This window comes from Dipodomys merriami, unplaced genomic scaffold (genome assembly GCF_024711535.1).
Source record: "Dipodomys merriami isolate MVZ:Mamm:240054 unplaced genomic scaffold, mDipMer1.0.p SCAF_92, whole genome shotgun sequence".
Lineage (NCBI taxonomy): Eukaryota > Metazoa > Chordata > Mammalia > Rodentia > Heteromyidae > Dipodomys > Dipodomys merriami.
The window spans coordinates 3,974,511-4,192,500 of NW_027206535.1; the positions used below are offsets into that span (position 1 = coordinate 3,974,511).

A 217,990-nucleotide genomic window follows, 5' to 3' on the forward strand; every position below is an offset into this window, starting at 1 on the left:
GATTTTTATCCAGTACCTGGAAGTATTGTTTGCCTAGGCATGTAGAGCTTGAATGCAAATTAGTGCAGGTTTATGGGCCCAGAATTGAAAAGAAAAGAGTGTAGGATGAAAAGGAATCCAGCTCTGAGTAAAGTGCCATCTTTATGAAAATTTGACCTCCTATTCCCCTTTCTTCCCTTCCCTTACAGACCCAGGATGAGCCATGCTGGACATTAGCAGCTTTCCTTTCTTGGTTCCTCTTCCCACGCTCAGATGCTCAACTCTAGCTGTCTTTTGAATCTCAGGTGCCAGCCAGACTCTTCTTCTGAATCTACAGGGTTTAAGGAGGCTGGCTTAGGGGTTTTCAAAAGCTTCTGAGGTGGGATGGAATCTTTACTTGATCATGGGTGTGGGTCTACCTTAGCACACATCAGTGTTGCTAGATATGGCGGACAGCCTTGTACCTTAGGGATAGGGCTCCCTCTTTCTAGGTCACTAAAACTGGGTTAGGGATGAAAACCTTTGAAGTTCGTAGGGCCACTCCCATATCTCAGCACTGCCATTAACACCAGGACAGGCCTGGCTTCTTTGTAAAAAAAAAAAAAAAAAAAAAGCAACCTTTCCCAGGAAGCTCTGTTTTGTTTTTTAATCTAAATTAAGATTTGTTCCCTAAAAACTAATCCTGTGTTCCATGAGACATATTATATGAGCTCAATGACCTAAGATGGACTGAGTGTAAAATTCTGGGATCTAGAAGGGCACATGCAACTGAGCTGCTTGTGGCTATAGGTGACTTGTTCTTTGCTTCCTATTTTCCTGTCATGCACATGTTAATTTAAAAAATATTTAAAAATCCTGAACAAAACTTAAAATTTCTGCTTTCAAGCTGAGAGTAGTCATGAACTCCATTATTCTAGCACTGTAGGAGGCTGAGTGTGGAGACTAATAAGTTTGAGGCCAGACTGGACAACATAGCAAAGTCCTGTTATTTTATTATAATACTAGGGCTTAAAGTCAGGGCCTGGACACTGACGTTAGCTTTCTCATACAAAGATGGCACTCTACCACATGACCAACACCTCTACAACTGGGTTTTTGGTAGTTAATTGGAGATAAAAGTCTCACAGACTTTCTTGCTTGGGATGGCTTCAAACTGAGAGTCTCAGATCTCACCCTCCCAGGTAGCTAGGATTACAGGTATAAGCCAATGACACCTGCTGAGATTCTCTGGAAAAATAAAAGCAATTTTTATATCTGAAGATGAAAGGAAGGTGAAGATAAGATGAAAGGAAATTGACTATGTGTGTTTCTGTGTTTTGGTATTATTATGCCCCTTTAGTTGTTATTCAATGCCATCATATCTAACAGCCTATGTCATACCAGGTGTAACTTCCAGGCAAGAGGAAATATGGGAGGACAGAGCGCATAGACTAAGCCACTTTGACATCATACTTGTGTCCTTTGTCCAGAGAGGGACATGTACTCAAATCCACACAGTCTACCAATAACGTCTATTGCCTTAGACTAGGACTGGTCACCATACACTCTGTGTCTTACCCATCCCATGGTGCCCTGCAGAGAATTAACTCAGGCTTAAAGTTTCCTTCTACTCCCACAATGTGCTAAAGTCATGCTTTCAACTTAACTCCTGACTTAGAGAAGTCTTTATTCCCACTGGAATAAAGAGAATCATTTCTATCACCCACATCACAGGGTGTCAACTCATTTATTGACTTTTGAGGTTGTTAGATGAGACCATATATTATATATATATATATATGGGGGAGTGTGCTGGGGCTTCAACTCAGGGCCTGAGCACTGTCCCTGAGCTTTTTTGGTCAAAGCTAGTACTCTAACACTTGAGTCACAGCTCTACTTCCAGCTTTTTGGGGAGGTAGTTAATTGGATATAAGAAACTCATGAGTTTTTCTGCCTGGGCTGGCTTCAAACTGTAATCCTCAGATCTCAGTTTTCGGTGTAGAGTATTACAGGCATGAGACACTGATGCATGGACAGATATACATTTTGAAAATATGTGTTCGGTTTACTAAGAAAAAAATCCAAACATTAGTTACTTTGTCTGAAAGCTCCTAAATATTATTATTATTATTATTATTACTTTATTTAAAACTCAGGAAAATTCATAGGGAGAAAAGTGAGGTTCATGGGTGTTGGCTTGGGAAACTTCATTTGTCATTTTCTAGCCACCAGTCTGTCCTAGTCATGCTTCTATAAATGTGCTGGCAGCCTGGAGCTAGCCGGAGACAGTTCCTTCTGGTCCCTACGTATTGCAGCATCTCTTCTGATGAATGTTGTACGTATATTTCTAGATGATCTCAGATAAAATTTTAAGATGCACTTGTCTTTAGCCTATGTTCATACAAGACCTTTACTCTGATTTGTCTCTGTCTGGAGTAGGGAGTCTTGACACAGGTGCAGGGAGCTAGACAGATTTAGTTGGATGGAAGAAGTACAAAATGCATCCTTGAGCTTGTGAGCAAAGCCACAGGAACCCTATGATGCCCCCTGGAGCTCTGGGTATCAGAGAGAAGTGGCCTGTTACCAGCTGTCACACTATTGAAAGAGGAGAGAGGCAGATTCCTACAAGTGAATGAATTATTATAGTAAGGCAGGCCCCACAGAGTTCTGGAGAGTTCCATGTAGTCTCTCTGCCAGCCTTCCACAATATAGGCTCCTCCCTACCAGTGTCCCTCCAGCCATGTTGGGAGATGATTGGAACTTCACCCTCTGCACTGTAGTCTGCCTCCTCTCAGTGAGCAGCTCAGTCTCAGATGCTTACAAAACCATGCCTAGGGCATGAACAACCCACCCTTCTGATGTTGAAGTGTGAAGACCAGCATTCAACTGAATAAACTTTTTACTGTGGCTTTATGGAGACCACAGAAATGGATTCTGATGAAAATGATAAAATCACTTTCCCCACTCTTATTTATGTACTTCCACCAAGGGAAAACAAACTCACTGAAACAGAAAAATAGTTCCCAAAGTAGGAAAAATAGCTTCTTCTTTAGGTCACCTGAGAAATTTGACCACAACTTCATTCAAAACCTTCAGGCACTTGACTTTTTTTTGTTGTTTTTTAATATCCTTTACCTTTTTAATAAAAAGTAAAAAACAAACAAAAATACATCAATGTCCTGAATAGAACCTTTCTATGTAAAGATCTCACTAAACAAACAAACATAGGACCAGACAAGAAATGGAGGTGTGAATAGCAATATGATATATTATGAAGCATTGATATATGTATATATTATATATGAATGTGCAGGTATACATGTGTGCACCTATGTATGTATAAATATGTAAATATTTGCCTACATACACATCACACACATACATACATATTTATACTGACCTCTTTAGGTTGAAGTCCAAGGCACTTTTTACAATGAACAGGTTAAAGCCATTAATTTAGAACATAACTGTTTCTGGGTACATATCAATTTATGGCGCCAATATCAGAATTCACATCTTTCCTTGTCCACCTGGGTTGGGGTGATGAATAAGATAATTGGTGGGCTGGGATGTAGCTCAGTGACAAAGTGCTGGCCTAGCAAGTGCAATGTCCTGGGTTCCATCCCCAGTACCAAAAAAGAAAAGGCAGAATAAAAGGAGAGAGATTGGCTTAAGAAGGGTTAGGAATGTTTCTGGATGATGGAACTGATTTCTCTTGCTAGTTTCCTCCAGGGGAGAAAAAGTTCTTACTAGAGGGACACTGAGCTATACCTGGAAGGAGCACAGGGACCAGGATTCGGCTATTTCTGTACTCTGCCGAGTAGAGACCCACGGAGCCTTCCATTCCAAGGGACCCTGAGGCTCCACTTCAAATTCGGATGGCCTTTCTACCATAGGCTAAAATTTAAAAAAAAAAAACAAGGAACTGAAAAAAAAGGCTTTGAGGTGGCTCAAGGCTATGAATTGAATGTTTTCTAAATTAGGGTAGAAGAATACTGCCTCTTATTTACTGTGTTTCATGGACACTAAGTTACAGGACCTCAAATGGAATTTTAAGAAGCATTCTTCTTTATCTTTATGATCACACGGGACCTTTGCATCATCACAGAATTTGATAAATGAGGATCAAGGAAGAAATGGTTTAATTCTTCAGTTACTAATGAGATTGCTTATCATCCATTGTGAGAAAAGGGAGGCCAGCACTTCTCAACTGGGGCTACTTGAGACTGCATTTCTTGTTTTCCTTCCTTCCTTCCTTCCTTCCTTCCTTCCTTCCTTCCTTCCTTCCTTCCTTCCTTCCTTCCCTCCTCTGTCTCTGTCTCTGTCTGTCTCTCTCTCTCTGTGTCTCCCTCTCTGTTACTCTCTCTCTCTTTCTTTCTTTTTCTTTTCTTATTGGGGATTGAACTAAGGGCCTGGATGCTGTCCCTTAGCTTGTTTGCTCAAGGTTGGCATTCTATCACTTGAACTACACTTCCACTTCTGGCTTTTTGGTGGTTAATAAGAGATAAGAATCTCCTGGACTTTTCGGTCTAGGCTGGATTTGAACCTCCATCCTCAATCTCAGCCTTCTGTGTAGGCAGATTTACAGGAGTAAGCCCCTGGTGCCTGGCTAGAAAGTCTGTATTTCAAGCAAATTTAGAAGTGTTGTTAATGCTGCCAGCCCACGGACCGCATTGGAGTAGTAAGGGTTAGCATGTAGCTACAGACTTGAATGACTGTCCAGTGGCTTGCTTTCTCCAATTCTGGAATGTGTACTGGATTCTCTGATTCTAGATGAATAATAACTTGGATGCAAACTTCTTGGTCAGTCTGAAAAGTGCTAGATGGAAAAGCCTAAACAGATAGTTCTATTTTTATAGCAGAAAAGTATTAAGAAACAAGTTAACTACTAGCAGTACACTTACCAGTCAATTATAAAAATGAGAATTAGCTAATTTCCATTACCCCATAAGGAACTTGCATACAATAGGTGCCCTGGAGTTGAGCTGGCTTTAATGAATCTTGGACTCACATAGAACTGAGGAGCAATGGAGATGCCAGCTGAGAGAATTTAGCTCATATACACAACTTGTGTATGAGTTAAGGCTCAGATACCCAAGCAGATTGGACATTTAGATAGTTCTCTTTCACCTGGGATGAATTAACAAATGTAATGATGGTCTAAGCCTTATCTATATTGAAGCTCTACTGTTTTGAAACTTGAGGGAGCCTAGCCTTTCCCTCATCTCCCCAGGGGTTGGGGAGAACCTTTTCTATTTTCTTTTCTTTTTTTTTTTAGGTCTGAGACTAGGACTCGAACTCTGTATCTGACACTTTCACTCACTGGCTAGTGCTCTACCAATTGAGCCACACTTCCAACCCCATGTTTTGCATTTCCTATGAATCTGTGTGAGTTTTCAGTTTTTGAAGGAAAGAGACACAGTATCTCAGTTAAATCTAGCCTGATGCTTCTTGGTTTGCACCTATATAGTATTATACCTAAGTGATAATAGCAAGGGATGGTCATTACTGGCAGAAGGCACCCTGATTCTAGGAAACCGTGGCTTTGTAACAGAACATAGCCATTTTCATGTAGAAATAGGACCTTTGTCATTCAGAGAGAACTGAAAAATAAAGTCATGTGACAGCAATTATAAAGGGACGTGAGGGGAATGGATTTCATGAGTTGCTTAAGTTTGTCCAAAAGGAAAACATCACAACTGAAACTATTTACTTCTAACTTGAGTGAACTAGGAGAAGAGGAAGCCTAGTTCTTTGCTTGATCTTGCTGTGTATGTCCTGCCTCTCTCTCCCCATCATCCACTTAGGACCTGGGCTCCATATCGGTGATGAACATGTACGACCTTGCTCCTTCCAGGGTACTGCCAACTCAGAAAGCACATCAGCACATCCGTCTCTCTGGACCCTGCCTAGATGGGAGTCTAATCTTGCTAGGGAAACTCATCATCTTAGAATGTTTAGTTTTTTTGAATCAGAGTGAGCAAGACTTATAGCCAATTCTGATATTGCCAAAGGAGAACTGGTTGACTGAGTTTGAGACATATAGTTACAGAATGGGGCTTTTGCATTTATATGAAAAAAAAAGAATCTGCATTTTTATTACACTGGCTATCAACAGCCACTAAAGGAGTGATGGCTTTTAAAATCTTTTCTGAAATGGCTTGATAGAATTTGGGGTAGAATTCTTCCTCTAAGCTTGTAATAGTACCTTTTGGTCTCTACTCAGGTTTTGCAGAATAAGAATATGGCAGTTCAGAATGTGGAGGCTAGGGCCCTTGGCCTGGGTGTCAGGCAATCTCTAACAGTGATGTGTACTCAGAAACAGTCATTTAGAGAGCAGGCTGACACTAGACCTGCCAAAAGACTAGTTTGATACAAAAAGAAAATGTTAATTGAAAGTTACAATATATTTTATAATATAGCAATATATTTCATATTTAAAATAAACTGTTATGCTTTCCTCCTATCATTAAAAAATAGCAAGCAGTACAGAGGCAAGATGCAAATTCATATTGAAGCTCATCTGATTTGGAATATAAACATTTCAGTTTCTGAGTTTGGCATGAAAATCTTTCCTCCATGAACATCCTGTTGTTCTCATTTGTTGTTTCTCTTGTGGCCCGTGCAGAATGGAGAGTCTGGGACCAAAATCGAATTGCTGCGCCATTACAACACATGTGCGATACAGGTGAATCAGCTCGGGTTGGGATTCAATAACTGACACAGCTAGAGAATGTTGTTTATCCCCTGTCTTTCTTCTGGGAAGCCGGATGTTGGATGTTGTAGTCACATTCACATTTGATTTGTCTCTGTTCTTCTTTTTCTTTCTTTCTTTTTTTTTTAAGCCAGAAACATCAGCATCTCTTTTGGGATCCTAACTATAAGTTGGTATGGAAATTTGTGCTTTTCTTCTGCTAGCTTGGTTGGTCCTGATATCTCTTGTTCATCCAGGCCCACAATCACAGCTTCCAGAACACAGGTATGTAAACAACTGTCGCAGGGCACTTGGCACCTAGGTTTGGAGGTCATATGTTGAAGATTTGACAATGATTTTGTTCAGAGGGAACTCCAGTTCATAGCTGGATCTTTCCAGTAATGGTAGAAGACAAAAAGATCACAGTTACATATATTTTTTCTCTATCTGTATAGTATCTATATACCACTACATGGAGTATTGTTGTTGGGTTTTGTTTTGTGTGTGTGTGTATGTGTTTTTTTTTTAGTAAGCTGTCATGGTCTATTTCAACAGAAATCTACTTATTACTTGCCTGATAGGAGTTTAATGTTAATATTCTAGTCATGCAGCCTGTCGTAAGCTTCTGACTACCACAAGCAGAGAGAGTTAATGTTATCTTCCATGTAATACTCCTTTCTTAATGGTATCAATAATCCCATTCCCCAAATGTTTACTTTGGCAGCAGTAGCGAAGGAAAGGACTGCCCAGGATGGCCTCTAGCCCACTGTCTGCAAGGGGGAAGGAAGGGGCTGTCCCATGCCTGCCAGGAGGCCACCAGATAGCTGTCTAAAGTACTGACATCAGACACTGCAGAGACAACAGAGACAGTAAAATGACCACTAACGGATCCTTAATCTGCTTCTAGCAACTTCCAGGGAAATAGGATAACTGAATAAAAACTAGACACAAGACTTAGAATTTACAAGCAATAACTTAAAACACAGTAATAACCTATTTACTGGTAGTGCAATGTCTTCACAGTGTCTCAGTTGGGGGTGGAGTAAGGGTAGCAATGCCATTTGTTCTGAGATGAAACACTGATTCTTAATTTGGGGTGCACTGCTGGTTAAGTTACACTCTCGAAGAGGAGGAAGGTTCTGTAACTATGCACTAATGCCATCATTCTCCCTGCTGATCTCACTACCTGTTTGATAAGTAATCACTGTTTTCGGTAACTATGCAACATCAAAGTGTGAATCAGCTATCTGCTATTAGCTAGGTTGCTATTGATGACAATAATGATTTCATTTCCCCCCTCTATTGAGTACTTTATACTTAATCATATTAATTTTTAGCTTTAAGTGCAGAGATACTGAGGTATAAGATGATTATATTAATTGGCCAAAGATATAGATCCAGTCTCAGATTTTTATTTATTCTGATTTTGTATCACTAGTTTTCTTCTGTTCCATGACTTATTCACAAGGAAGTTACTGAAAATTTAAGGGGGGGGGAATCCAAGTATATTAAAATAATTATTTCTTCAATGCTGTTCCTTTTTGATTGGTGATAATAATAACGATAACTTGCACTTGCTTGGCACTTGAGGATTGACTTTCACGTACACTTCGCACAGCTCCACATTTATAAGGTCATTACACCACTGATCCCTGCTAAGGTCAGTCAGTGGTGCTCTGTCCACACCCCTCTGGTTCTTTTTGGATCTAGTAGTTTGATATCATGACGTTATATAGTGTGAAGATGGCAAAAATGGTTCAGAAACACTCTTAAGACAACTTATTGAAGATGGTCACACATATATGTAGCCTTTGATCCAAAGGAGCAGATTTTTATTTGGACTTCAATCTAAGGAGGAATGAGCTTCTAGTCTGGTATTATTTACCAACTGATGCTATGTCCTGAAATTCCACTGAGATTAGTGGTCTTAAAGTATCACAGTACACCCCTGCACTTTACAGTACATGAAGCTAGAATATGGCTTAAGCGATGAGGGGGTGGCTCTGTAGTTCTAATTCAAGTGTCTAGATATTGGGGGGATATTATAGTGCTTTTCCTTGCCACTGTGCTATCTGAAAGGTTCTAGGAGCGGCTGTGCCAGTGGTCAGCCTTTCAAGACTGGGCAGAATTCCATCAGGTCAGTGTTGGAAGTTCAATGAACAGTTTTCATGTGTGGCCCATTCTTGAGTAAATAATTAAATCTGCTCCACTACCAAGCTTGGAAATAAGGTATAATACTACTACTAATAAGGTACAAGAAGCCATGGGTGAGAACCCAGAAGCCTCCTTTCCCCATTTGTCTATGATGCTAAGCACAGTGGAATCAACCAAAAGATGTAGGAAGAAACTCTGTGTGAGCTACACCCAGCATTCTCGAGGTCATTAAGGGTTCATTGTACTTTCTCCTGTAAAGCTGAAATACCAGTAGAGAGAAACAGGGTCCCATTTATCATTGTGGGATCAACATGCAGATTCCATCACTTATTTCTTTGACAAGTATTCTTTTGCCAAAGATTAAAAAAAATCATCTATAGCTATTGTACTACCAACAGGTCAAGCTTCACTACAAATGCCCTGTGTTTCTAAGATGCCAATGGCTATGCTCTTGGAATAACTGTAACCACTTCCACTGCTAGTGTTGTGAGCCTGGTCTTGGTCTTCAGGGTTTACCTACTGAGAGTGTCAGTAATGAGTTACTGAATATCCATAGACCATGATGCCAGCTGTCAGCCTGTGGGTAGGAAGAGTGGCAGTGGAATCTTGCATGTCATTTATGGGAAAGGAAGACTAAATCTCTACATGTGCATGAGCCTATGCCCACACTCACACACACACACACACAGTGTAGGGTCACAGTGGATGGAAGGGCTAACAGGAATCAACAGTTGAGGGCTATAGCTTACATGATCAGGATTGGCATGTCAATGGCCTTCCCTTTGTAAAAGAAAACTAAACGTCACAAAGAAACTGCATGGCTATTTCATCTGTTTACATATCCACTTATCTGTTTGGCCAAACTGTTACTGAACACAGAGTATTATTCTTGGGTCAAAAGAGAGGGAAGGATAAAGGGAGGAAGGGAGAAATCTTTTATGTAATTAATATCTAAAAAAAAACACCCAGGTTAAAAAAACTATAATTCAACAGTAGATGTGGCCTCTCTGGTATGCAAAACAGCTAACAGAAATGCTGAAAGGACTTAGCAAGATAAACGATTAGCAAGATAGACCATTAAAACAACAACAGTGGGCTGGAGTTTACCTTAGTGGTAGAGCACTTGCCTAGTCCTGGGCTTGATTCCCAGAACCACAAAACACTCAACCAACAAAGAAAAGCAAAACAAAACAAAGAGGCAGCAACAGCAAGAGACAAATAAGAGGGTTAGCAAGAAACAATCTCTTCCTGAAAGAGTGGAATACTTCTAGCATTACTATTTCAGAATTCTAGAAATAGTGTAATCCCATTCTAGAACTGTCTACCTTGTTTAATGATTCCCTCATTCTTAGAAGACGAGGCCTAGTGCCACACAAGAAAAATCTGCACAGAATGACAGCAATGTCTCATTACAAAGCCAAATCCAAGATGACAGCCATATGCAAATAACACACTTTTGTTTTACCCTAAACAGATGAAATATTCCACACAGTATCATTTAATTTCCCTCAGAAGTCAAAGACCTGGGAATGAGAAAAGTGATAAATGACACTTGTCACATTACAAATGTTACGGGTGGTCAGATTATGGAGCAATGAAAAAGTTGTTTGGTGCCTGTTGCTACACTCAATCTTGCTGTTTCTAGGCTCTCTTGGGTGTACTAGGATAGTTGGTTTTTTTTTTGAATCATAATTAACATGACCCAGTAAGAGCAAGCTTCTGATGAATCTATGTCCTCTTACCTTACCCACAGGTTCCTAAGGGCCCCACGTTCTTACAATGCTTCATTCTAAGGTGACTTCAGATCAGGCAGAAGGGACCTGGTAGGCCACTCCCCATCCTCTTCCTTCCAGCTAAGCTTTTTGTATCCCTATATCTGCAGCTGAGGTCTGTCACTGAGTGAGTCCTCAGCTCAATAAATCCCCAGATAATACTTCTACTCACTGTGTGGCATTGGGTGGCATTTGTTCTCCCCTTCTTGCCCCCTCCCCATGCATACACCCGGGCACGTGGTCCGTCAGAACCCAGTTTATATGGATGTAAGAAGAAAACTCAGCAAAAACTGTTATTTTCAGAAGCCCTCTTATCCCTCCAGAATGCCAACAATTTTGGCTTGGCATTCACGTCAACTCAGGCTCATTGTGTATTCAGGCAAAGCCACAGACATGGGTTGGAAGGGATCTGCACCTTCAAGGAAGCCTGAATGTGGCCAAGACCAGCTACCTACCTAAACCAACAGCACCTACATGCCCATTCAAACCAGTAGAGCGCCTCCTGTGTGCAGGCAGGAAAGATACCAGATCCCTTTTCATTTGGGGTAAGCTAAAATAAGAAAGGACCTGAACTAAATATGGTGTGTGTGTATTTGTGTGTGTGTGTGTGTGTGTGTGTGTGTGTGTGTGTGCGCGCGCATCATGTGTGTGTATACACACATGTGGCTTGCAACATACAGGTTTATATGGGTATTAATATTGGTTGGAAAAATCTGGCTTTTTATTGTCTGGTTTTTTTGTGGGTTTTTTTTTTTTTTGCCAGTCTAAATTGGGTATGTCTGTTTTGGCAAGTTGTAGGCATCTCTCTTTTGTATTTATCACCCAGACGCTTTCTCAGACAAAAGAAAAGGAGAGAGATGTGGGAAGTCCCCTAGGAGAGGAATCTGCTCCCCAAACCTGGCACCACCCCTCTCCCAGGGGGCCCTCTTCTGGGCTGGCTTTGCTCTTGGGCACTTCTGTGCCGCTGCCCCTCCCCACCCCTGTGAAGACCTGAGATTGAGCGTGGATTTCTGTTCTCCACCAACTGTGCAGCAAGGGCCCTGCCCGAGGCGTCGCTTCCTGTCATCTCCTCTTCCCGCTCCCAAGTAGAGGCACCTAAACAGAGATTAGATTTCTGGTTTCAAGGCATGTCGAACCAAGCACACTGAATGAACTTGAGTTAGCTAATTAGCTCTGTCTCTCTTCTTTCTGTTTCCTGGTTTGAAAGTTCCTTGATGACAAAGTGACCAGGAAAGAGTTGATTTGCATCTTAAGATCTATGGGTAACGCTTCTGGAGTGGGGAGTTTTATTTAGCAACTGCTTGAACTTGTGTATGGGGTCGGGAAGGAGGTGGAGCTGACCCCAATTGGGCTGTCGGAGAGTGGGGCGTGGGTGGTGCCCACGGCCACGCTGATGCCCCGGGCCTCCATCATGGCAGTCAGCAGCTGCTGCTGCTGCTGGCGCAGGGTGTCTGCGATGAGCAGGGGCAGGGAATTGAAGCTGGCCGTGAGGTGCTCCAGCTTAGACTCCAGGCTGCCAATCTGCTTCTCCAGGTCTTCACTCCGATCATTGAGTTCTGTGATTAAGTCATACATGACGTTCTGCATCTGTGTGAAGAAACACAGCCAGAGACAAGGAGAGGAAGGGTCATCACAGAGGAAGCCACTATGTGAAAATGAACCACCCTTCACACAGCAGAAATGCCCTTTACCCCAACTGTGTCTGATCTGGGCAAGGAAGGAAGTCTGGGATGTTTTCTAAGAGATAGAGAGGAAAGCTGAGGTGGGCATTTTATTCCTTTTTTTAAAAATTCTATTTTGGTCAGTATTGGGGTTTGAACTCAGGACCTGGGCACTGTCCCTGAGCAATTTTGCTCAAGGCTAGCACTCTACCACTTTGAGCCACAGCTCCACTTCTGGTTTTCTGGTGGTTAGTTGAAGACAAGAGTCTCACAGACTTTCCTGCCCAGGCTGGCTTTGAACCATGATCCTCAGATCTCAGTCTCCTGAGTAGGTAGGATTACAGGCGTTTGGACACCAACACTGGGCTGGCATTTTATTCCTTAGTGTAAAAGTAATAAAGTAGTGAGTAGAGATTTTACGTTTTTATTTTTATCTTGTGGCAGGGCCCTACTGTTTGCTAGGCAGCTGCGATACCCCTTGAGCCATACCTCCAACTTTTTTTGGCTCTGGCTATTTTTGAGATAGAGTCTCCCTTTTGTGCCTGGCTAGCCTGGACCTTGATTCTTCTACTTCTACTTCCCATGGTTGTTAGAGAAGCTGGGATGACAGGCTCATGCTACCGTGTCCAGCTTTTTCTGTTGAGATGGAGTCTCATTAACTTTTTGCTCAGGCTGGCCTCAAAGTGATCCTCCCAAACTCAGCCCCACTAGTAGGTAGCTTGAGAGATGTGAGCCTGTATACCTGGTTGAAATAACATCTTTTGTTGTTGTTTGTTTGTTTTCCTTAAGTGGAGTAAGTCTCTAAACAGTTCTCTAGTCTTATAGAGGCTGAGCGCTAAGCTTACCTGACTGCTGGTATCTAATGATTCAAGGGAAGACACTGAAGGAGAATGGCTAATACCACAGACTTAATTAGCAGGCCAGGGTTCAAGTGCAAGTCTACAGCTCACAAACAATGTGACCTCTGCCAAGCCACTTAATCTTTCCTAACCTTGGCTTCCTTATAAAATTGCAGTTAATAACTACACATAGTTCTAAGTTATTTCATTCCCACCCCTTGCTTTCAACATAGCAGCCAGAATATAAAATAATGAAAAACGTAATTAACTCTTCCATCTCAGTGCTCAACCAGAAGGAGCTACCTTGTGGATTCACATGGCTTCCTCTGCCTGGCCCAGGAGGGGGTACACAGGTGCTATACACATTGCATCCATTTGGATGTGTGTGTGTGTGTGTGTGTGTGTGTGTGTGTGTGTGTGTGTGTGTGTGTGTGTGTGTGTCTGTGTCTGTGTCTGTGTGTGTGCATGTGTGTGCATGCACACTGGTACTGAGGCTTGAACTTGGGACTTGGGTAGTATCTCTTAGTTTTTGTTTTGTTTTGTTTTTGCTCAGGACTGATGCACCAGCACTTGAGCCATAGCTCTACTTTGATTAATTGGGGATCAGAGTCTCTTGAACTTTTCTGCCCAGACTGGCTTCAAACCATGATCCTCTCAGTTTCTTGAGTAGCTAGGATTACAGATGTGAGCCACTGGTGCCTGGCCCAGTTTGGACAATCTTCAAGGACCATTCCACCTGACAGGACTTGGTTGACTACCTCAGTTTAAACTCCCCTCTGAGCACTGCTGCTTCCCACACTCCAGACAGGTGCTGTCTCCAGGATGCTCCTAATCACCTTCCAGCTCTCAACTGTCATGTGGCATTCTAGCCCCACTCCAGTATCACAGCTGCCCTTGTGTTAGTCTACATGGCAGCCATATTTCTCACAGCAGATTAACCAATGCCAGGATGCCAGCTGTGTACATCAGACCTGGGATCAAGATTCACAAGAGCCCCACACTCCCAGGCATTCAGGAGTGAGGTTTCAGTGGCAGCAGGTTGGGCCTCTAGGGATCTGCTGGTGACCATCCCCCACCCCCAGTCTGATTTCATCTAAAATGGCAAGCGACTCCAGGAGGTTGTGAAAAACATCAGTGCTCCCTGGGCCCCAAGGAGCAGGAAACAAGGCGAGAGAAAAACAGAAGGTAAAAGAAGGAGGCAAAATCAGACAAGAGAGGGAGGTGTGTGTGAACATGTAGTGAAATCTTGCCAGCTGGAATTCACCAGGCTGCACCAGGAGGAGCTGGCAGAGGTGGCATGAAGATAGCTTCTCTCTATCCGCTCTGCCACTGCCAGAGCAGAATGCTGTATGCTCAACACTCTCAAAGGAGAGTGACTTTCAAAGTGAAAGTCCTCCCCTCATTAATTAATATGCCCAGAGCCTCCTCAATGGTGCATTTTCTTCCCAGAATGTACAAACCTCAGATTCCTATAACTGGACCGCAGGGCACCCTCAAGAGCTCTGGACTCAACATCCTGGCTCCTGGATTTTGGGCCCAGTGCTGGGAATTGCCTGACCTTCAGATGATTGCTTTGTTCCTTTGGATCCTGGTTTCCTCATCTATATTCATTATCAGCTGTATCATTTGCAAAACCTTTACAATGGATGAAGCATTTTTACAGGTATTATCTGGTTGGATCACCTGAGCCTTTTTATATTTTGATTGAAGAAATGGAAACAGCTGGGCAAAGAGTCTAAGTCCTCCCAGCGCTGTCACCATGTAAGGTAGGTATTCAATATAGAAAGTACTATTTGGAGGCCATGTGCCACATTCTTAATCTAGTGAGATACCCCCAGGGTAGGGGTGAGAAGGTGGTTTAGGTGATTTAGGATGGAGAAGAAGAAGGAAAAGGGAAAACGCCTGGTGTTTATTGCCTCTCTGTATCCTCCTGCTTGATGACAGGACACCAGGGGGATGGAGACTAACACGAAATATGCTAAGCTGCTGTCAGGACCCTGGGCATGTCTCCTGTAAGGAAAAGACAAAGACTTGATGGATGTCAGAGTTCACTTCTTACTCAGGTCTCAAGCATGTCTGTACTGTCGTTCTGCAGAATCTTCCCTTAACCCTTTCCTATCCACTCTCTCTCTCCCCACCCTAGTAGTAACTTGCAGCCCATATTAGGTGTGTCTTAATTCAGCACAAAAGTCATAAAACCATCTCTCTAATTCTTGGACTATGGATGGCCCTGCAAAAAGGGAGGCTTGAAAGCTGAATTTATTTGATATTCCTAGGTTAACATCAGCTATGATGTGCCCTGCCAGATGAGAGGAAAGATGGGAGATTTAGTAACTCCTAGAAAGAAATGTTCTGTGGAATGTCACTAGGCCATTCTTGCAGCTCATTCCTGAGTGTACCTGACTCTCTTCATGGCCATAGATGATTGGCTCAAGGGTAGACACATGACACAAGTTGGCCAACCATCTTCTGAGAATTTGGAATTAAGATCAAAAAGGTCTTCACCTGAGGCTAAAATAGTAATGTGTATTGTCGGGAATAGGGGACTGCCAAGTCTGCCATGGAGACAGGAAATAGAAGGGGAGAAATGAGAGGAAGAACCAGGTACTGGTGGCTCACACCTATAACCCTAGCTACTCAGGAGGCTGAGCTCTGAGGATCGCAATTCAAAGCCAGCCCTGGAAGGAAAGTCTATCAGACTCTTGTCTTCAATTAACCACTAGAAAACCGGAAGTGGCTTTGTGGCTCAAAGTGGTAGAGCGCTAGTCTTGAGTGAAATTGCTCAGGGGTAGTGCTCAGGTCCTGAGTTCAAGCCCTAAGACTGCCAAAAAGAGAGTTGGCTGGTGGAGATATTGAAGTAGACACATGAACAGGAGGGACCTGAGGATGTCACCTGAGTCCTTCCAAGGTCCCCTTCTAGCCAGTTCTTTCTGAAGTCTGACTACACACTTGCTTTGAGGCTCTGCCTACAATGAGACTCTGACATCTCTAGGATAAATTTCTCCATTTTTCAACTTAGTTCTGGTAGCTTTCTGATTCTAGAACCTGAAAGTATTAACCAACATACCCAAGATCCCATAGGGTCCTCTCCTGCATACCAGAGTCATGCGCACACCCACCATTCAGGGCTCCACTTTAACCCCCTCCAAAGGCACACCAGCCTGTGGGCTTCTCCCCAGCTGTGCCAAGCCGTTTATTCCCTGATTGAATTCCTCACACGCTTAGGAGGTCCTTTCTTTGCCTTGATCCCACTATTGAATGAGGCGCCTATACAGGCCTAACAACCAGTAATTTCTGATTGCACCCTTTTTTTTTTCCCCCTAAGGGTGCTTAATTTGCCTGAGGGAGTTTCTCTTGCTTTCCCCAGAGAACAGAGTTCCATTATGATAATTGACATCTGCTGGAATGTTCTGCCAGCCAGGCCCTGGGTTATACATTAGCTGGGCACTTTCTATCAGAAGGCAGGGAGGAGGGGGTGTTGGAGGGGACTCCATCTGCAATGCTGTCTACGCCCAGCTCTGCCCATAGTGTGACCTTTACCTCCTTCATTTTGGAGATGTTTAAGAGGAGTGAATTTCTTTTTAGTGTTTATGGCAATTCAAAATGTCAATGTAATATTGGACCTTAGGCCTTTGGATGCTCACAGGAGGCCTCTCCCTCTCCCTTACCCTCCCTCCCTCTCCCCACTTTCCCTCCCCCTCCCCCATCTCTCTCTCCCTAGTCACTGCCAGATTTCTGCCTCATGGAAAAATTAAAAACACAGCCAGAAAAAGTAGGTTGTAATGATTGGAATATGCAGGAAAATAAACTTCCTATTATAATAACAAACCAGAAAATGTTCTTAAGTGTAATCCAGGCCATCAACATGGCCATTATCACTATTTTGTCCGGCTAAAGATGCTTCACTACTGTATAGTTCATGTTCATCCTTAGGGTCCCCTCAATATGCAGCTAATAAACAATATCACACTGAAAAATTTAGTTCCAAGTAAAAATAAACTTCATCTTGATCTATTTAACTTAAAAACAAATTGCAAATGGCAAAAAACTTGAACCTTGATTTTTGTTGTTGTTGTTGTTGTTGGTTATGGGGCTTGAACTCAGGCCCTGGTCACTGTCTCTGAGCTCTTCTGTTCAAGGCTAGTGTTCTGCCAATTTGAGCTTCAGCTCCACTTTGTGTTTTTTGAGTGGTTAATTGGAGATAAGAGTCTCACGGGGACTTTTCTGCCTGGGCTGGCTGTCAATTGTGATTCTTAGATCTCAGCCTCTTGAGTAGGATTACAGCCATGAAGTACCAGTACCCAGCTCTTGGTTTTCTTTCTTTTTTTTTTTTAAGTGAAAGATGAATTGTTCCTTGCACAGGTCGTTCCCTGAGCTGTACACTTTGGGTATAGTTAAAGATGCAACTGAAAAGTCTCAGTGCTAGCATCTTGGAACTTGAATATCGTTGGGTCCAGCCACTCACCTTGGAAAGGTCCACCAGGGTGTTAGCTTGGTCACTCAGCTTCCTCTGTTCCATCTTGACGCTCCTCAGTCTGTGGGGGAAGAATCGGAACAACCAAACCTTCCAAGTCCATGTTATGCTTCAGCCTCAGTGGCAGAGTCTACAGCCCTACCACACGAGGACTTTGAGCCAGGTAGCAGCTGAGAGAGCTAAAGACTTGCCAGGCCCCAAGAAAGCACACTGTTGTCTCTGTGCATGCTCAGTCACTTTGGTTTCCTGACTTTTCTCAAATCATTGCTTTTGCTCTGCATGTGACTTCTCCCTAGAAAGCCTATCTCTAATCTTTCAGGGGATACCCAGACTTCCAGATCAGACTGAATAGTTTCATCTCTTGCTTTTCTATAGTATTTGAAAAAAAATCTTGCCAGATACTGGTATGACTGTAATCCTACCTACTCAGGAGGCTGAGGTCTAAGGATTGTGGTTCAAAGCCAGCCCAAGTGGACAAATTTATGAGACTCTTATCTCCAATTAACCCCCCCAAAAGCCCAAAGCGAAGCTCTGGCTCAGATGGTAGAGACCCAGCCTTCAGTGAAAAAGCTAAGGAATGGAACTCCCGTATAGCACAAAAACAAAACAAAAAATAACCTTATTCCTTTATCAGAGAAAGTATCGGTAGGTTGCAATGCGAGGAGTGTGCATGTATGCGTGCAATTTTTATTCTCCATACCAGCCTTCTCACTGCCTGGGAGGTGCAGTACCTGAATGAACAGACTGGATCAGGCCTAGCTCCATCCTGATGCTTGTGGAGAGGAGCAGACTCCATTTCTTCTGTGCTTCTCAGGTATATTAGAAGAGGCTAACAGAGCTGCAGGGTTCCCCCTCCCCTACCACACTTCTGATTTGGCCACCATGGCTGAACTGCTGTGGTACTCACTGGTGGATGGCCTGGAGGAACTTCCTCTGGTGTTTTCTGACTTTGGCATGGTCAATCTTCTTTAGCAGCTTTGTGTGTTTATAGATTAGCCACGTTTCCCGGAGGACATTGGCTGCAGCATTCTTGATCTAAGGAAAAAGAAACAAAGCTGGCTGCTATCAAGGGAACTTTTCTTAGGTTCATGTTATGTTTTTCTTGGGTGTGTGCTATAGTCTACCTCTTAAAAAAATAACTCTGTAGTGATCTATTTTCTTAATCAAGAGCATGGAACTTTGAGAACAGATGATTAAAACCCGTCTCTTATTAATCCTGTACTAGATGCAGTAGACTGAAGCTTCGAGTTGAGAGGCGTTTCTTCTTTCCTTCTTAATTATTTCAACACTGCCTCTCTACTGCTGTTGCTGATGCTATATTTAGACAGGCTGCCTTGGCAAGACCTTGAAGACCGGGGTACCCTTTGAAAAGATAAATACGTGCCATTGCTGCCCTTGAATTCAGGACGCTGCACTTTACCTGAGATTTTCCTTTAGTGGACAAGTATAAGATGCTAGTTTTTTTTTTTTAATTTGGAGAGTGAACAGATTTCTTATGAGTTGGGGTCTATTTATTTTTGTTTTTTATTAATTTACTTTATTGTAATTATAGAGCTGGTGTACAGATTACAATTACATGAGTCAGGTAATGAGTACATTTCCAGCGTCTTATGTTCCCTCATTCTCTCCCAGTCCCTCCCTCCCCAACTGGAGAATTTAAAGGGCCTCTTTAAAGGAAATATTTTTCCTACTGATTGGAACTTCATGTATCAACAAGTCCATTGTTTCTTCTCCTAAATGGCCCAAACCCTTAACCCACCATAATTTTACATGTAAATGTAATTGACATAAAACTGAAATAATTTCAAAGTGATGTCTAGAAATCAGTTGCAGATATTTAGGTGTGAAAGCAGAGCTGCCTTTTTCCCAAGGCTGGCTCCTTCTCCGTTCACTGCAGTCACACGTTTCCACATATGACGCTGTCATCTGTTGACATGGAAACCATCGATATCATCCAGCTCACGACTGAGCCGAGACATATCAATGGCATCCAGATGGCAGGGGACAAAGTTTTAATCCAAACACAGACATCTTCAGCAATTAGAAACAAGAGCAAGAGAAAACATTCCTTATTAAGCACAAGTGAAACAGATTTTTGATGAACCATCTCCGTTTCTGTCAGCTATGCAAATTGGCACAGGTCCTTGGGCCCCAGGCCCGGAAGTAAGCAGACCCGACTAGAAGCAATCAGGTTACTAGCCAGAAAGAAGTTTAATAAAATTGGAGAGTACAGACCCACTTCTTCAGACTGACATCAACAGATGGGACGTTGTTAAAATACTGAGACGTGTGGGAAGGCCTAGGAAACATTGTTTTTTGCAGACTGATAACTTTTGTGTGTGTGTATGTTTCAAAAATTTATTACTCAGGCTGGATTATATTTTTTCATTGGCGCTGAAGTGATTTAAAAAAAAAAAGAACAGCTAAGTCTTCTCAGAGATGTCTAAGTGGCGTAAATATTGCTTCCCTTGTTCAGTAAAAAATCTACTGTGAAATAATTTTAGATGATTTCATTGCTCACCTCTGGTACTTTTCTGCCTAAAAGGGAGCAGGTGGTGGTGAGTGCAGGTTGGAGATGGTCTGTGTCTAGTGAGCGGGAATGGGGAAGGTAGGGAGAGGAAAATCTCTAGGGCGCTGCCTAGGCCATCATGAACAGTGGCATTCTAACCAAAAAATGGTGACGTTGTATGCAACTGCCTAAAGATAGTAACAACAACAAAAACTTTTAAGAAGGCATGGAAGGAGGTCTTTCTTTCAGGAGAGACTGTATTGTTACTGTTGTATTGTAGAGAAAGGGACAATTTGATATGTGATTTCCTCAGTTTCCCTGAGTGCTTACAGGACAGCCAGGTCTGCTCCATGCTTTACAGGGATTAGCAGGGCCCTAATTATTCACTGAAGTTTTAGGAATGAGGATAGATCCACAGAGTGTCAAAACTCACAGACCTTTGACAATTGTCTCAGTATCCCAAATGGAACAATCATTTAGAATGAGGAAGCCTGTAGGTTCTGCTAATCATTAAGCATTGAGGGGCAAATGCTTAATTATCCATAGGATAGGGAAAGACATTCTTCCTTTGAGAATGGCTAAGAAGCCAAATGAAGGTGCTAAGGGGCCTGAGGGCAACAACCAGATGCCAGGCAGAGGTCTGAGTATATCCTATGCATACACTCATTGGATCTTCACAACCACCCTGTCCAAGAAGGGCTTATCATTCCCATTTTACAGATGAAGAAACTGAGATGTAGTCCAGGACCTTAAAGTTATCAGTGGCCAATGGAGTCAATGAGGATTTGAGTGTTATATAAGCTATCAAGTGCCAGACAGATATGTTATTATCATAATTCCAACTCAAGGCCCTTACTCAAAATAAGAGGAAACCACTTCACACAAGTGGGATGTGAGGCCAAGTCTAACCAAGAGTCAGGCCCAAGAGATGCATAAAGGTTTGTATGGTGTCCAAAGGAAGGATGGGCTAGATTTCAGCTTTATGCAAAATTATTTTCTGTTTCCCAGGGATCAAGGAATTGGAAAGGACATTTGAGAGAGAGATAAATTTTTAAAATCATCATAGCCCTTGCTTAGCAGTAGGACAGAACACAGAGTCTAGGTCTTGCACTTAACTCCAGCCCAAATGTAAGATAATCAAGTCACCGCACTGTCAGGGCAGCTGGGGGACAGCTGCATCATCTTTATGGGTTGGATCGGGAGGCCCTGCACATTCAGGAAAGTGATGTTAAATGCAAGCCTTTGTGCTGGCTGAAATTAATTGCCAGCAAACAGCCTGGCACAAAGCTAAGTAGATCAATATCTACAAGAGGGAAAAAAAATAGGCTTTTAACTGTACTATGGTCTCCAAGGTGGACAGCAAATGCTTTTGTGACCAGGATATACTTCCAGTTCACCTGGCTGATTGCTCTGAACATTGCCAGTTGATGGTGTGAGTCCCTTCTGGGGTCTACTGAGCCCCTACAGGGCTCCATACACCTTTCTCTAAAGGGGCCTTAGGTACCTTCTGAGTTTTTCTGGTGCACTGGGGCACCAGACCCAAAAAATGTTCCCAGGATGTTGGAATAGGGAGACAGGGTTTGAGACTGAAGCAGCAAACTAATAATGATTGTTTGATATTGGCCAGGATCACAGTGGCTTAGATGGCTATGAGGATGGCTAGGTGAGGACCAGTTATGTGGAAGGAGAGATCTCTGGCTTTCAAAACCCACATGCACACATGAATGAATCACAAGCTTGAATCCACAAACTTTCTATCTCCTCAAGTTTATACTTTCACTCTAACTAGGGCCAGAGGATGTCTCTGTGGCCTATGTAGTTTAGGAAGAACTCTAAGATGTCTAGGCCCAAGTAAGAAAGTGATCCAACAAAGATCTCACAAATAAGAGTGACAGCTGACATTTATCAAGCACTTGCCATGTGCCAGGCTCTGTGCTAAACACAAATGTCTGCATTATTTTATTAACCTCCAGAAAAAACTGACAAGTAGATGTATTATTAGCTCCATTTTAGTTCTATTTCTGTTAAGATTCACTTCCCTTGCTTGTTCATTTGAAAAACATTTAATGAGCACCTATAATGGGGTCAGACATTTCCAGAGAGAATATGGAGACAAATAATCCAATGAACATTTGTTTTCGCATCATAATCATACTATTAATTGAGTATCTTCCTTCCTCAGTCTCCAGACTGCTGGGATTACAGGTGTGCAACACCATGCCCAGAAAACTAGTAATATTCTTACCTTCATGGAATTTATAATCTTGTGAAGGAGATAGGTGTGTACTTTATCATACAGTTTCAGATAATCAGTGCTTTATGGGAAAATAAAGCAGAGTATGAGCTAGTGTTATAAGTGCTATTGATCTGTGAAGCAGGCTTGTTGTATTGATTAAATGAGAATATGCTTACAACTTTCTAACACAATGTACCTCAATACATGGTGTTGTTAATATTATTCTCCCAATAAAGGTTCTTTCCCTCTCATCTTCCCAAATCCCAACAAAAGAACATGTGCAATGGAATAAACCTGTCAGTTTGCCCGGCTCCTGGACACAGCATTTCATGTCCATTTACTCTGGCCATCTTTCTGCCAAGGAAATCTGCCCCTTGGTATTACAGATGGGTTGAGAGTTAATAAGGGGTTGAGGGGGGTGAAAAGAGCCCCCATTTTGGGGCACTACATTGCTCCCAGATGCCATAGGGAACTCTAGGAGAGAAAATCCAGGAGCCCCTCTGGCAGAAGAAATTATTAGAAATTAGCCTAACCAATATGCTGCAGAAATCCTTCTCTGGGAACCGTGTTCTGCCTGGAGGTTGGAGAAGGGAAGGGAAGAAGCCAGACCAGCCTGCTATGTGTGACTTTAGTAACTTCAAGATGTCACGTCACTTGACTCAAGAAACCTATTCTACACAGGACTGGAGAAGGGAGTGGCTCCCCTTTTCCCATCTGCCTAACCCCCTCTTCCCTCATCATCACCCCCACAGACTTCCTGCTGACTTCCTGAGCCTGCCCTCTCTTCATCACCCTGCTCACACCTCCCCTCCTTCCTTCCCTCCTTCTATTCCACATTTCCTGCCTCACTCAGAGGGAGAAGGGTTCCACCCCCATGGCTGGCAGGAAATTGGGGTGGAGAGGGAGGCAGAGAGGAGATGTATTTCTGTGGCTCCAAGTTGGAGTTTGAAACTCTCCCCATAGCAACCTGGTAATGAACGCTAGGTAATTTCATAATACTGTTAATGTGATGCTTAGCTAGTTCAGTGTTAAACTGGCTCTTCTCTCCAGCATGCCTAGGACCCTAACCATCATGCCATGTTCCAAGTAACAGACAGCTCTGACAGACCTGCTGGGTTGTGGTTGAGAGCTGCCACTGGCTTGAGAAGGAACCAGGCCCTGGGCAGCCTCCAGCTCAGTACACATACTCTTGGCTGGGGCACATGTGCATGTGCCACCCATCCCTCTCAACCTGAGTGTTTTCATCCAGCGGAGACTTCCTCATCCCTGAGGAACCTTTTGGCTCCAACAGCATGCTTCCATTGCTATGGCTGGAGAAAAGCTATGTCCAGTCTCTCTGGGACAGAGTCTTTGTGGGGAATGTCGTTTATAATCTCAGGAGAATTTGAATTCCTGCTTAGTGGATCATCCAATGAACTTTTACAGGATAAAGACTTATTCTAGGGATTCACTCATGCACTCAAGCCACTTGGGTCAGCAGTCCTTTTTCCCGATTTCTGTATCTGATCAAAAATAAAAGATTAATATTATTTTTTTTCCTATAAAGGATCTCTACTAAGAGTAAATCTTTGAATTAGCCAGCTGAAAAATATTTTTCTGAAATAAAAGCATGTCAAATAAAACTTTGACATACTTATAAATTTTTCTTTAACACTATACAGTAGCTACTAGGGGCTACTGAGGTTTCTGAGTACGGCAGTCATATGTCTAGAGCAACATCAGAGGCTAAGGAGAAGGAAAAGTGCCACATGAGTAAGTAATGAGGCAGCAGAGAAGGTGGCAAGCTCTTGTCATGGAAAATGGCAGCTTTAGGTGTGGGTTGCAGGGACTGTGGAGAGGTCATTGTCTGCAAACAACAACAACAATAACAACAACAACAACAACACCGAAACAAGGTGGATCAGGCTTGAAAACAGATTCCCCACGGTGGGGTAAGAGCACAGAAGAGTCAGAGCTGGGGTGAAGTCTTTGGGCCTACACATTAGAGAAACAGTGATGTTGGCAGCAGACCAGAAAAGTCAGGAGAAGAAACTAGTTTAAGAAAGTTAGGGGTTTGAATTTTTGCTCATTGATTTCATGGGAAGTGAACATGAATAAGGTTTGGGGGTCATTAGACCCTTCAGCAAGGAGTCGGAGAGGTGATGGTGATCTAGTTGATTGAAAGGTCTGCCTGCTAGTTTGAATGGGGGAGTTAAGTGTGGTACACAAAACATCTGTCCATAGCACTCTGAAGCCAGTGTGGCCATGGCAGCTCACCCTGCCATGCTCTCTGAAGGTGGTTGGTGACCAAAGATTAGGTATGAGGGCAAGGTTTACTTCTTTTTTTTTTGTCGGTTGTGGGGCTTGAACTCTGGGCCTGGGCGCTGTCCCTCAGCTCTTCAGCTCAAGGCGAGCGCTCTACCACTTGAGCTACAGCGCCACTTCCCGTTTTCTGGTGGTTTATTGGAGATAGGAGTCTCACGGTCTTTCCTGCCCGGGCTGGCTTTGAACCGCGATCCTCAGATCTCAGCCTCCTGAGTAGCTAGGATTACAGGCGTGAGCCACCAGCGCCCGGCTCAAGGTTTACTTCTTACCCATCTTGGTGCCCCTAGAGACATCAAGAGACAACAACTAAGGAGCATTCTCTGTGCTAAGCATATTCATTACATAAAACAGAAAGATGACCACATAAAGATCTGGATGGGAGAACAGCTGGAGCTCTGGGACCATTCCTACAGTCTTTCTGTGTCACTTCTATATCATCTAGTAGCCCAGAGGTTAGCAATAAGTGATAATTATAGAATAACAATGGCAGTGACACTGCAAAGTCAGTGTGGGAAGATCTGATCCCATTAAATACAGAAATGACGTTGCCACCAGGGTTGACAAGTTATACAAGAAGACAAGGCATGGGATTCAGCAAAGCCAGAAGTGAGCTTTCTCTCTGTGCTTTCTCCAGATCATCTCCCCTTCCCACAATTAGCTAAATGAATATAGTGCTGGCTGTAGAGGTGGAGTTGGTCTGGAGCAAAGTAGTAGGATGAATGAACTAGAACAACAGAGTATTTTTATGATGCTGAATTCGTATTTTTCTCTTTTTCCCTTAGATGTTTGAAGAATTAAGATGGTACGTACTTGTAAGGGATTGCTTTTTTGCTGTTAAAGCTACTAACTGTCCACTCCTAGGAGATTTGCAACATGCAATCGCTCCAGAAGGAGCTTCCCCTACCCCCTCTCTCTGAGAAGCCATTGAAATCTCATGATTAGGCTAAGCTTAAGATCTCTTGACCCGTAAGCCATTCCAGATGGACACATGGGACATTTGGAGAGGATAGAGGATAGGCTAGAAGCCCTTGGAGAAGAAAGGTGGGCTTTCCTATGGACAGGTCAAAATGAGCTCAAACCAGACCAGACCCAGGGCCAAACCCAGCTTCATTTCTATCAAGGTTATGTGAAAGAACCTTTGGAAGTCCCCATCCTGCCAGCTTTGAAAATCTTCTCCATAAGAACCGCCAGTGTTTTGTTGTTTATTTCTCTGAGAAAAGATACTAGACATTAAAGGGACATTTCAACAGATTTAAGTGTTCTCGGAAAAGTGAGATGTGATTCGATTAAGAAGGTACCTTGCATTCATGGCTGAGCAATAAATATTTGTGTATTTCATTTTCAATTCTACTTTTCCTAAAGTAAGTGGCCTTGAAGAAGATTTTAGAGAATTATTTTTGAAAGATTGAAATTAGCATCCACAATCTCATCTCCTTCTACAATTATATTGCAGGAAAAAATTGTTTATTTTCCTGGCAAACGAGGGAGCTGGCTTTTCTTGGCTTTATTTCCCTCTAGTGTCTGATTTACTGGGTGAAAAATGGAGAGGACAAAGGAATAACATGAAATACAAAGTATATTCTTGGCTTTAAAAAGCAAACCAGAATAAATAGAGCCTGTTAATGTTTCTGTTCTTGGTAAACAACTTTTGGAGGCAAAAATCTCTTGCCCTTCGCTACTGCATGCAGTTTCAAACCAGCGAGACATCACTAAATTGTTTCAGGAAAATAACTGCAAGTGTGTCCCCAATAACTTTAGAAGTTCCTTTGGTGCCAAAGATGACTTTAGCAATGATATTGGGGCAGAAGGGATGTACAGGAGAAGGGTCTGGCTATAAGATGAGACCCAGTAGGGTGACCATGTCAAACACTGCCTGCCATCTTGATGCTTCAAATCATCAAACCATCTATAGCTAGTGGCTTAGGGCCATGGTGTACCTCATTCAACCATTTATATGTCAACAATTTAGGAATATTTCCTTGTACCTGGTCCTTTCTGTATCTGTGGCAACTCTTTAAAGAACTCACTAAATGTAATCAAAGACCAAACAATCAAACACCATAAATAATTCTGCTGAGAAATCAGAGAGGCCTTGGCAACTGCACATTCTCCCACTGCCTTCCCAGAGAGCTCACATACCACTTTGTCATTCTCTCTCTCCCTCTCTCTCTCTCTCTTTGTTCTCCCTTCCTGCCTTTGTCTCTATTTCTAACACATTTTTTTAAAAAAAAACTGCTTTGCAAAATTAATCACAGAATATTTTCTCCAGCTTTCAAAAACCCAATTGAAAATGTGGGCTGGCTTGTGGATCCCTTACTTTGCCTAAGTTCTAAATGAGAGAAAGGCCCAGACCTTCTACCTGAAGCTTTGGTTCTCTGTTGGGAAGAAGAAAGTCTTGGAGGAAACCAGATTCCTGACCTCCATCCAGGCTGCTGTTCTAGAGAATCTTCCACAAAAGCTGTCATTGAAGAAACAGCTCCTGCCTAGCTCATTCATCTGTTGTTATCCTTGGAAGGCTCATTCCTAGCTCTTTTAAATGAGCCTTTGCTTTTCTGACAATTCAGTGGGGTGTCTGATTTTTAGCAGCTACATGAGCTTCCCATTCCTTCATATTTTCAGTGTTTCATCCTCCTTAACCACTTTCATAAGTGTACAAGTGAGAAACATTATCCAAAAAACCCAAAAGGGGAAAATTGGATGATGACATTTTGATGAACAATAATATTTAGGAATGTGGGCTCGACTGGAACGATCCTTTTAAATGATATTTTTTCCAACAAAAAGGATTCGATGTAGATATTTTTCCAATGTAGTTTTAAGACTCTCTACTGCCCTTCCTGACAAGAATCATGAAAATATTTGAGCATAAACAAAATTGTTGCATCATGTTGTGTGATTTATTGAGCATCATTAGGCCCAGGGTTGGGTTATACCATTGTATGCCACTGGTTAATTACCAGGAAAATTATTTGGATGTCTGAACCATGCATTGTGATTTAATGGAAGACAGGAGCCCATTGTGGTAAGATGTTAATTATGTGGAGGTTATTTGCCTGAGCCCGAGGCTCCCTTAACACTCCATTTGAAGACACAGCCCTAATCCATGCTATGTAACTATTTTCTTCTGTCTTCTATTTTGGTTGTAAGTCCCCTGAGAAGACATGGATATGTGACATCTTACCCGTTTGGTGAGTTGAGTGTCCATCATGAAATTGTGGACATGCTTCTCTGCTTTGGTGAGTTCCAGCTTTCGGGCCACCACGGCTACCACAAGGGCAGTGCAACCCGCACCCTGTGGGAGGATATCAGGACATCAGTAAGAGGCAAGATGTAATATTCAAGGTGCCCCATGACCACTGTGGACATTTCCTGGGAATGGTATAAGGACTTGAGCTCTCTGGCTGGTCACTAAAAGCCATAAATCCTGTCAAAACCTGTTGGGGGGGGGGTTGGGATGTATTTAGTGGTAGAAGGCTTGCCTAGCATGCATAAGGTTTTTTATTTCATCTCTACACCTTGGGGGGGGGGAGAGAGAGAGAGAGAGAGAGGGAGAGAGAGAGAGAGAGAGAGAGAGAGAGAAGCCCTGTGTGGGGTCTTCATCCAAGAAGAGGCCTGCAATGCCTCTTAGCTTGGGCTCTGCAATAGATCTTTGAGAGACGGAGTCTTCATAGAGCTAGCCAGTCCTTAATGCTGCGTGGGCTGAGCCTCTGGGGAATTAAATCAAAGGAAAAATCACCAGGCCCTTGACAGGCTGTGCAGTGTGCTATGAGACAGAAGATTTGCATGTCCCAAACCCATGGCTGGCTCCAGCCCAGGGAGCCCAGGAGGAAAAAAAGACCAGGCACAGACCACAGTATGGACACAACACCTACTGACACTCAATTATTTTCGTGAATAACTAAAGAGGTTATGCATTCTCCCCCAAACTGCCTCAGAGAATGAACACTGGGGGCACCCCATGGAGGAGTTGCCCCACAGCTGGGTCTCTCCACCTGGAGGTCTGGGCTGTGACTCAGCACGAGAGATTGGCTCCTTCCTGCTTTCACAGGGAGCTGCCATCATGCAGAGATTTTTTTGTTTTTTAAAGATGACAATACTTATGCCTAAAAGCAGAATTTAAGTGATTCTATAAATGAATCTTGGGCTTTTCCGGAATAATGTTCCTAGGCTGCTCTGGTAGGGTAGATCCCTTACAAGAGATCACTGCAGAAAGTGTGCAAAGAGGCAGACTGGTACTGAGCCACAGAACAGCAGGGTACCTTCTCTCTGAATCCTTTAGATGCACACTTGACTTCTTGGAAATGAAGGAGGAAGGGAAAGTGTAGCATTCCAACCATCTCCAGGTGGGTTTATAACTCCCCCCTTCCCCAATGCTCAGTTAGTCTACAAGCACTGTGGGAAGAAAGATTCACTCTCCCTGGTTCTCCCGTGGGTGGTGGAAGCCTGACTATCCTTGGCAAGAGAGGACCCTCTCCCAAGACCCCTGCCTTCCCACTGCACCAGGACTTATGGAGAGAAATGGTGAATTTATCAAAGCCATCAGTATAGTCTGATCAGTGCCAAACAGTAGCCACAGTTTTAACTGTAAAATACAGAGCCTAGTACAGCAGTTTGCGGCCCCTGGATTGAAGAAGAAATCCATCAATTACAGTTATGGCTCATTGGGTTTACAAAACATGTGAGAAATGGGCAAGACTATTTCTTAAAGGGACTTCTAATTACAGCAGAGTTGGGAGGGATGCATGTGAGCAGATCAGTTCCCTGCTTTCTACATTCTCTCCTTTCCATGGCTGACAAAGGCTAATGTGTGTGTGTGAGGTTTGGCATAGCTGAAGTGGACAATACTGTCTTCTAGTCCCAGCAATACAATTGGTTGTTGCTTGGTACACTGGGGCCGCCGCCCATTCCAAACACAGCAAAGTGCAAAGCATTGAGTTCTCCTTTTCTGACCTCATTTTTCTCTTTTGTTTGGGGACGTCTGTGTTTTCTTGGCATCTGTGTCTTGCAGGAGCCTCTGTATCCAATTTTCAGAGGATATAGACAGTTGGACAGCCTGGTTTGTAGCTATAATCAATTTAGCAAGGCCTCCAAAAGCAAAAAATAGCTTAAAAGGAGCTGTCCTGGAGGGAGCATCCTGTCCCCCTACCAGACCCAGTAGCTTCCCTGTTTTTTTTTTTTTTTAATAATGGAGTACCAAAAGTATTTTGAGCAGAAAGTCCAAAAAGAGGGAAATATCAGAGTGTTAAAAATGGAACATCAGATGGAGAGGATTCTCCCCAGGCTCTGTTTTCCTCCTTTCCCCAGATCCAGATAAAACTCCACTTAAATCATCTCTGCAAGTTGTGGGGTTCAGCAGTTAAAGAAGGCACCTCCCTGTTTACCATGCCACCTGAGAACTTCATAAAATCAGTCACCTATGATCGTACATTTCTAGGGTCTAGATGCAATACCTATGGTTCTAGTCATGGTCCACAGCCCTATTGGCAGAATGCAGAAGACCCCTAGTTGAAAGTGAGAGTGTTCTAACTAAAGAATTGTCTTATATGAGGGAAAAAAACTCTCTGTCTTACATGAAGAAAATTCATTTTCACACAGAGGCAGGAAAGTAGACTAGATCCCATTGTCCAATTCCTCTTAAGTTAAAAATGTCAAGAGCTGGGCACCGGTGGCTCATGCCTATAATCCTAGCTACTCAGGAGGCTGAGATCTGAGGATCACGGTTCAAAGCCAGCCTGGGAAGGAAAGGCCATGAGACTCTTATCTCCAATAAACCACTAGAAAACCAGAAGTGGCTCTGTAGCTCTCACCTTGAGCTGAAGAGCTGAGGGACAGCGCCCAGGCCCAGAGTTCAAGCCCCATGACCGCAAAAAAAAAAAAAAAAAAAAAGTCGAGAGTTCGCTTGCAGATATTTCTCTGGAAGATTCTGCTTTCTTAACTCCCAATTAAAACTTGAATAGGGAGAAAAGTGGCTTCTCTCAAATTTTATTTTCTTCTTAGATAACTCATTATCTGGATATAATTAAGGAGGTCATTGACAATAATGCCTAACCTGGTTATTTCCTCTAAAAGATGACCTCCTCATGAAGACAAGGTCAAACTCAACTACCTTCAAAAGCAGTGGACACAGTGCTGAGACCAGCATGCATGAAGGGGGACAGTGTGGGGAGAGAAGGAAAGACAAAGAGATGAGAAGAGAGAAGGGGAAAGAAGGGAAGATGAAGAAGTAAGATGAAAAGCAAAGGGGAAGAAAAGGAAGAGAGGAGGGTGCAGGGATGGAGAATGAGGGTTGTGCTCCATCAGAGAAAAGATGTGGCTACAGAGAGAGAAAAAAAATTAAAAAGGATGAGTTGTTGAGTGTGAGGAAGGAAGGAGGGAAGGGAAGGGGAAAAAAGGAAAGGGAAGGAAAGGAAAGGGAGAAGGAAGGAAAGATGGAAAGAAGGAAGGAGGGAGGGAGGGAGACTAAGTAAGGAGCCCAAGATCTGAGTCCAAAGTGAATGGTCAATTTGAGCTCTTTAGAGAAAATACAGGAACTACCAGGTTCAGCCTTCAGTAGTGTTAGACTTATTCGTCATTTTTGTTCCCTTGGGATGGTGGGTCTGTCCACATTTCTTTGGTAAGCATGTCTGCCAGGACAGTATTGTTGCCTGAGAGAGCTCGTGTGATATGACCGTGATGAACTCTGGCTTTAGGAAACCAATTTCCAAGGTTCATTGCAGCCTGGGGTAGCTCATGCTATCCTAGTGTGGAATCTAGCCATGTCCAGAGATGGGGAGCGAGGATGGGGTGGGATAGGACAGGGCAGCAGCTGCTGGTGTGATGACTTCTATGGGGTCAGAATGAAGAGCAAATCCAAGACTCAGGCTTTTGCCTTTAGATGTACCAAGTTTTCAATCACAGGTGACAACCACTGGAATCCCAGGGTCTGCTCTGCCCATTGCCTGTTCCCTTGGGGGGTGGGGGCACAAAGTTTACCTCCAATGAGGTCCAACTTTCCAAGGTTCATGGGTGGGCAAGGGGGTACTGAAGAAGGAAAGACGGATATCTTAGTGGGTGAACATGCCTAAGTCATCAACTGACTTGGACCCGAATCTGGACCCTGACTCCTCCACACCAGGCCTCCCACTTCTTGTTTCCAAGAAACAGGTTCCAGCTGGAAACTCTTAGGAGCTGGAAAAACAAGAAGCCCAGGGGGAAAAGGATGAGGTGTTCTTAACTAAAGAAGCACAAAATGAAGTAAAACATAAATGAAAGTGACAAATGGAGGAGGGAAGCCTGGAGGGTTTACAGTTGGATTCTGTTGTTGCGACAGATTCCACGTAACCACTAAAATAACATCATCTGGTTTGAAACCAAGGTGTTTTCGGGAGAGGCACATCTAAAATTGACATTAAGCAGATGTCTTGCGGAGCCCTCTTGGTGCACCTCCTAAAATGACTCAATCTGGGCTACCTTTTACTTCAGTTTCCTGTTGCAGCTCTGAGAGGATCTCTCAGGAGACCATTAGGAAAAACAAAAAGCTCAGCATCCCAGCAGACCCCCCTGGGAGCTTTGCCCAGTTGTCCATGACTCATATAAGGGTCCTGGAGGGCATCCAGCTTTGAAAAGTGGTGACACCAAAACAAAGATACCACCAAACAGATTCACGACTCTAAGGGTGTTCTAGATGCCTACAGAGTTTCCAATCATTTCCAATTCTGGAACTGAAGACTGACAGCTAGCCCTTTCCTGCATGTAACTCATCCTGAATGGAAGGACACTGGACTTGGGTAAATCTGCATTAGTGAGTGAACTCTCTCAAACAATCCAGGTCTGTGCCAGCAGTGCCAAGTTGGCCAGGCAATTATATACCCTGCCTAATGGTTGATAATTACACCGTTACAGAGATTGCCAAGAGAAAACAATGATTAAGACCATTTACAGCGGGCACATGCAAATCCTCCCTTTCCCTTCTCCTGCAGGCCCTGCCTTGGCCTTCATGGTGTCCATGGTAACCACATAAGGAGCTCTACCTTGAGTCAAGGCACTTGCAATACTAATCTGGAGACATACATTGTGTTTTGGGGAACGGGGAGATCCTCAGCAACATGAACCCCTTGAAAGGAGTGACTCAGCTGCAAAGTCACGTTGGATAGAGAAAAAAAAAACACACCAGGGTTTCAGAGTGAGCGGGACTTTAGTTTGGGTAAACACACTGACAATGAATTAGAGGAAAACCCTCTCTATGCCTGTGTGCTCAAAGGTATGTATTCGTGCAACGGGAGCTTTGTACAAAAGGAACAGATGAAAGACCTGTGCTAGATTTTTAATGTGGGAGGTGGGTATCACTTCCCTCACCTGCTTGTTCTTTTCCCCTTTGATCCCATCTCAATCTACAAGGAGCAAACACTCTCTTCCAAAGAGCCCTGGGGATCTGGGCAGGGGCCGGGGGCGGGGGGGGGGGTTGGCAAACAGAGCCGCTTACTGATGCCCACTCCCCAGGGGATGCTGGGGGTTCCACTACACTTTGTCAGAGTAGAAGCCAGGAGATGCAGAGTCAGGAACCAGGAAAATGGTGGGCACGGGCAGCTTCTTGGATGGGGCACAGACGCCATGCTGAGAGGGAGAATGGCTGGTATTTAAAAATAACAGAGGCTCCCAGCAGGGCCCGTCCATCTATTGGCAGCCAGGCTCTAAGCAGCCCTGCCCAAGAGCTGGTTCTAAGGCACAAAGCCCACGCCCCAGGAGTAACTCAGAAGGAAAGCTTTGGCCTTCAGGTGGCATTTTATTCCTTTCTGGTAAGAAGATTCTTTCCTTGGTTTCCTGGTGACAGTTGGAGCTGTGCCAGACAGACTCCTACTAAACGATGGGAAGTGTTGGTTCCAAAGCCTTACACTTACCCATGATTTATCCCAGCTCCTGTGCTAAGCCTCTTGTCATTAATGGCTGTTTCAGGGCCACCTGCTAATGTGGGGACTGCCCTGGATTTGAGTCAGGAAAGAGGGAAGAGCAGTGTTCATATAGCCCACTGTCCCGAGGCCTTCTTTCCTGCCAGTGGTCCACGGCTGACTGCTCTGTCCACCAAGTCAACCTGAGAGGCAACCAAGGCTAAGTAGGACAGAGAGTTCTAGCCCAGGTTGGCATTTAACTGAGGTCCTCTTTTCTCCTGCAGACAGGAATCAAAGAAAAGAGGGTCTGTCATGGCTGACAGGAGGACCAAAGTGGGAGGGAGCTCTGAAGGAAGGACTTCATAGCCTCAAGATGGGGCACAGAGGGGGGCTGCCCTGGGGAGGGCTGTGGCGTTCACTCATGGAACCCTACACCCAGGTCCCCAAAATATCCTATCCATGCCACGCACTCACCCCTGCTGCCAGCCTCGTGTCTCCTTCTCCCTAGACTTAGATGTGTGGCTTCCTCTTCCAGCCTTTACTCCTCTTCCGAAAAGGGGGTCTCTGGGGCTCTGATGCTGTGACTCTGAGGAACAGTGTGGTCTCTAGCCCTCAAAATGCAGCAGAACCACTAGAGTCTTTCTAAGTCATAAGAGGAGCTGCTGAGGCTGGGGACCCCATGGGCATGGCCAACATTGGCCTCAGGTATGGACTCTCATTGCTTACCAAGCACTTTCACATTAGTCACTTCCTGTGGGCTAAACCACAAGCCAGCCAGGACAGTTCCACCATATACTGGAGGGGGCAAGGCTCCACAGGCAAGCACCTGGCTCAGGGGTCACAGTGAGGGACCTGAGTGGAAATTCAGGTGATGCTTTTGACACCCTGCCCCATACCCCTCCCATACCATACTTCAGTGGTTCTGTGATGGGCAGGAGTATGCACCTTCCAGAGCTGGTGCTGGGTCCTGGGGCGAGCTGAGCTATAGGCATTGGAAGGATGCAGCATCCCTATAGGGCACCTGGGGATGGAGTTGGTCTTATCAGGTTCCAGTGCTGCAAAGGACTTGGCACTCAGAGTTCAGGACCTCACTTACAGTGGTATGGAAGCCACAACCTGGGAAAGTCAAGAGCTGGCCAGAGCTGTGTAGCCAAACCAAGACACAAGCCAGTGGCCAATGTCTAGGACACTGGTCCCTTCAGGCTGGTTCATTGTTCTTTCTCTAGTCACTCTGTGAGTTTCAGATGACTTTGATCAGAAACAGTGTTAAAGTCTGCAGGACCCAGGGAACAGGAAGGAAACAAGTCGACCACAAGTCCTAATGCTCATGAGAGATGATTAGAGGGTCAGTCTTCCTGAGCTCATTTGTGAATGGACTCAAGTCGATCACAGGTGTTAACAACCAGGACCTTCTTCCTCCTTTAGCAAAGTAAGCTGCAAAATGAGAAACCACTGAACATTTTACATCTGCTTCTACGTGCAAGGGGGTGTGCATGCAGGCCTCTTAACTAGGGGCTGTAGCCCTGCAGCCCAGCTAGGAAGGCCTATTCTGTGTTCAGTAAAAGGCTCTGTTCTTTGGAAGAACTTGGGGGTAATAGGGTCACGTGCAGAGGCAAGTACTCACCATGATGCCAGTGAGAAGACAGACACCTTTCCCACAGTATGTGTGGGGCACCATATCCCCATAACCAATGGAAAGGAATGTGATGGAGATGAGCCACATGGCACCCAGAAAGTTACTAGTTACGTCCTGTTGGTCATGGTACCTGCCAAGGGGAAGACAGGAGTTAGTTGATTCAGCTGCCATGGCCGGGGGTATTGGCTGTGGACAAACCTGGATGGGGAGGGGAGAAGAAATGAGATATTTTACTGAAGAGAGGATAGACATCATGGTGGCACACACCGATCTTGTTAAAGATGCCACTGAAGATGCCATAGCCATGCCCACCCAGAGCTGCCTGCAGATTACCAGCCTCCAGGCCCCCACTATGAGCTGGGTCCCAGAGACAAAATGTTTTCTCATGATTCACATCACATTGTAGACATCCTTTATTGTTGCTAAGATAGCTTTGGATGAAATCATGCAGTAATAAAATTTAAATTTTTTTTCTTCCAAGCCGACAGTCTAAATGTATGTGGATATGATTAATCTAAAAACCACAAACTCTTGAACAGGGAAAATGTAAAAAAAAAAAAAATTTAGTCCCCAAACAGCTAGTGATTTCTAAGAACGTTGATGGATGCCAGGGCGGGTACCTCCCTCAGAGATACCCCTAGCGTTCCAGGGGTATCCACAGAAGCCTAGCACCCCTTCTGAAATGGACAGATGCTCTTCTCTGACCTGGGAGCATCATCCCTACTTTCTCTGCCTGGAGGCCCATTCTACTTCGTCTCCTAGCCTGGGGCTTTCAGTCCTGGAGGATGTTCCTTGGAAGAAGCAGACATGTTCTGAAAGCTAAGGAATTGGGTAGATGGGGCAACTTGGGGAAAGGAGAGGGTAATGACCTTGACCTAAATATACCAGGCTTAGTCAGCGTTAGCCTACTATGAGATCCTTTCCACAAACTCATGTGTTGCTCAGGTGATGGTGGAGAGAAGTGGTGCCTTTAAGGAGTAATGAAGCCATAGGGGCTCCTTCCTCAAGAATGAGATTCAGGCTTTTATTCAAAGCAGCCTGTTTTGCCTGCCCTTCTGCCTTCCACCATGTGAGAACACATACTCCTCTCCTCTAGAGGATGCCATCTCGGAAGCAGAGGACAGCCCTCACTAGACACCCATCCTGCTGGTACCTTGATCTTGGACTTCCATCCTCTTGAACCATGAGAAAGAAATTTCTTTCCTTTATACGCTACCAGACTGTTTTGTTCTGTGATGGCGGCACAAGCAGACTAAGACAGCTCCACAAAGGAGCCAGGCTTGATTCTCCCCACCCAGTTCCTGGAACTTGGTCCTTGCCCAGGGAAGGGGTGCTCAGCTGAGAGTGAGCTGAATCAAAGCCCAGATTTCAACATGAAGGGCAGCAGAACCATCTGACTGCAGGCTGGAGTGAGAGGGCTAGTGAAAGAGGGCCTGTTTCCAGAACATTCTCTGACTGTATGAACTTGAGCTGCACACACTAGACTGCATTCAATCCCATGGGCACACCACTCCTTGATAAAATTTCCCAGTCACTTGAAGGTCACTGGGTGGAGAAATTGAGCCAGCTCAAGAAGCACTGGCTAACACCAAAAGTGTTTGTTGTGCCCTTAATGTCTAGTGACCCGTGAGTCTACAGGAAATAGCCATGCAAACCAGGTCCATTTGAAGGTGGGTCTTGAGACATGTTTCTATTTAGACATGAGGGTCAAAGCAGGCCGGGAATGGTGGGTCATACCTGTAATTCCAGCTACTTGGGAGGTAGGACTGTGATTTGAGGTCAGCCTAGGCAAAAGGCTAGCAAGACCCTATCTCAAAGAACAATCAGTTCATGGTAACAATACTCCTAGTGTTAGCTATGTTGGAGGCTGCCCAAAGCATGACCCAGGCAAAAGCATGAGATACAATCTGAAAAAATAACTAGAGCAAAAAAGACTGGGGGGGTCAGGGGAGGGGGCGCTGGGAAGGTGGCTAGAGTGGTAGAGTGATAGAGTGGCAGAGTGCTTGCCTCACATGCATGAGGCCCTGGGTTCGATTCCTCAGCACCACATAAGCAGAAAAAGCCCGAAGTGGCACTGTGGTTCACCGTGGTAGAGCGCTAGCCTTGAGTTGAAGAGCTCAGGGACAGCACCCAGGCCCAGAATTCAAGCCCCATGACTGGAAAAAAAAAAAAAAAAGGACTAGGGACATGGCTCAAATGATTCAAATGGTAGAGTGCCTGCCTAGCAAGCAGAAGGCCCTAAGTCCAAATCCCAATACTGTCAAAAATAAAAATTAAATCAAATAAAAGGAGTAATAACAAGAACAAAAGGGGCATCTATATTATGGAGCACCATTTATGGTGGCTGGCACTTTGAACACACATTGTACAGGTAAGCGACTGCAAGCACAAAGAAATGGAGTGACTTTCTCTAGGACATACAGACTACGCTCCTTTTACTGCGCCATTCAGTGTGAGAGAGGCACAGTGACTAGCATGTTTCTAGGAGAATGACAAAGCCCCTTAGTACCATTAGCAGGGAGAACATGTTTGGATGCTGTAGAACCTGCAGTTCTAGGATCAGACATTTGTATTTGGTTTTGGAGAGCTTGAAAGTGGTTTTAGCTTCCTGGGCAGAGGGGGATGACATGACACAGCTTGCTGGGAAGAATGGTCTGTGCTGAGCAGATGGAACACAGAGGCAGTGAAAAGATGGAACACAGGTTGGGGAGGCAGGAGAGAAGCAGGTGGGCAAGGCTAAGGGGAAGGCAATGGTGGCCTATTACCACCTGAGCCCAACCCTGCATCATCGTTGGGCTGTCCAGCCTCAACTTGAGTCTTCAACAAGCAACGATGGGGCAGCATTGGTATTTCTATTATGGTCAGCACACAGGACTGCCTGGCTCTTTTGGGGGCAGCTGAAGAGCAACGTTCCTTCTCCAAAGTGCTACTGAGAAGATGGCATTTATTTCCCATCACTCCCTGCTTCACATGGGCCTTGGCCTTGCTCTGCTGCCACCTCAGGGCCCTGGCTGGCTTCTATTTTCCCTTCCCTATACACCTCATCTCCCCAGAGATGACCTGTGTCTGCTTTTCTGGCTATCCTTAAGAAGCAGAGGCCAGGACAACTCTACTTGGACCCCCCAGGATTGAGCCTGCTCCTGAATCAGTGTGCCAGCCCTATTCCAGGTCTGACATGACCTTGGACAGGCAGCTGCCCACTGTCCTGCCCTGCCAGGCCCTCGGACCCACATGCTGTAAGGAATGGTAGCAGGTCCTGGCTCTCCGGCTCTGTGCTGTGAAATCAGGCAAGACTCAGTGTTGAGGGTAGGAGGGGGACACACAGAAGGGAAAAGACTTAGAAGACAGCCCACACCACAAGCCAGCAGCATGTAAACAAATGTCACAGAGCCATAGCCAGGGTCAGCCAGCATTTGACGGAAAGAGCATTTCCTGGGAGAATGAGTGTGGGTCAGGTCTGAGGACACTGAGATTTATTAGTGAGGAGTGAGTCATTGAGACTGAGTGGCTTTGCTAGGTTCCAGTCCCAGTTCTACTGTAAGTAGTTCCATGGCTCTGGACAAGAGACTAACCTCCTCTATGACTCAGTTTCCCTGTCTGCTGATGGGATGATTAAGTAAAATAACCAATGTAAGGCCAATGTAAGAGCTTAGCCTGGGCCAAGTGCTCACTACAGGTCAGCAATGGCTGCTGGTGCTGGGAGGGGCAGGTGTTACCAGTCTAGGAAACAACAAAAACGGAAAAGGGCAGGGGTATAGACTCACAAGTATCATGGTAAGGGTGCCCATGGGAGGTGGCAAGGATTTCATGGGGCTGTCTTGAAGTTTAGGTGTGAGCACTATTGGACACAGGGGCAAAAGAAATCTATAGTAAAGTCACTAACAAAGAAGGGGCTGAAGACACTTGGTAACTGAGAATGATTCTTGTAGCAGCTACATGCAAGACTGATTAGAGAGGTCAGGGCCCAGACAGGACACCTGCTAGAAGGTTTGCAGGCACCCATCATGGAGCGGCCAAAGTAGGAGGCCAGGATTTAATATGTGGCCTATACACTAACAAGTCTGTCATTGGTTCATTGTGCTCATAGGTCTTTATTGCCTTTTCTTTGCAAATCCTGCAGCTTTGACTAACTAATAAATATCCCCTGGTGGCTGGGCTGCCGTGAGGACCATACGCATCCTGTTCATGTGCAAGAGGACTCCTAAAAGAGAGATTAGAGATCCAATTAAAAATTAAAAATGCAGCAACTGCTAGTTTGTGTCAATAATACGGCTTGGACTCAGGGCCTAGACACTGTCCCTTAGCTTTTCATTAAGGCTAGTCCTCTGGCATTTGAGTTACAGCTCCAGTTCTGCCTTTTTGCTGGTTCATTGCAGATAGGAGTCCCATGGACTTTCCTGACCAGGCTAGCTTTGAATCACATTCTCACATCTCAGCCTCCCGAGTAACTAGGAGTAGATGTAAGCCACTGGAGTTCAGCAATGTCTCCTTTTAAGGCTGATAATTTGCTTTACTGCTTTCTTTCTCTTCTTCTTGTTTTGGTAAGTTTCTTTTTATGCCCTTGTGGGTTTCATTATCTTAGGACCCATTGGTGTGTGTGCTGCGAATGTCATTGATCATTGATTTTCCAGCTTCAGTGACCTCTCCTCAGGTGGGAGCTACAACAGAGGCAGAGGTAAATTGGACATGCCTCCAGCTCTCTTGTGGCGTGGAGCATCGTCATGGAGATAAGACATGCATGCGACTCACCAAGCAGGAAGTGATGAGCGAGAAAGCCGCACTGGTGATTCAGGACTGTGGGAGTAGAGAGGAGGGAGAAAACGTTTCTAAACCTATTCACAATTTTAGAATGTCACAAATTCACGTACTAATCCCATGCTATTTTTTGCAATAGAGAATTGGGGGAAGGGGAGAACAGGTCCATGTTTTTCTTTAAGGGCTAAGAAAGGAAACGAAGTTTTTCTTTGAGTTTAGGAGCAAATGTTATAGTTATTATCTTCAGGGAGTGGACCATAGTTTTCATTTTTAATATAAAAAATAAATTGGAGATAAGAAAGAGTATATGACTTGGTAAAAATGGTGGATTAAATACTCATGATTACTTTGTGTGTGTGTGCAGTCCTGGGGCTTGAACTCAGAGAATGGGTGCTGTCAATGAGCTGTTTTGCTCAAGGTTGGTGCTCTACCACTTGAGCCACAGCTCTACTTCTGGCTTTTTGGTGCTCCATTGGAGATGAGACGCTTACAGATTTTCCTGCCCAGGCTGGTTTTGAAGTGTGATCCTCAGATCTCAGTCTTCCTGAGTAGCTAGGATTATAGGTATGAAACACTAGTACCTGGCTTCATCCTTACTTTGCTCCCTTAAAACTGCTACTTTTAAGCCAAGCACCAGTGGCTCATGCCTATAATCCTAGCAACTCAGGAGGCTGAGATCTGAGGATTGCAATTTGAAGCCAGCCCAGGAAGAAAAGTCCCTATAAGACTCTTATCTCCAATTAACCACTCAAAAACCAGGACTGAAACTATGGCTCAAAGAGGTAGAGTGCTAGCCTTGAGCAAAAGAGCTCAGGAAGAGCACCCAGGCCCTAAGTTTAAGCCCCACAACCAACAAAAACAAAAACAAACCCTCCTATAACCAAGCAGCCAGAAATCCCCAGATATCCAAGGAAAATATAATATTAGTGACACAGACCAAAATCAGACAATTAAACACCAACCGAAAAAGGAATAAGGATCATCTATAGACTATTCACTGGGAAGAATTTAGGGGAAAATCCTATAATTAATGTTGTAAGAAAAGAAAAATAAGATGTTGGAACCACGAAGCAAGAATGGAATTTTATACAAAGAAAAGTCTCCTTAGTGGGGCTAGAAGATAATTAAAAATTATTCCCCAAAAGGCAAAAAAGGAGAGAATAAAAATGAAAAGTACACTGGGAATGTGACTTAGTGGTAGAGTACTTACCTAGCATGCATGAAGCCCTGGGTTCCATTCCTTAGCACCACATAAACAGAAAAAGCAAGAAGTGACACTGCGGCTCAAGTGTTAGAGCACTAGCTTTGAGCAAAAGAGTTCAGGGACAGAGCCCAGGCCCTGAGTTCAATCCCCAGGACTGGCAAAAAAAAGAAAAGAAAAAAGAAAAAAAGAAAAATATGAGAAAATTAGTGGATAATCTACTGATTTGAATAACAGTATTTTTAGGAAGAAAAAAACTAGAAGCTGAGCACCAGTGGCTCTTTTTTTTTTTTTTTGCTTAGCTACTCAGGAAGTTGAGATCAAATTTTGAGGCCAGCCTAAGCAGCAAAGTCCATGAGACTAAATAGCCTTAAAAAAAATCTGGGCTGTCATGTGCTAGTAGCTTACACCTATAATCCTAGCTATTCAGGAGGCTGAGATCTGAGGATCATGGTTCCAAGCCAGCCCAGGCAGGAAAGTCTGTAAGACTCTTATCTCCAATTAACCATCAAAAAGTGGAAAGTAGCCAGGCAGCGGTGGCTCGCGCCTGTAATCCTAGCTACTCAGGAGGCTGAGATTTGAGGATCATGGTTCAAAGCCAGCCCATGCGAGAAAGTCGATGAGACTTTTATTTCCAATAAACCACCAGAAAACCAGAAGTGGTATTGTGGCTCCAGTGGTAGAGTGCTCACTTTTAGCTGAAGAGCTGAGGGACAGCCCCCAGGCCCAGAGTTCAAATCCCACAACTGACCCCCCAAAAAATGTGGAAAGTATATCTGTGGCTCAAGTGGTTGAATGCTAGCCTTGAGCAAAGAAACTCAGGGACAGCACCAAGGCCCTGAGTTCAAGCCCCCAAAATATAATGCAATAACTGGAGGGAAAGCAAAGAGGAGGAGGAAGAAGAGCAAAAGAAGAAAACAAACAATTCCCCAGAACATTAAAAGCTTGGGTTTCTAAAACAAATGCCCACAATCCACACAGCACAGTGGATGAATATAGAAGAAATTAAGATACATTATTGTGGAAATTCCCGACACCAGAGAGAAAGAAGAACCTTCAGGGCTTCCGGAGGGAGAGGGGGTAGGGAAAGGGAAAGGGGACAGAGGCAGGACAGGGAAGCAAGGTCAAATATAACAGTTAGAAATTAGAATGCCTGGGCTGGGAAGGTGTCTCAGTGGTAGAGCACTTGCCTTGTATGCCTGAGGCCCTGGGTTCAATTCCTCAGCACCACATAAGCAAAAAGAAAAAAGCCGGAAGTGGCGCTGTGACTCAAGTGGTAGAGCACTAGCCTTGAGCTGAATAGCTGAGGGACAGCGCCCAGGTCCAGAGTTCAGGCCCCACGACCGGACCCCCCCCCCCAAAAAAAAAGAAATTAGAATGACTTCAGACTTTTCCATTGCAACACTAGAAGCTAGAAAACTATGGAATGAAGCCTTCAAAATTCTAAGGAAAATCATTTCCAAATCAGAATGCCAACTGACAGAGATGAGAATCCAGAAGCAGCTTGATTAAGTCTGAGGGTGGAATGAAGACATTTTAGGGGACACAAGGCTCTTGAAGGTTTGTTTGCTTCTTGAGTAACCTCCCTCAAGAAGCCACCTCAGGGAGTGCTCACCAGGGCCAACAGGTAAACCAAGGCAGAGAAAGACAAGGGAAGGATAACATCCAGCAGGATAGAGAAGGCCAGGGTGCTGGTACAGGAAGTTCTTGGGGGACAGCTGTGATGCAGGCGTGGAGAACAGCCAGTCCAGACTGGAGCAGGTGGGAAGGCTCTGGGGGATAGACAAGCTGACGTACCTGAACTTTCTGAGAAGACATTTAGACAGCTGCCAGAATTTGGGATTGAATTAGTGATAAATACATAGAAAACTAAGCAAATGAACAAACATGTTAATTAACTCTTGAAAAAAAATGACAAGTTCTACAGGAAAAGTTATCATATTTTACTACAAGGCTCAACTATGAATAGAGTCAAATTAGTGTTGCCTCAGTAAAGTAAACACTGATTACTAATTTAACCACAATTAGGATGCAATTATAAAAGTATGGGGGACAGGAAGAGTTGAAAGGAAGGGAGGGAGCTAACGGCTCATATTCCACACGTGAAGTGAACAAACAACATTTAAAACATGTAACATTTAGTTAAGTTATGAGGCATGAAGAAAAAACAAGCATCCACAAGGGCTCCATCCAATGCCATACGTTACATCTGCCTGTGTGTTCTCACCATTCCTGTCCCCCACCTACCCCAGGTAAATGTTATCCTGAATTTCATGTTGATCATATCCTTTTCCCCACAAAGTTTCTGCACAAGTAGGTTTACCTAAACTGAGTCTCACATCTTGCCTGTTTCTTTGGTTTCATTGGGTTGAGACAGGGTCTCACACTATAGCCCAGAATTAGATTCTGCTGTCTCTGTCTCCTGAGTGCTGGATTTCAGGCATATGTCACCAGGTCAGGTTCCTTCTACTTGTTTTCTGAACCTTATAAAACAAAAGTGACACCAACTACCAGAATGTGGCAGGCAGCCACTAAAATGACCCCTAATATTTCCTTCCTCCTGAGGTATTCACAAATCGTTGCGATCCTTTCCTTTTGAGCTTGAGCTGGACTTAGTATATTTTCCTGATGAATCAAATGTGGCAGAAGCAATCGATTTGTACTTCAAAAGTTAGGTTAGATTGTGGCTTTGGCCTTGGGCTCTCTCTCCTTTGCTCTCTTTTGGATTGCTCTTCCTAAGAGAAGCTACTGCCATGTCTCAACGCAAGCAAGAGAAGAGGCCCACAGAGCAAGGGACCACAGCCTGCCAACAACCATCAGTGCATTTGGAAGCAGAAACTCTAAGCCAAGCAATGAGATCCAAGAGAGGAGAAAGCAAGCCCTGGCAAATAACCCCCATCATCTCATGAGAAACAGTGACCATTTAAATTGTCCTGGAATTCTTGACCCATAGCAACTGTGAGATACTAAATATCTATGGTGGTAAGCTGCTAAGTTTGGGGGAATTTGTTATGCAACAATGTATAACTAATATAGTGAGCTCTTTCAGAAAAGTCTCTGTAGGTATATAACTAAGAATGGATTTAATGCTTTGTAGGGTATGGGCCTATGTGACTCCATTAAAAAATGCCAGGCTGTCATCCAAGATGTCAGTAACAAGATTCTACCAGTGAGGATTAATGTCAACAAGAGTGTTGCTCCCAATTTTTCATCAATAATCCCTTTCATCTTAAATTCTTGCCAATCTAGTGGGTGAACTGGTCTCACCATGTTTGTCATCTGTGGAGTATCATTGACAACTTTTGTCCATTTTTCAATTGGTTTGTTTTTGTCTTTTTCTTATTGATTCCAGTTCTGGAATCAACATAATCTGGCCAATTGTACATTATCTTTTTATTATCTTTATAGTATTTCTGATAAATACAAGTTTTAAATTTCACTGGCGTTGTCATCTCTTTCATAATAATTAGTAACTTGAATGATCTTTAAAGAAATCCTTCCCTGTTTAACATTGTGAGACTTCCTTTAAAATGTTTTAAAGTGTTATCTTTTAGTGGGGCATGATAATGCATGCCTCTCATCCCAGTGCTTGGGAGGAGGCTAAGGCAAGAAGATCATGAGCTGGAGGCCAGTCTGTGCTATATAGTGAGACCCTGACTCTTGGGAACTATAACAAAAAATGTTCTTTTTTCACTTAAGTATGATATCATTTTTATGAAGCTGAAAAATCTTCATTTTGTGTATGGCATGAGATTGGGGTGTAGCTCCAGTTGTTCACATGGATAACCAATGGTCTCAGCTCCACTTAATGTTAGCCTTCTAACTTCCATCTACTCCCCTTCCCCACTGACTTTCAATTCTGCCTTACAGATATTCTATGTGGAATTCATATATTTCTCAGTTCCTCATTCTATTCAACTGGCCTACTAACCTGAAGTTATGTAACAGTCCTCTTTGCAATCTTTCTGGGTACCTTCTCAGGATTTAACATGTAATAAGTGCTCACTAAATGTCTGTGAAGTAAATGTGGCCTGCTGTTCTGTCCCCTTGTGGAAATGAAGCTTGTTTCAGTAACTCAGAGAAGCATGCTAAAATGACCTCCTCAGCAGATAAACTTTGGTCAAAGTGACTGCCAAATTCTTTGGGCTTGGAGCTGGTTCTCAGTTATTAATAAGAACTCAGCTTCTTGACACTAGCTGAAACCTGTTACAGGAATAGGGTGATAAAAACTAAAGAAGTGACTGCACTTCTGCCTTCCTTTCCAAAGGCATCTAATGGTGTTTTGCTTTGTGTTTTCCTTTAAAACTCTTCACACAAGAGATATGATGGTGGTTTGTTTGTTGAAACAGCAGGAATTAAGTAGGAGTGAGATCTTCTACAGAAACCCCTATGAATGATACTTGGTCCTCAGCGTGGGGCCGATCAGGCTATTTGGCCAGGCTCTAGGGCCAGACCAAATCGAGTTTTTCTCCTTGGTATCTATCTACATGACTTTATCTTTAGTTTCCCCATCTATAAAAGGGATGTGTCTTATGCCAACTCCCACAGAGTTCCTATGAGGGTTAAATGAGCCAATATTCGTAAGACAATTACAGCAACACCTGACCTGTAGTTGAAGAAATGTTAGCTTACTGCTATATGATGACCATCTTGCATGTAGATGGTGTCAGCTTCACTCAGCATAGTTGAAGGAACTTAGGACCTGGAGCCCAAAGACCATTCTCCACACTCTTAGCTTGTGACTTTGAGCAAATCCTGACCTTCAAGTTCAGGGAGGCAGGTGTGATCACGTCCACCCTGCCTATCTCACTGGCACAAATTCCAAGGATCTGTCAGCCGTCAGTGTGTGACACAGAAAGAGGCGTGTATCTGCCTCTCCAAGAGCCTCCTACTTGCGGCTCTGTCCTAGTGACAAGGGCAGCTGTTTAGGACATACAGAAGGGCAGGCAGCAGACACTGCTGTGCAGGAAAACCCAACTCCTCCCTGGTTCTCCCTTCCCTCTTCCTTGTCCCTCTGTCCTCTGGCTGGACCACAGCCCCTCTCCATTTCCATCGAATTCCATCAGCTCTACCTTCTAAAGATTTCCACAGTCTGGAAATGTCTGCGCCATCCTAATCTAGCCCCTGTCCTCTCATTTGGACCACTGAGCTGTTCTCTAACTGATCTCTCTGCTTTTGTCTGCTTCCTTCCCCAGTATATCAGCGCTGAGCAGCCAGAATGGGCCTTTCAAAGACTATGACAAGCATTTGCGCATCCCTCAGAATAAAATCCAAGGCACAAAAGGCAAAGTTCTTCCAGAACCAAAAGACATCACTTTAGACCTCCTGGGGCCTCTCTGAGCCCACCTCCCATGGGCTGCCTCTTCCCCCATCTAGATTCTATTCAGTTTTTCTACTTGGGACTCCTGTCTTCCCCCTGGAAGTCCCTCCCTTGGACCTGAGCAGGTTTTGGCTCAAATGCTAGCTTCTCAGTAAGGCTTCTGGCACACCCGAGGTGTGCCACCCATCATGCCCCAACTCTCTATCGGGGGCATTCTTTTCCTCAGCACATCTCTGCTCCCAATGTAATATAGATTTGGCTTGTGCTTATTAGCTATTAACCCCTGTTAGAATATCAGCTTCAGGAAACAAAGAACTTTTTTTTTCCTTCTGTACTTGAACAGAGGGCCTGGGCACTATCTGGGCCTGTGCTGCTTTTTTGAGCCACAACTCCAGCTTTTTGGTGGTCAATTGGAGATAACTCACAGACTTTCCTTCCAGGGCTGGCTTTGAACCATGATCCTCAGATCTCAGCATTCTGAGTAGCTAGGATTACAAGCATGAGCTCCTGGTGCCTGGCAACTTCTTTAATTTTTTTTTTCATTGCTGTATCTTTATTGCTTGATAGGTATCTGTCAATTGGTGAAAGAAAGAATCCAGGAAGGACCCCTCTGAGTCTGTAGCAAGCAGGAAAACATGGTCAGCAAGACAAGGGTTGTCACCTTGACTTCACAATGAAGAAATGAGAGGCTTAAGGCTAGACAAACTTCTCCAGGCAACTAGGTAGACAGTCTGGGACTGAAACCTGCAGTTATGTGGATCCCAGATACAGCAGTTACAGTGAGCAGGGCCTGAGGTGGAGCAGGGCAGCATCCTAGGCAGGAACTGCACTCCCCTGGCAGAGGCCTTACCTATAACATGATAGTACAAGCCATGTGTGCCTGGCTACTGCCAGCCTAGAGGAGGAGTCTGAGAAGCCAGTCCTGAAGGGGAGACATTTCATCAAGTCCCAGGCTTTATTCCCATCTCTGCCTTTGTCTATATCTCCAACATAACCAAAGACCTTTTATCAAGTTGTGCAAGGGCCTGTGATTCTAGCTTTGTGGAGAAAAGCACCATTCCCCTAGGCCTTCATGAGCCTTAGTTTAGAAGCACTGGAGAAACATCTGAGGTATGGGAAAGGGCATCACTGCAATTCAAAGACAGCTGAGGAAGCAATGGCTTAGGGTGACTTCCATTCCAACCACGGGTGAATTCACATCAAGGCCAAGAATTTGCTATTTTCTTAAACACAATCTCACTTCTAAACATCTTAAAAGATAAAATAAAAGGCTTTGGTGTTCTGGGGCTGGCCACAGTACTTGAGACCACGTGCCACAGTACATGCATCAACTGCTCCTTCTGTCCCTTCACGCTCCTAGACTGTCCTATTTTTCAAGAGTTGGCTCTGAATTTAGGAAAATAAGAATGTATCCTTTCTACCAGGTAATTCAAGGTAACAGCCTTGGATCTTTCCAAGGCAAATCTAAATCTAGTCCTTTATTTCCAGCTCCAAGAGCGAACAGCAAGAGTGCAAGGCCCCCGAGTATATCTGAAAAGCCAGAAAGCCAGCACTGTGACAACACAATTCTAACACAGCTGTGGCTTAAGGACAGACGGACACAGCTCATTCTCTCTGTAAACACGGGGCTTGGTTGGTGTGGTTTCCTATGGCAGAGGAGATGGCCCCTCTATTCCTTATCAAGGTTGTATGTGGAGATGTTAGATCAATGACGGAAAAGTCTGAACATCTGGGTGGTGTCACACCTCTGGAGGCCATGGTGATGACGTCTAGATGACAAGGCCGGCTGAGCTTTTCTGGGTTGTTTCTCTTGTCTAGGTCTCTTCACCTCTGTTCTGTTCTGTTCCCCCAACCCATCCCCCACACCTTGTCAGAGGAAGCCCCATTTGAGAGAAGCCAGCTGCCCCTCCCTCTCCAGTCCATTTTCGGAGGGGAGCGCTGTCGACCTCTCTGGATGGTTATTAAATTAAAAACCAGATGGCTCATCCGGCAAAGCCTTCCGAGTGAGTTTCTCAATTTGCAATGTTTTCTTTCTTCTTATTAAAAAATATTTCCATGTTTCCTGATTTGGAAATGTTTAATAAAATGCATGAGAATGGAGAAAAACAATATGTTTGGGAGAAGCCCTGTTCCCATGGGAAGCAGTTCTTCCGCTGGATTTGGGGGTGCTTTGGTGGAGACACATGAGCAGAGACCAGCAGATGGGGTTTCAATCCCAACACTGCCACCTGTTCACTGGGTGGCATGGTAAGGCATTCACCTCTGTAGGTCCCGGGCTTCCCTCCAATAAAACAAAAGCCTGTGGAAGCTCTCCTGGCATGGCGTGGGTGAGCACATGAGATACGAAACAAACTCTGCACAGCTCCTGGCATCCATTGGGACTTTAATAAACTAGTGTATTCAGTCAGCCAACAGGAGTGAGCCCCCAGCTATGTACCAGGTTTGGTGTCTGGTTCATGAAGCTTATGGTCCTGAGAAGATGGCTGATACAAAGCAACACCAAAGCAGAAACACAAAGCCACCTACAACTGGGACAAGGGCTGCTAAGATGTAGCAAAGGGCAGTGGGACTTCTCGGAAGATCTCACATTTGTTCAAAGCCACTTAGGAGGTACCAGACTGTGGTGGAAGGGGCCCAGGTGAAGGGATGAGCTCAAGGAAAGAATGAGGCAGGTTGGGCGAGCCACAGAGGGAAAGGCGGGGTAGGTGAAGAAATGCTCTCTCACCAGCACTGGACTTTAATAAGCAGAGACACAGTGAGTATGGTGGTGCCATCTGTATCCTAGCTACTTGGAAAATGGAGGTGGGAGAATCATAATCTAAGGCTGGCTTGGGCAGAAGCATGAGACCGTATTGGGGGGGAAAAAGAACTAAAAAGAAGCAAGAGGACTGGAGATGTGGTTCAAATGTGAGGCCCTGCATTCAATCTCCAGTACCAAAAGCAAAAACTAAATCAAAAAAGAAAACACATATGCACAAAATGCCTCACCAAGCCACATGAACACTTTGGCTCAGTCGGCCTGTGCCTGGGGTATCACCTAGAGCCCTTAATCCCTCATCTTCCGTCCTTTTTTTCTCCTTATCTCCTTCTGTCCTCGTCTTCTCTCTCCCCATCTTCCTCCTTTCTCTTTTTTCCCTTTGAAACATGGCTCCTACCTCGTCTCTCTCGTCTCCCCTTTAGTTCATTCAGTCTTTCCTGGTGAAGCCACAATGGGGTATCCATGTTCAGGGAAAGAGGGTTTCTGCTTCCAGTGAATGATTGTCCCCCAGGGGAAGCCAGCTTGCTGGCTTCAGGATGGCTTTGGTCATACCTGCTGGATTGTCAGACATAGGGAGCAGAAAATGGAACAAGACTGGGTCCCTGTTTTGGGGAGCCCTGTGGGAGGTCAACAGGGAAGGTGACAGCAGGAGTTGGTACCTAGGTCTGCCAACAGTGGGCATCTTTGGGGGCACAGCAGATGAATCAATTGATACCTAACCCTACTTGTTAATCTAACTCTGCCTGCTGTCCAGGTCCCCTCTAGACCCTCCTCTCCTTTTCCTCTTCCCCCTTCTACCTGCCACTCAGCTAGGATCTCAGCATTGTTCTGGAGCTTTCTCCAGCATCACTCCACATCCAACCAGTCCAACTCCTCCAGCTCTCTCAGGCTGCCTCTCATGCTGCCTCTCAGTACCACCACCCTGGTGGACACACACGTGTATTACTGCAGCATCACATTGCTGATGACACAGTGCTTCTCTTGCCTCTTGGTTGTCCTGTGCTCCCCTTGGGGTTCCTCTTCTCTGCAGCCAGGGAACTCTGTCCTAAACACAAGTTCCTCTCCTGTTCCAATCCCAACAGTGCCTTTCACTGGCCTCGAGGTGATGCTTGCAGCCTCTGTATGCAGGCCTGCCAAGATGTAGATTCTCTCCCCACTCCTCTCTCCCCTCTCCTTCTCTCTCTCTCTCTCTCTCTCTCTCTCTCTCTCTCTCTCTCTCTCTCTCTCTCTCTCTCTCTCTCTCTCCCCTCTCCTTCTCTCTCTCTCTCTCTCTCTCTCTCTCTCTCTCTCTCTCTCTCTCTCTCTCTCTCTCTCTCTCTCTCTCTCTCTCTCTCTCTCAGACTAACAGTGGTTGAAAAATCTACCTTTGGGAACAATTTCCTCTTTTGTGTCGTGGTGTCCAGGCTGGTCCTGTGAGGATCCCCCTCTTGCTGTCTGTGAACTATGATCTGAGCTGCTTTCTTCCAAGGAAAGGAAGGCTGAGACTCGAGCTGGACCTGATGGGAATGATTTATAATGTGGGGCACAAGACAGCAGAAGCTGGGGCTCTGAGTAGCATTTATCTTGCTTTGCCACAATAAAAGGAACAAATAAATAAGGCGGAGGAACTGCTGGCTTTGACAGAAGGGCCTCGGACTGGCGAGAAGACACCTGTCTGCCTCTCTAAGCCTTGAGGCTAGGGGAAGGCTCTTGCTTATACCTCTGCAAGAAGCTGCTGCTTCTCTATCTAAGTCTGTGCTGCTTCTGCCCCCGAGCTCAGCTCATGCTAGGCCCTCTGCTCAGAGTCTCCTCGGGCAGAGGAAACTGCCTCCTCTAGAAAGCCCTCCTGGATCAGTGCCCCTGTGAACCCCATAGCCCAGGCTCCTCTATGATCACGTTGCCCAAGGTATCAACCTGTGTGGTCTGGCTGGGTCCTGTTCTGTGTCACCCCACCAGGAAAATCTGCTGAGGGAAGTTATAAATGGACCAGGGCTCCTGGGAGGTGACATTTAAACCTGGTCTCATCACATGCACTCGCGTATACACACACACACACACACACACACACACACACACACACACACACACACACACACACACACACACACACACACACACACACAGCAGGCCTCTTCTTTCTGTTTAAAGTCATTCTGGGTCTCTGCTTTCTCTCACAGATGCTGGCTTTGGTTTTCATTCAGTTCCATCCACCCAAGGCGTCAGTCTGCCCCCTGTGAGGTTTATCCCTCCTGGTTGAGCCTTTCCTGACACCCGCCATCAGTCACAGAGCGTGACTCGGAAGCAAAGGCACTTGAGAGTGCTTACTTCTTATATACAGAGACAACCATACAAGTAGTTGGGATTCTTGAAAAATATTTCCTCCGAGATTCTAGAAATGATTTACTTCTCATCTCATTGATTCCTGGGCCTATCTCTGTGAAGTAGGCAGGGCCGGATATTAGCTTTATTATAAGAGATAACCACCATTATCATCATTTATCAATTGCCAACAGTGAGATGTGGGCCCAGACTTTTATGTGTGCTATCTCAATGAGTCCTCACAAAAACAAGATTCATAACGGCCATTTCTCATTTTCCTAAGAGAGAAATTTGGACCCAGCTCGATGAGAGAATTTGCATAAAATAATCTATGGAGTGGCAGGCCTGAAGTGTGTGCCTGGCTTTCCCCGAGTCCACACATTAGGCCTCTGAGAAAGCCAAGGCCCGGAGAGATGACTGGGGACTTCCCCTTCTCAGATCTCGGAGCCTGGATCTGTATTACAATAAGCCGTGTTTCACAGAGGGAGCCAGGCAGAGCCAGGGCAGCCCTGTTCAGCAGAGTGGGTTGTGCACCCTGCAGCTCCCCCAAGGCCATTCAGAGACTTCAATGGGAATGGCGCCCCCTGGAGGGAAGTGCTGCGGAGGCAGTGGTCCCAGCCAGAGCTCCATAGAAAAGAGGGGTGTTTCATACCCCTCGGTGGTGCTTTATAGATGGTGTTAAAAGCAGGCATCTCACCAGGTGAGCAAATAATATCACGGAGGATGCAAAAGAGCAGTGTCACCTGGGCAGCGTTAGTATGGGAAGGAGGTGGGGATCCCCTACCCTGTGGACAAGAACAAAGAGAAACAGAGGCTGGGAAAGGCCTGGGAAAGGAGCTGCCTTGTTTCTGTTTCCCAGAGCAGTGGAGCATCTGGGGTGGGCGTTGGGAGCTCTGGCTGGGCAGCTTCTCCTGCCACTGAGAAAAGTGGGTGCTAATGGGGGAACCCCCGAAGTCAGGGTGAATGGGAGAGATCCAGTTTGGCAGAGGTTGCCAAGGGCACCAGGGGAAGGTCTAGGCTGAGCCCTGGTGGCCTGGGAACACGAATAGCCTCTACTCTAATGTAGGAACATAGCTGCGGGGCTCTGTGGACTGCAGGAGGCTCCCCAATCATAGAGAAGGCAGAAGCCTGTTCCTCTAACCTCTTTGCACAAGCTGGCACACGTCCCATTGTCTGGAAGTGAGCTCTGGTTATGTGAAGGGTGATTGAGTCTGGTAGGGAGCATATTCTTGAGAGCTGATCCAAGCCTACCTGTCCCACTGCCAACTCACTCAGACCGTGGTTGATGGAATTAATGGGAAACTTCTTGAACACATCAGAAATAATAGGAATGCTGAAGCTCACTGCTCTATGGAGAAGAGAATGGAGACAGCCAGTCACATGCCCAACTTCCTCTCCCTCTTCTCCAAGAGGGCTTTCTTGCTGGAGGAACTTCTACATCCTGGGAACTGGCATGTCCAAGGCCTAGGCGAGCAGCTTTTGGAAAGGAAGACCCCAGGTTGAGACTCAGGCCAAGCAGCTCCAGCACCCCTCCCTGCTCCTCTCTGCACTCCTCCCTGCTCCTCCTTCCTCTTCCTGGAAGCAAGCGGAAGGATACAGCTGCAGACAGGCTGCCCTCAGCATCAGAATTCCATCTGGTTTTTGAATGGGGAGGGGAAAAAGACAAAGGAGCAAGAAAAGAGGAGATGCCCCATCTAGAGGCTGCATTCCGGCTGCAGGAGCTGGAGAAAAACTGGGAAACCTTGCTGTACATCACATAGTTCTCATCTGGGAAGGCAGAGGTAGAGTCCTGCATAAGGGTGGAGGGGTGAGGGATGCTGGGGGTTGAGGGGGGAGCAGGCAATCCAGCTCAAAGGTTTTCCCTAGACAGTAGGTGGGCATAGCACTGGAAAGGCTACAGTGGTCTCTGCCCACACAACGGGGGCATCACCCCAGAGGCTGGGGAGCCCTCCACTTCTAGTTTTTTTTTCCAGGAAAGTTCCAGAACAGCCATGTGCCTGTGGTCAAAGGCCTAGGTGGCAGGGGCTCTGCCTAGGGATAGGGATCAAGTTTGTGTCTCAGAATCTGAGTCTTGGGCTCCTTCTAATTCAAAAGACTTCATTCTGGTCAGATCAGGAGATGGAAGCTAGCAAGGGGACAACTGGGGTCAAGTTCAATGGCTTTCTCATCACTACGCTGCCTCTTCCCCCTCCAGGGACACCAGTCATGCGAGAAAGATCCTCTTCTGGGTAGAAGCTGTGTGACTTTAGACATTACTTTTCTTCTCTAGGCCTTGTTTTCCTCACCATAGAATGTGAGACTTTGGTTCTGGAGCCCCTTCCCAGCTCTAAGCAAAATATTTCTTGATGGAACACTATCTCTTTCCTCTCCTGTGGCTGGGGCAGCCAAGCACCTTTCCAGTCAGGCGGCCTACAGCATCTCTCGGAACAAGAGAAGGCCAGAGGTCAACTCAGGTGGAAATGAGCAAGCAGCTTTCACCTAGGGCTAGTTCTGCTTCAACTAGCCAGGGCAGGCAACTCCCAAGTCACACAGCCCCAAGCCACGGCTTCTCACCACTGACCACCATGCAGGATCCCTGCAAGAGGACACGGCAGGGGAGGTTGCTGCCATGGCCATCATGGAAGGACAGGGAAGGCTTCACTCAGTCACACCAAAGCCGAGGTGTCTACTGGTCCATCCTCTGTCCTTCCTCTTCCTCATGACCCCAGAGAGGCTCTGGACCCCTTGGTCCCAGTGTCTCTGCTCCCTAGCTGATTCAGAGGAAGCTGCCACATAGAAGGTGTGCACTGCATGTTGCCAGGCAACAAAACGCTGCTTGAAAACTACAGCCCATCTCTGACACTTCATAGGGCTGCAGGAGGAGCCGGCCAGGGAACAAAGGAGAAGAGAGACGCTGGTGCTGAGCAACTGCAGAAAGCAAATGAAAGCCTCAGTGGAGTGCAGGAGGGGAGGAGATGGCGGGGAGACAGACAGTGGGGAGCCACTTGGTGTGGGGGGGGAGCTCCCCCAAAGGCTTCCTCCATTCTGTGTTCTGTCAGATCTGATGTGACTGGAGATGAAGCTGGGATAAGGGAGATGAGAAGGGTGACAATGATGACAATGTCTTCCCTGAACACTTTCTCTGCTGTTGGTTTCCCCTTTTATCTGACAAGTGGTTTTTATTAACCTTCCCTTGATCAGTAGCACACTTCTCCTCCAACCTGCCAGGAAATAGGATTAGCCTTAAAACAGAGATCGCAGCTGGGTGCCGGTGGCTCACGCCTGTAATCCTAGCTACTCAGGAGGCCGAGATCTGAGGATTGAGGTTCAAAGCCAGCCCAAGCAGGAAAGTCTGTGAGACTCTTATCTCCAATAAACCACCAGAAAACCAGAAGTGGCGCTGTGGCTCAAGTGATAGAGTGCTCACCTTGAACTAAAGAGCTGAGGGACAGAGCCCAGGCCCAGAGTTCAAGCCCCACGACCAACAAAAAAAAAACAACAAAAAAACTCCCAAAAAACAGAAATAGCCACTGCCAACCTCATCTGCTTACCAAACAAAAGTTCTCTCCATTTGCTGGGTAGCTTAAGTAAGCACCTTGGGTTCTGAGAGGATCCAGAAGAGAAGGAGTCCTAGAAACTTCCACTTCCCAGTTCCTAAAAGTGTCTTCACAGACCCTGGGAAATGGCAGACACCGTACATGGAAAGACCATAAACTCTATGACAGCATCCCTTATTCATGCAAAAAACAAACCAAAACAACAACAAAAAACATTGCCAGTTTTCTGTGAGGCTGCCTCGCTAGTGGATCTTACAGTATGGATTTACCACCCACTGTGGGAAAGGCAATGACACAAACAACTTCATACCCTAGTATGGAGAGGGTCCTGTACTGCTCTTGTCCTATTTTCCAGTCAACGAAAGGAGATGATACCATAAAGGATGATTGTAAGCGTTAAGTAGGATGGCACATATCAAAAGTCAGCACTTAATAGGACTGGAAGCGGGCGGTGGCGTATGCTGGTAATCCCAGCTACTTGAGAGGCAAAAGTAAAAGGATCATTGGCTAAGGTTGGTCCCATGAAAAAGCATGAGACTCTACCAGAAAAATAAACTAAAACAAATAGCTGGTGAAGGTGAGGTGGTTTGAGTGATAGAGTGATTGTCTAGTAAGCACAAGGGCTCAAGTTCAGACTCTGGAGCTAAAAGAAAGAGAGAATGAGAGAAGAGAAGGAAAGGGAAGACAAGGGAAGAGAAGAGGAGAGGAGAAGAGAGGAGAGGGGAGGGGAGGTGAAGGGAGGGAAGGGAAGGGAAAGGAAGGGAAGGGGAGGGGAGGGGAGGGAAGGGAAGGGAAAAAGAAGGCAGCCAGCACTTAGCAAGTGATGACTCCTTCTCTCTAAGCTTGAGGTCAACCTTAGACTCACTGCCAATACCTTGGCTCAGCCTCACCCACCCTCCAGCTTGCTATAATTGTCTTCAGTGACAAGTGGCTAATCTCAGGAGACTAATTTCTGAACTAATGAAAAGCCTCAAGACATAACTTATCCCCTAAATAACATCCATAATTTAAATCATAAACAATAACAGAAAAGCAAATTAAGGCTGCTGGTAACTAAGTGGTGAGACGATTTTAATGTGTTAAATTTGACAAAATAATTATAAAGCTACTATCTGGCTTGCTAGAGTGACATGGACTGACCGGATAAGGTTCACTATGTAGGTGATGACTGCGTTAATTTGGGTTTATATTTTCTCAGAACAAGGTCTAGGCCGTCATCAAGCCCCACCCCTTCCACTGAACATTGCCTTGGTGGCATCCGGGGACAACAGTCTGTTTCTATCTGTACTCACTAATGAGAAGTGATACTCAGAAAAAAAATAAAATAAAATTACTATTTTTCTATTGCACCAATTTTTTTTTTCTGGAAACCAGACTGCATTCCCTCAAAAAGAAAAAAAAGAAAAAACCCAAACTGGTTAAATCACCACACAGCTCAAACTGAAATCAAAATACAATTCACTTTGCACATTGTGTTCCTTCTCCTTTTTTCCCCAACAGTCTGTCTCCCTAACACAACTCCTCAATTTCACAAGCACCCCGAGAGCCCCTTAGCAGGCAGGGAGGATCCACAGGTCCCAGGCCTCTGCCTACCATCAGGAGCCAGAACTTATCACTTAGCCTCACTGAGGGGCCCTGTCCTGACCCATGAAAGGGGAGTCCAGGCTCCCTGTTCTGCCTGCTCACTTCATGGGGCCATGGCGAGAAGCAAAGAAGCACGTATCTTTTTTTCCTGACTATCCAGCTTCTCATGGTTTCTCTTGTTTGAACGTCAGGATGTACTTAGGAAGCAAGTAGAGTGGGCTTATCTCTATCATGAAGTTCAGGAGCATTGGGTCCAACAAAGGAAACCACTCAGAGTTTGTCAAGAGCCAGAGACAATCACAGGCAATTATTTATTCCAAGGGAAAGTGGCTTGTCCAGATTCACACAGTAGGTCCATAGCTAAGCTAGGTTATGAACCCAGACTTGTGCTCCTCCCTCCTTCCCTCCCTCCCTTCTTCCTTCCTTCTTTTCCCTACTTCCTTTCCTTCCCTCCCTTCCTCCCTCTTTCCCTCCCTTCTTCCTTCCCTCCTTCTATTCCTTCCTTCCTTCTTTCCTTTCTTCCTTCTCTGACTCCTTTATCCCTCTCTCTGATGGTTTTATTTCTTTGAGACAGCGTCTCACTATGTGACCCAGGCTTCCTTCCACCTCTCCAGCTTCTGGGAGCACTGGGATATATGAGGTATACACTGGTGACTTGGACCTTGTATGTAGAAATGTAAAGTGTTATCATCATTGAAACTGAACTCAACTGTGGATTTATTATGGTGGATAATGGGTGTGGACAGTAAGGGCCACAGGCGCTACATTAAAGAGCATGGGCTGAATGTTGTAAATGATCAATGGCAGGGTTTTGAGGGGTAGCAAATGGAATGCTTCTCGTAATAGGGAAATTGAAAGTCAGACAAGCTCCCTGGATGGCCCAGGGTAAGATGGCAGGAGTTTGTGCCCAAGGGGCATCAGGGAGAGAGGAAGTGAACAGATATCACTGAAGAAGAACCATAGAGCTGGGTCCTGAAGCAAGGGTTGGGATGGGGGTAGACACAGGCACCTGGGTAGCTCATGATTCTGAGTGGCTCCATAGCTTTCACTTCTGATTAGTACATGAACCCAGGAAGGAGCAGGGCTCCCCAATAATCAAGATCACATTTTTCCATTCATGTAAATGACCCATGAATATTCCTTTTGGGTGACTTTGCCCACTAGTCCCTAACCTTGAAGCTCCCTGTCAGCCCCAAGACCATGGCAGAATAAACCTCATCCCTGCCCTACCCTGTCACCACAGTGTGGGAATCCCATGGGGACAGGTGGTGGGTAGCAAGAAAAGGAAGAGAATGTGTTCTTATCCCAGTTACCTCCCAGTTCAGCTTCCAGGGTCTGAGGCCAGGTCCCAGAGGATGGAAGAATCTGGATTAAATGAAGAAAGCAAGTCATGTGCTTTACAATTTCCCCTATCTTCACTCCTTCACAACCCACCATCTCTTCTTCTTTTATTTCTGATTTCATAATAATTCTCCTCTTCTCCCTACCCTTTTCCCCATTCTCCTTTAATTGTTCTCATCTGCAGTGTTTTTGTCCTCTGTCTGTCAGACCAGACACTCCTACAGCATCTCTGGCCTTCCTGATGCAGATGCTGAAGAGCCAATGAAGCCATCTCCTGGAGCACACCTCACCTGCAGCCATTCACATGCCTGGGGTACTGGTTCTAGGTACTCCCATAAATGTCCTGAGGCTACAAAGGGTCTGTACGGGAGCCCAGGCTCACATCGCCCTACTGCCTTTTCCACTAAAGCTGCTGGCTGCTAGAGGAGGCCTCGGGACTCTTCAGGGAAAATGACATGTAAAAACTCACTCATCAACTCCTCTCAAACCCTGAGTTCTTATAGAAGATGCAGAGGCTTTTTGAATAGTATAAAAACCAACATTACCCCTCTCCATTAAAACAAACAAATTTAGGTGTTTATACAAAGAAATACAATAAAGTATAATGAAAAGGAAAGCATGGAACATATTACAGATAAAACAATTTAATTTCCATGCGTTTCCCAGACATTTCTATGCATATTTTTCTATACCTATGTGTTTTAAGTGGGTGAGTTCCTATACTATTTTGTGCATTCTTTTCCAAACATTACACCATAACTATTTCCTCCACATTATTACAGTTTTCAAATGGTTAGGTTCTCTCTTTTTTTTTTTCCAGCACTAGGGTTTGAACTCAGGGATTCCCACTTTTCCAGCCTTTTTTGTTTGTTTTTTGGGTTTGTTTTTTTTTTTTTGCTCTCGTTATTTTTCTGATAGATCTCTTCCCCCTCCCCACCCAAGACAGGTTTGGACTGTCTACCATCCTCCTACTGTCACCTCCCAAATAAGTGGGATTACATGTGTGTTCTATCATATCCGGCCAAAAGGTTGATTTAAACTGTTGCCTAATAACCTATCATGCAATGAACTATAACTCACTTAACTGTTCAACTCCTAGACATTTACTTAGTGTCTAATTCTTTACTGTTATAAACAGTACCATGCTGAAGAATAGCAATGTAAATTGATTATTCCATTAAAGCAGCCTTGTAGAAGGCTGATTACTGGATTAAAGTAACACACTTGTACAGGCTTCTGTGACAAATGGCTGTTTTTCAGAAAGATGGTGTGAATTTCCTTCATTCTGCCAGTATGAGGGAAACAGCCCACCGGTGCCCCTCCTCCCCAGCAATAAGAATTTTCCTCAGCACTGAATTACACCTTTAATTTTTTTTTTCAGTTCCACAGAAGAGAAGGTAATTCTCCTTGCAGTTTTATTTTGTAGTTCTTTGGTTAGTGAAGCCGAATATATGTTGTGTTTCATTTTATCGGCATTCTGTATTTCTTCCTTTTTTTTATTTTTAAATGAGGAGGAGAGTTCTGCCTCGGATAATGGGGATATTTGGCTCTGATCACTTCTGCTGCAAATATTTTTCCTAGGTAACATTTGCTTTTAAAATAAGTTTATATTTTTTGAAGGACAGGAATCTAAATATATATATATGTATATATATGATATGATATGATCAAATACACTAGTTATTTTCCCCCTCATGTTTTTTTTCTCTTCTGATATTTCATGCTTAACAGTTCTTCCTTATCCCAGGATTGATTAAATATTCACTTTGATTTCTGGTTCCTGTTTGTGATCTGAGGGTTTTTTTTTTTTTTTAGCCTCCAACTCTTTAATCTACCTGGAATTTATTTTGGTAGCTGCTGAAAAGTGAGGCTCCAATTTGACTTTTCATCGAAACTTCCAGCTTCTCTATTAACATGTATTGAATAATCTATTGCTTCCAAATTAGGCTTCTTTTTCTTATTTGTGGGTTCCCATGTACTAGGATTTATTTCAGTTTCCATTTTGTTTCATCAATCTGTCATTACTGATTTTTCAGTAATTCCAAAGAGAGTTAATTATTTATAGTTTTATAATTTTTTTTTAACCAGTCCTGGAACTTGAACTCAGGGCCTGGGTACTGTCCCTGAGCTTTTGTGTTCAAGGCTAGTGCTCTAACTCTTTGAGCCACAGCTCTACTTTTGGCTTTTTGGGTTTGTTGTTGTTGTTAGTTAATTGGAGATAAGAGTCTCACAGGCTGCCCTGCCCAGTCTAGCTTCCAACTGTGATCCTCAAATCTCAGCCTCCTGAGTACCTAGGATAACAAGCATGAACCATCAGCACCCAACTATAATGCATTTTAATATCTGTAGGGAAAGCCCCTCAGTATACTTTTCTTTCAAAGAGTTCTGCTATTTTGATAGCAGAGTGAAAAAACAAGAGAGAACATGAGGCCCTGAGTTCAAGCCCCAGTACCAGCTTTATTTTGTTTTTGGTTTTTTTTTGTCAGTCATGGGGCTTGAACTCTGGGCCTGGGCGCTGTCCCTCAGCTCTTCAGCTCAAGGCAAGCACTCTACCACTTGAGCCACAGCTCCACTTCTGGTTCTCTGGTGGTTTATTGGAGATAAGAGTCTCACAGACTTTCCTGCCCGGGCTGGCTTTGAACCTCGATCCTCAGATCTCAGCCTCCTGAGTAGCTAGGATTACAGGTGTGAGCCACCACTGCCTGGCTAGTATTAGCTTCAATATATATATATATATATATTTCCGCTACTCTCACTTATTAGTCAGAGCATCCTCTATATTAGTAGTTACTGTCCCTTAAAATTTTGAATTTTGTATTTAACACAACAAAATTTAGTGAAGCTTATTAAAATTTGGTAACATGTGCTAGGCGATGGTGGCTCACGCCTGTAATCCTAGCTACTCAGGAGGCTGAGATCTGAGGATCACGGTTCAAAGCCAGCCCTGGCAGGAAAGTCTGTGAGACTCTTATCTCCAATAAACCACTAGAAAACCGGAAGTGGTGCTGTGGCTCACACAGTAGAGCGCTTGCCTTCAGCTGAAGAGCGCAGGGACAGCGCCCAAGCCCAGAATTCAAGCTCCACCACTGATTACAAAAAAAAAAAAAGGGATCATTTGCATTTTCAACATTGTTGTTGTAGTACCTCATTAATTTTGTGATAAATTTAGTCTGCTTTCCTAAGGTTTATTTTGTACTTCCAATGAATAGAGTTTATTTTCCTTCTTCAGTTTTTAATTATAAAAAATTTAAGGATTTTTTTTTTCCATCTGGGTAACAACTCGTCAGACCTCAGTAAAGTTGTTACTCTTGTGAGTTTTGAAATAACCAGTAATGTAGTTCAGACTCTTCTGTTGATGAAGTTGAAATAGATATTACTTAACAATCCTAGTTAACTTCTACCTACAAAGAACAGGACCTAAGCCATTTTTCTAATGTTTGAAAGATATGATCAAGCACAGATTGATTTTGTATATGTTCCAGGGATGCTTAAAAAGATTATTTGTTTATATGCTAAAATAATTGGATATTTCTCAATTAATGAAGATATTTGGAATTCAGGTTTCAATCTCATTTTTTTCTCCTTAAAAGTTCATAGTTTTACTGTGTCTAAATGGTTCCTTCGACCCATTTAATGCATTTAATCTCCCTCTGTCTCTGTCTGTCTGTATCTCTCAGCAGTACGAGGGCTTGAATTTAACTCCTCACATTTGCTAGACTCTTATCACTGAGCTTGCCTTCACTCTCCTTGGTGCTGGTTATTTGACATAGGGCCTCACTTCCTGCCTAAGTGTGCACCTGGACCGGGATCTGCTTTTTTTGGGGGGGGGGTGTCCGGTCGTGGTGCCTGAACTCTGGGCCTGGGCTCTGTCCCTCAGCTCTTCAGCTCAAGGCTAGCGCTCTACCACTTGAGCCACAGCGCCACTTCCGGCTTTTTTCTTTTTGCTTATGTGGTGCTGAGGAATCGAACCCAGGGCCTCATGCATGCAAGGCAAGTGCTCTACCACTGAGCCACCTTCCTAGCCCTGGATCTGCTTATTTTAGGCTTCCCTTCATATCTAGGATAACAAGCATAGCTTGAGAAATCTTCCAAATATTGCTGCCCAAGCTACCCTTGAACCAAAATTCTCCCAATATCAGCCTTCCAAGTAGCCAGGATTATAGTCAGAAACCACCGGCGCCAGACTTGAGTATTTCTTTTCTAAATAGCATGAAAATAAATCTCATTCTAAAATTCCATCTAAAAAAGAGACATTATCTTTTAATTGAGGAAGGGAATTCAATAACGTTGATCATTAAACATTTCAAATTTTGTTTCCTTTCATCTAGTTATGTCTTTTCTGTCTTTAAATTTGTCCTTTCTGCTTCCTTATTTTTTTCTGTATTAGCTGTGTAGGCTCTGATGTTGTTGGAAAAGTGCATTGTTTTCATGGGCTAGGGAAACTGTTAGGTTCTCAAGTTTGCTGCACCTTGTTTCTGTGACCTGCTGCACATTGTTTAGCCTTTCTGTGGGTCAAATTCCTCCTATAATGAAAGCAAATAGAGTTCTCATCCCTTATACTGCTGTGGCCCACATTAGGTGAAATAACTCAAGGAGTATACTATGGTTACACTATTGCTATCCTTTCAAAAGTCTACCTGTGGCCAGGTGCCCGTGGTTCACACCTGTTATCCTACTACTCAAAGCCAGTCTGGGCAGATAAATCCAAGAGATTCTTATCTCCAACTAACCAGCAAAAAGCCAGAAATAGAGCTGTAGCTCAAGTAATAGAGTACCAACCTTGAGGGAAAAAGTTATAGGACAGCCTTCAGGTACTGAGTTCAAGCCCTAGTACTAGGATGTGCATGTGTACATGCACACACACACTATAAAATAATGATTAAACAATTTTTCTCTAATAATTAAATTTGATAAAAATCTTTTTTTTTGGGGGGGGGGGTTGGTCATGAGGCTTGAACTCAGGGCCTGGGCACTGACTATGAGCTCTTTTGCTCAAAGCTAGCAGTCTACCACTTTGAGCCATAGCACCACTTCTGGTTTTCTGGTGGTTAACTGGAGACAAGAGTCTCATGGACTTTCCTGGCAGGGGCTGGCTTTGAATTTCGATCTTCAGATCTCAGCCTCCTGAGTAGCTAGGATTATAAGTGTGAGCCACTAGCACCTGCCTGGAATCTTTTAAAAAAAAAAAAAAAAAAAGCAAAAAGCAACAAACTCTCCTCTGCATAAGAAAACAAATGTAGCATCCTTTTAATAACTTCTTCTAGTCCTCTCATCGCAAATTATTTTACATGCTAATTACTAATGAATTATAATTTTATATGTCTTTTTTCTCTAGAATCTGGTAAAGGGGATTGACATTAGAATATGATTTTGTAACCATGTATAAATAATCTTGATTTTAAGTCTGTCATCTTTCAGTGCTATCTTCCTGTCTTACTTTCACATCATATATGTATATATATACATACACACACACATATCAAATCAATCCTAGGGTTTGACTCAGGGCCTAACACTTGCTAGGCAGGTGCTCTTCTACTTAAGCCATGGCCCCAGCCCATTATGATTATTGTCTTAGTTGTGAGTCATCCTTTGGTCAACTAGTATACAAGTTCCCCTCAAAAATGTAGGTTGTTTTTCTCTAAGTCCATAAGCTCCAAAGAATGACTTTTGGATAATTAACTGAAAATTCTGTGAAGGTGTGCTAATTTAGAGTCATGTGGGAATTTAGAGGTCATGAGGAAAACGACTTGTTATCTATATGTTAGTTGCTAGTCTTACAACTTAATACACTTTCCACAAAAAGAATTCTTTTTTTTGGGGGGGGGGTTCTGGTCATGGGGCCTGAACTCTGGGCCTGGGCGCTGTCCCTCAGCTCTTCAGCTCAAGGCTAGCGCTCTACCACTTGAGCCACACCGCCACTTCCGGCATTTTTTCTTTTTGCTTATGTGGTGCTGGGGAATCGAACCCAGGGCCTCATGCATGCAAGGCAAGCGCTCTACCACTGAGCCACCTTCCCAGCCCCACAAAAAGAATTCTAACCAGAAAGCAGGAAACCTTTTTGATCTGCCTGTGCTGATCTACCCCCCATAAACTCTACCTAGGCCAACTCCAGAAAGGTTTTCTTCACATGTATCTTTGAATATGTTATTACCCAAAGTATTCTGCTTCCTTGTTCTAAAATGACTCTAGTCACCGGATTTCCCCTGGCTTCTGTAGCTCCCACCTCTGCATTTATCCTTTCGTTCATCTCTTCTGCATTCTGAAAGGACATTGAAATTTGTCCCCTATAGCCCACATTTAAGCGGGGGAGGAAATCACAGCCAGGTGCTGGTTGCACATGTCTGTAATCCTAGCTACTCAGGAAGATCACAGTTGGAATTCACCCTGGGCAGGAAAGTCCATGAGACTCTTACCTCCAATAAATTACCAAAAGACCAGAACTGGAGCTCTGGCTTAAGTGGTAGAGAACTAAAAATAAAACAAACAAACAAAAGACCTCAGGGACAGTGCCCGGGCCATGAGTTCACGCATCAGGATTGCATTGAAAAAAAAAAAAGATGCTATCAATGTGGATTATCTTTGTACAAAAAAAAACCAGTTTTGGTTTTCAGAGGCTCTGTAGTTATATGAAGTAAGTAGATTATCATTTTATATCTGCTATTCTTCTCTATCATAGACATTCTATTTCCTTGTATCATTTGGAATGTCTAAGTATCTTCTGGTGTGGCTTTTGATTTCTCATCGGTAAATATTCTTCCACATCTCTAGGATAATTTCCCTTAACCCTAAAGCTGCAGAGGTCTTGTGAAGGATTCTCTCCTCTCCTCAATACTGATCTAATCAGACCTGGCCTGGCAGCAGGGCCGCCTGGGCGCTCTCCTCTATCTCAGGGTCCCCACTTCTTATTCCTCCAGCTTCATGGAGGTGTTTCTTGGTCTAACAGGTTCATCTAATGCAGTTTAATACTTTTTAATCCTCACTAACTACCCACCTGATACACTGAAACTGTGTTTTGCAAACTGAGAATCAGGACTCCTCTCAGTAAAAAAAAGTTTTGAGCCAGACGCTGATGGCTCACACTTGTAATCCTAGCTACTCAGGAGGCTGAGATCTGAGGCTCTCCATTCAAAGCCAGCCCAGACAGGAAAGTCCATGAGGCTCTTATCTCCAATTAATCACCAAAAAAAGCCAAAAGTGGAGCTGTGGCTCAAGTGGTAAAGTACTTGAACAGCACCCAGGCACTTGGTTCAAGTGCCTGAAATCCAAAAAGAAGGAGAAAAGGAGGAAGAGGACAAGGAGGAGGAGGAGGAAGAGGAGGAGGAAGGACAAAGAAAAAGTTTTGAACATGTACTACCCATGTTTTATAAATTATACACAGGTATTTTTCTCTATCTATTAAGTACTGAGCAAGCATATGCTGTTTTAAATAAAATAACTATAACTAGAAGTTCTGATCCCTGGATCCTTGGGAGCGCTTCACACGGGAGAGTGTGCCTCACCCAAGGACTCATCAGAGCCACAGTTCTCTGCCCCACTATCCCTAGCCCTGCCCAGCCAACAGCCTCAGCATGTAGACTCTGACTCTGGTCACCTCCATGCCACGAAAGTGGGTCACCACTGTATTCTTAGAGTCCAGTGCCTGCCAGGGGTGATAGGAGGGTGTAGGAGGGAGAGGAACAGGGGGAAGAACCCTGTATTTTTGCTTCCTGCTGTGGATTGGTGCAGAACTGCATGCCTGAGGCAGGTGCAAACAGAACTGGAGAAAGCCTCATTTACCTTCCTTATAGTGGGAATGTGAGCTAAAGAATGTTTGTCCTCCTCCTCCTCCTCCTCCTCATCCTCCTCCTCCTCCTCCTCCTCCTCCTCTTCCTCTTTCTCTGTGCTGGGGGTGAGCCTAGGGTAGGACCTCATGCCCAGTAGAAAAGCACATTATCTCCTAGCCACATCCCTAGCCCCCAAACAGACTGTTTAACCCCAGCTCTAGGGGCCAGGTCTCCAGAATCAATTTCTTTATCAAACTACCTACATGGAGAAAAAGATGCAAGTCCCACCATCACAGCTCAACCCCTGCCTGACACAAGACAGAGACCGACAGCCTCTGTGCAGGCCTTGGAGCCTAAGAATCCATTCAGAGGGATCCATCTGTCAAAAGGCAGGAAGGTCATTTACAAAGCAAGACTCTGCTGGTTTTCTCCATGTTGTGGAGGCCTGCTGCTCCTCACAAGGAGACAAATAAACAAATGTGAGCTGGCAGACCACTGTTTTGGGAGTGTAGGGAAAGCCGGCTTCCCCAGCCTGCTGCCTTGGGACTTGGGGCCTCCACTGGTCTTCCCCCCTCCCCCAGAAGGCAGCTTGGCATTTGACAGTGTTTAATGAGGAGGTTCCTCCAGCAGTCCTAGGAGGCCTGTGGGAGGCAGGCATGGAGCCAGGAGAATCCCAGAGAAAGCCGAATACTGCAACTGTCAGGCCTTGGAAGCGGTGATGTAATGGCCTCTCTGGGGTCCCAGCAAAACAAGCCCGGTGTTGTCACTGCCCTCCCGGCAACCAGGGCACTGCCCTCCCACGAGCATGGCTGTTCTGAACAATCACTAACTCCCTTCCCTCCTTGGCAGGAGGAGATGGGCAAAACCTTTATTGTCACATAAAAGCCAACCCAAGATATGAGAAGTGTCTTTTAAAATTCATCTTGCTGAACAGGGATTTCCATAGCAACTTCACAAGTGTATATATGCAACTAGAGATAGGGCCAGGCTGATGAAAGCCACCTGGAATGTGAACAAGCCCTGATCTGGGTATCAGCAGCCATGGCTTTTTCTAGAACTTGGCAGGTAGCTCTGTGACCTTGGGTAAGTTGTGTGCCCTCTCTGAAGTCAAAGGTGACAGATTCATCATCAGATCAGGCTGAGAGAGATCAAGTCAGCATGTCCATTGCACCCTGTCTGAAGCTTTTGTTCCCCATGCATCTCCTGCTCCCAGTTCCTGTGCTTTTTCTGGTTGAATAACTCCTGTCTTCGAGTCTCTGCCGATCTTACTTATTATTTGACATTGGGAAGGACAAGGACCATTTAAGCCTGATTCTAAAAGAAATTGGTTGATCTTTGTAAAGGAAATGCTTTGCCTGATTAGGAGAAAAAAAAATGTACATGTGCTTCACAGTTCTGTCAGTTAGATTTCCTGGGAATGATTCTGAGATGCTAAGATTTGGGGACAGAAATTTCATTGGGGCTGGCTCTGAATCAATACCCTTGGAGCTTGAGGAGGCAGGACTGGCTCAGTGAGGTCTTTGTGTGAAGCCAGTGGCAGAGACCTCAGGGGATTCCCCCGACTCCCACCCCAGAGATCTCAGAGCCCTGGTGCCCGCTGGCCCTGTAAACTTGTCCCCCTGCAAATGAAGGGGTTAACTCTTCGTAAATGCCACCAGACAGTCAGTGGGTTCTTACTCCCCTGGACAAAGGGCTTGACCTTGAGCCACAGGCAGCTCCCTTCTGCCAATTCATTCCTAGGAGAGGGACAGTCACAACCAATATAGCCTAGGTGAGGGAGTAGAGCCTGACTCATGGATTGGACATCATATGGGAAGCTGCAGCATCTGCCACACACACATGTGTTGGAAATGAACAGGAAGTCATCCCAGGAGCCAATATGGCCAAATGGTCCAGGGCACAAGCAGCAGAGACTGTCAAGACAGCAAAACAGGGATTTAAGTGTTAATCTCAGTGGCCTTAAGATTGGGAAAGGCTAGGCCACAGTTGCCCTGGGTTGGCTAGCCAAAGAGGTCAGAGACAGGCTCCTATTCTGATTCCACACTTATTAGCTCAGTGACCACCAGCCAGTTATTTCATGTCAGTAAACTCTAAAATGGAGACAGTCAAGGTACTTTGGCCATAGGTCTGTTGTAAGGCCAAAGTGGGATAGCATGAAGTGTATGACATGGAACTGGAAGGTGGGAGGGGAGGTGGGGAGTGGGGGGGAGTGCAGGGGCAGCCACTGGTAGGTCATGCCTGTAATCCTAGCTACTTGGGAGGCTGAGATCCGGGAAAGATCAAGGTTTGAAGCCAAGGAAGCAAATAAATAAATAAATAGAGGAACATGGTCCAGGCTAGCCCAGATAAGAGGCAAGACCCTATCTCAAAATCAACCAGCCCATAAAAGAGCTAGAGGCATGGTTCAGTGATGGAGCACTTACCTAGCAAGCACCAGTCTCTGAGTTCAAATTCTATTATCACATTATTATTATTATTATTAATGAGGACTGGCATAAAGGAAAATGCCAAGGCAATGACAGCATCTAGTATGCTCTGTACCACATACCTTATGTTCTATCCAATCAGAAGCCTGTAATCAAATGGCCTTCTCTCAAGAGAGGAACATTTTTAGAGAACTGCCTTGTCTTTGGTTCCTCCATGCCTTGCCTTGGCTTCAGGTAGAGTTTGTGAATCAGGTTTGCATAGAAAACCATCAAGTATCAGGGGCCAGGCTAACCCAGCCTGGACTTAGAACCTATGAAGAACCACTCAGTATCAAAGAAATGAAGCCAAGTATTTTGCTAACTAGACAAATTAACACTTGCTTGTTTTCCAGTAAAAAATGTCATCCAGCCAGGCGCTGGTAGCTCACACCTGTAATCCTAGCTACTCAGGAGGCTGAGATCTGAGGATCACGGTTCAAAGCCAGCCTGGGCAGGAAAGTCCGTGAGACTCTTATCTCCAATAAACCACTCAGAAAGCCGGAAGTGGCTCTGTGGCTCAAGTGGTAGAGTGCTAGCCCTGAGTTGAAGAGCTGAGGTACAGTGCCCAGGCCCAGAGTTCAAGCCCTATGACCACCACCACCAACAAAAAAAAGTCATCCATATTTGTGAGAGTCTCCTTAAACATTTCTGTTGCACACTCAGTCTATGCTTATCTGAAATACATTCCCAACAGGGTTGGAAGGTGGAAAGCTTCAAAGGCCTTAAAAGACTATGCAAATTTAATTACTATTGTTAGAAAGTTTCCATCAATTAGTCAAGAGAACAGGAAGAGTATTGCTGATATCTAGTAGGAGTCCTTTTGTTCTAATTATAAAATGGCAGCCACAAATTCCTACCTGTTGTCACAGGGATCATGATAATGATAATATCCTAGGTCTCTATATTTTACTACCATTGTATTGCAATGTACAGCTCACATACATTACCTCGTTTTACTCTGATAATAAATCCTGCAACATAAATGTTAGTATCTTCTGCTTACAGATGAGAAAATTGAAGTCCATACAGGTAAAGAGATTGGCATGATGTTTCTTCACTACAAGGGCCACAAAGAAGCCAGGCATAGTGGTACATACCTATAATCCCAGCACTTGGGAAGCTGAGGTTGGAAGATTGAGAGTTCAAGGCTAGGTTGGGTAGTCTAGCAAGACTTTGTCTCAAAAAGCTAAAATATAGGGCTAGGAATGTGGCTCAGTGGTAGAGTGCTTGCCTAGCATGCATGCTTGCCTAGCATACCTTGGGCTGGATTCCTCAGTACCACATAAACAGAAAAAGCTGGAAGTGGTGCTATGGCTCAAATGGTAGAGTGCTAACCTTGAGAAAAGAAGCTCAGGGACAGTGCCTAGGCCCTGAGTTCAAGCCCCAGGACTGGAAAAAAAGCCACAAAAATAGACAGAACGACAGAAAGAGAGAGAAAAAAAAAGACAGAGACAGACAGACAGGCAGACAGACAGAATTAGATTCTAAACACACACTTTCTCTAGTTAAGGAAACTATGTGCTTGCCAAAGAAGGTTCATAAAGCATTGGAACAGCCTCTGCAGTGTCAGCGACTGAGCAAGGGTCATATTCTAAGCAGTTGGGTAGTTGAGGTCCTGAGACCCAGACAAGAGTTTCCTAACATTGCCCTGGTTCTCAGGGACTGACCCTGACACCCTTAAAGGCCCTTGCATGGCCCTAGCAGAATGCCCTCTCAGTTTGACCATGTCTGCTGACCAGAAATCTGTAATGTCTCCAAACAGAGAATCTCAAAATAGGTGGGAAATATACTTCAAAGAATTTTTTTTTAATTTGTGCCAATACTAGGGCTTGAACTCTAGGCCTGGGGGCTATCTCTTAGCCTTTTCTCCTTAGGCTGGTACTCTACCACTTAAGCTACATCTCTACTTTTGGCTTTTTGCTGGTTAATTAATTGGAGATTAAAAAAATCTCACAGGCTTTCCTACCCAGGCCAGTTTCAAACCATAATCCGCAGGACTCAGCATCCTGAGTGGCTAGTATGAATGAGCCACTGGCACTTGGTACCTGGCTAGTTCGGAGATCTTTTAAGCTAACTGTACTCCAGACTTCCTTATCTTGATCATAGCTCTGCTAGGACTCTGGTGCACAGAAGTTTTGGCAATAGAATTGTTAAGTGCTAATGAATTAAGAATGACTACCAGGATCTGTGTAAACGACACAAGATGTTCTCCACGCCTTTCAACATGATAAAATTCGCTCTCTCCAGGAAATGTATCTTCATTCTACTTCAAATGATCCTTACTTTAAGATGAGGAAACAGAGCTCCAAACAGTCTCCTAGGTTGCACAGCTATGTAGGGGCAGAATCCATATTTCTAAACCTAGGTTTGGTTTGGACTCTGTATATGAAATCAGATTAAAATAAATATTCAAAGCTGGCCATGGTTGCCTATTATCCCAGGCTGATACAGGATGATCTCAAGTTCAAGGCCAACCTGAAACCTCAAGATAGACCTTGTCTCAAGAGACAACAAAAAAAGAAAAAGAAAAAAAAAAGAGAAAAGAGCATCGAATATCTGAGGCTAGTTTGAGAGGAAGAAGAGTCACAAAGAGCAGTTCTAGAAGACCTTGGCAGGAGGCAATTGCAAGCATTGACCCTGATGAAGACTGTTCTGAAGAGCAGTCATACTGTCCCAGAACCTTAGATCTCTGTTAGGTCTCATCTCTTCTCTCCCATCAGGGACTTCTCCAAGTCACTCTGCAGCCATCAGCCTCCTGAAACACTTCCCAAAGTCTATGCCATCAGCACAGTGTTTCTCAAAACTGTAAAGTGCACGTGGCTCATGGTGGAAGCTTGTTAACATGGAAGCCCCGACTGCGTAGCTCTAGGGGAAACCTGAGATTCGCTCTCCCAAGTCTCCAGTGATGTGGATGCTACTGATAGTGGACCAAGCCATGAGCAGAGAGAACTCAGTAGAATATAGTGAAAAAAGTGAGTGGATGAATCATTTTAAGAAAATGTGGACAACATAAACAAGTTTCATTACTGCAGGACTTCTCAGAGCCTTATAGCATTCACAAGCATAACTAATCTCTAAGAGGAGATGATACAAAAATTGTAATATATTATTTAGGAGTAAGGATTGGGGAATATCCCAAAATCTTTGATACATTGTTGTTTAAAGAGGAAACAGAAAAGTCAAGATATTATATGTGTGTTTTCCCCAGCTTACCTTGGCTCCACCCTCTTCGCTCCCATTTTCTCTCCTTCGAGGTGTTTAGCTACATGGTTGTCTCCTCCATCAGACCACATGCCTCTGTCATCCCCGCTCCTCCTCCCTTCCCTGTGCCAGCCTGGTCTCTGTGCTTAGGAAGGCATGGTTAAACAGATCACAGGGACCGAAGGGACCCACAGCCAATACCTTTCACAGACTCGAACCGTCCAGGCAGCGATGATCCACAGAGAGATGCTAAACACCAGCAGCACAGTACCAGGGCAGATGGTCATGAGGGTCTTCATGACGAAGCGGGTGTTGAAGTTAATCTTGTTGAGGGCCCCGATGCTACGGGATGAGGCATCGGTGAAGAGCTTGCTGTGTAACAACATCACCCTGGCGATCAGGTACAGGCGCAGAAACATGGGGATGGACAGGATAATGTCTACATCAGCCTCTGCCCGTGATGGGGTGTAGGAGAAGGCCAGGCGTGCTGTCCAGAAGAACTTGTACTCTCCAGGAATGGGGTGGATGGCACACACCAACATCTCCAGGCTGATGTACAGGATGCGCTCGTAGGTCATGGCTATTCGCCAGTCATCTGCACCATTGTCGATCACAAAGAGCTGGTGGGAACAGAGAGCCTGTTAGTGCAACCAGCACCACGGAAGGAGTGCATGAGGGGGGCGGGGGACACAGATCACTGGGTTTTGGTCACTCTGACCACCTGATAGTCCTTGTTAGGGGCCTCCCTACAGTGTGAGAGCCAAATGAGGAGTTCGGAGACCTGAATTCAGGTCCAGCTGGAGGTATTGGCTAAGGCACTCTATTCTGTGGGCCTCAAGTTACGCTGGAAATCATTTCTTGGGATATTGTGACTTTTAATAAGAAAGTAATATAGCTGATCTTCATCCTAGTTTAGGTACCAAAATCACGAAAACCCCAGAAACACGACTAAGGATGTAGCTTGGGGTACGGCACTTCCCAAGCATGTAGGTTTAATCTCTAGCACTTAAGGAACAAACAAAACCACAAGTCTCCAGAGTACTAAGATTCTTAAATGCCCCTCTGATGGCTGCTGGCTGGGGACTCCTACACAGCAGCCTCAGGATGGGCACTGGAGGCCAGGGGAAACAACTTTCAGCCTCGTCCTGCCTCCTCCTGGGCTGGAGGTTGAGTTGATTGCCAATGGCCAATGATCTAATCATTTGTGCCTACAGGAAGGTCAAGGGTTGAGCTTGCAGATTGCTGCCCAGAGAGAGGGCAAGGAAGCTCTTCACCCTTCCCACCTAGCTGCTCCTGTGAATCCTTTGTAAAATCCTTATAACAAACAAGTGAATACATTTCCCTGAGCTATGTAACCTGCTCCAGGAAATTAATCAAATCCAAGGGGGAGATTGTGGGGTAAGACTTCAATCTACACAAGGGAATCCAGGGTGAAAGTTCCTTTACTTTGTACCCCTTCCTCCTCCCCCCATGGCCTCCTTGAGTGTCTGGGATTCATTCTTTTGATTTTTTTTTTGTTTTGTTTGTTTTTGTTTTTGTGCTTAAACTCATGGCCTGGGCACTGTCCCTGAGCTTTTATTCAAGGCTAGTTCTCCACCACTTGAGCCACAGCACCACTTTTGGCTTTTTTGGAGGGGGAGGAGAGGTAGTTAATTGGTGATAAGGGTCTCATGGGTTTTCCTCTCCAGGCTGTCTTTGAACTGTAATCCTCAGATCCCAGCCTCTATGTGCCTGGCTCTAATTCTTCTGTTTTGAAGTGAGTCCCCCAGTACCCCCTCTTCTCCCCGTTCTTCCACTGCCTTCTCCCTGGGTCATTATTGTGGTACCTGAGGACCCAGGACACAGTCTGTGCTGCTGCCCATCTCTGAGAACAAAACAAGAGCCACTGAGGAATCTGTCATAACTAATACAAATTCATGGCAAAGCAGCTGAGTCACATGATGTGGACAGGGAGGGGTCTCTTGGCTTTTACAGTCTGCCTATGGTGTTTATTCTGTAATTTAACTTGCAAATACAAGTTCCAGGTAGTTCAGGCCACTGAGAGGCTGGTGGAAATGACTGAGGAGGCAGCACCATGGAGGTGGTATCCAACCTTGCTGGGCCTGCTTCCTCTTTTTCCTGCCCCATGACATACAGAGCCCTAATGGGTATAAAATGATGGAAGACCATAAACTATAAGAGATCATTAGTTTGTTTATTCATTCATTCACACATTCATTCATTAACACACATGTTAAAGGCTACTATCGGGGGTGCTGAGATTCAGGGCAGAGCAAAACAACTGTGAGGCTAGGCCCCAAAATAAAGATCATGAAGGGGAAATAGAGCCCACTGTGGGAGCAACTAGATGAAGGTCAACCTCACCAGAGCTCTAATTCAGAGGCATCTTCCCAGCCAGCCATCATGGATTACTTCTGTAATCCCAATTACTTAGGAGGTAGAGATTGGGAGAATCTCAGCTCAAGATCAGCTCAGGAAAAAGTAAGACTCCCATCTTAATAAACAAGGTAGAAGTGGTGGTCCCCACTTGTCATCCTAGGTACTCAGGAAACATAGGTAGGAGAAGAATGGTCTGGCACTAGCCCTAGGCAAAACTGAGAGACCTTATTCTAAATAAATAAATAAATAAAGCCAAAAAGGATTGAGGGTATGGCTCAAATGGTTAAGTCTCTGCCTTACAAGTGCAAGGACCTCAGTTCAAACCCAAATACTACCAAATGAGAGGCGGGAGGGGGGGTAAGGGTACAGTCTAGCTCCAGGGGAGATGCCCTCTTCCTTTCCCAGTAGCGTCCTGCTTTTCCCAGACACAGGTTCCCCCATCAATTAGGAAAAAAAAAACAACAACCCTTGCTCCTACCTGCCACCTGTCAGGCCAAACCATGGCAACCTGTCTGGCCAAACTCTTCAAATACAAAATTAAAACCATCTACCCTGTAATAAAGAATCACATCCAGTTACTATAGTAACTGGGTTCACTCTGGGCAGGAATTGAAGCAGCCAGTAACAGATTCCTTTGATTGCTTGACGGGGGATTGGGATTGTACACCATCCGAATTGAAGGGTGGAGGAACTCAGCATCTCTGCCCAGCTCAACAGACAGGATGCAGCTGGTCCCAGGGCAGTGTTCTTACCTGCCTCTCAGGTACCTTGCTTGTTTCCGTTTCTTGATACAGGGCTGGCCTCCAAATGCACACAAGGCTAGCAAGCTAGACAGAGCCTCTCAGAATCAGCTAGGTGATCTCCAGCCACTCATCTCACGAGACTTTTCTGAGTCCATTTCCCCATCTCTGTACCGGAAAGATTGACCTTGACCACACCTATCTATCTCATAGGATTAGAATTAGGATCTGTAATAAAGATAGTAAGTAGGTCTACTTACTAGTTATTACTAATGACTCTCTAAATGTGAAGGATTATGAAATTGACCAGTCTGGGGCTCATTTAGAAACATTTAGAAATCAGTCAGGACAACCGAGTAAGGAAAGAAAAGGACAGGGGGAGGAAGGAAAGGGAAGTGAACGTCCCAAAGGGCCATTCAATCTCAAATAGACTGTCCAGATGCTCTCCAAATGCTAGAAAATTCTAGAGTTAATTTGGAACCAGGATCTTGAGTAGCACTAGCCCAGAGGTATAAGGGGAACAGTATACGTGGCTCCAAAAGGGACCACTTTTCCCCCAGAGTTTGATCTTTATCACCCCATCAGCATTCTGGAATAGCCTCACTGTTTATTTCTGGCACATTTCTTTTTGGTTGGTCATGGGGCTTGAACTCTGGGCCTGGGTGCTGTCCCTCAGCTCTTCAGCTCAAGACTAGCACTACTATTTGAGCCACAGCACCACTTCCAACTTTTTCTGCTTATGTGGTGCTGAGGCATCGAACCCAGAGCCTCATGCATGCGAGGTAAGCACTGTACCACTGAGCCACCTTCCCAGCCTCCTCTGACAGATTTTTGAAAAGGACTTAGGTGATACGTACAGAAAACATGGCATGAAGTACAAAGCACCAAGGAACCCTCAAGGGAGAAATGTCAGAGGCCCAAGGGCCAAGGCTGATGAGTGAGTATTCTGACCTGGCCTGGGCTTTGACCTTTGCTCCCCAGCTTTCCTGAATGGGAACACCAAGGTGCTGTCTTGCTGTGTCCTCAGCCTGAATTGGTGATTTTACTCACATAAGGCAGGGCCAGCCGGAAGATATGATGCACCAGTACCAAGGTCTGTGGGCCCCTGAAAGTCCTGCTCTTTCCTCAGATAGTGCCCTGTACAGCAATGCCTGCAGACTGCATCCATTTGCTTCTTCACTCAGGATTCTGAGAGTCTTAGGATTTCAGCACAATAATATACTCCCAAGAGCTCTGGAAAGGAGCTTTTATACAACAGAGTGATCCCAAATTTGCCGTTAAGAGCTTGTAATTAGAAGAAAAAGAGAACCAACTTGGTTCAGCTCAGCTCAAGTAAATAAAATAATCAGTAAGGGTTAGGATATTGTGAGGACATAATTGTTCATTAAAACATGTCTCATGAATCAGCTTGCAAACTTCTTGGTCAAGACCGGGTTTTAGTAGCAGCACCCAGACAGGTATCATCACCCCTGGCATGTAACTCATAAACAAGGCCACCGATTCCTCCCTTCCTTCACTTGCTTCTGTATGTGCCACATTGCTTTCCCACACAGCAAGAGGCACAGTCTTGGCCTAAACGTGGCCATGTACTTTACTTTGGCCAATATTACATTAGAAAATTTAATACAGCAAAAGGCAGGAAAAATGTCAGCGTCCCGGGGCTGACTATAGAAATGGTCTTCCCATCTCTATTCCTCCAGTCCAGCCAACAGTGAACACTAGCTGCAAAGCATTTGAGTGAGGCCATGAATCTCCCCATGGGTGAGACCAACAGAACTCCCAGGCTGAACCCAGACTAGGTTGCCTACCTTCAAAACTGAGAGCTAAATGATGGTTGTTTTAAACCAAAAACATTTTAGGAGCTTCATTATGCAATGACACTGATATGTACCAATACTAATTCACATGCTTAGCATGTACATTAGAAGCATTGAGCAATTTGCCTACCATGCCCCACATATCCCTTTTATGTTTTCCTGCCACAGCCTCTAGAAGGAACTCTACTTATCTTCAACTTCCTATTACATACAAACATCAGACTGTCCAGTCTTTCTTAATTAACTGGGTGACAGGACAGGGAGAGGATTATGGTCAAGGGTCATTCACACGTCTCTTGCCCAATCCCCAGCCCATGGGTACATCATTTCAGATATCAAAAATTAACTCAAAGCAATAAAAATGTATTTGTCACTGGGAGCCGATGGTTCATGCCTATAATCCTAACTACTCAGGAGGCTGAGATCTGAAGGTCACACAGTTCAAAGCCAGCCCAGTCCATATGCTCTTCACTTCCAATTAACCACCCAAAAAGCCAGAAGTGGAGCTGTGGCTCAAGTGGTAGAACACTAATCTTGAGCTGATAACATTCAGAGACAGCAGCCAGATCCTGAGTTCAAGCCCTAGAACTGGTACCAAAAAAAAAAAAGTACTTTGCCAATGGTTTAGTTCTTTTGCACACCGTATTTTCCAGAAAAGAAGTTTTCTAGACTGTATCAGAGAACAAAAGAAAAATAGAATTTATGGGGAAGGGGGCAACATGGGAGTCCAAGAATAGAAAACTGTGCTGCAAACTTGGGGAGTAAATTGATTACCTGGAAGCTGGCAAAGGCATCGATGTGGACATTCCATCTCTGAATGGCCACTGAGGATACCAAAGAAAGTAATTTCAGTGATTTTGGGATTCTCTAGAAACTCTTGAGTTTGGGCTGTGGCACACAGAGTCATCACAAGCTCTGAGTTCAAGGCTGATCTGAATCCTTTCCTTCCATGGCTGCTCACTTCATCTGGAGAGCTTCTCCTGGGGCAGTGATGACATTGCCAGATCATGGAAGCAGCTCTGAGGAGCCATCTGGCCACCCCGGCACAGGCCATCTCAATTGGCATCTCTGGATCCCACCATGTGGTAGCTGCAGGGCCCTGTACAAGCTGTCCTGACTGTGGGAGAAGAGTCTGCCCCGAGGTCTCCAGTGTCCAGGACAGCCACACCCTAGTGGGAAGAGTGCTCAGGGAACCTTTTCTGCTGCTTGGGGTTTGGGTTTTATTTCCTTTTGTTTTGATTTTTCACAGTAAGATTGGAGTTGTTTCAATGGACTCACTAGATTCCCTCTATTCGATCTGGAAAGGCTTAAGGCCTTTCAGATTCTTTATTTTAGCAAAAATCTCTTAATAAAGTGTTCTCAGCCATCAGGGGAAATCCAGCTTAGACATTTTCCAACCACCCTGAAAAACTTTCATTCTTGTGCAACTATGAGTTTTTCTAAATTAAAGGAGGGAAAATGGGGGGGGGGGGGCTTTTGTGTTCTCTACTGTTCCCTCTCTGTGGATGAAAACCTTCAGGGAAATTTTCCATCATTTGAAAAAAAACAGGTGCAGAGGGAACAAAAACACAAAGCCAAAAAGATCTTCTAAAAATCTAGATTTCTCTTAAAATATGTTAATATATATGTTACATAGACAAATAAATTTAAACTCCCTGGAGCATATATTGTGCATGTACACCATTACTATGGATGTTACCATGGAAACAACATCAAAAGTTCTGTAATATCTAATTAGGTTTCCCTGAGGATAAGAGCTGATTGCCAATGATGAAATGAACTTTGAGTGTGTAGTGATAGTGAACGTAAATTTCCAGTAAGCAAAAGTGCTCTGTGGACTTAGATGAAGAAAGAGAGGAAGGGGGAAAAGGTGAGGGGGAAGCAAGGTAGGGAAATGTGGCTTTACGAAACCACTAAGTTAGTAAGGCTTGTCAGAAAAGTTCCTAAGATTCTATCACCAGCAAGACTCTTAGAGAGATGGGATCCATGCTTGCCTACTCTGTATCTTTCTAAAGAGAAATTTTTCCAGTCTGAAACGAATGAGGCAGGTAGCCATGTTTCATATCTCACAGTGGCTTTTTGGCCTGGCCAGGCCATGACAGAATTCACTGATGGTCTCTTGCCAGGCATATGACAACCGTTGAGGACTTTTATTTTTGCCCTCAGGGCCTGGGCACTGTCTCTGAACCTCTTTATGCTCAAGGCTAGTGTTCTACCACTTGAACCACAACACCACTTCGAGTTATTTCTGAGTAGTTTATTGGAAAATAAGAGTCTTGCCAACTTTTCTGCCCAGGCTGGCTTCAAAACATGATCTTCAGATCTCAGCCTCCTGAGTAGCTAATATTACAGATTTGAGCCACTGGTGCCTAGCTCCTTGGGAACTTTTAAGCCTAAAGTTTATTTAAGACCAACGAGAGCTGTGGTGACCATAAATCATTTCTCCTGTCCCCAGTTCTTAGAAAATAAAAGCCAAGCTACAGAATTGGAAGTATTTTTCACTCATATAGCAAAGCATTTCTCTCTCCCTAACCATGAAGAGAGAATATCCTGCCTATGACCTTCTCCTGTGACAAGTCTCTCTCCCTCTCTGGACCCAGATTCCTCATCTAGAAACAAAGAACTGGATCTGATATGTGGTTTTCCATTTCTCCTAGCTATGGAGCCATTTCTTCTGATGAGATATTACATATAATCCCAATATGAGAAACAGACAAACTCAGCTTTGAGGTGGTAAAGAGATTGGGTAGCATTCAATGCCAACTCACTCACCTCAAATAGGCTGGGATAGATCTTGGAAGCAAGGGGGTTGAGGTCTAGTTAAAAACTGCTCAATACTCAGGCTCAGAATTTACTCTAATGGATTTGTTCATTCATTCATTCAGTATGAGTCAGTTCCAAATTTATGACCATCCCATGCTAAACTCCAGGGACACAGTCATATAGATCAGAACATATAGATCAGGCCTTATCCCACAAAACATGAAGTCTAATGGAGGAAAACAGATAAGAAACACTTTGTAAATCATTTCATCTCAGTGCTGGGAAGAGTGTAAAATAAGGCAAAGAAAATGAGAGAAGTCTGGGTAGAGACAGCGTTCTCTTCCACCGGTGGCCAGGACAAGGCAGTCTAAGGAAAGGACCTTGGAGTGAGAGGTGAGTCATGCAAAGATGTACATTACAGGCAGAGTGGCCACATGTGAAAAAGGCCCATGGCAAGATGGAACTTGGAGAGTTTGAGAGAAGAAAGAAAGCAATGAGGGATGACACCAGATGAGAACAAGAAAGTAGCAAGACCCAGATCACTGATACCTCGGAGCCATGGAAGGAGCTGTACTGAAGGGCAAGGAGATCTGAGGCGCACCTGGCATGGCCATGTACCCTGTCTGAGGACAGACTGTCCACAGATTTAACACAGGCTTTATTAGTCTGTGAAGTCTTTTGTAACAGAATATCATTGACTAGGTAACTTACATAACAAATTAATTTTCTCACCATTCTGGAGGCTACCAGTCTGAGAGCAGAGTGTCAGTATGGTGGGGTTCTGGAGAAGGCTCTTTTCCTGATTTGTAGCTAGCTGCCTTCCTGCTATGTCCTCATATGGTGAACATATGCACGCACACACACACACACACACACACACACACACACACACACACACACACACACACACACACACACACACACACACACACACACACACACACACACACACAAGAGTTCCCTGGTCTTGTAAGGGTGGAGAACATAGAAGGCCTGTGAAACTATTTGGTACATGATGGTACAGATGGATATGCTTTTCATTGGCCTTCCCACAGTCATCTACTTATATTGATCATTTTGTGTGGCCTTCAAATGATGTTATAAATACCCAAATGGCCCATGGAAGTAGAAAAGGTTCCCCACTCCTGTAATAAGCCCACTGTCATGCCTTTATTTGAGCTTAACTCCCTCCTAAAGACCCTGTCTTCTGATGCAGTCACATCAACAGCGAAGGTCTCAAACTAGGAATTGGAAGGAACACAGTTTAGTCCATAGCTGTGCCATCATGTGTCCATAAGCCAGACTACATACCAGGCTAAGTGATTTTTGCCTGCATATTTCCATTGTCACCTCACAAACTTCTTCCAAGGAAATAATCTTATGCCCACTTTGCAGAGGAAAAACTAAAACCCAGAGAGGTACAGTCAGTAACACAGGGCCTGCTGCATTCCATGAAACCCAGGTTCCTTGTCACCTGAGAGTTTGCTTAGCAGGGTTCTCCATGTTGGGGACTAGGCAGTGTGAAATTTACTTTGTTCTATCCTAAAAACAAAACAAAACAAAAATACTTAAACACCACCCTTTGGGTGTTCACTTTCAGAAGACTCATCACTGACCACAGAATCAATATACAATTAAAATGGGCTGGGGTCTCATTCCTAGCATCTGTACTACTCTGGGAAACTCAGGCTGAAATTAGCAATCTGGATTGGTCTCTGAGGAACTAAGACAATTGCTTTCATTTCCACTTATCATCTTCCCTTTGTCTTCTCATCCCCCGCACCCCCAGCAAGTCGATCTCTATGGAGATCTGGTGGTGGTGGTGGTATCCTTATCAGCAGAGACCATCTCAATTTAGGAGCCCACCTACATACCAGGGCACCTACACACCTAGGCCTGATTGCTGATGAAGATTCGGGTTGAGCAAAGTTAGGTAGTATCAAAGGAGCCAAGACCAGGCTTAATTTATCAGCCTTAAGAAATGAACAGGAACATTGAAGAGGTTGGGAGCCATGGCTGTGGGATCAGAAGGGTGGTGGCTAAGAGGCACTTTGGGCCAGTCTTTTCATTTGTAGATGCTGACCACCCACATGAGACAAGAATGGTTGTGTGCAAAATTCAATGTTACCTTGTATATTGTGTGGCTATGACATCATGGCTCCTTCTTGCTCCAAATAGGCAGAAAAGCTGGCTAACCTAGAGCCCTTGGCTATGGGGGTCCTTTGGAAAGGGAAAGCAAGAGGAGGTGACCTGGTGTCTAAAAAGGACATTAAGTGCTCACTGGAGGTAAATTCACACCAAACAGGAGTTTGGTATCAGAGGAGAAGTTTCCAAAAATCCCCAGAGACCTCTGCAAAGACCCCACGGGTCCTTGTTGAGTAAGGATGGGAGTTTTGTCCCAATTCTATTTGAAGCAATAAGTCCAGTGACCCCAGCCAACCTTTGGGTTACAGTGGCCATATCTGATCTCATCATAAGCCCCACCCCATCAACTTCCAGCTGCCAAAATGACTACCCTAAAACACAAAGCAAACTATGTTGTTTTTTTCCTTCCCTAGAGCTTTTCAATGGTAACCCAGGGTGTTGTGGATCAAGTCTAACCTCTAGTGGCACCAGGCCAAAAGGGTCCTTCCCACCTGATCCCAGCAAGAACCACCATCCTCATCACCCACCCAGCATACCTGGTGTCTCATTCCAACTAAACCAAGTTTCCCATTGCTGCCCAGCTGCTGTCCCTTCTCTGCTTCCTCACCAGAGTGCTCCTTCCCTACCCAACAGGTCCACATGGAATGCGCTTCCCTTCCAGTCTTCACTGACCTCCTATTCCAGATAGGACTAAAGTACCTTCCTTGGAGACTCTCCATTCTCTGTGTCCCCTGCTGTCACAGAGCTGATTCTCAAATTGTAGCTAAGGAAGGATGGCCACAGGGTTTGGGAGCACTGGCCCTAATTACAGGTAGAGGAGTGACTGTCTCCATTGACAGTGACAATGGGCACCACATGTTACAATCTCACTGGGCACCAGGCCCTGTGTGCCACGTGCTTAACAGACATTGTCTCATTTAGTCCTGAATGGGGCTCTGGGATGGTGTTATTGTTCCCATGTGCAGAACAGAAGAGAGACTCAGAGAAATCAGGTAATTTACTAAAATATAGTTACTAAGGATAGACAGCACAAAAGCCTTTTCCTAAGTCCAGTCTATTGTAAGTCTACCTTCCTGACCATTGAGCCCAAGCCCCAGGCTGTGCTACATGGATTTGGTGCTCACCAGGTATTTCCTAATCTTATGCCAAATTAGCAGGTATCTCTGCTTCTCTGCCTTAGTGGTTCTAGTAATAGCTGGTATTTTGGGTTTTTTGTTTGTTTGTGGTTCTGGGGATTGAACCTAGGACTTCACATATGCTAGGCCAATTCTTCCACTGAGCTAAATCCCCAACCCCTGGCAATAGAAGGTTGTGAGCACATTCAATATCTGTGGTAAGAGGAATCATTTTCTCCACAGGAAGCATCTGAGGTTCCATTATGTTTTGGCATACAAAGGGATCCTTGTGAAGGTTGGGGATGGGAGGGGTGGGCAACCACGTGGTCACTAGGGCTGGGCTGCTGGGCTCTAGGGCCCCAGGTCAGTAATGTCTCCAACTTGTTTACTTCTTCAGGAAAGACTCTTCCACTTGGCTCAGAAATGTGTCCCAACAACTAAAAATAAAGAAGAGTTGTAGCCAGGGGAGCTGAAGAACTGAGGTCAGGACCAGAAGAGAGGGGTGGGTGATGATGAATGGAGAGTTAGATCCTCAGCCTCTACCCACACATTGACTAAAATGTTCTTCTACTCATTCTCAAGGACCCCTGAAATGTTACCAGGAGGGGGTGGGGAATGTCTTTTCATCGCCTCCCTTGTGGAGGGGGCATCCACTTGCTTCCAAGTATTCTAAGAGTTCTCCCTTGTTAATTTTTTTTCTTTTTAATTAGCATATAACAATTGAACATGTTTATGGAGTATAGTGTCATACTTTAATACCTATAATTTAATACATCTATATGTACTGGTCAAATCAGGGTTCTTGGCATTTTCATCTCCTTACCACTTTTGGGAAGGGGTCTGGTCGTGGGGCCTGAACTCTGGGCCTGGGCGCTGTCCCTCAGCTCTTCAGCTCAAGGCTAGCACTCTACCATTTGAGCCACAGCACCACTTAGGCTTTTTTCTTTTTGCTTATGTGGTGCTGAGGAATCGAACCCAGGGCCTCATTCATGCAAGGCAAGCACTCTGCCACTGGGCCACCTTCCCAGCCCCCACACTCCTACTTTCAGCCACAACTTCCCTCTGGTACTTCTATCTGAGCCACTGGCAATGGATTCATGTCACTCAAGGTGCCCTGCCACCTGCTTGTCAGCACCTCGCTGACACTGGACTCCCAGAGGACAGACTGTGTCCTCTGTCACAGTGCCAGGCATGGCGTTCAGGAAACACAGGATGCCCCAAAGGATACAGAAATAGTTCAAGGCTTCAAAACTATTTTGATGTGACGGCAAAGAAAAATATTTTAATGGTTCATCATTTCTCTATTCTTTTGCAATACATGCACAAGATAAAGAAATCAAAGGAAAATCTTTAGTGTTTAAAAAAAAATGCTGAAAGTTGGATGCCAGCACCTCACGCCTTAATACTAGTTACTCAGAAGGTTGAGATCTGAGGATCATGGTTCAAAGCCAGCAAGGGCAGACAAATCCATGAGACTGTTATTTCCAATTAACTAGCAGAGAGCTAGAAGTGACTCAAGTGTGGCTCAAGTGGTAAAACCCTAGCCTTGAGCAGAAAGCTAAGGGAGAGTGTGACACACTGAGTTCAAGCCCCAATACCAGCACAAAAATAAATAAAATAAATATAAAACCACCAGAAAAAAACCTGAATGTGCATCAATAGGGAAATGATTAAATTCTTGAACTCATACTGTGGAACATTATATAGCTAGTTTTAAAAATGAAGACAGATCTATATGTATTGATTTAGAAAATGGTTATGATATATTATTAAATAAAAAGAGAGAACAGCGAGTAACGGGTATAGTGTGTCTTCCTTTAAACAAAAGCAAACGCGAACACATAAAAACAAAACTTCCCAACATGTGTATAATGTTGGCATATTTTTGTGTAAACACACACACACACACACACACACACACACACACACACACACACACACACACACACATGCACAGGTGTGCTAATCACCACCGGCTAAACACCAAGTGGTTAATGAGTTCGTCTGGGCTGGTGGAGGCGGAAAGCAGGAGGAACTATTGATTTTTCCCCTTTAATAATTAGAGCACACCTCTGTGTTAAAACAAGCCAATATTGCTTTTGTAATTTTAAAACCCTAATAAAATATTTTTAAAAGAACTATCCTGGGAAAAGCCACTCGTTGAGCCAACTGGAGATGTGTTAAACATGGCCCATTCTTGGAGAGAAATGGATCTCCCAAGTCCTTTCTTACCCTGTAATTTTCTATATACAGCTTCCAAGCCCCTGGGAGTCCCCAAGATTTTGTGAATAAAGCCCCATTGGAAAGTCTAAGTCACTGGCTTCCCCGGGCAATCCCCCCTCCCCCACCCCTCCAAGGCCAGCTTCATTACCATGTCCTTAGTCCCTTCTGACTAAGCCACCCTGGGAAACATCATTTCTATGCACAGGAATTAAACAAAGCCACTTATTTCCAGACCCACCCCTAGTGCTCATTCCATTGTAGGCTCTAAAAGAAAGCCCCATTAGTCAGCTGTGAGCCGGGATTGCCCTGCACAGGCAGAGGCTGGCTCTGTATGAGAAGAGGTAAGCCTCCTCACAACTGTTCCCTCTCCTCTTTGGGGCTGGGGAGAGGATGGGGGTGGCTGGGACAGGCACAGTTACCAAGGTGATTTTTGCTAGTGAGGCTCACTCTGCACTTGGCCTCTCTGTGCCAGGAACAGTGCCAGACTCCATGGGGGGTACCATGGAGGTTAGGATACAAGTTAATAATAGTTGAGTGTCTCTCAGGGAGGCACAAAAGCAATTGAAGCAGAGGCTGTGGAGGTGGCCAGTTTGGAGCAGAGGACAAGAGAGCCCTATTGGCAGCCCAGGGTCCTGGCAGCTTCATTGTCACTGTCAGTGCCTGCTACCACCTTCTACCCAAATACCAGGGACCTTTGCTGTGCTCCCCACACTCAGGACTGTGCTCTATACCTCTTCAGCCACAACCCACCCAAGCAGCCAGAAGCCAAAGCCATCCCACCTTGTAAATTACCTTGGGGGTTTTCGGGATGCCACAATTTCCATTTCAAAAGGATCAAGCTGGCTCCCGTGGCCCACAACACCCCTCTCTTCTCAGTACTCTCCAGGGGAGACACCACCACTTATAGAGACAACCCTCATGTGAGGAAGGGAGAGACAGCTGGACAGAAGTTGGATGGAGCTTAGACTTGAAGGCTTAAAGCACCCCCAAGAGTCCTTGGGATACAGGTTGGCCAATGGAGGAAAGAAAAAGGCACATACTAAGTGCTGGGAGCTTAATTTCCTCCATTTGAGGCTGGCCTCAGGCCCAGAAGGTATCAGGCATGTATCTGTCCATGGTCGCTCTGACTATCTAAAGGAGCAGCAATGAAGTCACGTTTTCTAGACTAATCTGAGATCAGAAACACAGAGCAGTGACACTCCCGCTTAGCCTGTGCCCCCTTCATACACCTCCTGGGGCACCCCAAGCTTGCAGACTGGCTCAGAAGTGAGGAACCCACTTGCAGGACTCTGGCATTTAGGAAGCACCAGAAAACAGAAAAGAGAGGGAGGGAGAGGGAGAGATTGTCAGTGGCCAAATGTTTGGGAAAGCTTCTCTCAGATTTGGTAGGCTCATTATCGTATCAAAGGTTCTGAGTTTTCCTAATGAAAAGAAAAACTGGTCAGCCTTGAAATTCAGTTTCACAAAAGTGCTTGGCTATGACTCTTGCTCAAAAATAGCGGCTATTAGTGTTTCTAGGAGCACTGGCTCAGACAGGGCTTGAGGCACTCAGCATAACAGGGAATGGAGGGGTCACCCCTTCAAGCATCTATGCTTCCTTTTAACGAAGCTGCTGACAGGCTCCTGAAAGGCGTTACTTCCTCTCCTTCCATTTCCAACTGGCTGCTGACCAGACCAAGCCACCAACCAGTCAGCCGTTTGGCATCACCTGACAGCATCCTATTAGCCAGACACGGTACTGTGCTTTTTAGTTATTTATTTAACAAATGCAGGACTTGCTAGGTCCCAGGTACTGTTCAGTGACTTATATAAATATGAACTTCCTGTCTGGTTCTAGAGTATGTATGTATGTATGTATTAGCCTCCCATGACTGCTGTAACAAATTCCACATCAGTGACTTAACATGAATTTGTTATTACAGTTTGGGAGGCCAGATTTTGACTTAGCTTCATTGGATTACATCAAAGTTGTCAGCAGGGGTGGATCCTTCTGGAAGGTCTAGGTAGGGAATCAGTTTCATTGCCTTGTCCAGCTTCCTTCCAAATGCCTGCCTTTCTTGTCCCCCAGCCCTGTCTCCATCACCGCAAATTGAGTTCACTCATCACATCTCATCCTTCCTCTGATTCCCTTTTCATCCAGATACTTAGGATCACATCGAGAGCCCATCTGGATAATCCAGAACCATCTCCTCATCTCAAGAGCCTTAATTTAGCCATACATTATGTAGTCCCCTTATCCAGGAGGATACCTAGGATTAAAATTTGAATATGCTAGGGGCCATTTTCCTACTTTCCATATCAATTTTTTTTGTTATTGTTTTGGTGGTGTCGAGATTTGAACTCAGGGCCTCACGCTTGCCAGAGAGGTACTCTACCTCTTGAGCCACACCTCTGGCCCTGCATCTTGCTGGTTATTTGAAAATGGAGTCTATCAAACTTTTTGGAGTTAGTACAGGCTAACTTCAAATCTCAGTCCTCCAGCTCTGAGCCTCCTGAGAAGCTAGGATTACAGCAGTGAGCCACCAGCAACCAGCTCACATCATACTTTTTCAATCATTGGTGCTGTGTCAGTTTAATCTTCCTGGAAAATCTGGGGGAAATGTTGCTGTTATTCAAATTTCACATATTTAAAAGTCTAAGGCTAAAGAGTTAATGGCCAAGGGGTCACCAGGGTAGTAGATGGCATAACTCAGACTGGAACTAAGTCATGGATGTCTTGTTTCCACACACCTGCATCCACTACTAAGAAGCACCCAGGATGGGGAGATCAGGGCTTCTAAAGTAGGCATGGCTTATGTTATGCTCTAGACTGAACCCTTTTAGCCTCCTAGCCCTCTGAAAACTATGCAAGACTGTGAACTTGCTTTTCTGAGCAACATGCTTTTAAATAACATGGCACATTTGCAGAAGGTTTCTGGGACTTCATGAGCCCCAAGTTAAGAATATTTGCTCTTGAAACAGTCTAAAAGAGATATGTGGGTATTGGCATTCACAGCAGCATTCTTCACCATAGTCAAAGATGGAAGCAACCCAAGTGTCTATGTGGATGAACGGATTAACAAATGTGCTGTCTGTGTGTAGATGTGTATAACAACCCTAGAGAAGAAGGAAATTCTGACACATGCTACAGCATACATGAACCTCAAGGACGTTATACTAAGTCAAATAAACCAACACTAGTGGACAAAATTCCTAGAGACAGGAAGTAAAATGGTGATGGCCAGGGACTGGGAAAATATAAGGAGTTGTTTAATGAGAACAGATATTCATTTTCTAATATGAAAAAGAGTTATGAGGATTGTCTGCCCAGCCATATGAATGTATTTAACATTACCAAATGCTGCACTGAAAATGATAAAGAAAGTAGATGTTGCTAGTGGCTCATGTCTGTAATCCTCGCTACTTAGGAGGATGGGATCTAAGGATCACAGTTCAAAGCAAGTCCATGCAGGAAAGTTCATGAGACTCCTTTCTCCAATTGAATAGCAAAAAGCAGAAGTAGAGCTGGGTCTCAATAAAGCCTTGAGCAATAAAGCCAAATGAGATTATGAGGTCCAGCGTTCAATCCCAGCACAAGTACACAAACAAATAAATAAGCTGAATTTTAAATTATGTGTATTTTATCACACATTTAAACTTAAAAACAAAGCCAAAAAAGGACCATTTGCTTTACTGTCAAGCTACATCTGGTCTACTCCTGGGGCTGGTGCATCCTTGAGCCTCAATGGATGTTGGCTGGTGATATCTGAATGGGTGGAGCCAGGACTCTGCTGCTTCTCCCTGGCTGTGGGCTTGAACCTCTAGAAGCCCAATGATTAAGTCACAGACTGGTAACTAAACAACCACCCCACGTTCAGCTAATCACAGCAGTGAGAGTACCACTGAAAACTGAGAGGGTGGGGCAAACAGGATGAGGGTAGGTCTGGCCATTGTGATACAGAATACCTGGTTCTCCTCATTCTTCAGAAGGATGGCAAATGGGACAAGGGGTCTTAATGCTAATTTTACAAATAACTGAGGCTGTCCTCAACTTAAGAGGAACTTCATGTCTCCCCAGTGGCTGAATAAACTCATCTGCTTGTTATCACTATCCTGGGATTATTCTTGATGAACTACAGAAATTCTGTGAAAACCTTTGTGACCTTTGTGCTGTGTGGGTTCCTCTATTGCCAGATGAAAGGAGTTATAATATTTATGAGGAATTTTGGGGGGTGAGGATGGTGGTACTGGGGTTTGAACTGAAGACCTTACATTCTTGTTTGGCTTCTTGTTCAAAGTTGGTGCTCTACAACTTGAGCCATACCTCCACTTCTGGCTTTTTGCTGGTTAACTGGAATTAAGAGTCTCACAGACTTTTCTACCTGGGCTGGCTTCAAAATTGAAGCCTCAGACCTCAGCCTCCTGAGTAGCTAGAATTACAGGCATGAACCACCAGTGTCTGGTTGCACTGACTATTTTTGAGATAGGGTCTTACTGTTTTTCCAGGCCTGCACCTACACGAAAGATAAATAAACAAACAAATAAATAGATAGATAGACATAAAATCTACCAATTTCATGCTTCCCATCATAACTGGAAAGCTTTGGCAATACATACCACCATACCCCAGCTTCTTCCACTAAAATGGTGGCAGATTCATACAGATTTTTCTGCCCAGACTGGCCTGAATTATGATACTCCCAATCTCAGCCTTTCAAGTAGCTAGAATTACAGGCATGAGCTACCCTGTGCCTAGCTCTTGAGGATTCTTTATAAACTTCTCTAGTGTATGCATGAATGAGAGAGGAAAACCATGCCTACTCCAAGAACTGACTCACATTCCTTTGGGTGGTGCCAGACCCTCAGAATTCACCTCATCTGCCAACCAAGCTACATCATCCTGTCAGAAAAAGCATATTGCTTCCAGATAGCAAAGGAAGCCATGGAGTTGTAAAGCCAGGGTGGTAAATTTCATGATCAGTAGGGAATCACAGCCATCAAGGGTTCAGACCTGAGAGTTGATGGAGGCATAAATCAGGGCACCATTGTGGCTAACATGGGTGATGGGTGGGATGCACTGTGGGCCTTTTGAAGTGGGACAAAGAGCTGAGTTGCTGCTGGAGGAGGGTTTTACAAAGTGTCAGGTGACTCATGTAACAGGTGGTTTATTTCCCAGGTGGTTCATTTCCTCCTGCCCCTCTCTCATCTGTGTTCCAACAACCACAAAAAAAATCCTCTTCCCTTCCATTTGGGACTCCATTAAATAGCCTTTAAGCCAGTGACAGAAGTAAGTGGACTCTTTGTAGAGACCAGTCTATAAATGCAGGGTAACAAGAGGAACCAGAATGTTCTACAGGAATGCAGAGAGACTTCCACTCCCCATCCAGGGAAAGAGGTTTTCACAGGATTTCTGTAGCTCATCAAGAATAATCCCAGGATAGTGATAACAAGCTGATGAGTTTGTTCAGGTGATATCTGGAGGATAGATTTCTCTGTGAAAGTACGGGGAATGTGCATGTTTTGTTGTAACCATTCCTATTCCAGTTTAACTGGCTCCTAAGAGGCTCTAACTATAGCAAGAAGGTTTTGGTTAGAGATAAAGAAGAGGAAAGAGAGTGAAGGAGAGGGAGAAGGAGAGGGATGGGGAGAAGAAGATGGAGAGGGAGAGGGAGAAGGAGATAGTTGGGGAAGAGGTTTCAAAATGGAATCTGAAAGCTCACCCATGTGAAAGCCCACCCAGAGTCAGAGAAACAGCCTGTATGGATAGAAAAGCACTTCCTGGGCTGTTTTCCTTGCCTGGGATCCAGGCAGAAGTTTGATGTTTTCCTACCCCTGAGGTGCTCTCTAAGTGAAATCAAAGGTTCTCTGCATCATGCTGTCCTTCCATCAGGTCTTAGGCAATATCTGGTTTGTGTTTCCCCATCTAGGCTGATCTAGAGAGTTCTCTGTGTTGTGAGACTCAGTTCTGTAATAAAAACAGAAATCACTGAACCCCAAACCATTGTACTCAGGAACATTCTTGCCACATACACCTAGATGCCAATAGTTCTACTCCAAATGGATACAAACAGTCCAATCCAGAAAGAAAGGACTATTTAAAAGCTGTAATAAATCATATGCCAAGTGAGGTGTCAGACATGCAAACGAGGGAATACAAAGTTGGAGAGTTGCAAAGGAGTAGCGTGGTGAATAGCTAGTAGTGGCCTGGTTCTCTCTGCACAGGGCCAGGTTAGCACTACCTTTCCTCTTCAACAGGCAGGGTCCCAAATGTAAGAGGCCACACTGAAGAGTTTGCCCCTGGATTTCCATCCATGTCCCTTAAAGCAAACAGAGGACACAGGAAGGGTTGAGGAGAAGGGGAAGATGGGAGAAAGAAAGAAACCGATGAGGGAAACAGACCCCAACATGGCCTAGACACAGAGCCTCCAGGCCTGGGGACTGACAGACTCCATTTGAAAGTTATAAGCCATATAACAAGATTACTATTAATGAGAGTGATTAATGGAAACTCCAAATCACCATAATTCAGTTGAGATATTTTAATAAAGAAAAAATAATAAATCAATGTTCAACTTTATAACTTATTCAAGATGCCGGGAGCTATTACTCAGCGGTAAGGAAAGAAAGGACAGCCAGGAGATGGGAGAGGGCAGAAACTCAGCAAAAAGCTGCAGTGAAACACCTCTAAGGAGAGTAGGAGGAATTAAGTCAGCTGACTTACTCAAGGAACACCAAAGACCTGGCTTGGCCCAGATCTCCCAAGTCAGGGTAGCCAAGGGAGCAGATCCACTCTGGGTTTATGAATGCTCCAGAGGAGAGAGCATGCATCACTCCAGCATGCCTCCACCTCCCCTCTGTGGGTCCCTGCACTCTTGGTGACTCATCCATCTTCAAACACACATGGCATCATCCTAGGAAGTGGAGGCACAGAACCAGGGACTTCCTGTTGCACATGGAATCAGGACGCATCCTTCCCAGGTCCCTCCTTTCCCCTCTTTACTCTCTGCATCCTGCCATCTTTCAAGCCACCATATTCACTCAGTATTAGTACATGCTATTCCCTTTGCCTAAAATGTTCTTCCATTCACTTTGTACCAAGTCAGCACCCTCTGACTAGGTTCGTCCTGGGCTCCTCATGGTTCGTACCTCAGTAAGGTATGCTATTTCCTGCCCAATGCTTGGCCTTTCATGAGACTGTCAGCTACTTAAGGGCTAAGGCAGTATCTGTTTCTGTCTCCCTTGTCTATCAAATTCTGCTCTTGATAACAGGTGCTTGAGGGTGAGAGAGAGAGAGAGAGAGAGAGAGAGAGAGAGAGAGAGAGAGAGAGAGAGAGAGAGAGAGAGAGAGAGAGATGTCCTCTGTGGTCCTACATGTAAATAACTCCCCAGGCTATTTCTGCAAGAGTAGTCTTGTTAGTGAAGACTGGGTCTTCTGAGAGAAGAAAAAGCTTAGACTATAGTGAGCAGACTACTGATCTTCTCTTTGCTGTCTTTGGCTACTGTCTTTCAGCTCTGTTGAGGCCCATTAGGAACAGAATTTTTGGTCTATGGCTGAACCAGAGAGTCACAGGAGTAGAGTATGCATCTGGCATTGAGGTGGTAAAGGGGGAAAGAACACTCTAAATTCATCTAGAAAGAATGCTGGGATCAATTAGTCATGTCTGCTGTGGGTGCAGCACTGGAACCCAGTGACAGGTCTACAGTTTATTGATCAGCCTTGTTCTGAAGAGGCAGGGGAGCTCATTCTTTTTAAAATTATTATTATTATTATCTTTAGGTGGTTGTACAAAGGGGTTATAATTCAACTTATCAGTTTATGAGTACAATGCATCTTGATCAGTGTCACCCCCTTAATCATTCTCCTCAATCTCTCCCAATCCCACCCATCCTCTCAAATTATAAGGGAACTCATTCTTTATTGCTATCTAGAGAGCTCTGTCTCACTCAATGCCTGAGGACAAGAGATCTGTACAACAGAGTGGCCATTCCCCGTAGTTAGTGCTCATGAATGGATTTCCACAATCAAATAAGTTGCCAAATAGCCTGTATGGAAGCAGGCAGGCATCATTTTAGGTCCTTCTACATTTTCACAAAACATCCTCTGAAATGCTAAGAATGGGCCTTTTGAGAGAATGTATCCTAACTTGTCCAGGGGAACAGAGGAACCACAAAGCCTGGTTTCTGTGGTTTTGTAACCCTGGCGTAGCTATTGGCTAAACAAAAAGTAAAGTCATGGGATAAGGTTGCCTTTGTGTAGCCTGGGCAGCCAAATCCCTTCTATGGAAAGAATCTAGTCACCCATTGATAGACTGACCACCTGAAAGAAAGTACTTTGTACACATATGACAGCACACTAGAGAGGAGGGAGACATATACAACAAGCCACCTGTGCCCCTGTCTATGGATCACAAAGTAGAGGCTCAGCTCCAGGACCTCTTGAGTCAATAGCTGAAAGTACAGTAAGAGCCAAGGAGAATTCATTCATTTGCCAAATGCTCCCTGGGCCCAATCAAATGCTGTATAAGACTGGGGGGCAGGGGGTGGGCAGGTGTCCAGGCTGGGGGGTAGGGAATGGGCAGATGTCGGGGCATGGCCTGGACTTTTCTCACAGTACTCACTGAAGGAAAACAGTGGAAGTGTACATGGCATACAAGAGGCACAAGAAGAGATATGTGCATTAGGCACTGTGGAGCATTGAAGGGGAGGTCAAAGAGGCCTCCCAATGAGGCATCCCACTTGGGATAGTAGGGGAGACAGTACATGGAAAGGCCCAGAATCATGGAGCTGTGGTCAATAAAGAAGTACAAGGTGATGGGCACAGTGTTTAGAGAGGAAATGGCACAGATGTGGCTGCAGAGTAGGCAGAGCCAGCTCTAGGAGCCCCTACATGCCATGCTGAAGAATCTAAACTGAACTAGAGGGACCATGAAGAGCTATAGGAGGTTTTCAGCAAACTAGGCAGGAGTATGAGGCTGTTGCATGCTTTAACCACTGTGAAGATGGGGTGTGATGCCATAAGGAGGAGAAGAAATAAGGGTCAGCAAGTAGAGACTGTGTTACAATGCACCTGAGACCAGATTGGGGGGGGGGGGGGTGAGTGCAAGTGGAGAATGCAGTGATCAAAGGTACTTCATGTCCACTAGAAAATACCTTGAAAGATTTATACTCAGCAGCAACTGAAGAAGAGCTCATAAATTCTTATTGCTGGATCCATCTGCCTTGGAGAGCCCAGTCTAGGACCTTTTTCCTGGTCTCTGCTCTGTGTTTGAATGCCTGGCCCTCCCCTGGTTTCCATGGTTCTGTAGTATTGGTCTACCTGTCTTGAATACCAATCCACAGTGAACCATCTCCCATCCAAGCTGGCATGCCATTTATCTCTGTGTCCCCCATCAGTGCCTGATATGTAGCTGACACCCTAACTATCCACCTAGGAACACAGAGCTATACTGTCATACATTCCCCAATGCTTGATATGATTTTCAAATGAATGAAAAATTTAGGTGCACAGTCTGCCCAAGTTACAATTTATCTGGCTGCAAAAAGCTCACGGTGACTGGTTACAAATTTGTGACTGGGAAGACAAGTCATGATTCAAGAACTGATTGTGTCTATAAAGCAAGCCTGGGTCAGAAGTGTCTGAGGCCCAGGGGTTTTAGGGAAGGCCAGCCCTGGCAGCTGGCGGTGTGATGGGTCAGCAGCCACATGCCTCGCAAATCCTGGCTGAGGTGTACAAGATGCTCTGGGGGCACTTGTCAATCACAGGCAGGAAATGAGGCAGCCCTAGGGGACAGGATGTGTCTTTTGGATTGCATGCTTTGCTTTTGTGATGAATGAAAAGGTTGTGTTTTGTTTTTGTAATGAAGCTAGAGGATTCAGAAACAATCACCAAACCGGAAATGAGAAAAACATTTGAGAGCTGGGACTCCAATGTATTGAGCTGGTAGGCCTGTGGAGAGAGGGGGGGCTGTTCTGTCTGCCTTCCTAAGGAACCTAGGACAATTGCAGCTTACAAAAGCTGGTTTGGGGACCTTGTCACCTCATTCCTTAAGGGATCAGTTCCTTTCTACTAGACTGGGAGTTGGGAATAGGCAGCAAGAAGAGTGAGCCTGGATTCACAGGTCCAACCTTGAGGTCCATTAATGGTCACCAATGGCCAGAAATATTCAGAGCCAGGTTGTCTTAATTCCTAGAAATAATTGGGGTTGGAAGAAAGAACCTGAACTTTGGAGTCCAAATCTTGGCTTCTCAGTTGGCTAGTGTGTGTGATTTAAGGCAAATTAATTAGTCTTTCTGAACCTCAATTTCTTGAGGGGATAATCTTGTAGTACACAGGGAAGGGAAATAATATTAATGGAAAGAAATCTCACAATACCCAAATTACCATCTGGAAAAGGCCTGTCTCCCTTGAAATCCCATCCCTAATTAATTTCTCCTTCCATGGTTCTCCATCATTGCCCTGTTTTGTTTGTTTGTTGATCTCATTGGCATTTACACTGACTTCTATGATTCTTATCTCATTGTTTCCTGCCCTTGTTTCTCCCCAAGTAGACTGACCAAGGTTCATACCTGACTTGTTCATTACTCTATCCTCAGTGCCTAAAAGAGTGTGCATACCTTCAGCTTTTGGTAAATGAGCTGACTGGGGAACTCAGAGCCTCATATATGGTAGATGCTTGGGGAATGGTGGCTAGTGTGGCCCTGGAGGCCTAGAAGCCCTACAGGCACGGACATAGGACTCAGCTCTACTGGGAGCAAGTTATTAGTATTCTTATTCGCATTATTAATATTGTTGGCAGTACTAAGGTTTTGAAATAATAGCATCACAGTTGCTAGGCTTCTGTCTTTTAAGCTACACTTCTAATCCTTTTTTGTTCCAATTTACTTTTCACACAGGGTCCCATAACAAAATCCTTAGACCCAAAATCCTCCCACCTCTTCCCCTTTACTTAATTGGGATTGCAGGCACGAGATACTATGCCTGTCTGCTGAAGCAAGTCTTCTTTAAATGATGTCTGGGCTTGGATGAGTCTCTTCTCACTCTTCTCCATTTCCTCATCTGTTTTATCTGAGGGGCTGAAACCTCTAAGCCTCCAGCAGTCTCTGGCTCTAATTGTCTTTAATTTTCACACAGACCTGAACTGAAAGGAATCACAGAGAGACCCAGCCCCACCACTGGAGCCTAGATATATAGCTTTCGGCTCCTTAATTGCCCCCACAAGGTCAATCTGAGAGGCCTGGTAACAGTTTCTACTCCTCTTTCTTCCTGCCTAGCATTAGGTTCTTTTGGAAATCACCATGATTCCTCTTCTGACTTGCTTTGGAAAGGAGGAATAGAGATAAAGAAAGAAGGGAGGGAGGAAATGAAGAAGAGAGGGAACAGGTGGAGACTGGCATGTACTGATCCTGCCTGGTACATATAGCAGCTTGTCTGATACTTTCCAGAGCCTGGACAATGCCATTTTCCCCATTCACAGATGAGCAGAGGGTATGGGAATTATACTCACAAAAGTAGCAGTGACAAAGCAAAAAAGCAAGACAACAGCTTTGAGTAAAAGTCTCCCACACTGAAGAATTGGTGGTGTTTAGACCTCAGGGCTCTTATCTATGACTGCTAATCAGGCTATTCTGCAAGTGTGATTTATGGCAACAATATACTACTAATTCAGGAGCAACCTCCACAGGAAGCCCTGTGTAAACTAATGCAATAGTAAGAGCAATGCACAGGGCTGACATTTATAGAGCATTTCCAAAGGGCAATGTAGGACATGGTGCCAAGCGCCAGTACTCTGTCCCCTAATCCTCACAAAAGCTGCAGGAGTAGGCACTGATATTGTGCCCATTTGAAGATAAGGCATCCGAGGCTTAGACAGTGCATGAGATCACACAACTGAGATGGGGGTTGAGCCTGAAGTCAAGTCCTGGCCTTCACTCCTCCCTTACTGTACTATAGGCTGACTATGAGACCACTAGGATGAATTAACATTTAATTTCATGATACTGACATCTGTATCTGTTATATTTATATATATGATTTACCATATTACATAAACAAAGCATTTATAGTATTTACAGTACTAATATGTTCAAACTGAGTGATACTGTCACTCATTGGGCCAATCAATGGAAAGCAGTATCTGATATCTCCATGCGCCAGTCTATCAATTGTGTCCATGAACAATCCAAAGACCTAAAATCTCAGGAAATGTAGGCAAGTTTAACTACTTTTGGAATGCACAGAGACTCTCAGCCCATAAAGTGTAGCTCCCAGGTCCCCTTCCCTGCATAGGGTCTTGCAAGAATTTGGTGAAACTATCCAAGGAGGGCATGTGAAAGGGTGTAACTCTTCCTAAGGACCAGGAGAGCCTCCACTGTCACCCTCTTGGATATACAAGGGGCCTAGGGTGGGAGACACACACTCTGTGGCTGATAGCAAGCCTGTCCTGGCTGGAGCTTCTTAATCAGCATAGTGGCCCTTCCCACAAGGCAGCAGGTAGCAGGATCCAGGACCCAAGAAAAATCATTAAGCTCAATTCTGTAGCTAGACAGGAAACCACTTTGGATGCTGGGTAACTCAGGTTCTATACCCTGTGAGGAAGTCATCTACCTTGCCTTTTGCTGCATGCACAGTCCTGTTCATATTCCCCCACACTTGGCAGCTCACCACCTGCCTTATCTGTAGGAAGCTAGGTAGCAGGTACAGGTGACTTACACAGCAGAAAAGGCTTTGAGAACCATTTTTACTCATTGGGGCTCTACTATAATTTTGATGTGAAATCCAAAAGTTTTTTTTTTTTTTGGAGGTGTCCAGTTGTGGGGCCTGAACTCTGGGCCTGGGCACTCAGCTCTTCAGCTCAAGTCTAGTGCTCTACCACTTGAGCCACAGCGCCACTTCCAGCTTTTTTTTTTCTGCTTATGTGGTGCTGAGGATTTGAACCCAGGGCCTCAGGCATGCAAGACAAGTGCTCTACCACTGAGCCACCTTCCCAGCCCCCAAAAGTTCTTTGTTGGAAACAATTCCTGAATTCATAAGGTAGTGGTGTTTAGAGGTGGGGCCTTTATAAATAAGGCTGTGGGGGTGGGGCCTTATGATGAGCATTAGTGGCTTTCTTTTTGTTTTGTGTTTTTTTGTGGTTTTTTTTTTTTTTTTTTTGCCTGTCCAGGGGCTTGAACTCGAAGCCTAGGCACTGTCCCTAAGCTTCTTTTGCTCAAAGCTAGCACTCTACCTCTTGAGCCACAGCACAGCTTCCAGCTTTTTCTGAGGAATGGAACCCAGGGCTTCATGCATGCTAGGCAAGCACTCTACCATTAAGCCACTGGCTCCATCTCACCATGTGATGTTGTCCACCATGTCAAGATGTAGCAAGCAGGTCCTCACCAGATGCCCAGCAGGATGTCAGCACCATGCTCTTGGACCTCCCAGCTCTCAGAACTGTATGTAAGCTAAATAAACTTTTCCTCTATAAGTTGCTTATTCTATGGTCTTCTGTTGTAGTAAGAAAAACTAGACTAAGACGGTTCCCAAAGTCAATGTTGTCACTACACTGTTTCTGATGGTTTAATCGATCTCTTCCTTACAGAATGGTGCACATAGGCACCTCACTCTAAAACAAAGAAAGGCCCTCTCGCTGTATGTCCCCCCAACCTAGCCATGGCCTGGAATCATGAGATCCATCTATTCTAGCTGGAGACCCTGTAAGCTTGTACTCCTTCTGTCCATCTATCTGACTCCAGGTGGGGCTTTATTGATTCCCTTCGGGACTCTGTGGCTGATGTTGCTATTCCCCAGCTTCCCTCTGTCTCCACAGAGTCAAGGCATAAATCTGGAAGCCAAAGCTAACTCAGAGGATTTTCCTTTTTCAAAACAAAACTATCATCAGAGAGATCAGTGTTCAGGGTCCATGTTTGTCAAGGGATCCACATCCAGAGCTGTAGAGCTGGCCTAGCTATAATCTGGGCAGGAGGTGAGACCCACAGGTAAAGCAAACATCACCCTGTTCTGAGCAGACTGACTCTTGTGCATGCTACCTGAGCACCATTTATGATGCCAGACAGCCTGAGCGAGGTCTTCTGCAGGCCCACTCAGCAGGGATTATCGGGAGACAGGCCATTTGAAGAAAATTAATCAAGATTGTCTACCAAGCTATCCCAGGCTCCAGCTCGCCAAGTGACTCCAGCCTTCTTCCTTTAGGATGTTCGGGCTAGGAGAGATCAAGAGATAGAAGACCTTCACCCCAAAGGAAACCCCTCAATATTACATATTCTTCAATAGAAGGCTTTGCCTTCAACTCTCACTATCCCTGACTAAAGAGAACCATTTATCCTGGCAAATGGGAGAAGGCCCTTTACATTCTGAAATGAAGTGTCAGTTAAGGTCCCAAGATGCCTCTAAGAGTCACTTTTTATTCTTCTCTATCCTAATCATTAGGGAAAAAAAATCTCTCTGCAGCTTCTGTTAAACCCATTCACTCGAGGGAAATAGATCAATGAGAAAGCTTCAGCCTGAAGCGAACACATTCATTCTCCCCCCTACCCCCCGCCCTGAGTCCCTGCCGCAAGGACAAAGGATGCTTGCTCCCACGCCCTGTAAGAAGAGCTAGCCAAAAAAGTTCTTTAACTAGATAGCTCTTTTTTATCTATTATACAGTAAGAACAAAATCTCTTTCCAAGAGTGACATGTCTTACACTTCAAACAAGTGCAACTTTTGCCACTTATTTTTAAGTGCACTCGCCTGCTAACGTGATAGCGAAAATCCAGGGGGAGGAAAAGGAAAGATGGCAGAGGCCAGCTGTTTCTACAGCTGGTATCTCTAGCTGACAGCAGCAGGACCTCGAAAAGGCTTCTGGAAGGAGCTTAAAGGGCTGACACCCCCAAGAGGGTATTCAGTCCAAGTGTGAAAAACTCACCCTCCAGTTGTCTGCTAAGTAATACCTGAGCTCAAGTCCATCATCTCAAGAAGGCTTCCCTGGCAGTATGGAAAGAGAGGGGCCATTTCCATGGGAGCAGGAGATGAAGCACATAACTCACTCAGTCTTCAGTCACTTGTTTTTCAGCTGGATGATTATTAGCACCCACAGCTGCCAGGCACTGGCAAGATGAAATAATCATGAGAGCCACCATGTTGGATCCTCACCAATGCTCTCTATGCATGACTGAATTTAACAGTCACAGCAACCTCATAAGGAAAGCACTAACATTACTCCACCTTACAGACGAGGAAACTGTGGCAGAGAGTTTAAGCAACTAGCCCAAGGTTATGTAGCCAGAAGATGACAGGTGTTAATGTATATTTACTAAGCTTGTAATGGGCAAAACTGATATCCATCCAACCCACAGAAGCCTGTTCTAGAGCTAGGAAGGCTGGGAGTTGGCAGCTTCTGCCTATAATCCCAGCTACTCAGGAGGCTGAGATCTGAGGATTGTGGTTCAAAGCCATCCTGGATAGAAAAGTCTTAGAGACTCTTATCTCCAAGTAATCAGCAAGAAACTAGAAATGGAGGTATTGCTCAAGTGGTAGAGCACCAGCCTTGCACAGAAAAAGCTAAGGGTGAGCATGAGGCCCTGAGCTCAAGCTCCAGTACTGGCACCAAAAAAAGTAATAATACAATAAAGATAAGGAGGGAAGCCTGGGTACGTGCAATAAGTGGGCTGGGTGACATCTAGTTTCTGTTAGGTAACTATGGGGCAGGTGGACAAGGAGCAGAAGTCCAAGTTCAAGGGTTGGATGGGTGAAAAAAAATAGAAGACAACCCACTCAAAATCACATTTTAGGAAGATTAGCAGCCACAGACAAATAACATATAACCCACAAAATTAGGTAAAACATATTTAGAATATTATAGGCAGGGGTGGGGTGCAGGGGAGATCCAGCCATTGAAACCCTGGGGCTGGGCATCAGACTCCACCCCAGAAAGCCTGAATGTCTCTGTGTAGTGCTACCAGAATGGGAGGTAGAACTTCCCCATCCCAGTGGCTCCTGCAGGACTTCCTCCAGTTGTCACTTTGAGACCTCTTTCCTGTCCTCACTTCCCAGCTGCATCAGCATTTTGGCCTATTCTGATTGGTTGGAAGAGAATGGCTGCCTCTCTTTGTGAGGGTCCTTTTCATGTAGCACATGCCAAGTCACAGCTCTGGCTTCTTACAGTTCACTGAGGCTGGTGCCAAGAACCTTTTGTTGAGGATGAAGCCAGCATGTCCACTCCAGCTGCAGGTATCAGGCTTTGATCTCTGGCCAGGCCTTGCAAAGTGGCTCAGAAACCCCTCAGGCCCTACCCACTAAGAACCCCAGCCTAGTGACACAGCTCTTCCTGCACAGCAGCCTACTGAACCCAGAGCCCCAGGAACTAGAAGGGACATTTCAGACCATCAGCCAGGTACACCAATGGATTAGTAGGCATGCAGGGTAGCTCCAGGCTACTCTAAACATTTTGCCACAAGTCCTGTGTGAGCTACAGCTTAAAAAATAAAAAATGTCAGCAGCATGGAGCAAGCTGTTCCAACAGAGATGGAGTCTAAATGATATATCTGGCAGGAAAACTCTCTGAGCTATAGGTCAGAATTGACACCTGCCATTTTGGTAATGATCTAGTATCATCATTAGCTCACAGTGCATCCTGTATAAACAGACAAACTCATCAACATCTGTCAGCCTTGAGAAGTTGGTTTTCTTCAAAACAAGAAATCCTACAAGCCTATCAAACATTTACCCTACCATCATCCCCAGGCAGACATGTGTTCTTGTCTTCTGAGCAGCACATTTTACGGTACAAACCAGTGAGTGTTGAATCCTGTTTTAAAATGTATTCAACCAAGCAGGGTTGGGAAACAAGCCAGAGCGTGATGCAGCTCAGGGGTGGTGCACAACTGTTCCCACAGCTGGCAGACACATCCACAGCTGCCGGCATTGTCCACCAACATTGAGCAAGCTGGTGATCCAAGTGAGATCTGTGTGAGTGCAGCCACTGGTCATTTGGCTGGAGGGGACTGGAAGGACATATTCTGCCCAGGAAGCAACTCTTCACTCTCCAAACTCCCTCACACCAAGGATTCACCCCCTTGCCTTTCTATCACTGCTATTCAGGCCCCATGAGTGTTCCTATCTGCATATTTCCTACCCCTACGCTTCACTGGTTTTAAGACCCCATGAAACTATCTGACTTTCTTTTATGTTCATTTTTAATTGCTGTCACAGACCCTTCATTTGTATGTCATGTCCTTCTTCACCCTCTGTAGTGCACTCCTGATGCTCTCTAGCTGGTGCCTTGAGATGAGGATGGAGGATGGATGGACAAGTTTAGGATACTGGGGTTGATTTCTTATAGAAAGTCACCCTTTCCTCTCCTTGACCTTATCTCTGGAGCATTCGCAACAGGACAGGCAATGCCATTCATGCCTCTGCGTTCACCAGCAAGAGATGGGGGAATTAACCGGAAATCGGAAGTCACAAGACTGATCTAAGGGGTTTGTTGGTATTACAAGCCCTATGTTCAGAAGTGTAGATGCAAGAGATAAAACTCACTAATATTTTATCAGTGCTGAGAATTCATGATAGACCTTCACATCCATGATCCCATTGAAACCCCTCAGCATGAGGTCTCTACTTTTATTTTCTGCAGTAACTAGTTCAATCTCAAAGCACTGCATTGTAAGTAGTCTTTCTGTTTGATTCTCTGCCTTGTCCTTGGCACACTTCCCTCAATACAAGTTATCTGAGAACAGGGAAGATGTCTTACTCTTTCTTAGCCTGGCACTGAGTATGAAATCAGTATTTGTTGGAATCAATTGGATCCCAAAGGGCTAGATGAAGAAGTAGCAATATAAATATCAGTAGTATCAGATTGTTTTCATCTTTTATATATATATATATGTGTGTGTGTGTGTGTGTGTGTGTGTGTGTGTGTGTGTGTATACATATATATATATGCATTGATTATCACACTGATACTAGGTAAGTAGGAAGCTGAGGAACAGAGAGACATATTAACTTGCTCCAAACTGAGTCTGGAATTGGCAGGGATGGGCCTTGAATCCAAGTAAACTTTTGCAAAGTCTGATTTCCAGTCCATACTATATCAAAAGGTAAACTAATACAATTTTCTAAAACAGAGTTTATTGTATTATTTATGAGAGACCCCTTAGAGAAACAGAACACATGCAAAAAGGAGATTAATACAATTCAGTTTTGCACACAGTCATGCAAGGACATAAGAGGCCCAGATGAGAGCATACTCATTGATAAGGGTACCAAATGAGGGTCCTTTGTGTGCATGTGATGCTGAGACACAAAGCCAGAACCCAAGTAGGGCCGAAAGGAAGAAACAGATATTTGGCTATGCAGGCAAGAGCCTGAGAGCGAAGTCCTGGGATGTGGAGATATCTTTTAGGCATGATCAAGTGAAATAGGAACACAGTTATTGGTGTGAGGGCCTGGCTGGGCCCTGGCTTAACTCAGAACAATGATTCTCACACTCTGCTGCATTTTAGAATCAATTGAGGAACTTGGAAAAACCCCTATACACGGAGCTTCCCAGAGCAATTAAATCAGACTCTCCAGGGGTAGGACTTGGGCACCAGTATCATTTTGAGTCTCCCAGGACGACTCCATGTTCAGTCAAATTTAAGAACCACTGGTTCTGTCTATAAAGTATTATCCACAAGGAAAGCCCATTCTTTCATTCTCTAAGACGGTGAGCAGAGACTCGATCTAGGTGTTTTCCTTCTACATTGTATCCTCCACCCAGGTGGATTGCTGGGGTCATTCTATGGGAATATTCTCAAACTTGCTTAGATCAGCCAGCTCTCATTTCAGTTCTAACCTTGCCATGTGATCAGCCACATGATCTTTAGCATGGGAGATAATATTAAGCCTCAGTTTCCTTATCTGCAAATAGGGGATTGTAGTAAGCCTTGTTTCCCCAAAATGTGCGCGTCCTAATCCCCAGAGTCTGTGAATATGTTTCATGACAAAGAGGAATTAAGGATGCATAGGGGATTAAAGTCACTAATCAGCTGATTGTGAAATAAGGTGATTACCTGCTTCATCCAGGTGGACTCTGACTACTGAGAGGGGCCTTTAAATGTGGTTAAAGGAGTCAAGAAGAGCAGTATAAGACTGATGTGATGTGAGAAAGGCTCAACTGACCACAGATGGCTTTGACATGGAAGAAAACCTGCTTCTAGAAGATGGGAAAGGTAAGGAAATGCTTGTTCTGACAACACCTTGACTTTAACTGAGAATGATCCATTTTAGCCTGGTGTTGGTAGCTCACACCTATAATCCTAGCTACTCAGGAAGTTGAGATCTGAGAATTGTAGTTTGAAGTCAACCTGAGGAGGAAAGCCCAATTAACCACCAAAAAGCCAGAAATAGAGCTATGGCTCAAGTGGTAGATTGTCAGTCTTGAGCAAAAAAACGCTCAGGGATAGCACCCAGGCCCTGAGTTTAAGACCTAGGAGCAGTGCGTGCGCGCGCGCACACACACACACACACACACACACACACACACACACACACACACGGCTCTCCAGATACATAAGATAATAAGTGTGTGTTGTTTAAGTCACTGAATTTGTAGTAATTTGTTACTGTAGCAATGGGAAATGAATACAGAATGGATGGAAATACATTGGGGAGGGTGAGAAGATTAAATCTGTACAATTGTAGCAATGTGCTTTATAATTATTAATTTCTCGCTGCAGCCACACAGCTACAGTATAGCTGGCCATTCTCTGTTCATCTTGGTGAGATCCACTCTTGCTCCCAAGAGTGCAAAATGAACCTATGTCCATGTGACAATAATAATCTTGCTTCCCTGACCCAAGTCCAGGCAGTGAGACTAGCCAGTCTTTGCAGGACATAGTAAGAGGCTTCTGAAGGCCCCTGGATGCCCATTAACACAGCACAAACTTTTTCCCTGACTCTATTCCTGAGAAATGTCAGAAAAGGCAGTGGAGGGAGGTGAGAGGCTAGGAAGGAGGTCCCCAGGGAGCGTGCTAACCACCAGCTAAGAAGGGACCATGGGATGAGCCAGCCAGGGCTCCAGAGAGCTCATCCAAAGGGGCTTATAACAATGTTCAGCCTTGATAGTTGCTGGCTTCATCTGCAAGAGCTGGGCATAGTTCCGTGAGCAAGGGGCTTGGGTTTGTAGTGATGGTCTCAGCAAGGAGGAAGAAAATCTCCCAAGCCCCCTGTTTGTGCCAGGCCTGCTGGTGGTTTACCCAGCCATCTAAACTGGTGCTTACTACATGGGTGTGTGGCCAGCCTGTGTCCTGTTATAAAGAGGAAGAAATAGAATCAGGGAAGTTCAATGACTCATCCAAGGCCAAATCTCAGATTCCAGCTCATGATTCCAAATCTAGAATATCCCTTGTCATACCACATTTTCTTTTCTTTTCATAAAGGCCCAATTAATATTTCAGATGTTATCGATTTACTCCCAGGAGCACAAATCCACAGCTAGTACAGACTATTAATCTGTATTTCCTCCTTGAGATGTGCCAGCCATAAAATTATAGAAGCTTCAAAAACTACAAACAACTAGAAAGCAGCCCAAAGGAAATTTGGTGCCAGATGCATAAATCTTGTGTCAGCTCAGGGTTACTGTAATCGCGGTTCTGTATAATGTTCACAAACCTTGGATTTCCTGTGGTCCCTGAAGTTGAGCCAGCAGGTGAGGGATGATGGGGCCACCCCCCCCCCAGCCCTGTGGGCACCCAAGGACTCCCACCAAATTAGAATGTTCCATCAGCCCTGGGAACTAAATTTATCCCGAAAGGACACCCAGATCAGAATGTTCCCTACTTCCGAGATCCTGTCCTTCATTGTCTTCCCCTCTCTCTTTTTTGTTTCCAAAGCCAGGCAGTAACCACTGTAAAATTCAGCTCTGTCAATTCAGCTTGGAAACCACACACACACACACACACACACACACACACACACACACACACGCGCGCGCACACACACACACACACACACACACACACGTCAGAATCAACCAACCCATAGAGACAGACACCACATGTCTGAATGTGAAAGATGGGATAAATTGAAGGGAACCTTAAAGAAGTACAGCCGAGGGGTACATAAAGAGAATGAGATGAGGCAGGTTGAGGGGGCAGGGGGACTGAGAAGAGGAAAGGACATCAGGGTGGCTGCTGCCAGGCTCTGGCTCTGTGACCCAGCTGTAGTCTGTGCCAGTCTGTTCCCATCTGGCATCAGCTGTTCCTGATATGGCTCCCGTGCAGGCCACAGGCATTGTGCCTCCTTCTATGTGGCACGTACACCTTCTGAGCTCACTACAAACTGAGAAGCCTGGTGTTGGCTTTGGTTGATGTCATAGCTGGTACAAGAGCCCATCCTGCTGATACAGGGTTGGTGGCAGTTCTCAGCTACCTGGCCAAACTCGTGAGACTGAATCCTACAGGCAAGTCAGGATGTAAACCCCCTTGCCTGAGGGAGAAGCTAAATCCCCGAGGCTGCTGAAGAACAGTGTATTTTTAGGTGTAGGCTTGGTTTGGGAACAATAAGAAAAGAGCAAAATTGTAAAAATCCTCAGGTTCTTGTAAAGTCTGATTGGCATAGCTCCTGCTAACCATCTGAAAAGATCTATCGGGGCAAGACACACTGGGGCTCCCCGAGGCTCTGATTCCTGCGGGGGAGAGGACCATGATCTGTGGTGACATAAGGAAACACAGGATTCTGGGCCTGGAAAGGTGTTTTTCATTCCTTTATCTATCCAGGCAGATATCATCTTTAATTCTAAAGATCCTCCAAATGGGGAGATGTTTCCTACCAATCTTTTTTTTTTTTTTTTTGTTCAAGGTGAGCACTCTACCACTTGAGCCACAGCTCCATTTCTGGCCTTTTCTATGTCTGTGGTACTGGGGAATGGAAGCCAGCTTCATGCATGCTAAGCAAGCACTCTGCCCACTAAGCCACATTCCCAGCCCCTCCCTATCAATCTTTTCCTTAGGAGTCAGAGCAGGTGCCATGATTGAGGAGATCCAGCCTCTCCAACACCCGCACCTGTCTCCCTACCTCAGTCCTACCCTTAGTCTTTCATACAGACTAACAAAAGCTCTTCCAGTCTTGCCTAAAATGTTTCCCACAACAGTGACATCACTCAAAGCCTCTTGGCTTTTAGTGGGCTCAGAAGTCGCAAGGGCCACACTGGAGGGATGTGCTGCCTACAGCCTGTGCAGGAGCAGCGGATGCCAGACAGCAACCAAAAGGCACAGCTCAGAGACCAATTCCCTCATGCTGCTATCTCTGAGCTCCTTCTCATAGAGTCTATGATCATGTTAGATCTGATGCTCACTAGCATGACTCCAGCTCCCCCAATCCCAACCCTAACCCCAATTTTCACTTCTTACCACCCCCTTTACGGCACCTCATCCTGCCCCTTCCTCAGAAACTCTGGGCTTACCCACTCCTTGTAGCTGCTTGGGCAGCCTCCTTCCCCTAAAGGGCCCTAAGTCTCTCCCCTGTCCCCACCCCCGCCTCCTACCCCCCTCACCCCCCCAGCACCTGCTGGAACTCCAGCAGCCTGGCAGCGGTGTTGATGCACTGCTCAACAGCTCAGCCCTCATCACTCACAGCTAAGACCTGTGAGTGTTTGCATGCTTAACTCCTCATTCGATCACAAGCCTGTTCAGGGCAGGAACCTTGCTGTCCCCATGGCCTCTAGCTTGGAACAGAACTTCAGTGTTGAAGGAATCAATCACCTTTTGTCCAGTCCTCAGGGGAGGTGGAGAACAGTTGCTATTTCTAACAGCAGCAGGAAGACAAATATCACCCGACCCTCCCCTTCCCACCCCGTCACATGTACACACACACAAACACACATACACACACACTCCCATCACAACACACATATACACAGTGGTGGCAATCCCTCTGCTCTCAAATCACTAGGGTTTCTAGCACATTCTAACAAGAGGCATCATAGAGAACTGGGAGGGACCTTGGAGAGCATTTAGCTCCCTGCCCCAAGGAGGAAACAGCAAGCAATGAGGGCAGGGTTTGGAGGCAATAACACAGCAAGCAGGTGTCAGGGACTCACTTGCTTTTGTGTCCATGTCCCGCATAGCTGCCCGGGGTACTGAGCTGAGAGGATGTGTCTGTGTCTGCACCGAGCAGATGGCACCAGCATGGCTGGCTACTGATCCCTGCCTTATGGAAGTGGCCGGTATAGTCACAGGTCAACAGTAACAGCCAAGGCCAGCTGCTGTGGTGGGCATTGGGGTGTCAGACCCATGGTGCGATGTGTATTAGCACTCCTACGATAGAGGCTACCAGGACAACATCAATACAACTCAAAGTAGCCAGGCAGACTTAATCCAGACTTCAAGTAACACAGATGGAGCCCAGTCTGGGCACCAATAAACACTGGCTGAAAAGGGCACAGTAGGTGAATTTGGAGGGGGTGTGAACAGAAGCATGATACTGCAACTTGAGTGGAGGCCATGACATTTTAGAATAAAAAATTTGTGCTTTTTTTTGTTGGCAGTGGGACTTGAACTCAGAGCCTGGGTGCTGTCCCTGAGCTCTTTCACTCAAAGCTAGCACTGTACCACTTTGAGGCATAACATCACTTCCAGTTTTCTGGTGGTTAAGTGGAGATAAGTCTCACAGACTTTTCTTCCCTGGCTGGTTTTGAACGGTGATCCTCAGATCTCAGCCTCCTGAGTAGCTAGGATTACAAGTGTGAGCCACTGGTACCCAGTTTGATTTTTTCTTTCTCAGTTCCTCCTGTCTTCAATCTAACAACAACAACAACAAAAAGTTAAATGTCTCAAGTTCAATCTCTGGTTCCACCTCTGTATCAATGGCTAGGACCAAGCTCATCAAGTGTGGGAGGGACAAGAAGCGGGCCCCAAATTTGCACTACTAAGTGAGCAGCCCAATGAGTGGGATGCTAACAGATCTGGATGGACCACAAGAAAGCTGAAAGGAACATTGGGGAGAGTGAGCAGCAGGAGTAAGTGGAAGGTGTAACTCTCGCCCTAAAGACCTCATTGTGCATGCAGGGATGGGAGAATGGAGGCAGGGGAGGGAGCAGCTTCATGAGGAAGAGAGGAGTTTGAGCACGCATCCTATTCAGGATGAACTAACAGGCTGCTGTGGAAGCCAAAAGGCCCTGGTTATCTTTGGATATGGTAAGAGAATGACAAGGCAGGTAGGTGGCCTCTGTACCAGCCAAGTTGCAGTTGTATAGGGATCAGTGTGGTACCCATACCATATCAGTGTGTTATTCCTGTGTAGTGGCATGGTTGGGATGGAGGACTTGTTTTGTCTGAGAGAAACAAGTCACTGAGAAGTCCGGATCCAACTCAAGATCTTGGGAATGAGGCTATAGACAACTCATTGTCAGAGCTATGAGCAAGTGAGCCAAGTGAGCCGGAGAACCTGAGTTCAAGTCCCCAGCACACACACACACACACACACACACACACACACACACACACACACACACACACACACTAGCCAGAAGGAGGAGGGATGATGAGATAATGAGTGGAGACCTTAGGATGCTGCTGAGCCCTGCCTTTCCAGTACTAAAGGCAACCAACAGTACAATACCTGACAGGCAGCCCAGATTCAGCCCAAGCAGAGGAAGTGGCTTGGGGCAGAAATAGGTTTAAGTCAGAGGGCCAAGGGCCTAGCAAGGACACTGTGGCTCTAGGCAAGCAGATGCTAGGCACAAGAACTAGGAAGCAGCCCCTGGGAGGGAAGGGATGTAAGAAAGAACAAGACTGGTGTGGGGTCCAGCCAGCAAAGTATCACTTTACTAGATTCCTACCCAGTAGGAAGCTAGAATACCATTAGTGGCACAATGCAATGACCATTTTGTGGAAGGCTCTAAACACTAAAAGTTCAGCAGTAGCCAGGCATTGGTGGCTTACAACTGTAATCCTAGCTACTCAGGAGGCTGAGATCTGAGGATCAAAATTTGAAGCTAGCCTGGCAAGAAAAGTTTGTACAACTCTTATTTCTAATTAAACCGCTGAAAATCTGGAAGTGGAGCTGTGGCTCAATTGGCAGAGTGCTAGCCTTGAGCAAAAAAGCTCAGAGACAGTACCCAGGCCCTCAGTTCAAGCCGCAGAATCAGCACAAAAACTAAGTAAATAAATGAAATTCTGCAGTGTTTTTCAATTTTCCAAACCCTCCAAGAGTCAATTACCATTATCCTAGTTTTAGAATCAATGGGCTCCTCCTATATACAATACCCCTTACTAAGCACCATAAACTAAGAGAAGACTGTTCTCACTGAGCTTAGAATCACTTCTAAGTATTTCTCAATTTGGACTGTGTATAGAATCCCAATAGTACTGCCAAATATGCATTCCCAGGCAGTAGGGTTCAGTGGTTCATGGGGAGCCACACATTCCAGTGAGGCTGGCCCCCACCATGGACTGAGAATTTCCACCATGGAAGGAAATGACCATCACCAAAAAATGGTGTAGTGGCACATGCCTATAATCTCAGCAAAGCTAAGTCAGGAGGATGGTGAGTTCCAGGCCAACCTGGGCTACTATCAAGACACTGTCTCAAAACAAACACAAGTGAATAAAAAAAAAACAATAACAACAATATAAAATAGGATGAATTAATTCTGAAAAAGTCATAGACATGTACATCCATCATACTCAGAGAATAGAATATTCTATTAAGTGAACTTGTTCCCAGTGACTGGAGAAGTGGGATTTTGTATTCATGAAGGAAGCTGAAATTAGGTGCTGAAGAAGGACTTTGGTCACATACTTTAATTATCTTAAAAGCTTTAAGATGGCTGACCAGTTTTGTTTGTAAGAGATTTGAGAGGAGTCACCTTTACACTTTAAGATCTGGGAGCCAAAGAACTGTCTTTTTGATTGTTTACTAGTTCAAATTTGAGGCTGTGTTGTGGGGATGGTCAGTTTCTGGGAAGAGCTGCCAGGCTTTTAAAAGTAGAAACAATAGTGTTCCCTGAACCCCCGGGGTGGGAGGGCTGAATACACACTGTCCATCACTTCCTCCAGCTACTTACTCTTCCTAAGTTTTTCTCTGCTTGTCTCTGACCCTCCCTCCAGTATAGAAGCCTAGTTACAATCCCCAGAGATCATCTGACTCAATCTGCCCCGTTAACAGGCAATAAAATGGAAGTTGAGTTGGAGTTAGTTTGTCCAAGTTTATGGAGTGATCAGTGCTCCAAGACAGTTGGGGACAGAGACCTCTGGTCCCATGTAAAAGTGGCAGAGACTCACTGGGGTGGAAATCCTTAGTTGGAAGGCAGTGGGAAAGGACCTTTCATTTAGTCACCTGCCATACTGGGTAGTGATGTCCTACATCACTGAACAGCACTGGAAGTTTCTTTTTGAGCAGCATGCCTGTGGCATGCTCACTTCCTATAGCCCAGGGCAAGGACAAGTCTATGGTTTCCAAGGCAACACTTATCTAGGTAGATTCAGCCTTCCAGTCCCTCAGCTAGCAAGAGAGGAAGAATGGGAGGAGAGGAGACACCTTCCCAATCACAGACATGACTCTTCCCAAACCAGGGTCTCCTGGTGCCCAGCCAAGATCAAAGACAGAAAACACCCACACCATCCTGGACTCCTAGAGTCAAGGAAGCTGCTGGAAGACTTGGCAAGAGGCACTGGCTTAGAAGTCAGTTGAGCCTAGCCAGCTGACTGGGAAAGTCTGGGACTGTTCCTCTCTACCAGGGCAAGTCTCGACATGCCCAGAGCAGGATTTTCACACCTGTTAACACACAGCACACACACACACACACACACACACACACACACACACACACACACACACACACACAGCACACACGGTGTCAGGAAGCCGCATGATACAGGATGATATTTCCAAATGACAAAACTGAAAGTCAATACAGACAGTGGAGAATTGAGCCTGGCGCCCCACCCACACGGCAGCTGTAGGGCCTGGGTAGGAGCACTTCACATCTATGGAAAGGCACAGCAGGCAGGAAAGCCCTCGGACAGGAAGAAAGGGTTAACCCCAAGTGTTTAAATATTTAGCAAATAAAACCAGGATGTCACATAGAGACTGCCAGGGCTGGTGAGGTAACCATAGCAATCCCTGGCCAGTAGCAGATCTGAGTGAACAGGTGCTGGGGTGGGGTGGGCTGACAAGAGGGAGAGAAGGAGGGCCAAAGTGAGCAAGGCCAACTCACAGGGCAGCCTGCTAAGACCCTCAACTCTTAGCATGGGCCCGAGAAGCCAGCACCGGGGGGGGGGGGGGGTTCAGGTCAGCCTCTTGTCTTTTTGGAGTTCAGTTTTCTCTACCAGAAGGGGGACTTCATCTTTCCTCTAGGTTCATTCATTCACAGCCAGGGGGCTGGGGGACTGACATAAACTAGCTTTTACAGTCCACATCAGACATTCAGTGACAAGGGAAGAGCCAAGGCTAAGTTTCATTCTAGAAACATTGCTCAGTGAGCGGGGTAGTCAGAAAGTTCCTAGAGGAAGAATTACCTGAGCTTGAACCTAAAAGTCAAGCAGATGAAGTCAGCAGGCAGGTCTGAGAAAACAGATTACTGAGTATCGACAAGATGTGGTGAAAACCATCACCACTCAAGCAGTTGACAAGGGAACCTCAGTCCTTACACAATAGACTTCCTAGGTCTCATGCTCCAACTGCTAGGGCCAAATTGTGGATGTGGTTTCTCTCCCTGCCCTCTTGCCAACCCCACCAGGCACAGGCCAGCTAAGTAGGAAGGAAGAGCCAGGTAGAGCAGCACTGCAATGAGCCCCCTAAAATATGACCCTCCTTTCCAATGTTCCACATGCGCTGAGATCCATCCATTGGAACAGGAGATGAGCATAAACATGGCCAAGAAGGCTGCCGTGCAGAATGTCTTTGTCAAGCTTGGTACCTCTTTAGGACTAGAACCACCCAAGCTCATTCCTACTCTTGGTTCAACATGCCTGGTTAAGAAACTAATGTCCAGACCAAGCTCAGGAGCTCAATGAAAGCAATTCAAATCCTATTCAGAAATGCCCTTAGGAAATTCCCAGGTGTCTCTGCAAGATGGAGAACACTAGCCCTCGTGGAAGTTGGGAAGCCTTCATCTTCCCTAAAAAAACAGACACAGCTTCCTCCCTTTCTCCCTCAACTCTCCTGAAACGTCTGCCTCCAGTGTACAAAGTCTCTTCTTCTGGTGGTCACAGGACCCAGCATCATCTATCTCCCTGGGAGACAGACCTGGCCCTTCTAGGAGAAAGCACCACTCCCTCCTCGAGCCATACAGCATCCCAATAACTACCCACACTTCCTTGATGGTGCTTCTGACCCTAGGCTACCACTGATCAACACTTAAGACAGCAGGCTCCAAAGGCAGGAGTTAAATCTGAATTATTTCCGGATTCTCCAATGTTGACACAGGATAATCCTGCCATAAATGATTGTGGAATGAATAAATTATACTATAAATTTATGAATATTTATTTACTTATTTATAGGGTAAAGTTGCGAATTTAGAGAAGTCAATATAGCGCTCCCCTGTTTGACCTGTCTGTCAGCATCACTCTCATTCCAGTAAGTCAGGATGTGACTTGAGCCCATTTTTTTCCATAGGGAGAAGGGAAAGAGAAGCCTGGAATAACACTCAGCCTAAACTGTTAGCTTTTGCTCTGACACAAAAAATGCCAGAAAATTAGCAGCGGGACCCATTTTAGTGGTGGGACCTCAAAGTTTCCAAGCCAGTGACTCCTGCACTGCAGATATCCATGTTCCAGTGACAGCCTATGACATCCACCCAGGAGAATGCTCAGATCTCTGGGACAGTCATGCCACAGCAGGTGAGTCTTTTATAATGTGAACCGTCTCATGAATATAATTGATATCCTATAATTTCAAATAATTTTTCTGTCCACTGAAAACTCTATTGGAACCTAATTATAAAAATCCACTTCTATATACCTAACAAATGAAAAGTCTTCCCCCACCTTTTCTTTTTGGCCCCTTGTGTTTCAAATTCATAAAAATTAAAGGCTTGTATCTTGTTACTGTCTTCTGTTCCTGGAGATTTTTGCAAAGATTTGAAGAAGCCTCTTGAGGCTGGTGTTAGATCTTGAGAAGATCAACACTCCTGGACAAAAATGGATACATTCCACTCCATTAATTTGGTTGACATATTTTACTTTGAATATGTCCAATAACGACCAGTTGTATTTAATTATCTCTGAACTTTCCATCTGGGCACTAGATGATGTAAAGTCTTCCACCGCCTATGTCCCCCAGGCCATGAGACAGGTGTCTGTTCCCTTGGGCACTCCATCCCCTCTTCTGAGCTCTCTGGGACCAGAACTGGCCCCTGGTTATCTCCAATCTCTCTAACTGGAAATCCATAGACGTGTGTGGTCTCTTCAGTCTACAAAGACTGTCCAGCCATGCTGACCTCTCTTAGCACCACAATTCCCCAGGCAGCCTCTGTTGTTCTCCCTGACAACCAAATCATTAGAAGAGTGGTCTATGTTTATTATCATTGTCACCCCTCTCATTGGGCTCCGCTTTCCCCTACACTATCATTCATAAAGACTAACCTGACAGTGTCCCCCCATCCCCACCATAAGGCATAACTGATGAAACCCTGCTTCCCTCCAACCTGGGTCTCCTGTGACTTTCCCAACTGTTTCTTCTCAGGGATCCTATCCTCTTCCTCAACTCACTTCCCACTTGTTGAGGTCCCTCCAGGAATCTGTCCTCTGCCTTCTCTTCTCTTGCCTCTCTGCTCCCTGCTCATCCAGCTTCTCCAGTGGGTCCTGATCGTTATCCTGGAGGCATCTAGATGCCACTCCAAGCCTCTAATTCTAGGTACCTAGAACTAAACTCATTACCAGTCTGCACCTTGACCTCTTCTGTGCTTTCAATCTAAATGAATGGCATCGCTGGGTACCAAGTTACCCAAACAATTGAGAGAGTCTTCTTTTACCCTGCAGAAAATTTCTTCTTCCTAATTGGTAACCAAGTCTGGTCAATTCCACCTGTTCAATGTCTCTCCAGTGTGTTTTTGTATTGAACCAGAGACATGCCAAGGACATCAACAGCATGAGCCTGTTAGCTTGAATTGCTGATGACCACCAAATGCAAAAATGATAGATTCTCTAAGAGAAAGCATAATTCCTAGTCAACGTTTTTATTTTAAAAACTGCATTGGTTTTTGTGCCTGAGCCTGTGAAATGTCTGCTCCAAAACACTATGAGGAGCCTGGGAATGATGGGGGACCATCTTCACACAGAACACATAACCCCATAGGAATCACAAGTGCCTTTGTTCCCTGCTCCAGAGGCAGGACTGGGGCTGAGAGCGAGATCAGCTCCAGGAAGATGAAGGAGGCTCTCCTTTTAGAAGAAAAGATTTTCTAAGTACTTAACACTTCTGTTGGTGGGAGAGAAGTCAGATCCCTGTCACAACAGCACACCCAGAACCTAATAGGGTCCAGCCCTGGATGAGTACTGGGGTTGTCATGTGCCCTTCTAAGATTCAGGTGTTGGGCTGGGAAGGTGGCTCAGTGGTAGAGCACTTGCCTTGCATGCATGAGGCCCTGGGTTTGATTCCTCAGCACCACATAAGCAGAAAAAGCTGGAAGTGGTGCTGTGGCTTAAGTGGTAGAGCGCTAGCCTTGAGCTGCAGAGCCAAACGACAGAGCCCAGGCCCAGAGTTCAGGTCTCACAACCGACAAAAAAAAAAAAAAAAAAGATTTAGGTGTTGCCAGCATGACAGGATGTAGGAGATAAAGAGGTAAATGAGCCATGGGAGTTCCTTGTTAATAGAATTAGGATTCTTAAGGAAGAGACTTCATGCTATGATCCGTCTTCTCATCCTTTACCTTCCATCTTGTGAGGACTCACATGCCTCTTCTCTGGAGGACACACAGAAAGGCAACCCTTCCAGAAGTAGAAAGCCCTTGCTAGACACAGACGCTGCTGGCATCTTCATCTTGGACTTCCAGCCTCCAAAGAGAACTATATCACTATGCTTTGTAAATTACCCAGACTCAGGCATCTTGTTATAAAAGCACAAACAGACTCAGAGAATTAGGGAACAGGCCAGGCCCCTCCAAGAAGCATATTCTTTTTTTTTTTTTCCTGAACTCTGGGCCTGGGCACTGTCCCTCAGCTCTTCAGCTCGAGGCTAGCCTCTACCACTTGAGCTACAGCACCACTTCCAGATTTTTCTGCTTATGTAGTGTGGAGGAAAAGAACACAGGGCCTCATGCATGCGTGGCAAGCACTCTACCACTGAGCCACCTTCCCAGCCCGGGAAGCATATTCTTAATATAAGTCCCTGGAGTAAACCATGGGAAAAGAGGACTCAACTAGGTAATGACCTGCCAGCAACATGGTCCTTCCAGGAGGCCAGAGTGGAGGGCATTGCAGCTGGGCTGCATCAGGTCTAGGGCTGCAGGCCCTACAGCAGGAACAGGGACTCTAGGAGAAGGGGAATACCTGGCTCTACCATTCTCAATGTCTAGAGCAGAAAGACAAAGTGGAGCTTGGAATGGAGCTGAGGCTGCGAACTGCTCTTTTTCTCCCTGCCTCCCTACTTTCTCCCAAGCCTAGTTCCTGGATCAAACTGGCTTTTATAGGATTCTGCCTATTCTGTTAGGTCTCTGTGTCACCTTCTCACACAGATCAGGTTGATCCCTAGCAATACAGCCTCCCTACAGATGAAGACTCCCAGAGGCTGAGTCCTACAGCTTGAGTCCTACAGCTGGCTCTAGGTGGGGTCTGAAGACTTCACTTATATCCTGGCTCTTTTCTGGGGCCTACTGGACAGTGGTCTCAGTTAAGTCCAGCCGGCTTTGTTCAGTTCGAACTCCATGAAGGAAGCTACCTGATGGAGCCTAGCCTCTCAGCCCTCAAGCACCTGAGACTTCTAAGGCTAGAGATTCCAGTCTGCAATTAACGGCCCCTGATCACGGACAGACTGGACCCCTACCAAGCAACCCAGAGCCTCTGTGTCCTGTCCAGTCACAGCAGCTCTTGCCTCCAACCAGAAGCAGAATCCCTTTTAAGACCACAAGGCACCAACACAGCGTCTAGGCCAATGTACTGCCCCAAAGATCCTGAGAAACCGAGTTGTTGAATATAGCATCTCACAGACTACTCTCCCAAATCATTTTCTGTCCTCATAAACAGCCCAGCAAAATTAGAATAAAGCCTCAAGGTTCCAGATGAAGAGCCCAAAAACTGGTAAGATCATAGGACCCGTAAAAGACACACCAAGAGACAAGGTCACGCTAAGACACAACTCCAGTTTTTCTGATTCCAAGTGCTGGTCTTTGTCAATCTTTTGCCTGCTGTCCAGATGTGAATCGATCGTTGCTTCTCTGGCCAAAGAACTGGAGTGTTGTCCAGATTCACAAGCACATGAGCAAAAACATCTGGCTATTTTGGACCACTCTGGTCTACATTAAGCAGATCAGCCCCTAGGGCTGGGTGACAGGGACTCACTCTGTCATGAGAGGATGTCTTGGGTCTGCTTACTCATGTAGGCTCCTCCAAAGCCAGGTCAAACCATCCTCCCTACATTAGCCAAACTGGAGTGCACCCAGAAGCTTAGCCAATATTTCTTTGGGTGACAAGTCTCTCAGGGAAGCAAGAACCAGAGACCTCCTCAGCCACATCAGACTTCTACTCTATCTAGACTGGTGTCCCAGTGCTAGAGTCCACACATTCAGAAGCACAGGCTCCTTACCCAGGAAGGGTGTTGGAAGTAGGGGAAGAAACAACTCCTCTCCTCAATGATTAAGCAGTGTCTGCTCTGAGGGCCTAGCTGAAGATAATGTCTCAGTTGTTCTAAAGCCACAGGGCTAACCCGCAATGCCTTCCTCCATAAGGGTCCAAACAGAAAGAAAAAGCCTAGATCTTAGACAGTATCTGGTAAAAAAGAAAAAATTTCCTATGTAATTGGGTGTAGAGAGTAGATGGTTGTCAACCCAGAGCAAGGCAAAGGGCCTTGCACACTGTAAGTGTTGGGGATACCTACCTGGACTTCTCGTGTGTGATAGGCGATGATCAAACCCAGCAGGATGATGGTGGATAGACTGATAAGGCATTTCAGGGCCAACGAAAACATGGAATCCTGCAAGAGATATGGAAAGAGGGTTAGGGAGTGCTGGGAAAAGAGCATCTCACTTGACTCTCTAGTGGCATAAGAGGTGAAGTAGGGATGGAGAAGGACTGTCACTGGCCGCTCCTGGGTGCAAGATGGAACACAAAATTAGCCTAAACCTTAGACCGTCCCTGGGCTGGCTTTGTCTCTGCAGCTGCCCTCTTTGAATCTCTGCTCTCGAGGGTTAAATCATATTTGTATTCTCAAGACAAACCCTCCTTGGGCATGATGTATGTGTTTGTTATACATGCATGGCTAGATTCAGTTTGCTGATGTGTTAGTTAGCATTTTTTGCCTCCATGCTCATAAGTCATGTGAACATAATTTTCTTTCTGTAGCTATTATATGGTTTGGGCATCCAAATGATGCCAGCTTGGGTTTTTGTTTTCTTTTAACAAGCATGAACTAGAGGATTTCTGAAGTCTCTTCCATCCTGACAATGCAGAGTTCTTTCAGGAATGAATTAGAAAGTCCTGGCAGCTGCTCCCATCTCCTGGCTTAGGCTGAAAGTGGAGGAGGGGGCGAGGGCAGCAGCTACTGGAGGGAGAAGAGGGGCCGGCATAGACTCAGGTCCTAGGTGAGGGAAGTTCTGAGGTCCTTCCTGGGGAGACGGGGGGAGGAGAGTGGTCAGACGATCTTCACTATAGCCTTCAGCCCCAGGGTAGCTTAGAACCTGTAGTGAGTTCTGTGTTCAGGAACAGAAGCTCTCAAGCCAATCACTGGGTCCAAATGCTGCAGCGGCTGTGTGATTCCAGGCCACACATTTGGCCTCTCAGTCCTCTGCTACCTTATGTGTCACATGAGATCACAGCAGTATGGAGCTAGCATGTGGAAGGTGCCTAGGCCAATGCCTGGCTCTGAAGAGCACTGGCTTACCATTGCTATTGTTTCACATAGATCTGGGCAGCATTTCCAAGTATTGCTAAGTCCTGACAGATGCAAAGCACCTAAGAACCACCCCCCCACACACACACACACACCACCACTGCCCTTAAGAAGCAGGTGACCAGGTAATGGGCAATTGCTACAATGAATCTTCGAGTTTATAAGGCAGTTTTACGTACTCGTTCTCAGAAATCCTCACAGAAGCCCTGGACCTTTATTACAACTTTATGGACATTACAAGTAGAGGCCCATAGGGGTAAGTGACTTCTACCCAAGTTTAAAGCCAAGGCCTCTGGCCCTCCCTGCCTAGAGCACTGCCCATAGTCTCTAGACCAAAACATCCATAAATAGACCTAAATGACAGCTGAGAACAACAATGGACCCAAACATGCTTAGATAAGAGGAGTTAGTTCTGTTTTTCTCTAGCACAGCAGAATACCTAGAGTTATAATGGCTTATGGTACATTTCAAAATAACTAAAAAAAAGTGTAGAAGTTCTCAACATATGATGTTCAAAGAGAGACAGAAATGCTTAGTTCCCTGATTTGATCACTGTTTCAAATGACCATACTCAGCCTCATAAAGACACAAGATATTATGTCTGGATATATATATATATATATATATATATATATATATATATATATATATATATATATATATATATGAAAGACATTTCCAAGATAGGATATGATTAATTGTCAAGTGAAGCCTGCAGTGGAGCTGGGGAGGCATGCCCTGTTGCAGACAGGAGAGGTGCTGAAAATGGAGTTAGACAGTGGTGTTCAAAACACTAGCCACTGGCCGGGCGCTGGTGGCTCACGCCTGTAATCCTAGCTACTCAGGAGGCTGAGATCTGAGGATCACGGTTCAAAGCCAGCCCAGGCAGGAGAGACCGTGAGACTCCTATCTCCAATAAACCACCAGAAAACCGGAAGTGGCGCTGTAGCTAAAGTGGTAGAGCACTCGCCTTGAGCTGAAGAGCTAAGGGACAGCGCCCAGGCCCAGAGTTCAAGCCCCACGACCGACCAAAAAAAAAAAAAAAAAACACTAGCCACTGGAGTGAGAGGAGTGAGTAAGCCTTGAACCCAGGACTTGCAGGTACCCAGGTCCACACTCTCAACCTAAGCCCATGAGCTCCGCTGGAATGAGAACAGCTTTCCTGGCATCTATCATCCTCATCAAACATTCCTTTGATGTGATTATTTGAGGTCTTTTTTTGTGTCAGCACAGTACAGAACTAGAACATAAGGAAAAACTGATAAAGTAACTCCTTTATTCATTCATTCCCTCTTTCACAACAATTTCAACCACTTTTTATTTGCTGAATATCTACTAGACACCCCACAATGTATTGGATACTGTAAGACATACAGACAAGGGCTGGCATATACATAAATTCTCACTTTCTACAATCTCCCAGAAATGGGAGATTGCCTCCATTCTGCACCACCAAAAACATGGTATAGGGCTGGGGACATAGTTCAGTGATGCAGCAATCTCCTGACAAGCTAGAGGTCCTGGCCTCTGTTTCTAGCACCAAGAAAAGAAAAAGAGGAAAAAGAGCAGATAGCCCAACATAAACCAATTTAACCTCTTCTATGTTCTACCATTTAATGAAGGGTAGCCTGATCACACACTTTTTGGGAGTGTCTCATGGGATCCTGGCAGTTTGCTGGCATAATATAGGCACAAATTAAACAGAACACAGTGCTGGCCCTTCAGAAGGGTCTAGCTTTGGAAACCCTATATAATGCCTAAAGTACTGTCTCAATCCCAAGACCTAGCTGGGTCTGAGGAAAGGCAGTGAGCTAGGAATGCTCAGGCTGTAGGATAAGATGAATCTTTTAGAAGGATGAACTGGGGACAGCTCATGGTGATTTCCAGCCAGAAATGACCATAAGGTCCCACTCAAAGGGGTCTGAAAGCATCTGGAGAGCATCACGCCCACCTCAGGAAGAAGTGAGGATCAGCTGTACATGTCAACCTCTAACTTATTTCTTGTGGCAGAAATAAGCTAAAATCAGAATAATCCAAGGCCATTTCCATCATTTTCAGAGGAAGACAAAGTGAAAAAGACCAGATGCTGTCTCCTCTTCTTTAAGCCTCTCCCATTTGTCCAAAAACTCAAAGCTTTTCCTCTAAAAGGCAGCTCCCCTGATCCTTGGTTTTGGCCTGTGCAGCCTACTTGGCTAGTTCTAGCCCATGGGGAGACCAAACTGTCCACAAGAGCAGCAGGGCTGCTCTGAGACATTACAGATCTCCTTGCATTCTCCATTACATGTCAGTAAAAAAATAATAATAAATCATCACCCTTTTTAATAGCTGAAAAACATGTCAAAGAAGTCTCATTGGACCAGGAATGTTTTTGATTTGTTAAAAACTATTGAATTATCTTTTTTTTTTTTTTCACTGCCTCAATTCCACTGAAGCTTGAAATTGATATGATTCTTTGGGTGATAGTGGTAACACAGGACTGGCTAATTAGCTGCCAAACAGTACACGAGGGGGTGCCTGCCACACCTGCTGTGCCCCCAATTCATTCCCCTCTGAGACCCTAAAACAGACACAGAATTAGGAGGGAGTTCTGTGTCAACTGGTCAACCTGTCTCCCCTGTGATGCAGAACTTTTCAGCAGCTCAATAGCACAGAATAATCTTTATCATTCAAGATGCATAGGAACTATGTCCCCTTTGTTGAAACTCTGTGTGTGTGTGTGTGTGTGTGTGTGTGTGTGTGTGCATGTTTGTGTATGTGTGCACATATGCATGCACACTCACCAGAATTGGAGCTTAAATTTGGGTCCTCGTGCTCTCACTTGGCTTATTCACTCAAAGATGACACTCTACCACTTAAGTCACACCTCCATTTCCTGCTTTTTCTGGTTAATTGGAGATAAGTCTCTTGAATTTGCATACCAGGATTGGCTTTGAACCATGATCCTCCAATCACAGCCTCTTGAATAGTTAAGCTTACAGGAATGAGCCATGAGTGCCCAATTAGAGAATATACTATTTTAATATTTGAAAAGTCGGTTTACTTTTCAAAGCTAGAAAGAAGGTTCCATGCAGATGGTATGATTCATCTTTACACCTGTCCTGGTGAGTACACGGTCACAGTTGGCTGTAGGAATGTGCTTGAGCACCCAGCCCATCCTTATGATGGGAATACAGGTCCCATTTCAAACTCTCTCCAGAGTTTTAAATACTACTTCATTTACTCAACGGCCATGCTTTTAAAACCATGGTCCCAGCCCATCCTTATGATGGGAATACAGGTCCCATTTCAAACTCTCTCCAGAGTTTTAAATACTACTTCATTTACTCAACGGCCATGCTTTTAAAACCATGGTTCTCAACTTAGAGCAGGAGATTACACATTCCTGCCAAGTGGGGACAGGGCTCTCTAGTTACCCTGAGGCTAGATGCGGGAGCCGCATGTACCCTAGACCAACTTACTGCCTTATTTGAGTCACAGGCTATCTGAATTCATAAAATAATATAATTATAATCTTATATGGTGCTCTAAGTACAAGAGGTGCTCAATAAGTGCTTCTTGAAACTGCATAATAGTATTTTTACTTTTACCAAGCCTTTTTCAAGCACTGATGATATACCAACTCCTAGAATAGGCCCTTCACAATTTTACAGTACACCCTCACCTCACACACAAGGGCATAGAGTCTCCATTTTACTGATGAAAAGACTGGGGATTGAAGAGTTGCTGAAGTGATTTTTCCAAAGACATGCAACTCATTCAGACTTTAGCTATATGTCAGATTCTCTGAAATAACCCCCTTGTCCTTAAGATATCTGAGGCTCCTATATAAGAGAGTTCATACCATTAGAGTCTGGCTACATCCGTAGTAAGCTACAGAGGAAGCTCCTAGCAGGCCAGGAGCTCATCGCAACTCTTAGGAGATGCTCACACCATGCTCTCATTCATGTAGTCCTTAATCTGCTCTTGGCCATAACCAGCCCTTCACAGACCCATGGCTTCTCACTGATGACAACAATCTGTAGTCAGATATTACTATAGGAGATGCCAAGCAGAAAGGTTACTATCAACCCAACTTCTACAGAGGAAAAAAAAAAAAGAGGCTCTGAAAAGGTCAGAATTTAAAGAAGCCAGGTTTTACACCCAGCCCTGTGTGCCTTCAGGTTCTAAACAAAGCTGTTCCTTGGTCTGGGCCCTGCTGGCCTCCAATCTCTGCAGCACTGCTTCACAGAGCCATTCAGCTCCAACCTTTCCTCTCCCAGGGCTATGCACCCAGTGATAGAGTATGTTCCCTGGCCTCTGAGCCAGTGTATAAATTGCTCTCCTGGCTTGCCTTGTAGCTTCCAAAGACAGGCCAGAATTGTAATGATTACAGTAGATCTTCCCAGAGACTTGGAGGTTCTAAATGAATTTTATTGTTTGGAACATTGGGGAAAAAAAGAGAAAAGTATGCTTTGCAGGCAGTCATGGATAACCACTGAGCCAAAGTAAAATAGGAGCATAACAGAGAAAGGGGTGTGCATCTTCCCCAACCAAGTGATACAGAGAGAGAGAGAGAGAGAGAGAGAGAGGGTCCATTCATAATTTCTGTCATTGTCTGGGACCCCCAAAGAGACAGACAATAACATTTAGTCTGTATGTCCTGAATTAACGTCAAATGTGTCTTTCTGACATCACCCTGTTTTGTGCATCCAATTTAGGAAATAAATTGAGTTAGAAATCTTCTCTTGTTTAATAAGGTCAACTTTTCCTTCAATTTCATGGAGAGGCTCCAAAATTGATTGATATTCAGCACTGGCTTGATACTGTGCCTCTGTAATGGTTGTCCTAATTAGACACTCTTGCTAATGAATGCTATGCAGATTAAGCCAGCCCCTCCTCCCCTGGCTGGGAAGGTGGCATTCCTGGTTTGTGCTCTCTAGGGAGATCCCAGCTCCTCTTCTTCACCTGAGGCAAGCCTTGGCTGTCTTCCTGCACTGTTCTCATTCTACCCTTCCCACAATGTCGCCTCTGGTCTTTTACCCTCACATTCAGATCTTGGTTCAGGCTTCTCTCTAGGCCCAGAGCTGCCTAATTTCATTCTAGTCATTGGCCCTGCCAGCCTCCTAAGAGTGATTCCCCAGCTTAGCTGCTATCAAAAGTACAAAAAGAAAAAAAAGCCCAATTGTGGCCACTCACAGATCAGAATGGAGTCATGGGGTCGCTAAGGCCCTCTGCATCCTGTTCTCCTTCAAGCAGGGACAGCAAGGATATGGCCTGGGGGGGGGGGGGGGCGGCGGGGAGGGGATGATGGGCCACACTGGGCTTCTGACAGCTTTGGAAGTTCCAAAACCTCTGATGCTTTATCAGTATGGATATTCTGGAAGAGATTCAAAGCCCTTGGCTTGGCTACAGGTACCTGCAGCTTCCTTGTATATGTGCCTCATCGTGGACAATCACTTCATTCTAGGTTTCCTCTTCAAGGAAAATAGGACTCTGGGACCAGATAAGTTCAGGTGAAGTTCAGCTCAGCCTGACAGCTTATAGCACTAGATACATACAGGCTAACACACACACACACACACACACACACACACACACACACACACACACACACACACACACACACACACACACACACACACACACACACACACACACACACACACACACACACACACACACACACACACACACACACACCACAATCATAGAGATATTCCAAGCCATTTTTAAGGTATTCTCTACCCCCAGGAAGTTTTCCATGATGCAATTGTAGGTGTGACAGGGTCAGCCACAAAACTCATTCATATTATCTTCTCTTTGATAGACCAAGGTGAGACTCCTGTCATTAGCCATGGTGCTAACAAAGATTTTCATCATCTCTTATTTCCTTTTTGTGCTGGTCCCAGGGCTTGAACTCAGGGCCTGAGCAGCTGTCTCTAAGCTTTTTTGCTCAAGGCTAGTGCTTTACCACTTGAACCACAGCTTCACTTCGTTGCCATCTCTTTCTAAATATCATGACATTTGAAATTGAAAGGCTAGAATTCAAATCCGTTTTTTCCAGTTATTAGCTATGTGACACTAGACCAGTCCCTAGCCCCTTTGGGTCTCCAGCTCCTTCTCTGCAAATGAGGAACCTTTACTTTATACATGGAAGATAATGCACATGAAAAACCTCATTCTTTTCCCACAACAAAAAGGCCAAATACCCTTTCTCATGCCACACAGATGGAAAGTAGGGAAATAGCCGGTCCTCAGTCCAGACAGGCTGTTGACTCCTCCAATATCAGCATTTTATGGTGGCAATAATTTACAAAGCCATTTCACAAAGACACTTTGGGAGTCTGGGTTTGCAATGACCTAAATACTCCTTTGCTCATCTATCCACGCAACACATACTTACTGAGCACCTTCTCCACCCAGGAAATGTGCTGGGCACTTGTAAAATGCTAGAAATCCCTCCTTATACCCCCACACCCCACACCTCTACCCCCAACTGAGTTCTTCTCAGAATTCCCAGGACCTCATCTCAAGGGCTGACCTCTACACCATCATCTTTCTCACAGTTTTGTGGGTGTTTTTGTTTTTTTTTGGGGGGGGGTCTGGTTGTGGGGCCTGAACTCTAGGCCTGGGCGCTGTCCCTCAGCTCTTCAGCTCAAGGCTAGCGCTCTACCACTTGAGCCACAGCGCCACTTCCGGCTTTTTTCTTTTTGCTTATGTGGTGCTGAGGAATCGAACCCAGGGCCTCAGGCTTGCAAGGCAAGCGCTCTACCACTGAGCCACCTTCCCAGCCCCACTTTCTCACAGTTTTATCCCAGCTTCTCCCTCCTGCATACTCATCCTGCAACCTGCACAAGGTCAAGAAGAGACAGCCAGGTGAACAAATGGGGAGGTGGGAAAGTCTGGAGAACAGGGAGAGATGATCAGGAAGTTCAGGCTGAATGAGAAACACCTGGCTCCTTTAAGCTCCACTGACCAAGGTGTGGCCAGAATGAAAAAAGGTGGCCCTGAAGGGGCAGCAGAACCCCATACTTACCACAGGGGAAAGTGGCGTCAAGGGTGCCTTCCACAAAGAGCCAATTTTGCCATCACCTCTTCTATATGTGGCCCTCCCATAGACAGAGCTTCTGCTCTAAGCTCTCCCCCATCACCAACCCCCACATACACATGGCTGGGGAGTGCTTGGAGCACAGGCAGTGAACGCTAAAGCACGCATACTCTTCTCTCATTCTAGGCTCAGCAGGGCCGTTATGCAGCAGCTGACCAGCTCAGGAGGGCTTCTGAACTGTATCATGAGCAGATGGCTTCCCAGAGCCCCGACCTCCTGTGCCCTCCTCAGCCACCATCTCTGCTCCAAGTCCTTACAGCCATTATCTCAGCAGGGAGCTGTTACTTGCCTAAATAGGATCCCAACACCAAGAACTTCCCGGGACTGCCCTGAGGCCCATCTCCATCCTGAGAATGGCCATGCCTAAGGTCTTCCCCCTATCAGCTCTGTCTGAAATGGGATGACCAGAGCACCTATCAACATCTAAACCTAGTCACCCATGAAGCTGTTTCCTGTCTGTCCCCCCAGCTAGAATATAAGCCTGAGAGAATAGGATTGTTAAATTTCATTTGTGTCCCTCTATGTCCCTTGCCTAGAATATTATCCAGCACATAGGTCAATAAATATTAGTGGAATATTGAATATTTGGAAGAAGAGAGCAAAAGTTAGAGCTATGTCAAGCAGATAAACACATCTATTCCAAATTCAAGAAAACTGAAGGGTGATGATTAATAAAAAACTAGCTAACATACATAGTGCACTTACATGGGTGAGGCGCTACATTTACTGTATCCAGAGCCTCAAAGAAGTCCCATGGCGCTCCGCTAAAAACATAGAGGCTCTGAGGCCCAAGGGATGATCACTTCCCCACAGAAGGAAGTAGAGGCCAAATTTGAACTTGGGTGATCTGACTGTGGATATGGAGGGAATCTCATGGCAACTGGCATGATGATCATGAGATGAGTCCAGCCTTCCTGGGTGAGACTAATTCCAGCACATCCACTCCTTAATCAGGCTCCAAATCAAACCTGGTTTCTTAGTGGCATGATAGACAGAGAACAGTCTGAGTCAGGGCTGGGTACCTGCTCTTCAGGTCTTGCCCAGGTCTAGTCTGGCATGGGGAAAGGAAGACAGGAAATGCTGTGAGTGAAGGAAGCCAATGGTCTCAAAGTAAAACTCATAAAGTCACTGCAGCCTGAGGTATTTTTCTATGGCCTTCTACTTTGTCACTTTCAGAAAGAGACAGAAACTGATGTCTGAGGGACATCATGCCGTTAATAACAAGAACAATCAGGTCTGAGCAGAGGGTGGCCTGGCAATGCTTACTGAAGCCAGCATGATGACCAGGACATCAATTAAGAGGAAATCATCATTCCTGGGCCTGGCTCTCCCACTGCACCATACCCTGAGGAAAGCAGGAAAAGGTCACTTGGGAGATCACGGTCCCAAAATATCAAGTTGTATGGGTCACCCCTTCAGGCCACAGCATAATTCCAATTAAGGCTATGGTTTTTGTTACAAGGTCTGGGCAGAAGGGAGACCTGGCATATCATGAATTCTCTCCATGCTTGCCTATCATTTTTTCAGCCCCGTTTATAATCCTGACAAGGATTCTATGAGATTCAATCAAACATTTTTATTACACACTTGCCACGTTCCAGGCACTGTGCTAAGTGTGGGAGGTAGATAGACACATGACGAGGCCCCTTTAAAGGTTGGCTGATTTGATGCTTGCTGCTACTAAGGTAACCAAAAGTTTGCTCTTTCAGACACTTAGTAAATGTTTGTTGGGTAAATGTATGTGAAATAATAAATACAGCATGGAAGTGATAATACACCATGGAGATAATAAATACAATTATGGAGTTTGGAAGTCCATACAGAGGCAGAGTTAAACTAGAGAAGGTGGTGTCTTCTTACCCAACAGAATATGAAAATGGATTTGAACCCACCAAGTCCTAGAACAAAGGGACCTTGGTCCCACCTCAGAGCAATTCATTCGAACCACTGTAGGGGAGGCCTGGGCATTAACTTCTAATGTGAAGGCTGAAAGTGACAACTACTGCTTTGGGGCAAAAGAAAAAAGGCAGAATTGCAACTGTGACCCTGAGGTACCATATATACAAGCAATGATCCCTAAATCTTAGGGCTGGTGGAAACTTAAAAGTTATGAAGCTCGGGTCTGGGAAGGTGGCTCAGTGGTAGACTTCTTGCTTTGCATGCATGAGGCCCTGGATTCTGTTCCTTAGCACCACATAAGCAGAAAAACTGGAAGTGGCGCTGTGGCTCAAGTGGTAGAGTGCTAGCCTTGAGCTGAAGAGCTGAGGGACAGTGCCCAGGCCCAGAGTTCAAGCCCCATGACCGACAAAAAAAAAAAAAAAGCTATGAAACTCAATAGTTCTGTGTGAGATTCCAGGCATGGTCTCTGTTCAATTGCCAACAGAGGCTAAGAACCCATTTCCACTCAAGGCAGCTCTTGAGAGACTCGACTTGGATGGCTCTGACATTTTTTCAAAATCTGCCTTTGGTCCTCGGCTTTCAATAAGGCTAAGCAATGCCTTCATGAAGCCCCTTGCTAACCTTGGTATCATAGGTGGCGCACCAATAGGCCAATTTTCTCACCAGGTAAGCCCTTACCAGCGGGACTCATACTTATAAATATGCAGAATGAAGCCAGGCACTAGTGGCTCATGCCCTGTAATCCTAGCTACTCAGGAGGCAGAGACATGGTTCAAAGCCAGCCTGGGAAGGAAAGTCTGTGAGACTCTTATCTCCAATAAACTACTCAGAAAAAGCCAGAGGTAGTATTGTGGTTCAAGTGGTAGAGTGCTAGACTTGAGCAAAAGATGCTCAGAGACAGCACCCAAGCCCAGGATGGGAATACACATACACACAAACATAGAATGAGAGTTCTAGAAGTGCCCTCAGCCTCATCCTACATGAGGACTCGGAGGCCACCAGCAAGGCTAGCTTGCTTCTACCACAGAGCAGTCTAGGTCAATGCAAACCTCAGAACCCAGGTCTGTGCTGGGAGGACAGGAAGCCTCACCTTGGGTTTCCAACAGTCCCTGAATTTGCCTGTTCTCAAAAAGCCTGGATCCATAGCTGGAAGTCACCTACAAACCTGTCACCTAGCCACCTAGCCATATAACCATCTCCTGATTGCCTTTCCCCCTTCTCTGCTCATACGGTGTTAGTGAATCAGCCAACTACATGACTCCCATAGTGTTAGAAATCTCTGTAGCCTTCCCCAGCTGTGGTGAGTAAAAACCTCTGCCTGGCATCATTCCAAAGGTCTCCACATCTCACCTTCATCTTAGGTACATGCTGAAGACCTCTTATCTGAGTTCCAATATCTATTGCGTGTGTGTGTGTGTGTGTGTGTGTGTGTGTGTGTGTGTGTGTGTGTGTGTGTGTGTGTGTACATTGGGGCTTAAACCCAGGGCCTGGGTACTGTCATCCTTGGTGCTGAGATCCTTAGAGCTCAGTCCTCCTTAGTAGCTAAGATTACAGTCATAAGTCACTAACTCCCAGCTTCAATATCTTACCAGCCTGGAGAACAGAGTTACAGTGACCCATTTAGCCTTGTTCTATCCTCCAAGCATAGTCCAGTCCTGCTGAAAGTGTACAAACACACACAGCTCCTTCTGTGGGGCCCTGGGCTCTAGATTGCAGAAGCCCCATCTTAAATGTTCTAGACTATTTGAAATAAATTCCCTTTCTTTCTGGATGGTTTGCTTTGAAGTTTTGTTTTCTGCCCCCCCCCCAAACCAATAAAACAGCAAGAAGTCACTTAGCTCTGCAGAAAACTGTGCCCCCTGATAAACTGGGATCCTGGCTAGCAAAGAACAGGATGACCAACGTGTCCCAACCCCTGACCCCTACCTCCCTATCCTGCCCAACCACACACCTATTCCCAAATTCTCTGCAGAATATGCAGCCAAACAACTCAAAGGAACCAGATAAATTCATCTCTAGGTGGCTACAATTTGAAATAACAGTTTATTTTCATTACCTGATAGCTACAACAACATGTGTTAGTGTTAATGACAGAGCAAGGCCTACAGATTGCTCTCCGCCCTGTACCTCTGGGCTCCATCACTCCTTCTCCTCACTCTCTACCCTCCCTCCAGTCCCACTTCAAGTCTCAGCAGAAGCTTCAGCAGTGTCAGAAACAATAGCAGGGTCCCAAAGGTACCTTCCAACCTGCCTGCAGAAACCTTAACACTCCCGACATGGTGCCCAGAGGCAAACCCATTTCCATCTTCATACTAGGAAGAATCATTCCCCAAGCCCAACAATGTTTGGGCCAAATGAAAATTTTTAAGACACCCAGAAATCACATATGGTGAGGAAAAACAACCGCCTGGCAGGCTCCACAGACGTCTCGGAAGGCTGCTTTGGAGTTTCCCAGATAAAGAACAGCCCTGTCCATGTTTGCAGGCTTCTGGGAGTTTCTTGCATTCTGGGGGCAGCAGCCTCTTCCTTCCACTTCTACACCCACAGCCTTGCCAACAAACGTGAAGCGGTGAATCCTCCACCCAGAAAGCTGAGCTGCCACCTCATCCAACTCTCCTACTTTCCAGCAAAGGAAACTGAGGCCCAGAGAGGGGCTTAACCCACACCCAACATCAGAGAAAGGGTTGAGCTAGTATTGTTCCTCGGCCCCTGTCCTTCCTGCTACCAGCTTGAATGCTCCAGAAAGTGCTAGGCCCCACCTTACTCCTCTCTCCAGCCTCTGCAAATTCTGACTTCAGGTTGGAGAAGGAATGTTTCCTCCTATGGCTCATTCAAGGGCATATCAGGAAAAATAACAATTACCTGCTCCAGGTTCCCCATCTTCCTTTCAGTTAAAAATACAAAAGCTTAAACATAAATAAAGGGAAATGGTCTGGAAAAAAATAACCAGTTGGCATGGAACAATTGGCATTTCGGCACTGCGTAAGAAGTGGAAATACTGTTTTCCAGAAACTCAGCACAGCCATGAGTTGTTAACTCATAACCATTTGGCTCGGGCTTTTCAATTGTTTGGATGTGATGGATGATGTTGATAGAAGTGGTGGAGACCAAACACAGGCTATTAATAGGCCAAACATGGTACTCTTATAACTCTCTCTCCTTCCCTCCCTTCCTGCCTTTCTCCCTCCCTCCCTCATTCTCTGCCCTTCTTCCTTTCCTTTTCCCTCCCTCTCTGTCCCTCTCTGCCCTCTCCTTCTCTTCCCTTCTCTTCTCTCTCCCTCTCCCTAGTACCAACTGTTGCCAACCTGCCTACTTTGTGCTTTGAGTGCCGTCAATGCCAGCAATGGCAATGTATGAGCCATGTCACCTTCCCAGGTCCAAACAAGTTTATCTGAGGGCCCAGAAGAAAGCCAGGGTCACTGGCCATGTGGCTGTTGGCCTGTGCAGAACTTCAAGATGTTGCAAGGTAGTGGCTGACAGTCCCTGGTGCTCTTCCTTTCCAGCGTGGGCCCTGACAAATGAATGGCTCCCTCACAGAAGCATGATGAAAAGAAGGGCTATTCTGCTGTCAACAAGGTACTGAACCAAGAATACAGGAACATTTACAAGTACATCCACAAAGTGCATGTCAAGAGGTTGTCACTTGGAGGCTGGCAGTGTGGCCTAAGTGGTAGAACACCAGCACTCTCAGGGTCCTGAGTTCAAACTTCAGGACCAGAGCAAAGAGGAGGAAGCAGAGAAGGAAGAGGAGGAAGAGAAGGAAAAGTACTTGTCTCACGAGTACTCAAAGACCTGGAAATATGCCATGAAGAAGATGAGGACTCCCATTGTACATGTTGATACCAGGCTCAACAAAGCTGTGTGGGCCAAAGGAGAAAGGGGTGCCCGTGTCCTATTAGTATGTGGTTGTCCAGGAAGTGTAATGAGGAAGAAGACTAAACAAACAAGTTCTATATTTTGGTGGCCTATGACCTACAGTCACTGTGGATAATAACTAACTACTCATTGTGAAATAAAGTTATAAAACCAGGAAATCAGAATCACAAGGCATGAAGGTGTCCCCAGCCTAACCACAGTAGATCATCCACAGCCTGGGGGAAGGTCTCACAATGCCTCCTCTTATCCATTTTATCCACTTCTACCCTCCAAGAATTTGAGGAAGCCCCAAACCAAGGCAAGCACTCAAGCCCCCCTCATTAGTCCCAGTTAAACTTATTTCAAGGGGGATCCCCATGGATCCCCCTGAAGGGCACTGCTTCCCAGAATTCTTTCCAGACTCAAACTTCCAAGCATTTGCTGAGGACCTGCAATCTAGCAGGCCCTGGATCTATCTAGCTGTCCATTTGCATATAGGATCTCACATATACCTCACCAAAAAAAAAAAAATCCACTTGAAAAATGGGAGAACTGAAGCACAAAGTAATCACACATTTTTAACCAGCTAAGAACTACAGAAGCTAAACTTTAACCTCAGGCCTTCTAATTCTAAGCCTAGGATTGGAGAAGTCCTGGGCAGAATCCTGCTGAGACCTTCCAATGCATGTGTATGCTTATTCCTCTTCTGCAAAAGCCAGATTTGCTGGTCTCTCCCTCTATACTCCCTTTGTTTCCACAGGCACAAAACTGCCTGATCTGTATCTTCTCCCCACATGAGGTCAGCCATCAAAGAAGCCAAGCCAAAGACTAGAGCCGGACCATGTGGTTCCATCGCTGTCTTTAACATCTATTAAATGAGAGCAAAATTTTTTAACATCTATTAAACAAGAGCAAAATGTCTATCTTCCTTCCAGGTTTGTTGTAAAAAAGATCAGATAATGAATGCGAAAGTGCTCCACTAATCAAAGGTTCCCAGACACTTAAGTACAGTCCATGCACAGGGTAACAATACATCAGTGAGTCCAGTTTATGCTTGTTATTTTGCCATGATTACTAAAGATTAGTAATTTTTAATAGCATACGCTCAAAAGTGTCCCAGTTTAGGAAATGAATTAGATGGTCGCTCTATACATGTAGCATATGCAACCAGAGATTCTAAGAGAACTGGAGCCTCCTCCCTGCCCCTCTGCCCACCCCCATCTCCCAGCGTCCACATTCACTTGTGGAGTGGAAGGATGGGGCTCAGTACTGCTATCAGCACACCCTTTGCCCATCTAGCCTCAGCTAGGTTCATGGCCAGGCATCATCTTGAGAGATCAAAGCAATTATTAGTAGACACTATTTTTAGCAAAGCAGTGTCATTGTGCCTGGATTAATTGCAATTATATGTCACTCTTTTAAGGTTTATTCCATCAATTATGGACAATCCTAGTCATGTGCCCAGCCTGCTTTAACCCTTGGTTAGCTTGAATTTCTCAGTGCAGAGGAGGTGGTAACCATGGAGAAGGCTGACTATCAGAATATATTTGCTACTGAATCATTGTGTCCTAGACATCAGCTTAAGGCTTTCCTGTTTATGAAGCACTTTTGTTTTTTTACAGTTTCCTATTTGATCCCTGGGAGATAGGCAGAGCCACTCCCGTCTCATGTGAAGAAAATCTGAGGCTCAGTGTATTGAAGTAATTGCCCAGTCACACAATAAGAACTCACATTCTCCTAACACCATATTACAAAACATAAAATAAAATAATTCCAAGTCTTCTCCATAGATCTATGAACGTGAACTTCATGAGAGCTCTTGGGAATGTGACTCTCTTTCTTCTCTGGTCTGACACGGCCCCATGGCCAGGCATATGGATGAAACAACACGAAAGGGCATCTGGAAGCAGCCTACTGAGGAGCCAGCCAAATGCATTACAGGATGCCTGTTTGCCAGACAGAGCCGTCCTTTATTTACCTTGAATGTTTCAAGTGGCCTTACCGACAGAATGAAAAAGAATTAAGAAACTCCAAGAAGATTATGTCCAGATCGGAAAAATATGCAAACATGAAGACCCAAAAATCTTCCATCTTCCAGCATTCAGCTAGAAGAGTAGCCAGAAGGCACTTCTTTTAAGCAAGAAGATGGCAATGCTTCTACCGCCCCATCTGATGTCTCCTAGTGCTGAGATGGGAAAAGCCAGAGAGCACAGAGGCTTATACTTATCAGGCACCATTGGCTCATGCCTCTAAACCTAGATACTCACTCAGGAGGCTAAGATCTGAGGATCATGGTTTGAAGCCAGCCCAGGCAGCCCATGAGACTCTTATCCCCAATTAACTACCAGAAAACCAGAAGTAGTACTGTGGCTTAAAGTGGTAGAGCACTAGCCTTGGGAAAAATGGGCTCAGGGACAGTGCCCAGGCCTAGAATTCAAGCTCACAACCTACTAAAAGAAAAAAAATACTTAAGGCCAGATCCATCAGGTCCTACTCACTCACAGAAGGTTCATTCTTAACTAGTCTCTAAAAAAGCCTTGGCTTATAGGTGGGGAAACCAAGGCACTAAGTAGGGAGTGACCAGGACAAAGTTGACCAAAAAAAAAAGTATGCCTTTCCCTCCTTTGGGCTCTTGCTGTTCCAAGCCTACGAGAATCAGCTGAGAACTGCAAGGCTATCTGAAGCACAAATTTGCCATCTTCATTTTCTCCTCCACACTTATCTCACTCACTTCGCCCATATTTCTTCCCTGTATTTCCTGGTAACAGGCTTTAAGATTGCCAGCTAACAGGTCAAAATCTGAATGTTACTATGTGATAGTCCCTAAAGTCCCACAGCCCCTTGATTCCACTCTGGTCACCACAGCCTTGGGTCTGAACGGTCTCTCCCTTCACATAGGATTGGCATATACTCAATAAATATTTGATAAATAAATGAATGAGTGAATGAATGAATGAGAGGATTCAGGCAATACTATGCCACCTTTCCATAGGAGAGGAGAAGCAAGTAAAATTACTTCACTCCTGATCTAATCAAGGCAGGTAGTACCACTTAGAATTAGAAATTTATAATGTGAATCACCTTATTTTCCTCATCCCATTGACTAAACAGATACTTATTTGTTTATAACCCATTGTTTAAGCCTTTAACTCTTCAGCTGTGATCAAAGACCTAGGAAAACAGAAAGCCCTACCAACCCCTCCCCCAGTTCCCTGTTCTGGAGGAGCACTGGGATGCAGCATGCGGCTGGGAAAAGCTGGCACGGAGGTCTTTTCTGGGGCAGGAAGAGCTACCTACCACTGGGACTTGCAGGTAACCACTACCAAGCTCTCAAAGCCCAGTTCAGAGCAGAGGAAAAAGACTGCCAGCCAAATGCATTGTCGTCTCTCCATACAAATGTCACTGGCTACCCAGCATCAGCTGCCTCTTGTCCCTTAGGGGCCAGCTGTTAGGGAGGGGGTTGTTAAGAGGGAGGTATAGGCCCAGGGGAGTGAATGTTTCACTGAAGAGACCAGCTGGGCCCCAGCTGTGAGATGCAGGGAACCAGGAGGACTGGGGTCAAGGAAAGGAAGGTACTCCTGGCCAACGGGTCAGGCAGCTGGTGGGCCAAGGGAATCAGGAGGACTCACCCTGTCCTTCCAGCTGCCACCAGCTGCTGATCTCAGTGAGAAAGCCAAGAGCTGGGGATCAGGTGGTTAGGGATGAACAGACAAGTACAGAACAAGGAGGTGGGGAAAACGGGAGGACATGGGTGTGGGAAATGTCAGGGCTTGCAGTCCTCACATCTTACAAACAGGACACTGAGGCCCAGACCTGGTCCCAGCCACCCAGCTGTGAGACCTAGATCTCAAACCAAGAGCTAGACTTTAGCTCCTTGGTGCCTCCAGTGTTCCTTCTGCTATAAGTAATCTAAAAGACACACCAGGCCACCCCCACTCCTCAAAACCTTTCTGCAGGCCCCACAGTTCCTGGGACAAAGAGAGACGCTGGTTGGTCTGAGCCATGGCCACCTCTCTAGCCCCATAGCTCACATTCATACCACGAGTCAGCCAGAGTGGTCAGCCTCGTTCCTTCAAAGTACACTACCCTTCAGCTTCTCTGGGCCTTTGCACATACTGGCTGCACATACTAGTCAGCCTTCCAGACCCACTAGCTTCTGATTCCCTCCTGAATGGTTACCTCCCTCTTCCCCCACCCCCACCCCCAAAGGTCTCTGGGAGGCCAACTAAGCACACTCAGTATCTGTTTTACCACATCATGAGCTCTCTAAATGTGAGAGCCAGGTCCTTGTTGTCTTTCTGTCTCTTCCCACTCCCAACATCCTGTAGTGAGGAAAATCCCATTAATGTTTTGAAGAATCAATTACCAAATTAAGAAGCGAATAAACCCCAGGCTACTTTGATCGTGCCTTACTCCTCACACAACTACTCAACCTACAGATGGGCCAGTTCATGCAGGATGTTCTACAGCCCTTGATCTCCTTCCTGCTCTCCCTGCCAGCCCATGGCGTAGGGTGGTGGGTGGGGTCTCTGGCCAAAGCTGAGCCCTGTGAGGTGGTAACTATACAGGGAAAGAACAACTGAGATCCTGAGAATCCAAATAATACGTCCAGTTGATGTGGACACTGGTCACTGAACAGTGATAGCAAATCAGCCAGGCTGGTGGCTGAGCGCATTTATCCATAAAATGAGCCATAGACATATGACCAGAGCTATCTAGTAAGTGGCAATTAGCAACCCTGAGATAGTAGAGTTGTGTTCCCTACCCCTCACACACATACACCTCCAGGACATTAGGTACCCATACCAGAAGGGGAGCAAAGCCCATAATCCACAGGAGCACTGAGTCTCCAGCAGACTCTCGAGAGCGTTAAATGATGTGATTTTATAGGCCATTTGGCTTTCAAATTGTTTTCTCTACACAAAATACAAACAGGATGTTACACCTGGTTTACATCCCCGAGTACTGCCTGCTGATGGGGAGGGAAAGTGCCCCCACACAGCAGGACCACAGCCAGGCATGGACCTGGGCTTGTAAATGACACCTGGAACAATCACAAAGTGGATAATCACACCCAGGTGCCCAAGGACTGGCGGGGCATGGAAAGTAATTTACAAGGAAGGTCAACTTAGCTCCCTGTCATTTGCCTGGGGTAACAGTCCTCAGCCACCCCCAAGAACATTTTGGGGGGCTCTGGCTACTAGGGAAGTGTTTTGAATAATGGCACACAGAGACAAACACAGACAGGGAAAGGTGCCGGGAGCCACATACCAGAGCTGCTTCACAGAGCCACAAATGGCTCTCAGAGGGCACCATAGCTGCAAGGTTCCATGCCAGGAACAGGACAAATAGGCAGGCCTTGGGCAGAGGGCAAGGGGGCAGGTCACAGGACCGGGGTGGGGCACAGGCGGTCAGGGATTTCTAAGACCCAAACGGGGAAACGGTCAGGAAAGGGGCTGAAAATTGTATATGCTCCATTTTGGTTTATCTCCCTTGCAATTTATCTAGTATTTCCTGAAAGGTCACTAGGTGGTGATTTCAATATTGTAAAATTTGTAGAGATGCTCGAAAAAAGAAATGTACAAATTTCACAGGTTTATGCTGGCTTAAAGGTAAAATTTTTTTTATTAAAAGTGTCTATTCTGAGTGAGCTCTGGATAGGATTTGGCAACTGATTGGTTAGAGATCCAAAGGGCTTTCTACTATTAAAAGATTCACTGTTGGTTTTGGCAGGGGGCGAGGGAAGGGAATGGTAAAAAGAAATAGAAATCAAAGACATTTGCAAAAGTATGGTTGGTAGAACAGAGGGGAAAGTGGCATGTGAGATCACAAGGAGCTTTGTCACCTTACTGTTCCCCCAAGCAGCGAGCTGGGGGAGGTTCCAGACACTGATTAAAAGCAGAGAACCAAGCTCCCACCTCCTGAAACCTTGCAGGTCCCTTTCCCCTTTCCTCTTACTGCTCCTCATTAACTAAATCCAATCTTTGTCATTCAAAAGAAAATAAACCAGGAAATCGCCTGAGGGGAGAGTCCTCATCCTGGATCAAAAAAAAGAACCAGCTTCTACCTTTTCCCTGAGCCCCAGTCTGGCATTCTCTATTTCTCTCCCAGCAGCAGAGCCATTTCCTTCCTGTCAGCCCAGTGATACACAACTTCCTGTCAGGACAGCAGAGAAATCTAAGGAAATGTCTTCCTTCACAGCCTCCCCTCAGGTCTACAGAGCCCTGGCCAGTGCCAAAGAGAAGTGTCTCCAAGAAGCTGTTGCTCCCTCAACACCCCAACCCTACTTCCAGTAGGCCAGGAACCAGCATTTCCATCCCCAAGGCTACCAGGTTAAGACTGCCAGTCACTAAGCCCAATACTTCCCAACTCCATTCTTACCACCCCAACTCAATCAGTCAGGACTTTGGCACCTGTCAGGAAGACTGAGTCTGGCCCTTGGGTGGCGGAGATGTGGTAAAAGAGGGACTTCTGAAGCTGACTGCTAGTGGCTCACACCTGTCATCCTACTTACTCAGGAGGCTGAGATCTGAGGATCATGGTTCGAAGCCAGCCCAGGCAGAAAAGTCTGTGAGACTCTTTTCTCCAATAAACGACTCAGAAAAAGCCAGAAGTGGCACCGTGGCTCAAATGGTAGAGTCCTAGCCTTGTGTAAAAGAAGCTCAGGGACAGAGACCAGGACTGGCAAAAAGAGGGAAAAAAGGGACTTTGGGGATCAGAGCCCAACTACAGATAGCTACTTGAGGGTCAGCACTCAGAACAAACCTATCATAAATAAAATGAACACTCTCCCTCCTCCATCAGACGCCACATGAAATGGAGAGGCAGGGAGAAGAAGAATAATCATCTCTATTTACTAAGTCTCTTCCCCCCAGGATCCTGCATTATGTCCAGCAAACCCAATAACAGTGACTCCTAAACTTTGTTGTGTTCTTTCTATCACCTGGGAAGCTTGCAACCACACCCAGGTTGTACCCTAGACCATGGAATCAGAAGGTCAGAAGCTGGGAGCCAGGCATTAGCATTTTTTTTTGTTTTGTTTTGTTTTGTTTTTGCCGGTCATGGGGCCTGAACTCTGGGCCTGGGCGCTGTCCCTCAGCTCTTCAGCTCAAGGCTAGCGCTCTACCACTGGAGCCACAGCACCACTTCCGGCTTTTTCTGCTTATGTGGTGCTGAGGAATCAAACCCAGGGCCTCATGCATGCAAGGCAAACACTTTACCACTGAGCCACCTTCCCAGCCCCAGGCATTAGCATTTTTAAAACATCTCTTGATGATTCTGAGATGTAGCGAAGTTTAGGAACCCCTGAGGAAGGTGCTATTATCGCCTATTTTATTAAGGAGGAAATTGGTACTCAGGTTAAATCACTTGCCTAAAGCTGCACTGCTTAAGAGCTTTAGAGAAGGGGTCACACCTCTGTAAATCCAACTTGGAGCCCACCTCACTCAGAATTTTCTGGAGAAAGTCTTCCAGATCTACCTACAGGTATTTCTCTCTCCTCTCCACCTGCCACCCATTACTCAGAACCCAGCCAAGCAGTATGCCTGTGAGCAGGAGATAGGATGTGAATGGCAGGGCAAAGGATATGTACAAGTGGCCAGGGCAGCTGTAAGGGTGAAAAGGGCCTGTTGCATGGTAATAGGATCAGCAGGTTCTGCTCTGACCTCATCTGACAGTGCCGTTTGAGGTCTCTCCAAAACAAAGCCCCTGCCTAACCAAAGAGGATGGCCAGGTTTCATGAAAGGAACTCGCTCAAGAGAGAAGATGAGGGTCATGGGGATGGGGCCAGACCTCCTGAACAAAGCAGAAGCCTAGGAATAAGCAAGGGACGGAGATGCCCAGAAGTACTCTGAATCTGAAGCCCCAGGATGGTTTCTTCACTGGCTGGGTGACTTGAAGAAAGTCATGTCCCCTCTCTGGGCATCAGATTCCTCCTCTCTAGGACAATGGGGTGGGACCACAAGGCTGAGGAGGGCCTCCCCGCCCTATTCTCCATGGTACTTATGGAGGCTTTGTCCTAGAAAGAGAGCAGTATGGAAACAACTGTGGCCTTATCCAGAGAGGAAGGGAACAGAGCAGTTCAAGTGGCCAAAATCCCTGGCTCTTGGGGAGTCACTGTACCTGCTGACCACTTAGACCAAGAGAAGGGACCAGCATCCCCCACGGGGCCCTCACCTGCCCGTCCCAGGCATGCATCTCTGAGCTGGACAAGAGTCACAATCTGTGGAGTCCACCTCCCCTTGTGACACCCTAAGTGTGAGCAGAAGCAGGTGGTGAACATCTGGAATTACCCAGATCACCAGAAAACTTCTCCTTCCAGGGCAATTCCTGGCCTGCCACTTCTACTCCCAAGGCCCAGACCAAATCTGGCTTCCACTTTGGCTTGTTTCCATCCCCTCCCCTGTTTCTAGCACAATCTTCTACATCCATTCTCTAGACTCACCCCCCACCCCCAGTCACCAGAGGTCCCGGGGAAGGGTCTGGCCAATTTCTACCCGTGTGAACCAGCTTCAACGCATTTATCTATAAAATGGGACAACAGCATAGTCACTTCATGAAGCTGTTATAAACATTAGAGGAGATGACATAGCACAAGGCCAGGTGCTTATGGTAGGAGCTCAATGAATAAGGGCTTTTTTATCCTGGTGGTACTAAGGCCTGGCATGAGTGCTAGGTGCTTCATCAGTATGTTGGATAGAGCTGGGCCCCATCCTGCTTGCACTTACAGTCTTTACAGTATCTCTGGAACTCCATATGCTTGCTGCTCCTGCCCACACCCCACCAAGGCTGGCTCCTACATCTATCTACCACAAAGACCATCTCCCTGCCCAGAACAAGGGGCAACCCCATCCACAGAGGGGAAGACAATTGCTGGAGAGGAGATGGTGTTCTGTCCCCTCCTACACCTGCCCAGCCTCCATACCTGGTTCTCAGCACCCTTTCTGTTTGAGCCCCTGGGGTCCCAGGCTTCCAGGCAGCACCCACGAACTCAGCCCTCAGGTTCCCCCAGTACAATCTCATCCCTCATCACATTTAAGGACCTAAGATTAATAAGGGGGACTGGAGATATGGCTCAGTGAAAGAGGGCTTGCCTAGCATATTAATACCCTGAGCTAGACCCGCAACACATGGAGGGGGCAAGGATTCAGAGGAACTGACAAGAAAAGCAGGAGGTGGAGACCTCTTATAGACAGAGACTAAAATCCTTCAAAAAGAAAGATGAAGAAGCAAGGGCAGAAATACCCAGGGAGACTCCAGGCAGGTCAGCCTGAAGTTCTCTCCCAGATGCCTTCCTACGTTTGCTTCCCACAGCCGGAGAAAAGCACTGGGCAGTAAGAGTTACAATTCCAGACAGCACTTAACGAAGTCCAACGCCTCAGCAAGATAGATGTGGGAGATATAATGACCCGGGGGACTTCTCAGAGAAAGCTGTCTGTACACAGAGGGTGGCTGTGAGAGTTAATGAAGCCAGTTCTGCACGAGATCTAAGCACAGGGTCGCTTGCACCTGCCTCTGTGGCTGCTCTGCAGGTGAGGGTACCCACAAAGGGAAAAGGGGGCCAGCAGGGAAAGGCCAAGGGCTGGAATCCTCAGAACTGGCAGGCATATGGCGGGGAGGAAGCTTGTCTCACAAGGTAAATGGGGGTCCTCCCATACACATGGATCTGGGCAGGCACTCTCACCCAATCCCTTCCAACTCTCTATCAGCCCCTCCATTATGCAAATCAAGTGACTACATGCAGATTTGCATAATTCATGCATTATTTGTACGTGCTCTTGTCAGGCTTTTAGACTTATAAAGCAATTTTACTACCTTTAATGGAGAATCAGAGACTAGGTTCTTGGGAGAGATATTCTGTCCTTTCTTCATTAAACACAAAAACATTCTTTAAAGCTTCAGTTGGGGAGAGAGTCTGTGACAGAAATGAAGTGACTTCCAGTAGGAAACATAGGCACTTAGTTAACACTTTAGCCAAGAATATATCAAAGGCCTGGGTGCCTGGCACTCTACCAGTCACACATCTCATCCGCCAAGTGTCTTACACACCCAGACCATACTGGTCCCCAATGAAGCAGAGGAAGTACAGACTGTAGATGTTGTTTTTGTGCAGTCACTTTGGCTCCTGGATGATTCAGTAACAACAAAACCCACACTCCAGATTTTTATCTTTAAAAAAAAAAGTCCTTTACAAAGTGTTTTCATTCTCCTACCTTACTGAGAGCCCATAGTAAGTCTCTTAGGTTGGAAGAGTGATGTTTTTACCCTCATAGAGATGAATAATCAGGGGTGCAGAGAAGTAAGTTATTCATCAATGATCAAATCTAGGCTGTCTGAATTCTTTCCACTACATCAAGGGCCAGTCTGTGACACTTCTATCTCTTTGCCAGGACAGGCATCACAAGTCAATCACAGCACTCTTCTCACCCAGCTTAGATAGCACCTCAGAATCCTTCCTATCACAGCCCTTCTGGCAGCTGGTACTAATTGTTCTGAGTTGACACCCAGATAAAACCTGTTTGCTATTCCTGCACTATATCCTGCCAACTCCTCAAGATCTAGCCAATATGGTAACAGTGCCACAAGTTTCTGGGAAGTGCCTATGGGCTAAGCTTAGCCTGGATGCTCAGCCTCAGGAGTCCCAGATAGCCATCCATCAGCTTTTTCACCAGTTCCAATGGGCTCCAAATGGAATTAGACATGCCTGCCTTTGAGAGAGATCCAGAAGATAGAGTCCCATGCCTTGAAGCAACATCAGGTCTCTGCTCTTCTCACTACACAGACCAACTCACAGAACTAACACTGTCTGAATACCCACACCTAATTCTCACCTTCAGGTACAACAGAAGCCAAAAATGTCTGCTTCTATAATGGCCCCAGCCTTGCTGCTCTTCAATGAAGACCTCCAAAAGGTTTCGCTGGAAAAGGAGTCAAATCTGGCCTACCTTCATGCTTGTGTGTGTGCACACATGCGCGTGTATTCTCTCTCTCTCTCTCTCTCTCTCTCTCTCTCTCTCTCTCTCTCTCTCTCTCTCTCACACACACACACACACACACACACACACACACACACACACACACACATACACATACACATACACACACACACACACACACACACACACAGTGCCCTGGGGCCTGAAGCTCAGCCAACCCAGGGACATACCTCCTGTCTGTGCATCACTGAGCCTCCTCCAATATAGGAGCCATTTTTCCACAATTTTTCTACAGGCGCCACTCATACTCTGCAAGGAAACCTGTTTGAACAATAGCAATGCAACCCTCAAAGTGCTCATTGTGGTCCTCACACACAGGCTTGCTACTAAATCCTGCCTTTTCCCAGTCACTACCACACCTCTGAACCTCTGGGCCCAGTGGGCAGCCCTGGCTCTTTTCCTCTCCTAGTGGAGAGACCAATCCCTAACTTGAGGACAGGAAGTGAGCTGCTGGTTTGAGAGGGTAGAGTGCATGGTACCCATCAACGCAGCCAGTGCCCAGCTGGAGGACTCTCCTGGCACCCATGAGTGCTGGCTTCTAGAGAGGGATGGATAGTCCCTTCTCAGCCCACATCGTAGGGGAGAGACAATGCCTTCGCCCTCCTGAGCCAAAGCTGCATCACCCCCATTCCTCTCTCTCCCCTCACTTCACAGTGATGCTTCATCCCTTCTCCCTGGTCTCCTGGGCCCCCAAATCACCATTGTGAATGGGTTTGTTCTCCTAATCATCCAGGGCTTTTTCTGCCTGGGATTGATGAGTAGTTTCCATCCTGGTGTTTACAGCTGCCTTGTCTTTTTACTGGAAGATCATTAGGCAGCCACATTCCAAGGTGGGGGAGCACCTAGCTCCATCAAGGGCGGGGGGGGGGGGGGGGAGGATTTCATCACTGACCTTGTTCAGAAGTTCTGGTACATGGTGTTAATAAAAAGCAGGCTGACTTCCAGTTGGTTTTACTTACCTTTTTTTTCCATGTCTCTAGACAACACACCACCCCTCCTTGTCTATACCCAGGAGCAAACAGCTCCCCCACTCCTCAGGACACCATCACCCTTAGGAAGCTGTAGCCGATTTCCACATGGCCAGATCACATTCCAGGAGATGAAAGAACAAAGGAATATGGGAGAAAAGACAGCTGGAGCAGCGAGAAAGCTGACCTTCAGACACTCACTTCTCTGCACTGGCACCAGTGTGGGCAATCAAGGCATGTGGAAATGGTCCTTTGGGAACTTACTCTATTCAATGAAGGAGCAACGAATGCCTATTAAGTAACCTGCTTGTCACTGGTGCTATGATCCAACAAGACGCTGTGACACAGACATTAGAGGAACTCCTATGGACTACCACCTGCATATATGGACACTCAATAAAGACCCCTGAGTACACAGTCCTCCTGTTAGTAAGAGGCTGGGCCAGGAACTGAGCCAAGTCCACCTAGCCTCTTACTGCCAGTTCTGTGCCCTGGGCCTCCCCACAACGTGCCTCCCACTCCCCACTGCTCAACCTACTCTAAGTTATTCACCCTTCATTTGCAAGTGGCCCCTATGCCTGGCACTGTACTGAGGCCAATACAGCCCTGATCTCCTGGAACCATTCTGGCAAGCCCAATGAGCATCGTCACCATCCCTACTCTACATAAGAGCATGTTGTCCTCAGAGAGCCTGCACGTTTGTCCTGGTCACACAGACAGGGTACAGCCAGGGCCATATCGGATCACTGGTGCCAAATCTAAGCCTCTCTCTTCTCTGCAGCCTGAGCTGGGCCAGGACCCAGGAGTCCCAGGAAGATGTCCAACCAGTCTCTGGGAAACACCAGAACAGAGGGAGGCACTGCGGACCAAGGGAAGTCACCAACAATACAAGCAAGGCCAACAGCTGGGCTGGCCATACTGGCCACGCTGGCTTGCTCTTCAGCCACCACACTGAGGCGGCCTGCAGGGGCTCTACTGTATTGAGGCTGCGGTCAGCAGTAAGGACCAGCATATGAACCATACAGTGGGAAGATACAGGTTTCTGCTGGGTGTCTTCCTGGGACTCTTCTAGCCCCCAAAGCCAGAACACCTAGGACACAACTTGTCATTCCTGCTGTCCTCCATCTCCCTTGAACTCAAGCCAGACCTACCTCTCCCAACCCATCATGTCCAATCCCTTACCACTTCATGCCAATTAAAATTTGTGGCCATTTATTAAAGCCAAGAGTGATAAGCCTGTGCTCTTATTTAAATGGTCTCTCCTAACTACAGCATCCACTCGGCATGGGTACACCCACTTCACACGTGCAGAAACTGAGGTTCAGCGAAACCAAGCAGTTTGCCCATCTGCACAGCCAGACACCACCCAAGCTACTACACGAACCTGTCAGTGACTGGCTCAGCACAATGTGGCTATTCCTCCCATAGCTTTTGAAAACCAGCAGGAAGAGGGTGTACCCATCTTCCTCGGGCCTGGATGGAAGCCAGAGCTGATGGGTTCCAGAAGGAGAGCCCCCAGCCAGGGCACGGATGCCAGCTCGTGCCGGCTGGTATGGGCACTCTGCCACGCCACTCTGGAACCAGCAGGCTGCCTGACTGCTTACTGCTTCCCATCCTCCAAGAAAGGGCTGGATTTTGAGCAGAGAAGAGAGGTGATGAAGCCACAGCAGTCATGTCAACCTCAGAAACAACCAGTTACCCAAGGCCGGAAGCCCAACACACCATCACTCTTCCCCACCTGCACCTCCAAGGGCTCTCCAGTCCCCATGTTTTCCCTTCCCATTGCCCCTAACTGCATCCAAGCCTTCACTTCTCCAGAGCACTGCAAAAACATTGCTCCCAGCTTCCTCCTAGAATCCATCCTTCATGCTAGGGCTTAATGGCACCCCGGCCTTGCTCAGTACCTTCCACTGCTTCCTGTGCCTTTCAACAAATGTGACAGTGAACATCAGTAGCTCATGCCAATAATTCTAGCTTACTCAGGAGACTAAGATCTGTGGATCCCAGTTCGAAATCAGCCCAGGCAGAAAAATCTGTGAGATTTTCATCATCAATTAACCAATAAAAAGCTGGAAGTAAAGGCCTAGCTCAAGGAGAGTGTGAGGCTCTGAGTTCAACCTAGGACTGGCACATACTCCCCAACTTGGTGTGCATAGCCCCCCTCCCCCCTCTCCCCTCCCCCCCCCTCCGTGAACAGGGAGTGCTTGTCCCCTTTCTGGTCCCCTTTTTCACAGCACTTCTGAGGAAAACCTGTCTCTTTCCTCCTTCCCTAAGAACATCCGGCACTCTCCAACTTTGGCTTCAGCCCCCATTGTTCTTTCAGCTCAAATTACTCTCTTTTTTGGCTTCATAAAGTCCTAAAACCCCAGCTCAAGCCCCACTTTCTTTAAGCAGCCTCCAGACATTCATATTCGCAGGCAGGACCTTCATATGATGTACTTCTATAAAGAACTGGATTACCAAGTTATGGCAGCCTGCACATCCTCTCAACCACATACTGGCTGTCTCAGTCTCCCTGAACATGTTCATCACCACAGGCAGCTCTGCAGTGTGGAATGTCCTCAGAGCTCCAACATTTTGGTATAGATCTTTCCCCCAACAATAAATCCTGTCTTTCTTGAGGGCTGGTCTTCAGCACAGCATTTGCTTCTGAAGGTGGCCCTGGTAAACCCTAGCCCACCCACCCTAGCCCTGCCCAAGCTGACAGGCTGCCTGTCTCTCCCCCTGCTGGAAAATCTGCCACTCAACCAGCTCTGTCTCCCACTCACACGCACAGAAATAATAGCCCTGCGTTTTCCTTCGAATTCTATCTTCCCCAAATGGAGACGTTAGCTCCACTTGTACACACACACACACACACAACAAGAAGGAAGACAGAGCCAGCCCCAAACAGCCATGTAGCCTCTCAGGGGTAGAGAGAGAATCCTAAGGGATCCCTTTCCTAAAATGTTCATTCAGTACTGGGTGAGGAAGTTCACCACCCTGTCACCTCCTGTTTTAACACATCACCAGGTCTTCACCTCATCCATGCCCCACATGGTCCACACCTCAGCCCCATTTATAGTTGAGCCCTCCAAGGATGAAATGACATATGGACAAGAAAGAAAGAATTCCACCAAGGCATGAACTTGAGCAGAGGACTTGAACTCAAGTTTTCTAACTCCTGGCCCAGAGTCCCCAGACATAAAGCTGCCCAACTTGGGAAAAGAAGAGGGAAGAGAGGAACTGAAAAGCACACTACATTTCATACAGCGACCTTGCTTGTCTTCTTGTTTGTCCTCATAAACAGCCCAGTAGAGTGAGTCATAACACAGCCTTTCTCAACCTCATGCCATTGACATTTGAGGCTGGGTAATTCTGCTGCAGCAGGCATCCCCAGCCTCTCCCCACTAGATGCCTGTAACATCCCTCCTCTGGTTGTGACAACCAAAAATGTCTCCAGACTTTGCTAAATGTCCTGTTGTGGAGCAAAATCACCAGTTGAGAAGACCTGATCTAAAGGCCAGTGAGATCCCACATCTTAGGAGAGAGAGGAGATCTCTTGCCTGTTCTCACCACCTCCCCTACTCACGCTCATCAGCCTCCTCAGCCCCAGGTCAGCTCGGATGCTCCCACCATTCTATCTCCCTCCACTACAGAGACAAGAGGCTATTCCTTAGGTTTATATTTGAGGAGGAAAGGAATGGACATTGGCTCAGTGTCAAACCACTGGGTTACAAGCATTTGTCAGCAACACAAATCACTTGAGAGGCACACCTACCTTTCCCATGCAAATGAAAAGCAAATACACTCAAAAAGTAATCTCTAGTCATATGGCTTTCAATAACTTGGCTGCCTAAGCGGGGTGGCACTGGACTACCGGTCCCCAAATCTTGACCTCCTGGCTCAGATCCCAGCATCAGACACCAGGAGAGTTGGGAAGGGACTTTTTTTTTTTTTTTTTTGGTCAGTTGCAGGGCCTGAACTCTTGGCCTGGGCGCTGTCCCTTAGCTATTCAGCTCTACCACTCGAGCCACAGCGCCACTTCTGGCTATTTCTGCTTATGTAGTGCTGAGGAGGCAAACCCAGGACCTCATGGGAGGGGACTGTTAAAGGCCCATCCTGCTCCCTTTCCCCATTGGCCTTGAAGTCCCAAAGGAAACAGGGTTCTCTGAGGAGATCTCAGAGCCCTGGGACCTCCCTGAGTCTTGGACATTCAGTGGCACACAAAGCTGGTGATTCCCAACATCTAAGCCTCATTCCTCCCAGCTGTGAGGTTCTCATGAATCCCTCCTCAATTGCACTGTGGAGTTGAAGGGACTAGGAAAATTAGGAATGTGGATCTTTAATGCCATATGTTCTCTTAGTAACGTTCCACAGAGTCAGGCTTTTCAGCCTTTCTAGGGGAACCTGTGATCATTTATGATTCTATTCACCACACTGCTCTAGATAGGGTTAGCCCAGAGCACAATAATACTTGATCTTGAAATGTTAACTGACCCAGAAAGATCCTAGCAACTTCCTGTTGCCAGTGAACACCAGTGGTGCTAGAAGGAGAGATCATTTATTTAAAAATGTAAAGATGGCAAGTTTTGCCATGGACTGTCCTCTAAAAAGCAAGAGAGTCACCTGACAAGTACAGGGACCCAGCAGAAGTCATCCACAGCGACCATTATTGTCTTTTCTTTCTTTACCCATTGGTGGTTACTCTGGACCACAGGCATATGTGTGGCATGCTTGAAGCCCTTTTTGCTTTGATGATTTTCAAGGTAGTCTCTGTCTTTGCTCCAGCCATCCTCAGACCTTAGTCCTTCTGCCGATGCCTCCCAAGTAGCTGGAATCGGGCATGTACCACCATGCCAGGCTTATTGATTAAAGTCTCACTAATTTCTTGCCTTGAGTTGGCCTGGAACAGCAGCACTCTTCCCAGTCTCTACTTCCCAAGTAACTAGGATTATAACAGTGAGTCATTTGTACCATCAAGTATTGTCTTTACAACACAACTTCTAGGTGCTACCCACATGATACTGAAATTGACCCACCTCAAACCAAACTTCAGACCAAATCAATAACCAGCCTCCATCTTCCTCTAAAAGCTTCTTCCATAGCTTTTCCGTTAGCAAGAAAACTAGCTTACCCTTTGCTTGGGCCAAAAGTCTTGAGTCACATTCTTGACTTTTCCTTTCTCTCACCATCTCTCCACCCACAATTCATCCAATTCACCAGAAATGCCTTCCTTCCAAATATACCAAGTACCTAGCCCTTTTTTTTTAACCATTCCACTGCTATGATCCAGGTCTAAATCACCCCTAGTCTCGCCTGGACAATCACTATAACCCCTCCCTCTTTCACCCTCGCTCCCCTGTTGAGCAACTCTGTCACTTCTCTACCCACAGTCTTCCACCTGCTCCCATCTCACTCAGGGTAAAAACCAAACTGCATTCTGCTCTAACTTCTCTCTGGTGTCCCTGCCCTCCCATCACCCCACAATCCCATCCCTCTGCCAGTCAGCCTCAGGCCTCTTTGCTGCCAGGGAGCTGCCTGTCCAGCACATAGACCCAGGCTGCATGGTCTACGAAGCCCCTACAATATGGCTAGTGTAATTGATTTTGACAGGAAAGTCATTGTCAACTTTTAATTTAAAACTGATGCACACTCATTTAATGGAAAACTCTTTAAGTATACTTGCAATCATTTAAGCGTTTATCTAACTATAAATTTTATGAACGCTAAATACATATGAAATGTTTCCAATGAAGATTTAATGTCTGGTTGCAATGGGCTGTGAAATACTCACTAGACTTCAAAGAGAGTATTAAAAATACAACTTAGCCGGTTGCTGGTGGCTCATGCCTGTAATCTTAGTTATTCAGGAGGCTGAGATCTGAGGATCATGTTTCAAAGCTAGCCCCGGCAGGACAGTCTGTGAGACTCTTTTTTTTTTTTAATTTTATTTTTTTGGGTCTGGTCATGGGGCCTGAACTCTGGGCCTGAGCGCTAGCCCTCAGCTCTTCAGCTCAAGGCTAGCACTCTACCACTTGAGCCACAGCACCACTTCTGGCTTTTTTTTCTGCTTTTGTGGTGCTGAGGAATCGAACCCAGAGCCTCATACATGCAAGGCAAGCGCTCTACCTCTGAGCCACCTTCCCAGCCCGAGACTGTGAGACTCTTATCTCCAATAAACCACTAGGAAACCGGAAGTAGTGCTGTGGCTCAAGCAGTAGAGCACTTGCCTTGAGCTGAAGAGCACAGGGACAGTGCCCAAGCCCAGAGTTCAAGCCCCATGACCAACCAAAAAATATAGATATACAAGTTAAAAGACTCATTAAGGCTCGGTACTGGTGGCTCATGCCTGTAATCCTAACTACCCAGGAGGATGAGACCTGAGGATCCTGGTTCAAAACCAGCCCAGGCAGAAAAATCCATAAGACTCCAGTTAAACCGCCAAAAGCCAGAAGTGGAACTGTGGCTCAAATGGTAGAGTACCAGCCTTGAATTATAAAAGCCAAGCATGAGCACGAAGCTCTCAGTTCAAACCCCAGCACTGGCTCCAAACTAAATAAATAAGAATAAAATACTCAATGATTTTATACTTTGAAATTATAACATGTCAGCTATATCCAGTTAAATGAAATATACTAACATTAATTTACATTAATTTAATTTGCATTAAAATACAACTACTAGGAAATGTAAAATGACAGAGGGGGTCCAGTTCTATTTCTATTGGACCATAGCCGGGATGGTCTCCGCTTATGGCCTTCCTGGTATTACTTCCTCCTCCCCCAGAGCTGGCTCCCTCACCAACCTCAGATCCCCCACCAAAGCCATAGCACGGATGTTCCCAGAAATGCCTTCCCTGAGCACTTATTTAAGATTACCATCTGCTCTCAGGGCTCCCTGTGCTCCCCATCCCAGCTTCATCTTTATCCGTAGTACTTCTAACATAACAAGTAATCAGCTGATATCATTTACTGTCAGGATCACCAATGAATACAGGAGTTTCCTGAGGGCAAGAATGTTTGTCTATTGTGATTTCTTTTTCCCTACAATCCCTGATGCCTAGAACAATATGTTGGCACCTGATAGGTATTCAATAACTATTTATTGAATGGATACAAGTCTCTATTTTTCTTCACAGGCTTCCTACTCAGCTGGAAGTCTGTCAAAGGCAGTGCCTAACACACAGTAGATGCTTGCTATGGCTGTGGAATCGAACTGATCTGTGGTCAGGATCAGCTTGGGGAAACAGAGTCAGTTTAACTGACTTATCCATAGAAGCAAGCACCACGGTGCTTAGATTGAATACTGTGTCCCCTGTGTCCACTCTTCCCTCCTTCAGGAGAGCTCCCCATTAGCCCAACAGCCTTGGGGACCTAAGGGAAAGGTACATTTCCTTTCCTTTCCATCGATTTTTATTCTCCCAGTGAGAAGACAAATCTGCTTCCCCTCTGCCAGAGGCCTCGAGCCACAGCTCCTTACATTATAGTAATTAAATCCCTGCTGCTAGGAGGGTTCAGGAGACAAACGGGCCTCATGCCAAGGGCTGGCCTGCAGGGAGGAGGCGGCGGCGGAGGGCAGCTGGCCAGAAGGGCCTGTCTCTCAGCTGTCTCCTGATAGTGAGAAAATCCACTTAGCTACAGTGCCTTCACAGGTTTTCACGTGTAGAACAGGAAGATAACCACCCCCTCCTCCAGTCCACCCTTCCAGCGGGCACCACTGAAGGGCAGCTCCCTGGAGCTAGAAGCACCATCATTTTCTTCCATTCACTCCCAACTCCATCTGGTCTCTATCACCATGCCAAAGATGGCCGACTGAAGACCACTCTTCCTCCTCCTCCTCCTCCTTCTCCTCCAGCTCACTGTTCCACTCTCTAGATGACAAAACAGAGGTCCAAAACCAAGTGTGTCCTCCAACATGCTCAGCATAAGCCAAAAACCGCATCTCACACTTTCTGACAAGCAACATCTTACTGAATCTTCAGCCCCAGTACCCAGGTTGTGATCAACTCTCAAGGACACAGAATCTGTGCATTAAAACAACTTAACCTAAGCTATGTTGCTGTAAATGACAGAGAGCCAGGACAGAGGTCCAGATCCATCCAGTTTGAAAGCTGTTATTCTCACATTGGGCTACGCTACCCTGCAGGACAGCCAGAGGACCTGGGAGACAGCTAAAGAAAAGATTGAAGAAGTAAAGGTAAGAAAAACCCACAAAGGGCAGGAAATTATAGAAGGAGGGAAGCCTGAGTCTCAGGTTTGCGGGCCAAAACAGGGCCATGTGGGTATGGGTTTGTCTTCTATAAAACTCACATCAAATCTGTCAGTACTGTTCCACACCTGCCTTCCCCACCACCCGTGAGCTCCAGGTCTGTTCAGTGTTGAACCCCACAGCCCTGCAGAGCAGCTGGCACAGAGCAGACCCTCGAGAGTACTTAAGACACGGTAGGTATGAGGGCTGGTCCTGGGATAGACATGGAAAGAAGACAAAAGCACTGAGTGTCTGCATGAAACTGTGGTCAGGGCCTGGCACAAAGGACACAAGGGCTCAAATGTTCCTGCATGGAGGAGACACAGGTGGGGCAGGGGAGAGGGTTTATTCTATTACTCAGGGTTTGGAGAAAGAAGTTGGCATCCAGAGATTTTACAGAGTAACTCTGTATATTCTGGTTTGATCATACTCAGGAGGCTGAGATCTGAGGATCGTAGTCCAAAGCCAGCTTGTGCAGAAAAATCTATGAGACTCTTATCTCCAATTAACCAGCAAAAACCTAAATGTGGTCAAGTGCTAGTGGCTCACATCTGTAATCCTAGCTACTTGGGAAATTGAGATCTGAGGATCGCCATTCGAAGCCAGCCTGAGCAGAAAAGTCCCCATGAGACTCTTAATTCCAATTAACCACAAGAAAACCAGAAGTGGAACTGTGGCTTAATGTGGTAGAGCACTAGCCTGGAGCAAAAGAGCTCAAAGACAGCACCCAGGCCCTGAGTTCAAGCACAACTAACCAATAAAACAAAAACAAAAACTAAACTAAAAGTAGAAGCTGGCACTGGTGGCTTATGCCCTAGCTACTCAGGAAGCTGAGATCTGAGGATCACCGTTTGAAGCCAACCATAGCAAAAAAAAAAAAAAGTCTATGAGACTCTTACCTCCAACAGAAAAAAAGCCAGAAGCAGTGGTTCAAGTGTTAGAGTGCTAGCCTTGAGCAAAAGAAGCTCAGGAACAGTGCCGAGACCCTGAGTTCAAGCCCTAGGACTGGCCTGTGCACACATGTGTGTGCGCATGCATGCACGTGCACACATACACACACACACAAAAGGTAAAAGTGGAGCTGTGGCCCAAGTGGTAGAGTACCAGCCTTGAGCAAAAAAGTTAAGCAATAGCATGAGGCCCTGAGTTCAAACCCAATCCTGGCCAAAAAAGAAACAACCCATAAACAAGACTTGCCAGAAATTATACAGAGAGATGATAAACAAGCATTTACCACGCCCTTCACTAAGTGCCTCTTCACATCTTGTCAACATTTCTGTTCACTATACACACACTCTTGTAGAGAAAGCATCATTGATCCGTGTATAGACCTTAAGACTGAGGCTCATACAATCAATAATCTCAACAAAGCTTCAATCAGAAGCTACAGAGCTGGGACCAAAAAAAAAAAATTGTTATTGTTGGCTTAGTAGGCCCTACAGGCTTAGCACCAGACACCAGCTTTCCCTGTCATTGGCTCCTATAGATTCAACCTCTATATCAACCTGATGGAGCATTTGCACATACACACACACTTCCCACACAGACACAGGTCACCATCCACTGTGGTATTGGGGAGACTGGCAGGGCAGTGAGGGGCACAGCAAAAGAAGGCTATTCTCAGAACAGCCTCTTGGCTTGAAAGAGTTCATATAGGTACTCTCCACCAGGGAGGGGCTTCAGAGATACTGTTCTAAGTTCAGATCCTAACTGCACAGCTTCTAAGCTGAGAGACCCTGCGTAAGTCCTGGGCCCTCCCTGAGCCTCCAATCTCTCATCAGTAAAATAAAGACAATTACAACAACCCTCATAGGACTGTGGTAAGGAATTAAGGAGATAAAGAATGTGAACGCAGATAGTAGGTCCTTAATAAATACTCATTTTCTTCTTCTCTCCAACCTGGCTATTCTTTTCACTCCTGAAGCAGCCCCTGTGTTACTTTGGACTCATTTTTATGTCAGAAGAAAGAAGTTTGCATTTTATGAGTGCAGTGTGCTCTCCCAAGCCGCCGGGGACAGAAGCATTATATATGATCCATTGGCCTGCGAGGAAACCCTCATGACTCAACCTCCATGGAAGAGTTGCTCTCAGCTAGCATCAATTTCATTTCACTCTTGAGGGATCTCAAGATCTCTGGCAGACAGTATGGACCCAGCCTGGCACCCTGAGCCAGAAATGCTTTCCCACTCCCTCAGCTCCATTTCTTCCCTGGGAACAGAGAAAGTGCCTTGGCAGAATCCAACACCAGGTTCATCCCAAAGCAGGAGGAGCCAGGAACCAGGGCCCAGCTGTAAAGGACCTCAAATGATCCCAAGGCCACTAAACTCTCGTAAGAGACAGCCAAGGCAATGGCCACCGCTGAGCAGGGAGCCAGGCTCATTCTACTTTTTTTTTATTTTTCTGTACCAGGCCCTTGAGAACACTAGGCAAGCACCCCACCATTGAGATATATCCCCAGTTCTGATCCACTTTCAACCCTCCACTTCTACCCTCAGCAAGAGGAATTAAAATCCCACCTTCCAGACTGACATCCCTGCCCAAAGCCATCCAGCTAAACAGCCAGGACCTGTCCACAGCCTGCAGTGAAAGCTTGAGTTCTTTTAGGAAGAGTGGTAGAGAGCAACACACTTGATTGAGAATGGATCCCTGGAGCTGACTCGCATCCTGCACCAGGCCCGTGGTGCTTTTACAGCCTAGAATGTTTAGGGAAGAGGGACAGAAGAGAGGGAAAAAAGTGAAGAAGAACTAAAACCTACAATTGTTGGATTCCTGATGTACCATCCCTACTTACAATCCAAGTGGCAGTAGATAAGTCAAAAAATAGCTCTGGGCTTAGAAGGAAGAGGAAGAAGAGAAGGAAGAAGAGGAAGAGGAGAAGGTAGAGGAGGAAGAGGAGGAGGAGGAGGAGCCTGTGCAGGGATTTTGCTCACCCAGGTTGGCCCACTCAGCTGTGCAGTTTTAGCCAATTGTGACAGGTATGATGCCAGCCTGGCACTTACACCCCGAGCTGACACTAGACAATGCTCTCTAGCTCTGAGCCCCCCCAAAGACAACGGCCCAACCCAGAGCAGCAAGCTCACTCCAGCCCTTGATTTGGGAGGAGGTAGCATCCTCTTCAGAGGCCCCTGGCGTTCTCACAGGTGGGAGCTATCTGGAGAACAAACATCAGAGGCATTGGAAGCTGGAAAAGAAATGGCTAAACCCCAATTTGTTAAAATCAGAAATCCCAAAAAGAAGACCCTACTGGCAGAGTCTTCTGAGTAAGGGTAGGGCTGGTGCCCACTCAGGCAAAGGCTAGGAAGATCTACCATATGCTGGCAATCTGGGATGTACCAACCACTGTGCTCACCACTTACCCCAACCATTATCAACTGTAATTCTCACCAGGCACATAGATGTCAGGGTCCTCATTTATAAGTGGAGAAACTGAGGCTCAGAGAATTTAAGTGAATCCCTAAGAGAATTCAGCAGTGAAGGGTGAGCCAGAATTAAGGATTAACATCCAAGGAAGTCTCTTCCTGCCTCCCTACAAGGCCTTCTTCAGGTCAGAGCCACCCACATATCAGCAAGGAGATATAGCTCAGTCAAGTCATCAGATCTTCTTGCTTGCTGGGTGGCCCTGGGCAAGACACCCACTTTTATGAGCTTCTCCATTTATAACTTGAAGCTAAATACCACATGACTGATCTTATACATGCTGGCTGGCAGGCCCCATACCTGTAAGCTCCCAGGGAGAGATGCCAGCCCATGCAACCTTTGAGAGGAACACCTTTCAGTTACTTTCCTGTTCTGTTGACACTTGAACACCACTCTGCCCTTGAAGAAAAATGCCCAACAAACTGACTCAAATATAACAGATGCCAATTTGCATATTATTTCACACATCATCTGCATGTTGTTCATTTAGTATCACCAAGGCTCTATTCAGAATACAACTCTGGTTACCTTGTGACCAGACCTAGTGGGGGGGAAAAGAAAAAGAAAGAAATGGCTTCCACATAGTCATGTCCCTCCCTTACCCAGCTGCCCTGGATGCCCATGACACCAGGCCAGGAGCACAGCACTAATGCTCTAAGCTGGGTGAAAGAAGCAGAAAGGACTTCAGTTCTAGAAGCTTCCCTATTTCCACGCTTGAAGGCAAATCTATGTTCTTTTGCGCATTCATCAGGAAAGTCGTAGTGCTCTTCCTTTCCTGCTTCTGAACCAGGCTGGCCCTCTCCTTGGTGCCCCAGGTCCTGCCTCTTTCTGCCTGGTCATCTTGTGTCCCCCTGACCTTCCTCCAGGCCTCTCAGCCTCTGGCCTGGCCCCATGGGTTTATTTTTGTTCTCTCTCCACCTGTCTGATTTGAATGTCCACACCCAATTAGCTATGCCCGGGCCAAAAACTGCCTACTCTTGAGTGTAGCATAACGGCCCATGGGGTAAGAAGGCTCCAGAAGTCCAGGCCGGGCCACCACTCCAGCCCCATGTTCCAGGGAACAAGCCACCTCCCTCTCAGACATAAGACTCAGCAGCTTGTTTATGAGAAGCAGGGCGTGTTCTTCATATGTTCAACTTGACTCTGCCAGAGCCTCTTCCTCCTTCAAGGACGTCATTGCTCCACCTGTACAGCCACCAGTGCGGCGAGTATGGGGCACAGGTACATTCACGTCCTTCCAGTCTTGACCCTCTAGGGAGTATTTTCTAGCAACTACTCTAACAAAAGCAACGGCTAGCGAATACCAAAGCTTTGTGTGTGTGTGTGTGTGTGTGTGTGTGTGTGTGTGTGTGTGTGTGTGTGTGTGTGCCCAGCTGTGTGCAGGCTGCTGTGCTACAGGAGGGCTTGAGAGTCCCTCTTACCATCTGAGGAAACAGACTCGGGGTTCCGTAAACTCCTTGGTATGTTACTGAGTATGGATTACAACCCAAATTCTAAGCCCTTAACTACTACACCACGCTACTCATGCCAAATATGATCATCTCTGAGAAAAGAACATCAAATTTTGAGGGCCTGAGTGCCAAGTCTGAGTTCTTGACTAAGTATTATATCTTACTGTGCCCAAGCCCACGGCAGAAGCAGGATCTCACAGGAGTGGCCCAGTCCCAGTGACTTGCCCGTCTTCTTTTTCCTCCCAGCCTGCCCCTGTACAACACAACAGTACAGGACCTTTAAGCTACCCCACACCCAGCTTTGTTCTGACATGATGTTCACCCTGGAAGTTCTCCAGTGTCCCCAAGCCTGAGTGACTGTCTCCTTCCTCATGCTCCCAAGCACCAACACCATAAACAGTCCAGACCAGCCTGGATCGATGTTGTCTAGCTGTTAGGATGCCCCTGGAGAGCCCAAGTTTGAGGACAAAGTTTTGTGGTGAACACATGAGCTGGAATCAGATTATAAAGCTCTGGAGCTGGGAACGGCGGTCAGCTCTTAGGTTTAAACCAGAGAAATTGAGGCTCAGAGAGGTGAAGGAACTTAAGAAGATTCACCCAAGGAACTGGAAGCAAGAAGTACTTGCTTCTTGGGGGGGTCCTTCAAAACAAAGGCAGGCCTTTTTTGAGTACTAATGGCAATGACAAAGCTAAACAAAGGCATGTGTTGAGAATAGAAAAAGTGGAGAAGGAAGAGGAGGAGGAGGAGGGAAGAAAAGAAGAAGAGGAAGAAGAAAAGAAAAAAAGAGAAAGGAATGACAGAAGGAAGAAAGAAAGGGAGGGAGGGAAGAAGGAAGGAAGGAAGAAAGGAAGGAAGGAAGGAAGGAAGGAAGGAAGGAAGGAAGGAAGGAAGGAAGGAAGGAAGGAAGGAAGGAAAGAAAGAAAAGATTCTAGAACCAGCGATGGGAGAAGCTTGTAAAGGTTTCCTCACTCAAACCTCCCAGCAAAGATGTGTGTCAGGGTTTGGAACAGGGAAACTAGCAGTACACTAAAGAGCTGACCTACCTTCTAGAACCCTCCATCCTAAGAAGGCTCAGTTTAACTCATCTCTGAGATGTAATTCCTGGGGTTGCTGTGGAGATTGCAAGGGACAATGGGCATGAAAATTCCTGGTAGGAAGCAGGACGCAGAGGCAGGCAGATGGCCCCCATGAATGACCACACAGCCAGTACTGCAAAAGGAGACAGAAAACTGAGGAGCCAGGCAGGTGAGAGTGCTATGCATGGAAGCATACAGCCAAGGTTAGAGCTTCCACTGGCTCCCAGGGCTGGGAGAGGCACCACACCCACCAGCAGGACAGCCTCTACAGGACGGGCTCTTATTTCCTCTGGTCTCCACAACTGCACCCCTCCAAGCTTTTCCAGCATCACCCGATGGGCAGTATCACTAAATCACCAGGGAGAGGCCCCTCAAAGACTCACTTTGGGCCTGTCCACAGTCTTCCCCTGGATTCAGACTAGCTGCTTGCTCTGCTCACTCTACAGAACCTGCTCCCATCAAGCCCCTCCTGCTCATCTTCCTCCCTGTCTTAGCCAGGCATGGAGGATTACAGGCTCACGGCTATCATGCTAGCTATTTAGGAAATTGAGATCTGAGGTTTGCAGGTTTGAAGCCATCCCAGGCAGGGAAGTCCATGAGAGTCTTGTCTCCAATTAACCACCAAAAGGCTGGAAGTGGAGCTGTGGCTCACATGGCAGAGCACCAGCAGAAAAGCTAAGGGATAGCATCCGGTTCCTGAGCTCAAGCCCCAGTCCTAACATTTGGTATCACTGGTTTGAAGCCCATGTCATTATTGTCTCTTTTAAGAATATAAGCACTTTGGGCTGATAGTGAACTTGTTTCCTATGTGCAAGGCCCTGGATTAAACCCCAGCATGGCTGGGGGGTGGGGGGGGCAGGTGTTATTCAGCAGCAGGCAAGCAAGGGAAAGGGCATGAACTTGAGAGTAGAAAGGGCCAAGGCTCTTATCTCAGTACTGCACCCACTAGTCGTGTCAGCCTGGCTGGTGATTTCATCTGCAAAAGAAACTTGAGCACCACCTACTACTGGGACTCTGGGGTGTAAAGTCATCCTGTGCCCCAAAAACAGTCCTTGCCTTCCTGCATCTGTCACTCAGCAACACTCACACCGGATGCAGTTCTGGGCAGTTCTGGGCACAAAGATGAAGCAGTATGGTCCCTGTTCCCAGCCTCTCCCTCCATTCTGCCAATCAGCTGAGCTCCTGGGGTGAGGGGGGTGGAATGACATGAGGCAGGGACCCTAAAAACCCATTAGCCTGCTCCCCCACTTTCTCATCCAGAAGAAAAGGCACTAGACTTTTCCTCCACACAGCTCCTGAGAACAGCACACCCTCATTATTTAGAAAGAAATAGGTGGCTTACCTTCTTCTCTTCCCTTTTGGGATTTTGAAAGAAAGAGAAGAAAAACAGCTACCAATGAATATGCTGGTCTTCCTGTCACTGAGCTGAGAAAGGTGGTACTTCATCAAGAAACTGCTTCCCCTAACTCTCTCTCTCTCTCTCTCTCTCTCTCTCTCTCTCTCTCTCTCTCTCTCTCTCTCTCTCTCTCTCTCTCTCTCTCTCTCTCTCTCTCAATCTCTCTCTCTCTCTCGTGTGCATTCATTTTCTCCCCCAAAATGTGCTGCACAAATAATTGAAAGAGAACCAAAGCTCTCTATTCCAGTCTGATTGTACACTTCCATCTAGGCCTCAGATTCACTATAAAGGTGATGCAAATTTCTTTTGATTTTGTTTTTCTTTATCTTAACTTTCTTTAAAGCAGATCTTTTGACAATGGCATCACAAATCCCTCTTCCTAAAAACTAAATAAGGTTTTCTAATTAGCCTGTGTGGGAAACAAATGCCCAGCCACAGTCCCAGGGCCCTGTGCCAGCAAACCCCACCGTGGGGAAGGGAAGTCACATGTATTATGAAGTCTTTTCCCCAGGACAGTTATATATAGTATGATGACCTGCTAAGGAAAGCATATATGAAGTCATCTGCTCTCGCCTACACACATTGATTATAAACATTTGATTCACTTGCTGACTGTCCACAAAGATTATAAGGCAAGTGGCCACCATCCCTGAGTCATGAAGATCTTGTTGCACACTTCTAGTTCTTCTCCCTCCCAACCCTCGCCACACACATACCTGGGTGACATGCTCAATGTGATTTGTGATAATAAAACATGGGCCTGAGGTCCTTGGCAGAGGCCATCTGGCCATCTGCCTTCAATTCTATCATTTCTACTTTCTTCATACTGCAGGTTGCCCCCCAGGAAGGGACATACAAAGGGGTCCATCCTATTTCCCCCTCCCCAGTGTACCTGAAACCTCAGACACTGGGCCCCCTGAGGGATCTTCTCAAAAATATCAATCAACACATGCTTCCATAGCCACCTGCCACCCTCAGGCTGTGTCTGTGCCCAAGCAGAAGATGCAGAGCCATTTCCCTAGGCCAGACCTTCTTCAGAGGCCCAAGGAGAGAAGGGAGCAGAGCTAGGAACCCACTGAGGCTGGAGGTGTAGCTCAGTGGTAGAATGCTTACCTAGCTTGTGTGAGGCCCTGGGTTCCATCCCCAGCACAAGAAGAAGAGAGGAGGAAGAAAAAAATACTAGCCATCATTCCAGCTGGGGGTGAACTTCACTGGCCTCTATACAGTCTAAGAGACTCATTCTCTTCAAAGGGTGAATGGCTAGAGTTTGAGCTCCTCTAAGCACACTGAGAAGCTTGCTCCATTAAGGTCATTAAGTGGGCTGAAGAGGGAAAGGTAACAAGAGGTAAGAAAAAAAGTCATTCATGGGAGTAGAGGGGGCTACCCAGGGAAGCACAGCATGGGTTACCCAGATACAAGCCACGCAGGGGTGGCAGAGGGACAGGAAGTGGGTGGGGTAAACAAAAGGGGCCAGAAGTGGACAAAGGTAAAGCTCAGGTGAGTTTTGAGGCTGGTACTGGAGAAGTCGTTTGAGCTGATACAAAATTTGTGAATACAGTCACCCTGATGTAGCAGTACATTCCAGCCTCTGGGGGACAATCCATTGCCTGAGGCCTGGGGTTCCTGAGAACCAGGGCCACATGGACACACCTGCTCAGCCACTGTCAAGATGGCAGAGACGGGGTGGGGGAGTTGACGGCCTGGTGAGGAGGAGAAGAGGGTAGGCTAGGCCCATCCCTAACTCCCTCTAGACGCAGAAGAAAGAGAACTTCTGCAACTTAAGGCAATGGGTTTGTGTGTCCCGATGAGGTTCCAGAAAAAAATAAAGAAGAGGAAAGATTCCCCCAAATCCTTGTTTCTCTAACCCTAATAGAGAGGCACTGTGAGTATGGACCCTAAGATGTCTGAAATCTGGCCCTGTCACACTAAGCCTCCAGAGAGCTAATCCATCACCTAAAATCCCCCACTGGCCTTCCCCCTCAGTTCAGAGACAGTCCAGTCTCTTTAGAGCCCTACCAAAGCCATCTCAGCATCCCTATACCACAATGAGCAGCTCATTCTCCTCAGAGCCACAAGCCAAGTCCCACCTTCCCTTCCCAGCTCGGGCTGATCCCTCCCGCTCCCCGCAGAGCTGCCTTCCAGTGTCATCGCCTACAGCCTGTGAAGGTGGGATTGTTCTGTCCCGATTTCTCAACCTCCTCACTCTGGCTCCCTTTTCCATCAACTCTGAACATACTCAAGGTACATGCCACCTTCCTCTTCCAGAGCTCCAAGCCTGTGAGGTGAATTCCTTTCTCAGTAACAGAGTGATGAACAGAAAGGCCACAACCTCATGAAATAAAAGAGAACTTCAGAAAGAAACAGCTCAGGCACAAGAGTAGATAGATGGCTTCAATCACTGTCCCTTCCCCAGGGCCTTTGAGTGGAAACTGCCACCATAAGTACAGAAGTGCCCAAACTGACTAGAGTATCTTCAGCCACCCTGTACATTCTCCTCCCTCTGTGGTCAGCAAAGCCAGAGAGACACAAACTCTGCAGCAAGAGTGTCACTCATTCATCTTTGGGACTGCCTGGGAGATCCCGAAGGGTCTCTGAACTCTCCTATGGTGATTCTCACTCCAACCCAAACATTCTTGTCATAAAGCCCCTCCCCTCCCAAGAATGAGGACTAGACACTTACCCTATATACTTATGTACACGCATGCACTTTCGTGCACGCACAACACACACACACACACACACACACACACACACACACACACGTTTAAAGATGGTCCAGCCAGAGCCAGTCCCCTCTCAGAACTTCTCTTCTTCCTCCCACTTACAATTCTTTAGTTCCCAACTAATTCTAGAGCCACCATCAGATTGCAAAGGGAAAAGCCTCGCTCTCCCTCTCATCATCATCAGTAACAATCCCCACAGCTCCTGTTGGAGCTCTGTTCCCCTCACACTCATCTCACTTAACCTCTCCAACTGACAGCTGGGAAGCCAGCTCACAGAGCTGCACAGCTTGTCCAAGCCCACACAACTCTAGTGGCAGAGCTGGGGTTCCCACTTTGGTCTGATTCTTTGACACAACCCCATTGGCCTCCAGGAGAGACAGGGCTATCTGTTCTGCTCTCCTCCAATGTGTCTACGGGGCCTAGTGCAGTAAGAGACACAGAAAATACTTGAAACACAGGTGTAGAGCTAGAAGGCCAGGTGTGTGAATAAGCAGGTTCAAGTAAGGCCCCCTGGTCCCAATTCCAGCCACAGGGTGCATAAGAAGTGGTCACCTTACCAGCCATGGCTCTGTGCTACCACTGAGCCAGCGGGTGAGTTAGAAATGAAGGAAGCCGAGCACCTGGGGTGTCTCTTCAGCTTCCTTCACCTATAGTCTGCTTCCGCCTGTTCTGGAAAAGCCCTCTCCCCCCTGGGCACTACATCAGCAGTGGCACCTGCCCAACAGTGACCGTCCAAGGCATTCAGATAAATGAGCATGAATCCCACACTGAGAATGTGCACAGCCAGTCTCTAGGAAAAGCCACTTCCTTAAGAGCTCTGATCTCTCATCAAGGAGGTGCCAGTGTTACCCCTTCTGCAACCCCCGTCCTTGGGCTTTTGGGTCCCCCACCATGAGAAATCCTGAAACCCACGGGGTGACTGCCAGCCCCTACTCCCAGTGGGAGGGGTGGTTCCGAGAAGGACAGCAAGCAGAACCTGCAGACTCAGGCTCATTACAGAGAATGACTAAGTGAGCTGCGCTTCCAGGGGAAACCCCACTAGCTTCTGCTCGCTGAGGGGCTCATTCTTGAGCTGTTTAGATTAAGGCAGCTTCCGAGGGCTCCCTGGACTAGGCAGAACACAAAGAGCAGCCTGGTCAGGTAGACCCTCTGCTTGCAAGTCTAGGGTCTGGCTATTCACATAGCCTGACAGGTCTGCCCCACCCTTCCCCAGGGCAGGCTGAGTCTGCCCATCCCCTGTTAAAGCTGAGCTGCTGGGAATGGGGGAAATCCGATCAGCATCTCCTAGGTTTTTGCGGCTGGATTTCAACAAGGAATGTGACAGTCTCGCAGCAGCTGTGCCCTGACTGAACAAGCTCTATTTGAAACCTCCAACAGCTGAACCCCTCCCAACTACCCGCCAGTCAACCCAGCCACCCCCTGCCCAAGATGACAAATAGAGAAATCCAAGCAACAAGCAGGCACACGAGCACGCGGGCACACACACACACACACACACACACACACACACACACACACACACACACACACACACACACACACACACACACACACACACACACACACACACACACACACACACACACACACACACACACACACACACACACACACACCAAATTGGGGGTTTAGGGTATGGTAAGGGGAAGACACTTGTCCACCGACTCCCTAGAGCTCAAGCCTTCCAGCCCCCAGCAGAAGGGCTCCCTAGCAAGCATATCATCCACAAAACCCACCTTCCTCAATTTCCATTTTCTGTGGGAGAAGCTCCCTCCTCTGACTTGAGGCTCCAACTGAGAAGCCAGAGCAGTGGGGTCAGCGACCCCCCACCCCCAGCGACTGCACTCACACTACATTCATCCTTATCCCTGAGAAGAAAGGAGTTGAGGGGAGAGGGGAGACCCCAGGGCTAAACTGGGGGTGCAGGTTCCCAAGGACCTCTGGGGAAGCCCTGTCATTTCATCCCAAGAAGAGATGCCCTCCCTCCCCACTGAGACCAAGGCAGCGCCCATCTGCTATGCCCAGGTAACACCTGTAGCCATTTTTATCAAGGGATGTTTACAAGGCAGCAGCAGGTTTATTCTGAGTCCTCTTTCCTGAGGGAAGGGACTGCTAATTTCCTCCACCTATATTTTTACCCTGATGCCTCTAGAGACTCAGGTCACGGGTACTTCTCTATTTTGCCCTGAGTCTCTCTTAGAAGAGGAGGGAAATAGAAAGTTGGGAAGAAAGAGAGAGAAGACAGAGAGAGAAGAGACTTGGGGAATGATAAAGAATCCCACCCCCAACCCAGACATTAATTTTTTTTTTCTTTCTTAATCTTAGGGAAAATGGAGTGGAGCTGGGAGGGGAGGGGAGAAGGGGAAGTTGCAGGAACTGGCAAACCCATCTAGACAAAAAGAGTGTAATTAATTGGTGTGTTAAAGCTTCTGGGTTATGCTTTGGTTACGAGTGAGCAAGGAGGAAAAATGATTTCTCAGAAGGGATTCTTTAATCCTCCTAACAGAGTCTGTAAATCAGACATGGTGTATGGGGATCCCCCCTCCTCACCCAAGGAAGCAAAGAATGAATTCTCCTGGGATCAAGGAAAACTATGAGAAGTTAAGAGTGTTCCATGCCTCTCCCCCAACCTGTCTCTTCACTCCCAGTCTCTCTCTTCCCCAATACCCAATAAATACCCAATATCCTCCCCTCTCTCTCTCTCTCTCTCTCTCTCTCTCTCTCTCTCTCTCTCTCTCTCTCTCTCTCTCTCTCTCTCTCTCTCTCTCTCTCTCTCTCTCTCTCCCTACATATTCCTTTTGTTCAAGGTATAAAGAGAAACCACAGCCCCTACCTTTGAGTACAAACCCCAAGACAGCTCGGTCTCTATCACCATAACAACAATTCCAAACATCCCAAAAATCAGAGCATAGTCACTGAGTCGCTTTCTCTTTTCAAACAGGGCCCTCCTGTGTCCCAGCTTATAGCCAATGTTTTGGTTTTTCCGCTTGTTGGCTTTGGGGAAGGTGGTGCTGCTGGCAGTGGTGCCGGCATGCTGGTGGTTGTGGGTAGCGTTGGGGTGATGGAGCAGGGTCTGGTGGGCATGGTTGTCCTCCCGGGAGGAGATGACAATCTCTGGGGGGTTGCTGGGGCTGAAAAGCTGGAGGGGTTGGCCCTCAGGCTCGGCCTCGATCAGGTTCCTCCGAGAGGCGCTGAGACGGCTGAGGGGCTTCATGACCCCACCGCTATACTTGCAAGAGCTCATGGCGATCTCTGTGAAGGGGTTGCTGTCCCGCCGGTGCACTAGGGGGCTGGCCTGCCGGTGCCGGCTGCCTCCACCAGGCCCACTTGTGGCTGTGGAACTTGGAGAATGGCCAAGCAAGTGGTCATTGAGATTGAGCTGGCTGCCTTGCCTGGAGGAAGGGTGGAGGATGGCGGTGGAGTTGACTGAAGGGGGACCCCTGAAAGCCGTGGGAGAGGAATGGAGCAGGCCGGGGTGGACAAGCTGGCTTTGGAGTTGGGTGAGCTGTGACAGGGGATGTGGTGGCTGCTGCTGCTGCTGCTGCTGCTGCTGCTGCTGTGGCGGCGGCTGCTGCTGAAGCTGTGGAAGCTGAGGCTGAAGCAGGGATCCTGGGTGTTGCTGAGGGGCTGCTGGAGGTGCAGGCGGCGGTGGTGGTGGTTGCTGTTGTTGTTGTTGCTGCTGCTGCTGCTGCTGTTGCTGCTGCTGCTGCTGCTGCTGCTGCTCATCCCCAGAGGATGGACAGGGACACTTTGGGTCTTCATCCAGGTCCCCCACCCCCGAGTCATGGAAGTGCCCAGAAGTGTCCATCTTGGGGCCTGGCTGGATTCCCTGCAGTACAACCCCCCACCCCAAAGCCACCCTCACTCCAAAGATGTCCTCAAAGAAAACCAGGCATCCAAGCTCCTCCACCAGTGTCTTGGCTCCAATCTTCTCCCTTTGGCTTGCTTCCGTTGTCTGGGACTGCCTGGAGTCCAAACGCTGCCACTCAAGAATGCATTGTATTGGGCAGGGAGGGAAGGCAGGAGGGGAGCTTGGAAGGAAGAAGGGGCGAAAAGAACTCAGTCTCCGAGGTGGTCCTCCAGGAGCGTGTGCGGCCAGGCTCAGCTTCACTCCTCGCTGGCTCAATAGCTTCGCTCTCCACCTCCTGACACTATTATATGTAAGCCACGCCCACTTATTAGCAGCTGGTCTCATTGGCTCGGCTTAACTCGCCAACCACCTCTTAGCTCCGCCCCCGCCCAGGCTCCACCCCGAAGGAGGGGCCTGCAAGCCTCCGCTCCCGGCCCCGCCCCCCCCCGCGGGTGGCAGCGCAGCGAGGACTGGGAATTGTAGTTTTTGTTCCACGACCCCGAAGCTAATCGGCTCTGGCAGGTAGGGAAGGAAACCCTCCAGCCCAGGGCGATCAGGACAGTACAGTTACGCAGGGCGGTGGGGAGGAGGGACAGAAGGCCTGGGAAGGAGGAGAGCTGTCACCATGATGAGAGGACAAGGAGGGGAGAGAAATACTTAAGGCCAGGGTCTGTGACAGGTTGTTTCACACATAGGATTCCAGGTACATCCATCCTCCCAGCATCCAAGGAGGTGGGCATTGTGTTCCCACTTTACCAAGGAGAAAACATGCCTGGGGATGTGACTGACAACGTCAAGGTCACAAAAGCAGAAGAGATCCGCCTACCGCTGACAAGTAAGTATACCACCTGCAGTGTGTGTGCAGGCGCCTCTCGGTTATTTACAACCCTCACATCAACCTTATGAAAGTGATGTCATCATTCTAAAAAAGACATAAAATGAAGGAAGAAAGAAAAGAAATTTAAAGCCCTCAAGCAACACACAAGTTAAGAAACTTGCCAGCTGTCACCCAGCTTTGTAAAGATGCTAGGATTTGAACTTCAGTCACTTGGACTCAACAGCTCCTACACCATTTCCTCGGATGCTTTTCTCTATGATGCTCAGTGTAAAATGGATGTTCAATGAATAATGGATGGGAAAGAGCCAGAGGACCTGTTGAGAGAAAACCTACCAAGAAGATACCAGCTTCCCCAAAGCAGGATGTGTGGAGTGGACTATGGCGCCAGGCTCTTCCTAACAGCTGGGCATGGAGTCACTGGAGGATCCTGCAGGAAGACTGAAGCCCCCCCCCCCCCGCCCCCACCTCCATAGTCCCTCCCTGCCCCAGGGGACTGAGAGTCAGAGCGGGCGAACAGCTGCTGACCTCCCAGGTTCAGAATCATTATCATCAAGTATTTATTAAGCTCCCACTGTGTGCAGGGGGGGTGCCAAAGAGAAGAGACTAGAGTTGAATTCATTTCCATTTTTAACTATAAAAGCCTTAGGGAACAGAGGGGAAGCCACTGTTCTGGAATCCCCCAAGGCACACCTGGTGTTTTAAGAGAGAAGCATCTTCCTATGGACTTCCTGATTCCCTACCACTCCTTGGCCTCTATCCAACTCCTTCCCCAGATGAGAAGAGGGAAGGCAGGAAATCGCACATGAGCAGGAACACAAATACAGCTATATACACACCCACATAGGCACACATGTACATAGCTGTGAGCACATGCTGGCCCATGCACACATAGGCATATACACTGTGAGCTTCAAAAGCAGCTCTCCAAAAGGTCAACAGCAAGTGGCCTGGGGGGGGAGGGGGGGGACTGGCAAAACAGCCACCGAGTGAAGCCAGAGTAGCCTCTGTATATCTCTCCTTACCTCTCCAACTCTTCCTCCCCCCATGACTAAAAGCTAAATATTGCTTGTAATGTAAGTCACAACTCCCAAGATTTAAGTAATCATATTCTTACATAATATTCATAGGATTACCAGCAATGAAGTAGGTATACACACACACACACACACACACACACACACAATCACAGTGGCAGGGCTCTGATGCCAGCTTAGAGTCTCTTTGTAAATGACCATATAAGCCTTCCAGTACTTTCCTCCACTCCCTCTGGCAGGACCTGCCTGCTCTCCCGTTCTTGTCTGTCTTCTTGAATTGCCCTCATCCTCACCCTTTAACAGAGCTACCTGCTGCTTTTAAAGCTCTAGAACATACATTTAGGTTTAAATATTTTCTAATAAATTACCATTAATCTGTTGTTGGTAGCAAGGATGTGCTGTTGGTATTGGGTTTTGGTACAGATACAACTTCTGGGCTGTAAAAATATCAATTTGAGCACACAGATCCCAACCACGGCACCTCTGTGCCCACTCTACTTCTGTGGGCTGCTTCTGCCTCGGTGAACTTTCTGGCCTAGCCTCCTGACTCCACTTCTCTTGACTATGCCAACAGAATCCAAATAGGGCCTGGGACAGCATGTCTCATCATGGAAGAGGAAGAGCAACAGCCTGTGTGGCTTCCGAACTACTCGAAAGCTGAAGTCCAGAGGTTCATTTGGGAATGGGTAGAATTTGACAGCTGGTGCCACGGAGGCAGCAACTTCCCCTGGTTACAGTGACCAGTCCTGAAAGAGGTTGGGGAGCATCATGCTCAGCGATAGAACTCTAGAGTCATCTTCCCAGGCTATTCCCTTCTCTGCCGGAGGATAATTGTGTGGCCACAGGCAAGAGGACCTTTGGAATCTCAGTTTCCTATTCTATAACGTATAACCATAAAGGTTCCTACCTTATGGGGTTAGAGAGAACCATGTATATTATGGTTTGTCACTATATGTGGTAGTCTTGACCCCTCAGTGGTGTACTGGGACTGACCAATATTGACTCTTCCCATATATACCCTGTTTTTCTTTTGTGCTACTACTGGGGCTTGAACTCAAGGCTTTGAACTCTCACTTGGCTAGGACTCTACCACTTAAACCATGTCTCTAGTTCTTACTTTTTGCTGGTTAACTGGAGATGAAGAGTCTCTTGGATTTGACTGCCCTGGATTGCTTCAAATTGAGATCCTCAGCTCTCAGCCTCCTGAATAGCTAGGATTCTAGGCTCGTTGCTGACTTTTAAAGATAACTGTGCATCTCTCTCTGCAATGCCGCATTCAGCCATTCACATTGGTCACTTGAAATCCATCACGGTAGGAGTATTTACACCACAGAAATGGGCAAATGTGTAAGTCAGGGTTCCCTTCTTCTTGGCTATTAATATTAATTAGCACACAACTACCTCCTGGTCCTGTCCTTATATCCAGACCACGCCCTTTATCCTTTGTCCTCCTTTCCGCCTGCCCTCCCCAGCCCATCTGGGGAAACTGCTCACTGTGTCAGCTTCTCAGGGCACCTGTTTCTTTAGCTCCAACAGTGAAGCACACAGAACATGTCAGGAACTGTGCAAACACAGGGCCAGATCATGGCAGCCTTCCATCCCCACCCCACTCCTGCCTTGCACTCCAGTGTCTTCCTACTGCCACTGCACATCCAAATCCCTACCATAGAGAAGCCCTCCTACCTCCCCTGTTCCCAGCCACACGACATCTTACAACAACCAATGAGTTGGGACCACTGTTCATTTACAGATGAGAACATGGAGTCGTTAGATTTACCGTCTTGCTCACAGTGACTAACTAGTAACTGAAAGAAGAGCTGGGATCACCTCAGAGGTGATTTCCAACTCCAGAGCTCAGTCCTGTGTCCTAAATTCAAGGGTTCAATCTTAGCATGTGGTAACTAAACATGTGGTAACCAGTAACCTTTACCAAATAAACATTACCATTACTAGTACCAAGGCTCAAAAGCTTCTGATCTCACTGAAGAGACAAGCTATATTCATCTGGGGTGACAGAGTACAAACTGGGGCCAAGGCTCTAGCATTTACTAAGAGCAAAGGATCATCAAGGGAGGCTTCAATGAAGTTGGACAACTACTCCTCTCATGCATGCTTCCCTAAAATGAAGAGCTGACACGTTAGGCCTCTCCAAGGCACAAACCGGGAGGCCAACTTTGTGTGGTAGAGTTTCTAAACTCAATACAGGGAGTTAGCAAGGATGTAGGCACTCACCCCCAGAAGGCAGGAGTGGTCTTGGTCCACTAAACCAGCTGCAGCACAAGCATGCTATCACTCATCCCTGCCTCATTCCTCATGGTGCCCTTTCTAGGCCCCACCACCAACCTTTTGCAGTATTTCACTAACCCAACCTATTCCATACCTCCATGCCTTTGCTAACTCTGTTCCTTCTGCCTGGCATGACCTTCCCCTAAATCTTCCTCTAGCACATTTTTTCTTCATCCTTCAAAAGCTGGCAGAGCCATGCACTCCTGGCTCATATTTGTCATCCTAGCTACTCAGGAGGCTGAGATATGAGGCTTGAAGTTCAAAGGCAGCGCAAGAAGGAAAGTCCATGAGACTCTTATCTCCAATTAACTACCTAAAAGGTGGAAGTGAAGCTGTTGACTCAAGTGGCAGCATGCTAGCCTGAGTGAAAAAAGCTAAGAAACAGCCCCCAAGGTCCTGAGTTCATGCTCCAGGTCATAGCTAAAAAGTCATAATAAAAGGACATAGCGAAAAACTCATCTTTCTGGGATACTTCCTTGAGCTCCTCAAATCCAAACCAGGGCCTGACTCCTGTTTTTGTTTTGTTATTGTTGGGAAGGGGGCAGTCCCTGTGCTATCAATTCTCTAAGGGATCAATACCACTCATCACTTTGTGTGTCATTTACTTCAGACTACAATCTCCTTAAGCAAAGGAGAGACCTCTCTCCTGAATCTGCAGCATTCCCCACACTGGTGCTTGCTAGAGATTGCCTGAACTTGAAACTGGGGGCAAGAGGAAGTCACAAGACTTTTCACAACAAATAGCAAGCACAATTTCCTTGATAGTAAAATAGGTGAGATAAAAAGTGATGATTTCTGCTAGGTACTAGTGGTTCAAACCTATAATCCTAGCTACTCAGGAGACTGAGATCTGAGGATCGCTGTTCAAAGCCAGCTCAGGCAGGAAAATCCATGAGACTCTTATATCTAATAAACCACCAGAAAACTGGAAGTGGTGCTGTGGCTCAAGTAGTAGAGCATTTGCCTTGTGGTGAAGAGCTCAGGGACAGCAACCAGGCCCAGAGTTCAAGCCCCACGACCAGCAACAAAAAAAGTGATGATTTCTAAGATCACTCAGCTTTAAAATTCCATAATCTATGGTACAAAACTAAAAAGGGCGATAACAAATAAATGGGTTCAGGAAAGTAATGGTGCCTGGCTTATATGGATGCTTTCTCCACAGGCTTATGCTCCTTGAAAATAGAACAGGTCTACATTTTTTAATCCCTATCTCCAGCACTGAACATTATTCTTGGCTATGAATATATTCATTAAAGTGTAATTAGATGGATGGATGGATGGAATGATGATGAATGGGTGGATGGGTGGAGAGATGGATGTTAGATACAATGACAGATAATAGTGTTTTCTAAGAGTTTAAGAGACATTATCTGGAGATAATGTCTTAAATATCAACCACACCGCTCCCCAGACCTTAGATGGCTAAGAGATAACTCCATCCCTCTTCAGAATAGCTCAGTAGTCCACCCACATACACATCTCTTTTCTTTTTATTTAGGAATTTTGATACTGTGTTAATGCTCTAATAATAAAAATGTTTACATAGCACTTTGTAGTTTTCCAACTTGTTTTTTTTTTTTTTGCCAGTCCTGGGGCTTGAACTCAGGGCCTGGGCACTGTCCCTGAGCTACTTTTGCTCAAGCCTAGCACTCTATCACTTGAGCCACAATGCCACTTCCAGCTTTTTCTGTTTATGTGGTGCTGAGGAATTGAACCCAGGGCCTCATGCATGCAAGGCAAGCACTCTACCACTGAGCCACCTTCCCAGCCCCTCAACTTTGTTTTTCACATGAAGTATTTCATTTGAACCTCATGAAAGCCTGGGAAGACAGGCCAGGCTACTCTGTTGCTCTCATTCCCAGGAACTAATGTTTAGGAAGGCTTAAGTGGCTGTTCAAGGTCACCAGATTGGCTGTGGGTCTGACCCTGAGTTCCATCCTTTCGGCCTAAAGTGCCTTCTGGCCCTAACTTGCTGCATATCCAGAGTGACTGGGATATGAGGAGCAGTGTGAGCACTCCCTGCCTCAGCCCCCTCCAACTGCCCTCCTCTGTGCATTCCAACCCAACACCCTGTCCCTCTCCTAAATCCCACCACTTTGTTAGTATTGAGTTACATTACTCTTTCCTTGTATGGACATTGCCTATACATATGGATTTTTTTTTCTACTGATTCAAATGGACACTGAAAGCTCCTTAGTTCCCTCATCATACACTCAAACTGTATGACGAATAAATAAATGAATGAGGGGCGCTTTGACTTTTAGACATTGACTCCCACTGGCCGCCGGGAATGGTAGCTGGCTTACGTGTAGGTCTTTCATCCAAGCACCTTTCCCCTGAGTCCTTCAATCTCCAGACCCTAGGGTGAGGCCCCTTATAATTAATGCCTAGCAACCCTCCCCAAGTCCCCACCCAAAGAGTGAGGCAGAATACAGCAGCTCCCACCTGTACCAGGCCACACACCGACAACTCTCAGCCACCAAGAATGTCAAGATTCCCAACTTCATACCATCTCCCACAGTCCCCAGCTTTGCTGGAGGAAAAAAGACCCAGTGAAACTCTTGTGCCTGGTTTGGGTGTCACTATCAAGGGGACATGTAGACCCACACCTGGAGTACTTACAGAGGGCCTGCTCTGGTCTATGTGGTTCCAGCAAGCCAGAAGGATAAGTCAGTATCCCCATTCTACCCCTGAAGAAACTGAGTCAAGATTCAGAGATGGTGACTGATTTGCTCTTTCTTACACAGGAGGTAGAGGCCAAGCAATGAGCCAAATGCATCACCCCCTAACCACTCAGCTAAGATACTTGACTTCCTCCTTGCCCTCCCCCATCCATTTCCCGCCCCCCTCTCCTGTCCCAGATCCTCCATGCCAATCTTTCTGATGGCAGTGGTGAAGGAAGTTTCAAAGGGTAGCTGCATGGAGAACCCTCTAGAAGGAGATTGGTGGTTCTGCTCCTGAGACTGTAAAGCTGGGCCAATCCTCAGGTGGAGTCGGACAACCAGACAGTGCTCTGGGAGCAGCGTTGGGCTGGGACTCTGCTCCTCTGGTTGTCAGCTGCCATTTGCTTACCAGGGATGAGTGAGAAACACCACTCTGAATCTGTAAACCCCAAACATTCATCCCTCCCTCCATGACTGGTTTGAAAGGGCGGGGAGGAACTACATAAAATTGTAAATGGGGGTTGGGAAGGTGGCTCAGTGGTAGAGCGCTTGCTTTGCATGCATGAGGCCCTGGGTTTGATTCCTCAGCATCACATAAGCAGAAAAAAAGCTGGAAATGGCACTGTGGCTCAAGTAGTAGAGCACTAGCCTTGAGCTGAAGAGCTGAAGGACAGTGCCTAGGCCCAGAGTTCAGGCCCCATGACAAAAAAATGCTTCTCCTGTCCCTTTCGCCATGGTTTTGTGTGAGGACTTGCTGTTCCCGCCAGATGAGTCAGTCTGGATGGGAACATTTATGTATCTGAGGGGTCAAGGTCAAATGAAAGGTGTTGACACTGGGTCTGGAAAGAAGTATGTCTGGGAAGAAGGCACGGGAAATGGCCACCAGGTGCCAACATTCTGTCACCACAGTGCTCTGCTGGGTTCATGGGGAGCTGGCGGAGGCATTCATACTTTTACAGCTCGTGAAGTGCTGCCTGTGTCAGGTTGGGCAGACCAAGGACCAGGCATTGGTGGAGGGCTCATGCAGACCCCTAATGGAAGCAGAACTCCACATCAGAGCCTGCTCCTCAGAGCCTGGGTCTGAGTCACAGGCTGTCTGAAGAGAGCCTGCTCTGCAGGGTCAACTCAGTGTGTCCCCTCCCGGCACACAAAGCAGTGTGGACAATAGCATCTTCCCACCCATGAGACTCAGCTTCACCAGGCCCAGATTTATGTCTGTTTTGTTCACTGCTAAATCCCCAGTGCCCAACACAGGGCCTGTCACAGAACATGCTCTTAATTAAGATTTGCTGAGGAAATTGGCTTCTTGGCCCCAGTTCCAAAAGGCTCAGAGAGAGAAAAAAAATTCTAGCACTTTCCTGAACCTAAAACACATCTCTGAGATAGATAGATGTCCAAGGGAAGACCCAGAGCCATGTAGCTCTAGGGAAAGAGGAGGCAATAGGCCCTGGACCCTTCTACATTCAGGGCAGGAACCACCACTAGGCCTGGTAATCAGGTTTGGGCCAGAACTCTGCCAGCAACTCAGGTCAGCAGTGATGGCTAAAGAAGGAAGGGCCTAGAGGCCCAAGCCCTTTCAGCTGAGATTACCTACAGCTCCCCACGACTTGCCCACCTGAAGCAGAGCAACCTGGGGAGGGTTTGTGAGGTGTGTGGCGCCCTCTGCTGGTGGGATGTGCACATAGCTACACACTACAGGCACCCCTTTTGTGGAGACCCAGACTGGATCTAGGGCAAAGACCAACTTTCTTAATTTTTTATTATTTACTTAAGGTTGTTTTTTTTCTTTTGGTGCCAGTATTGGGGCTTGAACTCAGGGTCTATCTCAGATTTTTTTCACTGAAGTCTGGCACTCTACCACTTGAGCCACAGTTCCATTGCTGACTTTTTGGTAGTTAATTGGAGATAAGAGTCTTACGGGCTTTCCTGCTTGAGCTGGCTTCGAACCAAGATCCCCATATCTCAGTCTCCTGAGTAGCTAGGATGACAAGAGTGAGTTACAGGCATGAGACACCAGCAACTGGCTTCTTTGTGAAATTTTTTTTTTTTTTTTTTGCAAAAGTGGCTTCTAGCTGTCAGGATTCTGGGTTTACCAACAACCTGGGAAAGAACTAGTCCTGTTGTCTCCTCTCGCCTGAGAAAGCTGACAGGAGCACAGAGGTACCTCAGGGCCTATCCTTTTTTTTTTTTTTTTAGGTCCGGTCGTGGGGCCTGAACTCTGGGCCTGGGCACTGTCCCTTAGCTCTTCAGCTCAAGGCTAGCACTCTACCACTTGAGCCACAGCGCCACTTCCGGCTTTTTTCTTTTTGCTTATGTGGTGCTGAGGAATCCAACCCAGGGCCTCGAGCATGCAAGGCAAGCGCTCTACCACTGAGCCACCTTCCCAGCCCCAGGCCTATGCTTTTTGCAAGAAAAGAAGGCCCTTCACTCTGAGAGGCGACTTGCTTAAACTCACAAGGGCAAGGTAGGCATCAAACCAGATCTCCTTGTTGGGCCCCTTTCCACAGACCCATCTGCTCTCAACTGCAGTTGAAGGTCCCACAGTAGTCTACCTCAGCCTCTCTCTCCTGCCACCATCTCAAACCCAAGCTCCCAGCCTCTGCTCCACCCTCACATCACTGCCATGAAATGAGGAAAGAAGCCCCTTTGCCCCTCATCACACCTGCCCTGATGTCCAGCACCTTGCCATGAGCAATGCAGAAGTCTAGGCAGCACTTAGCTGCTGCCTGCCTGCCTGCCTGCCTTTCCTTCCTTCTCTCCTGGTAAAGGTGAAAGCCAAAGGGTTACTATGGACACTGCTGCCAGGCTCTCCCTCCTCAGCAATCACCTGAAGCTGCCCTCCCTGCTGGAGACCAGGTCTCTAATTGCCAAGCCTCCAAGGCAGCTCCAGTGCTTCACAGGAGGTACTGAGCAGCCAGAGAGCCTGGAGATGAGAGGGAAGGAGAGTGATAAGATGGAAATCACCTGGAATTGGAAGCAACAAGCTCGGCCTGTGTAGGTAGATTGACAAAGCCAATGTCGATTTAGCCAGAATTAGAAAAGCAATAGTGTCTTAACAGGTTCCCCATCAAATTGGACACTTAATCACTCTGGCCAGTGTCTCTCAGAGGGACACTGGGGAGGAGAGGGAAGCCATGAGGCCCTGCAAAAAGCATGTTAACACGACAGGGGTATCTACCACTTTCCCTTTATATACATGTATATGTGTATATGCATGTGTGTGCATATATAAAGAATACACACACATTTATATGCAAAGAGAGAGACTGAGAGGAACATGGGGGAAGTGACTGAAGACTTCTAAGTCCCAGAATCTGTGGGGGGGGGGGGGAGAGGGGTAGATTTTGTCCCCATATCACAGACCCCAGTAGGCCCAGGAACTTGCCCTGAGATTAAATAACTGAATATCTGACTTGGAGACCCAGCACCCTTATCTTGGCCCCTCTCCATCTGGCAATTTAAAAGTCACGCCTCAGAATGGGAATGGATGGAACTGTACATCTCAAAGAATGCATGCCAAATATAAGCCATTATTCTAACTGGGGAGATTTTCTTTTCCCTGCCATTTAGGAAACCTTGCCTCCTCTGATTGTTTGCAAAGTGGTGTTCCCAGGGCTGTTCTTATAGCAAATTGCTGCTGCAACAGTCCTGTGACCCCTCCTGGGAACGCCTAGGAGGCCTAGTGAGTGCTAATCCTCTTTTCTTCGCACAATCCTTTTTGTTGTTGTTGTTTTGGGTTTTTTTCTCCAGCAAAGCGAGTGATTAAGCCGCCTGGTATCCCCAGGAACTTGCCACTGTGAACTCCAGAGGAGAAGAAAGGCCAGTGTCTTGCTACTTCGTTCCACTCCCAATAGCAAACCTTCTGAGACAGCCAGAAAGGCTGGAGAAGAGCAAGAAAAGAAAACAAGAGCGAGAGGCTACTTGCAGCCCCTGATGTTCACGTGGGTCTCACGTGGCTCTCACGTGGCTGTTTCCAGCAGCATGAGCCTTGATTCCAGCCAATGGAGCAGCATGTCTGTATCTTCCCAACAAGCATCCAAAAAAACCAGCAACTCCCTTTGCCCAGTGAAGAAGTTTCAAGCTGCCCAGTGCTCTCTGACCAGGAGCTCCACGGATGGAACTTCTATTGTGGGAAGCAAGGATGGCATGGTGGAAAACCCAAGAGACCTGAACCCCCTAGTTAGACTTGGGAACCGATCTCCCACAGATGCTCCACATGAGCTCCACCTCGTCAGAGGCAGCCCCTTGAAAGTCACAGATTCGCTAACAGTGGTTAGCTCCATCGTGGGTACCCAGTGAGTGTTCAATTCCTTCTTACCCCACTTTTTGCCCCTCTTTGTTTTTCTCTTGGAATTTTTGTTTTTCCAGTATTCAGGATTAAACCCAAGGCTTTGGGTTCTACTAGACAAAGTTCTGAGCTCCATCCCTAAGCACTTTTCTATTTTATTTTGAGACAAATACCCAGGCTGGCCACAAACCCATGATTCCTCCCACCTCAACCTTCCAACTCGCTGGCATTATGCTCAGCTGACCATCTCTCTTGTACCTCATGTTTCATTGACTCAAAAGGGAATTGAGGTCAGGACTCTGAGAGCTCCAACTCCAATGAAGATGTTCATTTTGGTTCATGTCATGGACTCAGGAAACACATGTTGTTTGCAAGGAATGTGTGGCCTGTGGAAAGGAGCTGAGACCACACACATGCTTCCTTGAGAAGTGCTCATCTTGAGAAGAACTCAACATCATGGTTCTCTTGTATACCTGAAGTTCGGAGCCAAGCTTCTTGCCTTTGACTTCCTGAAGCTCTTGGAGAAATCACAAAGTCACCCAACTCCAAAGCCAAAGCACAGTCCTGCAGGTACCAGGCTGTTCTTGCTGAGGGGGTAAGGAAAGCTTGCCTCCTGCCACTCCTCTGTCGCCACAGCCTGAGCCATTTGGAAGTATGTAAGCAGCTCTGAGGGGCCTGAAGAGAGCAGAAGAGAAAGCCGCGCCCACCCATGTGGCAGTTTGTCAGCTAACCTCGCAAACGTGACACTGGGGGAGGCGGTAGAAGTCAGTGACTCAAAGCAGGTTCGGGGTTTATCTGCTGTGTTCAATTATCCACACCCCTCATCACCATGGAGAATTGAGAATCGGGTGTATTTGCCTCCCCCTCAATGCTCTTGCTGGCACTGGAGATGTGATTTGTACTTGGAGCAACTGTGGGTAAAGGACTCAGAGCAGCGTTGAAATGTCGTTAAATACCTCAGCACCTGGTACCTTTTGGTCCCTTTAAAAATAGCTTCAAGATAAACATGTTTAAGGAGAAGAGAACTGGTGGCTGTTGGGCATCTGTGTGGTACACGAAACTCATCTGTGTGGTACACGAAACTCATCTGTGTGGCATACGATACTCATTCTGAGCCAAAGAAACTTCAGCACAGAGGGGCAGGTGACTGCCCTTGTCACACCATGGGACAGCAAAGCTGAGGCTTTCACATGGTGCCATCTGACAGTAAGGCTCCTTTCCCCATCTAACCCAACCCAGTGAACAGAAGCCTTCCTTGGAAAGCAGAGAATGCCAAGCACCGGGGGTCATACCTAGGTATATAACCCTAGCTGCTCAAGAGGCTGAGAGCTAAGGAACATAGTTCAAAGCCAGCCAGAGCAGGTAAATTCATGAGACTCTTATCCCTAATTAACCAGCAAAAAGCCAGAAGGGGAGGAGTGACTCATGGGGTAGGGCACCAGCCTTGATCAGAAAAAGCCAAGCAAGAGTTCAAGGTCCTGTTTCAAGCCCCAGTACTAGCACAAAAGAGAGAGATAGAGAAAGAGGAAGGGGAAGGGAAAGGAGAAGTGAGGAAGGAGGAGAAGGAGGGAAAAAAAGAGAGAGGAAGGAAGGAAGGAAGGAAGAGAGGGAGGGAGGGAAGGGAGAGGGAGGGAGGAAGGGAAGGGACAGGCACTGGTGGCTCATGCCTGTAATCCTAGCTACTCAGGTGGCTGAGATCTGAGGACCACAGTTCAAAGCCAGCCCAGACCAGAAAGCCTGTGAGATCCTTAGCTCCAATTAACCACTAGAAAACTGTAAGGGGCACTGTAGCTGAAGTGGTAGAGCACTAACCTTGAGCAAAAGAAGCTCAGGGAAAGTGCCCAGGCCCTGAGTTCAAGCCCCATGAACAACGAGAGAGAGAGAGAGAGAGAGAGAGAGAGAGAGAGAGAGAGAGAGAGAGAGAGAGAGAGAGAGAGAGAGAGAGAGAAAGGAAAAAAGAAAAGAAGGGTTTTTCTTTCTAAAATATAATTTATCATTATTACTATTATTATTGAGTAAAATTCTTTTTGGACAATGTCTTCTTGGACTTCTTGTCTGCATCTGCTAAGATGCTTTCATTTACCAATAAAGCAAGCCCAACTCAAAAGAGTTGAAAAGCAAACACATTGCCAAGCCAGTGCAGGGGGACTGGGGGGGGGGGGGGGCTGGGTGAGAGTTCTTGCCCCAGGGGACCTCTCCAGTGCAGGCCCTGACAGCTTGGTGTCCTTGCATGTGGATGGGAAGGGGTGAGGCCGTTGTTTGCACTCAAATGAGAGAACCTGCTGGTCTTATTGTGAGCTTATCAAGCAGACACAAACCACCGGCTTCATTAGAGAGATTTGGGCAAGAAATCTCATTAAAGATGTGCTCTATCACCTACCAGGGAAGCACAGCCTTTCATGTGAGTGATGCAAACAGCGTCATGGTGCCAAGTCTTTAATTTCCTGTAGGAAGACTGATGGTTATCTACGTGGAGCCATCTCAGCTCCTGTAGCAATATTCCGGAGAGCGGACATGAAGGAGGCCTTCGTATTTTCATGTTATGAATCCAGGCTACAGAGGAAGAGATCCTTGTCAATGAGGTGTGGAAGAATCCAGTTTAATACTGCCCACCCCACTTCAATTCTTCCCTCTCCAATGTCCTTCAAGACTGGGCTTTTGTTGTTGTTGTTGTTATTTTGGTCAGTAATGGGCTTGAACTCCAGGCTTTGGCAATGTCCCTGAGCTCTTCGGCTCAAGGCTAGTGCTCTCCTACTTGAGCCACAGCTCCACTTCCAGTTTTCTGGTGGTTAATCGGATAAGAGTCTCACAGATTTCCTGCCCAGGCTGGCTTTGAACTGTGGTCCTCAGATCTCAGCTTCCTGAGTAGCTAGGATTACAGGCATGAGTGAACCACAGGCGCCCAGCTAAAAATGGGACTTTTTTTTTTTTTTGCCAGTCCTGGGACTTGAACTCAGGACCTGAGCACTATCCCTGCCCTTCTTTTTGCTTTTTGTTGGTTTGTTTGCTTGGGGGGGGGGGGGTGAACTCAGAGCCTAGTCACTGTTCCTGAGCTTCTTTTGCTCTAGGCTAGCGCTCTACCACTTGAGCCACAGCGCTACTTGTGGCTATTTTTTTCTGTTTATGTGGTACTGGGGAATCGAATCCAGGGCTTCATGCATGCTAGGTACTCACTCTACCACTAAGCCCAGGTGCTGGGGTTCCCTCAGAGGAGACAACCAAAGAAGTAACAGTAAGGCAGGCAAGGAACAAAGGAAAAGCAGGTAAAACAAGAGAAACAGACACTCTAAGAATCAGGAGACATGGTAAGAGACCAAGGAACTAGAAGAAAGAGAAAAGACAAAGAGAAAAGGAAGGTGAAGGACAGCAGTGAGGAAAGGAGCAAAACACCAAACAGGAAAGAAGGGGTGACCAACCATCGCTGTCACTATTCCCACAAACACTGATGTTGATTTACTGGCTGGAATCTCAGCCCTAGGTCGCCTTCTGGAAGCTGTCCTTGCTTTCCGCAGGAGAACAGACATCCAGGGCTCGAGCCTGTTTTTCCAGCCCAGCAGGATCCAGATGTTTCCAGTTCCTGTATCTGGTGTCACTGATGGGTCAAGAGGGTCCCTCTTCAGAGGCTTTGAACACACATGACTTTTAGTTACATGTGCCAGGACTCAAAAGGAATTATTCTAACTCTGTGCCTTCAGACCTTTGAACTCAATTCCTCATCTGAATTCCTACTTGGAATGAGGGTAACACTCTATAAATAATCCACATGTTCTATCTTCCTTTACAACACAGGTAAGCATCTCTAGAAATAATTCCCAACTTATTATAAGCTCCATTTCCCCCCAATTCAATACCTAGAAAACTCTTAGTCATCCTCCAAAGCCCCATTCAAATATCCTCCTTTAGGAGGCTTTCTCTGGCTCCCTATGCCCAACTGGGCTAGCCCCTCTCTCTGCTGAGTGCCCTAACACACTGCAAGAACTTCCACCAAAGCATTTCTTACACCATATTGTAATAATGAGCATATATCCCCCAGCATGTAGGACAATGCCAGGAACATATTAGGAATTCCATAAATATTTGTTGAATAAATGAATGAATGAGTACATAAATAAGTCTGCTTCCTATTAGACTGCGGGCTACTCAACTTGTAAAGCATTAAAATGACTCACAGAACTTCTGAGTTAAAGGACACTTAGTGCCCACCTTGTCTGGTTTGTAATAAATGTAGCAATCACAATCTAACAGTCACAGCTCTTCTTATGTCTCTGGAAATAGTTTTTCGGACCTTTGCCAACATGTAAACATAGAAGGATTTTAATGAACTTGTTTCTGATTTTTTTTTACAATAAATACTTGTTCGTCGTATTAAAAAGGATAGAAAATGGGCTGGGAAGGTGGCTCAGTGGTAGAGTGCTTGCCTTGCATGCATGAGGCCCTGGGCTCGATTCCTCAGCACCACATAAGCAGAAGTGGCACTGTGGTTCAAGTGGTAGAGCACTCGCCTTGAGCTGAAGAGCTGAGAGACAGCGCCCAGGCCCAGAGTTCAGGCCCCACGACAGGACAAAAAAAAAAAAAAAGATAGAAAACAAGGACACAGAAAGCTCATGATCATCCTTTACTTAAGACATTAGGTATATTTCATTGTGTGTTCCTTACATGACTGAGATTACAGTGTAGACACAGCGTTCAGGGCAATTGTCATGGGGGCATACCCCATATTTTATGCTATTTCATTAAAGGTAATCACAGATACAGCATATCTTATCTTAGTAACACATCCACAGAATCCCACAGTTGTATTGGAGAACCTCACACTCTCTAATTTGCTCTGCTCTTCATTCTTCTTAGGCAATTGAGTGGTAGTCCATTTCTGGGCATCGCAAGTATCACTGCTGTGAATTTCCAGCAGAGAAATGACACTGCTGATAACAACCTCACCTCGACTCCATAGGTGCTGTTGCTGGGCTAGCTCCAGTGGGAGTACAGATCATGTGCTAGGCTTCCACCAAGCTGACTTTATAAAGAGGGCTTTAGTGACACATCTACAGGCACATGAACTGTGCGAACTCAGGGGACCTAGCCTGCCTTGTTGCCCCTCTGTACCCAGAGCCCAACACAGGGCCTGGCATGTGACAGGTGGATGGATGGATGGATTATCTATTTTTCTTTTTCTTTCTTTTTTTTTTTGTGTGTGCTGGTCATGGGGCTTGAACTCTGGGCCTGGGCACTTTCCCTGCGCTCTTCAGCTCAAGGCGAGCGCTCTACCACTTGAGCCACAGCACCACTTCTGATTTTCTAGTGGTTTATTGGAGACAAGAATCTCACAGAGTTTACTGCCCAGGCTGGCTTTGAACCATGATCTTCATATCTCAGCCTCCTGAGTAGCTAGGATTGCAGGCATGAGCCACTGGCACCCGGATCTCTCTCTTTTTTTTTAGGTCCAAGACTGGCATTCAACTCAGTGCCTGACACTTGCTGGCTAGTGCTCTACCAACTGAGCCACATCTCCAACCCCGCATGGATGATCTAGGCTCAGACAACTCAGCAGTGTGGCTAGAGCCTCCACCGTCTATGTAGTAAACTCCTTGTGTGAAAGGAAACCCCAAATCTCTGAGGAAGTCTGAGAATGCAGTGTGAGTGGTAGGAAAATGCTCCAAGTCCTGGAGACAGAAGTGCCACTAGGCCCCCCCAAGCACCAAAGGTCAATGAAAGGTGATGAGATGCTAAGCACCATGTGCCCCCCGCCTCTTAGTACCCCTCGTTCCCTCTCTATCCCCACACATACCCACGGAATCTCACCTGTGCCTCTCTGCTCTCATCTGGGAAAATAGTTAGAGCAGTATAGTGGGGCCACTTAGGAACTCTGATAACAGGAGCTTTCCTTTGACACCAAGGAACAGCCTCTTGCTGCTCTGGAAAGAGCAGAGCAAGTCTAGGAACCCTAGTGTAGCTTTCCTGTCATTTGCTATACAGAAATTTCTTAGGCCACTGTTGTACTGGACCAGAGAATTTGCAATGAATGTGTTCAACCTTGTGTCAAATAGAATCTGTCCAAGGTGGAGATGTGGGGCTTAAGTGATAAAGAACCAACCTTGAGTGACAAAGCCAAGAGAGAACATGAGGCCCTGAGTTCAAGCCCCAGTACCAGCACACAAAGAAAGAAAGAAAGAAAGATTCATAAAATAGACTCTGTCTCTTTAAAACCATCCTCTCAGGGCTGGGAATGTGGTAGAGTGCTTGCCTCACATGCATAAGGCCCTGGGTTTGATTCCTCAGCACCACATAATCATAAAATGCTGGAAGTGGCGCTGTGGCTCAAGTGGTAGAGTGCTAGCCTTGAGCTGAAGAGCTGAAGGACAGCACTCAGGCCCAGAGTTCAAGACCACAACCTACAACAAAAACAACAACAACAACAAAAAATCCTCTCAGGGCTGGAAATGTGGCTTTGTGGTAGAGTGCTTGCCTACCATGCATGAGGCCCTGGTTCGATTCCTTGGTACCCCATGAATAAAGTAATTTAAAAATTTTAAAACAGGGCTGGGAAGGTGGCTCAGTGGTAGAGCGCTTGCCTTGCATGCTCGAGGCCCTGGGTTCGATTCCTCAGCACCACATAAGCAAAAAGAAAAATGCTGGAAGTGGCGCTGTGGCTCAAATGGTAGAGTGCTAGCCTTGAGCTGAAGAGCTGAGGGACAGTGCCCAGGCCCAGAGTTCAGGCCCCACGACCGAACCCCCCCAAAAAAAGTTTTTTTAAACATCCTCTTATCCAGGATCTGCCCCCCACCAGAAGAGCCCCCTTATCTCCCAGATGATGGAAGTGGTCCTTGTTGACCCAGCCTCCAAAACAGCACCCGCCACCCTCCTTCTCTCCATTTTTCCAATGTAAATTTCTATCCTATAGCCTAAGTGGCCCCATGGCTACCCCTCCGATCCTCAGATTCATGCTCCTCATGGGAGCAGAGTCTTCTGAAATGTGAATCTGAGCTTATAGCTCCTCTGCAGAATTCCCCAGAACCCTTAGGATAAACATCAAGTCCTCCTCCATGCAGTTCCCTGGTCCCTGAATCGTCCACCACACTCCTCATCCAACTTCCACATGCCACCATACAAGCTCTCTCCAGTTCCTCAAAGAGCACAGGGCTCAGGACCTCCTCCCTGAGCCTAGAAGACCACCAACCCAGCCCCCACGACCCACTTACCAGCTCTCTGGCCCTAGAAGCCCCACATAGACATTGTCTCCGGGAAAGGTGCTCAGCATCCTTAGCTAAGGCAGGCCTCCTGTTTGCTCTTCCATTGATGCTGATCTTGTCTCTCTGGCACTGTCTCAGTCCTACTACAACAGCTCATATTTCATGATCATGCCTGTCCCCACTGGAGTCCTACTGAAATGGACCACCAAAGAGCATATTATGCGGCCTGGAGCTCAGAAGGGGCTCCAAACTGTTAAGTGACAGTTAACAATAGAAAGCTAGGGGCTGTGCCAATGGAAAACACCTGGATCAACCCAAGAGACTAGGTAGGGATGACAATACAGCTTGTGCCAAGCTCTGAAGAATGAAGTAGGCCACCCCATGGGCAGAAGTGATTACATGCACACTCTAGGCAAAGGAAAAGCTTTGGGGAGTTACATTGGGGAAAACTGGCACTAATCCCACGTGGCTTGAGTTCACATGAGTGTGAGAACTAGGGCTTGAACTAAAGAGGAAAGGTGGAAGAGGGAATCAGAGAGATGCTTGAAGATAATATTGGCAGAATTAAGTGACAAAATGGATATGGGAGTCCAAAATAATTTTTTAAAGAATAGTTTGCAAATTCTTGTCCTGAGCAGTCCAAAGGAGATACATTCACCGAGAAGGAATGTAAGAAGAAGAAAAAATCAGGCCAAATGATACATGATACACCAATCACTGAACAAGTTGCAATTCAGAGGTCCAAGGGCCACACCAAGGACACATGCTAAGATGGCCTAGAACCTCTGAAGAGGTCAGCAGGAATGCAGTTCCATTCAGGAAAGAGTCAGCCAGTTCTTGGTGCTCAGAAATGTCAGTACTATAGAGGACTGTGAATGCTCAGGGTTAAAACTACTTGGATGGAGAGAATGGATCACCTGGAAACCCTGAAAAGCTCCATAGAGGGAGTAATGTGAAGGCCAGTGGTGTGACATTTGTCAAGAAAGAACTGAGCTAGCTGGGAAGTTGGCTCAGTGGTAGAGCGCTTGCCTTGCATGCCTGAGGCCCTGGTTCGATTCCTCAGCACCACATAAGCAAAAAGAAAAAAAAAGCCGGAAGTGGCACTGTGGCTCAAGTGGTAGAGTGCTAGCCTTGAGCCTTGAGCTGAGGGACAGTACCCAGGCCCAGAGTTTAGGCCCCCGAATGGACCAAAAAAAAAAAAGAACTGAGCTAGGTGTGGTGGCTTACATCAGTAATCCTACCTACTCAAGAGGCTGAGATCTGAGGATTGTGATTCAAAGCCAGCCTGGGTAGGAAAGTGCTTGAGACTCTTATCTCTTACCTTAATTTTTTTTTGGGGGGTCCGGTAGTGGGGCCTGAACTCTGGGCCTGGGCACTGTCCCTCAGCTCTTCAGCTCAAGGCTAGTGCTCTACCACTTGAGCCACAGCGCCACTTCCGGCTTTTTTCTTTTTGCTTATGTGGTGCTGAGGAATCAAACCCAGGGCCTCAGGCATGCAAGGCAAGCCCTCTACCACTGAGCCACCTTACCTTAACCATACACACATAAAAAAAGCTACAAGTGAAACTTTGGTTCAAGTGGTAGAGCACCTTCCTTGAGTGAAAAAGCTAAGGAGCAATGCTCAGGCTTTGAGTTCAAGCCCCCACCCAGCACCAGCACACACACACACACACACACACACACACACACACACACACACACACACACACGCACGCACGCACGCACACACACACACACACACACACAGAAGGAAAGAAGGAAGGAAGGAAGGAAAGAAGGAAGGAAGGAAGGAAGGGAGGGAGGGAGGGAGGGAGGGAGGGAGGGAGGGAGGGAGGGAGGAAGGAAGGAAGGGAGGGAGGAAGGAAGGAAAAGGAAGGAAGGAAAGAAGGGAGGGAGGGAGGGAGGGAGGGAAAAGGGGAAGGAGGGAAGGAGGGAAAGAGACAACTGAATTGTCTCAATCTTTATTTAATTCAAGAAATTTAATTCTATAATTTATCATCACACACCAAAAAAAGTCTCTGTATCCAGTTGCTGCAGCTCAGCAATGAGATATCAACAATATTGTCATGTAGCAATTTTCTCAAAAGCAGAGGGTTCGCTAGGTGCTGGTCGTTCCTGCCTGTAATCCTAGCTACTCAAGAGGCTGAGGATCATGGCTCAAAGCCATTCCAGGCAGAAAAGTCCAAAGACTCCATCTCCAATTAACTAGCAAAAATGCCAGACTGAGACATGGCTAAATTAGTAGAGCACTAGCCAAGCAAACAAGCTGAGCAAGTGTGAGTTCAGATTCTCATACTGACAAAAAACAACAACAAAAAAAAACACTGGAAGGTTTAAGAGCTGCCAGTTTAAAGCCTTACTGAATGATCTTGACTGTGAGAACAGTGATCTTGTCTATTACTGTGAAACGTGGTTAGCTAGGTCATGGGAATGTGGCACATGAGGTTTTACACACTGTGGAATGAAGTCAAAAGTTCATGGAGATGAAGGAAAATCCTGTCAGAGAACTCAGTGACAGCAGAGACCATATTATGTAGCATCTGCAGTGGACATTACCAAGTAATGTTCAGTAAGCTGAACATCAAGCTACAGAGCCCCAGCCAGCTTCCCAGCCCTTGGCTTTCATGTGAAGGTCAATTAAGGCTGCAGAAAGTGTATTTCCCTACTGTGGAAGGACAAAAGCCTTGTTCGACAATCAAATATGCTGGTGAATGTACAAAACTGAAGCATTTAACCAAAGATTTAAGGAGGTCAGAAGCTGGTAGCTCACGCCTATAATCCTAGCTACTCAGGAGGCTGAGATCTGAGGATCAAGGTTCAAAGCTAGCTCAGACAAGAAAAGTCTGAGCCAGTACACAATTTCTGGTTTCATATCCAACAACAATTGCCATTTTCTTCTCCATAAAAGAATTTCCATTGGGCCACATGCAGTGGCTCACATCTGTAATCCCAGCAAAGCAAGAGCTAGCAATTAGGAGGATCATAGACCAAGGCCAGCCCAAGTATAAAGTTATCAATACTCTATCTCTACAAATAAACAAGAATGGTAGTACATAGCTGCTGCTTGAGAGGAATAAGTAAGAGGATCAAACTCTGAGGTCTGCCCTAGACAAAGTCAAGACTTCAAAAATTACCAAAGCAACTTGCACTTGTAACTTATTGCTACTCAGGAGGCTGAGATTGAGGCTCAAAGCCAGCCTGGACAGGAAAGTCTGTGAAACTCATATCTCCAATTAGATTTTAAAAGACAGAAGTAGAGCTGTGGTTCAAGTGGTAGAGCATTAGCCTTGAGAAAAAAAAGTTCAGTGACCAGCACTCAGGCCCTGAGGTAAAGCCCCAGGACTTACTCTACACACACACACACACACACACACACACACACACACACACACACACACACACACACACGTACACACACACACACACACGTACACACAAAGTATAAAAGGACTGGAGGCATGGCTTAAGTGGTAGAGTACTCACAAGCTCCATACCCTGAGTTCAAATCCCAGTACTGCCAAAAAACTTTAAAAGTTCTCTACCACTCCCTGGACATTGTAGCAACCACATGTTTGAACAAGATGGATCCCACCTCAGGGCCAGGGTTTAATTATGCCTAGCATACTATTGTAACATACACTGACTAGAAAAGAAAGGATAATGCTGATCTAAGTGAGTCAGTATAAAAATCCTCTAGCCAGTCTAGTCTTTCCTCTATGGATAGAGACAAAGCCATTCTCTCTTTCTGTGTATAAACATATTACAGGTACTTTTGCTAAAAAGCCCTGACTCCTCACTTGAGCCTGCAAGTATCCAAAGGATAACTCAAAGGAGGAGAAAAACTTGGTAGCCCTGTCTCTGTTCTGTGTCTGTGATGAGCTACTTTCTGTGTATCAGGGAGGATCCATAACATTTTTATGATAGAACTGAAATGACATAAAGAAAAGGATCAGCAGAGCCTTGCAAGACAGATCAGAGTGATTATCATGATGAAGCCGCACCCAGAACAGGAGTGATCATCTCATGGCAACAAGCAGGACAGAGAAAGATACAACTTCTCCAGGAACCCCTAGGAGAACCAGTCCTAGATAATGACTCACCAGGCCACACTTTGACCAGGGATTTGTTCTAGTTAAGCAATCCCTCTCACTCCTTGCCTGATTCTTTCTCTCTTTAAGCCTAAGGCTCATGTCTGTACCCCCAAAGACCCCAAAGATGGGCTGAAATGCTTATTCTGCCTCCTCCTGCTCTCTGCCTTTTTTTTTGGGGGGGGGGGTCCAGTCATGGGACCTGAACTCTGGGCCTGGGCGCTGTCCCTCAGCTCTTCAGCTCAAGGCTAGTGCTCTACCACTTGAGCCACAGCGCCACTTCCGGCTTTTTTCTTTTTGCTTATGTGGTGCTGAGGAATCGAACCCAGGGCCTCTGGCATGCAAGGCAAGCGCTCTACCACTGAGCCACCTTCCCAGCCCTGCTCTCTGCCTTTACCACTAGTTGTTTCATTTGGAGTACTGGGGGCCAGTGACTGGATCTGACATATGAATCCCTGGCATTTGTGTCTCTGGTCTAAAATTCAAGTTATAGACATGCAAGGATATATGTAGTCTCTGTTGCTGGTACAACCATCTTACCTCTGCAGATGAAGGTAGCCCAAAGACAAAGTCAACATACCAGAGGAGGATAGTCTAAGACAACAAGAAACAGAGCCAGAGTCCTGATCAAACCCCGCCTGAGGTTAACATTACTTCTGAAGTATTCAGTTATCTAAGATAATGAATTCTATTTATTGTTTCAACCCATTTGAATTGATTTCTCTCTGTTCTTTGCAACCACAAATATCTCCATTAATACAGGAGCCCAAAAGAGAGCCAATTAATTTTGTCTGGTGACACTGAAAAAGTTTGCCACAGGGGAAATCGCTTGAGCTTTGACTTATAGACTTAAAGAGTTTGACAGGAAACAAAAGGCAAGAGTGATCAGAGCTGAACCTGTCAGGCAGCTGGCAGGCCTTCTATGACCTCAAGGTGACCTTGAGGCAACCTGATTCTCCTCTGGCTGTCACTGCCCACACTGACATACTTGCACTCCAAGCATGAATTGGCACCTTCTCATCTCTATTCTCCTAAAGCTTATCGCTAGTGAGGGGAGATATTAAAGATGATTCTTTCTGCCCAGGAAATGGAAATAACCCAGGAGAATTAGCTGAAGAAAACCTATTAAGAACAAAGAACATACTCAGCTCCAGCCATCTTTGGAATATGAATCACAGGAGTTGCCTTCACAGGAGTTTTTCCCAGCCTATAAGGATCCTGTGATTTAACCAAGGCCTTAGAGACCAGCAGGTTTGGAATTTTACAGGCTGGGCCACACCTAATCCATTTCCTAGAGTGCCTTTCAATAACCATAAAACTTCTTTTTAAAATCTTCATGATCCTGAATCCTCCAAGTAAGAACCACAAAGGCTTTCCTTCTAAAATCCAATCCCAGCTGGGTAATGGTGGCTCACGTCTATAATCCTAGCTACTCCCAAGGATGAGGTCGAGGATCAGGGTTCAAAGCCAGCCTGGGAAGAAAAGTCCACAAGACTCTTTACCTCCAATTAACTAGCAAACAATAGGGCTGTGGCTCAAGTGTTAGAATGCCAGCCTTAAGCAAAAATGTCAGGCAAAAGCACAAGACCCTGAGATAAAGCTCCAGTACTGGATTACAGCGAAGACTCTTCATCTGCTGCTCCTTCCTACACAGTTCCTCAGGGAACTGAAAAACAGGCAGGGCTAACCAGGCCCAGGGAACAGAAGAGGATGAAGACCGCTGAGAAGGCATAACCCAGACCTTTGAGGCAACTTCTGGACCCAAGTACTCTCTCTATTTTTATACCACCACTTCCAGAAAACTATCTTCACTGTGCCTACCCAGCCTCCCATGGGAAATACCAAGTATCCATTCCTTGTAGAAACTTAAGGACTTCCACTCCCCCTCACCCCCCCCCACCTCCACCCCCCACCCAGTGAAGCCTTGCCCAAGTGGTTTATTGTGCAGACTTCAGATCTCTGTACACAAAATGGCCATCAACTGCCTCCCTGACAAATTGAGAGAATCAGACATGGTCGCTGTGTTCCTTCACCAAGCTGGCATTTGGCGCACACACACACCTTGGCTGGGGCAGGCGTGGGAGCTGAGGGGTCCAGCCAACCCCAGGCTCAGCTGGGACCTTGACAAAACCCGGCTCATGGAAGAAAGGGGTCAAGGGAAGGGCAACTTCCTACCTGCTCCGTGGGAACCACAGCAGAACCTCCCCAGGGCCGAAACCTACACAACAGCTCACAGTTTCCATCTTTCTCAGCGGGCCACAGCAGCCACGCTTCCTTTCCCACACTGGTTTCACCGCCTGCACCCGCCTCCCCTACCACCCAGCCTCATCAGAACAATAGAACCAAGAGGCCTCCTAAAATTAGCCCGCTCTGCCTCAGCCCTGCTGGGGCAGCCCAGCGGGGCCTCCTGCCACTGCCCAGGGCTGCAGGGGCACTTCCTGCGCTGGGCATGGAGGCCAGCTGTGAATGTGCCATCCTTCCCTCCCTCCTCGCTGTGCCCCTCTGGGGCACATTCCACCTCATGCACCCCACTGAAGACAAAAGCAAGCAAGAAAGCCAGGCCACAGTGGCTCGCGCCTATAATCCTAGCTACTCAGGAGGCTGAGATCCGAGGATCGAAGTTCAAAGCCAGCCCAGGCAGGAAAGTCACTTCCTCACACTGCCACCTTACACCTCTAACACCTCACAACACCATCTCATACCTCCACTACTTCACACCTCTACCACCTCACACCTCCATCACCTCACACCTCCATCACCTCACACCTCCACCACCTCACACCTCCATCACCTCACACCTCTAACACCTCACAACACCATCTCATACCTCCACTACCTCACACCTCTACCACCTCACACCTCCACCTCACACCTCCATCACCTCACACCTCCACCACCTCACACCACCACCTCATACCTCCAACACCTCACACCTCCACCACCTCACACCACCACCTCACACCTCCATCACCTCACACCTCCACCACCTCACACCACCACCTCATACCTCCAACACCTCACACCTCTACCACCTCACACCTCCATCACCTCACACCTCCACCACCTCACACCTCTACCACCTCACACCATCACCTCATACCTCCACCTCAAACATCTACCTCCTCACACTACCATCTCACACTTCACAACTCCACCTCATACCTCCATCACCTCACACCTCCACCACCTCACACCACCATCTCACACCTCCACCACCTCACACAACCACCTCATACCTCCAACTCCTCACACCACCACCTCATACCTCCAACTCCTCACACCACCATCTCACACCTCCACCTCACACATCCATCACCTCACACCTCCACCACCTCACACCACCATCTCACACCTCCACCACCTCACACCTCTACCATCTCACCACCACCACCTCATACCTCCACCTCATACCTCCAACTCCTCACACCACCATCTCATACCTCCACCTCAAACATCACTTCCTCACACCTCCACCTCACACATCCATCACCTCACACCTCCATCACCTCACACCTCCACCACCTCACACCTCCACCACCTCACACAACCACCTCATACCTCCAACTCCTCACACCACCATCTCACACCTCCACCACCTCACACCTCTACCATCTCACACCACCACCTCACACCTCCACCACCTCACACCACCATCTCACACCTCCACCACCTCACACCACCATCTCACACCTCCACCACCTCACACCACCATCTCACACCTCCACCACCTCACACCTCTACATCTCACACCACCACCTCACACCTCCACCACCTCACACCACCATCTCATACCTCCATCACCTCACACCTCTATCATCTCACACCACCATCTCACACCTCCACCACCTCACACCTCTACCACCTCACACCTCCACCTCACACATCCATCACTTCACACCTCCACCACCTCACACCACCACCTCATACCTCCAACACCTCACACCTCCACCACCTCATACCTCCAACACCTCACACCACCATTTCACACCTCCACCACCTCACACCACCACCTCATACCTCCAACACTTCACACCTCTACCACCTCACACAACCACCTCATACCTCCAACTCCTCACACCACCACCTCATACCTCCACCTCACACATCACCTCCTCACACTACCACCTCACACCTCTACCACCTCACACCTCCATCACCTCACACCTCCACCACCTCACACCTCCACTACCTCACACCTCCACCACCTCACACGACCACCTCATACCTCCAACTCCTCACACCACCACCTCATATCTCCACCTCAAACATCACCTCCTCACACTACCATCTCACACCTCTACCACCTCACAACTCCACCTCACACCTCCACCACCTCATACTTCCAACACCCCACACTACCACCTCATACCTCCACCTCAAACAGCCACTTCCTCACACCACCATCTCACACCTCTACCACCTCACAACACCACTTCATACTTCTACCACCTCACAACTCCACCTCACATCTCCACCACCTCATACCACCACCTCACACCTCCATCACCTCACACCACCACCTCACACCTCCATCACCTCACACATCCACCTCACACTTCCACCTCACACATCCATCACCTCACACCGCTACCACCTCACACCTCCATCACCTCATACCTCCAACATCTCACACCACCACCTCATACCTCCACCTCACACATCGACCACCTCACACCACCATCTCACACCTCTACCACCTCACACCTCCACCACTTCATACCACCACCTCACACCCCCATCACCTCACACCTCTACCACCTCACACCACCACTTCATACTTCTACCACCTCACAACTCTACCTCACACATCCATCACCTCACACATCCATCACCTCACACCTCCACCACCTCACATCACTACCTCACACTTGCACCTCACACATCCATCACCTCACACCACCACTTCACACCTCCACCACCTCACACCACCCCTCATACCACCTCAAACCTCCATCACCTCACACCACTATCTCACACTTCTACTATCTCACAACTCCACTTTGCACCTCCACCTCATACCTCCACCACCTCATACCACCACCTCACACCTCTACCACCTCACACCACCACCCCACACCTCCACCTCATACATCCATCACCTCACACCACCACTTCACACTTCTACCACCTCACAACTCCACCTCACACCTCCACCACCTCACACCACCACTTCTTACCTCTACCTCACACCTACAACTCACATCACAGCCTCACACTACTACCACTTCATATAATCCTGCCAAGGACCTTGTTCCATAGTTCCTGGCAACTGTGGAGCAGTTATGCCAGGAATTCCTGGCAGAATCCAATGCAATCTGGCAGGATTCCCCTTACTCTTCAACCAGCAGTACTCCCTTCCACCCCCGCCCCATGGGACCTTCACTTCCCTCCTGGGAAGAGGGCTGTGCCTCTGTACCCACTCATGGGCAGGATCCCCTTTCCCCCTTCCATGGGCAGGACAGGCTCCGGACACCCCCTCTCTCTTGCATATGAATTTCTCCTTTCCTACCAAATGCAGTATCAGTATGTAAATGCATTCTAGTGTCCCGTCTTTAAAACCCCACCCTCACTCTCACATCCCTCCCTTATTCCCATGGTTTTCCTCCCGGTCTGCAGTCTTTTGCTACAGACTGGCCTTCGCATTCTCCTTTATCTCTCGCTCTCTACAGTGTACCCAATCAGTCAGACTTGGGACCCCATGTGGCAAACTCAATGGCTATTCCTCCTAGGATTTTACACCTCTGACTGATCCCTCTTGAAGCACATTTTTTTCTGGGTCACTGAGTCCTGGCTTTGTTTTCCTCTAACCTCAGCTTGTTTGATCTTTAAAGGTTGGAGAACCTCTGGGCTCAGCCCCAGAACCCTTATCAACTCTTGTCACTGCACTGCTCCCAGATGAGCAGGTAAGTTCCTTCCTTCCTTCCTTCCTTCCTTCCTTCCTTCCTTCCTTCCTCCCTTCCTTCCTTCCTTCCTTCCTTCTTCCCTTCCTTTACTTTCTTTCCTTCCTTCCCTTTCCTTACTTTCTTTCCTTTCTTCCTTGCTAGATAGCTAATTTACCACTTGAACCCCTGCCAGACTTTTTTGGCTTTGTTTTTTCAGATAGAGCTTCTTGCTTTTGCAAGGACTAGCCTCAGACCTTGATCTTCCTACTCTGCCTCCAGAGTAGATGGGATGAGAGCTGTATATGACTTCATCCAACCCTTATACCCAGGCTTTAAATGTCATGTACTTACTGATAGTTTCACATCTTTATTGAGAGCCCTAAACTCTGGGTTTCCCTAGAGTTTTGGTCTTCACTATCCAATTGCCTACCTCACAGCTATGTGTAACTTTCATTCAGCTTTCAAACTTTATGTTGGACACAACAGAATTCCTACCTACAGAAATCCTACAGATTTCCTACCCTAAATCAATTCCTCTCTCAGTCTTATCTCAATAAGTAACATCCCCCTGGACCTCGTTACTTTATCTGACATCTGTCCTATTTCTCTGTATGCACCACCTTCACCCTGGCCAAGTCACCATAGTCTCTCCTAGTGAGTTTCCCCACTTCCATCTTGCCTGGCTCCAGCTGCTCTTCTACACTAGTGAATTTATCTTCAGGAAAAAAGTAACCCAGAGCAGGCTACATCCATGGTTAAACCCACCTATAGATTCTCATCACTCTGAAAATTCAAACTCTAACCTCTGGTTAATGCTCTACTCTCAATATGTCACTTTTACTCATAACCCTCTCCATTCTAGCCATCCTGACTTCTTGCTGTTCCTTTCTGTCATTTGCACATGATGTTCCTTTGCCTGGAATTCTCCTCCTTGAGTCCTTGGCTCTTATCACCCAGACATTTTTTTTGACTACCCCACAACTTCCCAATAACCATTGCATGTCTCTGTAGCAATTTTCAGGGTAGCACTCTGCTTCTTTTTTTTTTTGTTATCAGTCATTGGTCTTGAACTCTGGGCCTGGGTGCTGTCCCTGAGCTCTTCAGCTCAAGGCTAGAACTCTACCACTTGAATCAGAGTACCACTTCTGGTTTTCTGGTGGTTTATTGGAGATAAGAGTCTCACAGACTTTCCTGCCCATGCTGGCTTTGAACCATGATCCTTAGATCTCAGCTTCCTGAGTAGCTAGGATTACTGGTGTGAGCCACCGGAACCCCACTTCTGTTTATTTATGCTCTGCTTTCCACCATGAGAATTATACTCCACAACAATAGAACCTTTGTCATTCTTAGTCAGTGCTATTGACCCCATTCTTAGGGCAGTACTGGACATATAACTAATAATAACTATATGTGTTCACTGAATAAATGTCCTAGACAGTCCTATTTCAATTTGTCAAAATGGTTTAAGTTGGGGAGGTCAAAATTAGAAACTCAGTGAGCACCAGTGTCTCACGCCTGTAATCCTAACTACTCAAGAGGCTGAGATCTAATTATTCAGACCAAAAAAAAAGTGATATTTGGGCTGGGATGGTGACTCAGTGGTAGAGTGCTTGCCTTGCATGCATGAGGCCCTGGGTTCGAGTCCTCAGTACCACATAAGCAGAAAAGGCCAGAAATGGCTCTTGGCTCAAGTGGTAGAGCACTAGCCTTGAGCTGAAGATCTGAGGGACATTGCCCAGGCCCAGAGTTCAGGCCCCACAACCGACCAAAAAAAAAAAAAGGTGGGGGGAGACTCTTATCTCTAATTAAACAGCAAAAAGCCAGAAGAGTAGGTGTAGTTCAATTAGTACAGTGCCAGTCTTGAGTGAAAGAGCTAAAGGAGAGTGCTCTGGCCCTGAGTTCAAGCCCCAGTACCAAAACACACACACACACACACACACACACACACACACACACACACACACACACAAAATTTAAAAATAGAAACTCAGTTTGGGACAAATTAACATGTAAAAAAATGGCTACAGAGGGACTTTTTAGGAAGCTGATGGACCAGGGGCAAGAGAACAGGCTGCCAAGATTGATAAAGATGGCAAAATTCCACCACACTTAGCATTGGAGTAGCTACCAATGTCACAGGAAACCATTACTTTTGGAGTTAAATTTAATATAAGTTGAGTAGCTCTTACCCAAAATGTTAAAGGCCAGAAGTGTTTCAAGTTTGGATTTTCTCAAATTTTGGAATAGCTGAACATATATAATAAAGTATCTTAGGAATTAGGCCCAAGTCAAAACATGAAGTTCATGTATGTTTCATGGATAATTACATATGCATCACCTGAAAGACATTTATGTGGTTTTTCAGTGTGTCTACATCATAACTGTACTTCATCACAGGAGGTCAGCCATGGAAGTCTCCATTTGTGTTGTTATGTCCATACCCAAAAAGATTTTGCTTTTGGAACATTTCAGATTGCCTATTTTCAGATTAGGGATGCTGTAGTGTTTGTTTAAAATATTCAATGTTAAACTGGGCACCAGAGGCTCACATCTGTAATCCTAGCTACTCAGGAGGCTGAGGCATGAGGATCACAGTTCAGAGCAAGTCCAGGCAAAAAAAGCATATAAGATTATTATTTCCAGTCGGGCGCTGGTGGCTCACACCTGTAATCCTAGCTACTCAGGAGGCTGAGATCTGAGGATCGAGGTTCAAAACCAGCCCGGGCAGGAAAGACCGTGAGACTCCTATCTCCAATAAACCACCAGAAAACCGGAAGTAGCGCTGTAGCTCAAGTGGTAGAGCGCTTGCCTTGAGCTGAAGAGCTGAGGGACAGGGCTCAGGCCCAGAGTTCAAGCCCCACAACCGCCAAAAAAAAAAAAAAAAAAAAAAGATTATTATTTCCAATGAACCAACAAAAAGCCTGAAGTAGAGGTGTAGCTCAAGTTGTAGACCACCAGCCTTGAGCATAAAAGCTAAGGGAACTGGATGCTTCTGGCTCATACCTGTGATCCTAGCTACTCAGGAGGCTGAGATCTGAGGATCATGGTTCAAAGCCAGCCCAGGTAGGAAAGTCTATGAGACTCTTCAATTATCAGCAAAAAGCCAGAAGTAGATCTGTGACTCAAGTGGTAGAGTACTAGCCTTGAACAAAAATGTGTCCACGCCCTGAGTTCAAACACCAAAAAAAAAAAAAAAGCTAATGTGAGGCTCTACATTTAAGCCTCAGTACTTACATACACACACACACATACCAAATAATAATAATAATAATAATAAATGCTTGCATCCTCTGACCCAAAATTTGCACTTCTGAGAGTTTATGCTACAGAATAAAACTCCCACAAATGCAGAAGAGATAAATATTCAGAAGCACTCACTATAATATTGTTTATAATGGCAGAAACTTGGGAAGAACCCAAACATCCAGAAATAGGGACCAGCTATATAAATAATTATATAGCACACAATAGTTTAAATACAGCAATTAGAAAGAAGGTCACAGATCCATAGGGTCTGATTGGGGAGGAAATGAAGATGTACAGAATGAGCAGTATACACAGTACTATCCTATTTTTGTCTTGAAGCTAAAATAATGTTAATAGGTACATAAAATTTCAAAGTGAATGTGCTAATCTAGTGATGAGATCCATTGCTAAAAGATGTGGAATGGGAGGGATCTATTTCCTACATTTTGTATTTCTGCAGGGTTTTGTGTTTGTGTGTCTGTGGGTTACTTCTGTGAAACAAGAAGAGGTAACACAGGACAAGGGTAAAACAAGGACGGTGGCCCATGGGGTAGAGAGGAGACAGACATGAAAGCTTTTTTTTTTTTGTCGGTCATGGGGCTTGAACTCTGGGCCTGGGTGCTGCCCCTCAGCTCTTCAGCTCAAGGCTAGTGCTCTTCCATTCAAGCCAGTTCCACTTTTTCTGTTTATGTGGTGCTGAGGAATTGAACCCAGGGCCTCATGCATGCGAGGCAAGAACTCTACCACTAAACCACCTTCCCAGCCCCCACGTGAAAGCTTTTGATGTTGAGACCAAAGTCACAGACCACACAAGGACATGCAAGCCTGGCTAGCTGGGAGGGTAAACACCTTATAAATGTATGGTTAGCACCTTACCACAAAGGAAAGTCACACTGCACTTCCATGTCCACATTATGATTGGTCATCTCCCAGTGACAAGCCTCACTGTGGCCATTCAGCTCCAGTGTGACCAAAGCTCTGCTTTGATTCATCACAGACAGAGAGACAGAGAGGGAGGAAGGGAAGGAGAGAGGGAAGGAGGGAGGGAGGCAGCCAGGCAGATGAGAAAAAAAGACAAAGGATAAACAGCAGTGGTACTCACTAGACACTATGTTGAAAATGAACTATACAACTTGTGGACAGGGACAAGAGGGAAAAACTAGGAGAGAGTGAAAGAAGAGGTAACATTGCCCAAAAAGAAATGTACTCATTACTTGACTTATGAAATGTTAACCACTCTGGAACATCACCTTAATAATAACACCTTAAAAAAGAAAACATACTCCATACAAAAATGTATACATGAATATTGATAGCAATAGTGATAGACTGTTGATAATTAACATAATTAATAATTGCCAAAATGGAAGCAATTCTAGCGTCCATCAATTAATGAACAGTAACCAAAATGTGAACTGTCCTACATTGAAATCCTACTCAAAAGTGAGAGAAAGGATGTGTCAGGAGAGATGGGTGACACTGTTGTCAGACACTTTGTACTCATATACTGTTTTGTAGAATGGGAACTTCTTTGTACAACTACTTAAAGATAATAATAAAATAATAATAATAAAATACTCCAAAGGAAAAAAATCCTATTCAACTATGAAAACAAATGATGGGCTAAAGCCAGCCACAACATGGGTGAGCCTTGAAAGCATGCTAAGTGAAAGAAAGAAATCATACAGACCACACATTCTATGATTCCATTTGTACAAAATGTCTACCCTAAGCACATCCACAGAGACAGGAAACAGAGTCAGAGGTGCCAAAAACTCAGGGGAGAATGAGAAGGGACTGCTAATGGGGACAGGCCTTGGGAGTAAATAAAGATCTCCCTCCCTCCCTCCCTCCCTCCCTCCCTCCCTCTCTCTCTCTCTCTCTCTCTCTCTCTCTCTCTCTCTCTCTCTCTCTCTCTCTCTCTCTCTCTCTCTCTCTCTCGCTCGCTCGCTCGCTCACTCTCTCTCTTGCTCCCTCTCTCGCTCAGCTTTCTCCCTCTTTCCCCTTCCTCTCTTCTCTCAGTAGGCTCTTTCTAACACCATTTTTTTATGACTACTGTTTCTCCACATCCCTTATCCGATGCTTTCCAAATGAAGGCAACAAAATGCAAATATTCTGCAGGTGTGCGGGTTGTGGCATAGCATGTGTGGCATTGAGATGAACGCTGCTTCCAAGTGTGCAGGGAAGATGTCAGTGGAGAAAGGCTAAGGTAAAAGAGACACATTCATTAATTTGTCAGATCCTTTCAGATAACACGTCCTCCACTGAGGGTTCATTTTCCTCTCTTCCTTCTCTAATCATGACTGTGCAGACACTCGTGAATTAGCAGAGCATTCTCAACTCTTGCCCAGGGTGGTTGAGGAATATTTTCAATATAAAATAATTTGTAATAGATATGTGAATCTGGATGTAAATACATAAAGCTTGACTCTGGCTTTTTTTTTTTTTAAGCTGGTGCTAGGACTTGAATTTAGGGCCTTTGTGCATTTGTCTTTTGTTTGTGTGTGTGCTAGCTTAAACTCGGGACCTGTGCCCTGTTCCTGGACTTTTCTTGCTCCAGGCTAGCACTCTACCACTTGAGCCACAGCTCATCCTCAGCTTTTTGGTAGCTTATTGGCCACAGGCAATAGGGATTTAACTCAGCCCCTTGAGTTTGTTAGGCAAGTGCTCTACTACTTGACTCACACCCACCCCCAGACCTTTTGCTTATATTTTATTTTTGAGCTAGTCTCACTGCTACTTTTTCCTAGTCTGGCCTTGGACTCTCAATTCTGCCTCTGACTCTCAAGCAGCTGGAATTACAGGCATGTACTATGCTTAGGTGCTTGAAATTTTCATACTCATTCATTTTGACTAGTATTTTGCCTTTATTTTAAGAGATGCTGATAGGGCATTTCTGCTGCTATAACAAAATACTTTAGACTGCTGACACTAGAAAGTCCACAATTAAAGAGCAGAGATGTAGGGTGTGGCAAAGGCCTATTCCTCGTAGAAGTAACCTTGTGTCCCCACATAAATGAGTAAAGGTGTAATTGCACCCACTCAGGCCTCTTTTATAAGAGCACTAATCCCTTTCCTGAAGGCTAAGCACTCAGGACCTAATCAGCTCCCAAAGGCTCCACCTCAGGAGTTAGGTTTCTATACATGACATTCAGTTGAAAACAAACCTTCAGACCATAACAGTTGAATATTTCAGAAGAAAAAGAGCTTTAAAAATATATGCATATATATGTATATATATGTATACACATAAAATATATATGTATATATATGAGGGCTTGGGATGTGGCTCAGTTGTAGAGAGCTTGCCTAGCATGCATGATGCCCTGGGTTCGAATCCTCAGTACTATATAAACCAAAAAGCCCAGAAGTGGTATTGTAGCTCTAGTAGTGGAGTGCTAGCCTTGAGCAAAAGAAGCTCAGGGACAGTGCCCAGGCCATAAGCTCATGGCCCAGGCCTAGGGGTAGAGAGGGGGAAATATATATGTATATATATGTATATATATATATGCACAAAGCCGGGCGCTGGTGGCTCACGCCTGTAATCCTAGCTACTAAGGAGGCTGAGATCTGAGGATCGCGGTTCAAAGCCAGCCCGGGCAGGAGAGACCGTGAGACTCCTATCTCCAATAAACCACCAGAAAACCGGAAGTGGCGCTATAGCTCAAGTGGTAGAGCGCTCGCCTTGAGCTGAAGAGCTGAGGGACAGTGCCCAGGCCCAGAGTTCAAGCCCCACGACCGACAAAAAAATTAAAAAAAAAAATATATATATATATATATATGCACATATATATATATATATATATATATATATGACCTCTATGTACATCACCTTTATAAAGAAAAAAATGACCTACATAGAAGCCAGGCACCAGTGCCTAATGCCTATAATTCTAGCTACTCAAAAGGAGATCCTCAAGAAATGGAGATCTTGAGAATCAAAGTTCAAAGCCAGTCTGGACAGAAAAATTCACTAGGCTTCATCTCCAAAATAACCAGCCAAGAAAGCAGGGCTCAAGTCACACCTTAAGTCATAGATCACTAGACAAGAAAGCATGAGAGCATGGATTCAAATACCTGCTGGGTGCTGGTGGCTCAGGGCTGTAATCCTAACTACTCAGGAAACTGAGAACTGAGGATTGTGGCTCAAAGCCAGCCTGATTAAGAAAGTCTGTAAGACTTTTCTTTTTTTGGGGGGAGGGGGAAGGCCAATTGTGGAGCTTGAACTCAGGGCCTGAACACTCTCCCTGAGCTCTTTTGTACTTTTCTGGTGGTTAACTGGAGATAAGAGTCTCATGGACTTCCCTGCATGGGCTGGCTTTGAACCATAATCCTCAGATCTCAGCCTCCTGAGTAGCTACAATTTCAGACATGAGCCACCAGCACTTGGTTCCATGAGACTCAACTCCAATTAACCCCCAGAAAACCAGAAGTGGAGCTATGGCTTAAAGTTGTAGAGCAATAGCTTTAAGCAAAAGAGTTCAGGGACAGCACCCAGGCCCTGAGTTTAAGCCCCATGGCCACCAAAGAGGGAATTTTTAAATTTTTTAACCATTTAGATTTGTTTTGATTTATATTTTAATAAGAAAATAGTTGAAAACTGCCTCTTGTTCTGTCACCTTGTAGATTATTACTACTAACAAAACACAAAGTAGCAAAAATTCTTATCAAATCAAATATTTTGTGGTTTTTGTTAAAAGACAAGCAAGAAAAATAAATCTTTTCAAAAATTAGATAATGATATTTGTCTTTATTACTCATTCAGTCATCTCCGATCCAGTTAGCAGAACACCTAGACAGGTATAGCAATTAAATTCTATCAATTTTGATATGTTGGCAAACTTTGTGCTATGTATTTTCTAATTTGTCCCTACATGGGTATATTTACCAAAGTAAAAGGTCAGAGCACACTTCATTTGATGAGTCGTTAGTTTTGTTACTGTCATCTGGATAAAAGTTGACCTCCTGTAGTAGACCTCCTGTAGTAGAGCCACAAATGTGTGGGGTGGGTACACTGGCTGCCTCCAAGGTTAATGGCAGGAAGGAAGAAAAGCAAAGTTGAGAGTCTTAGGTAAGCTGCTAGATATGAGACCTCAGCCTGAAGGACAAACTCCCAGCCACCAGCAAGGAAATGAGCATTATCAGACATCAGGAAAGAACCAGCCCTTCTGATGTCAACAGTGGGCACTTCCTGAGAAATCCAGCCCTGCCAACAGAGGGTGCTCATGCTCCACCACCCCAAGCGCAGCAGAAGACAATATTCTCTCCATTGCTCATCTGTCAACACGGCAGGAGTCCTGTGAAGCAGAGACGCTGAGCATGCACAGTCCCTGAGAGCATGCTGGATGTCTCCAGTAGAAGGCAGTGTGGCCACACAAGCCACAACAGTCCAGCCATCCAGGTGGGGCTGCACTTTAAGCAAACAGCTCAGGCTTCAGTATCGCCTTTTAGGGCAAGAGGTGGGCTTGTCCACAGAGGCTGCCACTGGTCTTCTGTAACTCTGCTGAGCTCTGGACATCCCATAAACTCCTAACTGAACCCCATCAGAACAAACATTGGTTCTGGATCTTCTAAATTTGTATTTATTTGTGAAATATTTTTTCTCCCCACTACTCTTCAAAAATAAGTTTCAGATGCAGGCACTGGCTCAACTGGCACAAGAGGAATGTCACCAATCTGGGCACTGGTGGCTCACGCTCATAATCCTAGCTACTCAGGAGGCTGAAACCTGACAATCACAGTTTGAACCCAGCCCAGGCAGAAAAATCTCAAGACTGCATCTCCAAAATAATTGGGCTGGAGATGTGGCTCAAGTAGTAAGGCTAAGCAAAACCAGACACTGATGGCTCACGCTGTAATCCTAGCAACTCAGGAGGCTGAGACCTGAGGATCATGGTTCAAAGCCATCCCAGGCAAGAAAGTCTGTGAGACTGTTATTTCCAATTAACCACCAGAAAACCAGAAGTGGGGCTGTGGCTCAAAGTGGTAGAGTGGTAGCCTTGAGTAAAAGAGCTCAAGGACAGCACACAGGCCCTGCGTGTGAGCTCAAGCCCTACAACTGAAGAAGAAAGAAAAAAGAAGGAGGAGAAGGAAAAGGGAAAGGAGAAGAAGGGGAGGAAGGAGAAGAAGAAGAGGAGGGAGAAGGACAAGGAGAAGGAGAACAAGAAGGAAAAGGAAAGGGAGAAGGGAGAGGAAAAGGGAGAGGGAGCCAGGCGCTGGTGGCTCACGCCTGTAATCCTAGCTACTCAGGAGGCTGAGATCTGAGGATCGCGGTTCAAAGCCAGCCCGGGCAGGAGAGACTGTGAGACTCCTATCTCCAATAAACCACCAGAGAACCGGAAGTGGCGCTGTGGCTCAAGTGGTAGAGCGCTCGCCTTGAGCTGAAGAGCTGAGGGACAGCGCCCAGGCCCAGAGTTCAAGCTCCACGACTGACAAAAAAAAAAGGGGAGAGGGAGGAGGAAGAAGAGGAGGAGGAGAAGCAAGAGAAGAAAAAAGGAGGAAGAGGAGCCCCTTTGGGTGGTTTTTCTGAAACCAAAGGACTGCCTGATTCAAAAGATAAACTTTAAAAGAAAGAAAGGAAAAAAAAAAACTTCTCATCACTTTTCAGTGACAGTTTTTCCTTTTATAGTTCACCAAGTTTTGAAAGATCCAAGGGTTTGGCTGCAGCCAGGGCACGGTTCTGGTGTGCATGGTAGAACAGGCAAGGGGAAGAGCCAATTGTAAAGAGTCAATGACATTTATAGCTAATGTAGTTTGCCTATGTCCGTGTAAAGACATAGGAAAATTCCACAGAGCCGTATTGAGATAAGCTCTCCAAGAGAGGAGGGATGAGGAAGAACAGAGGACAAGGGCCTGAGATGCTCCTGAATTTTTAGGATTAGAAATCAAAAAGGCAGGAACAAGAAGGCAGGCATGCCGAAAGAGTGACCCCAAGAAAGAGGGTCTGAGTGATCAGATCAGCAGAGGGGTCATGCGTGAGAACTGAACACATTTGTGGCCTTCTAGAAACATTTCCAGTAGAACAGGAGAGCAGAAGTCAGATTCTGCAGCTTTAAGGAGTTCAGGGAACTGAGGTGGCAGCACATAACTATAATCCCAGCACTAGGGAGTGAAAGGCTATAGTACACTCAATGTTGACTCAGGAAGAATGGGACATAGGTAACTGATGCAGTAAAGTCATAAATAGGTGGCGAGGACAGAGTTCAGCATTGGTGAAAGTCAAGGGCAGGCCCTCCACTACTAAAACAGGAGAGTGAAAAGGAATATGAAGTTGAGGAACAGAGGAGAAGGAATACAGGTTGGGATTGAGCCATTCTGGCTTCTGTTGCTTGCCCAGTCTGCCAAATTCCTGGACTAGAAATAACATTGTGTCAAGAATGGTGTCAACACCATTACTATACATACGGGATCTGGGCTAAGGGACCAAACACCCCTAAGCAAAGTCACAGTCAGGCTCATAATCATGGCCTCCTGACTACTCTCTCATTCTCACATTCCACAATATGGACTGCCCACTCACTGCTTAGTAAGTAAGAGAGACCAGGCCCTGATCTCCCAGAGATCCTTACTACGTGGGACTGATCAGGTGATGGAAGGACACCTAACCCTGGGGATGGACAGAGGAGAAATAAAACTAAGAAAGTGACACAGAAGGAGAGAGCCAAAGCAAAAGGAAGAGTGAGCCAGGAGAACAGAAGGGGAAGAGTGTTCTGGGAAGATAGAACAGAACATCCCAGGAACTGGGATACAAAAAAAAATAGTTCAGGATAACTGGAAAATAGAGGCACCAAATGGTCATCTGAAAATGGTCACCAGAGGAGGAAGGCTGAAGTCATAGGAACAAGAGATATCCCACACCCAAAAAAAGAATACCCCCACCACAAAGCTGCTGGAAGCTCATGACTGTAAATCCTAGCTACATGAAGGATCACAAATGTGGAGGCCCACCAGGAGGGGGAAAGTTTGAGAGATTCCATCTCAAATAATAAAAAGCTAGCTGTAGCTGTCATCCCCCCTACTCAGGAAGTGTAAATAGGAGCACAGTGATCTATGACTGCCTGAGGAAAAAGCCAGACCCTATGTGAAAAATAAATCAAGCAGGACAGGGAAAGGGAGGGGGATGTATCATGATTAAAACATATGTACAAGCTGGGCGCTGGTGGCTCACGCCTGTAATCCTAGCTACTCAGGAGGCTGAGATCTGAGGATCGCGGTTCAAAGCCAGCCCGGGCAGGAGAGACTGGGAGACTCGTATCTCCAATAAACCACCAGAAAACCGGAAGTGGTGCTGTGGCTCAAGTGGTAGAGTGCTCGCCTTGAGCTGAAGAGCTGAGGGACAGCGCCCAGGCCCAGAGTTCAAGCCCCAGAACCGACAAAAAAAAAAAAAAAATATGTACATGTAAAACACCGTTGAGACTCTTGGTTCAACTAATATATACTAAAAAACAATGAATGGCAGAAGAGTGAAACTGGATGTTGGGGGGAAGTCTCAGTGGGAAGGAGAGGAGAAATGAGAGGTAATACAGTCAGAGTACTTTATATGCATGTATGAAAATAGAATAACTTTCAAATTACTTTAAATTTTGAAATTATTTTTAAGAGTGGAGAAAAGGGAATAAAAGAGAGTGATAAAGAAGGTGAGATTGCTGGGCGCTGGGTTGCTCAGGAGACTGAGATCTGTGGATTCAGTTCAACATCAGCCTGGGCAGGAAAGTCCGAGAGATTCTAATATCCAATAAACCACCAGAAAACCAGAAGTGGCATTGTGGCATAAGTGGTAGAGCGCTAGCCTTGAGCTGAGGGACAGCACCCAGGCCCAGAGCTCAAGTTCCACAACCACCACCACCAACAATAACAACAAAGGTGAGGTTGATGGGGTACATTGTAATGCATACATGGACATGTCCAATGAAGTTCCCCTTATAAAACTAAAGTATGCTAACACCAAAAAAAAAAAAAAAAAAAAATTTAGCCCAATGGCCCCTAGCTATAGTCCTAGCTACTTAGGAAGCTGAGATCTGAGGACTGTGGTTCAAAGCTATCCTAGGTAGAAAAGTCTATGAGACTCTTATCTCCAACTAATCAGCCAAAAGCTGGACATGGATGTAACTTCCAGCTTGTATGTGGCTCACGTGGTAGAGTGCCAGCCTTGAGCAAAAAAGCTAAGCAAGAACACAAAGCCCTGAGTTCCAGTATTGTCACACTTTAACAAAAGAAAATGAGGGGCTAGGAAGGTGGCTCAGTGGTACAGTGCTTGCCTTGCATGCCTGTGGCCCTGGGTTCAACTGCTCAGCACCACATAAGCAGAGAAGGCCAGAAGTGGCACTGTGGCTCAAGTGGTAGAGTGCTAGCCTTGAGCTGAAGAGCTGAGGGACAGCGCCCAGGCCCAGAGTTCAGGCCCCACGACCGGACCCAAAAAAACAAAAAACAAAAAAACTAAAGCAAACAGAAGGGCTGGTGGTGTGGTTTAGTGGTAGAGCAAGCAAAGGCCCTGAGTTCAAACCTTAAAACAGAAAAAAAAAATACTAAAACCCTAAAATAATAAATGGGTAATTATGCTCGCCTAAGACATTATATCCTAGGATCAAAACAATCATGCCCTTTGCATTGTTAATAAAAACAATACCTGCAGGGAAATGAATGACCTAGAACAAATCATGTTAAGTGAGATGAGCCCACTCAGAAAGACAAGACAAAAGGCACATGTTTTCTCTCATATGCAGAAGCTAGATTGAAAATACCCCGGGATGTGATAAATCATACAGGATTCTAGACATCCACACACAGTGAGACTAAAGGATTCTTAGGAGAAAAACCCAAAGGTTCAATGCTTATGTGCCTCTGATCATATAAAATAATATTTATCTAAAGGAACTTGAGTAAATGGAAACAAGAAGTCTTTTCTTTGTTGTTTTTGTTTTCTTTTTGTCTTGTTTGTTCATTTACCCGTCTTTGGGAGGGTAAAGGGGTTGACAGAGGGTGAACAAATGCAGCAGTGATTTTTCAACATTATGTTGAAAAATGAACCATACAACTTGTGAGTGGGGATAGGAGGGAAAAATTGGGAAAGAGCAAAGGAAGGAGTGACATTGTCCAAAAAAGAAATGTACTCATTACCTGACTTACGAAACTATAACCCCTTGTACATCACCTTTATCATAACAATTTCGTAAAATAAATAAATAAATAGCCTTTGGGGGAGAACAAGGCATGACTAAAGCACTGAGAAGCAGAAAGAGGAACTTCTGAAAACAGTTGTGGGTCCTAAGGAGTCTCAATATTAAGATGTGCACCTGATTGCAGATCTTGGCCAACCCTAGGTGGAGTCCAGCCCTTCCCTGGGATACAAAGCAGACGATGGAACAGAAGCCCAGGTGAGTCAGTCAATACCTTGAGCAGGAAGCTGGAAGGATTGGGACATTTGTGATGTGCTCCTGCTGGACACTCCAAATTCCCACCATTCCCCTCATACCTGAGTGGGTCCCAACAGCGGGGGCTACAGGAGGTAAAATGTCACCATGACCTGTTTGGTCTCCAGGAGTCAGCACATCAAATTCCACAGACTCTGCAAGTTGCCTTCATATCCTCGTGCCCTCCCTTCTGCATTACCGTATATAAATAAGTAGCAGCACATGGATTAGCACTAGTTTCTTATCTACCTCTCCAGCTGATCTTTGTGGTTACAAAGTCAAAGCTGTGCTTTGCTTAACCTTATATGTCCTGGTTTATGTACAGTGGGAGAAGGATACTGGATAGATGGATAAATGGATGGATAGATAAATGGATAGATGGATAGCTGGCTTATAATCAATTTGCCATAAAGGGGAGCTGAATGTAACTATATAATTTTTTACCTGATCAAGTTCAATCCAACCAGACTTCACAAAACTGAAGAATAATGATCAGAAGGAAAGTTGGTATGACCAAAACCTGGATTGCACCTGACTTGTGTTTCCATGGTCTAAAAAAAAAAAAAAAATGGACCTCCCAGATATACCTCTGTTACCAAGTAAATAATCACATGTGGTCTATGTCTGTGGTAGGAAGAAGTATGAAGAAACCACTCCAGCCCAGGTTCTAGCAGGCACAGTTGAGCTTGCTCTATGACGGATTTTGGCCTGTCACCCCCTTCCCACGCATGATGGGGTCAGATCATCTATCAGTGAACTTATATTTAAGGCCCATTCCCTGAACAGGTAGGAGGAGTTCCCAGGCAGGCCCCAGGGGCCCTGGGGGATGCATATGCAAGTCAGGGCTCGGCAGAGAGAAGCCCAGCAATGAGAGCCCCAGGCAAGCCAGCCTAAACACAGTGTCACACAGGTTATCATCAGTATTCAGTCCTTGGTTCATACATTTCTGTTTATTTTTTAATGGAACTCCTTTTTCCAAAAAGTGCCAGCTTCCTCTCACATATATCAAAGAGTAAGAGGAGGAAAAAAAAAACAAAACCAGATACTGGAATAGAAGTTCATTTCCAGGTCCAACTCCACTCTGTTTCTGGCAGTGTGATTTGTGACAAAGAGGAAAGGGAAAAGTCCAGGGTGACACTGCTACCCACACAAACTTCACAATCAGTAGTGTGATCCCCATTTCACAAGTGGGAATCAAAGCTCAGGGAAAGTGACCTAACCTGCTCAGATTCCCACAGGCAGCGACAGGCAAGAATCAGGCCTGACAACGGAGTGTAGGGAGAAAAGTCATTTCATGTCTTTGTCCTCATTTGTTTCATCTTTAAAATGGGGACAAAAGTATAGCTATTAGCTGGGCACCAGTGGCTCATGCCTGTAATCCTAGCTACTCAAAAATCTGAGAACTCAAAATTGAGATGTGAAGCTAACCTGGGCAGACAAATCCAAGAGACTCTTATCTGCAATTAACAGGAAAAAAATCGGGAAGTAGAGGTGTGACTCATATGGTACAGCACCAGCTATGAGTGGTAAAGCTAAGCAAGAATGTAAAGTCCTGAGTTCAGGCCCCAGTAACAGTATACACACACACACACACACACACACACATATACACACACACATAAAATAAAATAAAATAAAATAATATGGGGCTAGGAAGGTGGCTCAATCAATGGTAGAGTCTTGCCTAGCATGCATGAAGCCCTGGGTTCAATTCCTCACAGCGGTGCTGTGGCTCAAGTGGTACAGCACTAGCCTTGAGCAAAAAGAAGCTTAGGGACAGTGCCCAGATCCTGAGTTCAAGCCCCAAGACTGGCAAAAATAAGATAATATGCAATAAAACACATGGTAAACCATAAAACATGCAACCCATGTTAATATCTTCAGTCCACTGTGTCCCCATTAACCCTGCCAAGCAAAGTTCTGAGCCCCTTCCTTTCTTTCTAGCTCTCTCTCACACACAGAGAACAGGTGCTGACAATGAGTTTGCCAAATAGATTCAAACTCTTGGCTTCCTGCCCTTCCTGGCTTGCCTGGCCAATAGATTGATAGCATGGTTCCTGGAACATCCCGGATGTGTTAGAACAATGTCCAAGCCAAGCCAACTGTCCTGAGGCCTCTCAACCATCTTGCAAAACCAGCCAGCTCCTGTACAGGAGACTAGAGGTGCCAAATCTATCATTGGCTCGGTTTGGATGGGACTGGAAACTCACCAGAGGCATTATGGAGGAGGGACATTGCTAGGAGACATTGACTATGCCCAGATGGATAGCAGCCCTGGTGAAGGGCAGAGCTCCATCTCCAAGGAACAACAGGTTCAAGTCTGTACCCATCTTTCCTGCTCTTCTTCCCACAGCACACAGGCTTATTGCCTTTTGGGAAGTGACTCTGTGGTTTCTTCATCCTGACAGCTTGGTTCACCTGAGCAGCTCAGGTAGTGTAGCATGGGCAGGTGGCAGGGAAGACAAAAAAGCCAGGAAGCAGGGCTAAGCCTTCCCTGCCATCCTCTGACAAAGGGTACAGTTTATCTTCTTCTCAGAGAACTTCAGGGAAAGGAAAGAGCTCTGAGGGAGGAGCCAAGGGCACCGGGGCCAAATCCTGGCAACCTCACAAATTACTATCATTCCCCTTCCTGGGCCTGTTTCTTCATCCAAGGGTTTGGGGGCTAGATTGCTGCAATCTATTCTCTTTCAGACATCCACATATCAACATAAGGACTCCTAAGAAAGGCTCACATAACAAGAGCTTCTGTGGGCCTTCCACAAGCCCTGCTTCTAGCAGCTGTTTCAGACAAAATAAAGGAGCAGGAAGCAAGACAACAGATCTAGGGCTGGGAAGGTGGCTCAGTGGTAGAGCGCTTGACTTGCATGCCAGAGGCCCTGGGTTCGATTCCTCAGCACCACATAAGCAAAAAGAAAAAAGCCGGAAGTGGCACTGTGGTTCAAGTGGTAGAGCGCTAGCCTTGAGCTGAAGAGCTGAGGGACAGCGCCCAGGCCCAGAGTTCAGGCCCTATGACCGGACCCCAAAAAAAAAAAAAGAAAACAACGACAGTAGATCTACCTCTTGCCACCTGGGGAGAGCTGGCACTTCCCTTAGCTTGGACTCCAAGGACTCAGCTTTGGCTGGATGCTCTCTGGATTCACCTCGAAGAAAAGGGTTCAAACCCCAAAAGTGTAAAGCAAGATCCATTCTTTCACTTGACAATCAGACAAAAGACACCTTCCAGATGAGAAATGTTAGGCCACAAAGTAATCACGGCTGCTCCCCATATAACAAAAGTCACTAAACTCCTAGTCACTTGTTTCCCAAGTCACAAGTGAACAAGAGATACCAATGTTCATCACAGCTTCATCGTCAACAGAGTGGTCTTGGGCCCCTAGAGCAAGTGTGTGAGCTGATGACAAGCACAGGTCCCTTAAAAACAGGAGATTTGGCAAAGCAGGTGTCTCTCCCGTCCTTGGTGAAACAGCCAGAAAGCTTCAGATGGAAACTGAATCCAGAACAGAAAGTTTGCAGGGCATCTGTGGCTCCTAGCTCCAATTAACTAGCAAAAAACCGCAAGTGGAGGTATTGGCCAAGTAGTACACCACTTTTGTAGGATGTGTGAAGCCCTGGGCCCAATCCTAGGGCTGGGAGAGTGGGAGGGGGAAAAGGTTAGGAATAAAATAATCATCAGATTGATGTAAGAGATAAAATGTGAGGTAGCATGCAACATGTGTCATAGAAACAGCAAAGGACCACCTAGCAAAACTGACTGGTGGAAAATGACCTGTCAAATGTTTACAGTGGGGCTGGGAAGGTGGCTCAGTGGTAGAGCGCTTGCCTTGCATGCAAGAAGCTCTGGGTTCGATTCCTCAGCACCACACAAGCAAAAAGAAAAAAGCCGGAAGTGGTGCTGTGGCTCAAGTGGTAGAGTGCTAGCCTTGAGCTGAAGAGCTGAGGGACAGCGCCCAGGTCCAGAGTTCAGGCCCTACAACCGGACCCCCCCCCAAAAAAAAATGTTTACAGTGATATATTGGAACGCATGTGGACCAGTGCCTACTGGCTCACAAGAACTTTTTTTCCTTTTCTTTTGTTTTTTGTGGGTTGTAGGGCCTGAACTCTGGGCCTGGGCGCTGTCGCTGAGCTCTTCAGCTTAAGGATAGCACTCTGCCACTTGAGCCACAGTGCCACTTCCAACTTTTTCTGTTTATGTGGTGCTGAGGAATCGAACCCAGGGCCTCAGCATGCAAGGCAAGCGCTCTACCACTGAGCTACCTCCCCAGACCCATTTTCTCATTTTTCACAAACACTTAAGACTATTATTTGGGCTGGGAAGGTGGCTCAGTGGTAGAGCACTTGCCTTGCATGCAGGAGGCCCTGGGTTCAATTCCTCAGCACCATATAAGCAAAAAGAAAAAAGCCGGAAGTGGCGCTGTGGCTCAAGTGGTAGAGCGCTAGCCTTGAGCTGAAGAGCTGAGGGACAGTGCCCAGGGCCAGAGTTCAGGCCCCATGACCAGACCTCCCTCCCCCCAAAAAAAAGACTATTCTGTGCCAAGCACCAAAGATTCAAAATTTTTAAAAATTATCTTTATTTTTTTGTGTGCCAGTCTTGGGACTTGAACTCAGGGCCTAGGTGATGTCCTTAAGCTTTTTTTGCTCAAGGCTAGCACTCTGCCACTTGAGCCACAGCTCCAGTTTTGGCTTTTTTAGTAGTTTAATGAAAAATAAGAGTCTCACAGACTTTCCTACCTAGACTAGCTTCAAACCTCAGATCTCAGCCTCCTGAGCTAGGATTACAGGCATGAGCCACTGGTACCTGGCAAAAATCTCTTTAATGGCACCTACCATGAGGCACTGAAGGGTGTCCCTTGCTCTGATCAAGCTAGAGCAACTGGGCAGGACAGGTCAGAAGAATATCAAATGGAAGGACCTGGATATTAAGGCAACTTTCCAAACTGCCTCTGTAAACCAAGCATGGGCGTACAAGCCTACAATCCCACAAGGCAAATGCTCCGGTATTTGAAACTTTGAAGCAAGCCTTGGCTACACAGTGAGTTCATATCTCAAGAAGCAAAGGACTGGGGATATAACTTCGGAGAAGTTTTAGATTGTTTTATTATAGGCACTATTTTTCCTGGCTAAAAGGTACAACCTTCACCTCATCTGCCTTCCCCTGAAGTTAGTACCAAATGTTCTTTGGCTATTTCAAAACCCAAATACCCTCTCAGGAGAAAAAAATTTGCCATCATTGAAGCCATCCTCAAAGCAAAAAGATGCTGCCACAGACATCTGATAAAGGCAACCTCACTGAAGTGCTGGAGCACGAACACCCAAGGTGACCTCTGCAGGTTGTAGCAGGCATTTGGAAGTACAAGAACATTGATACTTCCATCTCATTACTCAACAATGCTTCACAGGAAACTATTAGCTGCCAACTTTTTCCTCCTAATAAACTTCCATGTTCTACCATGGAGAATGCCAGGATTTGAAACTTCAAAAATGGAAGGGGAAAATAAGGAGAAGAAATAGAAGAAAACAAAACAAAACAAAAGGTTACCTTCAGAGGAACAAAAGGCGAGGTGACCTCAGACATAACACTAGTAGACAATAGAATCAGATCCTAAATCCTTGGCCAGCCAAGCCATTGTCCACACATACTCTTACATGCATAAGCTCAGCAAATATATCACCCACATACTATTTATTAAAAATCTGAAGACAGCCAGGCATTGGTGGCTCATGACTGTAATCCTAGCTACTCAGGAGGCTGAGATCTGAGGATCACCGTTCAAAGCCAGCCTGGGCAGGAAAGTCCGTGAGACTCTTATCTTCAATTAACCACCAGAAAACCAGAAGTGGTGCTGTGGCTGAAGTGATAGAGGGCTTGCCTTGAGCTGAAGAGCTCAGGGACAATGCTCAGGCCCAGAGTTCAAGCCCCACAACCCACAAAAAAAAAATTAAAATTAAAAAAAAAACAAACCTTAAGACTTATCATCTGTGTGGAGAGGAATCAAAATAGAAATTTTTAAAAATGGGAAGGGAGAAGCAAATAGACAAAGTGAATTTGATCAAAGTACATTGTATGGATGGAAATATCACAATGAAATCCCTTTGTATAATAAATAAATACTAATCAAAAATCTTCATCTTAAAGAAATGCAGCCAGGTACTAGTGGCTCATGCCTGTAACCCTAGCTACTAAGGAAACTGAGATCTGAGGCTCACAGTTCAAAGCCAGCCCAGGCAGGAAAGTCCTTGCGACTCTTATCTCCAAATTGACCACCAGAAAACCGAAGTGGTCCAATGGCTCAAGTGGTAGAGCACTAGTCTTGAGCTCAGGGACAGAGCCCAGGCCCAGAGTTCAAGCCCCACCACTGACAAAAAAAGAAAAAGAAAAAGAAAAAAGAAAAGAAATTCAGGGGCTGGGAAGGTGGCTCAGAGGTAGAGCGCTTGCCTTGCATGCATGAGGCCCTGGGTTCGGTTCCTCAGCACCACATAAGCAAAAAGAAAAAAACCGGAAGTGGTGCTGTGGTTCAAGTGGTAGAGCGCTAGCCTTGAGCTGAAGAGCTAAGGGACAGCACCCAGGCCCAGAGTTCAGGCCCCAAGACCAGACCCCCCCCCCAAAAAAAAAAAGAAAGAAATTCAAAGCCAGACACTGGTGGCTCACACCTGTAATCCTAGCTACTCAAAAGGCTAAGATCTGAGGATTGCAGTTCAAAGCCAGATGGAGCAGGAAAGTCCATGAGACTCTTATCTCCAATTAACCATCAGAAAACCGGATGTGGAGCAAAACTGGATGTGGAGCTGTGGCTCAAAGTGGTAGAGTCTAGCCTGAGCAAAAGAGCTCAGGGACAACTCCCAGACCCTGAGTTCAAGCCCCATGACTGACAAAAAAGAAGAAAGAAAGAAAGAAAGAAAGAAAGAAAGAAAGAAAGAAAGAAAGAAAGAAAGAAAGAGAAGAGAAAGAAAGAAAGAAAGAAAGAAAGAAAGAAAGAAAGAAAGAAAGAAAGGAAGAAAGGAAGGAAGGAAGGAAGAAAGAAAGGAAGGAAGGAAGGAAGGAAAAGAAAAGAAATTCAAATATAGAGAAAGTTGAAACTGTGTCAGCCTTGAGCAAAAAAACTAAGGGATAGTGCCCAGAGTGGGAAGGAAGGCATGACTCAATCACTCAGGTGGCAGAGCAACTGCTTGACCCTGAGTGTCAGCCTTGAGCAAAAAAACTAAGGGATAGTGCCCAGAGTGGGAAGAAGGCATGGCTCAATCACTCAGGTGGCAGAGCAACTGCTTGACCCTGAGTTCAAATCCCAGTATCATCAATAAGAAAAAGAATTTAATTTTCTTTTAAAAAGTCAAGATTTCACATACTATCTCTATAAAGCTTTCTTGATGCTGCCTGAAAAAAAAAAAAAAAAGAAAAGAAAAGAAACCAAGATCAGGTTGTTGAGGTGCTTAGCTTGGCTTGGGGTTGGCAAGAAACTATGGGACACTGTGCTCTAGCTACAGGAATGTGGCAGAAGAGGCCCCGTCAGATGTCAGGCAGCCTGCATTTCACTCTGAGCACCCTTACCTATTAACCCTCTAGCCCTGGGCAAGTCAGTCACTTCTCTGTGTTCTTGGGACCTCCTAAACGCACATAAAATACTCTCTTCACTCATTTCCCAGGATGTCTCTGAAGAATCTATAGACATTTGGAAATTGTAAAAGATGACATAAATACAAGAGACACTTAGGAATGGCATTTTCTATGGAACAGAGCTTTTCCTGAGGCCATCCCAAAAGGCAAGATACTCAGACCTCAATCCCAGGCCTACCAACCATGGCATTGTACCTGGTGTACAGGTGGAGCGAGGACCTATAGCCACCACAACACCCCGGGTCCTTTTGAGACCATACAGGCCAGCCAGCATCGGGGAAATAAGAGGTCTCCAGCCCTGAGTGTATACTCCAAGGTTTATTAGTATCCATGCTAGAAGGCTTCAAGCTCTTGTCTAGAGCAAGGGACTACAAGCACCCGTGGAGATGGTAATGTTCCTGCTTCAAGCACAGCATCTCTCCATGGAGAAGATGAGGTCTCCCAAAGATTCCTGACTGGCGGGCATCCACCAGCCCCCTCAGAAATACAGAGCCAGGCCATCTGTCTGCTCCTCCACTTCAGTCAGAATTGGGTGCCCCCAATCTAGCAACCTCTCTAAAGCCTGACAGCTAAAGTCTGGAACGAACAAATTCCAGCAGGTTCCTCAACTGCTCCTCCAGGTGCTGTTCATCTCCATGGTTCTCGATGACCCAGTCAAAGTCCCCAAAGTTATCCAGGCCACATTCAGATTCAGCATCATCCACCCCTGTAGAGGAAGCATGATGGAGTTAGGCTCCAGACAAACACCAGGTATGGAGGCTGGCTGCCCAGGAGTGGGTCTGCTTTTAACCATCTCTCTTCTGCTACCCAAGAGCCAAACTTGCACACCTGGAAGGCACTTCCACCAGCTGAAATGCTGTGCCACTGTGATGCAGGTGTAGCAGCCCACAGCTGGTCCCCCCTGACATTACTACCCCCATCCCCTCACCTCCCCCCACCCCCCACCCCTGCTCCTGCCTACACAGGGTAGACTGGTCATCTAGAACCACACCCATACCAAAAAGGCATCACACATCATGTTAGATCAGGCTAGCTGAGTCCTTTTCTACCCTTAAATCTACTGGATTCAATCCTCCTGGAAGACCATGTACTCAAGGTTAGAAGCAGGGGGTGAGAGTCAGGCTCTTCCTCTTACTTTGTGTGGCCCTGGGAAAGAGACTTCAGAGTCCTCATCTGCCACAGCTACAGAACAGTGGCAACAGCCATGGGGTGGTTTGGTATAATGGTGAAGTGAGATGCTGTATATAAAATGCTGACCATCGGCTGGCTAGAGTGACTGCTCAGGAGCTAAGCTGTGAGTAGTGGTACCCCTGGGATCTGAGCTTCTCTGAGGCACAGTGACCTGGTGTAGGACAGAAGCCTGAGCTGGGCCTCAGAACTCCCACAAGAGCAGATCCTGGGCTGGCACCAGAGATCCCAGGGTCTGTTAATCAAGTAGAAACAATGTTTTGGCAACTTGTTCTCCAATCACTACCAATCCCTACCAGATTAGATAGTAAAGGGGAAGGCTCATGGAGTGGGTCCCACCAAATCCCAAGAGAAACATAGTAGCCTGGAGAAGATAGCCCTGGCAACATGGCAGGGAGACCCTGACCCTCTCAAACACCCTCTGCCAAGCCACTTTTTTATGTGTTTTCCAGTACTAGGGCTTGAACTCAGGGCCTGGGCACTGCCCCTGAGCTTTTTTTTGCCTCAAGACTAGTATTGTACAACTTGAGCTACAACTCAGTTTCTGGCTTTTTTGGTGGTTAGTAGAAGATAAAAACTTCATAGACTTTTCTGCCTGGGTTGGCTTTGAACGGTGATGCTCAAATCTCAGCCTTCTCAGGGGATAGGATTACAGGCATGAGTCACCAGTGCCTGGCTCCAACCCCCTCTTGTGTCTCAGGCCTTTCGGGAGTGAGAAGAAAACCTACAGCACAAGTTGGGGTTGCTGACCCCAAGCCAAGCCTTGGAGACAAATGCTATGAAAGACGTACCTGGTGTGAACACCCAGCCCCGCTGCTGTCGGCTCTGCTCTGAAGCCACCACACGAACTGTCTGTGCCACAGCCCCGTAGGCCTCCTGAAACCACCGGATGTCAGACACTCTCCGTGTGTCACTCACCAGCTGCAGGGGAGGGACATAGACAGGTGACCAAAAGAACAGAGTGCTAGAAGCAAGGGAACTATAGAAGACAGAAGAGCAGTACAGCTCCAACCCCATCAGCTTGAACACATGAGCTGCTAGGAAAGAGAAGGGGCCCAGGTTCCCTGACTTGGTCACTCACTCAGCAAATACCACTGAAAGCTGCCCATTTGTCAGATTGCTCATTTGCCCAATGACAGCACCAAGCAAGGGATACAACAACCACCTACTGGGCAATGTCATTGCTGAGGATAGAATGGTGAATAAAACATAACTGTCCTGCCCTCTTGGAGCTCATGATGCAGAGGAGTCACATGGAACAACAGCATCCTCATTAACCAGGGATACTCAACTCTAATCTCCTCCTCCTCCCCTCCTCCGCCCCCCCCCCCCAAATAAAATGACAGTGCTGCTTGTCCAGCTGCTCAGAACTAGATCCTTGGCACCGGCTGTCTTCCTCACACCCCACAGCCAAACATCAACAACTCAATTCCTATTGGCTCAAGGCATGTGCATGGCTGGCTGTATGGCTCAGTAGCAGAGTATCCACCTAGAAAGCATGAAACCCTGAGTTCAAATCCCAAGACAGACACAGACACACACATACACAGACACAGACACACACATACACAGACACAGACACACACAGACACAGACACACATACTTAAGTGCACACACGCACGCATGCATGCCACTTCTTCTCTCTTCTACAAAGCTCTGAGCAACACCAGTTTTGTTTTGTTTTCTTTTTGTTCTCAACTAGGCCTCTGCTTCTGTTCCTGCTCCTTCTCTGTCAGCAACTAGGAAACCCTTTTTCTGGTGTTCAACATAGAACCCAAGAGCTAACCTGTGCTCTCCCACTGACTATATAGCTGGCCACCTTTCAAATCTTG

General features: G+C 46.1%; 2 protein-coding genes across 4 annotated transcripts in view; both read right to left on the bottom strand.

Annotated features, from left to right (window-relative positions):
* Positions 1–3,140: 3,140 nt before the first annotated feature.
* Kcnn3 (potassium calcium-activated channel subfamily N member 3) lies at positions 3,141–207,506 on the bottom strand. Of its 3 annotated transcripts, none has more exons than XM_070013932.1 (8): positions 207,423–207,506; positions 117,484–117,579; positions 71,528–71,946; positions 35,090–35,231; positions 27,783–27,893; positions 18,460–18,587; positions 17,544–17,613; positions 3,141–12,165 (listed from the first exon to the last, which is right to left on the bottom strand). In XM_070013932.1, exons 2-8 carry the CDS (start codon positions 117,571–117,573, stop codon positions 11,869–11,871), a joined length of 1,257 nt encoding a protein of 418 aa, XP_069870033.1. In that variant the 5' UTR covers positions 117,574–117,579; positions 207,423–207,506; the 3' UTR covers positions 3,141–11,868. The 3 variants fall into 3 exon arrangements, with proteins under 3 accessions (XP_069870033.1, XP_069870032.1, XP_069870031.1); XM_070013931.1 differs by lacking the exon at positions 207,423–207,506 and adding an exon at positions 178,930–179,039; XM_070013930.1 differs by lacking the exon at positions 207,423–207,506 and adding an exon at positions 164,424–165,696.
* A 7,766-nt stretch (positions 207,507–215,272) lies between these two features.
* Positions 215,273–217,990, bottom strand: part of LOC138821482 (phosphomevalonate kinase) — an 11,015-nt gene continuing 8,297 nt past the window's right edge. The window contains exons 4-5 of the mRNA XM_070013754.1: positions 216,949–217,078; positions 215,273–215,675 (exon numbers count right to left, since the gene is read on the bottom strand). Coding sequence (XP_069869855.1) covers positions 215,539–215,675; positions 216,949–217,078 — 267 coding nt within the window. The 3' untranslated portion in view covers positions 215,273–215,538. The remainder of the gene's footprint in view (positions 215,676–216,948; positions 217,079–217,990) is intronic.

Coding starts and splice junctions, on each gene's coding strand:
- Kcnn3 (XM_070013930.1), bottom strand. CDS start 165,398: ATGGACACTTCTGGGCACTTCCATGACTCGGGGGTGGGGGACCTGGAT. Junction 117,580..164,423: donor CTTGGGGTTTGTACTCAAAG/GTAGGGGCTGTG, acceptor TATCTCTTGCAG/GATTCCATGTTTTCGTTGGC. Junction 71,947..117,483: donor ATCACACACGAGAAGTCCAG/GTAGGTATCCCC, acceptor TGTTCCCACCAG/CTCTTTGTGATCGACAATGG.